This window comes from Sinohyriopsis cumingii, chromosome 17, assembly GCF_028554795.1.
Source record: "Sinohyriopsis cumingii isolate HCF-2022 chromosome 17, ASM2855479v2, whole genome shotgun sequence".
Lineage (NCBI taxonomy): Eukaryota > Metazoa > Mollusca > Bivalvia > Unionida > Unionidae > Sinohyriopsis > Sinohyriopsis cumingii.
In genome coordinates, this window is record NC_142977.1 from 43146764 (window position 1) to 43435121 (window position 288358).

The 288358-nt window shown below is 35.2% G+C and overlaps 3 protein-coding genes across 7 annotated transcripts; 2 read left to right on the forward strand and 1 right to left on the reverse strand.

Moving 5' to 3' along the window:
- Window positions 1-10887: 10887 nt before the first annotated feature.
- Window positions 10888-22526, forward strand: LOC149778516 (microtubule nucleation factor SSNA1-like). Its single transcript, XM_089939398.1, has 3 exons — window positions 10888-11045; window positions 18257-18456; window positions 21813-22526. Exons 1-3 carry the CDS (start codon window positions 10994-10996, stop codon window positions 21924-21926), a joined length of 366 nt encoding a protein of 121 aa, XP_089795524.1. The 5' UTR covers window positions 10888-10993; the 3' UTR covers window positions 21927-22526.
- Window positions 22527-23748: 1222 nt separating this feature from the next.
- LOC149778517 (uncharacterized) lies at window positions 23749-216527 on the reverse strand. The gene is made up of 62 exons (XM_089939397.1): window positions 216142-216527; window positions 197445-197618; window positions 192961-193174; window positions 190786-190942; window positions 182851-183087; window positions 180649-180693; window positions 178752-178814; window positions 175512-175586; window positions 172607-172669; window positions 170886-170942; window positions 169545-169598; window positions 167688-167741; window positions 165067-165120; window positions 158004-158057; window positions 156926-156979; window positions 156366-156410; window positions 154378-154431; window positions 151263-151307; window positions 150242-150295; window positions 148681-148779; window positions 147294-147338; window positions 143697-143750; window positions 143110-143154; window positions 137949-138056; window positions 132591-132644; window positions 129228-129281; window positions 127854-127907; window positions 126841-126885; window positions 124210-124362; window positions 122268-122321; window positions 121371-121424; window positions 118201-118254; window positions 116273-116326; window positions 115581-115670; window positions 107648-107701; window positions 107059-107112; window positions 105589-105642; window positions 101505-101558; window positions 95502-95555; window positions 94002-94055; window positions 86898-86951; window positions 85939-85992; window positions 85272-85379; window positions 79316-79369; window positions 78886-78993; window positions 78046-78153; window positions 67748-67801; window positions 65485-65538; window positions 63932-63985; window positions 62074-62181; window positions 61545-61598; window positions 59934-59987; window positions 52244-52297; window positions 51046-51153; window positions 43901-43954; window positions 42400-42435; window positions 40151-40186; window positions 36703-37048; window positions 34512-34624; window positions 29778-29852; window positions 26879-27085; window positions 23749-25511 (listed from the first exon to the last, which is right to left on the reverse strand). Exons 1-62 carry the CDS (start codon window positions 216275-216277, stop codon window positions 25368-25370), a joined length of 5067 nt encoding a protein of 1688 aa, XP_089795523.1. The 5' UTR covers window positions 216278-216527; the 3' UTR covers window positions 23749-25367.
- Window positions 216528-261841: 45314 nt separating this feature from the next.
- On the forward strand, window positions 261842-269989 carry LOC149778518 (uncharacterized). Of its 5 annotated transcripts, none has more exons than XR_016415344.1 (5): window positions 261936-261966; window positions 267582-267686; window positions 268009-268200; window positions 268326-268506; window positions 269538-269989. XR_016415344.1 is itself a non-coding variant. In XM_089938487.1 (5 exons), exons 2-5 carry the CDS (start codon window positions 267596-267598, stop codon window positions 269689-269691), a joined length of 495 nt encoding a protein of 164 aa, XP_089794613.1. In that variant the 5' UTR covers window positions 261936-261966; window positions 267582-267595; the 3' UTR covers window positions 269692-269989. The 5 variants fall into 5 exon arrangements, 1 of the variants encoding a protein (XP_089794613.1); XM_089938487.1 differs by having other exon boundaries at window positions 268009-268077; XR_016415345.1 differs by lacking the exon at window positions 267582-267686 and having other exon boundaries at window positions 261842-261966; window positions 268009-268077.
- Window positions 269990-288358: the final 18369 nt, after the last annotated feature.

Consider the following 288358-nt stretch of genomic DNA (forward strand, 5'->3'; position numbering starts at 1 on the left):
ATTATTGGTGTTAATCCACTTGTGAGGGTGAATGCTCTACATCTAACACAATATAAATCCATATTATTTATTTTATTTGTATAACATGGGTGTCAATGATTTTTCAGCGAAACGAAAGCAAGAGCCAATCAAACATATTTCAGCATTCCGTATTCCATCAGAATTATAATAATAGGTCCATCTGGGTCTGGTAAAACGCAACGATTACTAAATTTGATAATGACATGGCTGAAGTGGGATAAGTTGTATTTAGTAGCTCGGTGAGTTTATGATCAGAAATGTTACGATGTACTTAAAAATTTTAATGAAAACACAAAGTTGTTGGACGAGGACGGCAATGATATTATTAATTTTATCACCAACATTGATGAAGCCCCATCTGTAGATGACCTTGATGTATTTATTAATAATCACGTAGTATATGACGACGTAATGCTGGACAAACAATCAAATCCAGCTAGAATATTTTCTCGAGGCAGACATAAAAATACTGATGTGATTTATGTTACACAAATATGATAGACACAAATACCTAAAGTGTTCAGAGATAATTGTAATATTTTGGTTGTGTTTAATGGAGTCGGTACACATACTCAACTAAATATTCAACAGACTTGGTGTACCATTTTTTCCGGCCACCAATGTCGCGGCTCATATAATTTCCTCTTCACAGAAGCTGACATCCAGGTTTCATCTATCCTGATAAATATAGGTTTGATCATTAGCACTCAGAAATGTTAAGTTATTGAATTTTTAATATCACGGTGTTTGCATTGATTTACTATGGGAACTGAATTAGTACCCTGAGTCCTTCTATTTTTCGCTTTATTCCTACTGTTCTCTCTTGTTTTTATAGTATGAGTTCTCTCCCTTGTCAAACTTAAGCGTCTTCTCTCAGGAAAAGTAACGAACGAAATGGCAAAATGACCGTATCAAATAATAATAATAATATTATTATTATTATTGTTGCTGTTGTTGTTCGTGACGACTATTTTGTTTTCTCCTGTTTCTGAGAAATAACTGTATAGAATCTACAGTTATGTTGTGTAGTTGGGACAAAGAAAGTATGAAAAATAAAAGGTAATAGCCTTCAGTTTTCAAACACATACACCAAGAGGTTTTTGAAGAAAATGAGTATCCTAAATGCTGATAATATTTTTCAATATTTACCTCTGTATGGCCATAGTACCACATTTCAGAACTTCTGAGATAGCCACCTCTGCGAAATACAACCACTCTTTTTTTCTCTCCATATTCTCTTTTAATTTCCACTTTAGACAATACGTATGCAACCTATTGAGTATATTTTGCAACAGGTGAGCAGTATTAGCAAACACAATTAAATCGTCTGCATACAGCAGTAAAAATAACTATAAGCTTTCTACAGACACTCTTCTGTTTCCTTCAGCAAGAAAGGTTTCAAATCGTTAAAAAAATATAAAGATAAGACTAAAGGCGAGAAAACAACCTTGGCGTACGCCCAAAGGGCAACGAAAAACATAGGTAATACACTTCTTGGACTTAACACATGATTGTAAATCACTGAAAATTGCCTTAATGGTTCTTAACATTTCTCCACTAATATTTTCACCAACTAGCTTTTGGTACAGTACGTCTTTTTATCCTATCAAAGGCTTTTTTATAGTCAATAAATGCTGCATAGAATCTACCTCCACGTTTTCTTAAATATTTAGAAATCAATGGATATAATATATATACAATGATGTTGGACATTTCTGCGCACCTAGGGTTTCCGTAACCATTACTGAAGCAAAATGCATATCGAATTCGACTGATTGACGAAAATAAAATACTGTATTTGAAAACAGGCAATTGTCACCGGAATATTCTGTTCAAAATATTCCTGGGCATAGCTTTCAAAAGAGATACTGTTTATCAATCGGGCTATAGAAATAAAATACATTACTTTGAACTGTTTCTGTCAGCAATTCAGTCGCTTAATTAGGTCAGGTTTATAGCTAGTCTTACAAAATTTAACGTAACAATGCCAATAAATGGCATGAGATATTAAGCAAACTAAACCGATCTTGAAACTTTGTTAGTAAAGTTAAGATTTTATAAAAAAAAATAACCTATTATGTGGAAGAGAAACAACAATGAATAGGATGAAATGTGTTTACATCGTCTTGTTTATGGGGTATAATTATTAAAGAATTTGGAAACAGACTGTACGCCGTCAAGTTGTCACTTTGGGTAGCAGACGATTTTGTACATGTTTGCCAACTTCTTGCAAACTTATAAACTTGGATTACGATGCATAACTTTTTTTGTAGGGTATACATTTCCATCTATTAAATAATGTATTTATTTGCATGATTCTAAAAGATACATAGTAATTAAGATTTTCTGGGTTACAGGCTCATGAAGGTCATGGAGTGGGTCTTCATGTTTACATTTATAAAATCACATTTTCATATGCGTTTCGAGTTGAAATGTGGGATATTTTTTTACCACTTTATGATTATCACTTTTCTTCATTAAAGTACGATCGTGACTGAAAAGTTGTTAAAGCTTTGTTAAAAATCCAAATCACACACACAAGTTCAGTCACTCTAATAATTTTTGGTTGTGTTCAGATATAATCTGAGAGGAATCAGTTATTTTAAAAAATGTTCACTGGAAGCGCTCACTGATATTTTGGACTAAATAACTATTTAGAGATTAGTCTGAATGCATTCAAGGACATTTAGGACCATATCATTGTGATACATTAAGACGGTTGGCACATACGCTCATCCAAGACTATTGGCATATTAGAACATTCAATACAGGAATTCATTCTGAACATTTTACTGTTTTGGATACGTGATATAACTGTATCGATTAATTCTGGTTTAATTCATAATACCTTTAATTCCTTTTAAATTTTCATTTTGTTTTCTAGGGAAATAAATTATTGGTGAATTTTACTAAATTTGTGGCTTTTGCTTTTTCTGTTACTTAATTTAAGACCATATAGTCGTTATAACAAGACTGGTTTGGAACATAGTTCGGGTAGAGTTGGATCAAATGTCAGACAGATTTGGACCACGTGAAATATCAGATAATAAACACAACAGGGGAACGCACATACATGCTATATTCTTAATTTTGCAAAAATTTGTTTATTAATAATTATAATAATAATAATAATACAAGGTCAAACAGATTCGTAGAATATGACATATGGCAGTCTTTTAAATTAAATCATAAATTTGACAGGACACCAGTTTATTGTATAATATATTTCATTTAGTATTCAGTACAACATACAGTATAAAGATAAAATCTGCGTAAATGCAACAAAAATCATTAGCATATCTAGACATATTAAAAACCTCCAAAGGTATCACGAGTAGTAATAGGGGGCAGTATAGGGCCAATGGGACTTGCCATTAAAAACTAAGTCCCAGAACTCTGGGGATAATGGGAATTTAAGACTGTGTGGCTATCTAAGGACAATGGGAACTTAACATATGGAATTTTAACATGGATGGGTATATAGAGGGACAAAAAGTAAAAAGGGACAAAAAGTATTGGGTCTGTCAGGAGACAATGGGAAAACATGCTACAGGGAAGGTGAAGTCACAGGACTGAAGATGGGTAACAATGTTGCAAGAAGCTGACCTCAATCGACCAAACAATGGGGGAAGAAACCTAGAACGTTTTAGGCGTGACAGAGACAGAGATAACACATACAACAGACAACATACAAACATAAACAACTATAAAATAGACCAAAAAAAATTAGACAAAGAGGCAAATCTTTTCGAGGCATAGGAGTGGCCTGAAAAAGAGCCTTTGGGTTTATGTTGACATCATTCCGTTAACACAGAGGGCCTCGTATAGGTCTTCTTCTCTTCCTCAAACTTCTTCTTACTGCTGGTCGGTAGATAAGGACTCTCTTAAAACAGCCTTGTCTCTTCACATAAATTCTTCTTTTGCAAACGGTTGCATCCGTGATCCTGATAATTGTCCATGATGATCTGATATACGTGGGTAAGTCCGTACGGAACAGCATTGACAATACGAAAGTAGACGATTCTACGTTTGTCCACATCTTGTGCCGAGAACAGGTGAAGGGAATGCAGTGAACTGTGGTTATTTATATTGGAAGTGCGGATCGAAACGGATTGAGTTTATTCACCAATCCAAACACGCGTTACGAAATTCAGTCACAACACGAAGTGGATCTTCCAATCCGAAGAGAGCAGACTGTGACGTTACATTCCCAATATAGATGCGCTCCATGCGACACAGTTTTCAAACATGACGGAAACTAAGAAAACAATGATATGGGGTGCACCGGCCGTGGAGACGAGAAGCAATGGTATAACAGCGACTATCAAAGTCAACACAGACCTACTTCGAGAAGAGGTCGATTTTAATTGGGATTTAGTCGATTTTCTTTCTTCTTCTCAAGACTTTTTTCCGGTACCACTACCTGCGCCACCTTCTCCTTCTTTACCACACGTAGAGGATTTCAAACACAGTCAGAAATAAGAAATTGGAGAAATTGTTACATTAGAAGTAAGATGCAGAACAAGCTTTTCTCCTTCAACAGCAAGAGCGATAAGAAGAAGAGGCAAGAAGGAAACGACAGGAAGAAGAGCAGAGAAGAAACAAAGTATAGGAGAGAAGGTGGATATTGAAAGCCAAATGGTAACAGTACTCATATACATTTTAGCAGAGATAAGAAGTATAAACAAATGTATCAGACTCCTTTATTACGACCAAAGAGAAAATAAAATTCCCGAGCCAAACAACCCATCTATATTACTTCGCCTCCGATACCACCCCTAGTGGTTTCTACCAAATCATTGACAGGATCCAGTCCAGAAGTAGGCGTTGCCCGGGCAAATGTTTAAGGCAGTTAAAGATAATAACGTCCCGTTCCTGAGGTTTTTATCAAACAAATACAAAACGGTCCTTTGCAGGGCTACACACTTATCTCGAAACGAGATAGTATTTCAATTGCCAAAATCAATTAAAACTCATAACCCCTATTTTACCCATGATGTACGTGTGTGAGTGAATGAGTGAGTGCCTGAGTGTAGGTCCGTATTCTTAAAAATCAAAACAACACTTTAAAAAGTTCATAGACTCCGTCTGTGTCTTTGTTCACTCTTTTTTTGCTCTTTCTATACGTGTCTGAGTTCTTCCTTTGGGGAGGGTACATCTTCTTCTTCCTGTTCGGAACCCCTATCTTTCTCTTGCTCCTGTCTATTCTTAGGGCATTCTGAAGACCAATGTCCTTTTTCTTCACAATGATAACATGTATCTTGACCTTTGTCTCTTCTGGCACCTGTTTTGCTTTCTTGACGGTTTGGACACTCTGAAGACCAATGTCCTTTCTTCTTACAGATATAGCAAATATCCTGGCTTTTATCTCGAAAGAAGGGGGAATAGTCCGTCGGTTTGTCTGAAGAAAATGTTCTTATGACACCTCGCAAATCTCTGACCAGGAGTTCGATCTGTTTGGGCTCTTCCATCGTTCTGCTCGGTTTGAGAGTGAAATGAATATTGAAAGGGAAGACACACACCCTTTATATATACGCTGGTCTGACAAGGATATAAAATGACCCGTGGTGTTTAAAATTTAGTCATTTGACTTTTCGCAGTTAAGATGAAACGATTGCATCATGTCGTGGAGAAAAAAGAAGAAAGTAAAAGACAGAAATGTGATTTATCGCCTCTCACAGTAGCTGAAGTCTTGGCACAAATTCATGCCAGTGATTTTGAAGATGACATGATTGAACCAGAATCCAGACCCAGAGAGTCTACAAACAGAGTTCACCGCCGTTAGTAAACCCTGAAATGTACTACCACATTCGAGAGACGGAAAAGCGCTCCTCTAGAAAATTTAGAACGACGGCTTACACTTACACGGTGAAGTTTAAAGATTTCAAGACCGACGTACCGTTGGAGAAAACGGAGGTCTTCATAGCCGAGGTGTGAGATTCTTTGTTATCCACACTGAAACAATAATGTCAAGCCAAAGAAGACGATCGCTTGAGACTTTCCATTCATCACGACAATTTAAAGTCCCCCGTTTGGATCGCGTTTAGCATCCCAGCAGAATCGACACCTTTCAAAGTCATCGACAAGAATAAACACGTGCAGCAATCCAATGAGGAGTTTCACATCACACTGTTTATGACCCACGTGTCTCTTCCCCAAGGGACCGGACGCAAAATGGTGTTATTGATCGACGACCTTTGTAGCACCAAACCGATTATCGTCCGAATTAACAACCCTCAAGACAAAATGTGTTTAGCCAGGGCTATCGTGGTGGGACGAACGACACGATAGAATGGATAAGAGTCTGGGTGAACATTCGAAAATCAAACCGAGCGAAACAATGAGGTGAAGCAGAACTCCTGTTACAGCAACCAGGGCTATCCAAAGACACACCATGTGGCATTCCTGAAATGCAAAAGTTGCAAGATGTCATAGCTGCACGCTACAACTTGAAAGTGCTCTATTGTTTCGAGGCAAATATTTCAAAGACGGGAAATACATTCACGTGTATCATCACGATGAACATTTCGATGCCATTACCAGTATCGCCCCATTCCTGGGATACAGTTATTACTGTGATAAATGTGACTAAGGCTTTAATAATTGAGACCAACACAAACATTGTAAATCTAAATGCTCAGGATGTTTGGCTTCTCAAGCCTGTCTGGACGAAGGACACGAACGAGTGCATTGCCGAGCCTGCCAGCGCACTTTTGTCAGCCCTACGTGTTACCAACAACATCTAAAGACGCAAGGTTCACAGCAGAAAAGTGCTTGTCAACTGCTGAGATTATATCCTATTTGTGAATACATACCAACTGTAAACACAAAAATACCACAAGGGCTACGAAACTCAGAAAGGCATTTTCGCAGACTACGTGGTTGCCTTTTAAAACTGAAACAAGAAGTCAGCGGTTATCCTTCCTGGTGTGACACTCACGAAGACCAAATGAAATTTAAAGAGAAATACTGGGAGTAGGAAGGCATCACGTTAGACCACAACGAAAAATAAAACGAAGGCAGGCGATCGTTTGCCAAAGTGATGTTAAATTGCTTGTGGGGCAAAATGGCAAAACGACCGTGTTTTCCCAGGACAGAGTATTTGACAAAACGTTCCAGGTACATCCAGATGATTCTCGACAAAACCAAACACATGAAACATGTGGACGTTGTTCGTGAGGGCTTGATCTTAATCAATTACAAAGAACTGGACTTTGTACAAGCTGACGAATTTGGAAATGTCATCATTGCGACTTACGTGACAGCCTATGCTCGCTTAAAAGTGTACGAAGTTTTAGAACCGTTAGGTGATCGCGTCCTGTATTTTGACACGGACAGTTGCATCTACATCGATCGCCCAGGTCAATGTTACCCTGACATCGAAGGAAACCGTTTATGAGCCTGGATAGACGAACACCCGGACTAGAAGATTCTAAGTTTTGCTAGTGGCGGTACTAAACATTACGGCTACGAATACCGGAACCCACAAGGAGAAGGGCACACGGAGTGTAAAGTGAAAGGATTGACTCTCAATTATCGCGACAGTCAGTGGTGAACTTTGGCGTAATGAAAGAAGTCTTGCAGCCTGGAGAGGATGGAAATTTTAGAGTGACAACCTACGAACCGCATAACATTGTAGGTTTACCCAATGACCAAATCGTCAGTCGGCCAATGGAAAAACTGTATCACATCGTGTACCAGCGAGTGCGGCTTCCCAACCACTTCACTTTACCGTATGGTCACGTCGATATCGGTCAGCACATAAAAAGGGACAACGTCCAACACCGATAGTTCATTGTACCTACCAAGACCAAGCGAGAAAGATGAATCCTTTTCAACAGACATCATTCAAGTTCGGTGATTCTCAAGCGGAGTGCGATGAGAGCGATGCCGTACGCTGTGACCTCAGCGATGCAGTAAAGTATCATGTGACTTTGCTATAACTACTACTACAACCACTTCACCTGCCATAGAAAGAAATGATTTATGTGTTTCGAACCTGACGGATGCGAAGGCGACGTCACTCGTTATCGTGGACTCTTTACTGGTTTTCATTGTCAATGTCAACCTTCATGCGAGACCATGCGCATACCACCCTACGGATGTCATTCAAAGCTGAGCAAACTCCTGTCGATTTCACCCTGCCCTCATTTAAATGAACCTGTGAAAGACGAATAATCGTTTCCTGTTAGTTTGCCTGAATACTTCGAATCTGAAAGTCGTTTTCAAAAGTTCCAAAGAAAATGGACTCAATATCTGTTAGAAGTGTGTCTATATTCACTTCGTCTCCGTAGCTTGTAAAAATTTGTATGTGATTGTGTTTGTAGTTAGTGATTGTAAGTTAAAAAAAGGAGTGAGTGTTTCTTTTAGGTCCGCGCGTTTCAAGTTTTTTTTGGGGGGATGATGATATTGGTCTTGTACGTTCTGGTAACAGAGGAGGTTTTCCTTCGCGTCCGTGCTTGACAAATATAAAGGGAGCGCTTGTCAGTCTCGCTACACCTTGTTGATTCATCCACTGTGAAGAATGAGAAGCAGACTCGCAAAACTGGTGGAACTCCAGATGCACCTGAAATATGCCAGGCGACTCTTGGATGAGCTGACCATGGAGGCAGCTCAGGAAAGAGATAGGATAGAAGAGGAGAAAACAAAGAAGAAAGAAGAGGTGATGGAAAAGAAAGAAATGATCCTACCTCACTTGAGGTATAGTCCGTAAAGATTGCGGTTTCCTTTCTTGCGGAGAAATTAGAGGTGAACAAAATGCATATTTCTGTAAATAACTGCGCGGAAATAAACTCACGGCACTTTGCACAATCAGCGTTAGGTAAGAGCCTCTGCCACCTGGTGACTTACTATACAGTTTTGGATATTAAACTTACGCACATGTATGAATATGAAGAGTACCAAAATAAATAGATCCAAACACTGGATCCCTTATCTTTGTTTCTTTTAGTGACTTTTTAGGGTAAATCTAATCTATACCTTGATTTAAGTCAAGCTAATTAAAATTGTTCGAACAAAATGTCTTAAAGTCTGGAGTTTTTCTTGCAAAACATAAAATTACAAATGCTTATTGAAGTACTTATGTTGTAAAATCTCCAGTTTCAGAGGTACGTAGTTTTGCATGCTATCAAGCTCTTTGTTTCGGATGTAAATAAATCTTGCATGTAGTCCGCAATCACATAACGCCTAACAAGACGTGATCAGTTTTGAAAAATAGAACTTAAGTTTGACATCAAACTTCACAAGTTTCGGTTTTTTTGAAAACACCTCGCTCCTCCAACAGCATCTGCAATTTTACGCTTTTTTGTTGTTGAAAGAATTGTTCTTAGTTTAAAATTACTTCTAAGAGATGTATGAGGTTGACTTCAGTAAGTAATGAAAATTAACAAAGTAATGGGGCCACTTGTTTGAAACTAATGTGTTGTTTTTAACTTACAGAGTTAGTCGGCGTATGCATTATATCTTGAATTGCATAGTAAATCGCCAGATAGCAGAGTAGCTTTTTAAAAGACTATGACGCAAAGTGGTTTGACATCTGACGCGTATATATATATATATATATATATATATATATATATATATATATATATATATATATATATATATATATATATATATACTTGTCTCAAAGAAATTTCAAAGATAGTCCGAATAGGACTCATGGTACTAATTCAGTTCCCATAGTAAACATATGCAAACACCATGATATTAAAAATTCAATAACTATTAATTTCTGAGCTCATGATCCAACTTGCACATATCAGTATAGATGAAACATGGATGCCAGCTGCTGTGTAGTGAAAACGATATAAGCAACGACAATTTCTGTACCTACATGTGTATGAAACATGTTCTTTCAATTCCGCACCAAAGAGTCAGATGCTAAATTCAGTCATGAGTGTTCCAAGCTCAAGACTGTTAAAGGACTGTAATTCCATAAAGAAATCAACGTCTCTATTTTTTTCATGTACAAATAGATAAGCTCTCAAAAGATTCTTTTCCTACAAAATAAATTTCATTATTAACCAATTCTGGCCACCCAAACCCATATATACACCATTTTATGTGGGCTGGTTCCCATTTTTCTTTACCATTGGTACCGTGTGTCCAATAATGGGGCAGGGTCCAGTTTTTATGCACAAATTTAATATCGCATTCACCGGCCTAGTATTAAAAAATGAAAATAATAATACATACAATATACAAGTGAGGTCAAAATGGTCCATATTTTTGGTCAGCTATATTAAAACAAAGCACAAGAATATCACCTAGACCAACGAAGTCAATTGCAGTTCACAGTAGAAGTTTATGCACCCCAATTCCAAATTATACCTCCAATTTTCACGTCCGAAAGTCATTTTTGACACCATGTGATGCTCACAGTGCAAACACATGCCCTTTTCCTAAATGACAAATCCGCTCAACAGTGTGCACTAAACAGGCTGATGGCAACTGAAAATACTTGCCATCCAAGCCGTTTCTGAGACATTCCACTTGCCCCGAACCCATGTGTTTACTGCTATGGAAGGCTAGCTCTTCTTCCTAGCCGACCATGGGTATTTCACTACTTACCGCAGAGGAACTAAAGATGTACATGCCTGACATCAATTTCAAGAACAACACAAGCCCGAAATACCTAGTTCACATATATCCATATCCTTAATTAGAAAACAATAAGAGCTGAAAAAGTCACACCATAGCCATAAGTTAAAAAATTTCCAGGGGCCAATTTACCAAACTGCCCCTGCCACAGAAGGTACATTGCCTGGTGGAAAGGGAGATTACCCTTCCATAGATACCAAAATTAAAAGCCTTCCGAAAGCTACTACGGAGTTTTAGATGACGTTTACACAGAAATTTGATACGTTAAACTCACATTGCAGTACCAACAACACACTGTTTGGCTTAGACAGGTTTACGTGAGTAAAGATTTTACTCCCGCCATCAAGATATTTCGGTAATTATCATCGAAATGTCACAACAGGGGGCCGCTCTACAAAGTTATAACAACGAATTGGTAAAATGTAAGTTCTAGTCCTGGAAAAATAATGTATTTGAACACTACTGTATGGTCAGATAAGTCGACTGCCATTGTGTAACTATGTATCATTATTTCAAAGTAGTGAAGATGCCTCCTTTAAATTTAATTCTTCATTATTGCATCTTATTGGAAGTTTTCTCGTTAAAAATTAACACTCTTCAACATATTGCAAATTCACCAGACCTGAAGAAGTATATTTGTGCATTAGACAATTTTCTACAGGCGAAATTATAGAACTACAACTGTAAAGTACAAATCATACATGTCATGTAACTATTCAGTACGACTATTTCGGTAATGGATGACATTTGTACGAATTTGATTACCTTTAAATTCACCCTATTTTGATCTTCATTCATCACGTCACAAGAAATATGCGGCAAAATCGATATTAAAGTACGTGGACATTGTTGTATAAGGACAACCTAAAGGTGTGATCAGCACAAACCAGATTGAAAGTTGCACTCTGTGTAATCTGTTTTCTTTAACCTTTCACCTCATTTTTGACGTTTGGACATTTATATTGGGGTGTAGGGTCTGAGTGATTTGCCTTTCGAAAAGCTGGAATTCGCTGACAACCAGCTGTGCCATCATAGGGTAGCCGATTACTAGCCTGCTTGAACATTTTTTCATCAGGATATACCTGAATGAGATTGATAGGAATATGATTTATTTTCTTAGAAATTGTGAGCATAACATTAGTTATGTCTTTAATCGGCTGCCAGATGAGATGAAACTAGTGTTGATGAAATTTAATCTGGAACTCAAAGTTTGCATTCCTAGTGAAATGACTACACAAATCTGCAGCCTACTTGTAAATGACATTAGAAGTCCAATAGTCACATCATAATCAACAATAAACCATTTCCAACATTGCTGTAGAAAAGCAAATTGAAAATATAAATAAAAGTTGCATAATATTTATAGAAAAAAGAAATCATGTAAATTTCTCAAAATATATATATTCTGAAAACAACAACCAGAAATCAGTTAATGTCGCAGCAACATGGAGAAAACCAGATTCACTAACAGTTGTCAAAGAAAATGTTTTTAGACAGGCCCATGGCTGGTGACGATAAAAACTCACAAGCCCAGACTAAAATTAAACAAGCCTGGACTACAATTAAATGCCTATGGGTGGTAATGCTTTATCAACAAAAGTCAACTATGCAATCACAAACATTTGCTTATTGTCTTTCACTCAATCTGTTTCATTGCTAAAATCACCCTGAAAAGCATAGATCAGTTAAAAGCTATTATTTTAACAAGATTAGGAGAAATATTAATAATAAAGAGAACCCATTTAAATGTTCAGTTCAGGGTTTTGAATCTCTTACAGGCTGTGTTCCTAGTTCGACAGAGATGGTACACACATGAATCACATATGTCAATATGTTGTGTGCCATATGTACAAAAATTAAATCCACCACCCTCCCTGTTTTTTCACAAAGTAAAACTCCATCAGGCATGAGTTCTGAAATTTATATTTTGATTGCTTTGCTTTCTAAATCACCTTAAAAATGAATCACACTTGAACACTTTTCAAACAACCGAAATAATCATGCTTTCTATTTTATATATGGGGTAAAATCCACTTTCAAAAACATTGCCACAAACTTGTAAATAATATATAATACAGATGGCTTAAACATTTACATTCAAGGCCAAGATAAATAATAACTCTTGTTCTCCTACACTCATCTTGCATTGGCTTGATTTACATATATTGGGTTGTTCCACTTTGTGATCTTTATTAATCTATGAAAATTAGCACAATGGGCTCACCCACTGCAGTTTTCAAACAATCACACCAGCAAGGATCACACTAACAGGTGAAGTGGGCGACTTAAAAAGTGTAAACTTCGTCTTCTTCTGTTAGGAAAGTGAAAATCACTTTGCCCTGTGCTTTTTTTAGAGGACCATTGAATGACTGTCCTTTTTTAGATGCTCCCTCACCTTGACCAGGTTAGTTCTAGTGTTATGTTATATATAGCTCAAGGCAAAATGTTACACTTTAAGCCATCAAATAGTTGGTGTTGATATCAGTTACACTGACAAAATCTTGTACATTCACAGGCACGTGTTTTGATAAGTGATTCACCATTACTGTAACCATTTCCTGAGTAAGTTAGCCACTATTACTGCCCGATTTCTGCAAGTTATCCTTTGATGATAAAACATACAAACTTGTGTTTCTAAACTTAAATTTATGTAAATAACAATTTGAGTTCTAAGAATAGAATTGATAACATGAATACTTTAACTGCCATGTGTAAATTATTTTTTCATTAAAATCTGGAACTGTAATGGCAGACACTGCTGTTCTGGAAGTACCGTTTTATTAGATTTTATCATTTTGTAAACCATTGGGCAAATATATTCAGGAATATTTACAATTTGTAAGAAAGCAGAGACTAAATATTACGTTGTTAAAGATTTAGCTTTAAAAGCAATTATGTAGGTAATAAATATATGGGACAATGTTATAATCTGGAATTTGATGAGATGCTGTAAGGTCAAGGTTGAATTCTCATTTTTGCTAATTTTTGTCAAAATACGAAGACCCCTCCCCAAACAAAACAGCAAAGCAAATACTATTTAACCAATGCCGTATGTTACATCAAGGACGTAGACAAATAATAAAATCTTACATTTACAATCCTATCAATGGGCTGTTGTAAGGAGCTATAAAGTGAGTGTTTACATTAAGAAAACCCCTCTTTCTAAAAATAGATGCACTTGCAAATTGGCTGTGTCGATTCAGTTGAAAAAAGGGTTTAGTTCATTCATATACTGACTTTAATTCTTAAGTGTTTTTGTCTATGAACAGTTATGGTAAAGTTTTATCGGCAACAAAGAAACTAGGATGAACAGTATGATCTGAAAGACGTGTGCATTTTCTTTCATGTACATGGTGCAGGGGTTGGATCACCATAATACAATCCAAGAATATATCATTATTTGAAATCAAGTCTCAATGGCCAAGACTATTATTTTTGAGCACTTTGTATCCCACCAGTATCCAAAAACATTGTTAAAAAATGTCTCAGTGAACTTGATACCAAGAAAGCTACAGGACTTGATCAGATTAGTCCATAACTCATTAAAACTTCTGTCTCAGCTTTTCAGATAGCATTGCATTCATCATCAATTTAAGTGTTGCAACCTCATCTGTCCCCAGAATATGGAAAACTGCAAATGTAATGCCTATTCATGAATCTGATGATGCTGATAACTACAGGACAATTGATATTAACAAACTTGTTAAAATTGACTTGTTCATGTCATTTTTATCCAAACACTTGCTGTTACACCCTAACCAATCAGGATTTAGACAGTAACATTCATCTGAGATCGCCTTGATCTTGCTGACTGATAGATGGCTTCAAGCACTTGACCAAGGTAGAATAATAGGATCTGTATTCGTAGATTTCAGGAAAGCTTTTGACATGGTGGATCATGAAATTCTTTTGAAGAAACTGAAAATTTACCAATATGATGAAAGCATAATCTATTGGTTTACTTCATATTTAAGTGAGAGAACACAACATGTGTATCGTATATACTCGCGTATAAGCCCATTCACGTATAAGTCAACCCACAAACTGAACAGGTATAAACACTAAAAAGTGCATGACCCACAAATAAGTCGACTTACAACTCTGAGGCATCTTAAGATGCATGAGGTAAGTTCTAAATGCATTTATTTAGGAAAACTTGTATTTGAAAAAATTACATGTATACTTATCTTTTTGAGGTTGGTGTGCATGATTATTAAAAAGAAATGGTATAAACTTGTTTGAAAAGTAATTTATTAAATTTTCTGTTTTCTTATTGTTTCTGCCTAATTTAGATTTGTGTATACTTTGATCGACCAATAACAAGAATTTAGCAATCGCGAGTTCCTGTAACACTGCCTTTCCCTTTTGACTCGATTATTGTTTGTTTGTGCATTATTGCATTGGACATTTTATATCAGTGCACCAGTAATTACGTTTTTACTTTGCTTTGAAATTGTAAATACCTAAACTCATTAAAATGTATTTACATAATGCCGCCACTGCATATACATTCTAGGTTTGATTACATGCTGGATTAAGTACATCCCTTGGAGTCGAATCATGGGCACCATTGCGCTCAACTTTTATATCTCCAAAATACAATAATAAAGTTTCAGAAATAATGCTTCGAAAATGATGCTAATACCGTAAAAGCTGAGTTGTAGATTGCTTTGAGGTAAGCGACCTTACACCATACTTGTCAACTTTCACACAGGGAGGAGAAAAAAAATACCCGATTTTTGGGGTCGCTATATGTCTACCTCCTGATTTCATAATATTTTCTGATTTTTGCAGAGAACTCCTGATAATTACATTATGCCTTCGATTTTCATTTCTTCTAAACAAGAAAAGTCCTACATGTTCTGTTGTATCACCTGTGAATTATTGTTGTTATGAAAAAATTATTTTAGTATAAAGAATTCGCTTCACTAAATAGAATGTTAAGTATAAACATTATTCACGTTAATTATTTTTTTTACCTCTACAATAATACAAAAAAAATAAAAATAAACCAGAACAAATAATAAACCACAAAAATAAAATCGTCCACAATTAATTTCAGTCCCAAGAATGATCACTACAAATGCTGTAACTCCATATGCGATAACTCCATTCCCAAGAAAGAAACTTACAGAAGTGAACACCTGGCATTTTTATACCATATATACCAGTGTTAAACTGGTATAGTTACCAGTCAAAATTCCCTCTTATCACAAGCCAGTTTCAGGGTTTTAATGATTAACTGGCCTGTACTGCTGTCACAAAACAAAAGAAAAATTTGCCGACTATCAGCATAGGAGACACCGAAACATCAAGCTTTCCACTGTGTGGAAAGTTGTTTGTTCAGCTAAAACACAAAACTAAAATTGATTGATGTTGATCTTAGTTATCTCTATGAGAATTTTAGCCTTTATTATTACCACTCTTTGTGAACATGTCAATTATGATGGTTATATGTGTACCTGTTTAAAAATACTACCTCAATTTGTAGGATCGCTTGTATCATTGAAAATGAGTAACTTGTGAGCGCATGATTCAACGTAAATGAAACGGCTATTAAGGACTAGCTGAAATGTTATCTGGAAGAATGCAGTTTGGTGAAAACAATGAATAAAGCAAAATATGCATCTATGTTTAGGAATAGGTAAGGACTTAAGTGATGCTATGCACGCTTTGCACTAAGTACTGTACATTATAGTTCAGCATGATCTCCCTGGTAAACTCAATCGGCCCGCAAATTATGAAGTCTGTATTTACCTTTATTTAACTTCATGTTGGAGAAATCAGAAAATATGCACATGCAAAATAATAACAAAATCAATCATGGTACTTATAACAGTTTCATAATTGTCGGGTCACCGAAAGTGGTTTTTTTTTTTTTTACATGCCTATATCTTAGGACATGGAAAAAATTATTGTTTCGTGTCCCAAGATTTACAGCCATTACAGTATTCAACAAAAAGACCTAAAAACTGTCAAGTTTACACATTGGCCTGCTGAGAAGCTGACCCCCCCCCCCCATTTCTTCCAGGCCTTTATGTTTTCCTAAATTATTTGGCTTATACGCAAGTAGATACGGTATATAAATAATATTCTGTCTGAACAATTAAATATGGAGTACCATAATGACCTACCACTTTTACTGGGGGACTTAATTTCATCTACAGATCTCTATGCAGAAGACACAACATTGTCAGACATCCAGAACAAAGCATGAACTGGAAATTTCTTTACATTATGCCCTAAACAAACTGGATAACTGGTGTATGTGCAGTGGCATGGTGGTTAATGCTGGTAAAACTAAAATATTACCTATCTCAGCATGGCAAAAAAGAATAAATCTGGATTGTGATGAACTGTTTGACATGGAAGGATACAAATTTGCAAATGGTCTGTCATGGTGTTGGTGTTGTGGTAGATAATAACCTGTCATGGGCTGAACATATCAGTAAAAAAGTTAATTCAAGTTTATAGCTTCTCAGTAGGAAAAGACATTTTTTCCCAGAAAGGCAAAGAAAACTATTTTATAAGTTACATACAACCCTATTTAGATTAATATAATAAGAGGTAATTCAAATGGTAAAAACAAAGCAAAGCTAGAACATCTTGAAAAAAGAGCATTAGGGCTAATATCAATCCAGAAAGATAGCAAGGAAAATTTTGCTAGTAAGTTAAAAATATTACTTATTAAAGACTGAATCTGGTTGCATAAAGCCAGATTAATGTAATAGGATATCCAATAATAGTGCTCCTAAATATTTTCAATCACTATTCCAGTATAGGCTACCTGGTAATACTCCCTACCTGCAATCCATGTCTACCAAACAGTATAAAATTCCCAAACCAATCGGGAATTATTCAAAAAATGTTTCCAGTACTCTGGAACTTTGCCCTTGAATAGTATTCCAGTTGAGATTAGAAATGCCGACTCTTATTTCCTTCTTTCAAACCCAATATATCCAGCGGCTTCAGAGATGCAGTTAAAATGAGAATGAAAACAACTATTTGTATTCATAAATGCCATTGGGCATCATTAAATATACTACTCATCTGTTTTGTTACTAATTGCATACTGCATGTATATTGACTATGTGGGTTCAGTATGTATGGTCAAGTGTCCATCTAGTGGAGTGAAGGAAAGAAAGTAAATATATTGTGTCTATACATGTAAATGCTACTATGTATAGGTATGCATGCCTGTGTATTAGTGTGCATTTGAATATAAATATGTTCCTCAAGGTAGATTAGTTCTTCAGCTAATTGTGTAACCCTCGTTAAATAAAGTTATTATTATTATTATTATTGTTAATATCACATTTCCCCACTACTCAGAAGCTAGTCAAAGTCTTTGAACTTGCCACCCAGCTATTGCATCATGTTCTTTTGATGTGCTCATATTACAATGACAACATGCACATCTGAGGGCCTTTCAGTCGCTGAATTCTGTCATTGTAAATATCAGCACAGCTAAAAGGATCAATTGATCAAAATATTTTTCATTCAGCATGTGGTTGAAGCAGGGCTGGCAAGCCTTTGAATTTGTTGCCTAGCTATTGCTTGCATATGGAAGATTCCTTCGTAAGTGATTTTTTGCATCCCAGATAAAAAAATTTTAGTTTGTGTTTTATTTCAGGCATAAATGACTTGTGTCAAAAGAGGGATGAACTTCATCGGCAGATTAAAGAAGAAGAGGAAGAGAAACAAAAGCTCCAGAATGATATCCGAATCTTAACTGAGAGAATGGCCAAAGTCAATGAGAGTCTAAGCAAGAAAATGGCAGCCAGGAATGAATTTGACAAAACAATTGCAGAAACAGAGGGGGCATATATGAAGGTATAAGACATTATGTAACTTTGATAGGTTTTACTTTTAGTCTTTCATTTTTGTATTGTCTGTGGAATGTAGAGATAACTTGTGATAGTGTCACAGTTGTTGATGTCAGCATCAAGTTTTTGCATTTAGTTCAGTATCTCTACATATACAGTTGTGAAACATGACAAATGTTTTCACTTTGGAGAGTTTTGCTCACATGGGCAGAAATAGGTCACGGTGACTACATAGTCACACTGAAGTGATTTCTTTAAGTTTTTGTGTTCAGATTTTTGGATTGTTGTATATCCAGTTATGAACTCGATGTTATGTTTTCATATTTGAGGTATTACTCACCATGAGCAAAAGTAGGTCCAAAGTTATAATCCTTATATAAATTATTTGCATTCAACTATTTTTTCTGACACAGTTGCACATTTATGAGACATGCTGTTTTCATGGAGGGTACTACCCAGCACTGACAGAACTAGGTAACTTAATTTTCACACTTAAGTGATTATTTAATGTTTCTGCATTTAGCTTTGTTTTTCAGTCATCATGGTATGTAGCTAAGATGATAATATTGACCACAAGTAAAAGTAGGATACTGTGACCTACTTTTCTTCCGCTAGGAACTTGTAATGGCTTTTTGATTATACTGCAGCAGACTGGCTGAGGCGTAACATTCTGTGGACTTCCTGTGTATGAATCCAGTTCCTTTTTTAATGGACTTGAACATTTTGTAGCTGGTCGCTCTCTTCAGTTTAATACAACAAGAAGTAAATAATGAAAGTATGTTTCTATTTTTTTGCAAATGTAACTAAGTCACATTCTTCAATTATTTTCATCTAAAAATGGAGAACAGAATTATTTGGACAGAAAAGTTTTCTTTTGTTTTTTCCTTAAGTGCTGGAATTGAGTCTGAGCCAGGACCATTGCCACTAGAGAGCAGATGTATTGCTTTCTAGGTCCGTAACATAGTTGGTGGGTCATCCAGTGATTCATTGACTGGCACTTGGGGCAGCCGGTCAATGGCTTTGTAATTGATGGATGTTGGGCGGTTCCAGACACAGTTGAAGTGTTCAAACCATCTTTTGAGGATCTTCTCTTTGTCTGTGATCAGTGGTTTCCATCCGCACTGAGGAGAGGGGATGATCCTGATGATGATGGGCCATAGACTTCATTAAGTGCATCATAAAACCTCTTCATATCATGCTTGACAGTGTGGCTTTGGATCTCATCAGCTTTGTTACTCAGCCAGGAGTCCTGCATCTGCTGGAGTTTCTGCTGAACAATCCTAAGGATGTTATTCAGAGGCATCTTTCTTTGAAGTGGACTTTGGATCATTTAGGTATGATACAGATGTTTATCTTGGAGACTACAAGGCGGTGGTCAGCTCAACATTCTGCACCACACATGGACTTGGTCACCAGTACATCCTGCCTGTCCCTCTTTCTGACTATCATGTAGTCAGTGAGATGCCATTTCTTAGATCAGGGATGCATTCATGTCCTCCTGTTGTGGATAGAGAGCTGGAAGACCATGTTGGTGATGAGCAGTTCATGCTCAGTGCAGGTCTGAAGTAAAAGAAGACCATTGCTGTTGAAGCGGCCAATGCCATACTTTCCAATGACCCCTTCCCAGGAGATGTTGTCAGATCCGACTCTTGCATTGAGGTCACAAAGGATGATGAGCTTGTCAGATTTGGAACAAAGGTTATGATAGAGTGGAGTTCTACATAAAATTTGTTTCGTTTGGATTGACCATGGTTGGAGCTCAGGCACTGATGATCGTGACATGATTTCTTCCATTCAACATTCACACCATTTGGAAGTCAAGCTAGCTTGTTAACAAAATCTGTCTTCATTGCAAAACCTACTCCAGCCTCGTGTCCCTCCTCACTTCCTCTTCCGCACCAAAAGGTGAAGCCAGCGCCCCTTTCACAACATTTGCCCTATCCTGCAAGGCGGGTTTCTCCAAAAGCTGCAATATCGATGTTATATCTCGCTAGCTCCCTCCCAATCAAGACATTTCTCCTCTGAGGTCTGTCAGCATCACTTCTGTCCAAAAGTGTGCACACATTCCATGCACTGAAGGTGAGAGGAACGATTTTCTTCTTTTTCATTGTAGTGTTTTCACAGCTGATGTAGGGTCCCCTCCAGCTGCGGTTATCTGGCTAGGGAAGGAGGGAGCAGGCAATTTTGAGGGCACCTTTTCTAGCCCCTTCCTCATGTCATGGAGGTGAGCAGTGCAAACCCTAAAAAGGGCTGCTCAGTCAGTCAGGGGGCTGCCAAACTCCACTGCTGCTCCATGTCAGTAAAGAACGACCATATGGCCTGAGCTGCCTGTGTGCAGATTTCTGGCTATGGCTGCCAGTGTACCCACACCTGCCATTTCGTCACTTTTCTGTTGCCACAGAACTTTTGGGAGAAAGATGACCAAGTGACTTGCACATTGACTTGGTTTAAAGTGAGGAAGAGTTGCAGTTCGTCAGCCTCACTCTCTCATCCAAGACCATCTGGTCAACCTCACTCTCTCATCCAAGACCATCTGGATCCAGTGGCAAGACAAGGTCAAGACGGCTGGTGACAAAAATATACTACCTTGTACTTGATTATAAAGATATGCTTAAACTGAATCCAAATTTGCAGTGGCTGCCTGATTACCCTTCATGTTGTTGTATGCTGAGTGCATTATGAAGGTCCACTTGTGATAGCGAATACCACAACTCAGTATTTTGGTAGAAGTCAAGCATTTTAAGGCAGGTAATGTTAAACAATGTTAATGAAAGTAAAGACCTTTGTTAGTTATTAGAAATCCAAACAACAACAACCACTTCATGACATGATTTCAGCAGTGACATTGCAACGTACCTAATGCACCATCTTAGAATGAGTTATATAAATAACAAGGGTCTTGGTTGTAATAACCTTTCAGTTTTAGCCAAAAGCATACTGCAGAATTCGGTGAAGTTAACTGAAAGAAAATGACCATGACCCACATTATAAGACAAGTAGTTCAGACCATCACATTCAGATTGTTGTTACGCTTGCAGAAAAACTTAAAATTCCTGCTAGTGGGAGAACTGGGAGGGCTTCCAACATGCAAAAAATAGACTCAGTGATGTTTGTTGTGTGGTGAACGTTAGATACATTGAAGGAGGACTACTCACCATTATCAATATTATATCACATTGACCTTATTATGAAAAATACTACATTAAACTTCAGGATCATATATTAGCTGGCAGCAAAATTTAAACTGAGGGTGGCAAACAAACATAAATTACAGCTCTAATTTTTAAAAAAAATATTTTTATCATAAGAAGGCAGAAATAGAGATCTATATAATTCTATGCAATGTTTATTATATCTTAACAGATCCTTGAAAGCTCACAGACGTTGCTGAATGTTTTGAAGCGAGAATCACAGAATTTGCGAGAAAAATCTCAGACTCAGGGCTCAGTTTCACAGAGGACTTTGACACAGTCATGATGACAAGTGTGCTAGGAGTTTTGAACCTGGACAGAGGGATATGATCATTTTTACAGCATTGAATGATGTCTTTTCATTTGATTTTATAAAACTGTATTTGTGGGATATATATGCCTTGTGACTACGATGATACATTGATTGTTTAAGAAGACATTAAATTTCAAATAATGATTAGTGATATTGACAATAAATAATCCATCTATAAGTCCCCTCTGTGAAGGCAGTAGCTGAAATTGCTTGGATTATCACATTATAATAAATGATGTCTCGCTGTAGTTTTATTCTCTTATGAAGTATGTGTATAAATTTTCCAGAATATAATGTGTTCTACATTTTTGTAGAAAGAAAAAAAAAAGCATTTAAAAAAAAAGGAAATCGTGAAGACTTGTTCTTGAGTAATAATAGATGATCTGAACCTGTATTTGCTTCTGTTTCATGTTTCAGTCACTCTGGTCTTCATAGATTTATACATAGGTGTACTATAGCTTGCTTCACCCATTTTTAGTGCTCTGTGATATGTCATTGTAAATATTTCTTGACAGTAATGTCAACCATAGCTGTAGTCAGTTAGTATGGAACCAATAAAAAACTATGTTTTTCTCTTGTTTTTGGAGTGCTTTATGTCAGCTTTATTTATATTAAGTCTCTCATAACTTTATTGACTTGACTTCCAGGATCTAATATTCATTAATATTAAAATCCGTTGTTCAGATATATCTGTAGGACCAAGGACATTATAATTCTCATATATCAATTAAACTTAAAGCTTATAACTCTGCTGTCCACCTAAAATGGTCAGTGTTAACCAAAAATTGTTTACCTTGCTTATTCAGCAGTTCATGGACCTGTTGATCACAAGTTACTGACAGGTATGCACAGCAGAAATATTGTGAAGCTGTGACTGTTGATGGGTTTACCACCCATTTACCTATTCCAAAAATGATTCGTCTTTTTGACTTTTGACTCTATACAGGTGGTCTACTTTATATATAGATTCTTTATAGTTTTAAAACGTTTCAACAGCAGGTTGCCTTAGATTGTGATCTGACTTTAATTTTCTTTTTGTAAAACAAAAATGGCTGATCAACACCTGGGTGTGACTGATGTCGGCACGTTCCATGTACTGTATGTAAAAAGCAGGAGATGATGAATCTGTTAATTAGCTTGTGCCAATATGTTGAAGGATCGTACGGTTTTCCTCAGTTGTCAACACAGTTACAGAGTCGGTGTTTAATTTTGTTCTCACAGGCATTGCCATAACAGTCAGTTGGCTCTGTTCATATTAGATAAATTAGGGTACATGACATTTTTGATGACTTCACTTGAAACCTAATTAAAAGATCAAACTAAATCACAAACTTAAACTTCCTTAATTATATTTCATTTATAGTAGCATTTACCAAAATTTTAATTGATCAGTATTTTGTCTTGTGTTATTTATTAAGAAAATACTACAGTATATACAATTTCTTATTAAAGTGTCTATATTACATGATAGTTCAAAATTTTCATGGACTGCCATTTTGAAGAAAAAAATGACTTTCATTTAATTATTTTCTATTGTGCCTTTCTAATTTTAAGCAAGCAGTAGCATACTTTTTGCTTTTTCTGTAAGAAAAAAAAGGACTTCACACCTGCCTTTGCATTTAAAGTGGATTCACAATTTGTCTGGGCATGTTGAAATGATGGATTGGTGTATGCTACTTTGAAAGAAGCTGTTTCCATGTTTTCAGCTACAGCCGGAGTAGGTTACAGGTGAAAGGTAGTCATATTCAGAAACTTCTTTTATTTAAGCATCGGAAGACAAAAGACAAAATAATAATATAGAAAAAAGGCTTTATTGCTTAAGACACTGACTTACATGCAGAGTTAATTTGGTCATAATCAGGCTAGATAATAGGTGCATCAGACTATAGGCATCTCCAAAGTCTATTAAGCAGACATACATTGAAAAATAATGCACCATTGCTGACATAGCTGATTGGACGGATTAAGCTGAATATATGTAAATTTGTACATAAAACTGTATGAAATTTGTTATTTCCATACATGTTGTAATACACATCAAAAGATTAATATAATGATTGATATAAAGTCGGATAAAATAAAATGAGAAAACCAAAATAATGTCACTCTTAAATGGATACTTTAAAGAAGGCTTATTACTGGCTGGCTGGAAATATTTTATGTAATGTCATAAGCTTCATCTTAAACAGCAATCAAAATCAGCACTGCACAATTCATTTCATGTCTGAGAGATTCTGATTGATATAAAATTTGATGTCATCACAAATCTGAGCTATAAAATGTGTAGACAAATTACAGGACTTCATCAAAAATCAAAAATTTTTATTGGATGTTGATATATCCATATTATGGCAAGATTAATATATGTAATGATTCATATGTATCAAACTTGACAAAATTCAGAATGGTAGATGATAGGCAAATAAAATAACATGAAGAGATTGTGCAAAGCACTGAAATAAATGCATTAAAAAGTGGTCCAGTGTGCCTTTAAAAGATGTTCATCCAGTGCCAATCATCAAGAAACTTTACACTAATGTGGTGAGATGAAATTTTACACAACCCCGATCCCAAGAAATTTGTCATTATGACAAGGATGCCCCTGCCTGCATGATGTGAGTAAAAGACCAAGTCAAACAGAAGCCATAACTCCATATTAAAATAATGAAACTTAACCTGGGCTTTTAACATAAAGCCTGAGACCAAATATATTTTCATTCCTTGAAGCCCTTCAAAGGCTACTGCATGGAAATTTAAGGCAAAGTTCTAAAGCAAATAGAGACCATAACTCAAAGTTGCTGGAAAAAGGTGTCAATCAAACTCATCCTCAAAAGGTAAAACCTCATACCAAATTTTTGAAGTATTGTAAGAGTTGTCAAGCAGAAGCAAAATTGAAGGGCAAAGTTCTTAGTCCATAACTTCATAAAATGGTGAAAATTAAATTGACCAATGTCTTAATATAAAGTTACAACCTAAATCTGGTTTCAGTCCATTACGTCCTTTAAAAGTTACAAGGCAGAAACAAAATTTGGGAGGGATGGAACAATACAAGGGAAGAATATGGGCAATACTGTATGCCCCTTATATAGAAAAGGAGAGGGGCATACAAATTATTCAACCAAAGTAATTTTCATAGCATCTTTTCTTCTTCCAAAAATGTAGTCAGGCCAGAATTTTTTTAATCAACATAATGAGGGCATTACAGTATTTATTTTATTCAAGAGAGTGACATTATGATTAGATATTCAAATTAATATTCTTGGTATTAAACTTTATGAGCAGATGGATATCTATTATAACAGTATTTGAATATCAAACATTACTTACATATATATATATGACCTACATTTATTGAGCTTTTGAAGTAAGAAAATAAAAAGAAGCTGAATTTAGATACATTCACTAAAACACAATCTAAACAAAGCATACAGATCCTGCTTGAAAGCCAAACTTCTGTCTTGGTTGTCCGTAATCTTTTGGTTGGAAGTCAATAATTGGAAGATTGGTTGCTATGGCACTCCTGACTTCAAACACAGTGTAGCTGTCTGTAGAATGATCCTGAAAATGGAAGGAGAAATGAGCACTATAGGATACTGAAGGGACTGACCTCTTGTTGTTTGCTTACAGAGAATTCATGATAGTAAGCAGTCATTTAAATGATCTGGGCTTGATTTCACATACCAAATGAGACTTGAAATGTTTGGTCAATTTTAAGTCGAGACTTAAACTTCTGAAAATGTGATTGCTGGATTCATGACTGAAGTAGTCCAGACTTGAGTTGTTTTTGGTGAAATTCCAGAAAGCAGTGATATAATTGGCTAAAACTGAAATCTTGAATTAAAGTGAACCTGTCAAATATCTTGTGTTTAAACTTGCTTATGCCTCCACTTCTCTTGTTTGAAAAAGCAGTGCAATTATAAAAAGAGCAAAAACTGGCAGAATATAAGTATATCATTATGAAAATGCATAAGGACATTACAGTAGATAAAAGGGCACAATTCTAAAATCGTAAGACCAAAGAACATCAGGTCAATAATGTCTGCTGAGTTGCAAAGCATGTCATCCAAAGATATGGAACTTCTTGTCCATATGCGAGATCTTGTGTATAGTATATCAATTTAACATCAAAAATGAGGGAAACTCGTCAATGCATTTTAGAATTAAACGAACATGTTCACCTTATCTCAATAATGCCTGCCAAATTTTAGGGCAATTTATCAAACACTATAGGACTAGCTACATGCAAGATTTGTTGAATACAGTGTGACCCCACTATTACACGGTAGCTGGGGTCTATAGAACACAACCATGTTATAGACAAACCGTGTTATAAGTAACCAGGTCAGTTAGCTGAAGAAAATGATGCATGTATCAATAAAAGATGGAGGTGTGTGTGTAATAAAAGCAGACTCAAAAATATGTGCTTTTGATTAAATGAAGACAAAACTAGTCAGAAATTCACTAGTATATTGACAACTTACATTTGTATAGTATATTCCTTAACTTGTTAAGTACTGTACATGTGTATGAAAAATTTATGAATATGAGTATAGATCACATGTTTTAAGATTCATGTATCTGTCACATCCAGTTAGAAAAAAAAAATAAGTTGTGTATAAAGAATGATACCCCTCAATGATCTACATCCCACTGTCAACAAATGTGTCACTAAAGAATTCACTACAATACTGTCACCAGTAGCATGTGGCTATAGTTGTTTACATGCTTCTTTTATATGTACTAAATCTGGCCTAGATTTTGGTCAGCTGGAGATGGCTATCATCCTACTGAGGCTACCCAAGGGGTGAGGCTGTTCATAGGGAGATGATGGCAATATTTTTATGGTTTCAAAAGAGTGTCCCTTGTAGACATTTCACTATCCATTGGTTACGAAACTTCTGCAGAAATGTGTTTAGTTTACCCACCTTGCAGCCATCCTGTAATACAGTGATTCCATCCAGGTCCTCAGTCCTCATTTCATGGTCATTCATTCCAAGCAGGTTGATGGCCATACTGAAACTGCTGGAAGCCTTGTCATACCAGGCAGAAGACTCAGAGCAATGGTAGATGAACATCTGGACAGCCATCTTACTTCTACGCGCAAGGGGTGCAACTTGATCAGGATATTGGATCTATTTATTGCAGGGTAAAAAAGAAGAAACTTGTGTAAGAACAGTATATAATCAGAGTAGACAAGTCACCAGTGGTCCGGAACTGAAGCAAAGTTTGACCCGAGGAAACTGGATATGTCAGTAAACTGTTGCTTTCCAGAAATTCCCTGCTAACAAAGGTACAATGGTCCACCATTAATTTATATTTAGCTTGACTGTGACTTTGACCATGAACCTACAAGCCTCGATCCAGTACCACACTAAAATGCCTGTGGAAATTCACAAGTTATAAGGAAGATATGAAGATGGTAAAAGTTTCATGCTTGACTTTTCGGCAATCTTGACTTCTGAGCTATTAAATCTAAATGCAGTACACAGTTTTGGCATGTACTTGGGTCAAGTCTGAATAAAAGTATCTGTAATACGATAGTTTATGTGTCAGTCCAGACCCGGAAGGCAGGGTTCAAACATGTTATTGTAAAATTTGACCTTCCCAAGACCTGGAGATTGAATCTGGGGCCATTAAATTTTTGTGTGATTTTCAGTAATAAACATGACATTAATGATATGATATTTTGTAGACCCATCTCCTACCTTCTGATACATTTCTGATATAATTTTGCAGAATGACAAATGAGATCATGACATACAAAGGCATAATATCGAAGACAACATAAGACAAAGGCATAATATCAAAGCAACATAAGACAAAGACATAATATTGACGGCAATATAAGACAAAGGCATAATATCAAAGCAACATAAGACAAAGGCATAATATCAAAGCAACATAAGACAAAGGCATAATATCAAAGCAACATAAGACAAAGACATAATATCGACGGCAATATAAGACAAAGGCATAATATCAAAGCAACATAAGACAAAGACATAATATTACGGCAATATAAGACAAAGGCATAATATCAATGGCAACATAAGACAAAGGCATAATATCAATGGCAACATAAGACAAAGGCATAATATCGATAACAACATAAGACAAAGGCAAAATATCAATGGCAACATAAGACAAAGGCATAATATCAATGACAACAAAGGCATAATATTCATGGCATCACAAGACAAAGGTATGATATTAAAGGCAACATAAGACAAAGGCAAAATATCAATGGCAACATAAAATAAAAACAATAATATCAATGACAACAAAGGCATAATATTCATGGCATCACAAGACAAAGGTATGATATTAAAGGCAACATAAGACAGCAACATAATGAAGGCAACATAAGACAACAGCATAATATCGAAGGCAACATAAATATATTTAGAATTCATTTCACTACACTGATAGTTGTTTTAGAGAATAATAACTGTCATTGTCATTATATTTTAATGAAGAACTTAAAATTTGTTCTCATTTCCAACGAAATTTTATGGAACTCAAACTTTGCAAATTTGTTTATCTGTCATAAATATCATTTGAATTAAGCTGTCAAAATTATCATAGAATTGAAGTGTCATAACAGTCATGAAAATGTGTTATTAAAATTTAAGTGTTCAAGTTATATTTAATAGTGTCATAACAGTCATGAAAATGTGTTATTAAAATTTAAGTGTTCAAATTATATTTAATAATGTCATAACAGTCAGGAAAATGTGTTATTAAAATTTAAGTGTTCAAGTTATATTTAATAGTGTCATAACAGTCATGAAAATGTGTTATTAAAATTGAAGTGTTCAAGTTATATTTAATAATGTCATAAAAATCACTGAAGTTTAACTCTTGAAAGATTATACAATATACTCCATGTTTTATCAAAATATATCAAGCAGTTGTAATGTTACTGATAAAGTATAAATCTAGCCAGAATATGCCAGGTTACCTAACAAGAGAGTTGCAAAACATTTGGATTCTATTTTGGTGGAAGCATTCCTTTTTGTAATCTTACAATCACTTGTGTCATATTCAGATTTTCAGGTCAGATATAATTTTATATAGGCAAGCTGCAACTTGATCACTTGTTTAATTAGATCAATGAAATGCTTGTAATATTTGGTTGTAATTCTTTTGCAAAAGTATACATAAATGCTTGTTTCATGAATGCAACTGAACATTGACCAATCAGAAATCAGGCCTACATAGCACCCCAATTCACCTGAGAATGTTCAAAAAAGAAGATGAAGCAAAAGCATTGTGCACTGAAAAAAAATGTGTGCAACAGTTCTTCTAAAATGGAACAAGGCATCAACATTGGATGAATAATACACATTTGTACTCCGTTCTCAACAGATTTCTTTGTATCAAGTCGTAGGAGAGATGACTGTAGGAAGTACATTAGGCCCCAGACCACTTGAAATCAGTAAGATTTAATACTTAAAACTGTTGGATAAAAATACAAATTATTCATATATTTATCAAAAAGATTCTGATTTATTAAAGCTGACATTCCTATTCCACTTGGGCAGGGAGTGGCCATCTCTGTTACTATGGGTTTGACCTTTGTACTTGGGACCTGAATGTGGTGCACATTACACATGCCAGTTGTAACACTGCATCTGTCAAGTTTCATCAAATATTTATCAAATAGCTGAACAACAAAATTAAAACAGCCTAGTTGTTGGCAACTCTATTTTAATTCCTATCCCATTACTATTAAAAACAAATAAACTGCCAATTGAACACTGCCATGTAAAATTGTTACCATGAAATCATTTTCTCTGTGACAAGAAAATGTAACTAACTTACCTCAAAACCACCATCCATTTCACTGAACCAGACAGGATCAGCTTTATTAGACATGGGCCAAGATTTGGCATTCACCTGAAAAATGAAAAAGTAGTGCTTTTAATCACAGATTTTTTGTTGCTGTTGATGATTTGGAGTCGGAGGATTTGGAACACAAGTTGGCACCAGAGGAACCTTGACTTTATTTTATTTCATTATATATATATATATATATATATATATATATATATATATATATATATATATATATATATATATATATATATATTTTTTTTTAAAGGAGCTGATTATTCAGATAAAATAATGGTTCTCTGTTTCAATACTTCAGAAATATGTGAAGGTGTATCACTGGGACATAATACGTAAGTATTACAATTAACAAGAACAAATGTCAGTCTGAGACACATCAAATATTGATTTCTATCTAGTAAAATAACATTTGTCTCTAAAACTGTCTTTTGTTGAACATGTTGACATCTATTTCTTCCAGAACAGATTCTTTTATTGAAGAAAGAAGATTGGTTGTGTTTGAAGTTTGCTTGACATGGGTTGTATTTTGAAAACGTTTTTTATTGTGCAACTTGTTCAATGCTTTAGCTGGGTGGGTGTCAGTATCAGTGTCACTATTCTGTGATTAAATGAATCACAAACATGACAAAGTTATCTCCCTTATACATTATACTTGTGGCCTAACTGACCTGCAACTTCCTGTTGTAGATAGTCCTGGGAGCAGGCGAGTGGGAGGTGACTCAAAGTACTCCTGTTCTGAGTTTAAAATTGTTTTCCAACACCACCCCACCCCCCAAGTCACAGTTTAATATTTAAAATGTGTTGACTGTTTCTGATTGTTGATAATAGGAATGCTTCTTGATTTGGAATGCATGCACAAACTTGTTGCAGTTCTCATCATCTTGATGCCAGGCATGTCATTGAGGATGCTCTTTCTGTTAATTCTGTACATGATGCAACAGTGGCATATATGTGTAGCAGAATATGTATGTATTCTATCTTAATATTTTTTGGGGTCTGGATCTCTTAGGTATTGGAGTAAGTATTTGTCCCATAACTGGTCACGTCTTGTTCAGAGGATGGAGGTGATGTACATTCCTTGTAAAAGGTCAGAGGTCATTTGGGTAAATATAATGCCAAATCATTGGGGATTTCTGTTAGTGCTTAAAAAGGCAGAAACATGTTTGTATTTGGCAGCTGGCATCATGTTTTCAAGACATATACAAAGCAGCATCGTATTTTCAAGGCATACATAAGGCATATAATCACAGTTGTTTCCTTAAAGGTTATTGGTCCTTTGAACAATGAAACTGGGAAACCATTTGTTAATCTTTGCATATTATATTACTTTATACATAAATATACCTATCCATTTTCATTATTCCAATAATAATAAGAACAATAACAACAATGAATAAATTAAATAAATCAAATAATGTAATGTATATAAAAACTAGAGTCCCTTGAAGACACTGATGCTCTACTAAAAATAATTACTATAATTCGAGATCAGACCATTTCTTCCTTTTAGCTCCTGTGTGTTGAAACCATCTTTGATATTCTTCAGCATTAAAAAATTTTTTAAATTAGCTGTTGTGATGGACATATTGGATGTCAGATTAGCTGTGGTGGACATACTGTATGTCAAATTAGCTGTGGTGGACATACTGGATGTCAGATTAGCTGTGGTGGACATATTGGATGTCAGATTAGCTGTGGTGGACATACTGTATGTCAAATTAGCTGTGGTGGACATACTGGATGTCAGATTAGCTGTGGTGGACATATTGGATGTCAGATTAGCTGTGGTGGACCTACTGGATGTCAGATTAGCTGTGGTGGACATATTGTATGTCAGATTAGCTGTGGTGGACATATTGGATGTCAGATTAGCTGTGGTGGACATACTGGATGTCAGATTAGCTGTGGTGGACCTACTGGATGTCAGATTAGCTGTGGTGAACATATTGGATGTCAGATTAGCTGTGGTGGACATGTTGGATGTCAGATTAGCTGTGGTGGACATATTGGATGTTAGATTAGCACCAGTTCCAGTCAGGACAATGCAGACATTGTTACAAGTTTTACAGTCAAAATCCCATATAATAATGGTCATCCATTCAGGTGGAGTTGTGACAATAATATTCTCATGGCAGCCATATTGGTTGTTAACTTGCACCATTTTCATTTAAGACCAACTAGGTATCATAAGAAGTTTATTGGTGAAAGCCTAATGTCAATATAGTCATCCATTTAAGACAGAGTTAACAATATTTTCAAGATAGCCACCATGAAAATGCAAGCAGCACCATTTTCACCTAAACATGTGTGTGCAAAGTTTCATGGCAATCGTCCAATTAGTTTAGGAGGAATAGCCATAATAAACTTGTGCTAATGGACAGATGGACAACTGATGATGGACAATGGACCATCCCATAAGCTCTTCTGGTTTATGACCAGCAGAGCGCCAATTTAAAGAAAATATAATTTTGATATTTTGCTGCTTTCACTCTACTCATCAGTCACTTAAGGCATTCTGGTCTTTTGAGTAACAGTTACGCTCTTTGCATGTGATATTAATTTTCTTTAAATGTATGTATGTGTGTGATTTGGATTTGTAACATAGCTTTAACAATTTCTTCAGTCAGTATAGTGATGTCTAGCATTATGACATCATGCTGCAGATATTTAGCATCAGTCCCACCCATTCACATTATCCTGACACCAGGCTGATCAGTCCTAACACTAACGTCTTAATGCTGAGTGCCTAGTGAGGTAGCTGTTAGTACTATTTTTGTAAGTCTTTGGTATGAAATCAGCCAAGATTTGAACCCGTGACCTCTTGTGACCAACCTAATATTTTCCTGATTTCAATAACAATTACTGCATAACAACATTTTTATAAATAAACTAAATAAAATAATGTATATAAAATAAGTAACAAAACTAATATTCTGGTATTTATAGGTCGGTTAATTGTTCTAGTCCTACATCAGTTATGGTTTTCTGGTCCTTTTGAGGAATTAAATTGAGAAATAAATAAACTGATGTATGTGAGATGAGTAAATAATTATTCTGGTGTAACATAGGTAGGTTTGTTTTAGTCCTGGAAAGTTTAAAAATGTAATACTTAAGTTGAGCACTGGAAATGGGAAAGTAAAAGATCTTTTGAAGACCTTATTCAGCCCTTTCTAAGCAATATATAACAAGACCATGTCACTAGTCATTCAGACCTGACTATGGGTAGCAGGATTACACAAAAAAATGTGGACAAGAATTATTACTTCTTACATTTGTAATAACCAACTGAATTACCTGATTCATTTATGTACTGAAATAATGTTAGATATTCTAATCTGACAATATCATAAACAATATATGAGCATTTATTTAATTCTTATATTTTTCCACAAAATTTATTGCCACCGTAGGCCTGATTCCACATCAACATTATGTTACTTGCAGTGTAAGCCTTAATCTAATTAGCTTTCAAATATCACTTGACAGTAAAGGTAATCAGATATTCCACACTGGATTAGAACTGATACACACCAACAGCTGCTTTATGTTATACATTCACTAGGGTTTATGTTCCATGGGAAACATACTCTCAGGGCAGTCTTTACTTCCCTTCCTAGCTGTATTGATGTCTTGTATTTGTATAAACAGTACAAAATGCCTTCCACAGTTATTCTTTAATAACAAATAACATTACATTACTAAATGGATTTTGGTTGTACTAGCCCAAGGTCTTACTGATTTTAAGGCTGTCAACTGTTATCCTTATATTAACTCGGATAACACTTGCAGATCCTTATTACAAGATACAACGAACTTTTACACTCACACTTAATCCAAACAAACACTAGCACAGTATGTACATCATATGGCTAGAAAAGAGGTAAGCTAATGGTTTATCCAACAGAACTCCCATCCAAATGGTTTCTGGGAGAAAATAATTCAGGGCTAGATAATAGTTGTGTTAAGTATCGCTTGTATGTAAAAAATTAGCTAAAGTAATGTTTTTTTCTGGTGGTTGTTATGGAATGGCAGCCCTATTGGGCATCATCATTCCATGACCATGTGCTCAACTGCATGGCAAAAAGTGAAATGAAACAGGATTTATACAATTCATGTTTCTTGTTAGAACTTGTCCACTATTTTCCCCAAGGTCAAAATTATAATTGACCTCTATTCTCCAAGGTCAAATATTATTGGTTAACTGATATAAATATTATTCATGATATAATTTTGATGTTGGCCGACTGCTGTAAATAAAGTTGATGCTGACTGTTATTGACTTGCCCGGTACAATGTTAATTTTCGCAGCCAAAATCAATATAATATTATCCTTGCCCATGTTTACACCACACCAAACACATCTTAGACTTGAATAAGTGTAATATGTGTTAATTCTGTGTAGAGTACTTAATAGTAAATAGTAAATAGAACCATGGTTGTTTTGTTATCTTTTATTCAATAACTATGGTTGTTGTGTTATCTTTTATTCAATATATAAGCATTATTCTTGTGATAAATCTAAGGGAATGCATGATATATTTCTTCAAAAGTATTTGTGTGCTTATGAGATGAGAAAAGTAAACATTTGCCAAAATTTGTCAAAGGAGTTACGTTGGATTGTAATAAACTGTAGGTTTGTCATCAGATAAATACAGTATATTCAACCACGGCACAGAACTGATACAGACATTTTGATAAACAAACCTGTTTTGTCTCTGTGGTTGGCTGGATACATGTCTGGCCACCACCAGTCATGTTACACCACACTTCCATGGCATCCAAAATGCCTCCCTGATTAGGATCCACATAGTATACACCTGTAAAAAAACACACTATCTAAATTAGCCATAAAAAATATATCCGGTATTTTCAATCTAGTACATCTATAACAGCTGTACTAACAAGTATAAAATGTACACACTCTCTGCACCTGCACAAAAATTAAGAGTAAAACAAGAGTCTCATGAAGGGACTGACACTCTACTGGCTGAAAAGAATTTCCAGGAATTCAAGATAATACTATTTCTTTCTTAAAATGCAGAGTACTGAAACCATCTTTGATATTCTTCAGTGATAACAAGATTTTCAAATTAACTTCTCTGGTGGACATATTAGATATCAACCTGGCACCATTTTCACTGAGGACCAACAAGGCATCATAGGAAGTCTTCTGGTGGAAACCCGATACTGATATTTCTTTTTGTTACAAAGAAGCAATGATAAGATTTTCAAGATGGATGCCATGGTGTCCATATTCAACATCAGATTGGCACTATTTCTACCTAGTACTAAGTATGCACCATAAGAAGTCTTTTAGTGAAAGAACATTTTGTCAATACAACCGGCCATCTAGAACTAGTGACCCCAGACTGACACAATTTGTATTTTGTAGCAACAATACATCATGACAATATTATTTTTTATTCAGGAAGTTATGAAATAACAAGATTTTCAATGAAATAACAAGATTTTCAACATGGCCACTGTTACAGCTGGATCAGATATGAAATCTGCAACATTTTCACTTAGGACCAACTAGACATCATAAGAATTCATCTGGTGAAAACCTTGAAAATTTTGCCATCCATTTAGAAGGAGTAATGATAATATTTTAAAGGTGGCCATACTGGATATCATATCAGCCCAATTTTCATTCTGGACTAACTGAACCAAATGAACACGTCTTTTAATGAAAACCCCATGTTGATATGCCATCCATTCAGTGGGATTAGTGATAACAAGATTTTCAAGATGGTCATTTTGACAGCCATATGCCATCATTTTCATTTAGGACAAATTTAAGACCACAAGATAAATGTGTGCTTAAAATTTCATGGCAATCCAGCAACTAGTTTAGGAGGAGTAGTGATAACAAACGTGTGCTAACGGATGGACAATAGACAACAGACCACACAACTCTTCTGGTCTATGACCAGTAGAGCCAAAAATTGCTTTCCTTTACAATTCAAATGTTAGTTATCTCTGACTTAGGCAGTTGTGGATTTAGTCCATAATGAAGAGAAGCTTTTATCAAAGCCATATTGAAAATAAAATTAGTTCCAATAGTTCCAAAATCCACAAGAAGAAGAAAAAGACACCCCCTCCCCTGGTTTTCTCAGACCTGTTTGATTCCAGGGATGATTTATGAACGATTTACACCAATCAGCAAATGATGTACCCAGCACACTTTCATATCTCTCTGAGCTCACAAAGCAGAAAGTGCACAAGATCACAGCCTTTTCCAGGTGATACTTAAGCCATTTGTATCCATTGGTAAAGCATTCCTGGTACTTTCTTACCCTCTTCTCTTGATGATAGGTGTAATAGTGCTCTCTCTTGACATCATCTCATTTCAACCATTTTGGTGGTGGCTGTACACCATGCCAATACTTCCAAGTTTATAACTGGCACTGCAGAATGCACTAAATGTTTATTAAAAATGAATTGTTCAGTATAATTCTTAATTGTTTGCTGAGCTGGTGAACAGAATCAGTAATAAGATCAGTGCTTTTGGGATTAGTGCAGATTAGTGAATGCTGGATTTCACAGATCCACCAGCAAAATCACTAACCACAGGATTAACATTCATTTTGAGCCCTGATCAACAGATGCTTTCAATAACTTGCATGTTGTTTATATATGGGTGATTCCTCTTGCCAGGCATGACATCACATGTTGAATGTGTTTAAGTTGTGTTTCACTTGTACAAAAGTTCATCTTAACTTGAAAAACATAATTTAATGGAAGTGATCGTAATGGCATAATATGAAGTCAGAAACAGCAGTGATTCTGCCAAAGTCAAAATTGTTGATGTCTCTATTCAACTACAGCTACTACAGTTATGCACAGTTTAGCATACAATCTGAGAACATATTTTTAAAGTCTAACTCCTTACCATCTGTGGAGTCTGGATAAGCCTGTAAGATCTCCAGACAAGATAATGCAGGGCTATCTACGGTTCCAGGTGGAAACTTAATCCTGTCAACTTCCTCTGCCAGCTTGCCAATATGGTTCCACATCTTGTTAACAAATAACGCCACACCATCCTTAAGTGTCACTTGGTGCAAGTTGATATCATTAATCACATGCTCGATGTCGGCTTCTATGTCCAGGTGGCTGATTACAGGTGGACGCTGTCCAGCACTCCTCTTCCTACGACCATTGTAGAAGTGTTCCTTGGCAAGGAGTTCTGCAGGGTATGCTGCAGCCTCACCCTGGGGACCTGGGGGACCAGCAGGACCCTAAGGAGATTAATGATCATTTGCATAAATTATCAAATATATTGAATTACAACTTTCATCGCAACAAAATACCTTTTTCAATGCAACCAGCAAAAAATTCCAGAAGTTCAAATGATGACTGCTTCTGAAGTATGTAAAACTATTTAGGTCTAAAAATTTAGTCTGGGCTTTCTGTGTTCACACCAAGAAGCAATGGATTTTGTGTTTAACCTGCAGATAAGGCCTTTGGAGTAGAACTAAGTTATCTCTCAGATAAAATTTAGTTGAAAAGTCCAAAAGGTCTTCAAAACAGGAAGAATGCGTGTAAAATTAGATAAAAAGCAAATAGTAAAATGAAAATGTCAACTTAATGAAAGCTTCTTTATACAAGTAAATGTAACATTAATAGTAGATTTTGCATGAGGAGTTTTATGTGTTAGAGTTGCCAAGTTGTAGTTTAAGAATCCAATGCTGAAGATTTTAGTATGCCAAATCAACAACAAAAATATTTAAATGAAAAATTCTGAAAATGGCAATACTACCATCACCATGATGTCTCTCATGGTTATGACAAGTCTCATTGTACTTCATTGCATTACAGCAAAAAAAATACTTGTCACAGAAGTAGATCTGAACATTCCAAGCCTGTTTAAAAAGATAGCCATAATTTATTATGTAATTAAATCTGCAAATGGTTTTACTTCTCAATGTATGACTAAAGTAAAGACTTACTAGCTCAACTAGCCTGGTAGTTAGAAGAAAACGTATATGTTAAAACAAAGACTGATGCGGTAGTTTTGTAGTGATCATTGCTGTCAATATAGTCCTCATGTGACATTTTTTGCCATTTCATTAATAAAGTGGACTGGTTAGTATTGATAGGTAATGTAAATGAGTGACATTGACATCAAACACAAGTTAAATGGGTGCTATGCGTACCAAGTTTTTGATGACTGGAAAAAATCTGTACACATATAAGTCTAATAATATCTAATAGTCTGTATACATTAAAAAATAACAACCCATCTTGTACACTAGTCTGAAATTTCCCTGTCCCATACATATTCATATGACATGTAATTTTTCTTTCATTTCTAAGTGGAAACATTAGTTTGAAGCATGATGGCAGGTGATTGGTACTGCTTCAGTCATACAACAACAGTACAATACAAGTTTCAACATTTTAAAAAAAACCAACAAAGTATTTGTTGTAGCTAGATTCTGCTGCTTAAAGGATGGCAAAATATATTCCAGATGTTAACATCATCACTTACAAAATGCGAAAATACGTAACATATATTAGTGACATCGCTTACAGAATAGTAAAATATATTCCAGATGTTAATAACATTACTGGTAGTAAGTCATACATTGTCAATGGCTTTCTTAAAAAGCAAACTTTGTCACATATATATCGGAATTTCAGAAAAGTTTATGTTTACATGATTAATTAGTAAATTTATTCAGTCAAATCTTTTTAAGTTACTAATGAAAGACATTTCCCGCCTATTGTACATCACCTCATAGACATTGCTATTCAAATATTGATGGTATAGTAGGCTAAAAAAACAACACAGAAATCAAGACTTTGTCTCCTTAAGAATTTTTCTTCAAAAATACTATGAATTCATTTAATTTCCATGGTTCCGTGCACAGTGAAATTCAAGGAATGGAGAAGAAGGTCCGACAGTCGGAAAGAAATGTGCTACTTCAATCTGTTGTACAGGACATTTTGCCATCCAATATGTCTGAGCATAAAACAAAAAGAAAATTTTCTTGCTGCAAATGAATAATGGATACATTTCATCTCGTGGGTGAAAACATATGTATTTTTACTCAAGGTTTCACCACTCACGAAAATACTATACTGAGTTTTGCACCCACTCAATGATATATATCCATTATTCACTCATTTGAAGCAAATAATATCCCCCATGTATTAACAATCCATTCTGAGATCATGTTATAAGATGCATGATAAAACCCTTCTTTATGTTACAGGCAAATTATCAGTGCTTTCTCTGATCTTAGTTTTTATTAAATAGCTGAGAGCTTACACAGACAAAGCAACTTCTCCTCTCTGAGATGGGAAAACTTGGAAATCTCAGAAAAAAAATTGTGTTTTGCCATATAGTTTAAGGAGCCAATCTCTACTGAGAAACCAGGCCCAGGGATCAATACTGTCATGAACATCCAATCTGATGTTAACTGAGTTACTGCTCAAGAAATCACAACACCTTCTACCTAAAGTCACTGTGATCAGAAAGACAGATTGAAAGGTCAGAAACCTGAATGAGGCAGCAGAAAGAGATTCAAAATAGGACTTTTACAAGTTTATTCTGAATGAAGGTTAAACTCCATGACAATAATTTGCAACCTTCTGACTGCAGGTCTGCTAATACAGAAAGTGTTAACAAGCTATTATAATCCTGGATGAGTTCCAACTTTATACCTAACCCACCTCCAATGTATTTAGGAAATAGCTGATTTATACCCTTGAATGATGCAAAGCTTTAAATTCTTTTCTGAAAGAAAGAACTCTAAGAAATCTGCTACTTTTGATGATAGAAATTGATCCAAATCAGAAAATAATTAGCATTTAGCAATGTACTGTATAAACTCACTTATAAGTCGAGTCCAACTTTGAAAAAACACATAAACCCTGATCTGCCATGATCCCATAATGCACCAACATATCAGGGTCTATATTGTTTGCTCTGCTGACTACTCCTAACAAAGTGCATTGACCCAGCTCTGCCACACATTATGCTACACCAGATCTGGGTCGATATAGTTTGGACTTGGACTTGACCAGTGACTTGCACATACTTGACCTCTATGCTTGGTTGTCTTCTTTACTGTATCACTGCCTAACAACTTCATGGAGCCTATTTTAGAACTGCTGAGCATGCCATGCTGTTTGTTGCTGTCTGGTGGTCTCATTATATCTTTTCTTGGATTTCAAGATTAGATAATCTGTCAGCAGATCAACTAAATCTGAAATCCAAGCCTGTCTTGGACAAAAGGGAGCTATTAAAAATCTCCTCTTTTCAAATTTGATTACTCTGTGAAGAGAAGAATACTGAAAAATGAGCATATATCCCATAATGGTATCATACTTACAGGTGGTCCCATAGGTCCAACTGGTCCATCTGAGCCCTGAAAGGGATGAAGTAAAACAATAAATTCTCCTAACTTCAAATGGAAAAAGAAAACTGCATGATTTACTTCTTTCTAATTTTGTATGATTTTCTCAAAGAAATGCAAGGTCAGGCCAGCCTAAAACATTGGCCAACAAGAGTATCATGACTGGCACAGCATACACCTGTCCCATGATACAGTCAGGGTCTGCCTAAAAAATTGGCATACAAGATTATCATGAAACAGTATACACCTGTCCCATGATATGATCAGGGTCTGCCTAAAGCATTGGCCTACTAGAGTACTGTGAATGACACAGTATACATCTGTCCCATGATATGATCAGGGCCTGCCTAAAACATTGGCCTACTAGAGTACTGTGAATGACACAGTATACATCTGTCCCATGATATGATCAGGGCCTGCCTAAAACACTGGCCTACAAGAGTACTGTGAATGACACAGTATACACCTGTCCCATGATATGATCAGGGCCTGCCTAAAACATTGGCCTACAAGAGTACTGTGAATGACACAGTATACACCTGTCCCATGATATGATCAGGGCCTGCCTAAAACACTGGCCTATAAGAATGGCACAGAATACACCTGCCCCATGATTAATTGTCTTCTGTGTAGGTACAAGTAAAGTATAATTTACTCTGGAGATTATGGACCAACTGATCTCCATGACCTGGACTTTGGCCAAGAAATAAGGTCTTTATCTAAATTTAATGTGCAGAAACCATTGTTTCTATTTATTCTTACCATGTCTCTGTTCTCAGACTTTCAAGTACATTGTTCCAGATTTTAAGTTATTATGCAAAAACATTTTTGTTCTTTCAGTCAGAGTGATCTTGACCTCTGACCCCTGAATCAACAGGCTTCTTTCTTACCAATGAACAAGTCATCCAAAAACTCTGATAATGGTCAAACATCAAGAACTTAAAGTTTTTTGTGCAAAAATCATTTTTCTATCTTCAGTCACAAAGAATTGGACCTCCGACTTTTAGATCACCAAATCAATAGTTTTCTTCTATATCCTTAGTGCAAGCCATACACTAAGTTTGATAACTGTATATAGTGGACATAACTGTATATAGTGGACAATGTAAGTTATTGTGTGGAATCAAGGCAGATGGATGGAAAGATGGACAGCATTATAACATAATATGCTCTCCTATACACATATAAAAAGTAGGGGGAGGACTTCGGACACAGATATATTGAGTAAATACAAGAAGAATGTCAAGGTCACAATTAAAGCATTGATGTAAAACATGTGACTGTGACCCCAATGTCAAAAGTCTGAGAAAGCATGTAACAGAATGAATTGTCTTAGCTTCATGAAGGTTCAGGCAGCATATGAATAAAATCAATCAAGAGGTTTAAGATAATGCAAGCAAATTACACAAATTTTAACCAAAACCTTACTTCACATTTTCTAAAACTGGGGCTCTGATTTTCAAAAAGGAAGCAAATGTGTCACAGAATGTGTTATTTTACTTTTATTATACTTCATCCAAAGTATGAAGAAATTCTATCAAAAGGCTAAGGAAATACCCTCCCTCAAAAAACTAACTAAAACCTGAACATATGTTTCCTCTGACTGTGACCTTCACCCTAAGGTCAAAGGGTAAGCAAACATGTAATAGAATGAACTCTCTAGTCCCATAATGTGCAATCCCTTGTATGAAGAAAATTAAGTTTAGGACAAGTAAGCAATGAAAATACTTTAAACCAAAACCAAATGCAAATTTTCTCTGACAGTGACACTGATTTCAAGGACACAGGAGTGAGCAAGCAGTTTCATAATTAATTAGCCAAACTGTGTATGATGAGAAACTATCAAAGGATTTAGAAAATATTTATATATAAAAAACTTTAATGGAAACCTTAACAAACTTAATGCCGATATCCGTGACAGAATAGTGTGTCAGGTCTTTCTTCCCAATAAGGTTGGTTTGACAAATATGGGGTTGGGGTGCATGCATGGGCTTAAATGAAGCAGAAACTTATCATTTTACAAATCTGTGCAAATTAGGTGCATGTTAATGTAAGAAAACTACTATAGGATACAGAGGACCTGAATCATGAGGCAGCTCACTACATAAACTGCATAGATGACTGGACATGATTTGTGTGATTTTAGATCAATCAGTTTCTACTTCACTGGTAATGCTTATGTGAAAATCATTAACTTTTATTATAGCACTTTTGGGTCAACTTACTGGCTCTCCTTTAGGTCCTTGTGGTCCTTCCACACCCTAAGGAAAACACAAAGAAAAATTTAAACAATGAATACAATGACTAAAACACAGCATAAGTACTGAAAGTATTTCACATGATAGTCAAAATGAAAAATGTGCAAGATTTATATATGTCCGATGAAGTTATTAACTTTCTCTTAATTACAAAACAAAGATGTGGTATTGAGAAGATTAACAGATTATCTTGTTTGTCTTGACTTTAGATTAATGTAAATGCTGATACATGCATATTAGCTCTGGGTACTTGGAAAGAAATGAACTTGATTGGTATTCTGCTTGTGTTGTCTTAGCAACGTTTTCTTCTAAAGTACACATGATCAGTCTATTATCTTCACTTTGTAAAAGAATGCACATGATAATAATGTTCTGCACACCAGTGGTTCAATATCCATCCAATCAAGCTTCTTCCAGGTGAATTTTTTAAATTTTTGGTAAGTTAATGCTAAATATAGATTTGTTTCAAGGATACACAGGTTGGTTTAGTGTTTTTCTTTGCACAGATGTATTAACATTTACATCTGGCTTAAGCTGAGACAAAGGCCCAATCTATCATCTCATCTTAACAACTGTTTGCTGTGTAATTAACATAAAGATCATAACTTTTCTAATGAATTGATAGGTTGATCATTTTTTAAATGTGTTTGTGTCAAAAATGTAAACAGAGTCCCTTTAAAATTCGACATTTTATATCATGAAGCTGTAAAAGAGTTTGATTAGGAAATACTCTGAAGAAACAAAATGTTAATTTGAGAAATTTACCTTATTTTTCTGCTCTACATGGAAATTTCTGACTTGCTATTTCCAGACAAAATTTCATTTTAATGAGTCAATATTTATAACTGGTATTGAATGGAATTAAAACTATACAACTGATCTTTTACAAATGTATATTGGAGAAATGTTTTTTTATGAAAACTGTTTGGTAAGTGGCAGACTGGTACAGAACCTTTTTTTGTGTATTTCATAACATGCAAATTCAGAGAGTTAGGTCCCCTACTAACTTGGTCATGATATACAATATCACATATGCACCATAGTACACTTTTTGCAATAATGTTTTGCTCATATGGTTATATTTGACTGACATAGGCTAACACTGACTAAAAACTGCCAGATGGCAATTAGTATGATGAAACAGCATCTGACAGGCTCTATGAGGTTTACAATGGCAATTATTGCCATTTAAGCATGTCACCACTTGATTATTTTATTCTCGTAGCTTCAGTAAAACAATATGTATTCAACCAGCTTAAGAAGAATGACATGGAAAAATAGGAAAAATAAATACATTTTAAAGAATCTTTTTTTAATCATCAACACCTTAAAATACTGTTGACAATGATGTTTATACTACATATAGTTATGCCACAAGATGGCATAAAATATTTATGAAACATTCAAACAATGTTAAATATGAATGTTATAACATAAAAATGATTCCGAACATAAATTTAGTACATACTGGCATTCCTGGTACACCATCTGACCCTGGTGGACCAGATGGGCCTCTTGGTCCCTGAAAATAAAACAAACCTTAACACTTGGATAACTGCACATCAAACACTACAGTGACAGAGTGAATTACACTAACTGATGCATAAAACCCTGGCATGCTACATCACTACAAAAACATATATGCTCCATAAATCAACACATGAAATAGTAAACCATAAATATGTGGAAACCATTCATATTTATTGTCTCTTCAGTTATACTTACCCAATCATAAGTTAGGAGAATGAACATCCAATACCTTACATATCTAGCCCTCTAAGTGTAAAAGAAGACATTATCCATTTCTTTTGTCTTGTGCCCAAACAATGTCTACTTCTCAAGAAGGAAATCGGCCAGGAGTGGTCTCCCCTAGAATACAGGGATTAGCACCAAATTCTCTCAATTACAATTATTGAAAACATAAAACTTTTTACTCTATAAACTGGATTCTTCTTTAAATAATGAATAATGATTGGGTAATGTGTTTAAACAACAATTCAGTTTGTGGAGTAAAAAATGTTTCTTCAATTATATTTACCCAATCACAATACTGGCACCTTCTCCAAAAAAAAAGCCTTCCTTGGAGTTATATCTGTGGAAGAGTGCTCACTTCCTTGCCAGAATAACTGGTAGTTGAGAGCATTTGGTGCTAATCACTCTATCCTAGGAGAGACAACTCTTGACAGAGTCCTTCTTGATAGGTTCAAAGGCTGCAGTCTTGCAGAAAACAATCTATGCTGTAACAAAATCTAGCACAAGTACACTATCTGCATCATTACCAAGATCCTGAGTGACCTGAGAAGGTAAATTGTTATGCTATTGATATAGGTCCCACCAGGTAAAATTAAGTCTTTTGGGATGCAGAATGATGCTGCAGAATGTCTTGTCATACTTCCGCCCCATAGCTTGAGTTTGAGTGATGTCAGTCAGACTACAGTTTCAGTCTAATACTTTGCTATAGTACAAGTCACACAGGTCATGTAGGCATTAAAACACCATTATTTCAGTAATGGATGTCATTTTTTAGAATTTGATTCTACATACCTTTAAGTGGCTAGTATTCACTTCATTTGAATTCATATACATCCATATTCCTTTGAAGGTCATTATTTAGACACCTTGCTAGGTGCATATGGCAAAATCAATGTTAAAGTATGTGGACATTTTTTTAGATGAAATGAACCTAAAGGTGTGATCCAGTACAATCCAGAATGAATGTTGCATGCTGTGATGTCACAATGAAATCTATGCATATTGATAAACAAACCTGTACTACCCTCGATTGTGACAATTCCATTTGACGCACTCTTATTTTGAGCCAAGTTTAGTAAATGGCCACCAATGTAAAAAGTCCATAGTGACAGATAATTTTCATCTGGAAGTTTCCTGGTGTCAGTTAAGATGCAGAACATTCAATAATCAGGACTGAGTAGACTTTGATTAAAGAAAATTAGTGTTAAATTTTAAAAGAACAATTTATATTTAATTTAAAATGAGTAAATGTGCATACATGATCCATGTGACCTGTACTATATTAGTGATTACACTAACCTTGAGAACCAATAAAGCATAATAAATTCATATGGCTTTAGAATAATTTCTCATCATCTCAACTGGTAATCCCAATATCATCCTTTCCTTTCTTTCACTACAATGAACAAGTGATCTCTCCCATCCTTTTTGGTTCAGTATGCTTCGAAGTTTCACTTCAATGATAAATGAGTCCTAAAGATACAACGGGGAAGAAAGGTCCAATGAAGCTAAGAGTTTCAAAATGAAGGACTGATTTCCAGTGAATTGACACCTGTTTTTAGTAATGAAACAAAGGGACATCCTTAGAGAAGCCAGTTTGAAACCATCATGCTGGAACTGCAGAGTTTATGGTGACCAACAAGGAATGAATTTCACTGATTTTGCCTGCAGGGTGATTAAGAAGCAAGTCTTATACAAAAAACAGGTCAAAACCCAATTTAGGTTCCAACTGGATAAAAGGTCATGGCCTTTGGTCAAGCCAAATCAATTATGGTTTGAAGCTCAAAGACATATCCAATATGGCCAATGTCTTCCCTGCCATGATGGTGAAATGTGTTGGAAACTATGGAACAGTAGTCCTTGGCTATGAATGGGAGTAATTTCTTCTCCTCAAAGATACACTGGAGAAAGTTAGATTTTTGTGGTAACAAGGCTTCAAAATGATAGATGTTTCCGTACTCATACAATTGGAAGAAGAAACTCCATTTCCCTTTGTAGGCTTGGTTTAGTTTGGTCTCATGGCATTTAATGCCATTTTCCAGTAAATGATACAAAGCAGCCAGTATATTTGTTGGAGAAAGAACCCAACAAAACTCTGGAAAGAAGCATAGACACACAGGAAGCTACTAGCATGATTTTGCATATACTCATGATAGTCAAACCAAAACTTTACCTCACAAGGCAAAAGGTAAGATGTGACTGATCTGTAAGGCGCTTTTGCCTCAGACCACCTGACTACTCAGGCTAGTCCCCCAACCAGTAGGTATTCAATGGGTGGGTCTTCTTGTCAGAGCAACTCTGTTCATAACTTGTTTGCCATAGAATAAGACAAAGGCTGAAATCTGAGGGATATCTTGTGGGTTAGAAGGCATTTCCATCTGTGAGCTGGGGTCTGATGGAAGCAGCCATGGAATTTGAGTGAGTGCTGGGCTGCCCTGCCAAATCCTCAAGTCATGCATATGTATGATTCTCAGGTATGCCTGTCTGCAGAAGTCTTGATGGTTGAATGTAGGTTAAGCTTGGGTTGCTTAAGTAAAACCAAGGAAACCAGATTGTGCATGCAGCCAATATCTACAATACAAATTAGTGATGTGTGTCAAGGAAAGGTTTCTGGTCCATGCAAAAGAAGATGGCTTTGACTCCCTTGGCCTGAAATATCTCTCTTGCTGACTGTCAACATCAACATGGCACACATGAGTGTTTTTTGTGTGTAAAATACCAGACTGAAGCTAGATGGCAGGCATCATTGTAAGAAGAAAGTAATGTTTTACATCTAGGTTTAGAAGCCTTCTTTCAAAGCACTGCAATATTGCAGCTACTCAACCAGATTGTTGTAACTATTTGAAAAAGGGTTTGTCTTTCTTGGATAAAATGTCAACAGATAAAGGTATTCTATGAGTTGCCACTGATGGAGCATGTGGAGGAAGATAAAACTCTGAAGACAGAAGCTGAATGACTTCTTCAGTAAATGCATGGGAGGATGAATCTTCTCTGTGCATCACTGGATTGAGTAGAGAAGGGACTTGTGAATATAAGTCTTCAAAGTCAGACTTGTGGGGCAACCAAAAAACCAAATGCAGCGTTAGTGACTGGGCAGAGGAAGCAGGAAGCTGTGGATGATGAACAAGCCTGTAAGTCTATTAATACTGGGAAACGGTAGAATCCAGGCATTGTCCTAGTGTGTTTTCGACAGTCTAGGATGGATAATGGGTATCTGTGAAAGGGAAATTGCCCAGCCTGGTGCAGGGTTGAAATAGTGCTGGCATGGAATGGTCTGATGCTGGTTTGTGTTGCCCACGTAAATCTGGTACATGCCATCACTGGAGACTATCATTAAATCCAGTGCAAGTTGCGCTGGGAGTCCAAGAAAAAATTGGGACTGGAAGCAGCATGACTGGGTTTTGGGTGCTGTCTACATCTTGAGTCCAGAACTGGCTTTGCCACGAAGATAAATCACTTACCTAGAAATGGTGACACTTTTAGCATAAGGGGCAAAAGTGCAGGAACTAGAGTAGATGTGGTATAAGGTTGACTGATATCTGGTCCCAATATAGAGTACAAGCTTTCATAGGATCATCCACCACAGCCAGTACCAGGGTGTACATGCAGTAATGGATTGTTCAGAACTGATCCTTGTTGGCCACCATACTGTGTTTTTACTGAACTGTGTTCAGTGCTAGCATGACCATAATAGAGTTGTGGCAAACTGGGAGACAATATCATTTATGACATTTAGTAGGCCCACAGTAGTAAAGAATGCTGGACCTTCTTCTTGACTGGTGACTTTTCAGCCTAAATTTTGCAACTAAGATGGCATCTGTGGCAAGGTTAATAGAATCTGCATTGCTTTAAGACCACTGTCTGGATCTCACTCTAGCCCAGGACAGCTTTTTGTCAGAAACCATCATCCAACTGTCTCCATCCTATGTGTACAAATTTCACATGTATGGTCTCAATTATACCCCATACAGGTGATTATGTACCACCATCTTAAACCTTTAACATGCCACCCATGTTATCCAGATTACTGTTACCATAGTTAAAGATAACAAAAACAATGGCATATAAGGGCAGATCAGGCAATTATCGTGTGATGCTTACAGCAAAATGGTCACTAAGAAATGGAAAAAGAATGGCAGAGAAAAATCAGAAATAACTGTATTATTGAGAAGAAATGATCATTTATTGGAATAAAATTTTAAATAATGTGATGAACTGTACTATTATTGATAAATCAAATAGAGAATTAAGATGGCACGTACTGATCAGTTTACTCTTATGACAAAACAGACAACTAAAATGACAAATATTCATGTTCAATGAGGACAGAGTGAAATTCAGCTAGCAAATATATGCAGTATACTTTCCTGTGATGAGAAAAGCCTGGTGATCACTGGAATTTGACAGGCCTCTTGAGACAGCATGCAGATCAGTCATAAGCATAAGAAGTAACTAATGGCTGAAGGAATTTTGCACCAAGGGGAGACCATTCTCATCCGACAACCTTCTCAATAAGCAGATAACATTTTATCACTTTTATTGATAAACAAACCAAAAGACATGGTTAACATATGCTTTTGCCCTTTGCTTGGGAGAGATGGATCTGATAGCAGATGTTCTCCAGAAAATTATGATTACCCAGTAAGTAATGTGCCATATTTACTCACTATAGGTCAAGTCCAACGGCAAAACAGCAAGCACATAATGCACTGGCTGATCTGGGTGTATGTAGTTTGTTGAGACTAATCAGTAGAACAAACAACATGGTGCCTTATCTACAAATGCATTATGTAATGTCAGATTGGGATCTATGTTGTTTGCAGTTTGACTCAACTTATAAATGAGTATATGGTATCTGAAGAACTTTCAAAATAAAATGAGGCAAACCTGCACAAGAAAACAGCCAATATAAAAACTCGGATTTGGTACCCAATAGCAATTTCAAAAACTTCAGTTAAGGATCAGAGTAAGCTAAAAGATGCAACGAACTCTAGCATGCTAATTCATTGTGCAAAAAGACTGTCCTATACAAGGAATCACAGTCCATATTTGTATTGAAATTTCCAAAGAAAATATAACAAAATTGCAGACAGAAACAGCTCTGTTTTTATTACAGTTGTTTTGGGTCCATTATGTTACATTTTTCAACTCAATTAAGATTTCACTTCTGATGACTTTTCAGTCTCAGGTTTTGTCATCATATAATGCCATTGTGCAAAATATACAAGAAAAATATTGGTAGAGTAGAAGTTTATATGGAAGGGTCTGCAGATGGGATACAAGTGAATTATTGGTTGAAAAGTCATTATTATATAACATGAAATAAAGGTTTGTTTAACAAGATCAGATAAAACACCCTCACTTTATTAGGTGCTTAACTCACCTAAATGAATAAAAGCTAGAAATATTACACAAAATACATATGCCAACCATAGAAAGATCAGGTCAGAAAGGTGAAATAAAAATCATTAAAGCTGGTGCCACTCAGGCACTTGAAAAAAATAAGTTGACTTTCAGTGCCCTTTCTTGTGCTTGTTTATGCAAAAGTAATTTTGCCTGATAAGTAGACATTGTTAGTTATTCAGTCTTGCCCCACTGTGTGCCAGCATTGATAACAGATGGTATAAAATCAATCAAAGGCACTTAACTTCTGTACATGGTCAATATTAACAACAATATTAACAACAAATTAACAACAAATACACACTTTTATCAATGAGAATTCCAATCCAAAGGTCTCTGATACAGCAAATGGTGTTTTACTGCCAACACGCAAGGCCTGACATATTCAGAATAATTTTCTCAACACTGGCAGGTGAAAGGTCATCAGCTACAGTCCATTTGAAAATGTACATGTGACTGACTCCTGATAGGTAAATTAACACATCAAACTAACATTTCTGCCGATAGAAGAGCAACAAACAAAATCTTAAATTTCTTACTTTAATTATCCAACATAAAATTTTTAAATTAAAACTTTCTTTTGAATACCATCAATTCTTTATAGCGACTGTTTAAAATGGATTGCATCTGGTCAATGCTGAACACTTAGATCTTGGTCAAGTGTGTCTGTGTTTCGCCTGCATAACATATTGCTTGTTGAAGTAAACTACTGTTTTTCTGTATTGGCAATCTTACATTTATCATGTTATAGCCAAATTTACTGTATATACTCCGGTAAAGGTCAGATAGGACTGCAAACTGCACAGACCTAAATCTGCCATCACATAATGTGCCAGCAGATCTGGGTCTATGCAACTTGTTAGAATAATCAGCAGAAGAAATAACATAGACCCTGACCTACTAGCATATTATGCAATGGCAGATCAGGCTCTAAGCTGTTTGTATTTGGACTTATCGAGAGTATATACAGTATGCATAAGAGGCTTGATAAATAATTACATCTTAGTTGAAGTTTTAATTGACCTCACCTGCAACAAATGATCTCGTAAGTATTGCTATCAGTAATAGTATAACTACCTGAAAACCTATAAAAAAATATGAGACAATTTGACTGTTTTATAGTGCTTGATTGTTCCATAGGATGCATTACATGGTTCTAGCTTCCCAAAATTTTTCCATCACCACCCCCTTGGTTATCCTCAGTGCCTCCTGCTTTACCCTATAAAAAGCATTATTTAGCATTAGCACCCCACTCGGTAATCCCACTGCCCCCCCCCCCAGGTGGCAGTACCACCCACTTTGGGACCACTGCATTACATGAAAAGAAAAGAAAATGGCCTCCTGATGGTTTTTATCATCTTCCCTCCTTTAATATTGGAGGCTGCTGGGGTGAAGCCAACAGCTAGAAAATTGACCAGATAAAAAGAGGCTGAAGGCAAATGGAACTTGTATCCTTACAATTTCTCCACGGTCTCCCTTTGTTCCTGGTGGTCCTGGTGGACCAGGTTCACCCTTTGGTCCAGGTTCTCCAGTTGGTCCTGTGGGGCCAACCATACCATGATGTCCCTGGAGGTAGAAAACATGGGGTCAGGTTACAGGGTTGAGTGAGTAATACTGGTGGAAAGTGAAAACAATTATGTTGAAATTATAGGATTAAGTCAAAAAGCTGATATATATATTAGTGAATAAACATGTCCAAACATACTCAAAGGTAGGAATATACATGCATCATGAGAGTATATCCCACAAGGATGATTTTTCTCTTGCTTAAATGATCTGTGCTTAGAACCAAATAATCTATGATTATTTTGGGTACAATTTTCCAGGTTTACAAAGAAACTGAAGACAGCCTGTTTCATAAAGTATCACAATGACAGGAAGATAATGAAATCATTGAAAAGAAACCAAATTTGGGCACCGTTTCTATTTCTGACTGAATTCTAGTTTGCAACTGAATGCAGAATCTTTTCAGTTTTTTCCATCTTAGTCAAATTTTCTGTTAGAGTGATTGGGCAATCCAGTGCAAAGCATTGCACTAGCAACTGATATACATATAAAACTCAAATGTATTTGCTAATTTTAGCTCTTGGCTGACAATATAAGAAAAAGATAAAGAAATGGACTACTCCATATTTACCAATGTAAACTGTTTTTTTATATACAAATCAAGATTTAAGAAATCTTGTTTTTGAAAATGAAATATATTTGAAAACTTTAAGATAAAAGCATAAGTTTTAAAATTGCAGTCGTAATTTTCAATTCTGAATAATCAGTTTGTTTTTATGCATTAGTCACTAAAAGACAATTCAGAAGAAAAGCAAATTTTGAATTTTTCAAATGAAATGTTGAAGTGGAAGTTTTACAAGCATGATCAATTAAATTAGGATCTCCTTAATAAAAAAGTGTAAATTTTAGACTTGCTAAAATTGAAGATTTTAAAACACCTGAATTGTAGGTTCAAAATAATTCACTGGGCAAAGCATACTGTATTTACACAAGTTCAAGATGCACAAATGTTGTCCTGCTAGATGGTATTATGAGTTATTATGCCACAGTGAGACATATGACATGATGTCATATCACAACAACAGTAAAAGAGAATGCTGTATAATAAAAAGTAAAACATTTCATTGAAATTAAAAATGAAGTGACCAACCTTTTCACCTTTGGTTCCCTGCTCTCCCATGCCACCTGTTGGTCCTGGTGGTCCCTAGAAAATATTTAAGTATAATTTTTTAAGTGGAACTTAAAGTCAATTTTTTTCATCAAAATTAGAATTATCAGTTAGTGCTGTTCCATTTAACCATACATGGTACCCAGGGAAGGCAGATTCTTTTTAAAATATATGCCAAGGAACTTTCATTATTCAAAATGTTAATAAGAAAATGATACAAAATATTAAATGTGTGACTATTCCATAGAAAAGAAATAACCAATCCATCCAAAACATGAAAGCAATATATGAGCTATCCCAGGCAGAAATACTGTAATCGAGTAATCCCAAGCAAAAAGGTTGAAACTGAACCATCCCAAGCAGGAAACTTTAACTGAGTAATACCATGCAAAATGCAAGTTTCTAAGCTGTTTCAAGTACAAAAATACAAAGTGAACTTTTGCAACCAAACTTTTTCTTTCTTGGGCCATTCCAAGTATAAACATCATAATTATATCCTGCAAAGCAGAACGACTCAACCAGATCATTCTAAGCATAAAGCACAAACACTGTAAATGGGCCATTCCAAGCACAAATACTGTAAATGAGCCATTCCAAGCATAAATACTGTAAATAGGCCATTCCAAGCACAAACACTGTAAATAGGCCATTCCAAGCACAAACACTGTAAATGGGCCATTCCAAGCACAAACACTGTAAATAGGCCATTCCAAGCACAAACACTGTAAATAGGCCATTCCAAGCACAAACACTGTAAATGGGCCATTCCAAGCAAAAACACTGTAAATGGGCCATTCCAAGCACAAATACTGTAAATGAGCCATTCCAAGCACAAATACTGTAAATGAGCCATTCCAAGCACAAACACTGTAAATAGGCCATTCCAAGCACAAACACTGTAAATGAGCCATTCCAAGCACAAATACTGTAAATAGGCCATTCCAAGCACAAACACTGTAAATAGGCCATTCCAAGCACAAACACTGTAAATAGGCCATTCCAAGCACAAACACTGTAAATGTGCCATTCAAAGCACAAATACTGTAAACGAGCCATTCCAAGCACAAACACTGTAAATAGGCCATTCCAAGCACAAACACTGTAAATGTGCCATTCCGAGCACAAATACTGTAAATGAGCCATTCCAAGCACAAACACTGTAAATGAGCCATTCCAAGCACAAACACTGTAAATGAGCCATTCCAAGCACAAACACTGTAAATAGGCCATTCCAAGCACAAACACTGTAAATGTGCCATTCCAAGCACAAACACTGTAAATGGGCCATTCCAAGCACAAATACTGTAAATGAGCCATTCCAAGCACAAACACTGTAAATGAGCTTCCAAGCAAAAATACTGTAAATAACCCATTCCAAGCACAAATACTGTAAATAACCCATTCCAAGCACAAACACTGTAAATGAGCCATTCCAAGCAAAAATACTGTAAATAAGCCATTCCAAGCAGAACTCAACTGATCAGGAGCTGCCCTAAGCAGAAACATTGTCATCACAAAGTCATCCAAGCATGTAAACTGCAACCAAGCCATCCCAAATAGTGAGCCATTAAAAGCGTAAAGGCTGCAACTGAGCCATTCAAAGCATAAATGTTGCATGGGACCCATCCCATCCTATGCATAAAGGCTACACGTGAGCCATCCAAAACATAAGGCTGCAAGTAAGCTGTCCAAAACATAAAGGCTGCAACTGAGCCATCCAAAGCATAAAGGCTGCAAGTAAGCCATCCAAAACATAAAGGCTGCAAATGAGCCAATCAAAGCATAACTGCTGCAGGTAAGTCGTCCAAAACATAAATACTGCAACTGAGCCATCCAAAGCATAAAGGCTGCAAGTGTGCCATCCAAAGCATAAAGGCTGCAAGTGAGCCATCTAAAGCATAAAGGCTGCAAGTGAGCCATCTAAAGCATAAATCTAAAGCATAATGGTTGCAACTGATCATTCAAAACATATAGGTTTCAAGTGAGCCATTAAAAGCATAAAGGGTGTAACTGAGCCATCCAAAGCAGAAACACAGCAATTAAGCTACACCAAGCAGAAAGGTTGCAAATAAGATGTCTCAAACACATAAATTAAAATTATCTCAAGAATACTGAAATTCTGCCATCACAAGCAGAAAGAATGTAACTGAGCCAGCCCGAGTATAGAGGTCACAACTGAGCCACCGGAAGAAGAAAGATTCTAATCCCATCCAAAGTATAATGGCTGTAGCTTAGCTGTCCCAAGCAGTAAGACTTTAAGTGAGCCATCCCTGCAGAAAGACTGTAACTGAACCATCCCTGCATAAAGACTGCAAATGAACCATTCCTGCATAAAGACTGCAACTGAACCATCCCAGCAGAAAGACTGTAACAGAGCCATCCCTGCAGAAAGACTGCAACTGAAACATCCCTGCATAAAGACTGTAACAGAGCCATCCCTGCAGAAAGACTTTAACAGAGCTATCCCTGCATAAAGTCTGTAACTGAACCATCCCAGCAGCAAGACTGTAACTGAGCTATCCCTGCAGAAAGTCTGTAACTAAACCATCCCTGCAGAAAGACTGTAACAGAGCTATCCCTGCAGAAAGTCTGTAACTGAACCATCCCAGCAGAAAGACAGTAACTGAGCCATCCCAGCATAAAAACTGTAACAGAGCCATCCCTGCAGAAAGACTGTAACTGAACCATTCCTGCATAAAGACTGCAACTGAACCATCCCAGCAGAAAGACTGTAACAGAGCCATCCCTGCAGAAAGACTGCAACTGAAACATCCCTGCATAAAGACTGTAACAGAGCCATCCCTGCAGAAAGACTTTAACAGAGCTATCCCTGCATAAAGTCTGTAACTGAACCATCCCAGCAGCAAGACTGTAACTGAGCTATCCCTGCAGAAAGTCTGTAACTAAACCATCCCTGCAGAAAGACTGTAACAGAGCTATCCCTGCAGAAAGTCTGTAACTGAACCATCCCAGCAGAAAGACAGTAACTGAGCCATCCCAGCATAAAAACTGTAACAGAGCCATCCCTGCAGAAAGACTGTAACAGAGCCATCCCAGCAGAAAGACTGTAACAGAGCCATCCCTGCATAAAGTCTGTAACTAAACCATCCCTGCAGAAGGACTGTAACAGAGCTATCCCTGCATAAAGTCTGTAACTGAACAATCCCAGCAGAAAGACTGTAACTGAGCCACCCCAGCATAAAAACTGTAACAGAGCCATCCCTGCAGAAAGACTGTAACAGAGCTATCCCTGCAGAAAGTCTGAAACAAAACCATCCCTGCAGAAAGACTGTAACAGAGCCATCCCTGCATAAAGTCTGTAACTGAACCATCCCAGCAGAAAGACTGTAACTGAACCATCCTAGCAGAAAGACTGTAACAGAGCTATCCCTGCAGAAAGACTGCAACTATACCATCCCAGCAGAAACTCTGTAACTGAGCCATCCCAGCATAAAAACTGTAACAGAGCCATCCCTGCAGAAAGACTGTAACTGAGCCATCCCAGCAGAAATACTGTAACTGAGCCATCCCAGCAGAAAGACTAACTTAACCATCCCAGCAGAAAGACCGTAACAGAGCCATCCCTGCAGAAAGACTGTAACTGAGCCATCCCTGCAGAAAGACTGTAACTGAGCCATCCCAAGCAGAAAGACTGTAACTGAGCCATCCCAAGCAGAAAGACTGTAACTGAACCATCCCAGCAGAAAGACTGTAACAGAGCTATCCCTGCAGAAAGTCTGTAACTAAACCATACTGCAGAAGGACTGTAACAGAGCTATCCATGCATAGTCTGTAACTGAACAATCCCAGCAGAAAGACTGTAACTGAGCCATCCCAGCATAAAAACTGTATCAGAGCCATCCCTGCAGAAAGACTGTAACAGAGCTATCCCTGCAGAAAGTCTGTAACAAAACCATCCCAAGCAGAAAGACTGTAACAGAGCCATCCCTGCATAAAGTCTGTAACTGAACCATCCCAGCAGAAAGACTGTAACTGAACCATCCTAGCAGAAAGACTTTAACAGAGCTATCCCTGCAGAAAGACTGCAACTATACCATCCCAGCAGAAACTCTGTAACTGAGCCATCCCAGCATAAAAACTGTAACAGAGCCATCCCTGCAGAAAGACTGTAACTGAGCCATCCCAGCAGAAATACTGTAACTGGGCCATCCCAGCAGAAAGACTAACTTAACCATCCCAGCAGAAAGACCGTAACAGAGCCATCCCTGCAGAAAGACTGTAACTGAGCCATCCCTGCAGAAAGACTGTAACTGAGCCATCCCAAGCAGAAAGACTGTAACTGAGCCATCCCAAGCAGAAAGACTGTAACTGAGCCATCCCAAGCAGAAAGACTGTAACTGAGCCATCCCAAGCAGAAAGACTGTAACTGAGCCATCCCAAGCAGAAAGACTGTAACTGAACCATCCCAGCAGAAAGACTGTAACAGAGCTATCCCTGCAGAAAGTCTGTAACTAAACCATACTGCAGAAGGACTGTAACAGAGCTATCCATGCATAGTCTGTAACTGAACAATCCCAGCAGAAAGACTGTAACTGAGCCATCCCAGCATAAAAACTGTATCAGAGCCATCCCTGCAGAAAGACTGTAACAGAGCTATCCCTGCAGAAAGTCTGTAACAAAACCATCCCAAGCAGAAAGACTGTAACAGAGCCATCCCTGCATAAAGTCTGTAACTGAACCATCCCAGCAGAAAGACTGTAACTGAACCATCCTAGCAGAAAGACTTTAACAGAGCTATCCCTGCAGAAAGACTGCAACTATACCATCCCAGCAGAAACTCTGTAACTGAGCCATCCCAGCATAAAAACTGTAACAGAGCCATCCCTGCAGAAAGACTGTAACTGAGCCATCCCAGCAGAAATACTGTAACTGGGCCATCCCAGCAGAAAGACTAACTTAACCATCCCAGCAGAAAGACCGTAACAGAGCCATCCCTGCAGAAAGACTGTAACTGAGCCATCCCTGCAGAAAGACTGTAACTGAGCCATCCCAAGCAGAAAGACTGTAACTGAGCCATCCCAAGCAGAAAGACTGTAACTGAGCCATCCCAAGCAGAAAGACTGTAACTGAGCCATCCCAAGCAGAAAGACTGTAACTGAGCCATCCCAAGCAGAAAGACTGTAACTGAACCATCCCAGCAGAAAGACTGTAACAGAGCTATCCCTGCAGAAAGTCTGTAACTAAACCATACTGCAGAAGGACTGTAACAGAGCTATCCCTGCATAGTCTGTAACTGAACAATCCCAGCAGAAAGACTGTAACTGAGCCATCCCAGCATAAAAACTGTATCAGAGCCATCCCTGCAGAAAGACTGTAACAGAGCTATCCCTGCAGAAAGTCTGTAACAAAACCATCCCAAGCAGAAAGACTGTAACAGAGCCATCCCTGCATAAAGTCTGTAACTGAACCATCCCAGCAGAAAGACTGTAACTGAACCATCCCAGCAGAAAGACTGTAACAGAGCTATCCCTGCAGAAAGACTGCAACTATACCATCCCAGCAGAAACTCTGTAACTGAGCCATCCCAGCATAAAAACTGTAACAGAGCCATCCCTGCAGAAAGACTGTAACTGAGCCATCCCAGCAGAAATACTGTAACTGGGCCATCCCAGCAGAAAGACTAACTTAACCATCCCAGCAAAAAGACTGTAACAGAGCCATCCCTGCAGAAAGACTGTAACTGAGCCATCCCTGCAGAAAGACTGTAACTGAGCCATCCCAAGCAGAAAGACTGTAACTGAGCCATCCCAAGCAGAAAGACTGTAACTGAGCCATCCCAAGCAGAAAGACTGTAACTGAGCCATCCCAAGCAGAAAGACTGTAAGTGAGCCATCCCAGCAGAAAGACTAACTTAACCATCCCAGCAGAAAGACCATAACAGAGCCATCCCTGCAGAAAGACTGTAACTAAGCCATCCCAAGCAGAAAGACTGTAACTGAGCCATCCCAAGCAGAAAGGATATAACTGAGTCATCTTAAGCATACAAATCTTAATGGGACTCTGATATAATGAACAAAATGATAACATAAAAACATGGCATCATGATTTTATTTCTAAAAAAATAATTTTGATACATGATAAAACACAAAACCAAACAGATGGTATTCGAGAAAGTGTCTAAGAAATCATAGATAGAGTAAAACATTTTGTAAGATACCAGGAACAATCTGAAGAAGGATAAAAAACTTTATCTTGTCATCAATGAAGGCTCTCATGCTTGGGATGGCTCAACCTGTAAACTACTGTCAATAATACATCTGACAGAATGGCATAAATATTCATGTGTAATCAACAATACATCTGACAGAATGGCATAAATATTCATGTGTGATCAACAATACTTCTGACAGAATGGCATAAATATTCATGTGTAATCAACAATACATCTGACAGAATGGCATAAATATTCATGTGTGATCAACAATACTTCTGACAGAATGGCATAAATATTCATGTGTAATCAACAATACATCTGACAGAATGGCATAAATATTCATGCGTGATCAACAATACTTCTGACAGAATGGCATAAATATTTAAGAAAGATTAATACTTCTGATAGAATGCCCATACTATTCAATAGTAATCAACAATACTCCTGACAGAATGACATAAATATTCATGAGTGATAAATAATAATTCTTATAGAATGAACTAATTATCCAAGAGTGATCAATAATGCTTCTGATAGAACGACTTAGCTATTCAAGAGTGATCAATAGTATTTCTGAAAGAATGGCCAAATTATCCAAGAATGATCAACAACACTTATGACAAAATAGCCTATATATTCAAGACTGATCAAAAGCACTTATTATAGAATGACCCAAGTAATCAAGAGTGATCAATAATACATTCAATAGAATGACATAGATATCCAAGAGTGATCAATAATAGTTTTGATATAATGACCTAAATATTCAAGAGTGATCAATAATACTTCTGATATAATGGCCTAAATATTCAAGAATGATCAATAATACTTCTGACAGAATGAACTAAATATTCAAGAGTGATCAATAATACTTCTGACAGAAAGACCTATATATTCAAGAGCGATCAATAATACTTCTGAAATAAAGGCCTAAATATTCAACAGTTATCAATAATACTTCAGATTAAGATGCCTAAATATTCAGAAGTGATCAAAAACACTTTTGATTAAAAGGCCTAAATATTCAAGAGTGATCAAAAATACATCTGACAAAAATGCCTAAATATTCAAGAGTGATCAATAATACTTCTGACAGAAAGGCCTAAATATTCAAGAGTGATCAATAATACTACTGACAGAAAGACCTAAATATTCAAGAGTGATCAATAATACTTTTGACAGAATGGCCTAAATATTCAAGAGTGATCAATAATACTTCTGACAGAAAGGCCTAAACATTTAAGAGTGATCAATAATACTAATACTAGTGTCAACCTTACTGACTAATCATATTTTTTAATAATTTTCTTTCTTTCAGTAAAGTTGGAATCATTAAAACAAGAAATTTCTTTACAATCTGCTCACTGGCTTCATGAACAATGTATAACTGTATGGCTATTTAATACAAGTAATATTCTTTCAACTTCTATTGTTTTTCTATATTTGTGTAAGTTTTAAACATATAAAAATTGTGTGATTTCCAGTACATATACATACCATAATTCCTGAGTCTCCCTGTGCTCCAGGTACACCCTGTGGTCCAGCTTCACCCTAAACATTTGACAAAATGATGAAACAATTTCTAAAATTTCATTTCCAAAGTCTAATTCAATAACTAGTCTTTTAATAAAGCTGCAAATTATTTGTAAGTTTAACCACATTTGTTATAAATTATTGGAGTAGTGAATGCTAAGGAAAGGATGAAAATAATCTTTGTATTTCCTCTAAAGAGTTTAGTTTCAAAGGTATAATGATCTGTCAAAAGATTCTTTGCAAATTTGAATATTTTCACCATGAATCAACAGCACACTTGTATTTTTTCCTAAAATGGATAACAAAGTTTGAATAAAAACTTTTATCTTAAACCTTGTCTTAAGCAGATCAAATAAGATACAGTTTTACAAACTGTAATACAAGAATTCACTCGCTATAGTGCCCATCATTGTAACCAATTTCTTGTTACAAGAATAGTTATAGATTCCATTTTATTATGTAATACTAAATTTTATATACAATGTACTTCATTTGAAGGTGGTTTCATTATAAGACAGTATACCCAATTGCTCCGATTGAAAACATTATAATTAGGGAGTGATTTGTACTCTATCTCTCATTATAAATTTAGGTGGCTGCCTTGTCAATTTGATAAAATGTGGGTTGGTGGAAAGGGCTGTGCAGTTTAACTGGTATATTGGTTTATTGATTGATCAGGCACATGCTTAAGATTGCTAATGATTTTCAAGGTCTTGTATACATTTTTGTGATTTTATTATTTTCCTTTACAGAATAACGTTATTAAGGTTAAAAGAGATTTAATAAGAATATGTCTTTTTTATTATTTGGTAATTTTATCTTCAATTTCTCCCCGACTTTATAACATGATGGTACACCGAGGTGAAAGGCTAATGGTGATGTCCTATTGAATATGTCATAATGTAATGTTAACGTCATGTGAATCTCTGCAGCAGGTGTTGGTTTTACACATGCAGACTACCATTTGCAGTGTCAGAGTGATATCATTAAAATAAATCACAAAACTTAACATCTGAAATAATTTAACTTTCCAGAAGCCATAAGTGCTAAACTATAAATAGCCCAAACTAAACTTCCATTTTGAAATAAAGATGATAAATTATCTGTGCTAGGTTAAATTTTTCCAGAACACTCAGGAAAGAATATGATTCTGAAGATATTTAAAAAATCAGGCACATATTCTGGTGAAAGTTTTGTACACTAGCAAAGTGTTGATGATTCTACATTTGAACTTGTTATTTATTAAACAGACTGCTCTAGTAGCCTAAGTGGTTAAAGCATTTGGCTTGGATGTGGGAGGTTGCGGGTTCAAACCCCGGCCAAGTCATACCAAAGACTTATAAAATGGTACTAGCAGCTGCCTCGCTTGGCACTCAGCAATAAGAGGGTGGTGTCAGGACTGGTTGGGACATGATGCTACATGTCTGCAGCATGATGCCCCAGTGCTAGACATCACAATAAACTGCCCACTGCAGACATCGTCAAGATATGAATGGGAAATTGCTACAGCTACATTAAAGATCCAAACCATACACACACATTTATTAAGCAAAATATAATTCATGTTGCCCTTACCACAGGTCCAGGCTGTCCTGGTGCACCTACTGGACCTGGTTCTCCTGGCGGTCCCTGTAGAGAAAACAGTATGTCGGATATAACTGCTGACAATAAAGCTGCAAAGGGAGACAATAAGTATGCACCTACCTTCACTTTCAATAACAATTTATGATCTCTGGATCACAATGCTTCCAATCTGAAACTTAGGTTGCTAATACACATTTGCACTACAATAAATAATGAAATTTATTATATATCTGCAAATTCTGAACATGCAGTATCAGTAATACATCAAAATGTTGTGAATTAATGATAGATGAAATAAATCATTTTTTATTTTAAATCTGCTATAAAAATACTCTGGCAATTTCAAAAAAGACAAAAAATCTTAGAAAATTTGTTATCAGCATTTTAAATAAAGTAAGCCATGATCCAATTTTAGCTATTTTGAGGGGGAAAAAATCTTACTATATAATGCATGTGCATGAAAAATTATTCTCATGGTTTTGATAACCATTCTGAATTGTATGACAGAGTGTCTACTTACAGTTGGCCCTGGTGCACCTCGTTGTCCTAATGGTCCTGGCAAACCACGGTCTCCCTTTGGTCCCAATTCTCCAACTGGACCTTGTGGCCCAGGCAAGCCCATCTCACCCTATACATGAGCACACAAAGTTTTGTATATATACTTTCACATGAGAATTAGACTTGTAAAATAGGCATGGCAGTACATGGATTTTTCTTTGCAGGCTCATGTAAACCTTTATTGTTGTAACAACACTTTTGTCTTTTGTTTCTAATTAAAATTAATGTCTGAATAGCTAACTATATCCTTATTGTAATAAAACTGTACTATACTGAGGTGCGTAGTAGTGAGGTATAATTGTATAAAGAACTGAATACATGAAAGCAGACTGAGATAAGGATAGAAAGGCAAACTCAAATAAATAGAAAAAAATGGAGCAAACAGAAATAGAGGAATTCAGTGCTCATGTAGATGGATGCATGTATCAGATATAGCAAGGTATTATCTATCTGATAAGTAAAACAAGAATACAGTGAACAGCACATATTTAATAATACCCTATGCGAGTAAGACAGTGAGCTCTGACTTTGATGTTTGGACCCCAAAATTGATAGGCTTCTTAATTATCCCAAGCCATCCATACAGAACTAATATTATTGTTGCAAAAAAAATTGTATTCTTGTCAGTAACAGTGACTTTGACTTTTGATCCCAAAATCAACAGGCTTATTCCTTACCCAGACCTGCCAACCCTAACAAGATCATCTCAGTATTTCAGCTGATTTTTTTCTCCCCTTAAGTTTGATGGTTTTCCATAAAGTGTAACAAAATATCATATACTGCTATTGTTAAGCTGGAAATCATGTATATAAAAAGTTTGGTATTCCAAAACCACAGGGACTTGTATCTTTGCTTACAATTTACCCATCATACATGTACTAATATAATAAATACATATGTATGACTGATAGCTAGATTGTAAGCAACGATATTAGCCCCGTGTTCCAAACTGATGCATCAATGGGTAAACATTATGTACATCTGAAAAATTTGTAAGGTACAAAATATACCTTCAGTTCCTTCAGCTCTACGCAGCTCAATGGCTTGCTGGTATCTCTCAACCAGATGTAATTCTTGTAATTTTTTTCTTCATTTCACATGCTGGTAATCCTATCTCTTGCCACGTAACATACTCAAATCGATACATGAAGTCCAATAAATGAAATTATGTCCCTGCCTGCTTTTACTCAGAACAAACTGAGTATTTCTTTCCATTCTTCTGCACTGATTATAAATTTCTTTTAAGAGGCTTATTATTTATCTTTTGTGTTAACAAGTATCAGTAGCTGGACACCCTTTTAAAAAAAATTATATAATAAACAATTTGACCATGGAGATGCTTTGACTGGAAAAATATCTGTAGTTTAAAGCATCTGAGGTACTACTATCAAGTTAGTCTGGTTCTCTGACTAATGCCACTAAAGCTAATGTGAAACTCAGATCCAAATCAAACATGGACAAGCCAATTATCTGGATTTTACAGCAACAATCATATTTCCATAATTTTTCCTTTTATTCTGAAAGTCTGTATTTGAAGGGTCATTTTCATAAGACTTACAGCAAAATCGTAAGGGTTGGCAGGTCTGCTTATCCCAAGCGCAAGCCATCTAAAAACGTTTAAGGGCTACTGATGATAGAAAATTCTAGTTATTCTGCAGAAATGAAATAGGTAACAAATAGATGGATCGACAGGAACTTAACATACCGGTAATACATTCCATGAGCGTAAAATAAAAATACTGGTAATATGTACATCTACTGAATAAGTGAATAAAATACAAACAAAGTAACAATTACTTGTCCTGAACTACTTGACTCACCTGTTTACCTGTTCTTCCTGACTGACCAGGCTCTCCAGGGGGTCCTGGGGGTCCCTACAGGGGCAAGAATATTAATGATATTTAGAAAAGTTTACACAGGATGTTTGTTACATATTAAATTTATGATCGGCTGAACAACATCTGGACATATTGAAACTTTTAGCTGGTTTGATACATTTCATATTTAAGGAAGATGTGTTTCATATTCAATTTATTACATGGTTGCAATGATTATGGATATATAACAAAGTTACTATTGGCTGATAATGCTGGTTTTTTATTCTGAGTCACAGTGTGGCATTTAATATTTTTTTCATAGTCTGGCAACAATACTATGATAATGTGAATTTTATATATGTAATATGGCACTTTACACAACCCTGAGTACATGAAAAAATATTAAATATTTTATCATTCTTCAGATCCAAATTGTTTCGTCCTTAAAGTAGTTTGCTTGGGCATCAATGTGTCAGGTCTTCAGCTTACACAGAAATATGTATTTACAGCACAATATTCACATTTATTTACAGCACAATATTCACATTTATTTACAACACAATATTCACATTTATTTACAGCACAATATTCACATTTAATTACAACACAATATTCACATTTAATTACAATACAATATTCACATTTATTTACAACACAATATTCACATTTAATTACAACACAATATTCACATTTAATTACAACACAATATTCACATTTAATTACAACACAATATTCACATTTATTTACAGCACAATATTCACATTTATTTACAACACAATATTCACATTTATTTACAGCACAATATTCACATTTATTTACAACACAATATTCACATTTAATTACAACACAATATTCACATTTATTTACAACACAATATTCACATTTAATTACAACACAATATTCACATTTATTTACAACACAATATTCACATTTATTTACAACACAATATTCACATTTAATTACAACACAATATTCACATTTATTTACAACACAATATTCACATTTAATTACAACACAATATTCACATTTAATTACAACACAATATTCACATTTATTTACAACACAAGATTCACATTTAATTACAACACAAGATTCACATTTAATTACAACACAAGATTCACATTTAATTACAATACAATATTTACATTTATTTACAATACAATATTCACATTTATTTACAACACAAGATTCACATTTGTAAAATACATGTTCTTGCTGCAGACTAAAATGTATTTGTCCAAAAAGGAGGAAAAAAGCTTATAAAAATCTGACAAACTGCTAAAATGATATAACAATCTAGGTAATCCACACATGTACATATGAAATTTCATATGTTCCAATTAGGTAAGTAACATTTTCTTTTAAAATGAAGGCCCTGTCTGAAAAGTAAAAAAAAGATGTGTACAATTTGAAAATTGCCCTGATGGCATGGATATGTATTGAGGTCATTTACATTTGCATACAAATATTTGTCAATGTTAAGTGGTTTGCTTACAAGTGTTTGGGATGGACTGAATCAAGATGCCCCCATTAGGGGGCTCTTTGGTCAAACCTACCATTGGTCCCAGGGGTCCTGGTGATCCTTCTGGTCCATCCGATCCTGTCTCACCCTGTATGGAAAAACAAATAATATGATGATAATGATTTTGATCATGACAAAATAGCAACAAAATACTATTAAACTGGTCCTGTTAGTAATAACAAGTTTAACGTGAAGTATAAATTCATTAACAAAATAAGTTCCAAACAAGTAAGTGTTTGTGACAATTACAAGAAACAGATTACAACTACACTTCAACATTAGCAAAACAAATGTAAAAGGTGAAGAAAAACGTTGTCCAAATGTAATAAAATATTTCATTATATACAATCCAGTTTTGGGTATCATAGGAATTCAGTCTTAGAATAAAATGAAATGGATACATTTCCCAGTATCCACCTTAAAATATATGACTGCATTAACTGAGGTAACTGTTTTTGTTCTGTACTGAATAAATGCACTAAGTATTCGAACCGACTAAGATCGACCAAAACCGACGATTCTCCCTACTGTTATCCCAAATTTAAAACTAGGTAAGAAGTCAGGACATACCTTATTCTCAGCTACCTTCATGTACAGCAAAATAATTTTTTTTTTTTTTCAACAACTGGACTAACTAATTTCCATTAGTTCACGTGTCCCATTGAGTCCTTGGTGCATACATATACAGAACAGAGGTCAACTTGGAATAAATCAAGAAATTTGGTCAAAAGCTTTGATTCCAAATCAGTAAGAGTTTCATTAACCAGATTTGAAGCATGCACATTGAAAAACTATCAAATAAATGTCTTTTTTCCATATTAAGATATGCACATTGTCTCATCATATCAGTCCCCTCACAGCATATCATTGCCTTTCATACTGTCTTTATACGATTTAGTCATTTTTTTAAAGGAAATCATTGCCTGGCCTTTTGCATCATGGTTGATCTCAACACTTAGGAGATGATGTATTGTTACTGGATCTAATTTTCCTCAGGAGTCATCCAAAATTATCTTCAGAAAAGAAAAAGTCCACTGAATGTCTTCATTGGAATGTGGTAGTATTAGTACAACTCTATAAGTGAGTATACTAAGAAGTTCAAATTGTTTCCTGTGGGCAGATTAAGGTCAATAACTATCAACCAGAACTGATCAAAACTGTTGCTAGGTTACATTGAGGAAGTTCTTAAAATCAGCTTTACAGGTCTCTTTGAACTTGATTCTAATCAGTGAAATTACTGTTGTTATCCATTACTGAATTTTGTGTGATATTTTGCTTGTTTGGATTTTGGCATTTCAGCATCGGGAGACAAAACACACTTATATATCTCTGCAAACTTTAAATACAAAGCCAAATAGACCTGCTTTATGCCACGGACCTGCTTCCAGTTAACGTTGCTTTATGTTGCTCAAGCTTTCTAGTAAATGGAGAATAATTCATTCGAGTCTTTAATTCTTTCTGAATTACAACAGATGATACATAATATAACCCAATGATTACTTTTACATTAATGTCTGTCAATTAGCAATTATAATGTCATGCAAAGCCAGTTCAGTCAGGTGATAACAAGAAGTCTTTACTATAAATATACTATATTGGACGAAATGTGAAACATGGAAAAAGAACAAAATCTTCTGTTTTATAATTTTTAAATAATAATGATTTTAAGTACTCTGGAAATTTCAATGAGTGATGGTAGGGTCAAGTGACACCTCTCATATTGGAAGGAAAACCATCCTGGCCAGGAGTTTCCACATGCATGTTGGCAGATAAGAACAAGTATACTTTTTCAGATCAAACAAAACAAATGAGAGTCATGGATGAATTTCATGTCCTGGTGGAATCAGCAGTATGTAAATGTTTCCAGGTTGTAACAAGCATAGTTGTAGGCAATAGAAGTTAAAAATGTAATATATAATATTTTTATCAAGTATATTTTTGTTTCAATGATACCATTAGTTTTAATCCATGAGTGTTGATTTAGCATTGGTATTATTCAATGGGTGTTGAATTAACATTGTTATTATTCCATGAGTGTTGATATAGCATTGGTGTTATTCCATGAGTGCTGAATTAGCATTGTTATTATTCCATGAGTATTGAATAATTTTTGTCTACCTCCAATCGTACATATCTGTAACAAATACCCAGGCAACAGATGACACATTTCATACAACTTTTAAAAAAGACATATAACATTCCAGACAAGTCTAATGGCATCCTGTGTGCATGCAACATTGCAGTGAATGAAAATTCACAATTTGATATGACTACAGTGGTCAAAAGTAACATCTTACCTTTTCTCCCATAGGTCCAGCTGCTCCTGGGTTTCCTGGTGGTCCAACAGGACCCTACAATAAAAAAATACTGATTCAACAATCACATAAGCATATGCAATGACATCATGCAAAGACTTGGAATTGTCTGGTTGTATGAATTAGACTCTGAATGTGGATCTTACTATCATATCATAAACCAGAAATGCATTCTTGGAACAAGGATGTTTCAGCAAAATGGCTGGAAACTTACCTAACCTTAAAATTGAACCTAGGTATGATGGGTAACTGAAACCTAATGACCTTGTGTTATGCACAAGGTTTACATTGCAATAAGTGTGAAATGAATTTGTGTCAGCTTCTGTTTACAGTATAATGTTATCTTTACCAGGGCCAGATATATTGGAACAAGTTCCCTGCCTTAACTATGTTTAGAATACCATTTGGTTTCACAGTTAAAGAGAAATTCCCAGCAAATAGTTAAGTCATTACCAAACAGGCTTAGGAAAGAAAACATGAAATAATCCCTGCACAAATTTAAATATATTTTGATGACTAATGCTTGGTACTAATGCACAGCAAAGACAGATTTGCAAGCTTTATTGTAACAGCAAACTCTTCATCCTTACAACCTAAATAGTTCTATTCCAAAGTCATGTCAACATCTCAGAAAGACAAATCTGACATGCACATTACCTACGTTAAGAAAATATCGAAAGTGATGCTATCAGATTTTAGCATACTGGTAATTATATCACTGTGTAATGAACTGAAAACTTGAATAAAAGATTGAATGAAGAAATATATTGGAATTAACTTTCAAAGATAAGATGATTGTGGGTGGGAATTACTCATAATTTACAGGACTGACTACAACTTAACAGAACGAGTGTCTAACAACAGTCACCAAATTTTTCCAAGCTCTGGCTGATTGATACAATAAGGCTTTGACAGTTTTGAAATGACTCCTATTCTAAACCATGTTGTCTTTGATCTGATCCCTATTCTATACCATGTTGTCTTGGATATGATCTCTATTCTACACCATGTTATCTTGGATATGACCCCTATTCTATACCATGTTGTCTTTGAAATGACCCTTATTCCATACCATGTTGTCTTTGAAATGACCCTATTCTATACCATGTTGTCTTTGAAATGACCCTATTCTATACCATGTTGTCTTGGATATGATCCCTATTCTATACCATGTTGTCTTTGAAATGACCTCTATTCTAAACCATGTTGTCTTGAATATGATCCCTATCTATATACAATGTTGTCTTTGAAATGACCCTTATTCTATACCATGTTGTCTTTGAAATGACCCCTATTCTATACCATGTTGTTTTTGAAATGACTCCTATTCTGTACCATGTTGTCTTTGAAATTACCCTTATTCTATACCATGTTGTCTTGGATATGATCCCTATTCTATACTATGTTGTCTTTGAAATTACCCCTATTCTATACCATGTTGTCTTTGAAATTACCCCTATTCTATACCATGTTGTCTTTGAAATTACCCCTATTCTATACCATGTTATCTTGGATATGATCCCTATTCTATACCATGTTGTCTTTGAAATGACCCCTATTCTAAACCATGTTGTCTTTGAAATGACCCCTATTCTATACCATGTTGTCTTTGAAATGACCCCTATTCTATACCATGTTGTCTTTGAAATGACCCCTATTCTAAACCATGTTGTCTTTGAAATGACCCCTATTCTATACCATGTTGTCTTTGAAATGACCCCTATTCTATACCATGTTGTCTTTGAAATGACCCCTATTCTATACCATGGTGTCTTGGATATGACCCCAATTCTCTACCATGTTGTCTTTGACCCATATTTCTATACCATGTTGTCTTTGATATGACCGTTATTCAATACCATGTTGTCTTTGATATGATCCCAATTCTATAACATGTTCTTCGTCAACTTACCATATTACATGCTATCTTTTCAAGAGTACAGTTGATAAAAATGGTGATGTTGCAAGAAATGTGACAATATTCAGAATTTTGATATTATGATCATCCGGTAAGATGGGGCCTGAATTTATGGAGATTTAGCAAATTTGACACTGATCCCATGTAAACTTTTTCAATGTTGCATAGTTTACATTTCACCTTGCTTGTTTCTTTTACAAAATGTGCTGCCAAACTCTGTACTTAAACTTAAAATCAATCATTAATACTGTACATAAGCTTTAAATCAATCATTAAATACTGTACATAAACTTTAAATCCATTGTTAAATACTGTACATAAACTTTAAACCATTAAATACTGTACATAAACTGTAAATCCATTGTTAATTACTGTACATACATTTTAAATGCATGGTTAAATACTGTACATAAACTTTAAATCCATTGTTAACCCTTTACCTCATGCAAGTGTCTTTGGACGCCTCTACTCCATTCGCATGGAAGCACCTTTTGACACCTCTATAAGATTCGCATGGAAGTGCCTTTTGACGCCTGCTGTAAACACCAGCCATTTTGAGCTGGTTTTCGTAGCGCCACCTTCGGGGAAAACCCCCCTATTAGATACTACATTCATTTCTGTGAATGACAATTACGTCAGATCACGTGGTCGCTATTCATACACTGGTCGATATCTGCTATTTAAAGTAACTGGGTCGTAATCTCCACTCTCCAAAATGGCAGCCGCGGACTTCATTCAGTACATACGAAGTTTTCATGATTAGAATCACAACCATGAAAGATTCAATAAATTAGGTAAAGTCTCTGATATTGACGTAGGCAGCAATTAGTTTTTATAAATTATCAAATTCAGATGACTTAGTGATGTAGACGCACACGAAAACCTTGTAAATTTCGAGTATTGGAAATGGCAGCTGTGGTTGGTCATGCGGCCTCACTGACATGACGGTGAACAAATTCTCTCTTGATTTTAAAGCACATAAAAAATTATTCCGTGAAAAATAATTACACAGCTATAACAATCGGACTTTAGTCTTAAATTTTTCCACATATTATATATGTGTACCAAAAATGTAAAATGGTTAAAATTGCTGTTAAACATAACATAGACTACATTGCTTAACAGTTCACAGGCAGGATTTCATTCAGTACTTACGAAGTTTTAATGAATAGAATCACAACTATGAAAGATTCAGTAACTTAGGTAAAGGCTCTGATATTGATGTAGGCAGCAATTAGGTTTTTTTGATTATCAAATTCAGATGACTTAGTGATGTAGACGCAGATGAAAAACATGTAAAGTTTGAGTATGGGAAATGGCAGCTACAGCTGGTCATGCGGCCTCACTGATAAGACAGGGAACGAGTTCTCTCTCGAATTTAAAGCACATAAAAAATTCTTCTGTGAAAAATAATTACACAGCTATAACAATCGGACTTTACTCTTAAATTTTTCCACATTTAATAGCTGTGTACCAAAAATGTAAAATGGTTAAAATTGTTGTTAAATGTAACATCACTACATTGCTTAACAATTCACAGGCAGGCCTATGCATATGCTGTTGACTAGGCAACAGGTGTTCTATTTATAGCGTGCTGCACTTTGTCACTATGCTCTATGAGGTAAAGGGTTAAATACTGTACATAAACTTTAAATCATTAAATACTGTACATAAATTTTAAATCCATTGTTAAATACTGTACATAAACTTTAAATCAGATGTTAAATACTGTGAATTCAAAAGTTTTTTTGTGTGTAGAAAACCAATTGTTTTTGGATTTTGTGGCCGCCACAAACAAATGCTTAAAGACAAAATGAACCATAATTTTTCTTTGGAGTCAATCAAACTCCTTCTCAGTCCAAGACTGTAAGTATAAACAAAAATTACATTTTTCTTAAGACTAGCTTAATGAAGATTGATACCCTCCAAAAATGAATTCATACTAGTATAAATGAAGCTAAATGGATACTGACAGATTGAGTAATTGAGATGGAGATAGTCCACTGAATGGCTTATAAATGAAGCTAAATGGATACTGACAGACTGAGTAATTGAGATGGAGATAGTTCACTGAATGGCTTATACATGAAGCTAAATGGATACTGACAGACTTGGTAATTGAGATGGAGATACAGTGGAACCCTGCTATAACGCGCCCCGCCATAACGCGAATTCGGATATAACGCGGTCGTAGCATGGCTCCCGAAATTTCGTATATTCATTCACACATGGAGAAAAAAAATTTGGAGAAAAGTAAAAAAAAACAAAACAAGAAATTAACTTCATTTTGGGCATGAGATTAGTTGTGACTTTTAAAATAATATGATCGTGGCATGGTTCCTGAAATTTGAAATTCATTTACGTGTATTTTTATCGGACCGTGAAAATATTCGTTTAATGTACGAGAAATAGTGTGTAAAACGTTTATTATAATTTGGTGGAAGAATTCGCGTATGACTTTTAATAATAAACGATCGGAACTTAACAATTTATCCAGGTTCTTTAAGTGATTTTGGAGAAGTGATCCTGTATGAATTCTAAAATAATACGATATATATAACATACGAGAAATAGTGTGTACAACGCTTGGCTTCTGAAATTTATCAATTTGAACAGGTTGTGGTGAAGCTCCGTATTCTACTCTAGAAGAGAAAACTGGTTTAATTAGGTTTTTGAATTGTTAAGCCGAAGTAAACATTATCGGAAGTGTTACTTATTACAGATCCATGAGTAAAGCCAGTAAATCGTCTTTGTGATTGTCTTCCATGAAATCTGTATACAGTCATTGCTCAAACAATAGCCGACATGGGCTTCTTATTTAACTGCAATCACAGCCAAGCAGCAGACAAAGCTGTGGTTGATACAAGAGTCGCACAATTTAATAAACATCAAAGGACGAAAGCCGCCAACATGTATGCTGTGCTTGGCGGTGTGATCAAACAACAAACAGTTGAAAGTAAATAATATCCACTTTATTATCTGTGAATTAAAAGGGTATGAAATTGTACATCCGTTCAGCTTAATTTTGTTTTATATAAAAAGTGATTCATAACCATTGCAGGCCTTCGTTACTTAGTTATCGAGCTTTATCTGTGTACGTTGTTTGCTTATATAAAAAAATATTTTACTGTTATGGAAAAGCAAGTTCAAAAACGCAAGTCGTTTTCTGCTAAAGAGAAACTGTATGCCCTAGATCAACTAAAGAAGGGCAAACAACAAACTCAGCTTGCCAGAGATCTAGGAATCAGCGAGTCCACTTTGCGAGGGTGGAAAACAGATGAAGGAAAGCTCCGTAGTCTACCCAACATTCTTGAAGAGGAAACTGGTTTACAGCGTAAAAGGGTTAAGTTAGCTAATGACAATGTCCTAGATTCAGCTTTGTACCAATGGTTTGTACAAGCTCGCTCAGAAGGTGTTCCAATTTCTGGCCCAATTCTGAAAGCCCAAGCAGAGAAATTTGATCGCCGTATCAATGGAGATGATTCCAAATTTAAGGCGAGTAAGTTCGCGGCAAAGAAGCAAACGTCATTGGATATATTTTTCAAAAAATGATGAAATTTAAATTTGGAACCACACTGACTTTGCACTTTGCGCAACGATTAATTTAGCAGTTTTCACGTTTCTTTTGATGTTCACAAAATCTGAAATAAAAGTTATTTGCACGCTGAAATCATGCGTTGATTGTTAATTATTCTTGCAGTTGTCGCATATGATAAAATTTTAGCGGTATGAAATTTGTACAGACACCGTATATAGACCCGGGAATAGCTGCATGCAATGACCGTACGATATCAGACGGCAAGTAAATGGTTTCAATATTTTGTTCATCCTATATTTTACACGACGAATTCAGGCTATTACAAAATTATTGAATATTTTAAATCTGTACGATTTTCAATTAAATTACATCCATTATGGATGAACTGCATGCCACGACGGCACGGTAGCATACGGTGTTGATACACTTTTCATGATATAGCGATAGTCTGGTATTATCGGTCAATCTGTCAATCTGTATTATCGTTCAAACAAATAAAAATTAGTAAATGTTTTTAATGCACAGTAATAACCTATAAATATATTAGCCATATATTAGCCATCGATTATTTTGAATATATCTTAATTAATGCATTCCAGTTAATATTCATCTGATGATAAGCCGACTTTTGATCATTGTACATGTATACACGTATATGTTCTCGGAAAAAAAGTTAAATATTGTGAAACCCCGCATTAACGCGACCCCGCTTTTAACGTGATCCGATTTTATGGACCCCGATCATCGCGTTATAGCGGGGTTCCACTGTAGTTCATTGAATGGCTTATACATGAAGCTAAATGGATACTGACAGACTGAGTAATTGAGATGGAGATAGTTCACTGAATGGCTTATACATGAAGCTAAATGGATACTGACAGACTGAGTAATTGAAATGGAGATAGTTCATTGAATGGTTTATACATGAAGCTAAATGGATACTGACAGACTGAGTAATTGAGATGGAGATAGTTTATTGAATGGCTTATACATGAAGCTAAATGGATACTGACAGACTGAGTAATTGAGATGGAGATAGTTCATTGAATGGCTTATACATGAAGCTAAATGGATACTGACAGACTGAGTAATTGAGATGGAGATAGTTCATTGAATGGCTTATACATGAAGCTAAATGGATACTGACAGACTGAGTAATTGAGATGGAGATAGTTCATTGAATGGCTTATACATGAAGCTAAATGGATATTGACAGACTGAGTAATTGAGATGGAGATAGTTCATTAAATGGCTTATACATGAAGCTAAATGGATATTGACAGATTGAGTAATTGAGATGGAGATAGTTCACTGAATGGCTTATACATGAAGCTAAATGGATACTGACAGACAGAGTAATTGAGATGGAGATAGTTCATTGAATGGCTTATACATGAAGCTAAATGGATACTGACAGAATGAGTAATTGAGATGGAGATAGTTCACTGAATGGCTTATACATGAAGCTAAATGGATATTGACAGACTGAGTAATTGAGATGGAGATAGTTTATTGAATGGCTTATACATGAAGCTAAATGGATATTGACAGACTGAGTAATTGAGATGGAGATAGTTCATTGAATGGCTTATACATGAAGCTAAATGGATACTGACAGAATGAGTAATTGAGATGGAGATAGTTCACTGAATAGCTTATACATGAAGCTAAATGGATATTGACAGACTGAGTAATTGAGATGGAGATAGTTTATTGAATGGCTTATACATGAAGCTAAATGGATATTGACAGACTGAGTAATTGAGATGGAGATAGTTCATTGAATGGCTTATACATGAAGCTAAATGGATATTGACAGACTGAGTAATTGAGATGGAGATAGTTCATTGAATGGCTTATACATGAAGCTAAATGAATATTGACAGACTGAGTAATTGAGATGGAGATAGTTCACTGAATGGCTTATACATGAAGCTAAATGAATATTGAAAGACTGAGTAATTGAGATGGAGATAGTTCACTGAATGGCTTATACATGAAGCTAAATGGATACTGACAGACTGAGTAATTGAGATGGAGATAGTTCATTGAATGGCTTATACAGGAAGCTAAATGGACACTGACAGACTGAGTAATTGAGATGGAGATAGTTCATTGAATGGCTTATACAGGAAGCTAAATGGATATTGACAGATTGAGTAATTGAGATGGAGATAGTTCACTGAATGGCTTATACATGAAGCTAAATGGATACTGACAGACTGAGTAATTGAGATGGAGATAGTTCACTGAATGGCTTATACATGAAGCTAAATGGATACTGACAGACTGAGTAATTGAGATGGAGATAGTTCATTGAATGGCTTATACATGAAGCTAAATGGATACTGACAGAATGAGTAATTGAGATGGAGATAGTTCACTGAATGGCTTATACATGAAGCTAAATGGATATTGACAGACTGAGTAATTGAGATGGAGATAGTTTATTGAATGGCTTATACATGAAGCTAAATGGATATTGACAGACTGAGTAATTGAGATGGAGATAGTTCATTGAATGGCTTATACATGAAGCTAAATGAATATTGACAGACTGAGTAATTGAGATGGAGATAGTTCACTGAATGGCTTATACATGAAGCTAAATGGATACTGACAGACTGAGTAATTGAGATGGAGATAGTTCACTGAATGGCTTATACATGAAGCTAAATGGATACTGACAGATTGAGTAATTGAGATGGAGATAGTTCATTGAATGGCTTATAAATGAAGCTAAATGGACACTGACAGACTGAGTAATTGAGATGGAGATAGTTCATTGAATGGCTTATACAGGAAGCTAAATGGATATTGACAGATTGAGTAATTGAGATGGAGATAGTTCACTGAATGGCTTATACATGAAGCTAAATGGATACTGACAGACTGAGTAATTGAGATGGAGATAGTTCACTGAATGGCTTATACATGAAGCTAAATGGATACTGACAGATTGAGTAATTGAGATGGAGATAGTTCATTGAATGGCTTATAAATGAAGCTAAATGGACACTGACAGAATGAGTAATTGAGATGGAGATAGTTCATTGAATGGCTTATACATGAAGCTAAATGGATACTGACAGACTGAGTAATTGAGATGGAGATAGTTCATTGAATGGCTTATACAGGAAGCTAAATGGACACTGACAGACTGAGTAATTGAGATGGAGATAGTTCATTGAATGGCTTATACAGGAAGCTAAATGGATATTGACAGATTGAGTAATTGAGATGGAGATAGTTCACTGAATGGCTTATACATGAAGCTAAATGGATACTGACAGACTGAGTAATTGAGATGGAGATAGTTCATTGAATGGCTTATACATGAAGCTAAATGGATACTGACAGAATGAGTAATTGAGATGGAGATAGTTCACTGAATGGCTTATACATGAAGCTAAATGGATATTGACAGAATGAGTAATTGAGATGGAGATAGTTTATTGAATGGCTTATACATGAAGCTAAATGGATATTGACAGACTGAGTAATTGAGATGGAGATAGTTCATTGAATGGCTTATACATGAAGCTAAATGAATATTGACAGACTGAGTAATTGAGATGGAGATAGTTCACTGAATGGCTTATACATGAAGCTAAATGGATACTGACAGACTGAGTAATTGAGATGGAGATAGTTCACTGAATGGCTTATACATGAAGCTAAATGGATACTGACAGATTGAGTAATTGAGATGGAGATAGTTCATTGAATGGCTTATAAATGAAGCTAAATGGACACTGACAGACTGAGTAATTGAGATGGAGATAGTTCATTGAATGGCTTATACAGGAAGCTAAATGGATATTGACAGATTGAGTAATTGAGATGGAGATAGTTCACTGAATGGCTTATACATGAAGCTAAATGGATACTGACAGACTGAGTAATTGAGATGGAGATAGTTCACTGAATGGCTTATACATGAAGCTAAATGGATACTGACAGATTGAGTAATTGAGATGGAGATAGTTCATTGAATGGCTTATAAATGAAGCTAAATGGACACTGACAGACTGAGTAATTGAGATGGAGATAGTTCATTGAATGGCTTATACAGGAAGCTAAATGGATATTGACAGATTGAGTAATTGAGATGGAGATAGTTCACTGAATGGCTTATACATGAAGCTAAATGGATACTGACAGACTGAGTAATTGAGATGGAGATAGTTCACTGAATGGCTTATACATGAAGCTAAATGGATACTGACAGACTGAGTAATTGAGATGGAGATAGTTCATTGAATGGCTTATACATGAAGCTAAATGGATACTGACAGAATGAGGAATTGAGATGGAGATAGTTCACTGAATGGCTTATACATGAAGCTAAATGGATACTGACAGACTGAGTAATTGAGATGGAGATAGTTCACTGAATGGCTTATACATGAAGCTAAATGGATACTGACAGACTGAGTAATTGAGATGGAGATAGTTCATTGAATGGCTTTGAATGGCACTTATAGTGCATTATTGGCCATATCATGCCAAGGAAATGGAAATTTAGTGCCTTTCCCAAGTATACACAGAGGCAACTGACTTGTGCCAGTTGGGGTGGGGATCGAATCCACAACCCTTACATTCTGAGTCTAAAAGAGTTACTTTGGGTCCCAAGATTGACAGATATTGATAAACTTACAAATAAACATACATGCATGTCATATACAAGGACATATCCAGGATACAGAGACATGTAAACTAATAGACTAAAAACCACACAGGTGCATGAGTCAGCCTCTGATTGATAGAGTAACATGTATGGGCCTACAACAATAAAACTAGGACTGACAGACTGCTACGTACAGGATCTCCCTTCTCTCCATCCCGTCCTCTAGGTCCCCTTGCTCCTGGTTCACCCTGAACCCCTGGTAGACCGTCATCTCCCTTCACTCCATCATTACCAGCAGGTCCCTACAAATACATTGTGTATAATCACTCATTTATCAGGATACTAAATAGGAAGCAATAACTGTAACTAAATTTCAATAGAGTCTACTGAGCAAAATTAGATCACTATTAATTACCCCATTGATTTATTGTTGGTTCATCATTCTTTTTTAAAAAATTTCTGGTATATATATTATTTACGAGATCACACCCTGATAACAATGACATTGTAGATTAAATCAGTAAAACCTTGGTTCCAAAATCCAGTGAACTAAATTATCAGCATATTTTAAACAGCAGCATATACAGTCAACTTACTATATGAGAGCTGACTACATGTGTTTGCTATAGATATTTATTTGATACATTTCCTTACCACAGACATGGTATGGGTGCTAACAGTTCTATGAAGGTACACCCTATATTGAGTCTTAATTATTATTGTATCCTCTGTGGCAGTACTTCACATCTAAACAAAGATTTTTAAATTAAATGGATTGTCATTTAAATTTCAATTCAGCATTTTATGAATGAAATACAATTTGCTATCTGAAGACTTGTAACATTAAATGCAATGTCATTTACAAACATAAATAAATAAATTTGTTAGTCAGTTTCAGATGATACTCACTTTTATCAGGCTGCTTTTCATATACTTATTTATGTAATAAAAGATTCTGGATGAATGAGATTCTACTCATTCCTAATGGAAAATTTTTATTTGTCCCAAACATTTACAAATGTTCCTGTACTCACATTAGTGCCATCTAGACCAGGGTTTCCTGGTGGTCCTGGCAATCCTGATTCTCCTTTGAGTCCAATGGGTCCCTCAGGGCCTGGGGGGCCTGGCAGTCCTGGCAAACCCTAAACAATATCATGAAAAAAACTGTTAGTTCACAGATCTAGTGTTAACTGAATGGAAAATGAAAGTAGGTGTAGAAATTTCAATCCAATATCCAATACCAGCAATATTCTGGCTTGATGACTATCAATAAAAAATACAGTAAAACATTGACAATTCAAACACCAATCATGCCAATGCTTGGTATCACTTGCTGATGAAAATTTAAGTGTCCCCCTTCTGCTCTACTTTTTAGTTAATAGAAACACATGTAATCTCTCAAAAAGTGAACTATAAATCATATAATTATGACACATTTCCAGATGATTACAAGCCTCTACTTACTGCATTTCCATTTGGTCCTGTATTTCCCATAGGCCCTGGAGGTCCTGGTGGTCCCTGAAATGACACAATCCATCACATGAACAACAGACCAGTCAAAAGCAAATTATGATCACCTCGGTAGCTTTGTAAAAAATCAACAGTTTCAATCTAATGCCACAAACTATGAAAAGACAAAAACTAAATCATGCAAATTAAAATAATAGTCTTTGACAGGACAAGAATTTTAATAGAAAATCTCAAGTAATTTTGCATGCAATATTTCCTAAATTATGCTGTGAATTCACTTTTGTCATGGCTACTAATTTTCATGGATTTCAGGGTTGCAACAAATTTAAAGAACCAGTGAACAATGATCTTTCCTTTGAAGCATTAGGGACCATTCTCCAAAGGAACACATTTATGTCTCAACAACAAGAACTGATAGCTTACAAAATAAAGTAAGGTTGAACAGAGCAAAATATAAGATATTTACGATGAAAATTACCTATTGTCTATACTTATAAGTTGAGTCCAACTGCAAAATGCATGGATCCAAATCTGCCATCATGTAATGTGCTGAAAGATCTTGGTCTATGCCTACTGGTAGAAGTATTCAGTAGAACAACACAGACCATGATCTGTCAGCATGATATGGAATGACAAATTAGAATTCAGGATGTCTGCAGTTGACTCAACTTATAAGTGGGTATAGATGGAACATTTTGTAGCAATGAGTTTTTGGGGGTGTAAGAATACTGCACAGGGCAGGAGCTGAAATAGATTAACAAATAAAATTGAAAATTTAGATTCTGAGGGCACACATCCAGTATTCTCAACCTATGGCACACTAGACTCTTTGGAAAGGCATGCAGTATGAGTTGTAGTTTTGTATTGTATGCACTAAAAATGATAATTAAATGGACAATTAATACTTGGTACATGGCACTCTACAACAGAACAGACCTGGCACAACAGTTGCAAATGGTTCCCTGTTATTTATTGCAAATATTGATTACTGTGAATAAATTGAATAAAACATGGCCATATGGAACACAAAATACACTCTGCTGTAGAAATGTAAAATGCATTGAAAATCTGTTTGTCAAAAGTTAGTTTCTATATGGTTTTATGTAACATAAAATATTTCTTTTCCAAATTAGGTGCAAACATTATGTACAGCACTTTCATTAAAAATTTATAGGTTACAGCATTTGTATGGGAAAATATGAACAAGTGCAGTTACCTTTTTATTATATGCTCATTTTCTTATTCTACCTAAGGTTTAATTAGATAAATGAAAATACACTACAAGAAACAAAGTAATTGAATTTATGCCATATTCCAAACTAAATACACAAGCACAGATTCATCAGTACGCAGTAACTACATTATTAATGCACACATAACTCTGGCCAGATAAATTTGAACTTAGTCACACACTAGACATCACTTTTGAAAATAATGGCATTTTGGTCTATTTAAAATTGAAATTTTGATTCATATTGTGAATGAATGTGCATTGCAACAACTTTTCCAATTAGTCTGGAATGAATAGATTTTGGTATTATTGTCAATTGTGTTAAATTTTGTGATAATGACTGGATTTATCTGTGCCAATTCTACATGAAGTACATCTGATTTAAGCAGCAGGGGAGCAGCATGTTGACATCTGCAAGTGTGTTAATGTTCTGTCATTGAATGTTTGAAATCATAATGTGGGAAAAATATGAAGTCTTTCAACTGCAGTTATCAAAAAGACACTATGGAATATTATTTTTTTTTTCATTTTGAGTGCAGTAAGGAGGATGTAATTGCACTTGGAATATAGTCAAAATTACAGTACAATTTTGAAATGTGTAATCAAGCTTAAAAACCCATGACATGGCTTATGTAATTTGGATTTCCAGAACTAAGAAATTACATTCTGAGGAAATTTAGGATGTAAAACTGTAAGTATATTTTTGCCATTCTTATTTCCAGCTAAAGAAAATAGTTTATGCTTTGTCACTTGCACGTTACTTGAAGGGACCCAGCAATTTTATGACCTGTCTGGTGTCTATCGCTAACCTAAATCTGAAACATTATATCAAAAAAGTTAATGCAGAATGTGGCAAAGCAGCTGGTATGTGGCAGTCCACGAAACATCTGCTTTAGTACATTCAGAAACAAATTTAATCAACCAAAATGTAAAGCATCTATTATGTGAGTGTACATGTTTTGAAAAACAAAGTAGTTCCTAATACACTATTGGGCACATGTGTCATGCATGTGAGTGCAATATGAAGTGCATGTGAGTGCAATATCATAAAATACTGCATGATTCTGACAATGTAAAGTTAACGAAGAACAAAATGAGCATATAATAAGATATATTTCACAACAGTATATTTTAACATATTTACCATTTCATTAACCACATTTAAATCATTCAAGTAAACATCTTTGAAAGTTAGCATAATTTTCCACTCCTACCATGTTACAGTGACTCGTGCTGCATCGATCATTAGAGCTAATTGTATATTGTGTAGCATCCATACAAGGGTGATTTGCTAACACTTTCTCTGTGTGTGCATCTGTGTGTGTGTGTGTGTGTGTGTGTGTGTGTGTGTGTGTGTGTGTGTAATAGCACATCAGCACAACCCTGGTTATATGGTGTTAATTAAAAGTATTGTTACAAAAATATAAAGGGAAAAATAGCACACAAAAATTTAGGAGAATAAAGCCTTCCCAAAAAATGACTGCAGACCTTCGTGATGTATACATTTATATCTATATCATAACTAAAAGTGTGACTAACCAAATATGATCATTCATAATATTAAGGAGAGCTTTCTATCTCCAAGATAAACAAACAAACAACAAGATACGTTGTTTTTTGTTAATTTGTATGGGTTAACTATTGAAATGATTTTAATATCGTTATGCCTTCAGTTCTCACTATAAACTGAAAGAAGGGTAAACTGATATTCGAGGCAATTACTGGTGCTAATGTTTTATACATTATTAAAACTATGACTTGATTGACTTCAATTTTCTCTCAATCAACTTCTGGGAGTGGTGATAAAACATATTTTTAAATGGTAATTTTAATATCTTTCAAACCTATTTTCATTAATTAAATTTTGAAATAAAAATATTTGCATTAAAGTTGATCTGAATGAAATTAATTCTTAATACTGATGCATGCAATTTCGAAAGAAATTTTACTGCATACATACCTAATAATAAATATTTGTATAAGGCAGAGTTTTTCATGCACCAAAATATTTGAATTCTGTACACTTCTATAATTTATGACACTGGATTTGCACTATACTTTTATTGGCCAGGAAAATTCTCCTGAATAAAACTGCAACTTACATTTTTATTTTCCTTTAACAATTTTTTTCTACAACTAATTTACAAATAAAATATAATTAAAAAAGGTATGATGATTTACTACCTTTTTTAGCTTCTAAATGTAATAGAAAGTTTACAGATTACCTTCAAATGGAACATGGCAAATATTATAGAAAATGAATAATCAGTTTGGCAAATTTTTTGCAAAAAGCAAACTGCAAATTGAAGGTTCTGATTTTTAGCAACGTATCCTCAGTTTGAGGATATTTTGAATATCCAACTGTCTTTGATTTCTTTGTCCATCACACTGTCAGATAAACACCTTAATGAAGTAGAATTTAAAGGTGACTGGTTCAAGTTTATACATACCTTGTTTCTTTGTTGGCCAATCAAAAGAGGTGTCACAGACTAACATGTTACAGCTCTAATGGTTGTGGGCCATAAAGTTCATAGCTAACTAAATGGGAGAAGGGAAGGGCAACTTGATCCTTTAGTGAACAACAGTACAATAAATTTCAAAGTTCAGCTTTTCATTAAAAACAAATCTTTGCTATTGTAAAGCAGTAGTTTATTATAAAAAAAAGTCTATATATGCATACATGTCAATAATCTATCTTAATTTTGCTGTTTGAGAGAGCTATGCTCACCCTGTGAAGGCAATGCTTACCCTGTGAAGGCATTAACATGATATTGATGAAAAGTGCAGTTTGAATAAGAAAGCTAGAGCTTTAAATGAAAATGTACAGAGCTGTTTCATTGGCTGAGGTATGACAGCAGCCTCAGTACTATGTTCTGCAAACTCTGTCATAACCATCATCATAAAACAACTTCATTTTGCCTGGATCTACAAACTTTAAGAAATTGGCATTAGTGGAGCATGCTGTATGCAATGACCATGTAAGATTGGTGAAAGCCAAAAATACAGCTAAGAACTATAAGCTGATAACATTGTCTGATAAAGTATTGAGAAATCTGAGAGAGTAATGTTAACCTTATTCAGAACTGCATACTATGTTCCAAAGGAAAACTTATCTATCCTGCTGGACAGGTGTTGATATAAAGACTTTTATCAGATGCCAGCAGTCAGAAAGCATAAGGGAAATCAAAACAGATATCTATATCAACAAACTAAACAACAACAAAGAAATGATACAAAAGCCAGAAGAAAGCCTGAACTATTTAGATGTTTTAAAGACGAATTATACAAAAGAATACCTGCCACAAAAGATTTAAATAATGAATAAAAACCAGATGAAAATCAGTATCAAATATGTATATTTGAGTTGGATGTTAAAAAGTAGCTCATCCCAAAACACACACACACACAAACACACAATGACACACGCACACACACACACACACACACACACACACAAAATCCAAAACATCTTGACAAATTGTTTGCCTTCATCAGGGGATTATGAATGTAACAACGGATATGTATCACACATACACAAACACACGCACTCACACAAAATAAGGAAATCATTGATCAAGTTCAGGAAGACTTATTTTTAAAGCCAAATTTCTAAGCCTCATTTCATGCGGATATCTATATGATTAGGTACCTATCACATGCATGATGTTCAAAATTCTTTTTGAAAATCTGGGTAGTAATTATTACAGCTATTTTTCATTGTAATGTGCTTGTTTATAATGTGAATCTAGATATAATCAGGTTTGCTATCCCTCATTGTAATGTGCTTGTTATAATGTGGATCTAGATATAATGTGGTACCACTATCCCTCATTGTAATGTGCTTGTTTATAATGTGAATCTAGATATAATGTGGTACCACTATCCCTCATTTTAATGTTCTTGTTTATAATATGAATCTATATATAATGTGGTACCACTATCTCTCATTGTAATGTGCTTGTTTATAATGTGAATCTAGATATAATGTGGTACCACTATCTCTCATTGTAATGTGCTTGTTTATAATGTGAATATGGACATAATGTGGTACCACTATGGACCACATGAATACAACTATACCAATATATAGCAATTTGAGTTGAAAGAATACAAGGTAAAGCTTAGTGTTATATCTTTGTTTCCTTTTCAAAATACCATTATATAACAAAACACTTTCCAGCTGTTCAGTATATTACACTATTCTTAATATATCATGGTCCCATGCATTCTGCAGTTCTCATTACAATAGGTTTGGTATATAAATCAGTTGGCAGTAATGGACCCTGACTACTGCGTTATAACAGTGGAGAGCCGTGAACAATTGTTTCATCAATTTTTCATATGTATTAAAGTACCATATATACTCACTTTTAAATCAAATACTACTGCAAACTGCTCAGCCCCAGATCTGCCATTGCATAATGTGCCAGCAGATCTGGGTCTATCCAATGTTTTAGGTTTCATTAGTAGAAATAACAACAGAGACCCTAATCTGCCATTGCATAACATGCTGGCAGATCAGGGCCTATGTTGTTTGCCATTAGACTTGACTTATACATGAATACAGATGGCACAAAAGAGAGTAGTCCATAGAAAAATACAAGTGGTCAGCATAATATAAACATTTAGTTTGATGAATCCAGAAATCAAGACTGCTTCAAAAACATTTCCTTTTGCTAACGCATGTGGCAGAAAAGCATGCAAAGATGCTATACTTACCAATGGTCCTGCATCACCTTGTTCTCCCTTGGATCCAGGGCCACCTGGATTCCCAGGGGGTCCTGATACACCAGGGGAGCCTGGTTGTCCCCTTGCACCTTCTGAGCCCTGTAAAGACCAAATAAACATAGAATACTGAGCAATGTTTTAGAACCAGAAAAAAGCACTGTAAAATCACATACCTAAAAATATGTGCATACTAAAATCTATACTATCACTGCCATTATCGTAATACAGTAAGCACTCATTCAATAAACAAGCAAAACAACTTAAAAAATGAAATTGTCTTTTTTCTGAAACTCTTTGCATGCCAGCAAGCAAAATTCTAATTTTATCTATTCTGGTTTTATTGATAATTCCAAAGAATTTCAAGTCCTTTTTCACCAGAGAGGGCAGAAAAGTACATTCTTCTGGTTCAAGGCAGATATATCAAGTTCTAACTAGACTGCTTTCATATCATTTTTAAAAGCAAACCATCCATGTTCTTGGAATGAATGTCTTCAGTACATCTCTAAAGGTGCATGCTGAATTCTGTCTTTACATCTTTGTCATGTTTAAATCAGTCAGAAAAGGTAAAATATTAGTAACAGACAAGACCGTGATATTTTCTAGGAAGAAATCCTGCATTTATTCATCTAAAAGCTAACTGATTACATATAAATTGTACCTTTGTTCCAACTGGTCCTTGAAGTCCTTGAGACCCTGGAGTTCCTGGAGGTCCCTGCAATTCACAATAACATAAACTGAGAAGTCATTTTTTTCATAGGGTGCTAATTTTTATGGACTTTGTTGTTGCTGCAAGCCACATTTTGTGGATGGTTTAGGACCCTTCCAAATCCATGAAATTGAATTCAAAGAGCCATCAAACAATAAATATTCTGTGGATGCATTAGGGTCATTCCCAAATCCACAAATTTGAATACTAATGAAAATGTATTTTTTTTTCTTCTCAAAACATTAATAAGATTGATAGTCACATAAATAAATCAATTCACAGTAACAGAAAAATAGAGCTTAGAGACTTATTGGACACTTTTCAAAATCATTTGAAATCTGAACAAAACACTATTTTTTTTATACAAAATAAATTCATCATCAGTATCTTCTGTCATCCCTTGTCCCAAGTGATCCTCATCTACTGGAAATCTACAGTATTAATTAATATATATAATTAATCATTAATTAATTAATATATATAATAATAAGCTTAATATAAACTTTAAAAGAAATCCATAGAGCCTTTCTGGCAGATCTATCAGGTGCTATTTAAAATATAGGTCAGTTTTACCTAAACTATGGCTTTCATGAGAGATATCAATGATATGGAATATCACATTTTAACAAACACTAAATACTGATAACAGAAATTGTCATACAAATCATATAAGCTTAGCAGTCTAAGTGAATGTCATACGCTTGATATTAAATACTTTCTCTTTCTCCATTCTTCATTATAATTTACATAAGTCTTTATAAATATTCATATTTATTACATATCGATCTGTCTACATGTACCCCTTCTGTATTTCCCTGTCTCTACCCCTCTATCTGTTTGGTACATGTTTATGTAGTGCTTGTTCCCTTCTCTCAATGTATCTGTCTTTGTTTTTACTTTTTAATGCTTACCATAGGTCCTGTTGCACCCTGAAGTCCCTGAGGTCCCTGTGGGCCAGGTGGTCCCTAAAATACAGATATAATTTCAAATAAATTTTGGGGCAAATAATGTAAAAATAAAAATAACAAAACATACAATTTTTTAGCATTATGGTATCCATACAGGTATCTTCTTCATGTTGCTATAACAAAATTCATCCAAAACCAGCACAACAAATGGATTTTCTCAATCTTATAATATGTCAAGACAGAACTATAAATATGTCTGTTGAAAACCAAAATTATCAAGTAGGGGGTGGGGGGTATAAGACTAATTTAAATTATGTGATACTTATCTGTTACCACTGAATTGCTATTCTTTTCCATGCAACTGGGACCCCTGTGTTTGATAGGTTATACTTTGCTTTCCAACCTAAATATGCAGGAAGAGCCAATGTCAGGTGCCACTGACACTTTCTGGGTATCAGAGAGAGCATATGAATGCATGAACCAATAATAACAGGTCAACTGAGGAAAGAAGGCAAATTATTACTTTGTGATTGCCTGTAGATGGCAATCTGTTCTTGGAGACAAAGCCAGTTTGCATCATTTGGATGACCAAACCTTTTGATCCGAATTGGAGGTAGTTTGGGTCCATCGACAGGGCAGGCAGTCTGCTCATCCTGTATAATGAAGTTTGAGCTATCAAGAAGCTGGTCTTTTAAGATAGCAGCTTCAGTAAATCTAAAAACAGGGGCTCAGACAAGTCTTATAAAATGGCAGCTTCAGTGAATCCAAAAATGGGCTCAAACTCAGGTGAACTTTGCCATGTCAAGACCCAAGATAACTTCCATTTTGGAAACAAGGTGAATGAGTGGGGCTGGATAGGTCAAAAGTGGAATAGAAATCAGACAGGTCTTGTTGTGTCCAATGTCATCTCGCCCATGATGTTCGAACATGTCATAACTAATGGTGCAATATCCTTTTACAGTAATGGGGAGTAACTTCTTCTCAAAAAGGAAAAGGAAGAAATGTGCAAAGTGAGAAATTGATGCCAGCTGAGGAGTGAAGTTTTTGTCTTAACAACAGCTGATGAAACCATGCCACTTTCCCTCCATTGCCTTCAAAGTGGCAGGGCTGTCAAGATCCTCTTCATCACTGAAGTGCTGAATTCTGCATCATGCAAGGCTCCCCTGGTTGAAATCTGCTGACCCTGGTTCCTTGGACAACTTTGGGATCACCATAATCTTCTCAGGAATGCTTACTGCAAGGACAGAGTAGCTCAATGACGAATGATCTTTCCACAAGGAAGAATGTGGAAGTCAATCATGATCTGAGCCAGAGCTGAATTTACCACATGTTTCAACAGAATGCTGTCCACCACAGATGTGGCCTGTGCTGTGAACAATGTCCTGAAGTGAGAGATTACGTAGTCCAACATTTCTGCTTAATGCCCAAATGCTGATAGTCAAACAAAACGTAAGGGCATGGAATTGGTACTCCACATCTCAGTAAATGAAGCAAGAAACATTTGAGAGAACAGGTGTATGGAGAAAGTAAAGTGCATGTTGGTCAGGGCTGATTGCATATTTGTTCCACCACAATAATAACTGTACAAATCTTTTTTGCGAACTTACCATAAACTGGCTCTATAACTGGTCTCAGTTTTCTATTAGCTTTTATGTTTTTTTTTCTTTTTCCAGAAGGAGCCTGGGATGATAGAAAAGTGAATTCAACTTCCCAACTACCTCCACCACTCACTTTAAAAGCTCTATCTTCTTCTGTAAAAAGATGCTTTCATGGACATCGGTCATGAAAGCTGACAATGGGGCTGGACAAGCAAGATCTGCAGCCCTTCCAAAATTACTTTAATCACCCAAACAATGCCTGGGAAGAGGTTGACAGAAGTCTGGCAAATCAAATCTAGTCTGGTGACCACAGGAGGGGTACCAGTCCTGGGTGTCTAAGTGGTCATGGGTGCTAGCCTACACAAATTTGATCACATCTCACCTCTGTCTGCATGGGTTCGAGTCTGTTTAGCCAATGTGGGTATGTGAAAATATTTGCCAGTAGTTTCCCACATGTGGGTACTTCATTCCGGGTCCTTCCCAGTTTCATCCTGCACCAAATATACACGCTGTCACACATAGCTTAATATGTGCTGACAAAATTGGCGTTAAATGTACAAAACCACGAACAACCAGACATCATATGGAAGGATTACAAATCATTGTTGATAATTGCAAGGCTTTCTCCCAGCATGTTCTTAACGCTAATGGACTCTGGTCTTTGGCTTTTTGCTGGTGATTCTCCATTCTGTATAATGTGCCTGATATGGCCAAAATGAAGAAGTGACAGACAAGGAGAGCTGAAGAGTTAACTCATATGCTGCCTGCTTCCTAATCTCAACTCACCCCCCCCCACCAAACAGATGGGGTAATGTGGTTTACATCAGGTAGAGTGCAAGAGGGTATCACTTCTCACCAAATCAAATTGCAGAAGCCATAACAGCCTTAGCCATCATATGATGTACTCCCCAATCAACAATAATCAAAATGGGATGCAGATTGTGATGTGTAATCACTACATGTATTTATGCTAGCAGAAAATGCATAATGACACAAAATCCAGCAGTGAGAAAGTCACTGCAACTCTCCTCGCCAGTTTTATTGTGGTAGTAAACACTTGTTTGATGATCTCATAAAAAAGATTTACATTTATCTAAACTAAGAATGTTCATGTGGTACGACTCCAAGTGGGATTGATACCAATGCATTGAGAATGTGATATCAAATGCCTGGTTCACATAAGTGGGGCACAGTACTTGAATGGAGAGAAGATGTAGTAAATTTCTCTGACTGCTGCCTTGAACACATTCTGTCTCTTAACTGAGTTTTAGTCTGGCAATAAATTGAGGTTGTCCCTCCTTCAACGGAGACCTTGTACTCATCCTGTATACTTTCCATGTTTTGGATATAGCACACCACATGGAAGTAACAATGTTGTATAAATGAATGGTCTGGAACCTGCCAACTGGAAAAACCAGCAAAGTCTGAACTGCCATATCCAAAACAGAATGAGAGACAGCATTGCTTGTATGGCAAACACTGTATAGAAGGTCAGCAAGTTGGCAAGGTTGGTTGGATAGGATGGTCAGTAAACCATTGGCAGATGCAGATTTAGCTGTTGATTGGATAGTGGCTGGACAGTCTTACATCATTTATGTCTGATCAATAAACCCATAGACAGATTGGCTGGACAGCTGGTTAGTCTGGTCAGCAGCTGGGATGGAATAGGGCGACCGGTACACGTCTCGCATATAGTACAGTAAAACCTGTTATGAGAGACCGCCCCTTCTGCCAACCAAAAGCGGTCTCTCAAGACAGGTGGTCTCTCATGAGAGGTGTGTGAAAATGGACTGGTTTTCAGGGTCAATAGTTAGCATTGTTGAAAAAAAAATAATACCCATACTCACTGTACATGTATCATATCCTTTATTCATGAATCTTGTTAAATAATGCATGCATTCCTCTCAAAATATCTTTATATAATAAAGATATACATCTATCAAACAACGAGAATAAAATTTATATTTCAACATCACATTAATATGTACAAAAAATGAACAGTTAGATATGATGTATATATCTTATTTTATACACTTATTCACTGTTTTTTTAAAAGAAATCCATTATACTTCTTTGTTGACATGTTTTACTCAGCTATTTGGTCTGAAGATGTATCTCAATTATTGCCTTTTCCTGAATCAACTTTCCACTTACTGGTATGTTTTTACTCCTTGCAACACAAAACCACTCCCATACTCGCTCGTTCAGATCTCCGTAAACTGTCCATCGTGCCGTGGCATATTTCCTCTGTGCTTGTGCACCTTTCTGCCATTCATTTCTAATGGACTTCTTGTCTTTGATTACATTTTGAACTTGCGTTTTACCGACGCTTAAGCTGACTGCTATTTTGCGAGTGGTCTCACCTTTTTCATTTCTTTCAATGACATTAAACCTTTCTTCCAGTGTTAAAATTTTTCTTTTTTTCAGCGGAGATTCTGCCGTTGTTATTAGTGTTGATGTTATAAAGACTATAGGTTTTGATCAGGTTTTGGGGAATTGTGGAATAAATATATATTATGTACCAATGAATGAAACCAAAAGACATAATTAACTCATCAGGAAACAATACTGTACATTTATTTAAATCAACAGCATTATAGCTCGATAAACAAATGTTCCGACCATCTGCACCCATGTAAACAGATTGTGGCTTGGTGAAACACTAACAAAAGAAATAAAAAATAATTTTAAAAAATCCGGAAATGATTCTCACTTACTAGTATTAAAGACAATGAGCTCATTCACCCTCCAGGCATTATGGATTAACTGGAAAGCAAACGACGTACTCAAACCAACACTGAAGCCCTTTCAAACGATTTCTCACTTGGACATAAGGACTACCGGCATTTAGTGAGTTTTCATACAGATAAAGAAAAAATACAAACCTCTAAATTGACTGCGTATATCCATCATTACTCCCTTTGATGTTACTCTTACTGGCTATTCACATGACTTCGGCACTACAATGGCGGTTAGTGACATGTACTTTAGTTTGGTTTACTGCAGTTTACAAATGACACCGTACACTGGAGTTGTAAATTTCACAAAACTGGTACTGTAGCAAGACAAATTATTTTTAAATACTTTATTAGAGCAATCTTTGCTATTTTTGCCATCTTTGTTACAAAGGATTAAATGATGGTTAGAGGTGTTTATCCCGATATATGGTTGTTCAACTATAGTGTTATTTAATGTGCACTTTGTTTGCATACTACATTTATCCCGAGCTCTAATGTTTACAAAGGATTAAGTTAAGGTCAGTGGTGTCAATCTGTTTTGATTTTTTGGCGATGCGGTTGTTCATAGCAGTGTCAAAATGCATATTTTGCCAAGAAATCGCGGTCGCTGGTCACGTTCAGCAGGTGGTCGTTCATAACAGAGCGTTTATATAGTAAAATCGATCCGTGCATTAAGATTGTGGTCGGACATGACAGGTGGTCGCTCATAGCAGAGGTCGCTCATGACAGGTTTTACTGTAGAGGCTAATGAGATCAGATTGTAACCCCATGCACATGCTCTTACAGGTACTATGACCATGTACAGACATGAGATGGGGCCTTATAACCAGTGGGCTGCTTAAAGGATTGTGGGAGTTGGTGGTTTCTTCCCCCATATTCTCCAACTCACAATGAAGATGGGCATGATGACACATCAAAACAAGGAAGCAATTCATTTTAGCTTGTTTGGTAAGGTAACACATCTGTGATTTCAACAGCAAGTGGGCAGAGTATACTGTAATGATGTGTCCAGTTTCTGAGATGACAACAGCCATCAGCACTATAAGTACAATCTTCACTAGAGGGTGCTTGCCACTGATCCCTCAAGTTAATTTCACAAAACGATGTGTAAAACTCCCACATACTGTAGACACTGCATGGTTTCAATCAAAAACATTCTGTGCATGTCAGGCATGTCTTGTGGATGTCTTCATCAACTTTGAAGCACTAATACTTTTTGTGTTCTAATTTCATTTTCACCAGTCAATGAACAAGTTCACAGTGAATTAACAAACATGAATAAATACACCCCAAAATACAAAATGAATGTTAATACAGTTTGAAAAATCTTAAGTTGTCTAAAATCATTAAGTTTATTGGTGGACTGCTTGAAAAAAATTCCAACAGACTCAAAAGTTACACTGACTGTTGTAGCCAGTTTTATGTGAAAACTGAAACTGATAAAACATTTTTTACAATGTAGGCCAGCTAGCCAGAAGAGGGTGGGGGTGGGGTGGGGGTTTGGAGTCAAGGGGAGTTAATTTGAAGGAGTTACATTACTTTGTTTGTATGTTATATATAGAAATTTTTTTTTTGTATTTTTGAGAGGATTGGATTTTTGAGGAAGCAGAATTTATTTCCTAATATTAATATGATTGGGAAATGTATTTGATGGAGAAATACAGCCATTTCATTGACTGGTGTTAAATCAACACATGAAAGATTATATCTGTTATGGCAACAGAAGTTATGTGTCTTGTCCTGAATACAAATGATGGCCTTCCCAGCCAAGTCTGGAAAGGATGTGAACCTGCATCCATTTTGTTTGTGAATCCAACATGCTTACCACTGTGATACCATGGCTTTTAGCCAAACAAATAATACTGGATTGCAATTAGAAGCAATAAAAAAATATATACCAGCTGCATTATGAGATTAAGGACATAAAAGTCATTAAGAAATAGATTTAAGCATATTATTTTGAGATGTCTTGCTAAAGTGTCTCACCAGCAGCTGGAGGGTTTTGGATTAAAATCTCAGTACCTTTTACCATATATACTTGCTTATAAGTTAAGTCCAACCGCAAACTGCAAAAACACCAATCTGCCATATGGACTTGCTTATAAGTTAAGTCCAACTGCAAACTGCACAAACACCAATCTGCCATTGCATAATGCACTGGCTGATCTAGGTATTTGCCATTTGTTAGGAATATTCTGTAGAACAAACAGCATAGATCCCGATCTGCTGGCACATTATGCCATGGCAGATTAGGATCTATGTAGTTTACAGTTGGATTTGACTTGTAAGTAAATGTTGTAACTTTGATTGGTAAACCCCTTAAGCATGGTATCTTGCTTCAACTCAGCTTTCTTCTATCTGTTGTTGGTGGCAAGAAATAAGATGATTATATCAAATGTTTCTTATTGAATTAAAACATTACATCACAAAAATATTCTTATTTATATTGTGATAATGAAAAAGCATGTCTCAGTTAAGTTTTGTTGAACAAATAATGCTGCAGCCTTAGTACTCAAACATCCTCTATGAAACTGACTCGAGTTTAGGACTGTCCATTCCAAAACATTTGTTCCACCTCCTATTATCAACTTAAATGTAAAATCATCTTCCTAAACTGTTAATTTTTTTCCCAAAGAGCTGCAAAAAATTCACAGAATGACTTCAGCATTTGATCTTAACACAGAACAAATTATAGATGATAGGACCTTATGACTGCTGCATCTCACCTTTTGTGACAGCTTATGCAAACCAAAACAATATGGACTACTTACCATCAAGCCTTGTTCACCCTTGATTCCAGTTTCTCCAGGTGCTCCAATGTCACCCTAAAATGTGAATAAATCTCAATTAAACAAATTTGACAAGCATTTGGAGGACCTTTCATTAGTATGCCTGCTAAATAAATTTCATGAAATAAGTTGAGTAATATTATAACTTTCTTGCAAGAATGGCAAATACTGTATTAGTCTAGAAGATTAATAAATTGCATGTTCAATGAACTTCTAAAACAATTTATGATTTTATTTAGAACATAACAGAAAAAAACTTTGCATAAATCACTGAGATGTCACAGTGTTACATTGTGACTAAAACTGTGTGACATGAAATTTATGCTGAAGGGTGATCCTGTATTTAATATCACACTGTGACATACAAACTGCATGACATGATAATGTGATGCTAAGAGGTGTTATTATTTTGTAATGATACTGTAGTTATGTTAGTGTCATACAAATTTTATTACATGATAAGCCGATGCTGATAAATGTTTCATATTATCTGATGATGCAGAATGTGATGCCACTTTCAGTGTGATATACAAAATTTATAACATTATGAAGTTTAAGCAGCTATGTTAAAGTAATGGTCTCAAACTCAAACCACTTGGAAGGCTGCATGAGGGCATTTTCAATGGCCCAAGGGCTGCACCACCTTTGTTATTTCTCATAACATCTTGTGATGCCAATCATTTTGAAGGCCACAGTATATGGCTTGGCAAGGCCACATGCAGCCTTCAGGCTGTTTGTTTGAGATCCTTGTGTGATAATGATTTATGTTATGCCACAATGTGACATGCAAAATTTACAACATGATATGTTAATATTATGTGATGATGCTGTGTATCATATATCAGCATTACAATGTGGCATAAAAATGTTATATGATACTTGATGTCAACTGGCATTAATGTTGTGATGATTCTGAATGGTTTGTCACTATGTGACACAGTGACATACAAATTTTATGACATATTTTTGATGTTGATTGATAATAATGCAATGTGACAAATATATAAAATAAGCAAATCAACTGAGTTTGATTTTATATAGTAACTGATCAGTGTTAATACCATCATCTGTAACTCATCATTCGAAACACCATTTGCATTACCTTTTGCGTCCAATTTTTACCCTCCATTATCATAGCAATGTTTTTGACTTCTTAGAAATAAAAGATAAACATAGATTATGGGTAGATGAAAGTTCAAAAAATTTATATATTCTCAGTACTTGTCCAAATCTCATTACTTATTCAAAACTTAAATCCCCTCTGGGAATAAATTTTAGCTCAAAATTAAGACACAAATTTCTTCTTTAAAACAGTTATCGTTGATGGTTTGTAATTAAACAAGCACAAACTGTTCTGAAACAAAAAGAAAACAAGCAATAAAAGAAGAACCTATTTATTTCAATAGAGAAGTACAATGAATCAGCTGTCAGTAGAAAACTAGACAGGCAGGCGGACAGACAAATAGAAAACACAAACCCAACCTTATCACCATCTTGTCCTGGTGATCCAACTGGCCCTGGAGGTCCAGGATAACCCTGCAATGAAGAACTCAGATAATGTTGATGATGTTAATCATGAGGATGATCAGAAGGATGGTTATGGTGATAATGACAATAACAGTGATGATAATAATAAGAAGAACAACAGTACTATTAATAATATTGATAATTTTCTATTTCCTCCTCTTCTTCCAACTATTATTACAATAATTAAGATGACAATACTGACAAGATCATAAAGATAGGGCATAAATGGATAAAAATAATAATAATAATAATGATAATAATAATAATAATAATAATAATAATAATAATAATAATAAAAGTTTCAGCTCAGAAGCAAAGCATGACCAATCTGGATAAAATGAACAAATTATGAGCCAGAAATCAACACATGAATTATAAATAAGCAGCATATTTGTGTATTTTATGCAGACAAGTGGATTAAAAATGCATCAATAAATTTTTCAAGGCATCTGAATTATGCAAAACAATTTAATTTTAAGCATTTAGTGCAAAGACATCAGCATATAACTCCTGCCATAATCACAGTCCATCATTATGATGGTACACTGGATCAATATCAAGTATGCTATTGGTACAAGTTCCTGCCATAATCATATCCCATCATTTACGATGGTACACTGGATCAATATCAAGTATGCTATTGGTACAAGTTCCTGCCATAATCACACTCCATCATTTATGATGGTACACTGGATCAATATCAAGTATGCTATTGGTACAAGTTCCTGCCATAATCACAGTCCATCATTTATGATGGTACACTGGATCAATATCAAGTGTGCTATTGATACAAGTTCCTGCCATAATCACAGTCCATCATTTTTATGATGGTACACTGGATCAATATCAAGTGTGCTATTGGTACAAGTTCCTGTCATAATCACAGTCCATCATTTATGATGGTACACTGGATCAATATCAAGTATGCTATTGGTACAAGTTCCTGCCATAATCACAGCCCATCATTTATGATGGTACACTGGATCAATATCAAGTATGGTATTGGTACAAGTTCCTGCCATAATCATATCCCATCATTTATGATGGTACACTGGATCAATATCAAGTATGCTATTGGTACAAGTTCCTGCCATAATCACACTCCATCATTTATGATGGTACACTGGATCAATATCAAGTATGCTATTGGTACAAGTTCCTGCCATAATCACAGTCCATCATTTATGATGGTACACTGGATCAATATCAAGTATGCTATTGGTACAAGTTCCTGCCATAATCACAGTCCATCATTTATGATGGTACACTGGATCAATATCAAGTATGCTATTGGTACAAGTTCCTGCCATAATCACAGCCCATCATTTATGATGGTACACTGGATCAATATCAAGTATGCTATTGGTACAAGTTCCTGCCATAATCACAGTCCATCATTTATGATGGTACACTGGATCAATATCAAGTATGCTATTGGTACAAGTTCCTGCCATAATCACATTCCATCATTTATGATGGTACACTGGATCAATATCAAGTATGCTATTGGTACAAGTTCCTGCCATAATCACAGCCCATCATTTATGATGGTACACTGGATCAATATCAAGTGTGCTATTGGTAAAAGTTCCTGCCATAATCACAGTCCATCATTTATGATGGTACACTGGATCAATATCAAGTGTGCTATTGGTAAAAGTTCCTGCCATAATCACAGTCCATCATTTAGGATGGTACACTGGATCAATATCAAGTATGCTATTGGTACAAGTTCCTGCCATAATCACAGTCCATCATTTAGGATGGTACACTGGATCAATATCAAGTATGGTATTGGTGCAAGTTCCTGCCATAATCACAGTCCATCATTTAGGATGGTACACTGGATCAATATCAAGTGTGCTATTGGTACAAGTTCCTGCCATAATCACAGTCCATCATTTATGATGGTACACTGGATCAATATCAAGTGTGCTATTGGTACAAGTTCCTGCCATAATCACAGTCCATCATTTATGATGGTACACTGGATCAATATCAAGTATGGTATTGGTGCAAGTTCCTGCCATAATCACAGTCCATCATTTAGGATGGTACACTGGATCAATATCAAGTGTGCTATTGGTAAAAGTTCCTGCCATAATCACAGTCCATCATTTATGATGGTACAATGGATCAATATCAAGTGTGCTATTGGTACAAGTTCCTGCCATAATCACAGTCCATCATTTATGATGGTACACTGGATCAATATCAAGTGTGCTATTGGTAAAAGTTCCTGCCATAATCACAGTCCATCATTTATGATGGTACACTGGATCAATATCAAGTGTGCTATTGGTAAAAGTTCCTGCCATAATCACAGTCCATCATTTATGATGGTACACTGGATCAATATCAAGTGTGCTATTGGTAAAAGTTCCTGCCATAATCACAGTCCATCATTTATGATGGTACACTGGATCAATATCAAGTATGCTATTGGTACAAGTTCCTGCCATAATCACATTCCATCATTTATGATGGTACACTGGATCAATATCAAGTATGCTATTGGTACAAGTTCCTGCCATAATCACAGCCCATCATTTATGATGGTACACTGGATCAATATCAAGTGTGCTATTGGTAAAAGTTCCTGCCATAATCACAGTCCATCATTTATGATGGTACACTGGATCAATATCAAGTGTGCTATTGGTAAAAGTTCCTGCCATAATCACAGTCCATCATTTATGATGGTACACTGGATCAATATCAAGTGTGCTATTGGTAAAAGTTCCTGCCATAATCACAGTCCATCATTTATGATGGTACACTGGATCAATATCAAGTGTGCTATTGGTAAAAGTTCCTGCCATAATCACAGTCCATCATTTAGGATGGTACACTGGATCAATATCAAGTATGCTATTGGTGCAAGTTCCTGATGTTTGTGCACATATGAAATAATGCTACTTGGTTACTGTAGAACACTCACTCAGTGGAGTCATATAATCAAATGTACCTTAGATTAGTCTTGATCAGTAAGCTATGTTCCAGATTTAGAAAGGCATCACCGAAGTCTAAAATTAGTGCTACTGAAGAGAGCTCTGGATAAAATTTACTAATTTCTATTATCTGATATTTAACACAATCTATGTTGTGGTCAGATTTAAATGCTTAGGCACAGGGGAATCTTTGTGATTATGGATATCCCTCAAGTGTTCTTTTATTCTCACTTGGAATCTCCTTTCAGCCTCACATATAATTCATGCAGGTCAGTAAATAGATGACATTTTGTGTGGTACAGTGTCATCTAAGTTTTGAGGCTTCTTGGATAATGGTGTTCCAAGCATTGACAAAATCAGGAGAATTAGTGAATCTTGGATGTAGCACTAACTTTAGGAAAGATAGAGAACTTTATTGGAGACACCAATTACATACTCTACAGCCAGTAAGGGATTAACATCTTGGTCTAAATGGGAGTACAGGCAATTTTAACTTAATTTATTATTATTTTGCTCCCATGTGAACAGGGATGTTTTGGCCCAATAGTCATTATGCTGGTATATTTCACTCTTCTGAGGATATCTTCCTTCAAAATGCTGCACCAGCTTTGAATTGCATCACAAAATATTATGCAATCACTCTGCTATGCAACTGCTACAAAGCAAAATGAATTACCAGTGTGTGTACTGCGATGTCAACTGCTACACAGCAAAATGAATTACCAATGTGTGTACTTTGATGTCAACTGCTACACAGCAAAATGAATTACCAGTGTGTGTACTGCGATGTCAAATGCTACACAGCAAAATGAATTACCAATGTGTGTTCTGCAATGTCAACTGCTACACAGCAAAATGAATTACTAATGTGTGTACTGTGATGTCAACTGCTACACAGCAAAATGAATTACTAATGTGCGTACTGCAATGTCAACTGCTACACAGTAAAATGAATTACCAATATATGTACTGAAATGTCAACTGCTACACAGCAAAATGAATTACCAATGTGTGTACTGCGATGTCAACTGCTACACAGCAAAATTAATTACCAATGTGTGTGCTGCAATGTCAACTGCTACACAGCAAAATGAATTACCAATGTGTGTACTGCAATGTCAACTGCTACACAGTAAAATAAATTACCAATGTCTATACTGTGATGTCAAATTTAAACACTGCATCTTGAGCGCAACATGTCAAGATCACACATTTATCAGAATATCTTGCAGTGACTGCAGAAAAACCTTTAAAAGAAAAGAAGATCAATCTCATAATAAACTGAAGTGCTCTTCGTCAAATACAACAGTATGGCAGTATTATGTTTTGCATTACAGAAATTAACTTTACAGAAGTAAGTTTCTGTAAATCAAAATAAAAATTTATAAGAGTTTGCAATCATTTCTTTATTTATAGGACCGCTCCAGTGGCCTAGAGGTAAAAGCATCTGCCTCAGATGCGGGAGGTCATGGGTTCGATCCCTGGCTGAGTCATATCAAAGACTTACAAAAATGGTACTAACAGCTGCCTTGCTTCGCGCTCAGCATTAAGAGGTTAGTGTTAGGACTGGTTGGCCTGGTGTCAGGATAATATGACTGGGTGGGACATCATGCTACATGTCTGTGGTATGATGCCCCAGTGCTAGACTTCACTATAAACTGTCACACTGCAGGCATCGTAGCAATATGACTGAAACATTGTTAAATGTACGTTAAAAATCCAAATCACACAAACACTCTTTATTTATACCCTTCTTTAAATCATATTTCTCTATGTATCCAAAACCTGGCTACAGGACAATGGTTTATTTTGGAACCTGGATGCTACAACTGTAAAGTCGCAACAATACCAGTCACATCACCTTACAAGTAGTTATACCAGCTGAACCAGTGTCACTGGTGACACCCCTCACTGACATAACAAAGTGATCAGTTGAACGAATGAATCAGCACATACTATTCCCTCTGATGAGTTACAATAGTAATGAAACCGGTCAGGAACAGGGGTGACTAGGACACCCCAGCATATGTAAGGTTTTGCTTCCACATCCAAACAGTCATTATCTTCCCTACTACAGAATGCTTGTTACAGGGCCCAATGTGCTAATCAAATTTAGTTTAACAACTATTTCTGTAAAGCCAAAGGACCCAGGTGAGTAAAGAATTGCCTACCCTAAAAGAAACAGATGTCGTAACAAGCGTTACTACACCCAGCATGACTTACATTGTGACAAGCACTTAAAGGGTATACTGCACAGAGTACATTTTTATGCACAACTTTAAATTAAATTTGTAGTGGTTCTTGCACATCACTGCTGTCCAAATATGCAAATTCAAAAAAATTGTGCATGTTTCCTACATTCAGGTGCCATGGCAGCATCTATGAAACATCTTGTTCTTTCCTTTTATCCCTTTTGTGTGTTTGTGTGTGTATGAGTGGAGGTGACTGTAGGATGTTAATAAAGTTCATTAAGAAAATGCAAAGAATAGATTTGATAGGAATAGGTCACATTTTGAACATTCTAAGTAAGTAAATACTTGGTGGAGTTAAATTTATCAAAATAACCAGCATGTAGGTTACAAATTTCACCCACATTCATTATAACTGAATATCATTGTTACTAGTTCGATCTTGCTGAATGGAAACTTTTTATGGGTGGAATTAACTTGCAAATGCTGCCATGCTATATGCATAACATGGTTTAAATGTATTTAATAATTATGTTTTGGCTTGCATCATAGGAGTTTGATATTCAAATCCTTCAATTTCTCTGACCAATTCCAAATACCCATATAGACATAGTAATTGTAGAGGAGGCAGGGGTGTTAGTGGTGTTCTGATGATGTTGGTTGTAGCAATAATAGTTTTGATGGTGTTGTGCTATTCTTTGGTATATTGTCCTGCCATCATGGATTAATACCATTTCATGATGGATCCCTGAAGATAAGTCACTTAAAATTCAAGATATGATCTTGTGACATATGGATAAAATTACAAAGATGCTTACCCTGACTCCATCTTTGCCAGGTGGTCCTGGTAAACCTGGTTGTCCCTCCACTCCCTGAAGAATTATGAATAAATACAAAACTTTTGATAAAAAGAAACTTAAGACAAATAATAACAATAGTAAAGGCATTCTAATTGCAGACTGTCAATACCTGGCCACATCTGAGACAAAGCAGTCAGACTTATTATAAGAATTCACTGAAATCGCATAAAAAGGAGAATGGATTGTAGGTTACTGTGAAAGTACTGTGCAAGTTTCATACATATTGGTCATTTAATGATTATACATGCAACAGTGGCAGAAATATGTTGCCATAGGCCAAAACTACATAATAAGTGAAATGTGAAAAAGTCACCACTATCAAATTTATCTGGTAATAGCTAATAATCTATGCACTAATGAAGTTATTACACACAACTGTGAATGGTGTATTGCCAAATCCACCAGCATGTTATGCAAAAGCAGATCAGGGTCAATGCTGTTCATTCTTTTCAAAATCTAAAGTAAAAACAGACTACATCTACCAGTGACTTTATGGGTCTGTTATTTGCACCCCGATGCATGCTATACAAGGACTGATATCATGGTTGGTTAATGCAACTCTATACAAGACTAAAGAGATGTGTTGGCTTATCTCCTGGTCTTGTCTATAGCCACAAAACAAAAGACTAAAGAGATGTGTTGGCTTATCTCTTGGTCTTGTCTATAGCCACAAAACACAAGACTAAAGAGATGTGTTGGCTTATCTCCTGGTCTTGTCTATAGTCACAAAACACAAGACTATAGAGATGTGTTGGCTTATCTCCTGGTCTCGTCTATAGCCACAAAACACAAGACTATAGAGATGTGTTGGCTTATCTCCTGGTCTCGTCTATAGCCACAAAACACAAGACTATAGAGATGTGTTGGCTTATCTCCTGGTCCTGTCTATAGCCACAAAACACAAGACTAAAGAGATGTGTTGGCTTATCTCCTGGTCTTGTCTATAGCCACAAAACACAGACTAAAGAGATGTGTTGGCTTATTTCCTGGTCTTGCAATTAAATGATATCAGTGGTTTTATCTAAAGGGGGTGACTCCTTCCCTTGTCACAAAAATAAAGGGAAGTGACATCGGCGAATGCTTAGATGATGCATAGCATTCCATGACATCATTTCCTAAACAATACAATGTCATTAATAATAATAATAATGGTAATAATAATAATGATAATAATAATAATAATAATAATAATAATAAAGACTTTATTTTCAGTGGGTGACTCAGTTAGTTACAAATGAGAAACTAATATAACTTGAGGCCCTATATTATGTACAAATAAGATATAAGCTATTGGCAATGTGTTCACACACACACACACACACACACACACACACACACAGACATGCACACACAAGCAAATACACAGTATATAAAGAACTATTCACATAAATGCTATATTGCTGCAGAAATGAAAATGAAGCACAGGAGGTGGGTAGCATAACATGTATTTAAATAAGTACACAATATTTTATGATTTGATCCATCTAATACACCTATCGTGGAAGGAAGAGCTGCATGGAGCAGATTTAGTATCATGTGAAATGTTATTACAAACAAGTGCACCTGAAAATTGAAAGCTAGTTTTTAATAGCTCCTTTTTTGGCTTAGGTATTTTTGAAATTTTGCCCAGTAGATTCTCTTTCCTGAAAAATGGTGTTAGGTAAGTGAGGGAAAATTTTAAAAGCACCATGTACAATATTTTGACCTTTCTCAAAAATATTTTGTCATGTATTGATAATACTTTGAATGTAAGCATTGCTGTTAGAACATTTTCTGTTTGCTAATCAAGAATTATTTTATATGCTCTTTCCTGGAGTCTAGAAATTTTTGTCGCATTTGTAGCAGTTGTGTTCCCCCACAGTATATACATTGGTCAAAATGTAGTTGAATGTAAGTATAAAAATGTAACTCTGTAATGAAATGAATGAAGGCCTTGATTTTCTTTAGAAGCCAAAGACAAGAGTTTATTTTACTTGAAATAAAATTTATACGTTTAGACCATTACAAGTTATTATCTACAAAAATTCCAAGAATTCTATCTACAAATATTCCAAGAATTCTATCTAAACACATCATTTTCTGATCAGTGTTATCGTAGAGAACATGCAGTATATCAGTTTGCAATATTGCTCTTTTCTGCTGTGTAGTTATCAACAAAACATTTACTTTGTTCGTATTGAGGATCATACCATTTTTGTTGAACCATATTTGAATTCTACTGAGAGCAGTTTGAAGGCTTTTTTCAACCTCGACTGTTCTAAGCATCAAACAAAGAAGTGTCATCCGCATACATGTCATATGATGAGACTGCATTTAGTAAACAATTTTTATTTACATGACATGACCATGTGTAACAGTGTGATTTTTGTAAGATGTTACTGCAACACAGAACTGAGTGAATTTTGCCATGGTCAGTGTGACAGGGATCAAATTGAACAGACAAATGGCTAGACACCACAATAAATCATGAAAAACTGGTTTGGGCCATGATTGATTTTTAAGTAGGACAACAGTCAGACAGATAGAGAGGGAAGGTGAACATGGGTTTAACGTAGTGGAAAAAATAAAGTAGAGGCAATGCAGAGACAATTTATGCCATTTGAACTAAATGTCATAAAGTGAAATTTTACAGCAAGTAGTTTATGTAATTGGGTTGGAATAGAGGATGATTCTAACTTTGATGGGTGTGTGTTAATCTTTTGGAGGATAGATAATTTTAATTCTGACTGGCTAAGCTAAATAAGAGGTGTGTGTTCCAGGATGAAATTCAATGTTTTAAGTAATTTCCTTCACAAAATTAGTCTAAGTTTCTGCAGGAAGGCAAGAAGTTGACTTCAAGATTATTAGAAAGTACATTTATATTTAAAATTGTCCAAGGGACAAGTGTCTGGAAATATGAGAGAGAGAGGAGCAAAAGGAATATGTCAACTCTAACCTGTCAGCAGCACTGAATGATGAAGGACCAGCAAGCAACCAGGTTATGTAGGCATGCTGGGCAATTTGAGTTTAATTGAACACTTAAATAATACAAAACTTAACTGAGACATGCTTTCTTATTATCACAATAGAAATAAGAATATTATTGTGATGTAATGTTTTAATTCAATAATAAAATTTGTCTTATCAGTATAAAGAGATGGCTAATTGGATTTTTTAAAATATAAAATTAGTAATTTAATTTCTATGAGTAATTGTTTTATTAAAATGTCATGTTCAATTTTATTTTATTTATAATTGATTAAATTGTAATATTCTGCATACAGGCTCATATTGTTCTATTCTACAGCACTGCTCAGATCTGTTATTTCATCCATTAATTTAATATTTTATTTTATTTTATTATTTACTCAATCTGGGCAATAACACCATCGTTGATCATCCTCTAGATAATAACTACAAACCACAACATAACACCATTTTTTTATTATTTTTTTTTTGGTGTTGGTCTGATCAAGGAAATAATGGCCAGAGCAAATGTTTACTCTCAAACCTAATGAAGTTTCAATAATATTGTCTCTAAAAAAAAACATACAGTACATTACAAAAAAGAAATATGCACATATAAGTAAAATTCTTTCATTTATGAGGTAAAGTTCTTGAAGTTACTGCTTATGTTCTATCTGTCTAAACAAAAATGTTTATATAATTCCATTCAATAATTATATGTCAACAAGCATCAAAATTTTGAAATTTTCACACCCTCCCCAATTTCAAAAAGTGTCATGGATACCGTGATAGCCTCATTCCATTTGTCTGTATGTCACTCTATCTCTTCCTACTCCACTAGGTAGAAATCAACCAAAGTGTGGTCAACAAGTTGCCTTTGTGATAATCATTTACAAGAAATGTACGACCCTTTGAAGACATCTCCTCTGAGGTTCTTGAATGGGGTCAAAGGTCAAATGGCAAAAGTTGTAATTATGGTGACATTTTAAAATAATGTTTTACCAAACTTTACACAATACATTTGTATAGAGTTTATATATCACCCCCTTCTCCTTAAATACGATATTTTAGTCACTGAAGTTATGTACAAACATACCATGTCACCCTTTGCGCCTCGGTGTCCTTCTTCTCCTGGCGGACCTGCTAGACCCTGTAAGACAGACAAAAGACTTTAGTTGTACTGAAATATATATACAAAAATATAATATGTGCTTTGTTCTAATTCAGTGGAAAGAATGAGCTGGGTATTGCGTAAAATATATTCATAGGCAGTATCCAATGAGTTCTTTCCCTTGACTATGGACACTCATGAATGTGATTTGTATTTATCACATACCTCTAGTTGACATTTCCAAGAATTAGCTATACAGCACAAATGATATCATGATAGATATGGATCTATATATGCATATTTATAACATGTCCCAAATGTGAACAGAACAGACATAGATCTTTCTACTTGATAAGGTCTTAATAATAATAATAATAATAATGAAAATAATAATAATAATAATAATAATAATAAAAATAAAAATAATAATAATAATAATAATGACTTTATTTAAAGAGGGTGATAAAATTAGTTGCATGGAGCTAATCTTCTTTGTGGCCCTCTATTTTATGCATATTTACAGTCAAAATACATGTACATAGTTACACACACACACACACACACACACACACACACACACAGAGCATTCAAAATAAACTATTTTTAATATAAGTACATATTAAACAGAAAATTTCAATGAACATGCCCCAACTAGGCACACTGTGTATATACAGTACAAAAGTATTTAGATAACAAAGTGGAAGGTAAGACTGAATGTATACTTGAAGTTTTAACGTACTGCCAAAACATATGGGTTCCACTTTTCATCCACTGACTTAAATTATAATTAAACGCATTTATATTTGTATTTTCTCTATTTTCCTTTGGGATTCTGTTCAAAAGTAGTTATCCTATTACTGAAAAGTTTTCTTAAAGAGATTTTTTATTGGATTTTGGAATGGAAAGGTAGTTAGCAGAAACTGATCTTAAATTGGGAGTGTTGCCTTGTTTTCCAGAAGAAATAGTTCATTGAGATATAATGGGGCCATATTGTTCTGCACTTATGCATAAGCCTAGCCTTTCTAGAAAAATATTTGTTCCCTTACTGTTAATATTTTAATATCATTCACTGCATTTGGGACGTTTTTGGCATCATCCGAGTCTGCAAGCTCTTTTTTGCAAGCCGATTCTCAATCTGTATTTCATCCTCATTCAACAGATCCTCTGCTGACATAAATGCTGGCGTATAATATTTCTATATCAGGAACACAGTCAAGAGTGACATTTTTAATGTAGACAATTAACCAATCAAAATCCAGCTTACATGTTTGTATTCCAATGATAGGCTATACTGTAGTGTCATTCTCGGCGGCAAACCACAACTGGAATTATTGGACTATTTTTAGCATTGATAGACAGCTACATAAATTTCATTAATTGAAATCTGCACCAGCTGCAGCAATTGTGCTGATCCAAAAATCGGTGATAAGCTAGAAAGTTCCAAAATATACTTACCATAGGTCCATGTGGGCCAGACTCTCCTGGAAGTCCAACATGTCCTTTTTCACCCTGAAATTAGAATCCAGATGTCAACTCTGCTGCTTAAATAATATTTTGCAAAACAACTCCTTTTGTTTAGTATTGTTATTAATATACAATATCTCACCCTACTGACTGTTAGTTCAGTTTGTATTCATCACTTCCTTGCAAAGCAAACATGTGCCTGAGTTGAGAAAAACACTTTCAGCTACATCAAAACTAGAGTACCACGAATGTCACACTATAGACCTGATTCATGTTTAATAATCCTTTATATAGATATTTATGCATGACTGACTCTGGTCAAGGTACAATGTCTTGAAATAAACATACTGTAAAGAAACCATTATTTTCTTATTGAACTTATCATGACTGTGGCCTCTAACATTTAGACCCCATAAAGTTTCTATGTTCTAAATACAAGCCAGCCATAATGTTTGGTCAAGGAACTAACTCTAGAACAAAAGTCAATACTTATATCTATTATTAGCTAGACCAGTATAGTGAAAATATTAGGCTGATACAGCATATATATGTTCAGAGTCCAAGGAGAGAAAGCATTTACCGGTATGCCTGGTGGTCCTCGGATTCCTTCAGGTCCTGGCAGTCCATCTTTACCCTGGAAATAAAAATACAATGTGTTTCTATGGCAGTATCATCTCATGCAGCTCCAATGTAGCACCTTATGTGCTATTGGATTGTGTTTATAACTGATAAAACATGGGTAATGTGAATGCCACATTATATACCATCTTGTATGTGCAAATTTCAGGAAACTACCTTCAGCTGCTTAGAAAGAAGAGCACCATGAACATTACACTACATTATGCGTTTATCAGTTATTTATGTAGCCACTATCAGGGCATAGTTGACTGCAGACTACTGACAAAAAGTCTCAATGGCTTTGACCTCTGGTCAAAGTATGTGGTCTTGAATCAAACTTATTTTGGACAAACAATGATTTTTTTATTTGACTTTACCATGATAGCAACCACTGAAATTTCGACTTCCAAATCTAGAGGTGCAAAACCTTTAAACACTTTAGTCATGAAGCAAAGTTATTTTTCAAACACAATTTTTCTCCTTTCAGTTACACAGTTATTGATATTTGACTTTTCAACCCCCAAATCAGCAGGCTTTCCTCCCAAAGTGAAAGTTGTCAACAAATTTTGATCAAGGTACAAAGTAAAAAAAGGCAAAGTGACTTTGACTTTTGACTCCAAATCAATGGCCATTTACCTTACTTTAACAAGTTAATTGCAAGTTTTAATGTAGAACTTAAGTTATTGTACTGAAATTATTTTTCTCCTTTAAGTCACAGTAATGATGACCTTTGACCTTTAGACCCCAAAATCAATAGGATTCCTTACCCTATGTGCAAGTGTTCCACATATTTTGATCTAGTTTTATGAAGTAGAGCTAATGTTACTGCATGGAAGAAAATTTTCATCTTTCAGTAAATGATCTTGACCTTCGACCTATTGATCAAAACCTGATAGGCTTCTTCCTTATCCCAAGTGCAAGCCCAACCACAGAAAGTCCGCTTCACATCAGTTATGCAAACCTAATGTTATTGTAACAAGTGCAAGTTATCCACAAAGTATGGCAATGGTAGATGGTAGTTATTGTACTGGAACAGACAGATAAACAAACAAACAAACATCTTTCTCTACTATATACCTATATCTTCAGGTCAGTATACAAACAAAAAACAGGTTCGAACAAAAATTGATGACTGACATTGATAGAGCTGTAGATACACAGAGTATCTGCATATTTTATGTAAACAAATCAACTAAAAACACCTTTAAGACATTTGTTGCATTAAAATTACAAAAAACAGTTTAATTTGAAGCATTTGGTCCAAAGCTGTCAGTAGGTTGCTGCTGCTTGCAGCACAGTCCATATTTAATGACAGCACAATCAATCAATGTAAATAATATTATCGGGCAAATTTCTAGGTATTTTGTTCATGTCTAAAATAACAGTACTTGATAACACTCACTTAAGCAGAGCCATCTGAGTGCATCGTGAATCAGTCTGGTCACAATGCTGAGTGCACCATGAATCAGTCTGGTCACAATGCTGAGTGCACTGTGAATCAGTCTGGTCACAATGCTGAGTGCACCGTGAATCAGTCTGGTCACAATGACACAGTGCAACTCCACTATAATGTGCCCCATGATAAAGTGAATTCAGATAAAAATGCAGTCGTGGCATGGCTCCTGAAATTATATAAATTCATTTGCAAATGCAAAAAATATTTTTTGTTCAAAGTATGTAAAATAGGGTATAATAAATTTATTATCTTTTTGTGGAAGAGATTGCATATGAATTTGAATATAATACAATTGTGGCATGGTTCCTGAAATTTTAAATACATGTAAGTGTATTTTTCATGTACTGGGAATTTTTGTTTTAAAGTACAAGAAATAGTGTGTAAAATGTTTATTATCATTTTGGAGAAGAGTTTGTGTATGAATTCATATATAATGCAATTGTGGTGTGGCTTCTGAAATTTAACAATTTCACCAGGTCCTTGAAGTGTTATGCCAAAATAAACATTATCGGAAATGTTACATATTATTGATCCATGAGTAAAGCCAGTAAGTCATCTTTGTGATTGTCTTCAAATAATTCTGTATACAATCGTTGTTCAAACAATAGCCAACATGTGTTTCTTCTATAACTGCATACACAACCAAGCAGCAAACAATGTGGTGGTAGATAAAAGATTTTCACAATTTAATAAACATCAAAAAATGAAAGTCGCCAACATGTTTGCTGGACTTAGTTCTTGGGTTACAGTTGTGTATGGTGTTTGCTTATGAAATTGTTATTAATTTCCTATTTTTTATAAAAGTATTTTACCGTTATGGAAAAGCAAGTTCACAAATGCAAGTCATTCTCTGCCCAAGTGAAATTATATGCCCTGGATCAACTAAAGAAGGGCAAACAACAAATTCAGCTTGCCTGAGATCTAGGAATTAGCTAGTCCACTTACGAGGGCATAAAACAGAAGTTTGCTGGGCTTTGTGGTCTTATTAGACACAATCAGTTGACAACTAAATAATGTCTGCTTTATTAGCTGGAAATTAAAAGGGTATGAAATTGTACATGCATTCAGCTTAAAAAACTTTATAAAAGTGACTCGTAACCAATGCAGGCTCATGGCACATAGTTCTTGGGTTTACATGTCTATGGTGTTTGCTTATGAACACAATATTAATTTCCTATTTTTTACAAAAATATTTTACCATTATGGAAAAGCAAGTTCACAAATGCAAGTCATTCTCTGCCCAAGTGAAATTTTATGCCTTGGACCAACTAAAGAAGGGCAAACAACAAACTCAGCTTGCCAGAGATCTAGAAATTAGCGAGTCTACTTTGCAAGGGTGGAAAACAGAAGAAGAAAAGCTCTGTAGTCTACCCTACATTCTAGAGGAGGAAACTGGTTTACAGTGTAAAAGGGTTAAGTTTGCTAATGACAAAAGCCTAGATTCAGCCTTGTACCAATGGTTTGTCCAGACTGGCTAAGAAGGAGTTCCCATTTCTGGCCCAATTCTGAAAGCTCAAGAAGAGAAATTTGATCACTGTATCAATGGAGATGATTCAAAATTTAAGGCGAGTGATGGCTGACTGGACAGATTCAAGAAAAGGCAAGCTATTAGCCAAGTTCTTGTGTCTGGGGAAATCCACTCAGCTGATAAAGATGCTGCCAATTCCTGCCAATTGAGTTTAAAAAGTTGCTGGAGGAAGGTTGCTACACAGCTGATCAAGTTTATAACTGCAATGATACTGGTTTATGCTTTAAAATGTTACCCAATCACACCCTTGCAACCTAGACTGATATTCACAAATAAGATGGCTTTAAGAATAGGAAGGACCAAGTCACTCTCTTGTTTAGCATCAACAAGTTTGGCAGCCACAAAGTCAGACCTCTGATGATTGGAAAATCAAAGTTTCCCATATGTTTTCATCATGTTAATATGATGGCCCTTCCCTTTTAATACACTAACAGCAAAAATGCATGGATGTATAGCTCCATATTTGAAGACTGGTTCCATAAAATGTTGGTTCCATCCATTCGGGCTCATTTATGAAAAATCAAGCAGGAGGAAAAACCTCTTCTCCTGTTGGATAATTGCCCTGCCCCACCCCCCAACAGAAAATCTTGTCAGTCATGACAGCATCATTAAAGTTTCTTATCTCCTTTAAGAAAACTACATCAGAAATCCAGCCAATGGAACAAAGCATCATATCAGTATTTAAGCAAAACTATTGTCATGAAATGATCAACCAGATGGTAGCGCTAACAACTCCTCCTTTGACATATCACTGGCATTCCTCAACTTGAAAGAAGTCTAGGATGCTATCTCTGCACCTTGCATTGAACGATGCTGGATAATGGGTCTTGGTCCAGCTTTTCCATCATCTACACACCATGATAATTAAGATGACGAGCCTGAATTTACAAGATTTACTGAAGACGACATAAGTTTAGCAAAAGAAGCACTCAGAAATTATGAGCACAGTCATCGTGATATCCTCAACTCTTATTTAGCAAATGACATTTGCCCCATATATGAGCATATCTCAGATAATGAAATTTTTGCAAATGTCAGTGGGAAGAATGAAGCTGCACAACAAGAGCCCGAAACCAGTGACACTAATGACGATGATGATGATGGTGATGGCACCCCAACTGCCCCCACCAAAAGTCTCAGAGGTAGTAGAGCACCTAGAAGACAGTTGGAGGTGGCTGGAAACTCAAGATGTGGACAGCGTCAAAGTCCTCCAATTCAGAAGCATTCTTGACTTTGCTAGAAGCCAAAAGTTCGTGGCAAAGAAGCAGACTCCACTAGACAGATTTTTTAAAGAAATGATGAAATTTAAAAATTATAGAGTCATGCAACCAGATTGACTTTGCACTTAGTGCAATGATTAGTATAGTAGTTTTCACATGTTTCTTTCAATATTCAAAAAATCTTAAGTAAAAGTATATGCACGCTGAAAGCATGTGTTGATTGCAAATTATTCTTTTGTAGTCATTCAAATGAGTAGGCATACAAGTATTAATTATTGGGAATTTACAATGGATAAATGTACATGGAAAATGCATATGAGAAAATTTTAGCAGTATGAAATTTGTAAAGACACCGTTCATTAGACCCTTGAACATAATGAACTGTACATGTGCTTTGTCTTTCTTAACCTAACTTTGCTGTTAATTTTTCCCATTGAATTCAGACACATAATGATCTGTGACAAAATTATTGAATAGTTTAAATATGCACGCAATTTTTGCAATGGAATTACATGTGTGATGGATTAATTGCAAGCCCCAATGGTACGATGTCAGATGGCAAGTAAACGGTGTTAATACTCTGTTCATGCTATATATTAGATGTTGAATTCAGACACAATGATCTGACACAATTATTGAATATTTTAGATCTGTGAGCAATTTTTCAATGGAAGTACATGCATTTTTGGATGAACTGCATGCCACGACAGCACGAATGTAAACGGTGTTGATACCCTTATCATGACATACATTAGACATGAATATACATATACACCGCTCCCTCGATAACTCGCGCCCGGATAACTCGCAATCCCGCTTATAATGCGGTTTCCGTCTTGGCTCCCGATTTTTTCCAGAGAAAATGTATTTAAAATGTCTTTAAAATATGCTGAACATGAAAAAATTACGATAAGAATTGATAAATTAAACCTTGATACATTGCTCATTTTATCATCGAAAATGGTAATTAATGCCCGGAAAAATATAATCCATATTTTGAAATTTGCAAGTTCTAAAGAAGAATTAATTTCAGAGATCTCGAAAACGCTTAATTACGCGTATTTGGATGCCAATTTTTGATCTGGGATGCAGAAAATCACTGAGGAGGGAGTCCTCCATACGCATGTAATAGGTGCGCGGGAAAATTCAAAGATTTGCCGGTCCTGTTTCAGCCACCTGCTTTGTGGGAAAATGTTTTCATCAGTTAACTGTGTTGATATTTACAATGACAGAATTCAGTGACTGAAAGACTCTTTGATGTACTGTTGCCATTTTATAAGAGTACATTAAAAAAAAAAAAAGAACATGATGCAAGAGCTAGGCGGCTAGTTCAAAGGCTTTGACTAGCGGCCGAGTGAGAAAATGTACTGATATTTAGTGATTGACTTCAGAGGCAGAAAAACCCAGTTTTAAAATCCTAGCGAGACCTCTGTTTAAAGATATCATATATTATGTAAGTTTTTATGATAAATTGTTGTCAGTATACTGTAAATAAACAGTCTGGTGAAATAGCTATCAATGAAAACTTCTGGTAAATGCTAACAGGTGGCAACAGAGAATGAAATAAACACCAGTTAAACGTCTTCCTGTGTGAAAGTCACGTTCTAATCCTTTAATTCCGCTTCAGTGTAAACATTATAATCACAACATATTATGTTCATTGAAAACATGAAAAGAGTCAATCGACCGTCACATCGAAACCTGTGAGTACTTCTTTGAGAACCTAATTACATGTACATGCCGGCTTTGTTTTGATCAACAACTTGGGGAAGTGTTTGTTGCATTAAAAAAAAAATCGATTACAAGAGACCTCGGGTGCTGGATTAAGGGTCTTGGAGCTGCCTTTGACGTAAAGCAAAACAGTAACAGAGACAACGATGATGATAGTGACTTCGAATGTTTCAGTGAAACTGATGTCATTAATGCCGAGGCTGTTTGGGAGAAATTCGTACTTACTCATGTCTCCTGAGACAGGCGTTTCTCTTGATATGGAGGAGTGGATTTGTGCTGACAATGATTGCTCCACAGCCGAATACATGTCAGATGAAACTATAATTATTTCTATAGCTAACAAATTTGCAGCAGAAGACGATTCTAACTGGAGTAACACAAGTGTTGAAAGTGATGCAGACGCAGATGTTGCACCCGTGTGGGTGGGCCCTCTGCACAGGAAGCAATCAAATATTTTGATATTGCCATAAGGTGGCTGGAGAGCCAAAATGTTGACTACGTAAAGCTCATGCAGTTGAGAAATCTGAGGGATTTTGCTCGGCGGCAGAGAAACCAAGAAGTAACACACACACAAAAAAACAACTGATTTTTTCAAAAAGTGAATTGATATTTGTCAAGCGTGGCACAAACGGCAAGTATTAACTTGTTCTAATTTACGTTGTTTTAAATTTGTAGACCAATTAAATACGTCTGTACTGATTAACCCTTGTTTTTGTTTTTTTTGTTTTCCATTTTACTTCTATCACATTTAAAAATATTTATCTATCTATCGTTCGCTTGACACTGTTTCTCGAAAAGAGTCGATCTTTTGTACATAAAAAAACGTCTAATTTGGATCAAACAATAAAACTAGAATGTATCCAATTCAACATAAAAATTAGTGACGTAGTACACAATGTGTGAAGTGGTACACATGTGAAGCAAACGGAAACCACGTGGAATAATGTTTTCAATGATCGCCTCAATATACTGTAATTTATCATGAAATTAATGTTGTCCTATGAGGAAATAATAAAGTACACCGTTATGAAGAGATATTTATTAACATTTAATTTCAGAACGATTATAAAGTGAGTATTCAACAGTATAATCTGCCAAACCCCTCCCCCCTTATTTCTCTGTTATGTCGTTTTGGGCTTATTTTATAGGTCCCTCGATAACTCGCGCCTCACTTATAGTGCGGTCGCTGTTTCTGGACCCCGATGTGCGCAAGTTATCGAGGGAGTGGTGTATGTGCCAATGTGTTATTCTCTGATAAAAGTAAAATACTGTAAAACCCTGCTGTTAATGCAATCCAATGTTTTGGACCCCAATTATCATGTTATAGCGGGGTTCCACTGTATTACAGTAGTATGTTGCACATCTGCTAATGATGATATACAAGTTCCATCCTTTAATCTAAAAAAGGCTCTAAAGTTATCAAGCAGGATGGAAAATGGGAAGGAAACTTGAAAATAGTGAACTGCAACATTGATCTCGAAAATAGAACCTTCAACCTGACATACCTTCTAATAATGCTGTAAACGTACACCAAATTTCATCCCTTACTCTCAGCTTGAATGTTGTAGAGTGGAAATGAATATATTATTGATGGACATACACAAATGTATATATTTTATTAAAAAAAACAGTGAAGAGGCAATTATGTAATCAAATAACATTGTGATAATAATCAATGCTTACCAACAAAATGAACTAGAAATAAATTATAAATCAAACATCTTAAGACAACTTGCATACTACTTTTGGATTTTGTTTAAATTTTAAATTAATTGGAATTTGATTTTATGTAAATTTTAAAGTTTCCTTTGTAATGGCTGAAAAAATCTTTTTGGGTAAAATTTAGAAAATTTAAGGTGATTAAATAATTTTCCTATGTAAAAAAGAAGATGAGTGGAACACAGGGCTCATACTGGACAACAAATAAATATGTATGGTCAGTGGAATGCATGTTACTTACCGGAGGTCCAGGGAAACCTCGACTTCCTTCAAAACCCTGAGGTCCTTGGCCTCCTGGTGGTCCTATGGGGCCAGGGATTCCTGGGTTACCCTGCAACAAAAATAAAACTTCCAAGTTATTGGTACCCTGAAAAGATTACTGATAAAGAGGTAATCCTCAATGTTACATGTCATTCACTTAACGATGCATGGGAGGGGTTGAAATAAATAGAAATATAAACATACCACAAGAATACTCCTGCCTAACAGGATGCATCCTTTAACAAATTTTTGTTTACTGTGGCATTGTCAATTATACAGAATTAATTAACAAACAACAAACTAGTATAAAAATGTAGTCACAGTGAACCAGATTGGGTAATAAAGGTGTTCTATTCATTGAGATGACCAGTTTCATAACTACTTTTTTTAAAGTAGTAAAACAGTATTATGCATTTAATACAATGCTAAATTAGTTAATGCCAGAGATATACAGGTATACAAATGCACATGTATTCACATACATCGGCAGCACAAAATGAAAACAGTATGTCCCTATCCTGCTACAGATAGGGTCTTAAAAGAATAATCATTGTTGACAACTCATAAAACACAAGCAACTGTTTTATCTTTTGTATTTAAATTGGAAATTTTGTGGCCAATGAGATTATTATAGATATATATATATATATCCATAATAGGAATGATACATACCCTTTCACCATCTTTTCCTGCTGGACCAGGGAGACCTGTGTCACCTGGGATACCCTGAAATAGATAATATGAAAACCCCATACACTGAAATGGACAATAACAAATTGACATAATTTACTTTATACTTAAAAGGTGTGTGCACCAATTTCTTCCTGTAAATTTCCCATACAAATGTTGTTTATGTAACAGCCAGACAATAGTTTCTCTCTGCCCCAAGAGGTCATTACAGTGTATCTACACTGACCATTCAATCTATGCCAATTGAAGTTTGGCTCCATGGGGAAGGCATTGGTTAGATAAAAAATATATCATATAAATCAATGTGCAAACATTTCTTATTTGGCTTGTACCTGTAACTCTGTCCAAGCTGAGTGTAACTTGAAGACAACATTATATCAAATTCAAAGTTGTTATCAAAGCAGTTTGTCTGTTGGATGGTGAGGAAAAGTAACTGTGTTATTGCAACAAAAACTGAAGTTGCCATTTGTTCCAGTGTGACAGGTATATTGATCTATTTGCCTGTGAATTAAAGCTATTTCTGAAGAAAAAAGTTTGTCTTTATAGGATGGATTAAAGAGAGCAGCATACATTAAATGCATGAAGAGTGCCACGATATATATATATATACACACACACACACAAATGCAATAACTGACAACAGTGCAAAACTAGTATGAGTGCTTTCGACTCTTAATGAGTCTTTTTCAAAGGCAAATACAAAACATAAACAAGACAACAAATAAAACAGAAAAACGGTTATGTTTGCAAAACTTTACATGGCTGTTTCTACATGAATTAAACCCTTCAATTTATTATGTTTCAACTAGTTTATTTCAACTTGTTGTGGATAATGGAAAATATTTTACTGACCTATAAATTGATGAGCCATAATGATATCTGTTATTTTATGTAAATTTATGCAAGCGAAAATTATATCCCTGATATTTCATTGTTATAGTAGTAATTATATGCTATTAAGCAAATTTAGAAAATTAGTTGAAAGAAATGTGTCGACTGCAAAAGATAATTTTATTTGTGCATGGCTGTCTTTTCTAGTCTTCTTGGTTTTTAACTGCTTGGTTTCAATGTTCTAAGGCAGTGTATCCAGTAAGATTCCTTTTCTTTCCTTGTTGTGAGCAACTGCAATAAGTGTTATTTCACTGAGAGTGTTGCCAGCGGAGAACAAGTGTTCTGCAACCAGGCTTCTGTACAGCTAGGGTGGTCTTGATTAGTGATTGGCATTAGCTTGGCCCTGACTAGGATGTCCTTGAGGGTTTTTGGTCTCGGTTAGGCTACTACAGGTTTGTTATGGAGGATTAAATTTAATGCATCTGATGATTCCATGATTGGCCAGTGTTTCCCGATGATTTTACCTATTTTTTGGGTTGTCTGGATCGTAGACCAGGATAAATGGTATCATATCAGCCTTTCCTTCTTTCCATATTTTAGTAGGTCATCACGGTTTGTTTGTTTAGCCCTTTGGGTTGCCTCTGCAATCAGGTCTTTGTTGTAACCTCTGTAAATTAAATGTTCCTAATGCAGTGTTTTGGATGACAGCTGTTTGGGATGAGATACTAGTGATTGTCAGTTGGTTTCAAGTAGATGTCTGTATGGAGTCTGTTTTCTACCGGTCTGGTTGTTGTGTCCAGGAAAACATGGTTTGAGCTGGAGACTTCTGCCATGAATTTTATTGAGGGATGGAAGTTGTTTGCCTTTGATATGAAATCATCCAGACCCTTGCTGAATCCAGTACACTTGAAATACTGTTATTTGCCATATATCAATCAGTATATTAAACAGCCTTATATGACAGGACACCATCCACGGCACAAAGAAATAAGTAAATTAGCAAAATGACAACATGAATATAATACCAAAAGCAGGATCTTAACTGATTTACTTCTTACTAATTGTACTGAAATACTCACTGGGATTCCTGGAGCTCCACGCTCTCCTTGTGATCCTGGTTCACCTGGAGGTCCCTGAAATAAGACAGAAAAGTAGGCAGGTAGGTAGGTAGGAACATAAACAGGTATGTACATAGAAATGTACGTGAGTAAGAAGGCAACCAACCAGATCAGTTTGCAGGAATGAAAGTTTAAAGGTAGAATGGTGATTAGGCAAAGAGGTATGAAGGTGAGTACACCACTCCCTTGATAACTCGCATCCTGATAACTCACAAACCTGCTTATAATGTGGGATCAGGCATGGGTCCCAATCTTTTTTAACCAGAAAATACCCCACCAAAATGGATTCCTATTTTCTGAGCTTGAAGAAAATCATGATCAAAATTGGTAACTGAAACAATGATATGTCGCTCACTTTATGGTCAAAAACGATAGATAGGACCTGGAAATTTTAGTCAACATTTTAAAAAATTATAAATTTTTAATAAGAAGTCATATAATTGGTTACATTTTCTTTCCAAACAACATTCATTCTTAGTACACTGTAATTAAAAATATTCAAGGAAATTTCAATAAAATGAAAATGTCACTTATGCCTAGTGCAGGCAGTACATTAATATTTAAATGCCAATTAATTGATTTGTATTAAGTGAAATTTGTATTTTAATTCTATCTTCTAGTTCCTCTTAACTGTAATCATCATAAATGCAGTGTATTTAAACATAAAATGTGTCAATCTACCGTAACAGCTATGTCTGCAAGAGTTTCTCTGAGAACCTAATTAAGTGCTGACCATATTTTGATAACTGACTTGCAGAAGTATTTGTTGTGTTGTTGCACTGAATTAAAAGCTGGCTTCCTTTGTATTATCACGTTAATTATGTCTTTTGAATCACATAAAGGAGGTGGAATAACATTTTGTTAAAAGACATGCAAATCCTACATACTTAAAATCTTGCAGCCCCGGTCATATGTCAAGTGAACTCACTTCAGTTGATGAATCAAACATTGTTATAAATGTTATTTTGTATGTAATATAATTAAACTATATTAAATTAACTGACACATTCATAACTGTGACCAAAGATAGCATCCAAACAAGCAAAATGAATACTTCATAAAATAAAGAGTTTGGTTTGACAGATACTGACCATTGTGGGCAAGCAAGTTTCCGAGAATTCCTGAACTGACACTTAGAGATATCCTCAAAGATGATAAGAAGTTTCACTATTACTTCCAATAAAAACACAACAGCAATATTGTACTAACTGAACAATACAAAAATTGAGTTTCAATGTAGACAATTCTCTCATGACATAAATGTTGCTAGTTTTTGAGAAAAAAAGGAATCTTGTTTGGTGGTGTATCAACAGGTAGTCTAGTTCCCTGCTACTTCTACTCCTAACTTGGCACTATACTATTAAATACAGAGATCCCACTCACATACAGCCACCCTTCTGCACCAGGAAAGCAGATTTATAAGATGGGTGGGCTTCCCAGAGGGGGACTATATTTGTGAGATGTGCATGTATATGTGTATATAGTAGGAAAGCTACATATAACGTAAAGCAGTTTATATCTTCATTTAAAAGTAGCATTAATTATTAAAATATTCTTCTTGTCTTAAAAACAGAGTTATTTCAAAGTAACATAAATTAATAATTCATGTTCTTACGCATGAAACAGAGTGGAGTATTATTTTAATCTTGGTACATATGTTGTTTCATATTTAAAATAATTCTCTTTCCATTTACTACATTTTTCCACTGCTACCAAATACTCTCCATATTTTTTATGATCTTGTTTATTTGAGCCTTCCCGACATAAAAATTTTCAGCAAGTGAATTCTTCCCACTGTTGTCAAGACAAATAACTTTTATTTTCCTTCCAAAGTATTATTTCTTTGTTTACGTGATGACGTGTTAAAGTTTTGTAACAATTTATTCATATGTGGCTAATCGTACAGTATTGCAATTTAATTTTGCAGATGAAACATTTGTAAATGAAATACCTTGTAATACAGGAAGTGATACATGAACTGTTACATTATTTTCGGTCTTTATCATTTTAGTTGAAGTTCACATGTAAGTTAAAAATTGCAAAAATAACCACAAGGTAACACGTATCTGGATTGTTTATAAGTTAGCTGTGACAACACCTAATGAATTTATTTACAGCTAAAAGCCAAAACCTAAGTCATCCATGATGACATAAATAATAAACAGACCATTCCAATAAGCACAAGGATTAACAGATACACTAAGATCATAAAATGACAAGATCTTTGAACATGACATGTTCAGCCTTGTGTTCTGGTTTTAATAACAGTAACATCCCAACTGCAACAAAAAATACAGACTTTTATGACAACAACAGAATTAACTCATCTGGAAAAAGATGCTTGCTTAATCAGAGAAAAAGACAGACCTCATTCACCCTGGTCTTTATTTATTATAATTCCACAGATAAACAGATCGAGAGCAGTGAAAGCAGGGCAACAAGATCTATCATCACGACATCATCAACATTGTGTGTGTTTTCACAACAGATAAAAACAAACAAATAACTTTGAATTGTATGCATCCATGACCACTAATCCTTTCAAAATGGAATGGCTAATTCTGATGGGATTTTGATGACTGTGGCACTATAAGTATACAAGTCTGATTTACAGTTAAAGGCATATAGCTTTACATTATTAATAAAATTGCTGATCACACTCAACTTTTCCCCCCTTTTTTTTCTGCCTTTGAATCTGCATTCTGCCTGCACAATCTACTCAGCAAATGTTTTTACTAAGGTCTAGAGAATTTAGATCAGGTTTTATGATATGACCGTTCTTAGCAGTAATTAAACAAATTTTGCAAAACATTCATGGCCACTGGTCACGTTTAACAAGAGGTCACTTATGTCTGTGCATTTATGTAGTAAAGTTGATCCATGCACAATGATTATGTTCCTAAATGATGGGTGCTTGCTCATACAGCAACGGTCATTATGATCAGGTTTACTGTGGTGAATAAAGGAATTACCTGATAAAAAAGTTTATATTAATTAACTTTCAATTAATAATTTCTATTCATTAGATAGTGTCATAGCAACAGTCACATATATTTAAATCATATGATTGACAGTACTGTGCACATTGGGAAATGCAGTGTATCTCTTTTCTGACAAGGGAGACAACTCACAGTTGGGCCTATAGGTCCTGGTGCTCCAGGGGTTCCTGCAGTTCCTGGCAATCCCTGCAAATAAAAATTGTTTTATGCACATTGTTCATATGAAAAAAATATATACAAAAAATTACCTCAATAATTCAAACACTGACTAAAAAATTAACAATTCTGTCCAAATAATATGAGACCTGCATAGTAAAACTAACTATTGAATTAAGTATCAATAAGCAACAGCTCTTATGATTAATACAACAGTAGTTGTGTTGTTACTTGCAGAAGGCTGATTAGTCTGGTGCTTTATGTCACAGCAACACAAGTAGGTTATTTAGTTCTGAGGCAAATGAAGTAAAGTGTTTTGCCCAAGGACACAAAATGATAACTGACCCAAGCCAGTCTGATGGTAGGATTCCAGCCCAAATCCTTTTGGTCATGAGTCTGGCATGCTAACTACCGAGCCATTGTGGCTCTGTACTCAGAAAGGTAAAAATGTATTATGTTATCAAACAATGCAAATATCTATTTTATAACTGTAATATCTCTAAAGAAGTCTGCATATGTTGTTGGTTTTATGGATTTAATACCATTTTTTTCAGCTATACATGGTGACCAGTACATTTGGTGGATAACGATTTTGGAAAAAGTCTGGGAAGAACCAACCCAGGGGAAGCTACTGAAAATCTTTTTCACATAATCATATTGGTTGAGCCAGAGACTTGAACCCACATGCACAGGGGTGAGATGTCAGTGATCTGTAAAGGTTAGAACCTTAGATCACTCGGCTACCCAATCCCCAAGGTATGGAAATATACATCACAGTAATTCCTACTATGATCTAATAAAACACGAGAAAATAAGCAGTCTTGTGCATGTCCATTTACATGAAGCAGATATTAAAAATATTGTTGTACTTACTGGTACACCTCTCTCTCCAGGTGGACCCAAGAAACCATCTTTACCATTCAATCCCTGTTAAAAAGAGCAATAAAATGAGACATAACATATTCATAACTGCTTAAGAAAAAAGTGGGCACATGTAAAAATGAAAAGTACCTGCACAGCATCATAAATTACAATACAAAAAAAGTAATAGCAAAAAATCAGGCAATTTTGCAAGATAACATAAATGGGATAAAATGAGTGGTATACTGTAAGAAATGCCGTTGATGTATCAGTGTCCTCCAAGTTACATTATACTTCTGAATTTCTGCCCAAAAAATTGATCTAGAAATATTTTATAGTAGGCAGATTAGTTTGTGTCTAAGAATAGGAGAACATTAATGATGGTTTTAATACCATATGAACTCATATACAGGTCATAACCAATTGCAAACAACACAGATCCTGATTTGCCATCATATAGTGCACTGGCAGATCAGGGTCCATGTTTTTTCTCCTCAGATTACTTGTAACAAACTGCATAGACCCAGATCTGCCAGCCCATTATGTAGTAGATGAGCTGGGTCTATACGGTTTGCAGCTAGATCTAATTAGGACACAAGTAGATACCATACAAATTTTATGAGCTATGCCACAGTGCTGCAACATTAAAAGCACCATTAATGTCCTGTCATTCCAAATTAAAGACTGTCATCCCCTAATTCAGAATTTTAATGCATAACTGACACAATGAATAACAACCATTACTTGCATAATTAATTAAAATGAAAAGGGAATAGCCATAAAATGAATACAATATATTGAAACGATTGAGAGATGATTAACAATACATTTAGATTTTATCCTTAATTCTATCCAAATATGGATATACACTGATGAAAAAATAATTAAGTCTTAATCTGAGCGGATTTTTGAAAAATCACCCTTTTATCTCTTTGCCCAGCTTATGTGTCCACTAATGGGGATTTTTAAGGAAGTCCTTAGGGGCTGAAGTTGGGCCCCTTTCCCAATGAGAAAGAGCTCAAAATTATGCAGAATTAGCAAATATTAGCAATTTAATCCTGAAAATAATCTTCCCAGTTAGTCTAATTCTTTACCAAAATGTTGGGCCCAAGCCCCATTCAAGCATATCCAATAAGAATCCCTGATAAATAATCTTCAACACAAATGTGGCAATAATCAATAATCTAGAAGATTATTAAATTTGCAAATGCTAATGCTCAAACTAAATCAGGACAGAAAACAACCAAACAATGACTGAAGGGAAGAAAATATCTCATCTATCAAATTTACTTCAGACAAAATGAAATTTTATGTTAGGAAATTACCATTCAATAATATTCTGCATGTTTGATGTTTTTAAATTTGCAAATTATTTACCTAAATTTTCAGGCAGTAAAGTTTGGGGTTTTATTTTCCTTGATCTTCAAAGTTTTGATTAAAAAAAAACAACAGGAAATGTCAACCACTACAGTAATCTATACTTTCAATGTAATTTAAAATTATCTATTCTTTACATAAATTGTACTTGAGCATCCATTTTGACAGTAATAACAAGTTCTATACATAACAAAGGTTATAGAAGGAGTTGGTCTTTAAGGATGATGGAACCAGGGACACCAAAATGAACCAGTAATCCTGAGAGCCATCAATCCTCATACACTCTGACATGTTAACTTTGCTTTACTATCTGATTTTTCCTTCATCCTCAATCCATTAAAATAACAATAATTGTCTGATCTATAATTCTGGCTAGAAAACGTTGAATTCTTATTAAGATTTTAAAATATCTGTACTTAAGAATCAGCTGAAATTTAATTAAAAATAATATAATTAAAATTACAATAAACATTACAATTAAACAATAGTTTAACTTTTTCTTTACCTTGTACACTCAAAAAAATCATTTTCCAAAAATTGTGCAAAAGTGTACAGATATTGCATTAACTAAACTCACCTGTGGTCCTGGGGGTCCAATGTTACCTGGGGGTCCAGGTGGACCCTGAATGCCTTGTTCTCCTTGGAACCCTGGAGGTCCTGGTTGACCCACATCTCCCTTGGGTCCAATGGGGCCTGGGATTCCGGGCTTGCCTCTTTCTCCAGAATTACCCTTAAAGAGATGAAATAAGAGCTTCCTGTAAGTCAATATCAATAGTATGGAAGTTCTATAAACAAATAAATTTCCAATATGGAATTTAATGAAAAATAAGAGGAGAGCATTATTTATATCACACACACCCCACGTAAAATATCTGTTAAGAGAAAGAAGGAACTCAACAATTTCATATATAAGAAATTCATGTTTACAAAATATACAGGTAAGTGATAGGCATCATGAGTTTAATTTGGGACAAATTTATTATTGGTTATTTGGCTTCTGGTGAAATGTGGATTTAATCCAACAAAATTACGAGCCAGCATGTATTTGATTTTCACAATTTTAACTGAAGAATCGCAAAAGCAAACAAGAGTTCCTTGAAGAGATTGATAATCTACTGGCCATAAAGAATGTGGGGAACAGATCATTTCTTTCTTTTTAACTGTTAAGTGTTGAAACCATCTTTGATATTCTTCAGCAGTAACAAGTAACAAGATTTTAAAATTAACATTTGAGGTGGACATATTGGATGTCAGTCTGTCACCATTTTAAGATCCTACTCAAAACATCTTAAGAAGTCCTCCAGTTAAAACTCCATGTTGATCTGGCTTTCCATTTTGAAGGAATAATGACAAGATTTTCAAGATGGCTGCCATGATGGCCATATTGGATATCAGATTGGCACCAGTTCCATTTAGGACCAGCAAGACATGATAAGAATATTGATTTGACCAGCCTTCTATAAGCAGCTCTAACAAGATTTTAAGATGGCCATTTTATTGGCAATGTAAGAAGCCAGATCAGCACCATTTTATTTAGGACCACCTAGACATTATAAAATGTCATTTTGCAAAAAATCCATCTTGGTACAACTATCCAATCAGAAGGAGTAGCAATAACAAGATTTTCAAGATGGCTGCTATGCTGGCCATACTGGATGTGCAAGCAGCACCATTTTCATTTAGGACTAACTGAACATTAAAATATGCCTTGTGGGGAAAACCCAAGTTGGTATGACTGTTTATTTAGAAGGAATAGCAATAACATGATTTTCAAGATGGCTGTTGTTGTGGTCATATTGGCACAATTTACATTGAGGACCAACTAGATATTATAAGAAGTCTTTTCAGGAAAAACTCATGCTGATGTGATCATCCATTGTGGAGAAGTATCAATAACAAGATTATTTTAACATGGCCACTGTGGTGGCCATGTTGGATGTGCAAATGGCACCATTTTTCATTTAGGACCAATAATACCATGGGACGAATGTGCATATAAAGTTTCATGGCAATCCTCCAAGTAGTTTAGCAAAAGTAGCAATAACAAACTTGTGCTAATGGACAGATGATGGACAAAAGACCATCCCATTAACTCTTCTGGTCCAGAAGAACTAACAAAACCATCCTGCTCATCAATGTGATGTGCAATTAAAGTTTCTAAGGGATATCTTAAATAGTTTTAAATTAAAAGATGCTGAAATTGATGATTTCTCAATAGCCAATGAGATTACTAGTTTGGTACTAAATATGAAAAAAAGTGATTATGTCCAGGTGCTGGTTCATATGCAAATAAATTCAGCAGGATATCAGTAACATATTCATCATTTATTACATAAAGCTCTCTGGTAGATCTACTTGAAAAGCATGCATGGTGATGATGCAAAAGGAATGTAGGATGAATGTATAACTGATATTGTTGAATTAAGACACACACACACATACACACACATGCCAGGTGTCTTTGGGATATACCAAAATTGTTTTGGACTTCTGCTGAAAAAAGTGCCGATGCTAGAAGAATCATATGTCATCAGACATAAATGAAAACAAAAGAGACAACTTAAGAATTCTTAACAGCAGGTATTATTCTTGTGATCAGAAGGATATGAGCTTGATTGGATCAGTTACCTTGCTATCTTTGGGCAAGGTACTTTACTTACCTTGACATGATATGACCTTCAGCATACAGGTAAAACCTGTGATAATGCGATTCTGCTTATAATGCAGTGGCAGCATGGCGCCCATTTTTTAATTTAAGGTGACTCTCTTTTTAACATCCTATATACATGCTCTCGGAAAAGCTGATTATTCATATCCCTAGCAGATTATACGATCAAGAATTTCAATGCACATTTTTAATGGAGAATGTTTTTGAAAATTTTGTTAGCTCGATCCAGCTTATATTGCGATGTTATTCTTTGGACCCAGATCATTGCATTATAATGGATTTTACCTGTACTGATATTCCATTAAAAATCAAACAAAAGAAAAAATAAATTTTTTTAAATACCAATTCTGATATTTCAGAACAGGTAAATAGTTGAAATATACAACCATTAGGAAAATACAGGAAAAATATAGGAATCTCTGAATTTATTAGAACCTGACACCCTGATAGTGACATAAAATATTAAAAATGTGCAAATGTTTGGCTTGAAGAAAATGATTAGCCTGGATCAACATCAAAAATTGGTTGAAATATACATACTGGTGGTCCTCTCTCCCCACGCTCTCCTCCGGGCCCAGGTAATCCCTTTAAGAAAAGAAAACAATAACATGTAATTATAAAATGAATATTACTATCCTCAGTCACTGAAAAATAATTATTCTGCCTCTATGTGCTCACGAAACCTAGATTTTATTTGGGTAAAATATACAAGCCAAACTGTGATGATTTCACAACCTTTTATTACAATCATGTGAAATTATAAAAATAAACTGAATGTCTTTCTAATAAAATCATGCAGCTCTCTCTCCTTATGACATGACTCATTATAATGTAATTTTAGATATAATGGGGTACTACTAGGCATCCTGTGACTAAAATTAAAAAAATTAAAAACAACTGTACTTGAATTGATATGTATAATGTATGACAAAATGAATTAAAAGAAATCAACAAGAAGCTTAGTATTGTATCTTTATTACCTTTTCAAGCTGATTATTGTATCTTTATTACCTTTTCAAGCTGATTATTGTATCTTTATTACCTTTTCAAGCTGATTATTGTATCTTTATTACCTTTGCAAGCTGATTATTGTATCTTTATTACCTTTTCAAGCTGATTATTGTGTCTTTATTACCTTTTCAAGTTGATTATTGTATCTTTATTACCTTTTCAAGCTCATTATTGTATCTTTATTGCCTTTTCAAGCATTTTTATTTGACAAAATGAAATGTATGAACGCCATGAAGTGAAAAAAATTTATATTTAAATTACATAAGGTAAAATAATTACAATATATTTGACTGTCATCATGTTTATTCTCCCACTGGGCTTTCATCAAATTTTCAATAATTCTTGCTATACTATAGTTCGATATATAACATGGCTGGCAACTACCACTTTATATCAAGAAAGCCATGTATAGCTTTTGTTTAAATGAATTTTTGTTGTCAAATAAATTGATGGCTAATGAGCAGACACATCAGTCTTGGTGCTGGTATGTTGTCATTTGGAAAGACATTCTGTTACAAGTGAACTGAAAAAGTTCCACTTACGTTCTTTCCTCTTGCTCCCCTCTTTCCTCTTCTGCCTCTTGAGCCAATAGGGCCCTGTGATAAAATAAATAAATATGAGAGTTTTTAAATTAAAAGGTCTCAAACAAGTTGCATTTATGAGATATATTTCTAAATGTAGCTCACACAGCATATTTCTTGAATAATTTTTATTTTTTTTTTTAAATTGCATTCACGATTTTGAAAATGCTTTGAACTACAAAGCAAGTTATAAGTTTTTGCTTAAGTTTTTAAAATTTCTTCATGAATGCTAGTAATGAAACAGTCAGTTGATCTTCTTTAATTAAACATCTTCTATAATTAAACATCTTCTATAATTAAACTACTAATAGTTTCTTAATCAGTACACCATGGTTACTGACAGCTGGACTCGTTCTTGTCTACAGTATAACTTCTACACTGTGATACAGAAGTTTTGTCTTTATCTTGTTAAAAGTACAATGTTTATTTTTATTTGGAAGGATTTGTTGCAAGCTTACATTTGAAAACTTAAATTTTAATTGGCTCTAAATGGCCAAAACTGTGCTGATTTGCCTTTCAACCCTACATGTACATATACCTTGGTATCATCATCATCTTGCCTACCACAGGGAGCATAACCTCAAAATAAATTCTGTTTCTTTCACTACAAATGGCAGCTCACAAAGAGATGTGGTTTGAATTGCACTAGAGGCATTGGAAGGATAGTAAAGTTTGGCAACTACTTTGGGGACTGTGTCAAATTTATAAAATGTGGGGCTACCATCACATTATGCATTCAAAATTTGCAGAAAAATCTGAAGTGGACATAACTGACTTGCTCATCCTAGTCTACAGACGCTTGAGGCCAGACAATGATCTATTTATTTTTATTATTATCATTACTGCTTTTGATATAATACCTGAACATTCCTTAACAAGAACACACCCTTTTTTTGTGTAAAAACTTACAAAAACTAGTCACTTTTAAACTTGTCTCTTATTCCTAACATGTCTCCTGGGAGGGAGGCAGCTCCTAAAATCTGAACCTAGCACCAAGTACATCTGGTGTATCAATACCACTCAACTCTGTTAGTTGTATCAGTGACAAAACTGATCGTACATGTGTTGTCTTGGACACAACCACATCTGGGAAGAGAATGAATCTTCGGAATGGAAAGTTCCAAATATGAACTAAGGGAACTAATTCTTCATGTCATGGCATTAAAAAGATGGGGGAAACTTTTGTATGACATTAATGGTATGCACTTAATTTTATGAAATTTAATGAAAGAATTGTTCCTGAGCAATATGTTTAAAGTGCACAGAGTGGGCATGGTATCAATTATTATTGTATTACTAAAATGAGCAGTAACACTATTGGAAGCAGCATCTTACTGGTTTGCCTGCTGGACCTGGATACCCTGGCATGCCCGTAAGACCAATTCGTCCCTGAAAATCAAAAACAAAATTTTTAAAATGGATGAACTGAAAACTGTATAGCTATGAACACTTTAACAACAAATTATTTTCTGATATTTTCCAGACTTCTTAAGGTAAATGTACACATTTCAATAAGAATAATAACAATAATAATAATCTACTAACAATACAAGAAAAACAACAATAAGAAGTTGTTGTTGTTGTTGTTGTGGGGTTTAAAGCCATTTTTCAGCACACGATAGGCTATGCATGGCGGCCAGTATTAATGGTGGAGGAAGAACCAGGGAAAACCCCAGTGAGAACCACCGACCCACGAGAAGCTACTGGCAAGCTTTCTCACATACCCACACTGGCTGAATCCGAGACTCGAACCCACACAGACAGAGGTGAGATGGTAGTGATCCGTAACGGAGAGCGCTTTAGACCACTCGGCCACTTGGGGCCCCAACAATAAGAAGAATATTATTAATAATAATATTAACAATAATAATAATAACAACACTAATACTATTAGTAATAACAATAAGAGTAATAACAATAATAATACTATTACAAATAATAGTTACTGTAATATACTATTAATAAAAACAACAACAACACTACTACTACTACTACTAATACTACTACTACTAACAATAATAATAATAATAATAATAATAATAATAATAATTATATAGGCCATTCTGAAATAAAGAGGAACTCTTAAAGTAAAGAGACATACATGTCATGTAGACAATGTCAATCAATATTCCTTGCAAGATCATTATAATCCCCCACCCACCCAACAGCCTGGAAATTTAAAAAATGAAATCAGTGTGAAAGTATTTGGAAATTGTTTCATGAGGCCAACCAAGAGGAGTGATCCAGTGTATACCCTGGAATGATGTCACAATGAAAGTACCATGTATTGGACAAAATTTACCATGCATGCACTGGTAATGATTAGACCTGATGTCCATATATCTTGATCCAGCTTATTCCATGGCCACAGTGATGAAAAAGTTCAGGTGTTATTCCATTTAATTATTTAATAGCAATATACTGAATAAAATACATCAAATAAAGTGTCATCACCTACAAGCCCATCTACTTGCATGGCTCCAGTGAACAGCTTTGTTGTGAACAAAAAGAAACAAACAATTTTTTAAAGGTCTCCAGTAATTATTACACTTGGAGATAAATGATTCAGTAATACACAATAATGAAATAAAAAATTCTTTTGAAAATTTGAAAATTCTGATTAATTTTGAGATTTCATTTTTTGACATTTGTTTTTAACATAATCTGATTTCTGTGTAAAGCATGCTGGTGATAGAAATAGTTTAAATGAAGATGGCATATGTTCTTTTCAAGGTTTCTGTGAATCTGTGTAGTAAACAGAAATTTCTTCAAGTCATAAATTAAGGAACAGTCATGTCATAGATTTTGAGTGTTTTCGCTGGGTGATGGCATAATAATGCATATATTTTTTACTTATTTTCAGTACCTGTTTGCATTTCAAAGAAAATATCAAAGTTTACATATTGCTATCCAGCGTCTCTCGTATTCATGCGTGAGATATGTAAACAACAGTACATACTGGCTGATGCTGCCATATTTTTTAATGCTAAAACACACTGTGGCTGTTGTTGCTATATCAGATGGCAAAAGCACAACACCAATCAGATTAAGGAAATCCAATGAAGACTTAAATTTTCAGCTTCCATTCTCTTTTCTGAGACAACACAAAATTTTCAACATGCTATTCAGCAAAATAAGAGCCAATGATAATTAAGGGAGCTATTGTGCAAAAAGTGAAGTGGGTGGGTCAGACAATAAAGGGATGTAATACCATTAAATAATGCAAGAGCTGACAAAACAATTCAGCCAAGGATTTCATGAAAATCAAGATGCATATCAGATCCAGTTGGAATCTGGTAATAATTAAGGTAGTTACTGTGTGGAACAAGTGGGTCACATGGGTCTAACAAACAGACTACAAATCAGCTAAGCAATGATGAAGAACACTGATGACAGAAGGTCTCATAAAAATCTAGCTGCATACCAATTTTTTGTTAAATGCAACTTGAATTAAAGGAATTATTCTGCAGAAATGAAAATCTGACAATCAGGGGATATAACTCTGCTAAACTATGCAGAATGCAGATAATAAACTGTGCATACCTCATCAATATAAAACATCATACTAGCTTTGGTTGAAATAAAATAACAATCAAAGAATTTATTGTGCAGGAAAGAAAATGGGTGGGTCTGAAAATCAGGGGATATAACTCTGCTAAACAATGATACTGAAGACTGACAATCAATTTCAACCCAAAACCTCCTCAACATCAACCGAATACCAAATCTGGTTGAAAGTGAAAAATAACTAAGGAAGTTACTGTGCTGGAACAAAAGTGGGTGGGTTTGACAATCAGGAGCTATAACTCTGCTGAATAAAAAAGCTCACAATCAAAATCAATCAAGCTTTCAGCAATATCTAGTTACATACTAAATATAGCTGAAATTAAATGATAAATGAAGGGAGCTACTGTCCAGAAACACAATTGGGATGGACAGATTGATGGATGGAAGTACAGATCCAAATTAATATCTCCAAATTGCTGTGAAATGTGGGGGACAAAACTCATCAAATTTTATGGTTAATTCAAAAAAATGAGATAAGGTGGGTGTTAAATAAAGTCTGCACATGTCTCAACCAGTATTTTAATACACTGCAGTGGTTTTTACCCAAATAAAGTTTAATTATTCTGAAGAGAAAATTTACAAGCCAAAATAATGCTACATTGAACAAAGTGTGAAACCATTTTTTTGATAACCTAGTGTGGCCCAGGCAAAAACAAAATATTCTTAAGTTGGACTATGTGATGGCTTTACCTGACTTTATGATATTGGCCATCAAAACACTATTCCAACACATTGGACTAAAATCAAATTTATAAAAAACTTAACAAGACCAGTCTTCTTTGAGCAACAACCATCTTCGATGGATGTCCTTAATATACTGACTGAAACTACCATATGTACTCACTTATATGTCAGGTCCAACTGCAAAGAACACAGACCCTAATGTAACATCACATAACATGCCAGCAAATCAGAATCTATGTTGTTTGCTCTTACTGATTAGTCCTAACAAACTACATAGACCCAGAACTGTCTGTGCAGGCTGATCTGGGTCTGTGGAGTTTACAGTTGGATTCAACTTAGAAGCAATTTTTACAACACCAGTGCACTGAAAATAGTAGTGAAAAGATAAAGGTCCCAGTACAGCTTTCTTGAACTCTGCAATACTCATGCTGAAATCTGGATACAAACCTTCTCTCCAATAGGTCCTGGTGGTCCAGTTTCTCCTCTTTGTCCTATGTCACCCTAGAATGGAAGAATAGGATTTGAAGTGAACAAAATGTGCAACGAGGTAGTTTATAGAAAATATCTTTAAAATGAAAAATTAATATCACTTAAAAACAAAAACAACATAAAAATTCGTTTTTTATTTGACAAAAGAACACGAAAAGTTTTCAAAGCAAAATAATCAGTTAATATTTGTATCTATACATTTTAAGAGACTGAGCAAAAACAAAGGAATATGACTATAAAGATACTCAATGGTCATGGCCAGAACAACATTATGCCTGGCTTTATACGCTCATGCTAAAAAAAATGTGAACTGCTACTGCACAATATTCATAGGTGGAAAATTAAAAAGTATTAATTATAAAAAAATGCGGTTTTCAAGAATGGGTGCTCTTTTAACCCTTTACCTCATAGAGCATAGTGACAAAGTGCAGCACGCTATAAATAGAACACCTGTTACCTAGTCGACTGCATACGCATAGACCTGCCTGTGAACTGTTAAGCAATGTAGTGTATGTTATGTTTAACAGCAATTTTAACCATTTTACATTTTTGGTACACATCTATTATATGTGGAAACATTTAAGAGTAAAGTGTGATTGTCATAGCTGTGTAATTATTTTTCATGGAAGAATTTTTTATCTGCTTTAAAATCTTGAGAGAACTCATTCACTGTCATGTCAGTGAGGCCACGTGACCAACTGTAGCTACCATTTCTCATACTCAAAATTTACAAGTTTTTTGTCTGCATCTAAATCACTAAGTCATCTGAATTTGATAATTTACAAAAACTAATTGCTGCCTACATCAATTTCAGAGCCTTTACCTAAGTTATTGAATCTTTCATTGTTGTGATTCTAATCATGAAAACTTTGTAAGTACTGAATGAAATCTGCGACTGCCATTTTGGAGAGTGGAGATTACGACCCAGTTACTTTAAATAGCAGATACTGACCAGTGCATAAACAGTGACCATGTGATCTGACATAATTGTCAATCGCAGAAATGAATGTAGTATTGAATAAGGGGGTTTTCCCCAAAGGTGGCACCATGAAAACCAGCTCAAAATGGCTGATGTTTACAGCAGGCATTAAAAGGCACTTCCATGCGAATGGAGTAGAGGCCTCAAAAGGCGCTTCCATGTGAATGGAGTAGAGTCATCCAAAGACGCTTGCATGAGATAAAGGGTTAATTTGTAACAGCAGTTATCCAAGCATATACCATACTCCAGTTGCCATAGGGCAATCAAATTTCAAACATTTACTCACCAAGCCCTAATAATATGTTTGCCAGTTTGCCATTAACAAAGAGAACACAAATTAACTGAATGAATGAATGAATGAATGAATGAATGAATGAATGAATTTGAAGACTTTAGTTACTTAAAATTAAATGATAATTATATTTAAAAAGGTTTGTTATTTTATAGTACACCTATAAATGTCAGGCATAAATGTTAACAATTATCATCTGCTTCAACCTCAGGTCAGCCATTAAAATTCACTATTTGGAGTCCCATAAACCATCTCTCTAAATACCAACTGGCCTCAACCTCAGATCAGCCATTAAAATTCACTATCTGGAGTCCCCTAAACCATCTCTCTAAATACTAACTGGCCTCAAAATAACTTACAAAGTGCCTCTACTTTCGTATTCTTCTCATGATGTTCCATATTAACAATAAAGCCTGATGTTTATGGTAATTCCACTGACAGTAATTTTACTGCTGACCAAATTTTCCATATTTTTCTCACATGTTCTTTTAGTGTTAAATGTGGTATGTACTTGAAAATAAAAAGCACTGAAATCATTTCCTAGTGATCACATTATGACATGGTTAGTACAGACCCATAAAGTTATTTATTAAGGACTTTTGAAACAGTTTGCAAATACTTTCAGCATCTTTTCTTACTGAAATTGTATTTTTTTCAGATGCTGCTTCAGTTGCCACTGCATAATTAGGTACAAAAGTAGAAGAAAAACTGAAAATTAGCATGCCACTTAATCAAAGGGATCTAACTCCATATGTTTTCAGTCATTTAATCCACCACAATGTATGCCATTTAAGTATTGATTCATTATTATTGGAAAATATAACAGAAATTTAGAAATTTACAATGTGATATATTTTATTCAGTTTTAACCTTTTGTATCCCCTCAGATAATTTCAAGATGTTCTGCAGAAAATTCAACTAATGTTTCAAGAATATCATAGATGTTTTAAGAATAAAACCAACAGTTTTTTAATTTCATGAATTTTTCAAACTGTATGAACAATTTATGATTCTCCAAGTTGCTACAATGAATTTACAATTTTAAGTAACGATTGTACACAGAAGCACTGAAGACAGACAAAAAGAAGACTTAACCACTGAACTGTTCATGGAACAATACTAATATGATTAACACTTATTAGCTGACATCTTTAAAAAATAAATTAAGATCAAAGTGCATGGATTGAATCAAGTCATAAATAGTTGGAAAACATCAAACATAATTCGATTTGATGACCTCTACCCTGTGCCCATTCTGTCTTTACAGGACAGAACTGCTCCAATCTCACAGTTGAGAAGAAAAACAATCTCATATGGGGTTGATGTTTAATAAAATAAGTACCCAGGAAAAATATTGGGTGGGCAGGGGGTGATAAATGGATGTAAATCAGTAAATCCAAGATTTTCTATTTAAAAAAAGGTAACTTGTTAGTGATATTTAGTACAAACTAAAAATATTAAGCACTAATCCTGAAGTAGTCAACCATAAAGGTGATGCAGAATTCTGTATCATTTCATATAATCAGAATACCCTGGCATATATTTTGTTACAAATTATCTTCTCTGGGTATGCACAGCTGCCAACCCCAAGTACAAAAATACTGCCTGCTTATGACAAAAATACTGCCTGCTTATGACAGAAACACTGCCTGCTTATGACAAAAATACTGCCTGCTTATGACAAAAATACTGCCTACTTATGACAAAAATACTGCCTGCTTATGACAAAAATACTGATTTTCAAGAACAAGTACTGATATTTAAAACTTTAAATGCATATGTAACTATTTACAACATCTACAACCATCAGTAAAGTAGGACAATAGCTTAGTTATTTAATGTCAAAGATGTACGAGTTGTACTCATGCGTCTTTTGAATGAGCACCCTCTTAAATCTGAATACCCATTCAGAAGGTTCAAGAGTGCAACACACTCGCACTCAGATGCAGGGTATAACAGCCTTTTTCACACCATGTTTTTTCAATCATTATTGATTCCGATGTACCATCTTTCATTGATAATCTGAATTCTGCACAAAAAAAATTATGAACTGTTTTGGTTCTAGCACATGATTAATTTTTTGCGATTTTACCATCTGGCAAATATGTGTGAAATAAATTGCTAGCAACAGAAATAACTGAAAGTGGAAGGTTTGTTTCTAAGATAAATCTAGCAGAACAAAGTTCTGATAGAATTGCATTAAGGTTCTCTCTGGTATGTATTAACGTTTTAAGTTCAGGCTGTGTTGTTGATGAAGCAGCAAGATGATGTTTATTAGTTTTTTCATGTTGTTTTATGTCATGGGTGCCTCCAGCCCAATAGACAAATCACAATTACACAATTTGAAAAATGAAAAGTTTTCTCCTTTACTAGATGGTTTCACAAACCTAAATACACTGTATGATGGCATACTTGTCCTTCCTGTTCTGTTTTCCTTTTTTGGGCTGGAGAAAATTCTGTATCTTCTCCTTTTCATTTCTGACATGACTAGAAGTTGAATATTATGAAGATGAGATACAGTGATCGCAGCAACTGCTTTGCACAATACAATATGGTGGTTAAAGGCTGGCATGGTAGCCTCGATTTCGAATGAACCAATAATATTTTAGGACTCTATATCCTTATATACATGTGATACATTTACTCTCATGATGGAACTGTGTGCCCATTCTAAACAGAATATTGCAAGGAAATTTTATTTTAATATAAAAAAAGGATTTTTGACTAGAAAAATATGTACCTGTATTCTGGTCCAAAATTCCTGACAAATATGGGGAAAAGGGGACACTTTGCAGCTATGGGTATGTTTAAATGGAACAGCCCTTACCATATTCACAAAAATATCATGATTTACAATAGAGATGTTGTTGTTGTTGTTGTAGGGTTTAATGCCATTTTTCAGCACAAGATGGGCTATACATGGCGGCCAGTAGTCAGTATTAATGGTGGAGGAAGAACCCGAGAAAACCACAGTAAGAACCACCAACCCACAAGAAGCTACTGGCAAGCTTTCTCACATACCCACATTAGCCGAATCCAAGACTTGAACCCACGCAGAACAATAGAGATGTACTACAATCAGCTGAAACAAGTGAGGTTTTTAAAATGGTTCAGGTAATCAACAATCGTGACGATCGAATATTTGTCTATACACAAGAGATACAGGCAATGTTGATGGGATGTGGTTTTACTTTATACTGACCAGTAAGAATTCTACAGATTGCTGGAGCAAAAATAGTAGGCCACTGTAATCTACCTTTGCTTGTTGTGAGCAGTACCTTCAAAGATGAATATACCTATCAAATTTCATGACTATATGAACAACTATATCAGAGAAACTGAGATAAATGCAAAACATATTGTAATCACAGGAGCCTGAAATGTGGGTCGCTGTTACCTCCTGTTGCCTTTAACAAGCTGTACTGTCCATAATAAATATACTCATCAAGTTTTATGATTGTGTTAGAGAAATTAGCTAAATGAAACTGTTTTGTGGGTTGACACACATCTATATACCAACTAAGACAGCACTTTGCAAATAAATCTGGGTTTTCGTGGAAATTGTGCCAAATTTTGCTGATATGTTATGAAAACTGTTTCTTTAATCATCAAGTCATTTTTATTGGACTAATCAACATCATTTGTTCAAAATTTAAAGATCTTTAAATTATGCTGAGCAATTATTGAGAAGTTTGTTCCATTTTTAAAAAATATCACTGATACTGGACAGGAGATCTGCATCATCTAAACAAACTTCAAGGATTTCATACAAAGATGCTTCCCATTAAATTTGCTCCAATTCTGTTAAGCAGCTTTTCATAAGTCAATTAAAGGTTTTTCTCTTTTAATCAATGGTGGCCATATTTGAAAGCTGATCTGCATCGTTTGTACAAACTTAAAAGATATACCAGTTGCAGGACCACACCTTGAACTCACATGGCCTCACAGTCCGGTGAACCAAAACCTTATCATTAACACCTATGCCAATGCCATCACAAATGGATCCTTTTGTACTGACTGTTTTGCAGGTAACAAAACAGCTTACCTTAGCACCTTCAATTCCTTCAACTCCAGGAGGTCCTGATGGTCCCTTTTCTCCCCTGTCTCCTTTCTCTCCAAGGTCTCCCTTCACACCCTCAAATCCAGGTGGCCCCTGAAAAAACCGTGTACACAATATTTAGAAATTTCACAATCTTACGACATTCAAAGCTGCCAGTGTCATATGTGGAAACTAAATATGTAAGGGTGACTCACTTATGAAGCAAAATAGTGCCTTGGATTGATGCAGGGAACACAGAATGCTAACAAATGTCTCAAATGTTTCCTCCTCTCTCTTTTATTTTTAATTGAAAATTGATTAACATATGTCTATATTTTTTTGTTTAGATTTTGTCTGCAAACAGTTCACTATTTACGAGCTAAAGCTAAATTGTAACTGATGGTAGTGTCATTCTATTTTTATCTTTTCTGAGATAATTAACTTTTAACAATTGTGTTTCAAATTTTGATGGAATATACTTTGCAGATATAAAATGAAAATTTTGTAGAAGATATACCATTTTTCACACAACATAGCAGTTTTATAGTTCTCAGATGGGTTTTCCAAAAAAATAAAAGTTAAGCTCCACCATAGTGCACACAATATTTACACATGAACAGGCGAGCTGTAATGTACTTAGGGCTGCTCCATTTCATCATCCATGGACCCTTGGAAAGTAATTTTATGTGCCAGGGTAATCTGATTACTAAATAAGTTCATATGAAAATGAAACAAAATTCTAACGTGCATCTATGAGTGATAAATCCATACTGACTGTGACTTCCCTTAGTCACAAGTATGTATGAAATGATAGATAAATGAGGCAGCTGACCTTTTACTGGCTTGAGCAGGTACCATATAATGAACCCTTGGATTATGAGTCCAACACTCAACCATGCTCCCTCATAATTATAGATACAGTAATACATATGTACTTAGTTTTTCAAGTGGTGAGGTTTGTATAACTATTGAGATGCATACACATGTACTGATCATTGACAGTGGTGAGGTTTGTATAACTATTGAGATGCATACACATGTACTGATCATTGACAGTGGTGAGGTTTGTATAACTATTGAGATGCATACACATATACTGATCATTGACAGTGGTGAGGTTTGTATAACTATTGAGATGCATACACATGTACTGATCATTGACAGTGGTGAGGTTTGTATAACTATTGAGATGCATACACATGTACTGATCATTGACAGTGGTGAGGTTTGTATAACTATTGAGATGCATACACATATACTGATCATTGACAGTGGTGAGGTTTGTATAACTATTGAGATGCATACACATGTACTGATCATTGACAGTGGTGAGGTTTGTATAACTATTGAGATGCATACACATGTACTGATCACTGACAGTGGAATACAAACAATTACTTTTTTAAGTTCTGACATTTTCTGTCTGCAGCTTGATTCAGCAGAAAAAGAATTTAAATACTGAAGTGGGTTCGTTGGTTGGCTTTAAAGACGCTTTAGCACTTTATTACCTATATCATGCTGAAGAAAAAGGACCTAAGTGTCTTTCCAAAGGACATACTCTGGCAGCAGGTATCAAACCAGTAACCCTTTGATAAGGAGTCTGGTGCTCTACCACCTAAGCAACCACAGCTCAAAGAAAGTTAATAAATCACAGGATAAATAATGACATAAAAGAAGAAAATGCAGAAAATGCAATAACTGATGTCTTAATTTTTAGATTTTTATGTTCAGCTTACTATGGTTGTAATCTCACCTGAAATCAATACACTGATCCTCACACACACTTCAGTCTATCACAAAGTCTATGGGTACCTGATGTTTGCTTTTTTACTAAAGTTTATTTCTTAATTTTTAGATGTTTTGGAAATTAATATTATATTACAATTTTCAGGGATTTTCTCTAAATAAGCAATGAAGAATTTACATGTGCTGTCATGTTCCCCTGCAAAAAAATCTACAAATAAGATGGAGATCCTGAAAGACCTTTGGATTGACTGACCAATATATATTATTTATAAGTCCATATACACTACAAGACCTTACCTTTCACCTTGTTCATTCTTTTATGGGGGTCAAGTCTGATCCCTGCCTGCACTCTTGCCTGCTTGATTATGCTGTGTCATTCTATATATGTTTCTTTCACACTAACATAATATGGGATCAAAGGATAAGCAATTTCCTCTCTGTTTATGGTATGAAGATGACATTTTATCTTTATAATTTCATTTCTATAATCTGGTCCCTTGTTTCAACATGTCTGAGTAACTTGCAAATAAAGTGGGTGCAGGTGTAGATCTCACTTTTTCGCAAAGAAAATAAAGAAAAAGATTGAACCCTATTTGTTGAATGTGAATAACATGGTTATCAATACTGATACATAAACCCTTGATAACCATGATATATCTTTGATACAGTACTGATACATAAACCCTTGATAACCATGATATATCTTTGATACAATACTGATACATAAACCCTTGATAACTATGATATATCTTTGATACAACTTTTAAAAATTCTAAACACCTGTACTGAATTTGTTTTCTTTCGCTTATGCTTTTGAAATAACCCTTTATGTCTAAGAGTGTATGGCTTTGTAGGCAGCTGATATACATGTACCAAAATTACACTCTGAAGTACACTATAAACAGAACACCTGTTTAACTGACATGACTACATACACAAACGCCTGCCTTTTAATTGTTACAGCAGTGAAGTGGATATAATGTTCAACATCAATTTGAAGTTTTAGTACACATCTATTATGTATAGAAAGATTTAAAAGTAAAATCCGATCATTATAGCTGTATAATTATTTTTCACAGATGACTTTTTTATGTCTTTAAAATCTTGTGAGAACTTGTTCAACGTCAAGCCAGTGAAGCTCTGTGACCAACCATAGCTGCCATTTCTCATACTCGAAATTTACCAGTTCTTTGCCTATGTCTACATCAATAAATCATCTGAATTTGATAAGTTATAAAAACCCAGTGTTGTCTACATCAATATTAGAAACTTTACCTAAGTTAATGAACCTTTCCTAGCAGTGATTCTAATCATGAAATCTTCTGAAGCACTGAACAAAATCCATTTTGGGGAGTGGAAATTCCAACCCAGTTACTTTCAATGGCAGATTACCACTAGAACTTAAACAGCCACCATGTTATCTGATGTAATGGTAATTCATGAATGAAATATCTAATAGGGGGTCTTCCCTGAAGGTGGCACTATGAAAACCAGCTCAAAATGACTGATGTTTTCCACAGGTGTCTAAACATGCTTCAGTGAGAATGGTGTAGATGTGTCCAAACATGCTCAAATGAGAATCAGGTACAGACCTCCAAAGGCACTTCCATGAGAATGGAGTAGAGGCATCCAAAGGCACTTACATGAGGTAAAGGGTCAATTCACAAAACATTGTTTCAGTGTTGCTGAATCTCAGCCATGATAACTGGTTCACAAATCTGGCATATGCCTACCTTGCTGTGTATGTTTGACAAGTCTGTCATATACATGCCTGTTGTGTATGTTAGATGTATGGCATATACATGCTTGTTGTGTATGTTGGATGAATGGCATATTCATACTTATCGTATATGTTGGGTGTATGGCATATACATGTTTGTTGTGTATGATGGATGTATTACACATACATGCTTATTGTGTATGTTGGATGTATGGAATATACATGCTTGACGTGCATGTTGGATGTATGGCATATACATGCTTGTTGTGTGTACTGGATGTATGGAATATACAAGCTTGATGTGCATGTTGGATGTATGGCATATACATGCTTGTTGTGTATGTTGGATATATGGCATATACATGCCTGTTGTGTATGTTAGATGTATGGCATATACATGCTTGTTGTGTATGTTGGATGAATGGCATATTCATACTTATCGTATATGTTGGGTGTATGGCATATACATGTTTGTTGTGTATGATGGATGTATTACACATACATGCTTATTGTGTATGTTGGATGTATGGAATATACATGCTTGACGTGCATGTTGGATGTATGGCATATACATGCTTGTTGTGTGTATTGGATGTATGGAATATACAAGCTTGATGTGCATGTTGGATGTATGGCATATACATGCTTGTTGTGTATGTTGGATATATGGCATATACATGCTTATTGTGTATGTTGGATGTATGGCATATACAAGCTTATTGTGTATATTGATGTATGGCATATACATGCTTATTGTGTGTACTGGCTGTATGGCATATACATGCTTATTGTGTATGTTGGATGTATGGCATAAACATGCTTATTGTGTGTACTGGCTGTATGGCATATACATGCTTATTGTGTATGTTGGATATATGGCATATACATGCTTATTGTGTATGTTGGATATATGGCATATACATGCTTATTGTGTATGTTGGATGTATAGCATATACAAGCTTATTGTGTATATTGATGTATGGAATATACATGCTTGACGTGCATGTCAGATGTATGGGATATACATGCTTGTTGTTTATGTTGGCTGTATGGCATATACATGCTTGTTGTGTATGTTGGATGTATGGCATATACATGCTTATTGTGAATACTGGATGTATGGAATATACATGCTTGACATGCATGTCAGATGTATGGGATATACATGCTTGTTGTTTATGTTGGCTGTATGGCATATACATGCTTGTTGTGTATGTTGGATGTATGGCATATACAAACTTATTGTGTATACTGGATGTATGGAATACACATGCCTGATGTACATGTCGGATGGATGGGATATACATGCTTGTCGTTTATGTTGGCTGTATGGCATATACATGCTTGTTGTGTATGTTGGATGTACGGCATATACAAGCTTATTGTGTGTATTGGATGTATGGAATATATATGCTTAATGTGCATGTTGGATGTATGGGATATACATACTTATTGTGTATGCTGGATGTATGGCATATACATGCTTATTGTGTATGTTGGATGTATGGCATATACATACTTATTGTGTATGTTGGACATGTCTGGAATAAACATGCTTATTGTGTAAGTTGGTTATGTCTGGCATATACATGCCAGTTGTAACATGTCTGGCATATACAAGGGTTTCTGGAAGCTTGATACATATATAATATCAAGTACTAAACTAACAGTATAATACACCAATCAAGCACTATTACTTACTTTTTCACCTTTGTCTCCAAATGCCCCTCGCGGTCCATTGTTACCCTAAAATGTTTAAAAAGGGTGATGAATCACAGTGTTTTTAATTACATTATCTAAAATGTTATTTCAAGTATTTTTATAAAATGTACTAACATATCAAGTAAATTAAAATTGGCTTTCCATGGCACAAAGAATTTATTAAATATACATCATCAATACTTGTTGTTTAGTGTTTCACCATGGGTGATCATAGATTACATATGTCCACTTAAAGTCGCATGTGTCTCCTTGACATTGCTATAGAAATGCTAAGAAAGCAGGAATATGTCTTTAAGCTTTAGAATATGGGAACAATGCTAAATTTGCCATCTAATTTTTACAAACAATTCAGTTTTATAGTAGTTTTTTAAATAAACAGTCTTATAATAAATAAATATAATGTTCATTGTTATAAAAGTCTCCAAACAAACTATAAAAACAACAATCTTACTTCGTTATCTTGTATTACTACCCGAAAAAAAAACAAAAATAAAATGTTATGTTATTTGTTCTCTTTTAAGTCTTCCAAAAGAATAGTTTTATATCAGTTTCCAAATCACACTTACCTTTGGTCCCCGTGGTCCTGGATATCCAATGATTCCTGGTGAGCCCATTGCTCCCTGGAGGGTGCGGGAAAAATCAAGGAGAAAATTGTAATGAATTTCATATCATCTTGGATTCAACATTTTTCATTTTACAGACTTGAAACAGATGTTATAACGACTCTTACAGGAATGTATATTTCCAATGAAATTTTATTAAGTTATTTTCCTCCTTTTTAAAAAATTTGAAAACTTTGATTGGCTAATCATCTAAGCAGATCATTACATACATCCTGTCTCTGACAGGCAATGTGGAAAACAGTTATTACATGTATGATTTGACTATTACATAATATGGCACAGAACTGGATCAAGTTTCATCAAGTTTTGTAGGAATTTTGCTGCTATTGTTGTGGGTTTAACACCAATGTTCAGCACATGATAGGTTATAGATTGCAGCCAGTATAGCTGGTGTAACAAGAACCAAGGAACCTTGGTGAGAAACAACAACCAATGGGAAGCTACTGGCAAGCTTTCTCACATACCCACATTGATAGAGCCTGAGACTCAAACCTACACAGACAAAGGTGAGAGGACAGTGATTGGTAAAGGCAAATGCATTTAGACTGCTCAGTCACCCGAGCCATCTGTAAGGTTTAAACAATGAAAGCCTGGATATGAGGCCATTTGACTGAATACACAAAAAACTATTAGGTCAAGATATATAACAGGCTTAAGTTCCATGCCCTGACACTGACACTGAAGCAAAGATAAAGCTATGGGAAGTTACACTCTGTTCAATCATTATATATAACTGGTTGTTTTATTAAAATATCTAAGTGGTTAAAACATTATACTCCAGACAAAGATACAAGTTCGAATTGTATGTTCCCTTTTTGTGACCATCAACTTTTTGGCAAAGGTGTTGTTATAGTATGTGACACAGCAACTATATAGGACTTATAACTGGTTAAAGGTTCATGAAAATATTTTCAGTGGTTCAAAAGTTATACTCCTGAGAAGTGTACATGTCCGAGATTTATTCTTTTCTTGGTATGACCTTGACCTTGAAGCAGGAGGCATGGCTACACATGGTAATACACATTCTAATCATGAAAAACTCTTGGGAAAAGATCCATTCACAATACCTTCAGCAGTTAAAAAGTTATACTCCAAACAAGGATAAAGTCACAGAATTATATCTTCCCTTGCTGTGACCTTAACCATGACCTTGAGGCAGTGGGCAAGGCTATGATATGCAGCACACTCTCTTGTCATGATATATACCTGAGCAAAATTTCATTAAAACGTCTTCAGTGGTTGTACTGAGGACAAGTCCCAGAATTACATTTTCCCTTTTCATGACCTGTAGTCATGACATGTACTTGGGGAAAAGCTTCAATAAAATATCTGTAACCATTACAAAATTTTGGGCCTGACAAGCAAATGTTAATAGATGGATAGAAAATGCTATATATAATAAGCCTGACTAAACATGGGTGTATTAAAATGGTAATAAAATCTTTGCATAATGTGGATGGGAATAATTTGAACATTTAACAAGTTTCTTAAGTTTCATTTCCAGTAAGTATACACATAAAATACTATTTATTACAAAAAAGCCACAATCAAAAAATAGTATAATGAAATGATACTCTAGTGCATTTGGATACCTTGGACATTATGCCTATCATGGCATCATTACATGACCAAAAATATCATGAGGCAAATAAATACTATCCATGTGTAACATTTACAGGTTACTATATTTGTATGGGAAAAAGTGAACGAGTTTTTCCGAGTGATACTGCATAATATTTGTAAACAGCTCATCATACATCCACCATTTGGTTTTCATTCCTCTGCACAGGAAGTATAAAGACTTCATTTACTCGTGGGATTAATGACCAAAGGGTTTCAATGACCTGGATCATTTTATCAAGGTTTGTTGTCTTGAACAAATATTTCAGTGCAAAACAACTAATTTTCTTATTAGATTTACTCTGACTGTGACCTCCAACTTAATAAACCCCATTGGTTGCTTTATCACCCTTATTGCAAGCAATCCACAAAGTTTAGTCAAGTAATTTACTCTTGAATAAAATCAATTTTTCTTCGAGCAACATTGACCATGACCCTGGCCCTTGAGCTTGGACACTAAAATTAGCACACATCTTCCACAGTCCAAGTGCAAGCAATCTGAAAATTCTGGTCATTGTATGTGGTCTAGAAATACAGTTATTATACAAAAACCAATTTTTTTTCTCAGTCAGTGACCTTGACCTTTGACCACTTGGCCCCAGAGTCAATAGGCTTTTTCCTTACTCATCCAAAGTTTATTCCAGGTCTGTGATGTATAACTCAAGTTAATTTACATAAACCATTTTCCATCTTTCGGTCAGTGACCTTTATCTCCGACCTTTTGATTCCAAAATCAGCAGATTTCTTTCTTAGTAAATGTGCAAGTCATCAACCAACTTTGCTGAAGATACAAGTCAAGAACTGAAGTGAAATTTTTGTGCAGAAACCATTTTTCTTCTTTCAATCAGTGATCTTGACCTCAGACCTTTTGATTCCAAATATAAAGGATCCTTCCTTACCAAAACTACAATCTACCCACAAAGTTTGGTTCAAGCATGTTAATTATAACTAATATTACTGTGTGGAAACCATTTTTTTTTATCTTTGTCAGTTAATTTGACCTCTGACCTATTGATTTTCAAAATCTATTGACTTCTTCCTTATCCTAAGTACAAGCAAGCACAAAGTTTGGTGATGGTATGTGCTGTAGAAATGAAGTTATTGTTCTGACAAGGAAACATTAATAGACATATGGTCAGACAGAAATGGTAATAGCATAATATATTTTGCCAAAATGGTGGACATATATAAATGAGTTTGTATTTTCGTATGTAAACATAGGAACATATTTGTCATATACTCATTTTTTCAAAATATTTATAACTGATTCAAACAAAAAACCACTTTGTCTCCCTATAAAACACATTAAGAAAATGAGATATTTATTGTTAATGATACTTCTTTCTAAGGCCCACATGTGTCATTAATAGTAACACTTTGTATGATATAGCATTTCAACATCATCACTGGCATGCTAGGGGATTACTTAAATTGCAACATCAAAAGAAGGTATTTATCAATTTAAATAGACACCTATATCCACTTCATTATTTGTTAAATTATTAAAAACAAACAGTACTCAATCAAACTAGTTTCATTTCAGGAAATTCTGGGTGAAAAAACAACCATCTGCGCATATGGCCACAAATAAAAATTCCCAACCTCTTAGCACTGCAAACGTAACATCTTGTGCAGTATGACAAAATGCAGTATGAACAGAAATGCACAGAAAAACATGGTTTTATTAATGGAAAAAAAAGTATGCTCATCTGCAACCTGAAATTGGTTTACAACAATTCTGAGATAATGTACATATCTGGTATAATGCTTCACTTGGACAATTTTCTGATGCAGCCCTAGGGAAGGTAACATTTTCAAAGATTAAAAAAAATAGTGTACTTAGTTGCCATGGCTTCATAGATAACAAATAAGTTAGTTAGTTGCCATGGTTTCATCTCAAGGATTTATTCAAGCACTTACCAATTCTCCCTTAGGTCCTGGTCCACCTGCATTTCCTGGTGTTCCCTTAAAATAAAGAGTCACAAATTTCAGTGATAATCTGATATCACATAAAATACTGAGATAATCTGATATAAATATCAGCAATAATCTGATATCATACAAATATCAGTGATAATCTGATATATAAATGTCAGTGATAATCTGAATATCATATCAGTGATAATCAGATATATAAATATCAAGAATAATCTCCCTCCTTAACACTAAATTTTCTCATGTACAGTACTCACTCCTTAACACTAGATTATTTTGTGTACAGTACTCAGATCTTAACAATATATTATCTTGTGTACAGTACTCCCTCCATAATACTAGATTATCTCATGTACAATGCTCCCTCTGTAACACTAGATTATCTCATGTACAGTACTCCCTCCTTAACACTAGATTATCTAGTGTACAATACTACTTTCTTAACACTAGATTATCTTGTGTACAGTACTCCCTCCATAATACTAGACTATCTCATGTACAGTAACCCCCCTTAACACTAGATTATCTTGTGTACAGTACTTCCTCCTTAACACTAGATTATCTCATGTTCAGTACTCACTTCTTAATACCACATTATCTTATGTAGAGTGTTTATTTCATAGCACATGATGATCTCATGTACATTACTCCATTCATAATGTCATAATATTTCATGTACAATATTCCCTCCATAATACCAGATTATCTCATGTACAGTACTCACTTCATAATACCATACTATCTTATGCAGTGTTCCTTTCATAGCACATGATCTCATGTACAGTACTCCATTCATGATGCCATATAATTTCATGTACAGTACTCCCTCCATAATACCAGATTATCTCATGTGCAGTGCTCCCTCCTTAACACTAGATTATCTTGTGTACAATACTCCCTCCATAATTAATACCAGATTATCTCATGTATAGTGCTCCCTCCTTAATACTAGATTATCTCATGTACAGTACTCCCTTCTCAATACCATATCATCTTATGTAGAGTGTTCTTTTCATAGCACATGATGATCTCATGTTCAGTACTCCATTCATAATCCCAGATTATTTATGTACAGTACTTCCTCCATAATATTAGATTATCTTGTGTACAGTACTCCCTTCATAATATCAGATCATCTCATGTAGTGTTTGCTTCATAGCACATGATGCTCATATATACAGTACTCCATTCATAATGCCAGATTATTTCATGTACAGTACTCCCCCCATAATACACAATCACTTAATGTAATGAAATTTATGACCATACCCACACTATAAATGGGACAGTGTTATACTAAGGTGGTTTAGAGTGAGTGACTGCTGTATAGCAAATAGCATGCCCACAATAAATTGAGACTTGTTTAACATACCGGTGGCCCAATGGGTCCTGGCAGACCTGGCACTCCTGGTTTTCCTTGGGCACCTGGGATTCCAATGGGACCTAGAGGTCCTGGAGAACCAGGGGGTCCCTAAAAATTAAATTTAAAATAAATGTAAAGAATGGCAATCATTGTTTTTTATGAGATGCAACAAACATTGAGCTAAGAATCTATAAATTTGATTTTAACAGTTTATAATCATCACCATTGTTAACATCATTGTAACCACTACCAGCACCATCCTAATCATCTATCTCTTCAGCACCCTCACCACAAGCATCAGCATCCATAGGTTTGTCACTTTCTTCTTTTCATTTTTTTATATAATAATGGTACTTAGGGATTTCCACATTTACTGTATGAAAACAAATTTATCCAACTGAATAAAATAATTGATCAGCACTGTGGCATAATATCCTATCATTATGTGCTGGACATGCCATGAGCACTCACTGACAAATTTATTTGAAATTGTTCCATTGGTTTTTGACAAGTTAAAAAAAAGGTTGACAAACATTTGATGTATGATGGCTGACGGATACAGGGCCAAACTGTAGTCTCAACTGTAACTATGGCCAGCTGACCTAATAAAACTGAGGCATGGTGAACTAGTTTAGTTAATGAAAACACTGCTATAATATGACCTTCTTCATCATACTATACAATGGGTTTTTGACCAGGATATGTCTTTACAAACTTTTATCTATTACTCATATCTGATTTCTGAAATATTTTGCAGATTAATATCAGAGTTTGAAAATCAAAAGAACACAAGTATGCAAATGGCAAATTATAACCCCCTCTCCCCATTTTTAACAGTCCTCTAATAAGGTAACTGGAATTTTTGCAAGATAACTCAAACTTGTGTGCAGAAACCATTTTTCTTCTTTCAGTTACATTGAACTTAACCTTTGAACTTTTGACTCCGAAATAGATAAGATTCTTCCTTACTTCAAGTGCAAGACACCCAAAAAGTTGGGCAACTGTAGACTGTAGATGGTAGACAACTCAAATTATTGCATGCAAATTAAATTGCACACAAAAGGGCATAAGACTGATGGATGGTTTGACAACATCCTAACATTTGATGTTCTGCCAAATGGCAGCATATAAAAATTCATAGGTCATCGTGCTTGAAATAAAACTACATGTTAATGACTATACTCATTGTGTTGCAGATACAAATAATTTCTCAATTTCACACATGACCCTTTAAGTCATCTTATTTTCAAAATGAATCACTGTTGCCTCAAAAAATGAATCAGTGTTGCTTAGCAACCAACTGTTGAGACAGAAAAAGGTTAGTCAGAAAGCAATGCTCTATTTAGACTATTTTATGAGAAGTTGTAAAATGGCTTTCTTAATTTATTATAATTTTTAATAGAAATAAAAATGTCATACCTGTTTTTGAAAGAAATTTTGTCAACCATGTTTAAAAAGCATCAATGTCCTATTTTTGTTGATGTTTTTCAAGATGATGCATACATAAATTTAGCATGTTTCTGAAATCTACAAGCCATCATGATCATTATCATCTAAACTATATACTTACAGTTGGTCCAGGAGCTCCAGGTGTCCCTACTGGGCCTGGAGAACCAGTTGGTCCCTGAAATAAGGAAGGACAATTCTTTCTTATCCTTGTCAAACAAAAATTTAGATATTGCGACCCTGTGGATAATATACTTCATATACAGCTATAAGAAGTGTATTGTTTTATAAATGAGGCAACGTGATACTGAGGCTGTGTTAACAGCATGACTGTCCGTATCGGATATGTTGTCAATGAAACCGCAAAAACATGGTATTTTATGTGAAAATATACTATAAAAATAACAATCAGGCAGAATAAAGGTGACAATGAAAGAACAAAATTTAGAGAATTTTAATGTCAACCAGTACCATACTCATCATATCGGAATCACTTAAACATGTTGCAATACTTTATAAAGAGGAATCTCTGCTTAATTGTTTAATTAAACACTGCTTAATTGTTTAATTAATTAAATTGGATCAAAATTAGTGGTATTAGTGGCATGATACACTTTTTGCAAAGTACTTAATGAAATGCATATTATTTACACTAAAATTCAACCTGATTCTTTCTCCTTGCTTAATATATTTTGTTTTCTTTATGATCACATATATCTATGGTAAAGGGAATGAATCATGAAATTACAGTATGAAAAAACAAAGTTAAAGACCAAAAGAAAACTTGTCAAAAAACCACTAAAAAGGGTTACCATGGCATAATAAGTTTAAAAAAGCAGTTTGTTTCTCTCTTTTTCTAAGCCGTACTATTACACTGAAATTACTGTCATTTCAAAAAATTATTGATTTAGAAAATGTTTTTCACATCAATGAAGTTTTGCTTCTATCAGATCTTAAGCAAATAATTACAAAAAGTAACAGACATAACAATCTGAGAAAGTTTTTGCAAGCCTCTTCCATCGATGTTAACAAAGAATAATGGTTAGGTGGTTACAAATTTTTTTATGGAACATTGACTTGTATGCAGATCAACAGGATCTGAAAAAAGTTCAACTTTAGCCATTAGAACTTTAAATGATTCTTACTGCATTTCCTTTAGGTCCAGGGGCCCCTTCCATTCCAGGCAAGCCCTTAAAATAAAAACAGATCAGTCATATTCCTCTGAATCTGACACCTCTCTAAATTGGATCCGAGTAAGATTGTAATAATAATAATAATAATGATAATATAAATAATAATAACAACAACAACAACAATAATGACTTTCTTTAAAGAGGACAACACGGTTGCATGGAACAAATCCTTCCAGTGGCACTCTGCATGTTTACATATTACATGTACACAGTTCCACACACACATATAAATACTGACTGTAAGTTAAATCATGTATGTACATAATAAACAGAAATTACTGTAAGAACATGCTCCAGCTTGGTACACTGTGTATATAAAGTACAAAAAAATAGTGAGAGAACAAAGTGGAAATATTGAGAATTTATACTTTAAGTAGAAATGTATTTGTCAAATCAAAAAGGCTCCACTTTTCATATTGTGAATCAGATTATGATTAAAAGCATTTATAGTCATACTTTCTCTAATTTCCTTTGGAACTCGGTTGCCAATTAGTGACCCTGAATATTGAAAAGTTTTCTCAAATAGTTTTTTATTTGGTTTTGGAATTGAAAGGTGGTTAGCTTAAACTATCTTACATTGGGTGTGCTGTCTTGCTTTCTAGCATGAAATAGTTCATTGATATAATGGGACCATATTGTTTGAAACTTTGTGCATAAGTTTTGCCTATCTGAAAAATATTCATTCACTTACAGATAATGTTTTAATATCATTCACTGCATTTCTGATTTTGTTCAGCATTACCTAGAATGGGTTTTAAAGCTCTTCTTTCCAAGCGAAATAATTTACAAATATTCTTGTCAGAAGTATTTCCCCAGATGATATTACAGTAGTCTAGGTATGGTTGTATATAGCTTTTGTAATATATTAACCTATGTTTAGTTGTTAGATATGGCCTAATCTAGCTAAAAAAACACATACATGAATTGACATCATGATGTATGAAAAGAATTTTGTCGCGGGTAACGGCTCATGCAACTACCATATATACTCACTTATGAGTAGAATCCAACTGCAAACTGCACAGACCCAGATCTGCCATTTCATAATTTACTGGCAGATCTGGGTCTTTACAGTTTGTTTAAAGTAATTAGTAGCACCAGCAACACAGAACCTGACCTGCCAGCACAATATGCAATGGCATCTATGTTGTTTGCAGTTGGACTTGGCTTATAAGCAAGCATATACTGCACCTCTGAATCATCAACAAGACTTCTGTGGAATGCTATGTCTTTTCTGCTCTGCTGTGGAATAATCTACAAATCATGCAGTATCAGTGTCACTAAAACAAGAAATGTAGGTCACTGTGACCTATTTTTGCCCATGGTTAGAAGTATCCCTCAATGTAAAACTACCAATCAAGTTTCATGGCCATACATGCCTTAATGATGTTAGAGAAACAGAGCTAAATGCAACCAAATCAATGGTGCTTAAAAGGAAGGTTGCTGTGACCTTCTTTAGCTTGTGATAAGCAGCACCCTCTACAATCCTGTACACACCACAGTGTGAGAAAAACAGAGCTAAATGCAAATTTACTTCTTGCAGGTGAGGCAAAAGCTAAGTCAGGCGTTTTTAGTAAAATGAATATATACTGTCATCAACCATCGAAGCCCTTCATACACTGTATGCTTCTGCATATAAGATCAAGCAATAAATGTTCATAAAGAAGTTATCGAGGATTTTAAATGGAAACCAATGTACCTTTAAATATCATTATCTGACAAACAATAAAAGATAATCAAAAACCAACAGTCCACTATAAGTGACTTTCTAAATTCAAGGATTATAATAATAATAATAATAATAATAATAATAATAATTTTCAGGAAATCAACTCCACAATGCAATTTCTTTTGCTTGGGGCACTGCTCATCCTTTGCTGCCTTGGGACCCGCACATCCTAGGGCTGGGCCTGTGTATCACTCTAGTTCTCCAACACTGACTGAAAAGTCCTTGATATCATTCAAGAGAGAATTTTCAGCCATAAAATTTATACCAATCTTTCGTTTTCCAAATACTATTTATACTTGCTTGTAAGTCAAGAACAACTGTGAACTGCACAGACCCAAATTTGCAGTTGACCAAAGTCTTCATAATTTGTTAGGGGGGTAATCAGTAGAACAAACAACAATAATTATGCAATGGCAGATTGGGGTCTATGTTGTTTGCAGTTGGACTTGGCTTATGAGTGAGCATATATGGTATACTCTGCTTAGCCAATAAATACTTGGTTAAATATTCTTACATAATTGGGCTGTTGTAGCATTTGTAACATTAGCTGCTACAAAAATCACTGAAATTTGATGTGTCACTTACTCTAGTAATAACGTTAACAATTCTCCCCATTAGTTTTTGAAGGTGTGCAACTGTACAAAACAAGTTGGACATGTAACCTACAGATTTCATTTATGAGTAATACTTCACGAAGGGGAAAAATGTTTATCTAATACACATTTTTCTTTAATAGGGGTCATATTATTATTACAAGTAAGTCTTGTGGCGTAAATAGAACTTTAAAAGGTGACGGAAAAATTAAGGCATGGTTGCAGCATCAATTATGGGGTAGTGGAACTAAGGTGTAAGGGGAACGGTGAAGACTTGCCTTGTCAGAACTGATTTATCTATCAATGAAATAATTAATATTTTTCCAAAGAAAATAACCTGAGGGATATTTTAAAGGATTTGCCTTTTGGTATTTATTGTAGATTATTATGATTATTTATTATTATTATTATTATTATTATTATTATTACTGAAATAAGGACACTTTTCCTTTGTTCAGCATCCTTAAGCAAATTGCAATTTTTAAAACAATTCTTATAATCAAATAATATTTCAGACTTTGGAAATCTGGGAAATTATACAGAAGTGTGCACAGAAGGGAATCAGAGAAAAAAATGAGAAAAATGTGGGGATAGTTGGATCTAGTTATAATATTTAGAGCATAAAACTGTATCACAATATCACCACTCCGTAAGATATTGTCACGATAATATCATGCAGTTAATGTGAGACCTATCACCGGTACTGATTTGTTATGTTTTAAGCTAATACAAATCTATAACTTACAGGAGGTCCAAGTGGTCCTGGTGTCCCTCTTTGTCCAGGAAATCCCCTTGGTCCCTACAAACACAAATATTTGACTTATTATGAAGGACAGTTCGCTCATGAATATGGCTTATTATTACAGAAAGAAAAAATCGGGAAATGTTTGAGCAAAATGGCCTGTGACAAGACATAAAAAAATCTTTACTCAACATTTCAAGTAATCAATAATACTCCAAACTTGAAAATCATATTCCATATGTACAAAGGCAGATGATCGATTCAGAATATTTGCCAGCAAGATCAGGAGTCGAGTAAATGTTTATGACACATAAGCATGGCATATATATTACCACATATACTTGCATATAAGTTGAGTCTAACTACACATATGCTTATCAGAAATAAAATAATGCACCAGGTCTATGCAGTTTCTTAGGAGTAACAGTCAAGCAATCATTATGGACCCTGATCTGCCAGCATATTATGTGACAGTAGATCAGGGTCTATGCTGTTTGAAGTCGGACTCTACTTATAAGGAAGTATACATAGAAGGTAAATTTATCCTAAAATTCATATTTTTCAATATAGTGATAATGTAAATATCTGAAGTACTGGTAACTCGATTTTGTGGTTTAACCCCATTTTTCAGGTTTGGCAATACATTGTGGTCAGTATATTTTGGTGGAGGAGGAACCTGTGAAGACACCGTGAAAACCACAGACCTACATGAATCTACTGGCAAATATCATTTACCCAAGTTAGCCACGCCGAGCCGCAAACCAACACAGATACGACATTTGAGTGATTTGCTATGGTGAGTGCCTCAGACCATTCAGCCATCTGAGGCCCCCTTAAGTATTGATAAGAGTTTTCATATAGCTTTACTTTAAGATTTTTGACACATGCTTCATTATATTGGTATCTTCTACCTTTTGTTTGTTTTTCTTCCTGTCACAATATATGTATGCAAACAAGGTATTAATAAAACATTTTGGAAAGTTTATTTTCAAAACCAGTTTGGTAATATGATATACGACTTGGCACTTTATTATGCTGCCTCTTCAGTTTCTTATATTATAGGTCTAAAAGCAAGTTTATCATTGGACAGACAAATTTATATTAATTGTACGGTTATTTTCATGATTGGCTGATTTTTGTGGCTGGTTTGATTTAAAATTGTATTCTAAGACATCTGCAAATGTAACACACTTTCCAACTGGTTGAATGTCAAATGTAACACACTTTCCAAATGACTGAATGTAAAAAATTCTGCTGTAAAATGCACAATACTGTATTTGGAAATTTGAATGCTGTTCTGATTCTGTGATACTTCTTATGATTCAGTGCCACAGGCAATCACATTTTCAATCACGTTTCTCGCAATTTTTCAACAAAATTTTCGAAAGGGTGTTAGAGAGTATTCCAGTTTATGTTTGGGTTGACATTGAGACAAGAAGATCTCATGCTCGGAGTTACAGTATCTGTATAAACTGGTTCAGCTGAGCAAAAGACAAATAATAAAACCTCTGAGATTCATCAGATATTCTTACCTTGGTGCTAACCCCTACAATCAATCTTTATACACCGTTTTGCTAATAATATTAATTAATGATTCATCCATATAAATTCATCATAATTCTGTCAAAAGTACTCTTAATTGCTGGGATGTAACTGACATCATCCTAATCTGTCATCACTGTTAAAAGATTGCAAAAGGAAAACATCAGTGAACGCCATAATAGGGATGGACAAAGTTGCATCATTGTGACATGCTGCTAATTTGCCATAGTTCTTGTGTAAGAACATATTTTGCCAGTTAATCAATACAATTGATTGTTTCAAATAGTTTTGCCACATAATGTAGCCTAGCAGCAGAGACATAGTATACAAGTAAAAACAGGTACTATTTGATTTAATATTTGAGTTTCTACCAACAGAAAAAAGTTGTATGTAAATAAGTATGAAAATAACAGTTATCTAAGTATACAAATAAGAAAAGTTAGGCTGACCAGTTCTCCTTGAGGACCAGGTGGTCCAGGTTCTCCTTGGTCTCCCTGAAAATAAACAAGATATATTGAATTAATCTAAAGAATTATAAGATTAACAATTAGAACAATGATAATCTTTAATCATTAAGTTTGGTTTTGCATATATGTATATATACTATAGATAGATAAGCACACACACACACACACACACACACTTTTTCTAAAACTAAAGTACCACTATCTGCTACTTTATTTCTACATCATTAGATTGTAATGCATTTTTTTAACAATATATTAACAATATGTGCAATACATTTTCACAAGTCAGCAAATAACAAATTCAGAATCTTCCAATTACTAAAATTACTACTTTTATTATTAATAATGGTAAAACTGGAACTTATCAAACTGGCATTATGTCTTTGTAAATAATGGTTTACACGGCTTGCTTGAACACTGAAGTTGAACATACAGCAAGACCCTGATCAAATGAAAAATTATGTGACTAAAGACCAGTGTGTGTACAGTTCAAACATGAATGTGCATTCTCTGTGACCTGATATTGTGTTTCTATTACTTACAGCGTCCCCTTCGTGACCTGCAGGGCCAATGACACCTACTGGACCTGGAAATCCCTGGAAAAGGAAACAAAATAAAAGAAAACAATGACATATAGTTACATAGTTACACTAATGTGATAATACATTACATTTGTCAGTCTGTCAGCCTGTCTGTCTGTTTTTCTATCTATTTAGTTTTATATCAAGATATTCATTTCTGTGAGTGTGTTTGTATGTCTGTCTGTATTTTTGTCTGTTTAGGTTCTGAACTCCATTTCTGACTGTCTTTGTGTGCCTGTCTATCTAGGTCTCAGATTCCACTTCTTTCCTTGTGTGCCTGTCTGTCTAGGTCTCAGACTCCATTTCTGTCTTCAAGTGCCTGTCTGTCAAGGTCTCATCTCCAAATCTGTGTGTTTTACTTTGTCTCACTTGCTGTCTGTTAGGCTCTCAGACTTCGCCATTTCTGACTGTATCTTTGTGTGTCCATCGCTCTTGATGTCTCTCTGTCAAGTTCTCAAACTCCATTCTGTCTCTATCAATCATGCTGCCCATCTATGTCTCAAACTCCATTTCTGTCTGTCTTTGTAGACCTCGTAATCTGTCTATCTAGGTCAGAGGTCAGCAACCTATGGCACATGTGCCACAAGGTCACAGCACGTCAAGAGATTTTGTGTGGCATGTGAAGGGCAGCAAAAAATCTTGATTTTAACAGTGTTACTCTCTTACTGGTGGTAGGCATGCTTTCATTTTATAATTATTCCGGAAAAAAGTGGCACGCTATGTAAAATAGGTTGCCAACCCCTGATCTAGGTCTTAATCTCCATAAATGGCTGCCTATTTGCTGATCTCTGATGAATAACATCACCAGCTTCACTGGCACTGCAGTGCTACCAGCCTGTTGGTCCATCTGTCTTATTATTCTCTTATATTTGCCATTCTGCCTGTCTGTCTCCCACTAACTTTAGACTTTCTCTAGCTATTTAAAATATTACTTTTGCATCACCAATGTGTACAGCCACAAAAACTTTCTAAATGTTAAAATTTCCTAAATGTTAAATCTATTTCCCTTGCTTCCTTTCCACCAGTTTAAGGAACTTACCCTCTCCCCTTTCTCTCCTGGAAAACCTGGGGCACCATTATAACCAATGTCTCCCTGGAAACAAAAACAATTTATGTTACCATGGTATCAAAAATGGTTTGATGCAGCACCTGTTCATACAATAAAAAGAAAATGATATAAAATTCTATTAAGTAATAGTAACTTACAATGAAAAATAAATTATTATTTTAATGATTTTACATAATGAAGTGCATGCAATACAACATTTACTTGTGAATCCTGTCATGTGATGTTTTCAGAGCTACTACAAATGTCTGTGTGGCTTCTTCCCACTTGTCTGTATAATTAATAAAACTTTAAAAATAAACCAACTAAACGATACTTGTTGTCTTCCTCAAATGTAATCCTGCCTTGAAAAAAAACTAACCAACCCAAACTGGTTGTTTTCCCCAAATATAAGCCTGCCTTGAAAATAAACCAACCATCCCATATTGGTTGTTTTGCTTGAATGAAAACCCACCAGCCTGCCTTAAAAATAAGTTAAGCAACCCATACTAATAGTTTTCCTTGAATGATAATGAGCCTTGGAAATAAGCCAAACAATTTGTACTGGTTGCTTCAATTTGTACTGGTTGCTTCAATTTGTACTGGTTGCTTTCCTCGAATGGTAATCTAACTTGGAATAAGTCATCCATCTGATATTGGTTATTTTTATTGAATGTAAACCCATCTTGATAACAAGCTGCTTTAAATATACAGTACACATCTTTCGATAATTTTGACAGAGGGAGAGAGAAGTAAACTGAATACTACAGACAAAATACATTTATTAACAGTAATAAAAGAATAATCAAAACTTTCCATTTGATAAATAAATGGGAATTCATTATCCTGAAGAATTCTAAATCAACCAACCTTTGAGATGGAAAGAATTTGGTAAAACTGACTGAAAGTGTTCAGTAGCATCCTCTAAAAATATGGTCAGAGAGACAATTCCTGTATATATGGCATGTAAAAAGATTCCTGGACCTTTGTATTGCAGTTACCAAGCATTTGAAGAACTTGCAAAACCTTACATAATGCACTGTAGAAAATGTTGTGGTAATGACTCAAGTAACACATTACAACTAATGATTGCCTACTGATTTCAGACTCACAAAAAATAAGCCATATGTCATAACAGGCTGATCAATTTTCATTATCAAGGAATCCAAGCCTCAGCTTATTTGTAAGCTTTTAGGGTATGTATGCTTAGAAATTCATGTATTATTCAAGGATCCCTTTCTTTTAGGTAACCAAAATTTCTACATTTCTAAGTTGGCATGTGATATTCTCTTTTTCTTATTTACTGCCTAATGAAACACTGAAATGTAATGGTGTGAGATAAAATCATGTCACCAAAGTGGTAGTAAAAGTAGTAGCACTATGGTGATGACATCATGTCTGGAACTACTTTCTTTTCCCACTAGGAAATATATCTGCTGATTTGTGTTATATTTCCATATTTAGGCCTAATTTATTTTGTCATCTTCTCTCTCTCTCTCCCTCTTTCTCTCCCTCTTTCTCTCTCTCTCTCTCTCTCTTTCTCTCTCTCTCTCAGTATAAACAGATATCAAAATATGTCATGAAGTCATGATGCAGACAATATCAATATAATTTAAAATCTTCATATATGAGAAGAAAACTGCCAAAAACTGTACGGCTTTAAAGTGGCTCTTTCAGGTATAAGACTAAATCTCACTTTATCTCTAAATCAAGCAAATAACCATGTAAGATTTTTCTCCTAACTCTAAAAACTGGCTGACGACAATAGAAAATGTAGTTTAATAAAAGAAGAATAACTAAAGCCAAGTACCATGTGGACACCATGCTTGACCAATGCTATTTTAAGATTTTATATTTGCTAAGTAGCACCCTTTGATAAGCAGATCTCATATTTACAGAGAGCTGCAAGTTTTATTTGAGCAGGCTTACTGGCGACAAAAATGCATGATGAAACCTAATCGGTGATAATCCTTAACTAATCCATGTGATATGTATCAATTCTTTGTAAAACTATCCAATACATAAACTTACATAAATATCCCCATTACAATATTTTTTTTTTCTTCTTTTGTTTACCCATGCACATCTTTGATGAACAGCATTCTAACTGAATTGTTTTGGATTGACTGGTTTCTTGAGTATCGTTTATGTAAATATGCCAGTTAAACATGCAGTTTTCAGGTAATATTTGGACACCAGTCAAAGTTTAAAGTTTTGAGGGAAAAATAAGGACTCAGTAAGTACACTAGTTTTATATTTGCTCTACTTATGAAATTAAATTAAATAAATTTTTCCTAAAACTTAACTCTGAGTTAGTCTTGTAGTAGGAATATAACTGGGAATGTGATGTCACAGTTCCATTATATCAACACTATATAGTGCCATCAATGGAAGATATCCATGAATGGAATCCATGAACAAAATTTCCTCCATGATGTGCAATTGTGCCTTTTTCATAGTAAACTTTGAAAGGGTTCAAGTGAACATTATCAATGCATGACAGAAATACCAGCCTATATCATCTGCTCTGTGTCCCAATGATCAGAAATTTCCACTCTCATTTACCCACATTGGCTGAACCTAAGACTCCAACTCAAGTGGACAGAGATGTCAGTAAGTAATCTTTAAAGGTGAGCACCCGAGACCACGTGTCCACCCAGGGCCCCCAAATTCTTATACTGAAAAAGATCTATTGATAATAACTGAATAATAGTTTAGTATCAATAAGAACTACTGGTATGAATTTACTGCAGAAAGTTTAAGGAACTTCCTGTAAATGTTCCTAATCGTGGTGTTGTTATAAGTAATCAGTAAATTAATCAATTAGTAGGCAGGGCACCCTGAAAGTGCTAAAAGCCCCATTAACTCAACCCAAATTGCTATTTGGAGCTCTTTTATTGGCAAGCTGGAGAAATCATTGGCAGTTACTTGGATACAAATTATGTAAATATCTAAAAGCAAATGTCTTTTCTGTCTACAATACCTATACAAAGGGCAATAACTCTTGCCAATTACCTCCCCTTGCTGCCTACAGGTGGCATCAGTTTAAGCTGAGTGGAACATCATATAATGGAATGTTTGTATTGCAGGGATGATGGGAGCATATTAAATTAATGTGATCAGGTAAGTATTCTAGGAGAAACATAAATTACTTTAAAAAAACTGCATTCTCCTTCAAATATGTCTCCTATCACATTAACATTAGGATAATTGGGAACAGGTGGAAGGAATGTTGAATAGGTGAAGGGAATGTTGAATATCAATCCTATACCCCATGTAACCTCTGAGGGGAAAATATTGGACTCCCCATATGAAGGTTAACCCATTTTCCTAAGTGTGAGCAACACAACTGGAAACGATGTGGCTTACATCCAGAAAGAAATAATAAAATCTTCTTTATCACATAAAATTTAAGGACAAATCTTCAAACAGGCAAAGAAAAAAGTCACTACTTGTGGGGATAGTGGCACTCAAATCAATGATGTCTTGAGTTTGCACAGGTCTCTGAAAATGCACCACTTCCCTTCATAAGCTTTTTAAGTGGAGAGCCTTCTTGCTCATGCAATTCTTTCGAAGATTGAAGGGTTACACTGTTTATGTTCCAGGGCTCTCAGGACAAGAAAAAGCATGAAGGAGAAGACAGTCTGGGTTAGGATGAAACAAGTGCATCTGAGGGTGTTTGAAAAGATTTGGCCTGGTCATGATCTTCCTACATAGATCTGAGTAGATCGAGGAGATCATTCATCCAGAATTTGTTCCAGTGGAGAAAAGCAAAATGAGATCTGAAGCCCCTCTGAGACAACTTGGACTGACCACTCACTTGGGAAAAAGAGATTAATCCAGCAAGAGTCAGACACATACTGGATAACTGTCTGATGGCAGTCAGGGACACAAGTCAATGTGGAAAACAGAGGCTTGGGGCTAGAGAAACTTCAATTTATATCTCCTTGATGTGACTGTCTTCCAAACTGATTATCAGATTGTCTTTGTGTAAAGGTTTGGAATTGCAGCTGGCTTTTTGGTTGAACAGCCAATGATCCAGTATCTCCTTGTTTCTAGTGATCACATCACTGAGGGTGAATCAGAGATGATGTATAAGGCAATGGTTGTTGCACATATTGATGGAGAGGCAGTTCTTGCCTGCTCCAAAACACCTCTATTTTGCCAATGAGCAGCAAAGTCAATTCAATGTGAGGTTTGCAGGGTCCAGGTGGATGTGCATGTCCAGCTTTGACTGCAAGATGGAATTTTTTGTTGTTGTCAGAGACACCAAGACCAACAAGGAAGATGTGGCCACTATACTGCAAATGAGCTATGAAGTGGTGTGCAGAATGTCTTTATCCACTATATAGAAGTAGGCAAAATCAGTCTGCTGCAGCATTGTTCTTGTTTGTGAAGATCTAATAACAGCAAAGAACACTGGAAGTTGAGTCTCCAAAAAAAGGAGGCTTTGTAAAATTGTCTGGGTCACTGATCTATGCAAATAGACTCAACCAAAACATTTTTATTTTTCTGGATGGGAGAAATTTCCCAACTGCTGGGAAATAAAAATGAAAAAGCCAACTTTACCATCATCAAAACCAACTAAGGCCTTGCCCTATATGTCAATGAGGAAGGGGACTGAGGCAGAGATTCTGAGCTCAGCAACACCTCATGAATTCCTCTACTGCCGCCCTAAGGCTATACTCAGTCCATTCAACAGTGGGATCTGAGCATGAATTATCATCAGGTTTATCCCCACGGTTAGGGTATGGGCTGTCCTGGACAGGATCAAAATCAATATCTGGATAGTACATTCCTGAAGGTATAGATGAGGTATGGCCTTTGTTTCTGATAATATCATGGTACCATCCAAGAGGGTAAGCAGTGAGTGTGGTTAGATGATATGGATCAAGATTCAAATGGCTGGATGGCATGGTCAGCAGCCAAGATGGCATAAAAATTGATATGCAGTTAAACAGTATGGATAGAGAACTAGATGGCTAGATATTATGGTCGGCAGTTGCAGACAGCATCAAAATTGAGGTGCTGCTAGATGGCACTGCTCATCAAGTCAATGTACACACCATACAAATTCAGTGGAAACTCCCTCAAAGAGTTGAAATTATGCCTAAAAACAGGAGGATAGAAGGATGTAGAAATAGTCATTCAAGTTATTTATAAACCACATGTGCCTGGACTTACAGGCCTGGAGACCATGCTTGGACATGCGGGGGGGGGGGGGGGGGTTTACACAAACTGGGATAACTCAATTTGGATTGAAACTAGCCCAAAGTATCAAAATATTCTCCAGATGTAACAGCGTCCCTGACTAGTCTGACCAGAAACATCAGTACTCTTAGTCCTTTGATTCTATACATTTGAAACATCAGTACTCTCAATCCTTTGATTTTCCATGTCACTCCCTCTTTCCTGCAAATTTCCTCTAAACTGTCAACATTTATTCTCCAAGGTTGTACCCTTTGTATATGCAAGACACAAGTCATGACATTCTTGCTGGCTTGCATTCATGCATTTAACATTCTTGGTTGTCAATCATAGTTGATTCTGAAATAACAAAGTAAGAAATAGAGAAAAAAGAAATGCATAATTAACTGCATTAAAATTGTCAAAGAAACCCCATATACCAGGGGTGATAAATAAATGGAGTATGTGAACTCCAACTTCGGTATGTTCTAATGCAATGTAACCATGTAGGTCCATGTGATCAGAGAATGCAGAAACTAAGCCTGCATAAGTAAAAAAATGGACATAATTATGGTCAAAATTTAAAAAAAATAATGTATAAAACCTGTAGAATAATCCTGTATACATCCAAAATAACACAATTCTTAAAGGTAGGAATCAAAATTTTTGTGATAATACAAATATCCACTTGGATTGGGCAGGTTGGGATTGGGTTAGCAAAGTGAACAATATTGTCAGTTACTACAGCAAAAACTTAAACTGGAGCCACCAGTAGGTACTGAAGGGAGGTAATGGCCAAGAGTTATTGCCCTTTGTCAATAAATTTTAGACAGAAAAGATGAATTTTCATCTTTGGGATGATTGGATTTGGAAGGTAGTTGGAAATTAGTACCATCTGGCACTGAATTCATACATCTTTACAGTACAGGACCAAGACTGGGCTCTAAGTGTCAATATCCATTAATAATAACTGCAGTTGGTTTGAAACACTTGCCCCTTTCTCCACAGAAATACTCTTGCAAAATATAAACTTTGAGCTTGCCTGGAAAATCAAGCAGTGAGTTTGTAAAATGGAAAACTTAAGATGGGTAAAATTATAATGCTAATGAGACAAAAATAAATAAATAAATACAAATATAAATAAAAAACACAACATGGGTAAAGGCCTAGTGACTCAGGTTCAGGTGTTTAAGATTTTCTGTAAGACCATGATCTGAGTCGTGATTCAATTCTGCAAGGAATTAATTTTGCATCATCCAGAAAGCCCAGCTTTTCAGGAGTACTAGAATTTGTAAGAGGGAGGGGTTCAGTCTGCAATGGGAGTTAGTTATTCAATGACCCTTCAAGTAATGGACACTGGGATCGGTTTGGACCTAATCACCAGTAGGTACCCCCTGCAAATAACCTAACAAATGTACTTATTACAAGTTGTGAGAATTTAAAGGTTGAGAGCAGTCACTAGCTACTAAGGGATGCTAAACATCAATTATGATTGGTTGTGTATGTTGAATTTAGTTACCTAACTGTATCAAACATGGTGTAATAAGAAAACACTTATTTGGTCAATCTCATGGCACTCAGAATAGTGGGCTCCTTCTATGACCAAAAAACAAAGACAGGAGGTCAATTAGTCTTAATTTTCAACTGTCATTCACTGTGTCAGGTATGCACAAATATCAAACAGCCAATCAGATCATGAAAAAAAGAATGGCAAGTTTTCTTGAAGAAGGTTAAATTCAAACTAAATTCAAAATTCAAAACGGGTAACCTGTTCCCGTTTCAAAGTGGGACCTCAGCTTTTACTGTACTATAAAAGCAAGAAAAATACACACAAAATTCAATTTGAAACGTTAAATAAATGTAGATTTACCTTGTCTCCTTGGGGACCAGATTCTCCACGAGCTCCATCCCGGCCATTTTTACCCTGTAATGAATATTATAATGTTAGAACTCTATTGACTGGGTTTTTGCATTGTGACTGCTGAGTCCTAGTTTCACGTCATCAAGCTAAACCCAGAAGGTAACATCAACTCAGAAATTTTAATGTACGGAACCACACAAACAAGGTTCTAAAAATTGTACTATACTGAATAAACCATAGAAAAAAACAATATTGACAAATCTAATAAAATAGCACTGAGAGATATGCCACCAGTGCCACAGCATTTGATATGTGATGACATAACAGTCACAGCAAGCAAGTCAAGTCACCAAAGTGGAACCGTAACATCTAAAGCCATTTTCATGGAGGCAGACATTATTTATCAGGTAACTGCTTGACAAAATGGTTCTTTTTTTCAATAAGATCTCAGCTTCCAACAAAATAGTTACTAATCCTTGTTATTATATTCATGTAGTAAAAAAATGTTTATAATGGTACGATTACCATCAGAAAAATTCATTTGAACTCATGTAATGGTAATTACATTTTAAACAATATACATCTGTTTAAGTACATGTTATCATGAAAAAAATATATGTTATCATGAAAAAAATATATGCTATCATGAAAAAAAGATAAACCATTAAGTTATACCACCTGCTGAAAGTGTCAAAATACATGTATTTTGTTTGGTCAAGGGACTGGTGTACATGTACATGTACCACCCAAGTGAATCGTCATAAAAATTACTTTTAACTGAAAATGTTTTTGTCCAATAACTTAATGACTATTAAATTAGTCCTGAATTTATTTGGATGGAAAAAACTTAAGCTTAAAGGTTCAGTCTAATTAATGTCTACAACACTCTCTAGAACCTCGCTGGTTTCGGGTACAATGGCTGGTACCGAGTCACTGTCGCAATTACATAATCTGAGAAATCAACATCCTCATTACCAATCCTAAGTAAGCATAACACATGAAAGATCAAAGGCAAGTATAACCATTATTGTCACTGTCACTTGTAATGACATCTCTATGCTAACTAATGTTTGCTACACAAACTGTGGAAACATCACACTATCCATGATAAATCAAACCAATTTATTTCAAGTTTAATGACATTAATGAAAAATATCTCTCATAACTTGAATGACACATGTATTCCTATTGATAAAAAAGTGTTTAATTACAAATATGTTTTTACATATATGTAATAATTTAATAGGTGATGTGCTAAGTTGAGATCTTGAATGGCAGGTAAGGGCCTTGATTAACTCCAGACTGTTCCATTTAAACATACATGGAACTCAGCGAAGGCAGATATATTGTACTCTGATTATTGGAACAGCTCATATGAAAATGACACAAAATTGTAATTACATCTATGTGTGTATTTCACATCAAAAGTGTCATCCCTCGGCACCAAGTATGTTTAACTGGAACAGCTCATATGAAAATGACACAAAATTGTAATTGCATCTATGTGTGTATTTCACATTAAAAGTGTCTTCCCTGGGCACCAAGTATGTTTTACTGGAACAGTTGATATGAAAATGATACAAAATTGTAATTGCATCTATGTGTGTATTTCACATTAAAAGTGTCCTCCCTGGGCACCAAGTATGTTTAACTGATACAGTTCATATGAAAATGATACAAAATTGTAATTGCATCTATGTGTGTATGTCACATTAAAAGTGTCCTCCCTGGGCACCAAGTATGTTTAACTGGAACAGCTCATATGAAAATGACACAAAATTGTAATTACATCTATGTGTGTATGTCACATTAAAAGTGTCATCCCTGGGCACCAAGTATGTTTAACTGGAACAGCTCATATGAAAATGATACAAAATTGTAATTGCATCTATGTGTGTATTTCACATTAAAAGTGTCCTCCCTGGGCACCAAGTATGTTTTACTGATACAGTTCATATGAAAATGATACAAAATTGTAATTACATCTATGTGTGTGTTTCACATTAAAAGTGTCATCCCTGGGCACCAAGTATGTTTTACTGGAACAGATGATATGAAAATGACACAAAATTGTAATTGCATCTATGTGTGTATGTCACATTAAAAGTGTCATCCCTGGGCACCAAGTATGTTTAACTGGAACAGCTCATATGAAAATGACACAAAATTGTAATTGCATCTATGTGTGTATGTCACATTAAAAGTGTCATCTCTGGGCACCAAGTATGTTTAACTGGAACAGCTCATATGAAAATGATACAAAATTGTAATTACATCTATGTGTGTATGTCACATTAAAAGTGTCTTCCCTGGGCACCAAGTATGTTTTACTGGAACAGTTCATATGAAAATGACACAAAATTGTAATTACATCTATGTGTGTATGTCACATTAAAAGTGTCTTCCCTGGACACCAAGTATGTTCTACTAGAACAGCAGTCAACCCAATGATATATTTTCAAGGAAATTTCTTTACAAGCAACTCTAAGAAAGTCAAGCACTATATGAAGAGTCAATTGTCCAAGAAACCATACAAACAATGGAGAATTTTTTCCCACCACTGTATAACTAATGGACAGACACTGATGAACATGCGTGATCCAGATATCATGACAAAACTTTGTACTAACCCTTCTTCCTGGTGGTCCTACAGGTCCAGGCATTCCATGAGGTCCAGTTGCTCCCTGAATAGAAGACAATATTGTTTCAAAATCATACTGTCTGTTTTTTCATACCCTTGCATTTTTTATACACTGTAGTTCATAAATTAGGAGTTATTTTGTCCTTATACTTTTTCAAACCATTGCATTTTTATACACTTTAATTCACAAATAATGAGTTATTTTGTCCTTATATTTTCCATACCATTGCATTTTTTATACAATTTAATTAATAAAATAGGATTTATTTTGTCCTTAAATTTTTTCATACCCTTGCATTTTTTATACACCATAATTCATAAAATATGATTTATTTTTTACTTACATTTTTGCACAGAGATTTTATACTCATACTGTCAGCAATCTTTCATACACAGTCAATTCATAAACATAATAATCTGATAAAGATTTATTTTGTCCTAATTGTATATTCTTGCTTATAAGTTGAATACAACTGCAAACTTCAAACAGCCAGGTCTGCCATCACATAATGTGCTGACAGATCCAAGTCTATACAATTTTTTAGCCCACCCCCACATAATGAGCTGACAGATCCAAGTCTATGCAATTTTTTAGCCCCCCCCCCATGAATGCTTCCTATGACACTGGTGTTAAAATTAGGGTAGGTATTTCTTTTTTTAACCATATCTATATTATATGATCTGTGTATACAATGTACTAAGTGCTTCAAGTACTGGGCTCAGTTAGAGGTACAAATAAATTTCAGGATTTGTTTTTTCCTTTAAATTTTACCTTTAAACAAAAAAGAAGTAGGGCTGGCAATGAAAAACAGTGACAATCAGCCAACCTGAGTAATCAGTAGAAAAAACAACAGAGACCCTTATCCACCTGCACATTATGCAATGGCAGATCAAGGTCTATGTTGTTTGCAGTTGGACTTGTCTATAAGCAAGTATATATGGTACACTGTTGCATAAATCTCTATATTTTTATGAACCTTTTGCAAATATTGTACTTAAGGATCAATTAAAACCTAATGATAAATATTTTTCTTGCAATATCATTATTTGCATATCCAAAATATAACTAATAACAGGTGTTCCAAAGAATGTGGTGTGTCATCTATAAATTCACAAATCAACTGGTACATACTTGCTTATAAGTTGAGTCCAACTGTAAACTGCACAGCCCCAGTTCTGTTATCACATACAAAAGCAGATCTGGGTCTGTGCAGTCTGTTAGGAATAACATCTAGAACAAACAACACAAGCCATAATCTGCTGGTGCAGTTGTAGTTGGACTTGACTTGTAATCAAGTACATAGTAAATACCAATGAAAATGTGAATTTATGCAAAACCATGAAAATATGTGACATTCCAAAACCGCCTCATAGCACTGTAACATTGTGGATGACAAAAATACCATCACTGGAAAAGTTATACCTGATACTTACCATGTGCAGACATGAGAAAAAAAAAACCTATGAAAACTTACAGATGATACAGTTATATATAAGTAAAACAGTTTAATCACATTTATAAAAAAAATTTAAATTAAACTTAAGTCCAGTCTTATCTTCCTGACATCCATTTATCCAGCATTCACATTCATACAGAGCACTCCCTTGGTATAAAGTCCCTCATTATAACACCATTCCTTTTAAAAGGTGGGTATGGTCATGACTCCTTTTCATTTAGTAATAGTAAAATTATATCTATTATGTATGTCACTATAAGGCATGATAACACAATAGTGAGGGAGTACAATAACATCTAAGACTGCAGTCAATCATTTGAAGTCATTCAAATTTACCACGTTTATCAAACAAAACTGAAACTTATAGAGGGGTAGAATTATTTACTAACCTGTTCACCTGGTGAGCCAGGATCTCCTTTAGGGCCATCGGCTCCTGGTGGTCCCTGGAATACAAAGCAATCAAGATGAAAGTTAAGAAATGTAATGTTAGATATTTTTTAAAGTAATAAGAGAAAGATTTGCTGGAAAACATTTCAGACCAAGCATTTCATCAACGTCCAGCAGGTACATTATTTCTTTTAGTAAAATATGTGTGGCACAGGCCAAAAACATCTGGAAGCCCATCCATCCAGATATGCATGCATATATATATATATATATATATATATATATATATATATATATATATATATATATATATATATATATATATATATATATATATATATATATATATATATAACATATTCTGTCCACAATTTTGGATGTTTCTAAAGCAAGTCATTTATTTCCCCCAAAGTTCCAAAGCTCCTTTGAGCCTGTATTAAAGTTATTGCAATCTATAAGTTCTTGACCTTCCTCTATGCTTCTCTCCCTCTCAGATTTTTAATTCTGTGCATATATTAGGGGTAAATCTAACTCAACTTTTTTTCTGTTCTGCAAATAAATGTTGGAGAGGAAGCAGCATTCATTACTGTAACAAATAAAAATAAGCAGAGCACGGTTGGTTGACCACAGTCTAGTATGTGACATGTATATGTGGGCTAAAAATAACAAAATCCACTGGTTGCACCTGAATTATACCTCACTTGTAAAAACTGACCAGAAAATGTTTGTGTTTGTTAAGAAGTTACAGTGTTTTTCACTGTGCCAGTCCTATTTTTAGACTCTCTAGTGGTCTAAGGAGTTAGAACCTCTGCCTTGGATGTGGGAGATCTCAGATTTGAACCCCCACCAAGTCATAAAAATAATTTATAAAATTGGTACTAGCAGCAGTCTTGCTTGGTGCTCAGAATTAAGAGGTTAGTGTAAAGACTGGTTGGCCTGGTGTCAGCATAATGTAATTTGGTAGACATGATGCTAGATGTCTACGACATGATACCTCAGTAATAGACATCACTATAAACTGCCTCACTGCAGACATCATAGCAATATGGCCGAAAATTTTGAACTTGCTATGGTGAATGGAACAATGATGCAATTAGCTAATCGGCAATGGAATGCTGATTGACAGGATATGTCAAAATGAAGCTTGAGCAGCTGTTGCAATCATAAGCATAATACAATGTCAGACATCGATAGTATCATCAATGAAATATTATAACTTTTTAAGGCCATGAGTCTAATACACATAAATATACCATAATATGTATGCATATGCAGAATTATGGCTCCTGATCAGTGGTCTTTTTATTCTTCAAAAAGTATTGAACAATTATATAAATACTTACAGCTACTCCTGGGAGACCTGATGTTCCCTGTGGTCCAGGAACACCTCTCATTGATTGCTGAAAAGAAAAAAGTAGGTAATTTGTTAAGTGGTCCATGGGGGTGGGTGGGTAGTACCTGATCAAGATGAAATTCTTTGGAGAGAATAAAGGCCATGTCAAAATGATCTAAACCAAAATACATCAGTATTTAAAAGGTAGAGAGTACGTAGACAGGCAGATATACCAACTGGGTGAATGAGTGAATTGCCAACTGGCTACTAGGATTACTGTCAATATGGATTACTGGTTGTCGACATTGTTGTTATATATATATATATATATATATATATATATATATATATATATATACACACACACAAACAGACAAACAGATAGACAGACAGACAGACAGATAGATAGACAGACAGACAGACAGACAGACAGACAGATAGATAGATAGATAGATAGATAGATAGACAGAATGATAAAACTAGTTCACAGTGATAAAATATCAGTTACATTCTTCAAGTTGCATTATTTCTACCCTCTGACAAATATTTTTTAACCCTTTACTTCATACAACCGTCTTTGGACGCCTCTACAAAAGTCGCATTGAAGCGCCTTTTGACGCTTCTACATAAGTCCAGTGGAAGCGCCTTTTGACTTCGGCTGTAAACATCAGCCATTTTAAGCCGGTTTTCATTGCGCCACCTTCGGGGAAAACCCCTTATTAGATACTACATTTATTTCTGTGAATGACAATTACGTCAGATCACGTGGTCACTGTTTATGTACTGGTCGATATCTGCTATTTAAAATAACTGGGTCGTAATCTCCACTCTCCAAAATGGCGGTCGTGGATTTCATTCAGTACTTATGAAGTTTTCATGATTAGAATCACAATTATGAAAGATTCAATAACCTAGGTAAAGGCTCTGATATTGATATAGGCTGCAATTGGTTTTTATAAATTATCAAATTTAGATGACTTAGTGATGTAGACACAGACGAAAAACTTGTTAATTTTGAGTATGAGAAATGGCAGCTACGGTTGGTCACACGGCCTCACTGACATGACGGTGAACAAGTTCTCTCCAGATTTTAAAGCACATAACAAATTCTTCCATGATAAATAATTACACAGCTATAACAATCGGACTTTACTCTTAAATTGTTCCACATATAATAGATGTGTACCAAAAATGTAAAATGGTTAAAATTGCTGTTAAACGTAACACCACTACATTGCTTAACAGTTCACAGGCAGGCCTATGCATATGCGGTCGGCTAGGTAACAGGTGTTCTATTTATAGCGAGCTGCACTTTGTCACTATGCTCTATGAGGTAAAGGGTTAACAGCCAATATTTTGCATCACTCCCAGAAGACATGTAAATTTCATCAGAAAGGAATTGGACTGAGATGATTTGCATATATCATTTATACTTTCTTACAACAGACTCTGATCTGTCATCATGTAATGTGCCAGCAGATCAAGGTCTCAAGATTTTTGTTGTTCCACTGATTAATCCTAATAAACTGCATAGACCCTGATCTGTTCCTATTTTATGAGATAGCAGATCTAGGTCTATGCAGTTTGCAGTTAGACCTGACTTATAAGTGAGTATATACATATAAATACATACATTGTTTAGAATTCATTTTGTATTTTGACCACTAAGGTATCTCAGTCACCCAGAATTTACAGACTGCCTTCAGGTTGAGGATTCTTCAAATTACTCACCATATGTTGACCCAAAACCATTCTAAAACTGTCAGCAGCATCAGATTTGGTATCAGAGTTCAACTGGAAAGAGAGATATTTTCGTGGATATACAGTGATATTAAAACATTTGAAGTTTATTATAATAAGGCTTACTGAAAAAGCATTATGCATTTATTTTAGACATTAATCAGCCAAATGACAACAGAAAACCCGTTGCATCAACAATGATAAAGAAATCTGTATTGACCAGAAATGGACATTTCATGGAGCTGACAGCTGTCTGCTGTATCTTTTTTCAACCACATTTAAACTTATTTATGTCACTGAAATAAAAAATGTTGCTTCTGTTAAGGCTGATAATCAACAAACTGGTAAAATATTCTCAGAAAATCAGCAGAATGTCCAATCCTAGTTATACACTGAAATATGACTATCATATTTACTATAATTTAAGAACCCTTTATATGCCATTTCGCTTTTGAGATCATCTTCATTCACTAAATTTACACAAAATAAATATGCAGTCACCATCTTGTTGTTAACTTAACAAGAGTACCATGACAAGCACATTAAACATCATGTTTAATAGTCCTCTATGTAGGAACCGAACGGGTATGATTTGAAATTATTCACCAATGAGTTTTAATGACCTGAACCTTTGGTCAAGGTATATTGTCTTACCTAATCTTATCAACTTACAATGATCAAGATCTCTGATCTCTGGACAAAAGAATCTAAAGGTTGTTTATTTACCTTAGTACAAACTAGCCCAGAAAAGGTTGGTTATGAAACTTATACTAGAACAAATATTATTCTGCAAAACCCATTCTTCTCCAAGATACAATGACCATGACCTTGGACTTTTCTATTAAAAAAATCAGCAGACCTCTTTCATACCTTAAATGCAAACCCTCCACAAACTTTGTCAAGGTTCATGGTCTAGAACTAAAGTTATTATGCAAAAACCAGTCACAGTGACCTTGATCTGTAATCCTTTAAAAAGGTCAATAGACTTCTTCGTAAGTGCAAGCCATCCACAAAGTTTGGTAACTGTAGATGATGGAGAACTCAAGTTATTTTAAGTTAGTTTATCCAAATCTGAGGTGTAGAACAAGTTCAAATGCATATATAATTTTTCTTCTTTCAATCAGTGACCTTGACCTTTGACTTTTTGACCCCAAAATCACTAGACTTCTTCCTTATTCTTGGCAAGCCAACTACAAAGTTTGGCAACTGCACATGATGGAAAATTCAAGTTATTCTATAGAAACCATTTTTCTTCTTTCAGTCATAGATCTTGATTTTTGACCTTTAGGCTCTGAAATCAATATGGTTCTTCTTTACACCAAGTGCAAGTCACCCACAAAGTTTAATAATTTTAGATGATGGAGAACTTATGTTAATATGTGGAAACTATTTTCCTCCTTTCTGTCACTGACCCTGACCTCTGAACCTGAAAATGACAGGGTTTTTCCTTAACCCAAGTGCAAGCTATTCACATGTTTGGTGGAGGTAAGTGCTTTAGAACTGAAATTATGATGCAAAAAAATAAAGTTAATGGACTGATGGACAGACAGGGTCATAGTATATTACACTCTGAAAAAATGGTTGACATATAAAAATCAAATTCTTATTTTCACTTCCCTGGTTTCATTTGTACATGGCTGGCATATAACCATGTAAATCACTTTTGCAGGATCTATAATAATGATAAACTTAACAAAAATAAAATAGTGTTTCTTTGCATCAATCTTCTAATGGTTCACTGATGAAGATGGTTTACCAAGGAAAAAGTGGACCTCATCAGCACAAAAGTACTGCAGAATCTGGCTATGTACCATTGTATAGTAAGAATGATAAATAATTCAAACAATGTGTGAATGACTGACATGGGTGGTGGAGTACCAGTCAAACATATATTAATAATTTTACTACTTGCCAATTTATAGAACAATTAGGATTAAAACATCCTGTGCTCAATGAAAATTAACCATTACTGTATAAGAACATTAATTATGACCTGTAAGCAATAGGTTGTCTGAAACTGAATTGAATTATCTGTATCGGCTAGTTTTGAACAGTAAAGCAAATAAGGGACATCCAAGACTAAATATTGGAAGTAATAATACATCTGTGTTATATTCAAGTTCATGTTATAGCAAAGTGCATTATAGTGGGATTCCCTTATTGTCACTTTAATGAATTAAAGTAGGTCATAGTAACTTATTATTTTGTCTAATGCAGTAGCATCACTTGGCATTTGATGTGCTGTTGAAGTCTCACGACAGAGCAACAGTAAAACAAGAAGTCTTTATCAAGCCAATGAAAGTTTCCTAACATCATTTAAAGGAGTATGAGAAATGTGAGTCTAAATGCAGAATCAGAACTTGAAAGTCAAGGATGAAAAAGCTAATTCAAGGCCATAACATAAGCTCTTTGTCCACTTTTATGCAGACTAAAAATGCTAATTCAGGGCCATGACATAAGCTCTTTGTCCACTTTTATGCAGACTAAAAATGCTAATTCAGGGCCATGACATAAGCTCTTTGTCCACTTTTATGCAGACTAAAAATGCTAATTCAGGGCCATGACGTAAGCTCTTTGTCCACTTTTATGCAGATTAAAAATGCTAATTCTGGGCCATGAGGTAAGTTCTTTGTCCACTTTTATACAGACTAAAAATGCTAATTCTGGGCCATGACATAAGCTCTTTGTCCACTTTTATGCAGATTAAAAATGCTAATTCAGGGCCATGATGTAAGTTCTTTGTCCACTTTTATGCAAACTAAAAATGCTAATTCTGGGCCATGACATAAGCTCTTTGTCCACTTTCAAGCAGACTAAAAATGAAAACTTCTCTTCCACAGTATTAGTTAATTTTGACTTCACAATTTGGTCTTCCAAAAAGTATCATAAAACATACCGGTATAACGATCACATTTCCTGGGGCACCTGGGGGACCCATGCTTCCATCAAAACCATCCCTTCCTGGGAAACCCTGAAATGAAATAAAATCTATCGCTTACAAACTTCTGGGAGAACATCAAAATATTATTATTATTGACAGTCAAATTTATGTTTCCATCAATGAATGATTTATGTGATTGATATATTTTATTCAGAAACAGACTTTGTTATGATTTTTTTTGATGGGGATCACTTGAAATTTAATGATAAACAACTGGTTCATCAGAAACAATAGATCATTTGTTTTAATTAGATGGCAGTATGTTTATATATTTTGTCACATTTTTCTGGTTATGGTTAAGTTGCATATAACCCATAAAGTCAAATGGTTTTATGTGTATATTTGTCATCTGCCATGTTGTTGGTACTTTGGCTTCACTAAACAATGAAAGGTACATTTAACTGAAGCTGTTACTTGCATATTTTACTGCTCCAAAGATTCCAACTCACAAAGTCAAACAGTTAAAATAATACAGCTAAAATTGTTTACATTCAGTTATGACAAATATGATAATCAAACACTAGATACTTGATCATTTTACTTTTCTGACCAATTTTCAATTTTTTATATCTGTCCCACCACTTGTGATTTCTGTGTGAAAAATTCAGGTATTGTGCATCCAGCTAGTGACTTCTTATGCAATTAATTCATGCACTATAACACAATATGTAACATCCAAAAATGTCTGTTGAGACAACATGATATCACAATTATGATTCAATTTTAAAATATTTTGTAATGTATAACATAACAGTATAGCATTTGCTTTTTCATTTCAAGAGAGTCTTTGTGTTCTACAGTGAAACATAAGAATATCAATATTTTCAATGAATCTGATGAAAAGATAACGGCATTAAGACTGTGTACACTGGTCACTTTCTCTGTTTGTGAAATATATTATTTATTGCTTTGTTATTACATTGTTTTACTGGCCTCATTTAAGAAATAAATGATGTTTAGAAACCTTGATTGCCAAATTGTTTGATTATAAATGAAATGATATAATTTCCCATCACTGTGAAGTTTGTTTTGTGTCTTGACCAGAAATAAACATTAAAGACTGTTAGACTGCTCACCATACTTTCATGATTACTTAACAACTGTGCCAAAAGCCACAATACAGCAAGAAAAATATGATTAGGGTACCTGTCAATGTTCAATATTCTATGACTATTACAATGTTTTCCTGACCTCATTTAAAAAATAAATGATATTTACAAACATCTAACCATCATGAATGCATTCATACTGTATAGGCATTTATGTCCAACCATGATGAATATATGGATACTGTACAGGCATTTATGTCCAACCATCATGAATATATTGATACTGTATAGGCATTGATGTCTGACCATCATGAATGTATGGATACTATATGGGCACTGACATCTAACCATCATTAATGTACAGATATTATATGGGCACTGATGTCTAATTATCATGAATGTATGGATAGCTTATGGGCACTGATATGTCCAACCAAATATGAATGCAAAGAGACTGTATTGACACTAATAAGTCTAGCCATCATGAATGTATGGATACTGTATGGCCACATATATGAACTTAGCATACATATAAGCCAACTCTGACAGACATATAGCATAACTTTTGGTAATATAAATATCAGAAGTTTAATGTGAGCATAAAAAGTGTAATCTGATTGGACATGTTTTGAAGTTTAAGACCCATCAGCTCTATCCACAAGTCATACTGTCAAATTCATTTCATTTAAGATCCGGTGCCATTTTCTTTAAGAGTACAGACTGGTCCACTAACCAACTTGATTATCAGTATAATGAATCTGCCCGACAGTGTCAATGGAAAGAAACCTGTCTGTTTTCCTTGGAAATGTGTCATATACATTTCATAAATAATTATTTTGGAAAATACATGTAGATCCAAGATTAGTAAATTAACTCTTACACTATTCTTAAGAACCAGTGTTTCTTTTTAGAATATTCTCAAATTTATTTGGGTGGCAATAAAAAGATGATAATGAAAATCACAAACACTTTTTATTTCTTTATTTTTTATTTTATTTTTCCATTTACTGGAAAAGCATAACCCATATTTAGGAAAGTGTAATAAATTGGTGAAAAAGCATAATGATTATGCCAAAAGCATAATGGTTATGCCAAAAGCATAATGATTATGCTAAAAGCATAATGGTTGGCATGAATGAGCATAATATGAATCTGGGGAAAAGAATTTGAAAAGAATTTGAAATAATTATTTTCCAATTTCATTAAATGGTTCATGTTGTTGTGGAAAAAATTATCTTAGAAGTTTTTTTGGGGAAGGTGTAAGTTTAAACAAAAAGGAATTAAAGATTTGCTGAACAAAGCATAATGTAAAATGCATCATGATGCACAGAACACTACAATTATCCAACATAGGGATTTATCATCAGCACACTCAGTATCGATGCATGCCAGCCATAAAGATTTACCTAATGATCAAATCTATGTCTACATTCTTTAATTAAATCCAGTGAATAACATCTTAATCATCTTATTACTGGGACCATAAGACTGTGTAACATACTTTGTTCTCAGTCAGGTATGAAAAAGGAGATAACTAGTGCAAAATTATAACAGTATTGTGCAAAAGACCAAAAGATCCCCATCTTTTCTGCATCTTCATCTGTTGCTACAGACAACTTTTTTTACTGCTACTCGTACTGATAACACCATTACCATCATTGCCACTCATCAGTAAAATTAACATCACAGGTACAACTTAAAGCTTACATTGCTATCACCAGTGACACATCATCTAAATAATGTGCCATCAATTAATTTATTGCAATGGAGTAACAACCACTACTAGCTTGGGGGGGGGGGGGCAGAAAAAAATTGCCACTATTTACATCTCATTTTTTTTTTTCAGCATGTGACAGAAAAAGATGAGGACATTGTAATTGTCAATCTGCCCATGTAGTCATCACCTTCATGACCAAACCAATTACTAATACAGTAAAACCTGTCTTGAAAGACCACTGCTATGTGAGACCACCATTCTTGAAAGACCATATTCACAATGCACAGATTTATTGATTATATAGTGGTATGACCTGCTATGAGAGACAACCTGTCTTGAGAGACCATAATTTTTTGGTTGAAGAGGTGGTTTTTCAGGAGAGGTTCTACTGTATTATTACAATCACAATCACTAATAATACTTGCTTACCTGATCTCCTTTGGGCCCAGGAGGTCCAGGAGGTCCACGGGCTCCAGGTGGGCCTGGTGGACCCTACAAAAAAAGAAATAAGTCCTTCACGTTTTTATAATCAAAATTTACCAATTGCATTAGTCATGAAAAGTTATCTCCCTCAGCACAACCACCAGATATCATGTGTATAAGGCTGGATGGTGACTTTACTGTTTATATTAACAGGTGAATGTTTTTATGGTGTTAATGTCAAATGTACTCGTATTTAATGAAATCTGTGGAAACTGGAAATGTATACTCATGCATTAATTATCCAGTGCCATATTTATATTAAACATGAGTAGTCTATGTCAATAATGTTTTGCGAGACAGAAACTTTCACTTCTTATTTTTCGGTTGATGAAGATGTATTCTAAATGTTTTCCATATTGATCAGCTCTAGTAAGTATGTTTGTCATCGTTCTTGAAGAATATTAAGTATATATTCACTTTCTGAGACAGGATTTTTTCAGTCTTACCTGACAAACCACATGTTAATATAGCCATCCATTTGGAAAGGAGTAAAGATAACAATATTTTCAAGATATGGCTTTCCATTTAGAAGGAGTAGCAATAACAAATCTTCAAGATGGCTGCTGGTGGCCATAATGGATGTCAGATTAGCACCATTTTTATTTGTGACCAACTGGACATCATAAGACATCTTATGGTAAAAATGTCATGTCAAGTTTACTTACTGTTGAAGTATAGATATGGTAATATTTTTAAGATAGCTGGCATGGTGGCCATATTGGATGACAGAATGGCACACATTTTTCCTCAGATCAGCTAAACATCATAAGAAGTCTTTCAGTAAAAACTCCTTTGCTATGACCATCCATGTCGGACAAGTAGCAATAATAAGGTGTTCAAGATGACTGCTGTGGCAGTCTTATTGGATGCGCAATCAGCACCATTTTCATTCAGGACAAACCAGACATTATAAGAAGTCTTTCAATGGATATCCCATGTCAGTATGACCATTCATGTAGGAGGAGCAGGATTAACAAGATTTTCAAGATGGCTGACATGTCAGCCACAAAGGATGTGTGATCAGCACCATTTTCATCAAGGACCAACCAGACATCATAATAAGTCTTTTAGTAAACACCCCATGTTGATATGACCATCCATTTATATGGATTGGTGATCAGTTTTTTTTCAAGATGGTAACTGTGGTGGCCATAATGGATGTTGGATTTAGGAACAAACAGACCATGTGTTATATGTGTGTGTGTAAAGTTTCATGACAAACCTCCAAGTAATTTAGGAAGAGTTGTAATAACAAAATTTTGCTAACAGATGGACAGCAATGGACAATGGAAAACAGAACAGCACATAGGACCAGTACAGCTAATAACAAAATATTGCATTCCCTCCCTAAGGTAAATTTCATGGACTAGTCCTAAGGTACATTTCATGGACTAGCCCTAAGGTAAATTTCATGGACTAGCCCTAAGGTAAATTTCATGGACTAGCCCTAAGGTACATTTCATGGACTAGACCTAAGGTACATTTCATGGACTAGCCCTAAGGTACATTTCATGGACTAACCCTAAGGTACATTTCATGGACTAGCCCTAAGGTACATTTTATGGACTATCCCTAAGGTAAATTTCATGGACTAGCCCTAAGGTACATTTCATGGACTAGCCCTAAGGTACATTCAATGGAATATCTATAAAGGTAATACATCAATATGGCTCAGGAACCATTAGTCTTCGAATCAAAGATTTACCATCCATGTATCAAAACAAATATGTGATCTGATCCTAGAAGTCTTGCATGACATTATCCATTTACCAGATGTTTGTTTACAACAGCTCAAAATGAAGCAAAGTAAAGTTTTTCCCAGCTTAAGGAACCTAGTACTTACATATGCATATACGCCAAGAGCAACTCTTCCATCTGGTGCTGCAGCCTGAAATAGTGATACAGTTATATAAAACAACTGTAAATTGTTCTATGGAATATGGTGTCGATCATACACCCTGAACTTTAATGTACCCTCACATTTATGTACCCTACCTGCTATGTACACCACTATTATGTACCCTAGTTATTTACCTCACTTATAAATACTGCATCTAAACTGTATTAACATTTGTCTGAAAGAAACATAGATAATATTCTTAACTTCCCATTGCTTTCCTCTCCTCCTCTTCACCCATCATTCTCATTATCTTTTGGACTAGCTGGCTCATATGCAAAAGTTAATGGCACAGTGTAACAAAAATGTTAATAGCTGATGGCTACAATGCTATAACTGATACTGGTAAGTTGTAGCACTGAAATGCTTTGCGATCTTGAGGCTAGTCATTCGAACTAAAGCCACCCAATTAAAAGATACTGTTCAATCATAAGATGTTGATACCTCCTGTGGTCACACTCCACTGCTGTAACAGTAGATGGCTACAAAGAGTCAATCCAAAAGGTCTTATAAACCATAAGATCATGTATTAGAGACAACAGGAATGCACATTCTTAATGCTTATGGTATCTTGAGACAATATATAGGAAAAGTTCATTTTAATCACATTATCTCTCTCTCTCTAGATACATATTTAAAACTTGATGTCACATATTTTAGTCTCTTTGGATATGCAGCCAGTAAAAAACTCATACTGGTTGGGCATCTATACAATGCATATTTTAACTTTAAATGTTCAAAATAAACGTTTCAGTGGCTTTCCAATTGGTTCTCTTCAGATCATATATTTGAGCTTTGAATGTACAATGTTTCATATTTTGGGCCTTATCATGCCCGCCCACTAATTTATGTGAAGATGAAGTTTCAGTTTTGAATTATAAAGAACGTGATTGCACATATCACGAAGCTTGAGTCACACAGTCAGAGATCATGTGATCAAAAGTATCTTCTGATAGGCTCTCTCAAGTTTGGATAATGGACACATGAGATCATGAAGCTTGAGTCACAAACATTACAGATATCATGTGATCAGAAAGTAACTTCTGATTGGCTCTCTCAAGTTTGGATAATCGAGCCATGTGATCATGAAGTGTTTCCACATTATAGCCCCAATTGCTTGCTACTGATGTTTAGATAATGTCCAGTTTTGTTTCTGTATTATACCCTAGGTATAGTTAAAATAAGGATGGGCAGCCATCTTCTTTACTTCATGATATTAGAATCTTGTTAGCAGATTTCTCTTCCTTAAAGACCACTGCTGTCACTATCATTTGGCATAAACTGAATGAGTATTCTTCAATTTAATAGTTCATTGCATTAAATGATTTTATCAGTATTTTGTGTGACAAAAATATGCACTACCAGAAAACTGAGAAAAGTAACAGAAGTTTACAGCAGGTAAGTGTATCCATGCTAATGAATTTAATGCCCTGCTCACACTGTCATTCAACATGGCCACTTTCAAGTACTATTTTTAGTCTCCTGAGAGGAGGAGTGTCCAATCCAATGTGAAAAATGCACTTGTCTGCTATAAACTTCCATTTTTTATCTCAGTTTTCATACAATGGCATTATGCAATAAAACAATTTCATCAGTTTTGTTTATTGCAAAATGACATGGTATGAAAGCTGATATCAAAACTAGAAGCAGTTAATTCTCCATTACAGAGTGTTACTTTAAATTTTTTAAAGGGATGAATCCAGCATACTTAACTTCAATAGTTCATGCCATAATAAAACTACTTATGTTTTGGATAAGGTGGCCTCTGATTAGGGGGATGGGTCAAGAGGGGGACCATTGTGTATTTTGTCCAATTATTCATCCACAAATAGATACAATGAAATTTTATGTACTCATATATATAAAAGAATTAAAGCCAGTATTGGTGACAGTTTTGCTAGTGATCTTTAAAAAGGAGAAGTACTGATATAATTTGAATAACCTCTTCAAATACCTCTCCTTTTTCATGGGTTTGCATTGAAATGGTTAAACTTTGGCATTCTTTTCATTTTCTGATTCAACACAAATAAATGAAAAAATTAAATTACAACGATTTGTGGAGAAAAAAATTTCGTACTGACACTTCATTTTGCCTCTTTCAACTTGTCCTTGCTTCCAGCATTATACTGTTAATATAATTATACTTACAAATCCAACAGAGTTCTTCTCGACAAAAGCGAAACCCGCACCCTCCTTTTCTGGCAAACCAGTTTTCTTCTCACCAATTCCAAACTGTCCTCCTAAGCCAAATTGGCCACCTGAGATGTTCTGTGGAGGAAGAACGTCATCCCTTGGGAAGGGGATGTGGCAGTCAGGACAATAACGTGTTGCATGTTGCGCTGCAGCCATTGGATCGGGAATGAACAGCAGATCTTGAATTTCTCCCTGAAATAAAGCTCCAGATATAAATGTTTTAATCAACGTGTATTCTTATTTTATATCTCAAATTATAAAACTGTGCTTAAAGATAAATAAGCACATACATGCCTTAATAAACTCTGGTTTATATAAAGGTACACAGTTTGGGTTGTATTTATGTTTCTAACTGCCATGTTTTCTTTTATGTTGTATTAACATCATACAGTTTTTACTTGCAGGCAAACAGATCAATGTGAACCAATCAATGATATGGCCTCTAGAATGGTAACTGTTTCAACCAATCATATGCAAGATTACCTCATTAGCATGCTTGGATCTCACTCATTACTGATTTCATCCAAAATCTTTGATGATATAAGGTCATATTCCAAGTCTGATCAAAACTGGATCTGAAATATGACTTCCCAAGTGACAAAACCTCAACAAAAGATCACCTCATTTATATCCATGAATGTCATTTATTATCACACTTGTCCAAAACCTTGATGACGTAAGTGTACATCCAAGTTTGATCAAAACTGAATCAGAAATGGACTCCAGAATGGCACTAAACTCTGCAGATTCAATGCAAAGTCACCTATTAATATACATGAATTTTACTCATGATTAAATTCATCCAAAATCTTTATGATATAAAAAAATATTCCTCGTCTGATCTAAATCAGACCAGAAATATGGCTTCTGAAGTGTAATAAGCTCAGCCAATCATATGCAAGATTACCAGGTTAATATATTTGTATCTTGCTCATTATCAAACTCTTAGGAAAGTTTGAAAAGATCTAACAACATTGAAAATTTATTTGAAACTGGACATTAATATGGATTCCAGAGTGGTAATAAGCAATTGTTGATGGACACAAACAACAAATTCTGGGCCATTACACAAGCTGACTTGGTCTTACGGGCAAGTAAGCTAAAACTGCAAGACAGGTGCATTCACAAGATTTTGCCTTACAGTGCATTCTGCAAGATGATTAACAGGTAACAGGACAATAACTTTAACAAAAAAAAAATTGAAAAAGCACAGCGATTTGTGAACATGTGCATCTTCAAAGGAATCTGCCCATAACAAGTACAAAGTTTCATGGCAATTCACTGAAAGTTGGAACTTGTTTGCATTCTCAATATTCTGTCATAATCAACACCAAGCTTCAAGTCAAATGAGCACTAAATCTACTGTCATAATCAACACTAAGCTTCAAGTCAAATGAGCACTAAATCTACTGTCATAATCAACACTAAGCTTCATGTCAAATGAGCACTAAATCTACTGTCATAATCAAACACCAAGCTTCAAGTCAAATGAGCACTAAATCTACTGTCATAATCAACACCAAGCTTCAAGTCAAATGAGCACTAAATCTACTGTCATAATCAACACTAAGCTTCAAGTCAAATGAGCACTAAATCTACTGTCATAATCAACACTAAGCTTCAAGTCAAATGAGCACTAAATCTACTGTCATAATCAACACTAAGCTTCATGTCAAATGAGCACTAAATCTACTGTCATAATCAAACACCAAGCTTCAAGTCAAATGAGCACTAAATCTACTGTCATAATCAACACCAAGCTTCAAGTCAAATGAGCACTAAATCTACTGTCATAATCAACACTAAGCTTCAAGTCAAATGAGCACTAAATCTACTGTCATAATCAACACCAAGCTTCAAGTCAAATGAGCACTAAATCTACTGTCATAATCAACACTAAGCTTCAAGTCAAATGAGCACTAAATCTACTGTCATAATCAACACCAAGCTTCAAGTCAAATGAGCACTAAATCTACTGTCATAATCAACACTAAGCTTCAAGTCAAATGAGCACTAAATCTACTGTCATAATCAACACTAAGCTTCAAGTCAAATGAGCACTAAATCTACTGTCATAATCAACACTAAGCATCAAGTCAAATGAGCACTAAATATTCTGTCATAATCAACACCAAGCATCAAGTCAAATGAACACTAAATCTACTAAGACTTAGAGGAACACTGATTTATTCTAAATACATGTCATAGCAAGTCCTTTAATGGAAATGCCTGACGACAATATGGCCATCCAATTAGGAAGAGTAGTAGTAACAAGAGTTTTTAATAGTCACCATGCTGGAGGTCTGATATGTTTGAAAAGTTCATTCAAAAGAGATTTGATATTGTGAGTCTGATAAAAATTAATCCATCATTAATAAAACAAAGGCTTTTCAAATTCTGGAGCAAGAAAAATACATTTTGAATGCTGATCTCCCAGTTATACCCACATCATATCTGATCAGGAAACCATTAAAGATATATATTTGTTTTCAAGCTCTGATCTCCTCTGTAATGAGAACTTAATTCTAAAACATTGTTCATGCAGCTAGCTAGAAAACAGTTACAAGTTTCTTTGAAAAAAAGAGTGTTTCTTGTATTATTTACTATTTCAGTACTTAATGTTTTCTTTTTGCTCCAGCACAAAATATGAATACCGCGGTACAACAAAGATTGTCTACTTCATTCTTGGGTACAACATTTCCTATGTTATAATGTTTGAGTTAAAATTTGAAACTAATATGTACTATATAGTGTTTGATCTGTGTGGTCTGCCTGACAAATTAGCTCACTTACTTGTATCACCAGACACACTGAAAGCAGATTCACAATGACGGTCCTTTAAACAACAAATGTGCCTGGTAGCAAAGACACACTAATCACATGCCAGGTAACAAAAGATGTGATAATCACACCTCTTTCATAATTGGTACTTTACAATCATTAGTTGCTGGTACAGTGTGTGCATATGTGATTTGGATTTTTAATGTAGCTATCACAATTTTTCAGTCATATCGCTCAGATGTCTGCAGTGTGGCTGTTTAGAGTGATGTCTAGCACTGGGTCATCATGCCACATATATGAAGCACGATGTCCCACCCAGTCACATTATCCTGACACCAGGCTGACCAGTCCTAGTGAGGGAGCTGTTAGTACAATTTTTGTAACCCTTTGGTATGACTCAGCCAGGCATCAAACCTGTGACCTCCCGCATCTGAGGTGGACACTCTAACCACTAGGCCACCGGAGCAATGCTGCTGGTACAGTGTAATTAAAGCATTTAAGCACAAAAAGAAATTATTTTGTTTTGTACTTTCTTGAAATTATAATTTAGAAATATACTTTTAGCTATCATTCTCTACCAGTCTAACTGGGGGGGCCCCGAGTGGCCAAAAGGTCTAAAGCACTCTCTGTCATGGATCACTGCCATCTCACCTCTGTCTACGTGGGTTCGAGTCTAGGATTTGGCCAATGTGGGTATGACAGAAAGCTTGCCAGTAGCTTCTCATGGGTCGGTGGTTCTTTCCGGGGTTTTCCCGGGTTCTTCCTCCACCATTATTACTGGCCACCACGTATAGCCTATCTTGTGCTGAAAAATGCGTTAAACCCTATAATAACAACAACAACTACCAGTCTAGCTGACTAACTGAGTACAGCTCGAAGTAAATCTCTCTCGTGTCCATTTTGAATTCTGACTGGTGAGGATAACTGAAAATTCACCAGAAAAAGAAAAAATATTACCTCTTTAGACACAAAGCTATATGAGCATCTGCATGCCACTGCTGATAATTTATTTCCATCCAAGTACGTGATGGACTAATTAATTAGTCATTAGGCTATCATACAGAGTCATATTCACGGAAGAGTGATTTTTATGATTCACCTGCTGATTCATGTACAAGTATGTTGACACTTTCATGCCACCGCATCCAATCAAAATCAAATCATTCAAATTTGAACACTGTTCCCACATGATTGAAAGAAGGAGAGTACACAACTGGAATGGACTAATAATTTATCAATTTTCCACTGCTGTTCAGCGTCTGTAGAAATATTTTCTTTCCCTCAAATACATATGTAATGGCTCTCTGGTATGTAGTCATACTTTGAATGTTAAACTTACAAAGTATCCTTCTGAAGTCAATGGCCTCTACCATTTTTTGCCAATGTACACTGCACCACTGTTACATGCTTTTGGTTAGTTGGCATTACATGTTAAGGGAGGCAACTCATGAAATTAAATAGACATCACTACAACAAAGCAATGAGATATCTGATCGATCCACCAAGGTTTAGATAGGGTTAACATACCAGAACCTTGGCTAGCAAAGATGGTCCAACATCATTCACAAGGACAAGTAAATAAACATTTTTGAAAAATAAAAGTAATTTGGGGTATAAAATTTCATGGTTTTAGATACAAAATGTATATTTGGGGTACATAATTCTGTCGATTTTGTTATTTAAGAGAAAATAAACAGCCATAACATTGAGGACAGTGAATATATCTCTATCAAGATAATTACAAAATTTATTTCCATACATTTTCAAGCAATTAGCTTTAATGCCTATTGCAGTAATCAATAGGAGAATTATTCATTGCTAACACTTAGCATGAATTCAGAGATTTGAATCAAACAAGATGTTGACAACTTTTTGTATGGATGTTCTAGCATAATTTTACTACCTGTTATAAGACTGCAATTACTTTTTTTCAGTGTTCCTAATGATCACTATCAAAACATACATTCTCAACAATTAGGGATTTGGTGCTAAAACTGAACTGATAACACCAAATGAAGTCCATATCAACAATTAACTGAAACTGAGTTTTGCTCTCTCAACTATCACAATGATACTGAGACAGTGGTAAATGAATGGAAAACATGAAAATCACTCATTGATGTTTTCAAAAGCACATGGCAGGAAGAAGCGTCTGTCTTGTTCAAGTGAAAATGACCTCATACCACTGTTTGCGCCAGATGCATGAAACAGATGATTTATATGTCATGCCAGGTGACATTGCTTAATTAAACAAATGATATTTCTCAGGTAAGGTCTCAATTAAATGAATGGAAGGGCAGTGGAGTTTTCTACGTGTTTCAGATAAGTTCTCAATCAACTTGACAACTTATACCGTACATACTCACACATAAGTAAAATCCATCTGTAAACAACAAAGATACTGATCTTACATAACATAATGCACCAGCAGATCAGGGTTTATACTGTTTGTTCCACTGATTACTCCTTACAAACTGCATAGACCCAGATCTGCCATCATCGCATAATGTGCCTGCAGATCTGGGTCTATGCAGTTTGTAGTTGGGCTTTGTCGTATAAGTGAGTATATATGGTACCTTTAAGATAATTCACACAAAATGGATTAACGCCACTCATTACAAAGTGTCGCATTGGATAATTATGAAATCAAATAAGACATATATATTGACTGATTATTATTAATCAGTTAGTTATATATATGAGACATATTTAGTACATGCAATGTGCTCTTGTGTTTCACTTTGCTCAATGGGCAAGTGAATAGTACTTCTGATCATTAAAAAAGCACAATATGTGTACAATGAATTTTTTTTTTAATGACCAATACTGAATGTGCTTTGTGATGAATATGTTCATGGATGGATTAACAGAGACTGGCACAATTCAAGATTATGTGTGCCGACTAACTCTGATACTGAATTTTGTTAAACTTAAATACATTGAATTTTTTGAATATTTACTAATCTGATTCGATTGCATAAAGTGTACATGAGTATTATTTAACATAAATGGTAACAATTATATTGGTAATTTATTATTTGCATGAAAAAAACTAATCAATAAATGTACATTGTTTATCAACTCTCACTAATGTATCATGATACATGCATCATAGTGCTATGAATACAACGTGTATTAAAACAAGCACAGAAACAAGCAGTGCTTTACCATCAATATATCGGGGTGGGGTGGGGGTGGAGAATGTTTTCAATATCAGTTTGGTAAATATTTTGCTGCAACTTAAAACAGTGTGGTCTGTCCTACCCTACAACTTTAATTAAACTCAAATTAATCATTCAAATTTCCTGACAATAATATTCACAATATTAACATTTTACAACACTAGGTTGATCTTAACACTTAAAGACCTAATAATGTTTCCTACCTTAAATATTCTCAGCATGGTTTTTTAAAATGTTTTCTAATTTCATGGTGTTTGTTTTTGTAATCATATCATTACATGTTTTTCATCTAATAGGTGTTGTCTAATGTTGTAAAGTGCTTAGAGCTTCTAAAGATTAGGCGCTATACAAAGTCCTCACTATTATTATTATTATTTTTATTATTATTATTATTGTAATGGAATGTGAAGAAGGACATTTGCTCTCTCTCTCTCTCTCTCTCTCACACACACACACACACACACACACACATGGTCACTTAAAAAGCACAACTGTTTCCTGAGCATTTCAAGCATGACAGTTTGCATAGATTTGCCGTGTATTATGTCACAGTTGTGGTTAGAACACTGTTTAATAAAATACAGAAATTTTGCATGTAAACATATGCTAAGTTATTTCAACGTATTAGTTAAAGGCTTGTGTTGAGCTTGCCACATTGAAATATGACAATCTTTGGTTTCTCTTTATATGTGGCTCCTTTGATTTCTTTTCTTTTCCATGACTGCTCTGGTGGCATAAGTGGTTAGAGCATCTGCTTTGGATGCAGGAGGCTGTAGGTTTGAACCCCAGCCAAGTCATATTAAAGACTTATAAAAATGGTACTAGCAGCTGCCTCGCTAGGTGATCAGCATGTTAGGGCTGGTTGGCCTGGTGTCAGGATAATGTGACTGGGTGGGACATCATGCTAAATTTCTGCGGCATGATGCCCCATTGCTAGACATCACTATAAACTGCTACACTGCAGACATCATAGCAACAGACTGGAAAATTGTTAAGGTTACATTAAAAATCCATCTCTCTCTGATATGCACACATGCATATACACACACATACACATTTTCTCTTCCACAAAATGAATATCAAAAAACGAACTTTTCAAACACATAAATACAACAGAACAATGGCAATTTTTAATGCTAGGTTTTACAAAAGGGTAAATTATTTCATAATCGTATCCACAGCTGATCCAGGTGTAAGAAGAAAGGCAAATTCTTTATAAGTTTTGAGTGAAGGCTAACTGAAGTCATAATTGTTGGATACAAGAGATCATGATATTTAGCAAAAGGACACTGGACTCAACATCACCCCATGGGATCCTCTTCCTATAATTTCTAATTGTGGTCACATGATGGTACACTCATAAAACATGATTGTTTCCCAATGCTGTGTCATAATATTTGTTGAATAAACTCAAATTTGCATGTACTAAAATAGAATTTTTAAATTATAATTTTATGAAATAATTTTTAAAAAGTTATTTTTCACCAAATTGGCAACCCTTTGTATCTTACTAACTATAGCTCATGTGTAACAGATCCAACATATACAAATGACTGCTAAGCAAACTTAAAAGGTTTTTGTCTAAAGCGGTAAGTACGAGATAACATGAATCACTCTTGGGAGGGGGGGGAGTTTTAAAAGTTGATTCTAGCAAGTGGTGAATGAGCATTTATTTAAAATATTTATGTTTCAATTTAATTTAAGCGATGTTATCTATGATCTTCCCGAGATATGCCAGGGATTTTGCTATGATGTTTGGGAATGAGACCTGTATATTTTGGATCAACTAGAAAAAAAAATGTGTGGGTATAAATCAAAAGCATCTGGATTTCTGCAAAATTTTGAACCTTTTCTGATTGTGACTGGTGACCCAATGAAAACCCTTTTAAGGATCTATGGGTTCTCTAACAAAAAGGCCTGTACTTACCTCAAATATCGAGTCATCCTCCAGACTTCTTCCTATAAGAATGATTCCTTCACCATCAAGCTGTCCCTCTTGCTTAAAATTGTAAGTCTGCACTTCCTTGCCCTCATAGTACATTGTGCAAAGGCCAGATCTCATTCCGAAGCCCAGTCGATGCCACCTGGATGCATTAAAATAAAGAAAAGCATCCAAATATTGAGAATATTGGTGGCTTGAAAGGTTGAAATGATATTAACTGACATCAGATCATATGGAAGAATATAACTCCAGCGATATTTCAATTGATTTTACTTTTACTTTTACAAACATAATGCTCAAAAACATCTGTACAGTGTTTTCTAAATTTTCTTTAACAACAAAACATTATTTAAGGAACTGCTGTGGTGATTTCCATTTTCAAGGGTTTTTGGAGTCTCCAGGGGAGGTACCTACTAACAGGTCAGATCAGGTCTCTAAGTTTAGGTTGTCTCCCTTTGCCAAAAGAAAAAAGACCTAAACTGACAATTGATCTTCCAAGTTTGTTACCAATTTTAGAATATAAGTTAGCTACAGTTATTAGTAATTCAAACTATATCTGGTAAATGAGAATGGGTGCAAAATCACTGACATGCTGCAAATTGATACAAATACAAAAGTCACTAAAGCATAAAGATTAGACCACAGTTATGTAGTTTTCATACAGAAGAGTTATTGTTCTTGAAATGCAATCACACCAATTTTCACAAGAGTAGATAAACACAGAAATTAGATCACAATGAAATAGTTTTTGTTAAGATGAGTTACTTCCTCTAGGTGCAGTCATATAGAAATTTAGTATGTAGAACTTCATTTTGACATTTATTTGGAAGGTTTATCTTCCTACATTTTTGGGCAATTTTTAGTTTTAACATTTTTTAAAACTTAATGTTTCAATAGAGCCAATTAATGTGTTGATGCACCATTCAATGCTAATGTAAACACTGTGCAGGAAGATAGGGCTGAAGATATTGCCTAATGTGTAGTAAATGGATAGCTGCATCTAAATACCAATGTTCAAAGGCAGTGACATTGCAACAAACATATTGCTGAAATAAAAGAAGTCACTTAAACCTTAAACATTAGGTAAAAATGACCAAATATATAGCATAGTTGAGTTACTCTCCTCAACATGCACCCACATACCAAGTTTGATAAGTGTAGAGGAAACAGGTTCCATGATATTCAAAGCGAGATAACTGAAAATAAAAATGCCAGTGAAGGATGAACACTGAACTAGTTATTGGTATTGCTGAATTATTCTCCTTCAGATGAATCCAAATACCAGTTATCATGAGTATAGGTAAAATAGGGTATAAGATATTAAAGTCATAATGACCAATCTGCTTCAGATTATTTTAAAAAACACCTCAAACATGAAAATTTGGTCATAATAACCTAGTTCTGGTGTAATTCTGCTCCCTCTTTTTTTGAGAAGTATCCACATAACAATCTTCATGAGTGTAGTTGAAATAAGGTCCAAGAGATCGAAGGTGTAATAAACAATAAACAGAAAATAACAAGTAACTCAAGCATGAAATTTAGGTAACAATGACCTACTTTTGGAATGATTAGGTAACTCTCTCTGAGATACATCCAAAGACCAATTTAATTAATGACTGTAGGTCAAATAGGTCCAAGATACCGAGGGTGCAATGAACAGATAGCTGATGATAAAAAAGTTGCTATGGTTGGAAGATTAGGTCAGTGACCTACTTTTAGCACTGTCGATTGACTACCCTTAAGATGGATCTGCATAACAATTTTCATGAGGCAGTGGTCACAATGACCTAGTTTCTTCACAGTTTCATTACTCTTCTTGAGACGCACTGACAGACCAATTTACATGTGTAGGTGAAACATGGTCCAGGATATTCAGAGTGTAATGAATGACAGACCTTGTATCAAAAAACACACTGAATATTAGAATTCAGAATATTTTAAAATATAATTTGAGGGGTAAGGCTATTTAACAGTGGAGCATAGAATCTAACTGAGTGTATCAAATCACATTTATTAAGACACAATACACTATAGTTTTGTGCACAATATACTGGCATTCGGTCCAGATTATATCTGATATGAAATGGGCCCCTTTGGACTGGTCTATTTGCAGCAACTGAGGACCCTTAAAAAAATCCCTTTTCTGCACTAAAAACATACCGGTCAGTTTCCAAGGGGACTGGGATATTCCAGGCTGCTGTCTCCCATGAGGTTTGTGAGTCGCCACTATAAAAAAAGTAGCCCTGGCCATTTTTTACTGTAATGGAGAGTTGTTCATAAGCATCTGTGGCACTGTACACAGTCAGCAATTTGTATGTCTCAGTTGTCACTGATCTGAATGTAGTGATTAGGGAAAATTCCAATGGAATTCCATCTGAAATCAAAATCAGAAACAAATGTATCAAAAACTTTATTCTGTACACTCTTAACAACTGAGGTTTATGTAGAAATGTATATGGAAAATACAGAGAGTAAAATGAATATATTTTGTCTCCCTGTTCGGTGACTGGAAAGAAATATATATTTATCATACAATGCTGATATCTCTTTTGAGATGGCCTGTTAATATTTCTGGAAAGTGACTCATAGTAAACAACACAGATAGGCATAAACAAATAATGGGTAAGGAACCTGTAGATTACAATGTCAGCAGGTGGGTTCAAAATACTGATTCAGCAGCTTCCATTTCATGTAATAATAAAAATAATCACTTGAAAAGAGGTATGTATTCAACATATAAATACCTGTGTTCTAGTGCTGCAATGACCAACATTATTCCTCTCCAGTTCAGATAAAACAAAACACTCAAATAAAGTGTAACAATGAAAACAGTATTTTTCTATCCAAATAGACACTGCTTTCTGAATCATTATTTCTAAACATCTTAAAGCTGTAAAATGTCAAATTTAGGCTCGAGAAAAACACATGTATGACTTTTTATTAACAATACTGAGTAAATTATATGTCTCTCCCATGCTTAATAGTTTTTTGCATAGACACAAGTAAGACATTGCAGGGCTCCAAATTAGCTGTAGTCCACTAGCCATTAGGCTAGTAAATTTCTTGTCAGATGGGTAATTGTCATCATTTTAAAAGTCTGATGTCTAATAAAGTTCTAAGTCAACAGTCAGCATTTATTCATTCTATCATAGATAATTTCTGAAAAATCGGAAAATAATCTTACAATGTCCAGTTTATTTCAGCTCTATCTCACGTAAACTATCCAGATTCAAAAGTTAGCCTAAAAGATTTGAACAAATTAGGATTTTTCAATTCATATTTTAAAACAAGGATGCATAAATGTTTCAAAGTTGTGTTTAATTTATAAAGTAACGTTGTAGGTCAGTGACCAAATGTTAGTTTCTTCTGACCTTTCCCACCCCATTTTAGATATTTCATTTATGTTGGGTGTGAGGTCAGAGCACAATATTGAAAAATCAGAATTCACCAAAACTACACAATATCAGCATAGTGTAGCCAATTACTACCTGGCTCAGCATACTTAAAATTACCTTACATTGAGCCCTGTTAGCATGAATATTGATCGGAAGATGTTATATCTTCTCAGAAATGGTAGGTTTAATATTTGTAATACCACTTGTCTAAAATGGGGTAGGAAAGGCCAGAAGAAACATGGACTGAAAGACTGTAAACCAGACTGTCAAATCACAACTGAAATGGTCCATGTTTTTTCTTGTGAAAGACTGTAAACCAGGCTGTCAAACCACAACTGAAATGGTCCATGTTTTTTCTTGTGAAAGACTGTCAACCAGACTGTCAAACCACAACTGAAATGGTCCATGTTTTTTTTTTGTGAAAGACTGTAAATCAGACTGTCAAACCACAACTGAAATGGTCCATGTTTTTCTTGTGAACTTCTAATGAATATTGCATGTCAGCTTGCTGGTTTACTAAAGCAAGATTTTTATTTCTGAATTCTGAATCATGAATGATTGTGATATTTAAGAAATACAAATCCAGGTATGTGTCTTACATAGTTAATATTGTTATATTGTTAATGATACCTCTCCAGAATGGATGGTCATGTTGATTTCAGGTTTCCACTAAACGACTTTTGATTGGTCTACTTGGTCCTAAATTAAATTAGTACCCTTTTGGACATCTAATAAGGCCACCATGGTAGTTGTCAAGAAAGTACTGTCATTTCTACCATGAACGGACGGTCTAATGTGAAGACTTATGATCTTCTGATTTCTACTTGGCACAATATTAAAATGATGTCAGTCACAATGACATTGACCTTTGACTTGCTGACCTTTGCTGACCCTATAATCAATAGGCTTCTTCACTACACTAACTTCAAGCCATCTACAAAGTTTAGTCAAGGATCTTGACAACAAAAGATCTTGGGCAAAAAAACTTTCTCTTCTTTCAGACAATGTCCATTAAAAAACACTATGGAACAATGTGGACTCTAACAATTGTGTTATAGCAGGGTTTCTCTGTACCCACTGAAAAATAGTCTGTATAGTAGCACTAAACTGATAGTAATGTTTACTAATGTGACTAAATTTCATGTTCACATTTGTTATTAATGAAAGAAAAATTAAGTCTAAGCAGAGTGATTAGACCATCCGCCTCAGATGCGGGAGGTTGTGTGTTCGAACCCTGGCCAAGTCATACCAAAGACCTGCAAAAATGGTACATACAGCTGCCTCGCTTGGCACTCAGCATTATGAGGTTAGTGTTAGGACTGGTCAGCCTGGCGTCAGGATAATGTGACTGGGTGGGACATCATGCTACATGTCTGCGGCATGATGCCCCAGTGCTAGACATGACTCTAAACTGCCACACTGCAGACATCGTAGCAATATGACCGAAAAATTGTTAAAGCTACTTTAAAAAATCCAATACACAAACAGACACACAATAAAAAAATCATGTTCATATTTGTTATTATTGAAAGCAAAATTAAGCCTAAATAAATATTGAAAATTAATTTTAAATAAAAGTTGAAGGAAAGAGTATATTCTGCTTTTCACTTTATTATTTTCTGGAATAAAAGTGGAATATACTTTTGCCTGTTCACAATTGAGAATAAAAACATGCTATTTTGACATGAGAAAAATATTTCTTTATTATGCATAAGTGTTGGACAGAAAAATGTTATCCCCATGAGCAGAATTGTGTCAAACACTCTGAGCCTTGGGTTACATTTTCCTATCTAGGCTGATAAATCAGCCCCACACCTGTGATGGTACTGACTGAAACCTTCCATCATTATCATCACAGGTGTGGGACTGATTTATTGGCCTCTACTGCACACCTGTGATGGTACTGACTGAAGCCTTCCATCGTTATTATCACAGGTGTGGGGCTGATTTATTGGCCTCAACTGCACATAAAGGATTCTTTAAGTCCTCAATATAAAACATACCTAACTTGAAAATTATCCACCAACTAGTAAAGCTTAATGGTTGAGAACTCAAATGTTTGTTCAGATATCCTTTCCCTTCTTTCAATCACAATGACCTTAACCTATGACCTTTTCACTATTTTTTATTGATAACAAGATCTATATGGAATATTTTCTTCAACTGAATGATGTGTCTTGATATAGCATGGTATAATACAAACCACAGTGGAACTTTCTGGACTTTATTGTTATGTTTCTCTCTTTTTAAATTTACTAAAAATCATGTTCACATTTTTCATTAATAAAAACAAAATTAATTCAAAATAAATGTTGAATGAATGAGTATATCCTACTTTTCATCTCATTAATTTCAGAAATAAAAGTATACTGTATTATTTTACCTGTTCCAATGTTTGTACCACCAAACCAGTTTTCTCCATAGCATCATGAGGCTTCTGTTAATTGCTTCAAGACAAGTTTTCAAAAACAATAATATGAAGGCTATTACAGTTTAGGTTCAAACCAAAGTTTGTTCATCCCTCCAGCAGGTGAATAAATTTTCAGTGAGTATTATGTTCCTTAAAAGTTATACCAGGATTCATAACATGCCATTTTGACTACCACCTCCATTTTCATTCAGGAATCTGAGACAAATAAGTCTTCAATTATGCATCCTTTTTGGATAGAAAAATTTCATTTCCTGGATCAGAACTGCATGTCAAACACTCGGCAAATATTCTGAGCCTTGGAATACCTTTTTCTATCCTACACTGCTGCATATAACGGATTCCATTAGTCCTTTCTAAAAAAGATACCTGTCTAATTTAAATAGAGGGCACTATTTTTCCCATACTGAATAAGACTTACTGCTGTACGCTGCATCCAACTTATGTTAAAAAATGGCAATAACTGTAATAAACAGTCGGGAGAAGTGGTTGTTATTATGTGCATATTCAGTTGATGGCCATAAATATGTACCAAGTTTCACATCAACCCATCAAATACTGCACAATTAGTTGTGCTAGCAAGACTGTGTGCCTGACAGATGGAAGGATGGATGGATGAACACGAGGTCTCCTAAAAATCACAACCTAATAAAAGGAGGAAATAATAACAATAACAGCAATAACAATGATAAAATTATCTGGCTAAAATAACGTACTTTTCAACCAAGTGCTACACATTTAAAGTGTCCTTTATGGAGAATGGTTACTATGCCATTTTCTTCTTCAAACGGTAAAGTCTGAAAAACCAACACTATACTCACTGACAAAGGCCTTTTCTGTTGTAACGCTAAGGGAGGCATTGTAATTGATGGAATAAGCGACATCTGGCACCCCGGGTCCTGCTTGGTATTTCACTCGATTTGGACAGAATCCTGTAGTTATCTCGACTCCCTGAGCACCTTCTATATTTACTGCCTCCAACAAATCTACTGAGTCTGGAAAGAAAAATTAACTGATGTTAAGAAGAAAAGAAATGAATGTAATCTTTTTCACATTGTATTAATGATAGAAACTTATTCTTATCCTGTTTTCTTTTTATATTACACATGTCAAGTATCACTTCAATACAGCAAAATTGACATTGTGATGTTACACCATAAGGTTGTCATATATTCTCACTTATAAGTCCCACTGCATAAAATATAGACCCTGATCTGCCGACATTGCATAATGTGTCAGTAGATCAGGGTTTGTGCTGTCTGTTCTACTGAATATTCCTAACAAATGACATAGACCCAGATCTGTCAGGACAGGACAGTGATCTATTGAGGACAGCGCTATATACCAAACTGCTGGAAAGCAGGAATGATAAAAAATTTAAGTAACAGTGTTCATGATGGAATGCATCTATTGGGTCTAAATTCCATCTATTGGGGAGACTATGCAATCAGTGTGGACTTACAAGAGGTGTGACTTCACATTATAAAATCACACAGCTATTTAAAATTATTCACAAATGCTTGAATAAAACTGACAAAGTGTGATGTTGTCACATAACCAGTATAAGGTAAAATTCTGAAACTGTACAAAATAAAGAACTCCATAGAAGATGACATCTTGCCACCACCACTAGAGCATAATTCAAAAACAAAACCTGATAAAATAAGAGTAGGAAACGTAGCAACCAATTCCTTATCCATTAATGATTACATGAATTCTCAAGTTTAGCTTGCAACCTTCTTATGCCTGTGACAAGTACCTGTAGTATGTACCACAATCATCATCATACTACATCCTTAAAGTTTAATCACTGTATGCAAAAATATGAGACAAACTAACTTCTACTAGAGCATGAAAAATAGGTCACACTGAGGAAAGTTTGATAGTGATGAACAGAACTTTTCATGATGAAGCACCAAGTTTTATGACTGTATATGCAACAGTCTGAGAGAAATGGAACTAAATGTATAACACTGACACCAAGCCCAAAATCATAAAAGAAATAGTCCACACTCTTCTACTCTTGGGTACAGTCATATACAGTCAAATGAAATTTGCCTGGTGCAATCTTCTTAAGGACTATATAATACTAATTGCCATTAGGACTATATATTACTCACTGCCATTAGGACTATATATTGCTCACTGCCATTAGGACTATATTGCTCACTGCCATTAGGACTATATATTGCTCACTGCCATTAGGACTATATATTACTCACTGCAATTAGGACTATATATTGCTCACTGCCATTAGGACTACATATTGCTCACTGCCATTAGGACTACATATTGCTCACTGCCATTAGGACTATGTATTGCTCACTGCCATTAAGACTATATATTACTCACTGCCATTAGGACTATATATTGCTCACTGCCATTATCACTATATATTACGCACTGCCATTAGGACTATATATTGCTCACTGCCATTAGGACTATATATTGCTCACTGCCATTACAACTATATATTACTCACTGCCATTAGGACTACATACACTGTATTGATCACTGCTATTAGGACTATATATTGTTCACTGCCATCTGGACTATATACTACTTACTGCCATTAGGACTATATAGTACTCAATGCCATTAGGACTATATATTACTGCCATCTGGACATTATACTACTCACTGACATTAGGACTATGTATTACTCACTGCCATCTGGACTATATATTACTCACTGCCATTAGGACAATATATTACTCACTGCCATTAGGACTACATATTACTCACTGCCATCTGAGAATTAGAATTGGTCATGAACTTATATAACCCACTCCCACATACTAAGAGGCGAAGACCCACAGAGTACATTTCTTGCATAGAACCATTTACTGTTAATAACTTTATGATGGAGTGTTTCAACCTCCAACCTACACATGATTAGTACTACAATGTGCATGACTTGTATTTTGATATAAAAAACACCACTCATATTACAGAATTCCAGAAAGATGTAAACATTTATTCTAAGATATACCTTTTAAGCTATCACCTTGAGCATTTGTATGTAATGTATAAAAAATCCTTTATTTTCAATACCTTTTCATCTGTCTTCATTACCATACACCATTTACATTCCCCATTGATCAGGAAACTTTATAAATTATTCATACCATCTTATCGTTTTACTTTCAACTGTTTGGCTTTATATCACTGTTGAATACAAAACCTTTTATAACTTTTAAATGATCCTATATATAGCCTTTTGTATTGCGCTAAAAAGCCTAACAGTGCTGGTGCACCATATAAATGCAATCAATCAATCAATCACACTGCCATCTGGACTAAATATTACTTACTACCATTAAGACTATATATTACTCACTGCCATTAAGACTATATATTACTCACTGCCATTAGGACTATATATTACTCACTGTCATTAGGACTATATATTACTCACTGTCATTAGGACTATATATTACTCACTGTCATTAGGACTATATATTATTCACTGTCATTAGGACTATATATTACTCACTGTCATTAGGATTATATATTACTCACTGTCATTAGGACTATATATTACTCACTGTCATTAGGACTATATATTACTCACTGTCATTAGGACTATATATTACTCACTGTCATTAGGACTATATATTACTCACTGTCATTAGGACTATATATTATTCACTGTCATTAGGACTATATATTACTCACTGCCATTAGGACTATATATTACTCACTGCCATCTGGACTAAATATTACTTACTACCATTAAGACTATATATTACTCACTGTCATTAGGACTATATATTACTCACTGTCATTAGGACTATATATTACTCACTGTCATTAGGACTATATATTACTCACTGTCATTAGGACTATATATTACTCACTGTCATTAGGACTATATATTATTCACTGTCATTAGGACTATATATTACTCACTGTCATTAGGACTATATATTACTCACTGTCATTAGGACTATATATTACTCACTGTCATTAGGACTATATATTACTCACTGTCATTAGGACTATATATTACTCACTGTCATTAGGACTATATATTACTGTCATTAGGACTATATATTACTCACTGTCATTAGGACTATATATTACTCACTGTCATTAGGACTATATATTACTCACTGTCATTAGGACTATATATTACTCACTGTCATTAGGACTATATATTATTCACTGTCATTAGGACTATATATTACTCACTGTCATTAGGACTATATATTACTGTCATTAGGACTATATATTACTCACTGTCATTAGGACTATATATTACTCACTGTCATTAGGACTATATATTACTCACTGTCATTAGGACTGTATATTACTCACTGCCATTAGAACTATATATTACCCACTGCTTTTAGGACTATATGACTATATATTGCCAACTGCCATTAAGACTATATATTACTCACTGCTATTAGGACTATATACTACTCACTGCCATTAGGACTATATATTACTCACTGCCATCTGGACTATATATTACCCACTGCTATTAAGACTATATATTACCCACTGCCATTAGAACTATGTTGTTGCTGTTGTTGTTGGGTTTAACACATTTTTCAGCAGACGATAGGCTATACATGGCAGCCAGTATTAATGGTGAAGGAAGAACCTGGAAAAATCCCAGAAAGAACCATCAACCCATGAGAAGCTACTGGCAAGCTTTCTGACATACCCACATTGGCCGAATCAGACTCTAACCTGGGCAGACAGAGGTGAGATGGCAGTGATCCGTAATGGAGAGCGCTTTAGACCACTTGGTAACTCGGCACCCGCATTAGAACTATATATTACCCACTGCAATTAGGACTGTATATTACTCAATGTTATTAGAACTATATATTACCCACTGCCATCAGAGCTATATATTACCCACCACTATTATGACTATATGACTATATATTGCTTGCTGCCATTAGGACTATATGACTATATATTACTCACTGCCATTAGGACTATATATTACCCACTGCCATTAGAACTATATATTACCCACTGCAATTAGGACTATATATTACTCACTGTTACTAGAATTATATATTACTCACTGCCATTATAACTATATATTACCCACTGCTATTAAGACTATATATTACTCACTGTTATTCGAACTATATATTACCCACTGCCATTAGAACTATATATTACCCACTGCAATTAGGACTATATATTACCCACTGCAATTAGGACTATATGACTATATATTACTCACTGCCATTAGGACTACATATTACTCATTGCTATTAGGACTATATATTACCCACTGCAATTAGGACTATATATTACTCACTGTTATTAGAACTATATATTACCCACTGCCATCAGAACTATATATTACCCTCCACTATTTTGGACTATATGACTATATATTACTCACTGCCATTAGGACTACATATTACTCATTGCTATTAGGACTATATATTACCCACTGCCATTAGGACTATATACCACTCACTGCCATTAGGACTATATATTACTTGCTGCTATCTGGACTATATATTACTCACTGCCATTAGGACTAAATCATACCCACTGCCATTAGAACTACATATTAACCACTACCATTAGGAATATATATTACTCACTGCCATTAAGACTATATACTGCTCACTGCCATTAGGACTATATACTGCTCACTGCCATTAGGACTATATACTACCCACTGCTATTAGGACTATATATTACTCACTGCCATCTGGACTATATATTACTCACACTATATATTACTCACTGCCATTAAGACTATATATTACTTACTTCCATTAGGACTTTTTTTTAATCATCACCATTAGGACTATATATTACTCACTGCCATTGAAACCATATATTACTCACTGCTATCACACTTAAAGATACTACAAGGAGAGTTAGGAAACCTCCAGAAATTGATGGTTACTGACAGTATTTTTCATTTTTGGGACATTGTAATATAGTCTGTCTGGCATAAAAGACGAGATTTCTTCTGAAGAAACTAGTGTCAGATCATAAGTGCATGTTTATAACTTTTTGTGGTCAGCATGGGTACATAGTAATTATTTCTATATACCAAGGAGTGCCAAACATAAGCTTGCCCTTTTTCATCTGACATCATTTCCATTAGCTATTTCTTTTGGCAATCAGAAGAACTACATGCATCTTAACATTAATTTCCCAAACTACCAGTACTAATATTTTATATAATAGAAAAGTGAAAATTTGATCTTTAGCATGAAGTATATTGTAATTAAATAATCAAGCATAAAGGAACACTTGCAATGTTTACAGAACCATAATGTTTAATAGTTACATGTAAGATTTACTTCAAAGATTAAAACATCTGAGTGAATGAAATGCAGATGAAATGAAACAGCTTTATCAGCAAAACAGGGTCCCTGATAAAGGGAACAAACTTGAAACCTCTTTGATGTGGGCTCTGATAAAAACTTGCAAGCTGTGCAAAAAGTTACCAAACTACAGTATGCACTTGGTCTTTGTAAATTCACTGAAAGAAGTTTTATTATAAGAAATTCAGTAATTCTAAGCCATTCAACATAATATATTTCATTAATGTTTAATAAATGTGATAATTTCTGAGCCAGAGTTCATATGATCTCATCCTCCTCTGCTCTACATCTCCCAACTCCCAACACCCCATCATGAGCTGAGTAATTGATCCCATTGTATGGAGGTCATACTTGACTGGGTAGCCAGTCTTTATTTATAAAGGTCAAAAACATTATTCAGATATTAAGTCTGTCATTAGTGCCTAATTGATTCATTTTTTATAAACGTAATGAACTCTGATCCAGCGTTCATATTACCTCCTATTTCTCCTCCCCCTCAAACCCTACACGAAAGTGATCCCATCCCAGTCCATGTGTAACCATGCTACAACAGGTCTCTTCCAGTTAAAACCGGGGCTGTTAATTCCAGCATGAATATCATGTGACATAGTACAAATAGCAAGCATATGTACCCTTGTTATTATCAAACAGACTGTTGAATTTGTAGATGGTTGAAAATGGTTTTAAAAATGTGTACTACAAATTTGCATTGTTGAAGCCAAACATATAAACAGCTCAGCACATTGCATTTAAACAATCCAAGAAATGGAGCTAAATGCAAAAGCATATTACTGGAGTAAAAATGTAGGTCACTTTGACTACATTTTGACCATGATGTAGGGTCTATTCATGAACTGAAAATTTAGTGTGGAAATCCCCGCCCCCCACTTGTTGGACAAGGAGAGAAACTTTATGAATAATGAATGATTTTAATGAACAAATAAAAGCAGGGGTTGAAAATATAAAAAGCATGATTTTACCACGTTCAGCACTTTATCTAGGCATGATTGTTTAGAAATTGGCATAAATACCACAACTGAGTTTGCTACAATAAACACTGGGGGTGACGAATATCACTCCTCAGTACAAATTAAGTACCAATTAATTACCAATTAAGTTTAAGTCATATAAATGTATCAGAGAAAGGGAACCAAATGCAAAAACTAAACACTCAGACACCTAACCCAACATCAAAGATTTAGCTCCATGTATGAAATTTTCTTCCACTGTTGCATTTGTACGTCAAATGATACTTTGCCAGGGCATTTATCTCCAGAAATATTAATCACTACCATCAGACTTAAAGATAATTGCCAGGCTAGTAAGAACACCTTCTATTTATAGACCGTATTTTCATTACTGGAGCATTTTAAGACTATTTCTGGCACGGAAGGTTGAAAATTGCTTCTGAGGAAACTGCAGATAAAAGAGTGTATTTGAATTACTCCTAGAGCTTTTGTGGTCAGCATGCATACATTGTAATCATTTCTATATACCAAGGAGTGGTCAATCATGTGACATCATTTCCTGTACTTATTTCTTTTGGCAACCATCATAGTAAACCACCACATGCATCTTAACATTAGTTTCCCAAGCTATTAATATTTGATACAATAGAAATGTGAAATTTGACCTTTAGCCACAAAGTGTATTTTAATTAAATAATCTAATTTAAAGGTACACTTACAACATATAAAGAACCATACTATGAGGTAGTTACATTTAAAGTTTACTTCAAAGACTCAAACAGCTTACTGACCGAAATGGCACAAGAAAGGAAACAGCTTCATCAGCACAAAAAAAAGGCTCACTGATAATGGAACAAAACTGATATTTTTTTTATGTGCACTCTGATAGTAACATGCAAACTTAGAACAAGTTCTCAAGCTACAGTATGCACTTGTTATTTGCACATTTACTTGAAGCAGTTACATTACAAACCATTCAACAGTTTATATTTTATTGATTTTTATTCAGTGTAATGAATTCTGAGACGGAGATCATATAATCTCAACCTCCTCTGCTTCACATAAAAATGGCCCTCTCCCAAAACCCTGTCACCAGATGAATAATTGATCCCATCGTATGAAGGTCATATTTGGCTAGCCTTTTTAATGATGGCCACAAAAGGTACTGTTGTTTAAGTCCATGACTAACTCATTCACTCCTAATTAATGCAATTAATTCTGAATCATATATCACATTACCACTTCCTTCCCCCCCCCCCCCCCCGGTAACCATGCTGATGAATAGGCCACTTCCAGCTAAAGTGTAGGATGCTAATTAATCATGAATAACACATGACATGGTACATATATTGTACATATGTGCATTATTACAATCCAATAAATGATGTGCATGTACATGTTTGAAATTTTAATAAAAATCATATACAAGTAATACACATTATAACGCGATTCATTATAACAGGATTCTGCTTATAATGCAATGGCAGTATGGCTCCGATTTTTTAATTTAAGATGACCTCTCTTTTTAACATCTTAAATGCATGCTCTTGGAAAAGCCAATTATTCATATCTCTAGCAGATGTTTAATACCAGCATTGCATTTAATGTTGCCTTAACTTCGTCTAGCACCGTTTCCACTATATTGACATATATACAATTCCAAACTGAAGTATATCTGATGTCTGATGAAACTGGTGAACAAACCAAATGCTATATGATAAGGAGGTTAGTTAAAACTGATGACATTGAAATTTCAATGCACATTTTTTATGGGAAGTTTCTCAAATGTTTATATAACATGATCCGGTTTATATGCCGATGTTATTCTCTGGACCCTGAGCATCGCATTATAATGGGTTTTACCTATATAACACATATAGATTGTTGAACAGATATATATACATTCTCAGCACAATGCATCTAGAAATCATTTGGGTTTTTTCTTTCTCAAAACTAATTTTGACAAATGTACATACTTCACACAGGTGGGGTCTGTTCTAGGATATGTGATTAATGCTGATTTCTCAAAATTTCATATTGAAAACTCAGTTGAACGTTCAAAACTCGAACGTCATATTTGTAAGTCCATCCATCATTTATTCATCAATTCATGTGTATAATACAGCCCCACCCCACCCCATTGAATGAACCCTGTATAAATGAATCTCAGCAGCTGTCTGCATCATCCTTTTATTCTGTATGTGTAAAGTTTTGTATATAGTCCCTAAAATCAATTAATGCAATTAACATCACTTGTATGATTCATTATTTTCTAAAATTATGATATTTATGGAGCAGGTTTATACATTTCTTGCCAGATATGTTCAAGAGAGGCTCTTAAACAAACCCATGTATTGGTAATGTATGTATGTATGTATGTGTGTGTGTGTGTGTGTGTATGTATGTATGTGTGTGTGTGTATGTATGTATGTATATATGTATGTATGTGTGTGTGTTTGTATGTATGTATGCATGTCTGTATGCATGTATGTATGTACATGCAAGTGTGCATACATACATACGTATGTAAATAATTGTATCCATCGATATTTTAGCCAAGTAATTTTTATACTTGTGAAAAATAAAACATATTCAATTGAAATGACTACATAATGTAGCGATCTAACACAGTCCTTAGTTACAAAACTTTTACTATTATTGATCTTGATAAGTGATGTTTCATTATTTCTCTCCCCTCACTGAGGATCGTTACATCCATCTGTATAATCACCTGATTCACTGATTTACTTCATTGATTTATACAGAGATGGGCTGGTTGACTGATCACTGATTGATTGATTTGATAAACTGAACAAATGATTTAAACTAAGAATTTGTTGTTGCTTATGTTTTCTTTGCAATGCACTTTCTACTTTTTTTTTACCTGCATGTAAAGATCACCTGCTAATAATAGTCATACAATGTATTTGACACATCACCCGATATTTTTGTGCGGGGGGGAGGGTGATAGCACTAAAGCAAAAACAACAGGTGCTATGTCTTACACTGTAGGACTACTGCTAATAAAAGTCACTTCTGGATAGTATCATGATGGTTGCTATTTTACATTAATGATTTAATCACTTTTCTTACAGATGTGATTTTCGTTCCAGTGCACAGTGTAAAATCACTGATAAAACTGGTAACATAAATCACATTATCTGCTTCCTCCTAAGCATGTGGAGGGCTGCAAGAAATTTTGACTCTGAAGAGACTAAACTGGTTAACAAGTCAAGCATGACCTCCATAAACTGTGAAAGTTGGGATAGCTTTCATGTAGGTCCAGAAAGAACCATGTAATTTTATCTCTGATAAAATAGTTTAACTGGTCAAATATGACCTGGATCAAATGGGATCAAATGTACTTAATCCTATAGTGTTGCAAGTAGGATCTATTTAATCTGGCAGAGTAAATTTCAAAGAGACAAAATAATGTACGAAGTATTAGTTCCCATTTCTTTAACATTATATAGTCGAATAAATTCCTGAAAGCATGTGACTACTGGAAATCTGGTTGGTTTTTAATAGCACTTTCTTGGATTATGTTGTTGTTGTTGTTCTAGGGTTTAATGCCATTTTTCAGCACAAGACAGGCTATACATGGCGGCCAGTATAACTGGTGGAGGAAGAACCCTGGAAAACCCAGGGAAGAACTACCGACACACGAGAAGCTACTGGCAGGCTTTCCCACATACCCACGCTAGCCGAGCCTTGGACTTGAACACACGCAGACAGAGGTGAGATGGCAGTGATCCGGAATGGTGAGCGCTTTAGACCACTCGGCCACTTGGGGCCCCCCTTCTTGGATTATATCATATTAAAGAATTTTAGATTTTCTAAAGAACCATGTGGAGGGAACCTTTTATTAGACTTAATATATGCAAAACTACAAAGACCCAGATCTTCCATCATATAATGTGTCAGCAGATCTGGGTATATTGAGTTTGTTAGGAGTATTCAGTAGAACAAACAACATAGGCCCTGATGGCAATTGGACTTGACTAACATAAGAGTACATAAGGTATCTCATTAATACAGAAACTCTCCAGGTATGGTATACTGTATACTAGAACTCTCCTGGTATGGTATACTGTACACTAGAACTTTCCTGGTATGGTATACTGTACACTAGAACTCTCCTGGTATGGTATATTGTACACTAGAACTCTCCTGGCATGGTATACTGTATACTAGAACTCTCCTGGTATGGTATACTGTACACTAGAACTCTCCTGGTATGGTAATATACTGTATACTAGAACTCTCCTGGTATGGTATATTGTACACAAGAATCCTGCTGATCTATGGAACTAAGGAATTATTCTAGACTTGGTGAAAAACACAAACATAACAGATCATGTTAAAACTCTTGATAACTAAAAGGGATTTCCTAAGATAAAATAAATCTGACAAATAGTAAAGATTAAAACAATAAAGACTGCTTCTGCATATAGATGAAAGAATTCAGTCAGTTGTAAATATAAATGCCTGATAATTCTGGACCAACAGATGTTATTCTGATGAATCCAACAAGAATTCTGTATCTTCTGATGCCACCCCCTCCTCTCAACTTTCTTTTACATAGTGATCAGTTTCCAGTTGTAGATGACTCGATGTACTTTTCAGGACAAAGGATACCTCTCAAGCAGTTAGGGATGTGCAGTTTTACCAAAGGAAGATAATGCCTGGTGGGATGTGAAGGTATTCCTTCCCATCTGCAGGGGTGGTCCAGTCACCCCTGGTTCCCTGGCCCGGTTTTGTTATCTTTATAACTCATCAGTGGGAATTAATCTAGTGGATTCATTTGATCAAGTACTGATCTGACCATGTCTTGAAAGTGAGACATGTGCCAGTTTTACTAGTCTAATAGCTTATTCTGGTACAGATTCCATGGGTATTTTGTACTGCTGTACATTGGCATGAACTGATGTTAGCAGTTTTTCTATAAACAGCATACAAATAAAATGTGTGCCTCAACCTTTATTTGTTTAATTTGAAGCTTTAATCTTTTTCAGTGTATATTGTTCTAAAACCTGTAAAATTTCTAAAAGATGTGTCCAGAGAGAAAATTTGTCAACTATGCAGCAAACCAGCAAACCAAAATGGTGGATGTGGAGCATGAAGTCCTGAGAGAGCTGGTGATGAATATTAATGCCAAATCACTCATCTAAGAGAACTGCAGGATGAAAATTCTCCAAGAAAGATGTAAAATTGATAACCTTAACATTTTTCATGATTAGAACCTGGAGGAGGAAATCATGGGTGGGATAACAATCTTGACTACCCACATTAACCAACAACATCCAATCATGGGTGGGATAACAATCTTGGCTACCCACATTAACCAACAACATTAAATCATGGGTGGGATAACAATATTGACTACCCACATTAACCAGCAACATCCAATTGTAGCCTGGTAAATGATCAAAGTTGAAAAGATGCCATTTATATGGAAGCCTGTGTTACTGAACTTGATCACCCATATGATCTGAATTTTGGTTCACCTTAACTTAAAGTTTAATCAATGACAAAACCACATCCACTTTTCAAGAAATTTAGAAGGCAGGAACTTGGGGCTTAATAAAGGATAAAAATAGCAAAACTGTATGAGGCAGGACTCTAAACTTATCACAGAATAAATTGTGTAAAATATCTGCCAATACAGAATTAACCATTGATTTCCTCTACTTTACATTTACTTTTATGTTTACTCAAAACTAGTGTGTTGAAATAATGGCCATAACAGCTGCATCAGCAACAACATCTCTAAAAGTATTTCTTTCCCTATTGTGAATTGGAACAAGACAAAAGAGCAATAACTGAGGTGACTACAGTTTGGTGTTTAACAACACAGCAAGACTTTTAAAGGTTTATCATGCTAAGGTAAATAGACCCAAGTGCCTTGCCTTTGGCCACACCATGGTAGCTGATCCAGGCTGATCTGGTCCTGCATTTGTAAAACATCTTGACACTGAGAAAAATCTCAGTTCAAATGCTGCAGATTTTTTTTGGTAAATTGCAGTATGATAGTTGCACTAACCCTATATTTTAAAATAAGCTGGTTATTTTGAGGCTCAGCAATGAGAAGCTGGCCTATGCTTAGACTTCTCAGAAATTTAAGAGAGGAACTCAATTTTAAGAAGTTTTATGAAAGCAAGGCCTGGTGGTGGGATTTGAAACCACATCCTCTGGTTGAAAGCAAGGCCTGGTGGTGGGATTTGAAACAACATCCTCTGGTCAAAAGCAAGGCCTGGTGGTGGGATCTGAAACCACATCCTCTGGTTGAAAGAAAATCCTGGTGGTGGGATCTGAAACCACATCCTCTGGTTGAAAGCGAGGCCTGGTCGTGGGATCTGAAACCACATCCTCTAGATGAAAACAAGGCCAGGTGGTGGGATTTGAAACCACATTCTCTGGTATAAAGCAGGGCCTTGTGGTGGGATTTGAAAACATCATCTGGTTACAAGTCCAAAATCTTAATTACTCAGCCACCATGTTTCATTCTGGCACCAAGTTAAGATCATAAGCCAATGTAAAAGATACAAGAAATATCCAAAAAAGGTAATGCTGTGTACACATATACAAGTTGGTCATCGTATAAATCAACCTTCTTGCAGAACTATGCACCAATACTGTACTAGAATTATACTGTACTAGACTTATGCTGTACTAGTATTATGCTGTACTATAGTTATGCTGTAGTAGTGTTATGCTGTACTAGTGTTATGCTGTAATCATGTTATGCTGTACTAGTGTTTTGCTGTACTAGTATTATGTTGTACTAGTATTATGCTGTACTAGCATTATGCTGTACTAATATTATGCTGTACTAGAACTAAGCTGTGCTAGTATTATGCTGTACTAGTATTATGCTTTACTAATATTATGCTGTACTAGAACTATGTTGTAATAGTATTATTCCATCTGTTGGTCAATTGCTATATCCAAGAGTCTTATAAGTCAAGATTTTTTCCCCAAAATATTTACTACAATTGCAAACAGCAGGCTGGTTCAAAAAAGTTAATTTGAACACTGTTAATTCTTAAAGACTCTTATTCTAAAAGTTGCTCTGAACACTTATTTCTAGATTATAGGTGTTCTAAAAGTTGTTTGGAACTTTCCATTCCTGATGATATCTATTCTAAAAGTTGTTATTTGAACAGTTAATTCCTGATGATAGGTATTCTAAAAAAAAGTTTTGAAATCTGTGAATTCCTAATGGTAGTGAAATTCTAAAGAATAAAAATAAATAGCCTGCCTCTCTCTCTCTCTCTCTGTCTCTGTCTCTCTCTCTCTCTTTCTGCTTCCCATTTGTTACCATCCCCAACATCAATATCTTCCCATTTGTGACCATCCCCAGGAATATTTGCAAATGTGGCCATTCAACACATACCCCCCATCTTATGTTACAATTTGTGACCATCCCCATTATTAATATGTTCCCACTTGTGGCCATTCCACACATCTGAATGTTAACATTTGAAACACAAGTGTGCACCATAAGAAAAGATTTTCAATAATGTACAGCTCAACATAAAAGGGGATGACAAGAATAAAAATGTGTGCAAAACAACTTAAATAAATGGCATACAATAGACATTGCTGGAATGTTCTTGAAGATGGTGCAAAATGTAGACTTAAAAAGAATCATGCCACTGGTTTTTGGTGATAATGGGTAAAGAAAATTAAATGGACAATTGCAGTATCTTTATAATGAACCATGTGTATTATTTATGAAAAAAGACAGTTTTATTCAAAGAAAGATTTAGGTTATACAGTTAAACCTGTCTTGTGAGACCACTGTTATGAAAGACCACCTGTCTTGAGAGACCAGGTTCTCTTACACAGATTTAATTGTTATATAGTGTTATGACTTGTCATGAGAGACAATATTTTTTGGCAGAAGGGGTGGTCTTTCAAGACAGGCTCTACTGTAATTTATTCCAGATTGAAAGGGCATTAGGACTAGGAGGGATGGAGATGGAGACATTATGGGGTATCTACACTGGTACTGGTCTAATTGAAAACACATGCTCACTGTAGTGTTTGTCTGATTATGGAGTTACTTGAACATGGGTCACCTGGGGGTGGGGGGGATGACCAGTTAATCAATTACCATTTGAAGAACTGTATTGAATAATAAAATTGTTTTATACAGAGATATGACTTTATTGTGAAGGGTTGCTGGCTTGTTTTAAGTTTGTATTACATAGAAAACTTGGACTATATAGATCTAAAAAAGGGACCATTTTCAAAATTATTGTTAAAATTCTTCCATGAATTTTATTTGAATTTCTTTGAAAGCTGGATCCATTAGATTTGTCTCTTGAAAGACTCTAGAAATATCCCATTTTTGTCAGCCTTTTCCATGGTGTCATATGGACACATTTAACGGATTATTAATCAATGATAAATCCATCACAGGAAACTGATGGCAGATTATGACATTTTAACTCATTGAGAAAGCAAGATCACAGTCTGTTCCATTTACAACAATGTATGATTTACTAGGATCAAAATCTAAGATAAATTAAATTTTAGTCACCAAATTTCGTGCATATTATATATATATATATATATATATATATATATATATATATATATATATATATATATATATAGAGAGAGAGAGAGAGAGAGAGAGAGAGAGAGAGAGAGAGAGAGTAGTAAATGGATTAAAGGCACATCATTACAGTCATGACTAATGTGAATTCATTTATTTCCAAGGTTATAAATTTCATGTTTGTAAAAAAAATCTCATTTACGTCAGTATTTAATTCACAGATAGGGAAATCAACATCTAAATTTATGGATTGGGGAAGAAACCTACTGTTTCTACAGAATGATCATCAATCAAGGGGTCATTAAATTCATGACTGGGGGAAGAGACCTACTGTTTCCACAGAATGATCATCAATCATTAGGTTATTAAATTCATGGACTGACATAAGAGACCTATTGTATCCACAGAATGATCATCAATCATTGCATCATTAAATTCATGATTGGGGGAAGAGACCTACTGTTTCCACAGAATGATCATCAATCATTAGGTCATTAAATTCATGGATTGACAGAAGAGACCTATTGTATCCACAGAATGATCATCAATCATTGGGTCATTAAATTCATGGATGGGGGAAGAGACCAATTGTAGCCACAGAATGATCAATAATCACTGAATAATTAAATTAATTGATTAGGGGAAGAGACCTACTGTTTCCACAGAATGATCTTCAATCACTGGGTCATTAAATTCATGGATTGACAGAAGAGACCTACTGTATCCACAGAATGATTGTCAATCATTGGGTCATTAAATTCATGGATTGACAGAAGAGACCTATTGTATCCACAGAATGATCGTCAATCATTGGGTCATTAAATTCATGGATGGGGGAAGAGACCAACTGTATCCACAGAATGATCATTAATCAATGGGTCATTAAATTCATGGATTGGTTAAGGAGTGCAACTGTTTCCACAAAATGATCATCATTCATTAGTCTTTAAATTCATGCATTGGGAATGGTGTATTATTCAATGGGTCTTGATATTCATGGCTTGAAGAAGGGGCTATTGTTTCCCTAGAATAATTATGATTCACTGGTTCTTTAAAGTTATGGACTTGTTAAGGGGTCTGTTGTTTCCCTAGAATGATCATCCTTCATTGGGTCTTCAAATTCATGGTTTTTGGATGTAACCAAGAAAGCCACAAAAATTGTTTTCACAGAAAAAATTCAGAGTATATAGATCAGACTAACCTTAGGCAGAACATAAAAGGCATACAAAATATAAAAAAAGCAGAAAAAGAAAAACCCTTAAAAAATAATGTCAAATGTTTTTTTTATAAAAGCCTAACTCTTTTGAAAAGTTAAAGACCTTCTCAATGTGACAATCATCATAAGATGCAACTCAAGGTCAAAACATCTGCTTACACTGGTCAACTTTTTGACATCCAGCAGGGTGCATTGGGCTTTTTTATATATATGCCCAACCCCACACGAGGGTTGCACTATCTGAATATTTATTCTTAAATTTAAATTTAAATCCCTCAGTGTGCCTGTTGGTATCAATCAACTGTTTCCATATATAACAATCAAAAACCGATTTTCTTCATTAACCCTGATTCACTTATGAGGACAATTTATGAACAGAATAAAATCTGTATAGCTCAAACATCAATCTCTTGAAAACATGGCATAATTCAAAGGACTTGCTCAGTCTTAACATACTGGTAGCACATTCTCATGTGTGCAACCTCAGAAAACTCAAAACTATAAAAACTCAAACCATAAATTATGGTTGCGATTGGATGGCTTTCAAAATTGTACTGTATTTTGTATTTTTTCTAAACAAAATGACAAGCAAAATGCATTAGAACAATTACATGAATATACAGTACTCCCTCACTATACAGTAAACCTGTCTTGAAAGACCACTGATATGTGAGACTGCCCGACTTGAGAGTCCTTATACTCAATGCACAGATTTATTAATTATATAGTGTTATGACCTGTTATGAGAGACCACCTGTCTAAAGAGATTATAATTTGTGGGCAGAAGGGTGTTCTTTCAAGGCAGGTTCTAATGTAGTTCTATTTAAGCAAGCCATAAAAAGTGGACTGTCTTATATGGAAGCTCACTTTATAATGAGTTATTTTATACATTCTGTTACTATTAATTACTACTGTAACTGATATATTACTATTAAATAATGAAACTGGAACAGCAATCATACCAGCCTTATATACAGGACTGTCTTATACTGAGTCACTTTATAGTGAGGGTGTACCACCAAAAATGAGGAACGTTTGAAAGATTCAAAATAAAATATTTAGAGCAAAAATCAAAGCAAGTAAAATTTCTAATTTAATGTTTGTTTTTATACGAGCAGTATCTTTGAGGCAAATTTTGTTACTTCAAAACATTCACACATGTGACGGTATTTGTAGTATACTCGGATTTTAAACAAGAGATGTGTTAAGGCTTTAGAATGGACTGTTGGAGATAAATGCTTGAAAATATAAGTATTACTTGGTATCACTTCTTGCTAATCAATGAATGCATCAAATATTAAAAAATATATTAGTAAATACTGTACAAATCTTCAAGGATTTATATACTTTTTTTAAAATAATTAGATAAAATAAGAAAATATCAAGGTTATATCAGACTGAAATTCATCTAAGGACTTAAGATTTTTACCCATATCCCATGTATTACAAAATTTATGATTTAATAAAATGTTATGGCTCAAAGATTGAAAACTGCTATTTTCACCACCATTTCATCTCTTTTTCCTCCACATTGAATAAAAATAATAAAAAAATTTTTCAATTAGTTCTGAAGTTCTCAAGTTCCTAAGACCACCTTTTTTTTCCTACACCAACCCATCCCCATGCTATCTATCCCCCAAATCCAAGAGTTATCTAGTTGCCTAGTTGAGAAACTAGATATAGTAGAAACTGGGATTCTGTTAACACTGAATCACCAAGACACAATAAAAAATATACACATCTGATGATTTAGCACTCCCTCATTGTAACACCCTTCATTGTAACAGTCCCTATTATATGGTAAGTATGATCATGAATCCCTCTGTAGTATGTATAATCTATATTCGCTTATAAGTCCAAGTGCAAACTGCAGAGACCCAGATCTGCTGTTGCATAATGCATTCACAGATCTGGGTCTGTGCACTGTTAGAAGCAATCAGAATAACACACAACATAGACCCAAATCTGCCAGCACATTTAGTGATGGATGATTGGTGTCTATGCTATTTGCAGTTCGATTTGACTTATAAGTGAGTACATACAGTAGAGGGAAAATTATATGTATAATGTACTTCATTTTATGGCCATCTCACTACAAAGCAGTATATTCTATGGCTCTGTGGACAGCATTATAATAAGGGATTACGATATAAAACAATTGTTATCCTAAACCAAACCTTGCGCCTTTTCCTATTTATATCCAATGACATTTGTACTCATTCAGAAATTCTAAATATTTCAATTCAAATAAAGTTAACTGCTGAATGAAGCTAGCACAGGAAAAATATTAATATTAAAAATTAATGGAATGACTTAAAAATATCTAGCTAGGACAGAAACAACAGTTACGATTACAAGTCACAGCAGCTTGTTTCTACACTTTGAGGAATTGAACATTAAATCAATTAAAATATACAATTTGAACAGAATCATCAAATGTCTTACCTTCTGAAAGAGGCACATTAGCAGACTGGACTGATCTTGTAATTAATAAAACTATAAGAAAAATAAGTCTCATATTTCCTTGGGTAGTCCTCCAGATTTGTGTCCATAAGTTTAAAGGATGGAGTAGGGACCCCATTATTGGATAAGCCCCTAAAACTCAAAAATCTTCAATGAAGAAAAAAGAACTTTTTCAAGTAATTCCTGTTTTATCCAAATTTCCTCATGTTTCTAACAATGACTTTAGAGGGGTATCAAACTGCCCAGGATGCCTTTATCCTTTGTATGTATGATTATACTAAAGGACCACTGCAATCCTGTCAGTCAGTCCCAAGACTACAGCACTTGCAGAAGGAGGGAAAAACAGCAAGCTGTATATAATTCACACACTAAAGTTGATGACGATGCAGGCTTCTTAACTTCTGGTTTGAAGTCAGCTAGAACTGAGGGTCATCTAAGGTCAACTCCAGTCTGGGAGAGAGAAAAAATTAGACTTCTTTGCAAACACTTACCAGGCAAAGATTAAGAAACCTGATACATACACATTAAATTGTGGTGTACCATATACACAGCTTGCAGATTTTCTGCTACTAGTTCTAAATTCCCAACAACTCCAAAAAATTTCAGAAGTTTCATTGGTCGGAAATTTATACCAGATGTGACTTTCTAAAACAAAGTAGGATGAAGGATCATGGCAATATAAAATTGCTCCTGTATGTTAAAAAGATCTTGAAAAGCTAGTGTTTTTATAATTACCTGTCTACCCATGTTCAAAAAAGTTTCTTGTATCTTGTAAATATAGTGACAAGTGTTAACCAGCCAAGTATTTCTTATATATATATATATATATATATATATATATATATATATATATATATATATATATATATATATATATATATTTCTATTTCAGTGATGGAATGCTTATTAAGCTTTTCTTGGGGGGATTAGTATACAAATATTTTTTCCTGACAATTATTTATGGACTTGAAAAGAATCAAAATGCTACAAACATTATTAAGCAATCAAAGTACTGAGAAACTGGTTAAGCTGAAATTAATTTAGTCAGTTTTGGCCCAGTATCATTCACTGAAACAAGCCTAAACATGTGATTTTTTTTATAATAATTTATTTATGATATTGATAAGGATTAGATACCTCTAATATTGAAGACTGGTCACATATTTTGTCCTAATAAGTTTGTTGACTGGTTTTCAAATGTTTAATATTATTAGCTATATTCTGCCTTGGAAATGAGAGCTAAATGACAATCCCCATGGACATGCCAGGGCAGCCAACCTCAGCTGGTCTAATCAGGTATTCTACCTGCCATCCTTGGAAATCTAGTCTGATGCTACTGTGACTTCCTTGTCCCGATACAACTTCCTAACAATGATCAAAACTCTCTGTATTATGATACCCTCTATAAAATGGACACATGCATCCCAGCCATGTCTGGTAAGGGTAAGTTTTATAATATAAGAAAGGTGGTGGGGGTTGCTAAAAGAATTGTTGCATGACCGGTGTCCTGTATGCAGAGGTGTCATTTTATATGAGGTCTTCATAAAGCTTCAGTAACATTAAAAACTATATGAATATCAAAAAAGTACATGAAACTGTGAGATGTGTAAGACAGCTACTATACAGTAAGATAGTCGCTTCAAATCTGTCACAGTCATCATTTCAAATGACATACAGTCATCAATTAAAATCTGATGTCCAATCATCATTTCAAAGCTGACACAGTCATCATTTCAAATCTGACACAGTCATCATTTCAAATCTGACATAGTCATCAATTAAAATCTGATGTAAAGTCACCATTTCAAATCTGACACATTCATCATTTCAAACCTGACATATAGTCATCATTTCTAATCTGACATACAGTCATAATTAAAATCAGACATGCAGTCATCAATTACAATCTGCTGTACAATCGTTTCAAATCTGACACACAGTCATCTTTTAAAATCGGATGTAGTCATCATTTCAGATCTGACATACAGTCCAATCTCTCCTTTGGATCACCTTTGTCAAATGACCCACTCACCAAATAATTAAGGGACCATTCCAAAATGTTTAGATTTTATCTTAAACGATGAAATTGTTCAGAATTATTATGAAAATATAAAGCATTCCGCTGCATAAGCACAATCTCAGGTTGTTAAGGATGTATATACTTTCTAATATTTACATCTTATTAGTCACGCAGGAAACATAAGCATATCAAATGTCTATTTTTAGTCAAACTTACTGCCAATAACTCTTTGAGATGATCCTGTAGTTAACTGCGTTGGTACATAAGAGAAAACTCCATTCAAACGTTAACTGTTACCGCCTAATGAAACTTTTCAACATATTTATTTAATATTTGCTGTTTATTTCTTCTCCGTTAATCGATATAGTGAAAACTAGAAGAATAAAATGTGGTTTCAATTTTAATTCCACTACCCTATGAAAGGAGACCACTTATTGCTCAATGTTCTCACTCTCTCTCTCTTTCTCTCTCTCGATTCACTGACATAAATATCGAAATTAAAGGTGACAATGAAGTTATTGCCAACATTTTTGTTGAAACTGTTGAAATTAAATTTAGAATGAAAACAGTACTCCTCCCACTCTTCATAATGCTTCCTGGTTGGACACAGATCTTGAATCACTTGATCAATATTTTCTGTGCATTTCTTCGACAAGAAATTTGTACAAGAAAAAACAATTGCCACTTTTCACATTTGTAACACAAGTTGTGACCACAAAATCTTATTTTTGCTTGAAAGAACCATCCCATCCATATCAAAAGTCAAGGCAGGTAATGCTGATGATAAATATGTAAAATTGTATCGTTCATTCATTTTTTGTACTTAATTTAGGGGTCATTTGGTGGAAGTAAATTGTACAAGAGCGGCAGGTCTTTAATTAACAAGCATTTTTTTACACAAAGCAATGTACATTTGCAATTGAATTTTTTTTACCAATTTATACTTTTCAACATACTAAATTCCAAATGTAATTTTTAACATCACAAATTCTGTACGTGGCATTAATTAAAAAGACTCCACATTTATCAGAATCATCAGTGAAAACTTTAGTTTTAAAAGTTAAAATATTGACCAATAATATTTTAATATATACACAAATGTTTATGTATTTGCGAAGATCAAAATATGCAATAAATTTGATATTTATGCAATAATTTTAACTTAAACTAATTGACCAATTAATAAATTTATGTACCAGTATATATATATATATATATATATATATATATATATATATATATATATATATATATATATTGTATATTAAATATTAATACTTGATAACAATGAAAATTATATACATTCAATGGGAGTTTCTTGCCATCTTTCAGTTAAAAGACCATCTCTCTTAAGAGAACACTTTTGGATCATCCCATAAGTGGTATATTAAGTAACCGAGACATGACTTTATAAAAATGCCAGCTAAAAAAAAGTATCTTCTATACAAATAAATAATTTTAAAAGATAAAATGCAAAAACCAATTACGGAATTCAATTTGTTAACTTTCTGCACTAAATGTCCTAACTTATCTGATGAAAACAAAGACTAATACATTTAGAAATATACTGGTAAATATGCCAGATCTAAACTATAAATAACTGAGATCCTGATCTGCCCTCATATTAAATGCAATGGCATATCAGGCTCTATGCAGTGTGTTCTACCAAACCACACAGACCTATAAAGCACTGGCAGATCTGGATCTATGCAGTATGTTCTACTGATTTGGCCTACAAAACCACACAGACCCATAATGCACTGGCAGATATAAATCTATACAGTATGTTCTACCAAACCACACAGACCCATAAAGCACTGGCAGATCAGAATATATGCAGTATGTTCTACTGATCTGGCCTATCAAACCACACAGACCCATAAAGCACTGACAGATCAGGGTCTGTGCAGTGTGTTCTACTGATTTGGCCTACCAAACCAAACAGACCCATACTGCACTGGCAGATCAGGCTCTATGCAGTGTGTTCTACCAAACCACACAGACCCATAAAGCACTGGCAGATCAGGCTCTATGCAGTGTGTTCTACTGATTTGCCCTGCCAAACCACACAGACCCATAAAGCACTGGCAGATCAGGCTCTGTGCAGCGTGTTCTACCAAACCACACAGACCCATAAAGCACTGGCAGATCAGAATCTATGCAGTGTGTTCTACTGATTTAGCCTACCAAACCACACAGACCCATATTGCACTGGCAGATCAGAATCTATGCAGTTTGTTCTACTGATTTGGCCAACCAAACTACACAGACCCATAAAGCATTGGCAGATCTGGATCTATGCAGTTTGAAGTTGGATCTGATTTACATATGATTATATATGGCACAGTGTATATTGCCCATCTTAGCATGGCTTCATGAAAAGAAAAGCAGAAAATGAAATTCCCCATGTGGTACCTCTGTCTCTCCAAATTATCCTGAGCCATGCAAATATTTGGAACTCCCACTACTGCTCTACTCCTATAATGTGTTTATTTTATTTAAATCAAAGCTGACTGTTGTCATCACAACCACTCACTCTCATGTGCCACATAAAAAATACACAAATATAGTGTACTATGGCTAAATAGTTAATTTACATGCTTGAAATTTAATGAAGTTCTCCTACCACTTACCATGTTCTCTCTGATAATAACACTAGGCTCATAGATAAACCCATTCCACAACTGTAGAAACAGGGGAACATGGCAGATTAGTGTGTCAGACACAACCAGAAATGGCTCTGTTCAAATCCTACTCAGACCAGGCTCGATCAACCACTGTGGTTTGCCTATGGGCAAGGCACTTAACTTTGATTGTCCAGCATAGTCAAGTCTTTTTGTATGTGCCATTACAAATCTTTTGTATTGTACCATTAGAAATACTTTGCATGTGCCATTAGAAATCCTTTGTATGTGCCATTAGAAATCCTTTATATGTGTAATTAGAAATAATTGCATGTGCCATTACAAATCTTTTGTATATACCATTAGAAATCCTTGTATGGGCCATTAGAAATCCTTTGTATGTGCCATTAGAAATCCCTTGTATGTACCATCAGAAATCCCTTGTATGTACCATTAGAAATCCCTTGAATGTGCCATTAGAAATCATTTGTATGTGCCATTAGAAATCTTTTAGCATGTGCCATTAGAAATCCGTTATTTGTGTGATTAGAAACAATTGTATGTGTCATTACAAATCTGTTGTATGTACTGTTAGAAATCCATGTATGTGCCATTAGAAATCCTGTGTATGTGCCGTTAGAAATCCTTTGTATGTGCCATTATAAATCCTTTGTATGTGCCATTAGAAATATCTTTACATGTGCCATTCGAATCTTTTGTATGTGTCATTAGAAATTCTTTGTATGTGCCATTACAAATCCTTTGTATGTGCCATTAGAAATAATTTATATATGTGATTATTAATAATTTCATGTGCCAATACAAATCTTTTGTATGTACCATTAGAAATCCTTGTATGTGCCATTAGAAATCCTTTGTACGTGCCATTAGAAATCCTTGGTATGTACCATTAGAAATTCTTTGTATATACCATTATAAATCCTTTACATGTGTGATTAGAAATAATTCCATGTGCCATTACAAATCTTTTGTATATACCATTAGAAATCCTTGTATGTACCATTAGAAATCCTTTGTATGTACCATTAGAAATCCTTTATATGTGTGATTAGAAACAATTGCAAATCTTTTGCATGTACCATTAGAAATCCTTGTATGTGGCATTAGAAATCCTGTGTATGTGCCATTAGAAATCCTTTGTATGTGCCATTAGAAATTCTTTGTATGTGCCAGTACAAATCTTTTGTATGTGCCATTAGAAATCCTTTATATGTGTGACTAGAAACAATTGCAAATCTTTTGCATGTACCATTAGAAATCCTTGTATGTGGCATTAGAAATCCTGTGTATGTAGCATTAGAAATTCTTTGCATGTGCCATTAGAAATCCTTTGTATGTGCCATTAGAAATTCTTTGCATGTACCATTAGAAATCCTTTATATGTGTGATTAGAAATAATTGCATTTGCCATTAGAAATCCTTTGTATGTACCATTAGAAATCCTTGTATGTGCCATTAGAAATCCTTTGTATATGCCATTAGAAATCCTTTCTATGTGCCATTAGAAATTCTTTGCATTTGCTATTACAAATCTTTTGTATGTGTCATTATAAATCCTTTATATCTGCCATTAAAAATCCTTTGTATGTGCCATTAGAAATCCTTTGTATGTGCCATTAGAAATCCTTTATATGTGTGATTAGAAATAATTGCATATGCCATTACAAATATTTGTATGTACCATTAGAAATCCTTTGTATGTGCCATCAGAAATTCTTTGTATATACCTTTATAAATCCTTTACATGTGTGATTAGAAATAATTGTATGTGCCATTACAAATCTTTTGTATTGTACCATTAGAAATCCTTGTATGTACCATTAGAAATCTTTTGTATGTGCCATTATAAATCCTTTATATTTGTGATTAGAAACAATTGCAAATCTTTTGCATGTACCATTAGAAATCCTTGTATGTACTTTTGAAATTCTTTGTCTGTGCCAATACAATCTTTTGCATGAACCATTAGAAATCCTTGTGTCATTAGAAACCCTGTGTATGTACAATTAGAAATTCTTTGTATGTGCCAGTTCAAATCTTTTGTATGTACCATTACAAATCCTTTGTATGTGCCATTAGAAATCCTTTGTATGTGCCATTAGAAATCCTTTATATGTGTGATTAGAAATAACTGCATTAGCCATTAGAAATCCTTTGTATGTACCATTAGAAATCCTTTGTCATTAGAAATCCTTTGTATGTACCATTAGAAATCCTTGTATGTGCCATTAGAAATCCTTTATATGTGTGATTAGAAATAATTGCATTTGCCATTAGAAATCCTTTGTATGTACCATTAGAAATCCTTTGTCATTAGAAATCCTTTGTATGTGCCATTAGAAATCCTTTATATGTGTGATTAGAAATAATTGCATTTGCCATTAGAAATACAAATCTTTTGCATGTACCATTAGAAATTCTTGTATGTGTCATTAGAAATCCGTTGTATGTACCATTAGAAATTGTTTGTATGTGCCAGTACAAATCTTTTATATGTGCCATTATAAATCTTTTGTATGTGTGATTAGAAATAATTGCATTTGCCATTATAAATCCTTTGTATGTACCATTAGAAATCTTGTATGTGCCATTATAAATCCTTTATATGTGTGATTAGAAATAATTGCATTTGCCATTAGAAATCCTTTGTATGTACCATTAGAAATCATTGTATGTGCCATTAGAAATTCTTTGCATTTGCTATTACAAATATTTTGTATGTGTCATTATAAATCTTTTATATTTGCCATTATAAATCCTTTTGTATGTGCCATTAAAAATCCTTTGTATGTGCCATTAGAAATTCTTTGTATGTGCCATTAGAAATCCTTTATGTGTGATTGGAAATAATTGCATGTGCCATTACAAATATTTTGTATGTACCATTAGAAATCCTTGTATGTACCATTAGAAATCCTTTGTATGTGCCATTAGAAATTCTTTGTATGTGCCATTAGAAACCTTTTATATGTGTGATTAGAAATAATTATATGTACCACTACAATTCTTTTCTGTGTATCATTAGAAATCATTTGTATGTACCATTAGAAATCCTTTGCATGTACCATTAGAAATCCTTTGTATGTGCCATTAGAAATCCTTTATATGTGTGATTAGAAATAAATGCATGTACCATTAGAAATCCTTTGTATGCCCCCTTAGAAATCCTTTGCATGTGCCATTAGAAATCCTTTATATGTATGATTAGAATAATTGCAAATCTTTTGTATGTACCATTAGAAATCCTTGTATGTGCCATTAGAAATCCTTGTATGTACCATTAGAAATCCTTGTATGTACCATTAGAAATCCTTGTATGTGCCATTAGAAATTCTTCATATGTGCCATTATATTAATCATTCAACTACCTTAACAATAAACAGGTAATAGTTAATCTCCAAATACCCCTCTTTGTGTTCACTTAATGTATTTTTCCGCCTTGTCAAAAGTTATTTTCAGAATTATACGAAAAACTTTAATCTAAGTTTGTATTCATTTCATATTTATTCTATTTGAATGTGATATATCTCTCTCTACAATAAATTTCCATGTTAGTAGCACCTATTTTACACTGCAACCCTTCAAGCTGTGACCTAAGGTACTTGAAAATTTTAGTGGCCATTTTAAATTTTAGGCTGCCAAGCACTAATAACTTCATTGTCTTAGACATTAAACCAGAAATCACATGAATGGAGAACTGTTTGTGGAAGATTACCAAAAAAGGGGGTTTTAGACCCCAAAAAGTGGAACTATTAAAGTATAAGGTTATTTTTAGTAGCATATTGACAACTATGTGACTGAACTGTCAACAGTCATCATCATCTGCTTTAACCTCAGGCCAGTCATCAAGATTCACATTTGAGAGCTCTTTAATTCATCTGTAAACATATTGCCTCATTTCAAATTAACTGATGAAAGAGACCTTAATGTTCAATTTCTTTTGATGATAGTTTCTGTCCATAAAGCCTTAGCCATATTTGCTTTTATGGCACTTCAACTGAAAATAATTTTGATTTATGTGTACATTATTCAGGATCCTGTATTATTCATGGAGGATCATTTCATGATCCTGTATCATTCACGAAGGATAATAACAGGATCCTGTATCATTCGTGGAGGATAATTTCATGATCCTGTATCATTAATGGAGATCATTTCAGGATCCTGTATCATTCACGAAGGATAATTTCAGGATCCTGTATCATTTATGGAGAGGAATTTCAGGATCCCATCATTCACAGATAATATTTTCAGGATCCCATATCATTCATTGAAGATAATGTCAGGATCTGTATCATTCATGTAGGATAATTTCTTGATCCCATCATTCAGGGAGGATAATTTCTGGATCCCATCATTCATGGAGGATAATTTCAGGATTGCATCATTCATGGAGGATCATTTCAGTATTGCATCATTCATGGAGGATCATTTCAGGATCCCATCATTCATGGAGGATAATTTCAGGATCTCCTCATTCATGGAGGACAATTTCTGGATTGCATCATTCATGGAGGATAATTTCTGGATTGCATCATTCATGGAGGATAATTTCTGGATCCCATCATTCATGGACGATAATTTCAGGATCATATCATTCATGGAGGATCATTTCAGGATCCCATCATTCATGGAGGATCATTTCTGGATCCCATCATTCATGGAGGATAATTTCAGGATGGCATCATTCATGGAGGATCATTTCAGGATCCTGTATCATTCATAAAGGATAAGCACAGGTAATTACATTTGGCTTGTCACCATTTGGCTTTAAGGCAGAATATTCATTAATAAAGATGGCAACCTTGAATGCCAGAACCAGCAGTCTCACAATCAAAATTGGGGGATTATGCTGTGAATTAAACTGCATCTGCCACATGTGTCAGCATAAGATGTGGTACATACATGTGATCATGGCTAGTTAATATACTAACAAACCATCTAATACATTTTAAAACAGCTATCAGGCAGGGAATATGCAGTAAATTTTCTTCTTGGAGTAGATACTTTTATAAGCATGAACATCTAATTAACTATTATCATGCTTGGTAAAGAAAGAAACAAAAGGAACTTTCTATGTGCATGAATTAGTGCCTATACATTGATGGGGCATCACCTACACCAAACATGCACAACATTCAAAAACCTTATTCTTTGTCTGAGGTTTTCTTTACACACAAAATATTGCACGAATTATTGAATTGTGAATCATCGCTAAGGCTTGGCAGTGCCAATGGTGAGCTTAGTAGTCTAACTGACAACTAAGTAAGCACAGTACATGAACAAATCAACAAAGTTAAATGATTCTAACACTGTAAGCTTCTACTGAAATATTTAGTTAATCTCTTGTGTAAAATCTTGATTGACCAACTAAAAGCAAATAAATTGACCATAACAGATTCTCATCTCTTTTGACAAAATTATAACATTCATATCATGCATGTCAGCTTTGATGAAAGTGTGTACCTTATATAATGATTTATACAGTGAGTCCAAATGCAAACTGCGCAGACCCAGATCTGCCTTAACATAATGCACCATACAACCTAAGTTTGTGCAGTTTGTTAAGAGTAATTATTAGAACAAAACAAAATAGGCCCTGACCTGTTGGTGCATTATACGATAACAGATGAGGGTCTATACAGCTTACAGCTTCATTCAGCTTAAAATTATCACACTGAGCATATATGTCAAAATGATTAGTCTCGCAAACTTAGAGGAATCATATATAATGCAGAAAGGGCAGCAAATCTTCTGACTAGATTGTGTAAGGATGGTCCAAGGAATGAAAATGCATGTGTGTGATTACTGGCTGGGAGTTTGAATTGTTTCCAAGTTATGACCCAGATGAGGAAGGAACGATCACAATCACTCAGAAAACCATGCATCTCTAAATGGGCAAGATAACAATAACCAAAATAACTGGAGATAAATAGAATTTCGGAGTCTGTCTCATCAAGTTATTGTAACTTTACACAAGGGTCTAATGATGTACAACGCAACTATAGAGTCTTTGTGAAATATCCCTGAATAAGCAGAAATGCATGCAGCTGTAATTAAATCAAGGAAATGCACCCTAAAGGCATATCAGATATGACACTAGCTCTTGAAATAGACAACAATAAAAACTAGAATTACCAGTACATGGGCCAAACCAGTACATGGGCCAAACCCAATCTGCTGACTGTTAAGCTTTGGGCAAACATTACAGGATCTGTTTTGTTACTGGCAACAGCTGCCATTCTATCAGCAGATATTAAACATCCTGCAAAAAGGAAAAATAACAAACGAGTTATTTATCAAAAGGGAACGATGACTGGACATTGAAATACAATGAATATCCAATACTGGATGAATACATTATCTATTTATTGCATACTGTTTTAAAAGACTTTTGAAGGATTCAATAATGAAGAAATACGGATATCTAAAGTAGATGAAGGAAAAGAAATAAATTTCACATATCATACAATTTTATCATTTAACTTACTCTTTCATATAATTTCATTCATGGAAATATGCCCTTTCTTTACTGGAAGGAGCTCTCATTTCATCAACAAAGAAATTAATTTCCAATGTAACTTGCATCTACCAAACTTAATTGTTTGAAAGTTTTGATAGAAATGATGCAAGGTTTTCTGGGGTCAACATAGATAAATGCCAAATTTCCATGAAATGTCTGCAATTCTAATGTTTTGATAGGCTAGCAGCATGCACAATTCATGCTGTGGTATATCTTTTACTTGTAAGGCTTACTTTTCACATAGTATTGGCAAAGAAGGGATGTATGTGTGTACATGCACATGGGGTTTAATGTTATTAGAGGAACCTATATGAATGAATGTCTATTTTGTGCTAGTTTGTTATCAAATGGTTTGGAAAATAAAAAGTAACTTGTTTTTAAAAGTAACTGGTGCCCAGAATTAAGGAATCTGGCCTGCATTTACAGCATGATGTAATCTTTTGTCTCTTTTATTCAATCAGCACGATGTCAGACATCTAAAATCTATGCTGTTACCATGTCAAAAGTAATCTATTTGTTGTTGTTGCTGTTGTTGTTGTGGGGTTTAATGACAATTTTCAGCACAAAATAGGCTATACATGGCTGCCAGTTTCATTGGTGGAGGAAGATCCTGGGAAAACTCTGGTAAGAACCACCAACCCATGGTTAGCTACTGGAAATCTTTCTTACATACCCATATTGGTTGAATCCAAGACACAAGTGGATGGCAGTGATTGGTCAAGGTGGGCACTTTGGACACCTACTCCCTTTATACTCATTAATACATTCTGAAATATACCCCTACTTGTACTCCTAAGTAAGAAAGTCAAAACTGCTTCCATTTACACTCTAAGTTTTTAAAAAAGAACTGTATATAATTGCTGACAAGTCCAACTGCAAACTGCACAAATCCAGCATAACTGGGTCTGTACATTTTGCTGAGTAATCAGAAGAACTATTGTAATATGCAACAGCAACTAAGGGTCTAATTAATTCTGCAGTTGAAGAAGACTTATAATTGTGTACTGATACTCAGTACTTTATATGCACATATATACCATAGCATTCTTACACAGTACTTTATAATTTTATATATAGAGTAGTATTCTTACTCAACACTTTTAACTGTGTATATACAGAAGTATTCTCACTCAGTACTTTATAGGTGTGAATGAATGTTCTCACTCAGTACTTTATAAGTATGCATGTATAGAATTCTCACTCAGTACTTAATAAGTGTGAATGAATGTTCTCACTCAGTACTTTATAAGTATGCATGTATAGAATTCTCACTCAGTACTTAATAAGTGTGAATGAATGTTCTCACTCAGTACTTTATAAGTATGCATGTATAGAATTCTCACTCAGTACTTAATAAGTGTGAATGAATGTTCTCACTCAGTACTTTATAAGTATGCATGTATAGAATTCTCACTCAGTACTTAATAAGTGTGAATGAATGTTCTCACTCAGTACTTTATAAGTGTGCATGTATAGAATTCTCACTCAGTACTTAATAAGTGTGAATGAATGTTCTCACTCAGTACTTTATAAGTGTGCATGTATAGAATTCTCACTCAGTACTTAATAAGTGTGAATGAATGTTCTCTCTCAGTACTTAATAAGTATGCATGTATAGAATTCTCACTCAGTACTTAATAAGTGTGAATGAATGTTCTCACTCAGTACTTTATAAGTGTGCATGTATAGAATTCTCACTCAGTACTTAATAAGTGTGAATGAATGTTCTCACTCAGTACTTTATAAGTGTGCATGTATAGAATTCTCACTCAGTACTTTATAAGTGTGTATATACAGTAGAATTCTTACACAGTACTTTATAAGTGTATTTATAAAGTAGAATTCTTACACAGTACTTTATAAGTGTGTGTACAGTAGAATTCTTACACAGTACTTTATAAGTGTGTATATATAGTATAATTCTTACACAGTACTTTATAAGTGTGTATATATAGTATAATTCTTACACAGTACATTATAAGTGTATTTATTCAGTAGAATTCTTACACAGTACTTTATAAGTGTGTATCTACTGTAGTATTCTCACTCAGCACTTTATGAGTGTATATGTACAGTAGTATTCTTAGTCAGTACTTTATAAGTGTGCATGTACAGTAGTTCTCTTACACAGTACTTTATAAGTGTGTATGTACAGTAGTATTCTTACTCAGTACTTTATAAGTGTATGTATAGTATTCTCACTCAGTCATTTATAAGTGTATTTATAGAGTAGAATTCTCACTCCGTACTTAATATGTGATATACAGTAGTAATCTTACACAGTACTTTACATGTACAGTAGTATTCTTAGTCAGTACTTTATAAGTGTGTATGTACAGTAGTATTCTTACTTAGTACTTGATAAGTGTGTATGTACAGTAGTATTCTTACTCAGTACTTTACATGTATAGTAGTTTTCTAACTCAGGACTTTATAATTGTGTATGTACAGTAGTATTCTTACTCAGTACTTGATAAGTGTGTATGTACATACTTTATAAGTGTATTTAGAGAGTAGAATTCTCACTCAGTACTAATATGCGATATATAGTAGTATTCTTACTCAGTTCTTTATAAGTGTGTATGTACAGTATTCTCACTCAGTACACTATAATTGTGTATGTACAGTAGTATTTTTACTCAGTACTTTATAAGTGTATATGTATAATACTGATATTCTCACTCAGTATTTTATAAGTGTACATGTTCAGTAGAATTCTTGCTCAGTACTTAATAGGTGTACATACAGTAGTATTCTTAAATAGTACTTTATAAATGTTTATGCACAGTAGTATTCTTACAAAGTACTTTATATTTACAGTAGTATTCTCACTCAGGACATTATAAGTGTGTATGTACAGTAGTTTTCTCACTCAGTACTTTATAATTGTGTATGTATAGTATTCTCACTCAGTACTTTATAACTGTGTATGTACACTAGCATTCTCACTCAGTACTTTATAAGTGTGTGTTCAGTAGTATTCTTAATCAATACTTTATAAGTGTGTAGGTACAGTAGTATTCTTTCTCAGTCAGGGCTTTCCTTATCAGCTGTGAGGTGAATAATTTACCTAGCTACTTTTACTTTACACATGGCTACTTTAGAAAAAAATCTATTTCCATTCAGGGTGGTCCCCCAAACTCACCACCTATTTTGGCAACTCACCCATCAACTTTCAACCTAATGGAAGGCCCTGCTCAATATGTTATAAGCATATATATGCTTTACTATGCTTATTCAGTATTTTGTAAAGGTGTATATATGGTAGAATTCTTACTCAGTATTTTATAAAGGTGTATATATAGTAGTATTCTTACTCAGTATTTTATAAAGGTATATATATGGTAGTATTCTTACTCAGCATTTTATAAAGGTGTATATAAGGTAGTATTCTTACTCAGCATTTTATAAAGGTGTATATATGGTAGTATTCTTACTCAATATTTTATAAGGGTCTACATACACAATACTATTCATACTTATTACTTTATATGTATAAAGTACTTTTCTTTTTGGTACTTTATAAGCATGTTTAACAGTAGTATTCTTACTTAGTACTTTATAAGCGTGTGTATACAGTACTATTCTTACTCTGTACTTTAACAAATTCTTGCCACATATCTGGAAACCAGCGAAACATATTAACCAGTTCCTCTTCATCTTTATATTTCAGATTCTGGTTCAGATTCCACTGATTCAGACATTTAAGAGGATGAGCTATACTGTGTGGGTGTACTACACAGACCCCAAAGGAAATGAGTAAAAGTTTCACAGGTCCATGGTCTTTGCTAATTGGGTACAATATTTTTGTGAGTGGCAGACCTTGCAAATGATGGGTCCAAACAATGTATTGTACTGAACAAATTTGAAGAGAAGAAATATGATAAATTCGTCTTCACCCACTCGTCCTTCTTGATGAGAAATGAAACAAAAGAAAAAGAATACAAAGTGTACATGGGGAGGGTAACTTTAACAACTTTTATTCACTTGTGGTTTAATTATATTTCTGTGGGTATCTATTTTTCCAATATTGTTTTTAATAAAGAATAATTTTGTGGGCAGTTAAATTTGTGGATTTGCCTCTGCCAAAGTTTGCATCTTAATATAAGTATTTGATTTCATTGAATAGCCTCTACAAATGCACAATATAAAGAATACAAAGCAACAAAAATATGCTGAGAAGAAACAGTGGTCACTTGACTGGTAAAAATGATACTACCACCAGTATGACCACAAATCAAAACATGTCAAGATCAATGTTCTCATCTGAGTGGTCAATATCCAACTGATCCTATGTAGCCAAGAAAACCAAGGCAAAGAGCTAAATAATGTTTTTCTTAAACCATTGTCCATAAAGTTACACCAGTAAGTGGGTTCTAGCAATCAGGTGCATAATGTCATCATTCCATATGTGGATGAATCATGTGACAAACTGTCCATTGCTCAATTAAGTACAAGCTGTGGCAAACTGTAATGTGTAGTGGAGGAAAGTGACTCATGATAAAATGTTTGAGACATCAGTACTAATTATTCATGACTTTGAGAAAGCTGGATGCAAATAACTGTCAAATTCTTGGATTATTTACATAACAAACATGTGTGTATACCTGGAGAATTAATGAACACAATGTTAATCGAGTCATTTTGTCTGAAAATCAGTGAAGTGAGAAAATGCCTAATCCAGATATTGTTTTTAAAGCATGAATAAACTAAGATTGTTGTATATTTGATGTCACTAACGATTCAAATTATAGGATAGGTTAAACTGAGCAGGATAAAGCAATCTTGTGTATAATACTTATCCGGAAAAGGGGCCCCAAGTGACCGAGTGGTCTAAAGTGCTCTCCGTTACGGATCACTGCCATCTCACCTGTCTGCGTGGGTTTGAGTCTCAGATTCAGCCAATGTAGGTATGTGAGAAAGCTTGCCAGTAGCTTCTTGTGGGTTGGTGGTTCTATCCAGGGGTTTTCTTGGGTTCGTCCTCTGCCATTAATACTGGCCGCCATGTATAGCCTATCGTGTGCTGAAAAATGGCATAAAACAATACAACAACAACAACTTATCTGGAAAAGAAGAACATGCATGTGTAATATCTTATTTTCTTGTATTATGCACATAAAACAATCTTGAGAATATATTAATAATGATACATATCTGGTAACTTGTACTTGTTCAAAAATTAATTTTAATAGGTGAACATGTGTACAGAGGTCACCTTGTGTGCAAAAGCATTTTGCCTTCTCTCATGAATGAGTAACAGTTAGTGATAGGTTTGACTCTGTGTGTGTGTTTCTGTGTATTTGCTACAATGTGGCAACCAAGGTAGAGACTACTAGGTGATCCTGTAGTTCATGAGTCTCAAACACGTGGCCCGCAAAGCCGTATAATGTGGCCCGCAAAATGATTGGCATCACAAGGTGTCATGAGAGATAACAAAGGTGGTGAGGCCCTTGGGCCATCGAAAATGCCCTCATGCGGCCCCCGGGATAGATTGACTTTGAGACTCCTGCTTTATTTCATGGAGTATCAAGTTAACAAGCAGCTTGCGTTTCCTCTTACAAACTATGAGCATCCCTATCACATGAAACTTTTCTTTGTGTGTTGCACTCATCCAATCAGATGCTGTGTTCATAATATTGGCATATTCTTTAGGACAGCTTATTGACTACGTGTCACACCGTATGCATTGCTTCAGAAATATATACCAAGCAACGGATAAGCTTAGTGCAAAAGTGGCTACTAAAACATCCGTATTTAAGTCATACACGGGAAACAAGTTTGGAATGTCTCCTTTAATGTTGATTAATGTTATCAGCGACTGAATGTGATGACAGGATAAAGGAAACATTTGCACTGAATCAGGGAGGGAACATATTCTAAGCCACATATGTTATAGTTACCTCATCTTAATTTGTAGAATTAGGTGTTGCATCTGCTGTAGGTACAATGTAACGGATTCGGTTGTTAGTCATATCTGCTTCCATAGCCAGACTTGTTCTAGACATGATTTTACATACTGGAGGAAATTGCCCTATGTTTTCTGTTTAGGAGATAACACTGTAATGCGTCCCAATTTTAAGTGATGACACGAAATCAGATGTTGTCAAGCTTTCACGCTGTGCAAAAGAAAGAGCATGATGACCAAAATGAATCCTGCATCTGACAAAATGAATCCAGCATCTGACAAAATGAATCAAGCATCTGACAAACTGAATCCAGCATCAACTTGAAACTCAGAATGAAAATCACTGGTAACTAACTGGTAGTCTGTTTGGAAAGTATTTTGTTTTGTTGTCAAGGATGGGAATGTCATATAACAGGCGAAATTATATGTCTGTCTCTATTCTCCATACTGGAAATACAACCAAGATGTCAACACAATTATATAATGTCCCCACCCAAACAATGACAGACCTAAAGATGAAAAGTCGATATGTGTATCGAATATGTATTGTACTGTAAGCCCTGTATTATCAATCATTACTATTAGCACAGGTGTATCATTTAAACCTTACAAATAAGTATTTTTACTTTTGACATTATTTTTCTTGATTGGTAGGTAATGGTAGTAAGAAGGATAATAAACTAAATATAAAACCTTCTGTTGCAACTTTATCTTTTGCACCCGATTATACGCACTTCTAGAGAGAAAAAAAAACGAGTTACGATGGATGCAAGACAATTCTGGTACATTCAAGGATTGTTGTTACGCATATCCACAATGCCATTAAAAAATAATAATAATTGTTTTTAAAAAAGGGTCATAAGCTAAATCCATATCTGTTATTTACAAGCAAACAATTCTATTATGATACCTCGTGACTTTTCGCAATTTGATTATTTTAACTTTTAAGACGAAATGTCTCCCCAAACCAAAACGATATATATATATATATATATATATATATATATATATATATATATATATATATATATATATATAACCGGAGCATATGCAAACCAGTGTCACAGGTAGAAGGCGACACATGTGAAGTTGTCTCAAAACAATTAGCGTAATGAACGATCTTTGCGTCTCTTTGGTAAAATAACTAATGCTTGAAATGAAGTGATATGTATCACTATTAAAGGAATGTAATTTCTAGAGTGGAAATAAATGCGTATGTGCGTCAAAACCGACACGTCCAGGATAATAATAAGAAAAAAACAAACAACAAAAAGCCAGCTATAACACCATAGGTACATGTCTCAGTTTCAATTTCAAACATCTTAAATAGCTCCGATATCAGAAGAATATAATTAACAACATTTACTATCTCCCTAGTTTCTAAAATAGTTTAATTTTAATGATAAAAACGGTTCAAATCATACAGCGATTCCTCTTCAGCTTTCTGATTGTAATACAGACGCACAGACTCCTCCATCTGCACAAGTTTGAAATTACCCTAACAGAATACATCCTATGAAACACAATTTTTACATCCATAACAGAGTATCGTCGCGAGTCACTTTTTATCCATCAGCATTTATTCACTATTTCGCTCTGAATTGTTTTCTTTTCTTTTTCTTAAGAATATAGAGATAACACTATCCGAAATGTTATCATTCAAGTTAAAGCCTGTTCACGATAGGGGTAAGCATTTGCGAACCTTTGTGAATGAATTGTTATTCATCGTATATAATACAGGCTAAATAAAGACTGAGTCACCTCCTTCCCTCCCTCGTCCGAACACAACAAATAACATATTCAGAACTGTTTAGGAAATATTTCATGATTACATTTCAAGAATCAAGACAGGACATTGTTGTTTTATTTCGTCAGTCTGTCCATTTAAAATAACCCATTAATAAATTTTGACTGGTGAAATTATGACACCCCTTCATCTTAAGAACTAGCTGATAGAGTGGGTGTGGTAGGTGAGGGTGGTTAGGGATTTGGGTTGGGGAGGGATATAGTTAAAGTTAACAATGCCAAGTGTATGTTAATATATTTTATGATGGATGAAATATCGTCAGATATTGCAAAGCAACTTTACGACATCACATTACACTTTAATACGTGAAAACTATTTGAACAACACATATCGTCGTTCACATTTTCAATATGTCTTTATCGCTCACTCTTTATAACAACAAGATTATAGTAAACAATACAAACCCAACATGTGGTACATAGCAATATAATACATCTTTTACATCAAGCCTTTTCTAGTGTTATGTTACTGTGATGAAAATATATACTGTTAAACTTAAAATATGATGTAAGGAACAATGTGTTCCTTTGGTCAATACGACCTTGACTTTGGCCCCTTAGTCCCGAAATCAGTAGATTTCTTCCTTGACTCCTATGATTGGCAGCCTTGAAGTTTGCTAAAGATTTAAACGTCTGATGAATTTTGAAATCGGTATGTGGCATTCAGCTGTCTCTTCATGGGGACGATATCATTTGGACCTTCTACCTTCTCAATTCGAAATCAATACGCGCATCATTGTCTGCAATCCATCCAAGGCTAAAGATACGAAACTCAAGTTATTTTTTGGAAACTATGTTTCCTGTTTTAATATGGGTGACCTTGCCCATGAACCTATTAAACCGCAAAATTGATAAGAACTTTATTTCTCTCAAATGCAAGCCAGCCACAGAGATTATCATGGTTTGTGCCCATTGAGGTGAGCTATTATGTGGAAACCTGTTTTCTACTTAGATTATCTCCATCCTTGACTTTTGACCTCTTATTAACTCCAAGTTGCTAAGTGTTGTCCTTGTCTCAACTGCAAGTCAACTACAAAGTTTGTGATGGGTTTGTGGCCATGGGATGAGCTATTATTTGGAAATCTTTTTCTACTTTAATAATCTCTAACCTTGACCATTGACCTTTTTTTAACTCCAAGTTACTATGTGTCGTCCTTGTCCCATATGCATTCTAGCTAAAAGTTTAGTCACGGCATGTAGTAAATTGGTAGTTTGTGGAAATCGTTTAACCCTTGTTAAGTCCCTGTAAATTTGACCTTTTGACCCCAAAATAAATATGTGTATTCCTTGTTTCAAATTTAGTCAACGTAGGTGTCAATAAAACTGAGGATATTGTGCAAAAAGAAAATTCTTATTAGAGTTACTATAGCTTTGAGATTTGACAGTTTGGCCCAAAAATCGAAAGATGTCTGTCTTGTAACAGATGCAATCTATTTTCAGAGTTTGGTAAAAGTAACTTACGTACAAATGAAGTTATTGTTTGTGGAAAAAGTTTCCTTCTTTCAGTCCCTGTCGCCTTGATTAATGACCGTTAGAACCTTGCCCCAGACGAAAGCTTCTTACAATGTTCGGTAACGTTAGATGTTGGAGAACTTGAGTTAATGTGCAGAAATGATACAATAAACAGACAGACGGATTTACAACGTTATGACTTCGCATTATGGCGGGCATCTAAAACTAGATGTTTTCTTATTTTCCTTCTTCTTTCTCTTCTTCTTTTAAAAGTTCCTACGCAGTTTATGCATTCGCCTCTATATTTTAAAACCGGATTACACTATTTCTTCATGTTCCTGAGAGGAAGGCAAAGATATAAAACTGGATATGTAGGTCAAAATGTTGCCCTAAAAGCAGTCTCGCCGGCAACATACAAGTGTGCCACTCTTTTTTGGATTATTCTGTAAGAATTTGAGCATCGCTATTGAAATAGCAGCACGATTTACAATGTATTTTGAAACCTAAGACTGACATTTCGCAGACGGAATCTTCTGTAATGCTCTTTAACTGATTACAAAAAATAATATAGAGAATAACGTAGATAATGTTTAATCGGACATTAACTGGCCCTCCTTGGCAGCAGTGATATATGAATGATAAAATTAATCGAGGCCAGTAGTTGGGAAACAGTTACAGCGTGAATGTATTTATGCCCACCAATAACACGAGCAACAAATTGAGCAATACCGGCTGGGATTTACATTTTCTTTTCATAAATGAGAATTTAGAACCATCGATTAACTAACCAAATTAGAAACAGTTACCTGTAAGTTTACCTGCAGACCTTTGTGTATGCACTCAAACAAATAAAAGAGTAGATAGTGCACACATGCTACATGCTATGCCAGAATTGTCAAGTTGGTGTTTGATTTTGCCCAATTTTATGTAAACAGCATTGCAAACATAAAGAAAAATAGATCACACATTCAAAAAAAAGTTATATATGTATGTATACGGTTGAGAATGTGCTTTAAATACTAGTCTTGTTTACGAACTTAGAATGTGCTTTAAGAAAACATGTGACCTATATCCATTGCATTGTATTGTGTCTTAGGTCAAGTAAGGTTAGCAAATAAGAATGAGATAAACAAAACTTATTCATTCCTCTTTAAAGTTAAGTGTTTATAATCATTTAGAGGAATCGCTTATTTAAACTGTTCATTGGAATTATAAAGTGCTAACTGACTCGTTGGACTCAGATGCTACTTTGAGAACATTGTGAACTCATTCAACGACATTCTAGAGCATGTAGGGAAAACCAACAAGTTTAGGAAAATTCAAGAAATCAACGTTGTTTTATGATTTGCAAAAGTGTGTGAGAGACGGGGCTGGGGAAATCAGAGAACCCATCCTGATTGGCTAGTTCCCTGCACGTGCGTCTCTCTCTGTGTGTGTGTGTGTGTGTGTGTGTGTTGTCAAAATGACTTGCAAATTTTGGAGGTTACGAAAAGCCTTTGCTCATTGGATTGACAATAAAAGATGGATGGAAGGTGTGGAACAAAACCTGTCTGTTACAATAAAACCCGGCAGGTCTAGACAGACTGGCTCTGGCCAAATTAAATGTTAAAGGAAATTTAATCGGGGTTTTATGGAGCGTATCGACCAGATAGTTTGAGATGAATTACAGAAGTTGCTCCAGTTGTCCGCTGCAACACAGTTCGTTTCGTATAAAAAGAAGAAAAAAAGAATAGAGATTTAATGTTGCTGAAGCGGAAATAGTACAGCACTTACCGCAAGCTGACCGTTTCAAATGCTTGTCCGAGTTTCCCCAGATCCTTCCCATCCTGCCTTAAATATTTGGAGATTTAGGTTCCCACCCTAGCACAAATGTCCAAATATATGAAACGGTAGGAAAGGTCAGCGGAAATATAAATGGATAAAATGTGGTAAAAATCCCCTAGTTTGAATTTACAGTAAGGCAGCTGATCCACAATGAGCATGATATACTTAAATATTACTTAACAGTTGCTGGGGTTTCTGCCTGTTAATTGTGTGTGTTTAGTTGCTTCTTCTCTACAATGGATCTCTATGATTTCCTCAATATATTTTTTCAATTGTAAAAATGCAAACCTAATTTTTATTTATGAATTATATATATATATATATATATATATATATATATATATATATATATATATATATATATATATATATATATATATATATATATATATATCTATATCTATATATATATATAGTGGAGCCTCGTTAATCCGGACTCCGTTTATCCGGAAACCTTGCTATCCGGACATAATTCAACGGGAACGGAATTCCTAAACGTTAATTTGCTCCGTTAATCAAGAAATCCTCGTTCCGTATCCGGAAATCAAAATTGGGGAAGAAAGTGTAAAATTACATTAAAACTTGTCTCGATAATCCGGAAATAATCTGTCCAAAAATAAGAAAATTCGAAAAATCGTATGTGAAAATACAATCAGAAGAATAATACATAAAATACAGTAGTGACGCCCTTGAGAATCTATGGCCACTATCAATGACTAAGTAGCGTGACCATATTGTAACCAGCGATTGTATAAACAATGTCTGTTTTAGCTAGTCGCCGACGGGGGTGTTAATAATTAAATAAACACACTGGGATCAAATCGTCCATAACATAACATATGGTAAATAAATTAAAAGTGTCATTAAGCCTCTTTGTTGTTTACCAATTGTATGTAACAATCACAGTTTATTGTTTGCTGTGCAAATACAGTTGACATTTTTAAGTTGTGGACAGTATATGGCTTCATTTTCGAATAAAATGGGGACGTCAATCATTAGCAACTGTAAAATACGACTTATAAAAATGACTGCATTTTATTAGCTTACCATTACGCATTTAACTGGGAGATAACAGTTTGTATTCGTTGTACTTTTTACATATATTATGACGACAGAGAACAAGACTGAACAATCAAGCAAAGGAAATACAGTTTCAACAGAAGAAACCCCACCCACCCTTTTGCCGGGGGGGGGGGGACTCTGAAGCCAGTGCCCCCGTTGAATAAAAATCTAAAAAATTATTGTGAATAAAAATCGAACTAAAATCAAGTGGCAACCATAAATGCGGCAACCTGGAGGCAACCAGAAATGGAAGGAACGAACTTCCAAGTATACTCAATAAATGCAAATGGAATAAATATAGAAAAACTTGCCAAATTCAATAAAGGCCTAAATTTTGATATTCTTTTTTTTACAAGAAACCCATAATGGTTTTAAAAATGATGTGATATCTTTTTGTGAAAGTCACTTAAATGGAATTCTGTTGAAAAATGACTTTGAGGGGAATGATGTGAAAGGAGGTGTGGCAACAATAATTAAAAATAAACCAGGAATCCAATGGGAGAGAATAGAAGAGTAATATTAGGAGGGGACTATAACTGGGTAGGGGATAATATAGATAGGGAGGGGGAACTAACAACCAATGATATAAGATTTAAGATAGAAATGGAAAACTTCATAAACAGGCATACATTTAAAGATGTATAGCGACAGTTAAATATACCTAGGAAACAATATACATATGAATATAAAATAAACAAAGGGAGTAGAATAGATAAACTCTTGTGTACAAACTTTAACGAAGAAACACACAAAGAGGCTGGAATTATTGATTTTAAGATCTCTGATCACAAACTTATATACATGACAGTAAATTTTAAAGCTAAAAATAACTGGGAAAAAGGGGGCTGGAAATTTAACAATAAGTTATTGGAGGATCCCAATTTTATAAACGAAATTAAAAATTAATTAAAAAGGTTTATTGAAAGAGGAAACATGGATATTATTAGAGAATGGGATAAATTTAAATTAAAAATAAAAAGTATAGCTATTGAAACTTCAAATATCAGAAGTAAAAATCTTAAAAATGGAGAAAGAGGAAATTGAACGGCAGTTAAAGAGGGAAAACACAGCAGATATGGAAAAAAACTAAACGATAGACTAAACAAAATAATAGAAGAAAACATCAGGGGTAAAGAAATGAGAGCGGGAAAATTCACACATATATACAGAAAAGCGGAAGGACTGTATAAGCGAGAAGAGATGGGGGGGGGGGGAGAAAACATTATGGAGACCTTGAAAATTAATGGGGAAAAACTACTGATAAAAATAAAATACTCAAATACGTTGAGGAATACTACACCCAAATATATACATCTAAAAAAATTGAAGACTACAAAATTGATGACTATCTAAAAAATATTCAGTGCGAGAGGATGTCATCAGCACATAAAGACTTATGTGATGAGTTCATCTCGCAAAAAGAAATAGTGGAAAGTATTCGAAGCCTCACCAAAGGAAAATCCCTGGGTGGAGATGGACTCACCACGGTCTTCTATGCGAAATTCTGTGGTGAGTTGTCGCTCATCTTAGAATGGTTGTATAATAATATTTTACTTAGAAATGATGTCATGACAGAGAATATGAGGGAAGGGATAATAACACTACTGTATAAAGGAAAGGGGGATAGGGAAGATCTTAAAAATTGGAGGCCCATCTCCCTCCTAAATACGGACTATAAAATACTAAGCAAAATTTTAGCGAATAGGATAAAAAAGGAAATGGGGAAAATAATAAATATAAATCAAACATGTGGTCCCAAAGGCAGAGATATACAAAATAATATATTAAGTATAAAAACAATTATTGAATATATAAATGATAGTGGACAAAAAGCTGCTGTGGTACTTTTTGACCAAGAAAAAGCCTTTGATAGATTAGAACACAACTATATACAAAAAGTCTTAGAGAAATTTGGCTTTGGAAACAGATTTCAAGTATGGCCCAAAATCCTGTACAAAAAAATAACTTTAAGAGTGCAGGTGAATGGAGCAAAGACTGGTAAATTTGATATTAAAAGATCGGTGAGGCAAGGCTGCCCACTATCTATGCTATTATATGTAATAGCGATTGAAATACTAAGCATGGGCATTAAACTAAATAAAGATATTGAAGGTATTAAAATACCGAATATAAAAGAAGAAGTGAAAATGTTACAACATGCCGACGATTGTACAAACTTTATAAAGGATCATAACTCCTTTAAACACCTGATCCAAGAATTTGACAGATTTAGCAAAGCATCAGGATCACAGATTAATCACGACAAAACGGAAATACTCAAAATAGGAAACTGGAGAGGTAACCACCCAGGCTTACCCCATATTTAATCAAGAAAAGGGTCAAAGTTTTGGGAGTCAATTTTGGAGAAAATGAAGAGAAGGAAAACTGCAGACAAATAAGAGAAGCAATCGAACAGAATGTGAAAATCTGGGCACTAACGCCACTATGCCTAATGGAGAGAGTACAAGTAGCGAAAACATACATGTACGCTAATATTAATTATATCTTAAAATCTATAGATATTAGTAACAAAGCATTAAGCACAATAGATAATAATATAATAGACTACATTTGGGATTTTAAACTTCATTATATTAATAAAGAAACACTATATAAAGCTAAAGAAAGGGGAGGGGTAGGACTCCCCAGCCCTATACTACTTAAAGCCGGCAATATTCTAAATAGATTTAAGAGGCTAAGAGTAGAACCAAAGAGTCCATGGGAAGGTATTTACATATACCGTTATGGATTCTCCATAAGAAATAGGGACGATATTTACAAAAATAATAAGTTAATAGAACAATTAGAAATTCCAAGAAAATTCAAAAACATTAAAGATTTACTAATAAAATATAGAGATAAAAAAGAACTATGGAATAAAGAAGAAACTTTAACATATAACTGGATAAGGGAGGACGTAACAAAAAATATTAAAAGCACGGCAGAAAAAGAAAATGTATACGTTAACTGGGACAGAGCATGGGGGCACTGGATGAAACTAGGCTCCCTTAAAATTCAAAGCCTCTGCTTTAAATACATGCACAATGCATGGTTGACAGGAGAGGCTGCAGTGAGACGGCGCATGGTCAGAATATCGCCAAAATGTCCACTGTGTAAAAGAGGCCCGTATTCTAAATTCTATGTGATAATACAATGTGAAAAAACAAAAATAAATAGGGACAAGGTAATAGCTGAAATAAACAAAACAGATAAATATAAACAACAAAGCATTTTATATCTTGATGGGAATTTTACTAAAAATACGCTGTATAAAATTACTGACTATATCGTTACGACAATGATGGCCTGTGGCCAAATAATAGTCATAGGAAAATAAACTAGAGTGAGAGGCATACGTAATGATAACTACCAACGGTAGTTACCCCAATGGGACATTACTCCTGCCTACTCTTGATAAATAATAGTAGAACGTATACCTCTCCATTTCTACTTAAGCAAATGTATATTGAATACTAATACCTTTCTTTTATCTTTGAGAATTATAGGACAGAGACATACACTCACATGGAGCTAGGAAGGAAGGAACAGACATGCGACATAGAAAAGTAGACATACAACACAATAGAAACCAATCTATACTAACACCTATACTGTCACTCAACTGTATAGGAAATAAAATTTTTGGCAACCCTTTTCGGAAACATAATAAATAAATAAAGGTAGCCAAGTTCGAGAGAGTGAAGTAAAAAAAAGTAAAGTAAATATGGAGCTCTCTCGAACACAGCTGACCTCAGCAGAATATAGATTTGCGAAGAACGACACACACATAGCACACACTAAAACAATAGTTGTTTTTTTTTCCCTTAAAAATATTATTACACCGTTACTTCGCCCAAAATTCAAAATTCTTATTCTAAAAACTTGGAAATATAAATATGTACAAAATCTAGAAGATCCATATTATAAGGATCGCAGGACAACTAGGGAAGAATTCGATATAGACAGCTGTCCCAACACGAACACAACTATAGCACGAACAAACATATAGCACATTCACACATAGCAAACACGGGACGTAGGCGACCTTTAGCCAAGGTAACAAAGATACTAGGAGAGGGACTCCGAGTCAGGTGATCGAAACCGACTCGGAAGAACAATCCTATAGAATACACTAGGAAATAAATACCCCGTCAAAAATTCATTAAAAATTTTTGATCGAAATTCTGTTTAAATTAAAAAACAAAGCAACATATCTGGGGGACTCAGTGAAATATAAAAACACTTTTATTCTTTGGTTGGGGGGGAGGGGGCATCTGTCTGGTGCCCCCAAAAAAAATATATATATATTATGGTGACACCATCAAGCAAGCGCAGACGAGTAGAGATACCGGCCAGCATAAAAAGAAGATTTGCCAGCACAAAGAAGATCACCCAAAAGCTACAATTCAAGATATACGCCAGCATATTATAGCTTACTATTCCTTAGACACTGGCAAGTCGACAGTTGCGGACATTATAAAAAACAAGGACAAATGGTTGTCCGTACCTGCCAACTCAGCAGACCTAACCCGCGCTCGCCATGCCAAATATCAACAAGTCGAGGAATTCGTACGGATAGACGAAAAGGAAGAGACAGGGCAACAACTCAACGATGACGACATTTTGACTCTGGTATCTAAAGATGAGGTTCCAGACAATGATAATGAAGAGGACGATGATGACACTACCGACCCCGAGGGAAAAGACATTACCATCAACCAAGCCAAGTACAGTATAGCAGCATTAATTTCGTATTTTGAGCAGAGATCAGCAAATTTCACCAATGATGACATAAAACACAATAGCGAAGCCCTTGACAATCTATGGCCACTATCAGTAATCATTGCAGACAGATCCGCCAAAGAATCCAGGCAAACAAAGGTTACCGACTTCTTCAGGAAATTGACATAATAAATGTATGTACAGTACATACATGTACATGAACATAGTGTGATGTGTTCGATGTGTTAATTGTCTAAACTTCTATTTACTGTATATGTACGTACAAGCACATGTTATAATAATGTGAAATAAACACAAATTAGTAGATGTATTCATAAATTTATTTCAACCATTATTGAATATACAGTACATTACATTTAAAGCTAGCATATACATGTACATATATATACGGTGTGATGATATCGTAAAATAAAAAATGTGCATGATTCAATTATCCGGAAAACTCGTTAATCCGGACATATTCGCTGGGAACGAATGTGTCCGGATTAACGAGGCTCCACTATATATATATATATATATATATATATATATATATATATATATATATATATATATATATATATATATATATATATATATATATATAACGCAACCAGTTTCGTTAATATAGTCAAAAGAATGAAATCCGCTGAAATAAAATCTCCACATTTACGTTCCAGCAACGAGGGCTTCGAATTTGGCAGAACAAATATCCGTAAATGTTGATGGTCTGAAATATAAACAATGCATGCTATTCATATGCATCTGATGTGTGTGTGTGTGTGTGCGCGCGCGCGAGCGCCCAGTTTATCGCTATCAAAAATAATGACTGATTATTGCGGGTGTTGGTGTGGGAAATAAAAAATGTGAGGCCATTAGCTGTGTCCACCTATCTATCCTACCTCAGATAGCTTGCTTTAGTTGGAAAACTGCATTTGTTGACTACCATTTCTCAAAATGGATACTTAATTATCACCCTATTTAAAATATTTAAAAATCGATCAGAATTACGTTTACATAATCGTCGAACCGTTGTGTGTGTGTTTGACAGAGAGAGAGAGAGGAAATGCGGCAACGCTGACCTGTCACTAACAGTAATTTGGAAGTTACCGGAATCAATCAGGTTATGCTGATATGTCGGCAATTTGAGTTCGATCATTCACATGATTATAATATGAAATTTGTTTATCAGTATAATATAATAACAAAACGGCTAAATGTATTTCGAATAAATTGTGTAATTCTATTTATAAGTAAAAGTGTATCATTCAAGTGTCATGTTAAATTTCATTTTGTTTATGTAATTTCTTGAATTGTTATATTTTAATACTGGGGCTCGTGTTATTATATTCTGTATTTTTCTCAGATCTCTTTTATTCCAGCCATTAATTTAATATTTTATGTAATTAATTATTCGTGTCGGACAATATCACCTTGATTGATCAACTCCTTGATAACGACAACCAAAGTACCATAACAGATAGGGGATCATATCATAGTATATTATATCACCCGCGCTCTAATACATTCCAATATTGGCCGGAAGCGCTGGTAACCAAGATGGATTCATACCGTCATCCTCATCTGAGTATTCGAGGTACCCATCTTCGCTAGCCAGGTTTCCGATGTGTTAATCCTTTCTACACCTTAGCAGATCGACCAGATAGTTCGGTGCTTATGGTCTATCAATTTCATTGGATGCGGCGGTAAGTAACCGCATTGAATCAAAATAAAGTTGTTCAAATCTGAATATTGTTCCTACATGAATGATACAAGGGGAGCACACAACTGGAATGTACTGATAAATAAGCAATTTTCCACTGCCGGTCTGTTTGGACAAATACATCCTTTCCCTCAAATAAACATGTGCTTGTTTCTCTCTGGTATGTAATAATACTTTCTATGTTAAACTTATGAAGTATACCTTGAAGTCAGTCGCTTCCACCATTTTCTGTCAAAGTAAAAAGTAACAATACACCTTTGGTACATGCTATTGGTTAGTTGGCATTATATACTGAAGGAGACAACTCATGAAATCCAGTAGATGTCGCTATGACAAAGCACTCAAATATCTGATCGTTCCGCCAAGGCGTAGATATGGTTAACATATCGGAACATTGGCTAGCGAAGATTCCGGTAACAAATGGGCACCGCTTGTGTCAACGCTAACTTTTGGTACAGATTCAATATCTGATTGAGGTAACGATATGGAAACTTCAACTGCGGAGAAGTAATGGGGATTCGCAACGAATAAATAATTGGCACTCTTCTAGCACAAATGGTATATTGTATGACATTCTTACAATATACGAATCTTATATTATTCGAGACAAGAAACGCATTATTAACTTCTGAATTTAAGGAAAATTGATGTATGACTCCCCACGTATACCTTAACAATCCAGCCCTACATTCTCGCTACCCTTAATATACAGTACTAGTACCTGGTACTGCTGTAGAAATAATGACCATCTCATCAACTTTCCATTTGTGAACTTAACTTGGGCTAAATAAGCGAGTGGTTGGTGGTCAGTTTCCAAAATAAACTGTCGGGCATACAAATGGCGTTGGAATTTGGATATTCAGAAAATAACTGTCAAGCACTCGTTTCTTAGAGACCGAATAACTGCGCTCTGCAGTCGACAACTTTTTCCTACCATATGCAGCTGGAAATAAGTTTCCATCCTACTCTTACAAGAGAACTGTCCCATAACCTCGGTCATAAGCGTCATTACGTGGGACAAAGTCCTTTGTTACGTCTGGTAATTTTACTACTGCATCTGACGTCAGCCTGTCCTTTAACGTCTGAAATACGCGTTCATATTTGTCCGTCCAAATAACCTTCGTAGAAGCTTTCTTCCTAGTCAAGTCGGTCACTATCTATAGCGCTGAAGTTAGCAGCATACCGACGATAATACCCTGTCTGTCCGAAGAAAGATGGGACTTCGGTCCTTTAGTGGTCGGTCATACCGCGTTTCTGAGTTGCTCAGCTTTAGAGCTATCTTGGCCCTTAGATGTTCGTGCGGTAAGTCCCGTCTGTTTAAGTCGTTCTAAAGCCTTTCTCAGCAAGTATATGATTGTTCCAAGTAGCCTTCGCTAATAGTAAGTCGTCCATGAAGTTCGAAACTCCCGTTCACCTTAACGGTTCGAGTAACTTTATCATCATACCGTTAAAACACTTGGTGCATTACAAACTCCGATGGTACGTTCCATCTGGGGATGCAAAAGCATGTCTTGCTCGGACTTCATTTCGGACTGGAATTTGCCAATACCCTTTTGGCAGGTCAATTTTTCGAAAAATATTTCTCGTTGGCCACTCCGAAAAATATGAACTCAGGATGCGGTAACATTTCTACCTGAAATTCTGTTATCTTTTTTAATTTCCTATAGTAGACACAACATTGGTGAGTGCTGTCCCTTGTCTGTACCAAAACAACAGTAGAGCTATATGCTGATTCAGCTGGCTCTATGACTCCCAAGTCGATCATAGCATGAATTTTATTTCGGACAGTTTCTAGTTTCCCGTGTGGTGTCGATATGGTTTCCGTTTCACGGGTTTGTCGTCCAGTAATTTCAAACTGAGACCTATAGACGTCGTAGCTATATGATTAAATTTTTTTAAAGCTACGTTAAAAATCCAAATCACACATACACACTCACTCAAACTGAACCCTAGTCCTACATGTAAGACGTATCACATGCTATTCATGTTTTAGTGCTACGTCTTACTACCCAAATAACGGCATTGTATAGCGTGTTCCGATGTCGGCTGACATCGAATCGAACTGTCCAAGTTTTAAGAATATCTCACACACTTGGCAGCCCATATGGACACCCTTCCACAAATTGATAAGTAATTAATATACCTATTTTGCTGTTTTTATTCTGGATGATTCAAAATCTGACACTAGCAAATGGACGCGTTTTCATGTTCCGTTGAGATACATTTGAATTTGCTGAAATGCGACGGTAGTCGAGGTATGCCAAAGTTTGTTCAAGTAGGTTCATGTGCAGGATATATTTCTTGAACGAAACGAAATGTTGCTTACAATTCCAATAGGCATAATATATTTTTTTATTCTTTTCGTTAAAGCATAGTATTTCAAGTTAACCTGATTTTGGCTTTCCCGTCTTTCATCGCTTTCCAGCCAAATGAAATGTAGGCTTAGGAAACTTGAAAACAGGTCCGTTTCTTTTGTGAGAATTTGAATTTATTAGAGAAAAGACATCAGAGTAAGTAAAGTCTAACCAAAACTTTATGACTTTACTTTGTATAAAAGCGTCGTTATTGGTTGCCAGTGAGTGAAATATTCCTAAAAATTTGACTTGCGTTACGATGTTAGGCAGTAAGACCCTGACGCCCATAACAAAAATAATCGTCTATGTCTTACATGTAGGACTAACTGAACCCCTCCATATCCGTCCTGACAGGTCGTCTTCAGTCACAGCTGGAGCAAACACGAACATTAGGTGTTTCTCTTAAGCGAAAACGCTTAAGTAAGTTGACGTGGTACAGTTTCTCTTTGTCAACTACCCTGATAAGGCAATTCTGTCCAGCTTCTTTTCAGTTATAAGTTACTGTGAAGATTATCAGCATAAGAGCTGGATGATAGAATCACGAACAACAAATTTATCACTGCCAAGTCGTTACTCCGAAATAATTCACTTTCATTGTGGCGTACACTGGGTTGAAGAGACGTTTTGTCTGTATTCATTAGATATCATGTTGAGCAGTCTCACTCTGCATATTTTAAACATATTTTGACGATATACCAATAGATGATCCAGCGACATAATATGAATATGTCGAATATCTAGATATAAATCCAGCTAGCTAAATACAGCTGGTGTTAAAGTTTTTAAAACGTGCGACAAAGACTATACTTATTACTTCACAGAGGTACAAAGTAAAATTCGAATGTTTATGTCTTCTTCCGGTAAATTTGTATGCTAAAGCAGAGATAAAGCTTGTCAACATCGGTTGTAGTTTGTTTAACTGTCAGATAAGAACTAGACAATGAAAATACCGAGAAATTAAAGAAATGTACCAGTGGCTGGCACAATGTTAAATTTGTTAACGTACAGCTATGATCCAAACAGAAGCACCACGACAGATGTCTTTCGGTTAAAGGATGCTGGTACTGGTGAAGCTGTCATTGGTGGATTTATAACTGGCGCTGCTGCTGCTGATGGGAATTTTCTTATTATAAATCCAGCTGGTGCTAATGACGCAGCTCAAGAAGTTGCGTGAATTGCTGATGCAGCTGGATTTGTTGCTGCAGTCCGCGATTTCTAGCTAGAGGTAACGAAATATGTATAATTAAACATCAACAACCAAAGATAGTTAAAATAACCAGCGCTCGCTTAAGCGACAGCGGCTCTTCATGTCCTAACTTAACAGTAATTATTTATCTATCTACTGATTGGTTGAGAAATGTATCCAATCGTGTTGCGAATGTCGTTGGCGGTTCTATAGACATAAACAGCGTTATTGAACCTTTGCCAAAACCAAAATCTACTTTACCAGGACATCAGTAAACAACTCGATATTCGGTTGGACTCAAAATGATTTAACCGCTCCTGGATAGGAGAATTTAAACCAGGTAGATGAGGTATCGATGCGCCATGATATCTGTTACAGAGATAATCTGGGCGATAAAAAAATGTGATACCATTTTTTAAAATAAATTATAAGCGATTAAACCAAAGGGTGTTCGAGAATGTTTTGACCGTGTGCTTGCCGGAGGTATCATTGGACTAAATGCAAACGTGACATAGCAAAATTGGTATAGGTGTGGCAGACTACAGTGGTAAAGCAGACATGGCGGATGAGCTACAGAAACCAGCTAGAAAACAAAAATATCAAATGGTGTCAGCGATATATGTATGGTCAGCTGATGTCATGACATGCGCGAATACTCGTGTGTTAGTGATAACGTCAAATAAATACCTAACGTCATAGACGTATTTAGCAAATGTGCGTGGAGATTTTTTGTATTTCACTCTCTTTCTATCTCTCTCTCTTTTAATCTCTCTCTTTCTCTCTCTCTCTCTCTCTCTCTGATCAAATGTTGCAAAAATATGCTATGGAAACATTTTATGATAAATTACATGACTGAATACATTGATTTAATCAAATAAGGATGATTATACCAAGTACAGAAGTATGAAAATGACACCAGCCCAAGTTTTAAAAAAAATCATTCACTCATACTCAAGTAGAACGTTGGCGATACGGTCAGACTTTCTGAAGCTAAACGAGTATTTGAAAAGGGATATACTCCAAACGGGACAAAGGACAGGGGAAATTTTCAATGTTTCAGAAATACAGAATTATATTCGTCATGTATAAATTAAAAGAACTACAAAACGAACCTATCGAATGATCTCTTTGCGAGTATGAACTATAAAAAATGTACATGATATTATTAAAGTATTGTTGGAAAATTAAAGGGAATGGGGCACTCTACATGTACGAGTGAGTTTTTGAGAGAGTGATAACTGTCAAGGTGAAGCTGTTTGCATTTGCAACTTGCACGGTGGAGAGAAGATTGGCATGCATCTATGTTACTTTCATGTACTGTGGATGAACTTTAATTGGCTATTGTACTTGTGGAAATTGTACAGATCTAATCACACTGCTAACCAAAATGTCTGCTCCCATGTGCTCAAAAGACCCAGCCCGAATTAGTCGAAAGTAGGCTATCTTTAACAGTTACTGAAATAGGGAAAACGAATTTAGTAAAACTGGACAGTATCAGTTTTTGAAGGTGCAATGAGTTACCAAATATATCGGCTCTTTTTCTTCACAATTTACCTCTGATGTCCAGGAAGTGAAAATGAGGAAGCGGATCTAATAGTTTTTTTTACAGGTGCACCTTTTAAGTCAAAACTACACGCAGTAACCCACATTACACCCATCAATAATACAACCAATTACACCCATTAATAATACAACAAAATATATAAAATAGAGAGTATAACCAGTCCGAAAACTAGGGAAAGTCTTTGCCTTTAAAATTCTAACCCTATGCAAAATGAAACTGTAGAGAGACACCTTAAAAAAAACCCCCATGAAACCGTGTGCAATTATTTCCTTATTTTCAGATCATCACCTGTGAGGTTCTCAACAAGAAGGTACATTAATATTATGCATGAAATATGCTTTTTGTGCTTATTTCGCTCTTGCTTACACAATATGCCTTGCTTAATATGCTTACATAATATGCCTTGGAGGCAGTATTGTTTGTGCAATTACTTTAATCATGGGGAAATTAGAGGTCTTAGAACACAGGAGGGAAGTCAATTTACATTTAAGTTTTTTGCATTAAATGAAAGAAATATAAAGCGAAAATGTTTAGTTTCATTCATCTGTAATGAAATTAAGAAATAAGTAATGACAAAGAAATTTGCTTTCTCCCATAATATATTGTTATTTTTAAAAACACTTAACGTTAGCAGTGTAAAAATATCGACACTTTTTCTAGAGCTGATAAATAAAACTGGTTGTGTAAGCTCATGATACAACTCTACAACTTGCTTGCTTAAATAAAATATCGATTTCAATAAGGCAAAATGAATCGCTGCGAAAACCGATTTCTCAAAAGACTCTTTCAATATGTTGAATAAGTCAATGACCATTGAAAATATTCCAAAACGAGTCAATGTGAAAATTATAGACGAAATAAAATAGTAAATTCACCTTCGTTCTAAGCTCGAGGAAAATATTCAGAGAAAGTCTGGCATCTATCCATAGCAGAAAGAAAACGATTACATTTTGCTATGTAAAAGCTAAGTATCTCTAAGTTATTAAATACTGATATGATAATTTCTGTTAAGAAATAAAGACAAATGATATGTAAGAAAATATAAATACCAGAAAATTATATTCCCATCCTGGCGACAGCAACAATGACGTCAGCAACAAAAAGATAATATAAAAGTTTCAATACGAAAAATCGAAGTTGGCAATGTCTAATTTCTTTAGACTTTGAAGTAAAATGTATTCGAAAAAGCAAGAAAATTACTAAAACAGAATGCAAAAGGATTACAAAATATCGTAAATATTTATAGCTTATTATGATTAGCTACAAGCGTAAACTGGATGAAAACATAACGCTAACATTAATGTCTTTAGGAGTGATCATCATGCCATGGATACGTATGAGCCAGACAAAGTTGCATTATCATGTATTATTTTCGCTGGATAAACTGACTGCCAGACAACAGCTGCTTTGCAATTTTCACCGTTAAACTATTTTGATACAATGTTAGGCCAGCAGTAGAAGACATACACTGTATGATACAGGTCATAGCTGGGGTCCCTACAACAGCATGCAAGTGACATGGCATAAACATGACTTTTTAGTTTTATACATACATTTATGGATCTTGAATTTCCTCAAAATGTACTTTCTTGGTTCTGCAAATCCGACTGATATAACCCATGTCATGGAAAACCTGATACTGTAGTTTCGACTAAATTTCCAACTGAAATCATATTCTCCGTACTCCAATGAATTGACACAATAAATCCAGTCCATCATAAGCAGAAAAGGTGAAGTGAGTTGGATCGGCATAAAAACACAGTCCATCCATTCCGGACGAAATGGATTTTTATTTAATGCGCAGTTATTCAAAAGATGACTGTAAATTTTAATTTTAAGTTGACCAGAAAGAGAATTTATAAAAGAAAAAACTAATATCGAGAGCGCTACGACGTTCAAAAGTCACTGGGCGGTGCTCTGTGCGCATTAATATTGTTAATGTGTATTGATGGTCCATGGTTGTGCGTTTATTTTTAATCAAAGCATAAACTCAATTACTTTGTTTCAGGTAGTGTATTCCTTTATTAATAAGCCTAAGATAGGAAAACGAAATGAGTATATAATAACAAGATTATTGCATTTGTACGGAAAAATATATTTAGGAGCAATACTGTACTCTCAAGGTCGTGTAGTATTATTCAGAAATAAACTAGTTCGTATTTTCCCTTACAAATACAGTAACCTATAATCTACATTGGTAAAGAAGACGAATTCATAAAGTTTTCGCAACGCATAAAAATTGCGCCATTATCTATACCAAGATCTTTACAGCCTTGTATAATGATTTGAAAATATATGTTCATTCGTGTCAACATGAACGGCGATGATTGCGTGCTTTTGATCAAATGAAATTGTCTTACATCGCTTCATATTTTTTCTAAGCTTAACAGCTTGACGACTTTCGAATTTGTTATATGGCCTCTTTCCATATAAATGATCAATATCTAGTCGTTCAGGAATAATTATGTGATAGCATTCGTAAATAAAACGGTGTGCGAATCCTATTTTCTATTTTTTTAACCACAGTTATGAATCAAAGATTAACCTATATTTGATTGATTTTGCGATAAATTATTCTGATAAATATGTTACGTATTTGTTGAAGATTATTTGATTCCTATAAATCATATATCGGATTGGGTTTTTTTCCCACGTGACCACCATGTATATTTAAGATAAAATATGATCAAAATATCTTTCTAATTTTTGTAAATTAAAACATATCAAGCGTCACGCGTTCTAGAATATGTTTCGATTTCAACGACCTAAGTAAATTTTGCCTTGTTCGATACTGAGGTCTAATTTCGCATTGAATGATGAAAACATTAATATTTTCGTACTTAATAATGATCTTACAATTATATTGACTGATGTACTTTGCCATTATATGTAAAAAAAATCTCTTATACAACTAAACGTTTTCATTAAAATAGTATATATTTAACAACAAAAACATTTTTTAAATAGGATACGTTGACGTCAATTATGGTCTCAAATTTTCTACACGCCACCCCCACCCCCAGTGGTCAGTCACTATTTGTAATGGCTGTAGAATTAACTTCTTTACGAAACTTTTATTTCTTAAACTGATAGTTCTATCTGCTTTGAAAACTATGTGATCTTTCACTTGTATAAAAAAGTGAGTCCATGTCTGCGTCCACCTATACTACTACCGTTTCCATTCTGATAACGTTCATCTCTGCAACTGGCGTTTTCATTCTGATAACGTTCATCTCTACAACTGGCGTTTCCATTCTGATAACGTTCATCTCTACAACTGGCGTTTTCATTCTGATAACGTTCATCTCTACTACTGGCGTTTTCATTCTGATAACGTTCATCTCTACAACTGGCGTTTCCATTCTGATAACGTTCATCTCTACAACTGGCGTTTTCATTCTGATAACGTTCATCTCTACAACTGGCGTTTTCATTCTGATAACGTTCATCTCTACTACTGGCGTTTCCATTCTGATAACGTTCATCTCTGCAACTGGCGTTTCCATTCTGATAACGTTCATCTCTACAACTGGCGTTTTCATTCTGATAACGTTCATCTCTACTACTGGCGTTTTCATTCTGATAACGTTCATCTCTACAACTGGCGTTTCCATTCTGATAACGTTCATCTCTACAACTGGCGTTTTCATTCTGATAACGTTCATCTCTACTACTGGCGTTTTCATTCTGATAACGTTCATCTCTACTACTGGCGTTTCCATTCTGATAACGTTCATCTCTGCAACTGGCGTTTCCATTCTGATAACGTTCATCTCTACAACTGGCGTTTTCATTCTGATAACGTTCATCTCTGCAACTGGCGTTTCCATTCTGATAACGTTCATCTCTACTACTGGCGTTTCCATTCTGATAACGTTCATCTCTGCAACTGGCGTTTCCATTCTGATAACGTTCATCTCTACTACTGGCGTTTCCATTCTGATAACGTTCATCTCTGCAACTGGCGTTTCCATTCTGATAACGTTCATCTCTACAACTGGCGTTTTCATTCTGATAACGTTCATCTCTACTACTGGCGTTTCCATTCTGATAACGTTCATCTATACAACTGGCGTTTCCATTCTGATAACGTTCTTGCACTAACTAGGACAACGGTGCTTAATTAGACCCGCAAGCTTAGGTGAACTTTATTGTGAGGTGGTCCTTGACATGCCCCATCGAATCGCAATCACGCGAGCTTCGGTTTTTGAAGCATCCTCGCAGCAATTTCCTTTCGTCAATTTTCAGCATTCATCTTTATTTTTATTAGCAGAAAAATGTCAATAATATATGATTATGTTTCTTTAAAAAGAATTGTTTTGTTTACCCAGTAATTGTTTGTGTTTCCACAATAGCCTGACTCTTCGTCGAGCCCCTGTGGTGATCGTGTTGAAATCCCCTCCACCGCCCAACACACACACACACACACACACACGCACGCACACACACCTTATTACGGAGCAAATAACATTCTCTTGCAGTGGAAAAGAATGTAAGCTGTAGATCGTAAGCCCGATTATTTGCCTTTAATATCGCTAGCAAAATTTGAGTATATACACGTACGTGCAGTACGTATTCTTTACGCTGTATTACAGCATAGAATTATTGTTTCCAGGCACATGTTTCTAATTGTACCACATGCTGTATATAATGTGATTCGGGCATTGATTCTGATTGCACCATATATTGCATATACTGTGATCAGGGCCTGTATTCTCATCGCACCACATTATCAGCATACTGTACAAAATTAATGTTATCTGGGGATGTTGATGCTACTACTGCTATCTTAATTTTAAGAGGGTAACATTTAACATTAAAGCTAATCTCCCATATTTTTTAAAGCTATACGAGGACCGGAATTTTTTTCAAAATACTTCAAGCTCCTCCCTACAAAAAACCCCAAAACAAGCAAAACGGACCAAAAGAAAACAACAGAACACCCACCAACCCCAACCCCCCGAAATCCCCAACCAAACCAATGAAATTGTTGGTCCTTTATCAATGAAAATACATTTTAAAAAATTGTTTCTTTACACATATTGTATATAATAAATTAGTGAATGTACACTTATGGAGAATTGAGCATGGAAACCAGATTCGACAAATGTGTAATCATACTACTACTATGTGCATACAGTTTCAAAATGTATATTTCATGTCAGGAACTCGTGGGAAAATTTAATGATGCGAAAATATCGATATTTTAGACAACACTACCGTAACCATAGCCACCCAACTACAAGGAAAGCACTCAGCGACAGATACCAGTTAAAACATTGAAAATGCAGACATTGGATGAAGGTCGATGCATACGATGTACAAATTTTCATCCCATTGTGTCTTGAACGTTCTAAAAGGTATCTTATAGTTTACAGGAAACCGTAGACGTATTAATATTAAGTATACTAAATGCTAATATCAGCGATATATTTATAAGAGAAATGATTAAACCGTACAGACTTTTGCAATTAAATGCAATCAAGTGTGTTGGGAATGTGCATTTATTTTAGTAGAACATGAGATAGGAATTGACACGGAACGTTGTAATATGCAAAGGGTGAAAAAAGGTCGATAGATCCCACCATGTTTAGTTGCTGATGTTGCAAGTTGGCAGTAATTTCAGGTCACTAGATAAGACTAACTGATAACAGACCCCAGGCAATGGCTGGTGGGAATTCTTCCCAACGGCTGGGAAAACAGATGTTGAAGACTACACCGTATATCCTATAATATCGCTTAACGAAGGCAGTCCTAGACGATGGATAACTGTTACAACAGTAATACAATGCATTGCTGACTACCAGAAAAAGTTAACAGTTGTACAAGCTATTCCATATTGTTATACAGAATGGAAACCAGATCGTACACCTCGTAGCATATCACCTTACAAAAAATATAAAAGAAATAAATATTTGGGAAATTTGTAATGAATCGCAAACACAAGTAAATTTCTGAACACATTTTGCTTTTAACCAGTTACTTCGTGGACTGAAACAGTCGGAATTTTTTAAAAAAAAGGAGTGGCTCGTACTAAATATAAGAAACAAGCCCCAACATCCCACTCTCCCGCATCAGATTCAAGCAAACTTAAAAACTTTATCACAAATATCTAGCACAGAATCTTAACGTCAACTCCGATGAGGCGAAATCATGCAACTTGTATCTCGCCTTGCTGACGCATGCAGAGGCAAAGCCCGAATGATGAATATGGAGCGTAAAAAGCAACACAATCTGACCTACTCTCCAAGTGATGAGTTGTACTGCACATGATGAATGCAGGATGCAAGTTTCAATTTGCGGATGGACTGTCGTGTGATAGCATTGTAGATGCACGAATATTAATGTTTGCAAAAAGCCTCATGTTTATTTTTACCTTTCACCAAACTTTCATTTCACTAAAGTAAAGCACAGCACACAAATACATGAAATAAAACTGGGTTGATGAGTCATTGTTAATTAATGATGTCGCAGATACTGCTCCCTAACGTGATTTTCCTTCCTAGCTACCACGTGCAATTTTCTTCTCTCTTCCCTTGAGTGGTATACATTTTGAGAATTTGAAATACTCTTGTTTTTCAGTCCTACCATGTAAAATGTAGACCCTGATATGAACAATTATGGAAGCCATTGTCACCAAAATTACGAAATTAAAATAAAATAAATACATTTGAAATAAAACAAGGAAGGCTCAAATAAAATGGAACGCTCGTGGTTATAAGTCTGCATTCACAGCCTAATGGAGAAACATATATCAAAAGTAGGTCGGATTCGCAGGGCTATTTTGGGAACCAAAGCGTTTTAATAATTTTTTTTTTTCTTTAATTATGATTCGGTGTAATTAGGCAAGGATTCAGCCTAAACTGGATTCAAAATTGATGCTGGACGTTTAAACAAATATCACGTTAACACGCATAATGAACGTTCTAACACACAATCGAATCAATCTTCTTTCGTATCGATTCATATTATAGTTTCGTTTTCTTTTTGGTTTCAAGTCTTAGCACATTTATTTTCAAATAGCATGTATCAGTCTTGGTGGTCGAGTTAAAGATTGATTTCGAGATCAAGTGACACACGATGTTAATAGGGCTAAATGAGCTTAAATAAGGAAGTTGCGATGCTATGCAAGAAAACTTAGACACCAAATCTGTACTGATGTTCATTGATCAGGTGGTCAATCAACGAATCAATAAATCGTACAATGAATGAAGGAACCTCACATTAAAAAAATCAGTCAGTCTGTCAATAGATTAGGCAATAAGGTAATTAGCTTGGAATTGATATAACGATCCTCCACTACGAGTGATAAATAATGAAAAGTCACTCATCAAAATCTTTAATGGTAGCAGTTTCAAAACCAATAAAATTATGGATATATTTAAGTCATAATAACGGTATGCATTTGAATTCTGTGTCTTGCATTTTTCATTGACATTAAAATATTTGGCTGAAATTTGTTCGAAATAAACATAAAATAAGCTGTTTCAACACACACACACATACACACACACACAAACACACACACACACGAATGTTGGTAAAAATTAAAATAAATTTTTCAAAATAATGCATCAATTCTAAAATTTCATCTCAAACATTTTGTGTGCATTTTTGCTTTCCAACACTGACTGCTAGCTCTGAGCTCATGGCTTTGTGATTGAATACTGTGGTAATCACATCGAACTATATACACACAGTATCGGCATATAAGTCAAATATCGGTGCTCGCTTTTTCTTGAAAAAGATTGTTGTTGCTTGGGGTTTAACACTATTTCTCGGTGCACAAACATGGCAGCTAGCGTGACTGGTAAGAACCAGTGACCCACAAGAAGCTATTGGCAAACTTTCTCACATACTTTCATTAACCGAGTCCGAGATTCCATCCCACTCGGAGAAAAGTTAGATGGGAGTTATCTGAAATGGCTATCAATTTAGACCACAGGGTCACCTGGAGCTTAAAATGTGTCACTGTTTGAAATGCAAAACTATGGAGTAGATAAATAAATGAGAGATGATGTCGAGAGTATTTTATTTCCATAGAAGGAAAAAGGCCTTGTATGACAGCAGTTAGAGCAGATGATTTAAAAATCGTTGGAATAATGTGTAAATCGTAGAGTCCACATCAGTCTGTCATGGCACAGAATAATGTTTTGTGTACCCACTTCTTTCCATTAGTATACAACGTCATCATAAAGAAGTGATTCCATCATAAATATTAACATGTACTACAATGTGAATCTGGTGCAAAGAAACCTCTCTTTTTCCTGGACAAGACCGCTTACTTCTAAAAGTAATAATCACAAGATCTTTAAGAAGGATTTGGCGAAACATTTCTTATGTTAATAACTTCAAATGACTTATTTTGATATAGGATACATTTAACTTTAAGAACGGTTATAATACTTCGGATAAGAAATGGGTTTACTTTTGTCATTAATCAAATGTTGTTGTAGTAATATATTTCTTTCTCGTTGAAAATATGTACTAATAGTAGTAACAGTGGTATTACCATAACCTTATGTGGTGTAGTAGATTTGCCCATTAAACAAACAAGACCCTGCGATCATCGGCAGCAATTTATAACACTACGCAAGACGAGTAAACAATCATGCTGGATGTAGTGTGCTTTAAACGACGGTTCATCTGACATTCACGTGACTCCCATGCAGCGCTTTAGTTTGAAATGATGATCAATCAAACCTACCACTGTTGTGAATATTCCATGCTGTTTTTAGAATGTTTGTAAGAATTAAAAAATTTCATTAATATTTAGTTCTAGACTACATTTGTCCAATTGAATCTCGGACAAGGTGGGTATGTGAGAAAGCTTGCCAGTGGGTCGGAGTTCTTCTCGGTATCTTCCTCCACCAGATATACTGCCCACATGAACAGCCTATCATCGGAACGAGAAGTCAAATTTTCAGGAATATCTTACATACTTGGCACCCCATATCGACTCTTTTCTACAAATTAAAGTCCATCTGTTTTAGCCAGACTTTAGTTCCTCTGATGTCTTTTTCTAATAAATTCAAATTCTCATACAAGCAAATGGACGTGTTTTTAAGTTAAGTTGGCCTACATTTCAGTTGGCTGGAGTGCGATGCAAGCCGTGAAGACAGTAATCCTATTACGCTCAAGTATGTTTCTTTAACGAAACGAATAAAAAATATATTAATATTGAAGAAAGTGTTTAGATAGCTTTGTTTCGTTCAAGATACGTATCATCTTTTTAACTGATTTCGACATTCCCGGCTTCCATTAATTATTAATTATAAACCATCTAGTCATTTGGTTTTTGTGGAATGATTATTGCCTGGTATAAACGACAACGGTTTTCAAAATGGAGTATCCAGAACATGGTACAGCATATTAAACATTATTTATTGAGTTGTGTTGCGGGTTTTTTTGGGGTGGGTGGGTTGGGGTTGGTTTAACGTAGCTTAACAATTTTATTCACAATGCTACGATGTCTGCAGCGTGGCAGGTCGCGAGTTTGAGCCTCAGCTGAGTCATACCAAAGACTTATACAAATGGTACTAGCAGCTGCCTCGCTTGGCCCAAGGATTAAGAGGTTAGTGTTAGGACTGGTCATCCTGGTGACAGGATAATATGACTGTGTGGGACATCATACTACCTGCCTGTGGCATGATGCCGTAGTGCTCAACATCACTAGAAACTGCCCCCACTGTAGACTGCGTAGCGATATAACTGCAAAATTGCTAAAGCTACGTGAAAAAAATCAAAATCACCCCCACTAAAATAATAACATCAATTTTTTGTGTTTACATACGAAATTGTCTGGTATTTTTTTATAAAATAATTGTTAGTGTTAGTAATAGCTGTAATAGTCTGAGCAATGTTACTATCAGTAGTAGTAGCATCTGTGGTGTAGTTAAGGTGTTTGCCATTGTATTCTATGGAGGGTGTTTATTAATTTTACATTTGCGTCACAGATTGATTTTGTGACTGACCATGCATCGTTGTTTGTCTATTTTACCAGATGTTGCTCGTTTCCTACCTCTGTTTTTGATCGGGCAGTGTACTTATCCAATCACTTTTACTGACTGTTATATTTTGATTATCATCGGTATGATAAGTTCAGTAACGAGGCAAAGATGGCAAGATTGTCACCATCATATCAAACTTTACTGCCCGAGCAGTTTAACTTACTGATACCACGAAGCTGAGTTATTGACAGTACTTTGCGGCATAAATAGTGTATTTTTCAGACAGAAGAAATAAATCAAATAAATTAAATGAACAACAATCATTTGTGAATGTTTCCACTTTTCCCAGACTGTAGCTCGGCATGGATCTTTCAGGGTCGCACGACAGTATGTTTGAACGAGACTAGGTTTTAGGAAGTATTTAATATTCCAGATATACTATAAAATAAAGCCTTAATTATATCTCCAAACAGAAACAGTTAAAAATGAGGAAACTTCTAGTTCTTCTTCGCCCTGTGCTTGCTTTTATTCCGGCACACGGACTATGTGAGTTTTGCACTAGACTCTATCTTTCTGCCATTCCATCTGCTTGTATATAAATCCGTCTCTCCGTTCGTAAGTTAGAGTACGATGGCCGATAGTGGCCGCCAGAATACACATCAAAGTAACATGAATTTGTACATGTACACATTTTATACGTGACGGATCTACATATTAAAGTAAGAGAGATTCGTACATGCACACATTTTGCTCACAAGTGTACCTGACGGATCAACACATTAAAGTAACAGAGATTTGTACATGCACACATTTTGCTCACAAGTGTACCTGACGGATCAACACATTAAAGTAACAGAGATTTGTACATGCACACATTTTGCTCAATGTAGAACCAACTAACATTCCTTGCGAAGTAATAAATTAGAAAGAATAATTCGCCTTTCTGATAACCTCTCGGCTTATTTTTTTGTTCGTCTGAATCTAATTACACTGGTCTCTATGTTAGCAAGAAAGCGGGAGAAAACATAAATCACAGTTATAACAAAGTTGTTCTCAGTTATAAGTAATCATGTGAGTACATCTCTCTCTCTCTCTCTGTACATACATACATACATACATACATACATACATACATACTGTGTCTTATTTTACTGTAATTTTATGATGTTTGGTTTGCTTGTTTGTTTTTGTTTCTCCATCCGATGTGAGCCGTTGTGTTGCTGCAGAATGACGTCATGACCATGGTAACCTCATTTTACTGTCATTAGTCGTGATCAAACACAGTACGTGACATATTTGTACTCGATTCAAGAACATTTTGTTCTGAATGTAATAAGATTGAATAGTTTTATTTTTTTGAAGACTCTGAAATATATATTGGTGCTTTGTAAAAACTGACCAAGTATTGGATCTACATACAGCATGTAATATAATAGTTATCATTACCGTGAGCAATGTAAAACTATCTGTTCAACAATGCTTGTAGTTTTATGACCATGCATACAGCGTTTGTACTTAAAATTTATACCTTTGCATCAATAACTTATGTCTTTACAGTGTCAGCTTTAAGATTCCATAAAACTGATATTACTATTTGTGAATATTAATCTTACGGTTTTATTCTTCTTGCTTAAAATAAATTAAAATAAAATAAAATGTTTATCATCTTGAACTGGACCAAATGCCAAACGTTTTTGATTTATATGGAGACTTCTTGGCTTATCATTAAATACCTCTTTGACTTTTAAGTCATGCACTGTTGTTAACTTCATATTATTATTATTATTATTATTATTATTTAGGCCGCATATACCTATAAAAAATTCCGAAGAAATTGACGACACGGTGATATCTTTTCCCATCCCTGATGGAGAACTGTTATTGGAAGATTTACGTATGCAATCTTTTTCTGTTGATGTACACATAGCTCAATATATATATATATATATATATATATATATATATATATATATATATATATATATATATATATATATATATATATATATAAAAACAAGATGGCCGCTACCGCTTAACCAGCTTGAAGCAGCTGTTCCGTTTCTTAGTGCCGTTTTCATGATATTTGTGCTTGTTGCCTGTTTTCAACTACGTTATTGTGTTCATTATGTATTGGCTGTTAAATTCTTATGTCTTTCTTCATCTCCTTGTTTTGGAAATGAGAACAATTAGACTTTTTCTCAGCTGTCGTGCTCCACTGTTTTTGAACAAGCCGCCATCACGTGATAATCGCCAGTCAACCCGTTTATGTTACGATGGACCCTCATTAATTGCTTTAAATGATCCGTCCTTGGCTCTCCACACTACATTGTGCTCTAGAGCCTAGACTAAACGAACTGGGACTACAGTGATCATTACCAAAATGTAAACAGAAGCGAAAAAAGAAACGTTGTTTCAAAGCTGGCCGGCGTAGAACAGGAAGAAGAATTCTAGTTATCTCCCTTATTTCGGCTCAACAATTAAAACAAAATTCGACCGTTAATTTAGATAACCTAATTCAAATCCCTATTAATTCGTCAACCTTTGTGTCAACTATCCAAGAGATACCTCTGCGTATTGCATTATTCAATACCCATTCAGTAGGACCACCGGAAAAGCGCACTGAAATAGTTAATTTTATCAATGACCAGAATATTGACGTCTTTTTCCTGACAGAAACATAGGTAAAACATCAGGCGATGAGCCCAAGTGTGTAGATCTAACACCCACTGGTTACTCCATCAAGTCATTCCCCCGTAATTCTCGCGGAGGTGGAATTGCTGTAATCACAAAGAACTCCATGATAAAACGTCTTAACCACACCACAACATTCAATTTCGACCACGCATCGTTTAAACTAGTCCAAACCACACTCACACTTGAGCAAAGTTAGTCCATTTATTCTGCCTATACCTCCCTCCTCCTAGTAGAAAAAACAAGCTGACCGACTCTCTCTTTTTGGAGCAGTTTTAGAATCTCCTGGACTATAGAAATTCGATAGGTGGCAACCTGATTATTCTTGGAGATTTCAACTTTCACTTTGACTGTCCCGGAAACCCAAATACATCAAAACTTATAGATTCCATTAATGTTTCCAACCTCAAACAGTTAGTTAACAAACCCACCCATAAACATGGTCACATTTTAGACTGGATTCTTCATAGACCTGACGATAACATTCTATGGTCCTCCCTGGTATCCCATGAACTATCATCAGATCACCTCTGCATTATATGCCATCTTGACGTATCAGTCCCTAACTCTCCACCTTTATCTGCTACTAAGAGAAACCTCCGTATGATTAATAGAACCAAACTAATGCACGATATCCAAGCTAACATAACAACTTGCTTACCTCCTACTGCAGAACAACTCGATAACTGCCTGCGTTCATTGCTTGACAAACATGCCCCAGCTACTAAGTGCAGAGTATCAATTCAAAAGTGTTCTCCATGGTATAGCAGTGTTAGGGACCAGCTTCGCACTGCTAAAAGAGAAGGCCGTAAAGCTGAGAGACTTTGGCTTTCCACCAGACACTATTCATAAACAAATCTATGAAGCCGCTAAGACGAATGTCACAAATATAGTCCATGCAGCGAAATCAGCCCACTATACTACTAAGATCATGGAAAGTTCCAGCTACAAAGTGCTCTTCGAGATTACTAACAAGCTAATGTCAAGGAACAAATCTACACTACTTCTAACTACCTTCTCTCCAGTCGACCTTCCGGACATGTTTGCAAATTTCTTCCTTGACAAAGTGCAAAACATTAGAGATAATTTTGACACCACAATTGCAATGGACTCGTCGTCACCATGCAGTTGGGATACAGAATTTGAGCGGCAACCATTAGCAGCATTTGAACCTGTCTCTATGGATTTTGTACGTACAATCCTGATGATGAGTGCACCAAAGTCATGTGAACTTGATCCAATTCCAACATCACTGCTGCTTGAGTGCTTAGATCCAGTACTGCTTTCACTAATTGATGTTATTAATACCTCTTTTTCATCCGGGGAATTCCCATCATTTTTCAAAACTGCCATTGTAAAGCCTCTGCTCAAGAAACCAACACTAGACCATAACGATTTAAAGAACTACCGCCTAGTTTCTAATCTTCCATTCATATCAGAAATCTTAGAAAAGGTTGTTCTATCCCAGCTTGTATCTCATCTGAATTCAAAAAGCCTTTTTAGCAATGTACAATCTGCATATCGCCCTTACCACAGTAGTGAAACTACTCTTCTAAAAGTAGTTAATGATATTCTCTCTGAGTTGGATAGCGGAAAGATTACAGTCCTCACCCTCCTTGATTTGTCTGCAGCATTTTACACAATAGACCATGATATATTACTTCACCGTCTCCAGCATGTATTTGGCATTCATGATACAGCCTTATTGTGGTTCAAGTCCTACTTGGTCAACAGGACACAAATTGTATCTGCAAATGGAATACACTTCAGCCCAGTTGATCTATGTTGTGGTGTTCCACAGGGGTCTGTTCTTGGACCTGTTATCTTCATTCTGTACACTCAGTCGCTCTCAAGTGTCATAGATCACCAACTGTACACTGATGACACCTAAATATACAAATCTAGCCACTCATCTGAAGTTGATGCTACCCTCCAAGGTGTAGAGAGGTGCATTACTAATGTGAAATCATGGATGACATGTAACAAGTTGCAGATGAATGATGATAAAACTGAGGCCATTCTGATCACAACACAAAGACTTTCTCATTCACATCCTTTACCTCAAACAATAAATATCAGCAACACCAATATTAAATTCACACAATCAGTACGAAACATAGGTGTTACTCTGGACAGTACTCTCACATTGCACCAACATGTCATGAACATATGCAAGGCTCAATTCGCAAATATCTTTCAGTTGATGCAACTAAAACACTTGTGTGTTCATTAGTGCTTTCATGACTGGACTATTGTAACTCAGTTCTGTCTGGTTCATCTCAATATCTGCTCCAGAAACTTCAAAAAGTTCAAAACACAGCTACTCGGATCGTACGTAGAGTACCACGATCAGAGCACACCTCCCCGCTGCTCTGTACCCTACACTGGCTATCCATTCGATCCAGAATCAAACACACAATTTGTTCTCTGTGCTACGTTTCACTGTCGGACTCTAGTCCAACATACCTATCTGACCTCACCCATGTGTACACACCAGCAAGATACTTACCCTCCTCTTCTGACAATCGTATACTCATTATTCCCACTATGAAAACAAAGTCACATGGACAGCGTTCTTTTGCATACCAGGGCCCAGCAACGTGGAAATGAATTGCCCACTGAACTTAGACACAAAGACACAGTGATCACATTCAAGAGGGCTCTCAAAACTCACTTATTTCGATTGCAAGAACAAACTCAAAGACCTAATAATGTTTCCTACCTATTCTAAGCATGTTTTTTATGTTTTCTAATTTTATGGTGTTTGTTTTGGTAATCATATAATTATGTTTTTTATCTTATAGGTGTTGTCTGATGTTGTAAAGCGCTTAGAGCTTCTAAAGATTAGGCGCTATACAAAGTCCTCATTATTATTATTATTATTATATATGCATAGTATGTACACTGTATAAACGATGTGCCACGAGATATACATTTTTCATTAAAACGATGCTTGCCGAGTTTCCTTTTAATGAAATATTTATACAACGGGTGGTATATCACTGATATAGCGTACATACTATACATATATTTTTTTATATCACATCACTTTGAATGGAGTTACGATATGCTGCGGGCAACTGTGTATTGACCGAGTAAATGAAATCTTCACATCCTTGCGAGTGTGTCCGCTACAAAATGTAGTTCGATGCCTTTTGTTGTTGTTCACAGTCACATATGCAAATTGATAAGTTGATTGTTTTCTTTTGGAATTTGTATTTTTATTCACATTTATTAAATCATTGTTTGTATTGTAGGAAGCACATTTCATTCTATTTTCTCCCTCCGGTATAAATATTCCAATGGAGACAAACAACTTCACATTCTGTGTCGAAACAATGCATTTCTCGAACCTGAAGGTGGATGGAATAAAGCAGGGCGAGTTGTTCTGGCCGTCCTTGGCTCCACTGGTGAAGTTCATTCAATGATTTAGTTTACAAAACGTGAATAATAATGTTCAAACTATGTTTACATTGATACATATTTCAACTATACAAACATTCTCTTTATTGTTTTATAGCATATTATGCACATTAGTTTAACCCATTCTTTGAAACGTAGTAGAAAATTGAAGGGTAATCCTGAAGGATAACATTGTAAAATAATATTGCACACTTATCTTGTGTTGAAGTATATTTTCGAACTGAATCTCTAAGTGTGTTTGGTGGACATTTACGAGGTTTCATAATTAACTCTTCCTCCCTCTCTCTCTTTCTCTCTCTCTCTCTCTCACACACACACACACATACACACACACACACACACACACACACTTTTCTTGCAAGGTCGTCTACCAGACGTGCAAACAGAGAATGAGACTTTAGATGGTGAAACATCTGCAATTTTTAGCAGCAGACAAACGCTGTTTACCGACAGTACGGAGGAAATTCAGTTCCAAGAAAACATTCGGTTTCCCCTGGAGGTTAACTTCCTTGGAGAATGTGCTTGTGATCTGGGAGGTCCTAGAAAAGAGTTCTTCTTTGTCTTCGTTACAGAGTTTAATGAGAGGATGCTCACCTGCGAAGATCAACGGATAATGCTGAAAAGTGAAGACGAATACATAGCACGTCATCATTATTTATATGCCGGAGTGTTGATTGGTAATAACATTTATGAACAATATAATGAATTGTTTACATTTATCTTGGTGCCTCAAGAAAAATAATGTCAAAATAAAGACGATTTTCAGGTAAACCTGTTTTAGAAATTGCTGTATATGATACTGAGTACATTAGTATTCAGCGTATACATCGTTTTGTGAATAAAACTGACTATCATTGTGCTATTTGCTGTCAAACATTATACAATGTACTCTGAAAAAGTAACTTTACCTATTGACTAAAAAAAATATCAGTATTTGTTATATTTAACATACGTAGAACGTTCACGATTTGTACGAAGTTATTCTTTTTCCTTTGGTAGGGTTGAGCGTCATACGAGGAGGGCCAGTCGCCTATTTCCTTTACGGTGTCATTCAAAACTCTGAAGAAGGTGATGCATTATCCCAATTTAAATCAGGACTGAAAAGAACTGGTATTTATCAAGTAACTCACTGTTAGTGTCTTCATCTCCATAGTGCTGACGGCAGACTTCCAGAGAAATTCTTTTTGACATGTAATTATAAAACACGTTACAGATGCACAATGTTACTGATTTGCTTCTGGTATTTTGATTGAAACTTACGGATGCAGCAACTACTACTCCAATTTATTTAAACAAGATTTTTTTTTTGGTTTCAGCTCATCACACAAAAAACACTGTTAGATATCTTTTCCGGCCAAGTTCATCACCCGACCAGATGACCGTCAACCGTTTGTTACACCTATCTAAAGTCGTCTTCGCACAAGAAGGTAGCAACCGTCAGCTACTGGAAGAAAATGTGTATCGCCATTTTTGTGCGATGCCTGAGAGAAGTCTACGGTAAGTTGTGGAAAGCATTTTTGACTTTTAAGGATACATACAGTAAAGTTATAATATTATTTCAGGCTACATCTATTCACCAATGACTTCTCCATAACCACATGTGTGTACCGTAACCAAATTTGTCAGAAACAAAACATTAGTTTTCGAGAAAATGTTTCATCTACATGGTCCAATCATCAGACTATTTACCGTTCTCCGCCTTGACCGTGTAACAAAAGTTCATTTGTACTCATACTGGTTCTCCTTTAGGTAAAGCGGATTTTTCGTACTTCTGATTTTTGAAATGTCTTTTTGTTGTAGTGTCGTACTTGTTTCATAACGTTTTTGAGCATTGCCAAGCAGAACATTTCTTCTTGATAACTATTTGTATAATGTTTTGAATGTCTAACATGTAATATGCAGTGTTAATCTCAGACTGACAATTACCGAACCTATCATGCAGCCCAATTCACGAATGAGATAATCCCTGTGTCTCACTTGGACTTCAATATCTAATAATACACAATTAGTAACAAATGTTCTCTGTAAAAAAATAATATTTCTTCTTTATTTTTTTTATATAATTATAATTCCCTTCATTTAAAAGACAAATCCTGAACAAAAACTTAATGGCAGTATAAATGACATGAATGAGATGCATATAACAAATCTCACAAGTTGATTTAAATATGTATTGTTTATAATTTTAATAGCACATCGACAGAGTCAAATATTTAAAGTCAAAACAAGACCACTATACGTATTAGCCCGTATTTGCCGAAGCATATGACTCTGATACTAGACACACACCATGAATAGACCTGTTAAGAACATTGAAAGTACAAATGCTCAAAAAGTTTATGCCAATAATTTACAACATTGTTATGATCGTTTTTTTATTTTATACATTTGCGACAAAAGATCCACGTTTTAGTAAATACGTCTTGACATTAATAATGACATTTGAAATAATGCGTCATAGTAAAAGCATGCAAATATTACGTCATGTGCGAACATCACTACTTACGTTCATATCTCTGTCTTTTCAGGTGGAAGACGAGGACAGGTCACAATATAGACAATTCCCAAATTCGCATCAGGGGCAACCAGAGAGCAACTTTTTTGATTCAGCGATTCAGCATGAACCCAACCATCCAATATGCCAAAGTGATGTTTCCATCCGCGAGCACATCTATTAATTAACTAATACTACCTGTTGAAATTGTTGATTACGAATTATTTGATATGGAATTTCTGAACGACTTCTTTGGGCTTGAGTAGGAGAGTAGGATGATATATTTGTTGTACTTAACTCACTGTATTGTATCAATAGGTAAGTCCTCGGTTACTTCTATGATACAAGAATATGCCTTGGATGTATGACTGCACAATAATTTACAGAAGAAAATCGTACATTTTTTCCCGCCGGAAAGTTCTCGGCAAAAGAACAACAACAAAGAAGACAAATAAACAACAATCTATTCAGACCACTTCAACAATATCTACGACTCTGTTTGTCTGTAGAATAAGTAAAGCAGCAGAGAGGGTGAACCCACCTCATTTTATAATCGTTATTATGGTAAACTAAGGCTTATACAAAAAACAAAAAAAACAAAAAATACGCTGATAACGTGAAACCGAGGCTTTTAACTTTCCGAGAGTCTCCTGGGGTTAGGTTCCTGTTCCTTTTTTTTCGCGTCGTCGTTTTCGAAAAACATATCGTAAGTTTTACTACGTTGACGCGTTATCGAGGTCGCACCCTCTCTGCTGCTATCCAAAAATGTTATGAAGACCTACTCGGTATCGTGACCGCGGGGATAACTGAGCCTGACTAAATAAATTTCTAAACTTAATTATGTCCATATCTCCGCTGCACCAAGTCTGATGAATATTTCGCAACGTTTATGTATCAACTCCGTTAAATACAGCAAGGATATTACAGTTATCTCTGATCACTTTTTGTATTTGTGTATATCGCTGAGTAACATAAATCACATCTGTGTTTTTATGTCTACCGCGCGAGAATATTCTAGCTGGATTTGACTGTTTGTCTAGCATCACATCATCGTATACAACTAAATTATTAATAAACCCATCGAGGTCATCTACGGATGGCGCTTCACCGATATCGGTAATAAATTCAATAACATTATCACCGTTTCCATCCATCAATTTTGCGTTTTCATTAAAGTCTTTCAGTACATCACTGCATCGATGGTCATTTACAGATGGAGCTACTAAATACAACTTATCCCATTTCAACCATCTCTTTATCAAATTAAGTAACAGTTGTATCTTACCAGACCCAGATGGTCCAATAATGATCATTCGGATAGAATTTGGTAATGCTGGATGATGCTTGACTGGCTCCTGATTTCGTGTCGCTGAGAATTCAATTGTATCCATGATGTAGTAATATAATAAATAATATGGATTTATATTGTGTGAAATGCAGAGCGCGTACTCCCACAAACGGATTAACAAGTATTACAACAAAAAATAACAAATCAGCAGTTACAGGTAAGTGTGAACGATGTGGCACAAAGAAATTTAAATTTATTTCTAATCCAAACAGTATTAAAAAAAGGAGGTGATATTACCGCGAAGTTAACAAAGTTACCATGAACTCCATGGGCTAAATACCCAGGAGAAAAACGTCTCCCAGGATATAATTATTGTGGTCCTGGTACTCGACTTGATATCCGACTTGATGATCAGGATCAACCAAAACCCGGTGAGTATCCAGCAAACGCTCTTGATAAAGCGTGTCACGCTCATGATGTAGCTTATAAAAGTAAAAACCTACAAGATAGACATATTGCAGATGTAAAATTAATTCATGCATTAAATTCCATTAAAAATAATGTTTTTAAAGAACCATTAGCTAACTGGTTGGTGAGATCTGCAATTGAAAGGTAAACTAGCATTAGGAGCCGGTAATTAATCAACTGATTATTATTATAATGGAGTCGATTTATTATAGCCCAAGAGGATACTGGAGGGGTAGAGCAGCGATTAGTAAACTCGCTGAAGCAGCAAGTGTCGAACGTTCTACTGCTGAAAAATGGTTAGCACGACAGGCAATATGGAAAATTTAGCTACTACCACCTAAAACAATTCAGTACGCACATTTTGATGTCAGCGTGCCAAACGAAGTTCATCAGGCGGATATTTTGTTTTTACCACATGATACTATTAAAATTGGTAGACGTCGATTAACGTACAAATACGCGTTAACTGTCGTTGATGCTACAAGTAGATATAAAGAAGCAGAGCCACTAGCAACAAAGACAGCAACTGAAGTAGCTTCTGCGTTTGAACGAATTTATCAACGTGGACCCTTGCAATAGCCACAGCTGCTACTAGTTGATCCTGGCAAATAATTTCAGGGGGCAGTATTATCGCTGATGAAAAAACATCATATTAAAATCAGACGAGGACATAATGCAAATCATCGTGATGAGGCAATTGTTGAACGATTTAATCGAACACTTGCTGAGCGGTTATTTGGATATCAGTATGCGAAGGAAATAATTCAAGATAGGAGATCTCGCGAATGGGTGGCAAGATTACCAAGTGTGATAGCTGCATTAAATAATGAAATTACTCGAACAACTTCTATGAAACCTATTAGCGCGATCACAAAAAACATATACCAAAACAGCGACGTGATTTTTCAAAACAGCCAATATTGGGTAATGTGACTGTAAGATATTTATATAAACCCGGTGAACTTGAAGGTGGTAAAAACAGAGCAACTGATCCTATCTGGAGTATTACGACACATAACATTTCAAGCGTGGTAAGATGCACGGGTAGATCCGCAATCTACAGACTAGATTCAACTGCTCCTCAACGTGGATTTACCCGTGAACAATTACAGGTAATTCCTGAAGACACACAATTACCACCGCGATCACTTAACTAGCACCTCTACGTCGTTTACACTCAAGACAGGTCAGGATCACATTTTCGCGCGTTTGACCAAGACTGCTATCTTTTCTATCCACGGTAAATTGTCTTGGATCATTATTTGAATATCGCCACAACATTACTATACTACAACTTGCACAATGATTATTCTGCTGCTGTTTCAACGCAATGACAATTCAATATCGAGATCAAAGTCTCGTTGTTTTTTTTTTGTCACTTTGTTTATAACCAGTTAATTTTTTCCTTACTATATCACTGTCATCGAGGGCATCATTGATGGTTTTTGTAGCGTCTATGAAAACTCTCCGGAGCTGAGATATTCTTCTGACTCGAGACACGGCAAGATAAACTAAGTTTGACCATTCGACACGATCATCGACAATCCAAACTCGCGTATCAGAGATGGTTAACCCTTGCGGTGAATGAATTGTCATTGCGTATCCTTGAAGATCTTAAATGAGTAAACTGAGGTGACTCACCGTCAATATAACCAACAATTGTAACTAATCGTGTTCCGATAGACAAGTAGGCGTTCTGTCGACTTACAAATATATCTCTCTTTGTTGCATCGGCGATTATAAAATCATATTCAGCATCATCTAGAATTAATCGTGCATAACGTCTTTTATAATCATATGCCCCGCCTTGAGTAAATTTACCGATTATTCTTCTACCGAGATCTTTTGCGGTTTTATCATCATCAGGTGGTGGCAACCAAACTTCGGTTTGAGGACGGTATGGTATAATTACCTCACTTACAATCAACGATATTAATATTTTCCAATCAGGCATATATATTAATAAATCTATTGGTGCCCAAAGTTTTTTTCTGAAAAATGCCTACCAAACCAAACATAACAGATCGGATGAAGACCCTTGGCAAACTCAAATGATACAATACGAGCGAATCCAGTTAGATCAAAATCAGATAGGGGTCCATTTAGATACTCTAGTCATTTTGTTTGTGGGGTGTCCAAATCTTTTAAAATATCCAGAACATTCTCCGTCACCAAGACAACATCCCGGATAACACGCGACCATATCAACCGAGATAACGTCGCTGTAATTATACTTAGTATTCCACAATCCACCTTGTAATTATTCACAGCACGTCCTCGAGAAATTCAAATCGTGTTGGCTTCCACAAATTTTTCTCTCTTGCAAAGTGAGATGCAACTGACGGAACGGTGAAACAATTATTTAGTAATTGTTCAGTATTTTCTGTTGAAACTTTCTGCGCAAGATTTTTTATTTCTTCGTGGAGAGATTCTTTACGATATATTTCGCCGTTAGGTCGTATACATTGATCATATATTTCATCATCGGAACTCTTACATAGCCATAATGATACAGGATCGATTTTACTTATTTCGTGAATAAAATCAAACATATTTGCCACCCCAGAGTTATGGGGGGGGGGGGGGTAAAATATTACGGTCCAATCTCTTGGAAATATCGTTACTGCACTAGTCCACGCGTGAGCATTATGATCATCGATATTTATTGGAGCTCCTCCCTTTTTATAAAGTCTCGAATCGTATAGAATCTCTTCTGTTATCGTTGCTACTTTTATTGGGAATTTTAGTGTTTTTTTCTAAATTATCGACATCATTTGTTGTAGCTTCGATATCCTTAACCGATTCAGCCCATTTGTTTATTTTTTCACGTCGTGTATCCGTTAACCCATTTCCACGCATCGCGTTTGTAAAATGTTTGATTACTCGTTCGGCTACACATGTCAACTTTGAAAATCTCATTGGTGCAAGATCATTAATGTTGGGGTTATCATTTAGCTGATAAATTCCATAAATAACAGCGGTCATAGGATACGCTTGAGCGTAATATGGTCTGTCAGTTCCAGTCAACATTCCTGGCTTGGAATTTTTACTTAGCACAGCGGTTTTTCCATTAGCAAGGACAGAGTCATGTTTGTCACTGATAATCCACTCAGCTGGCACAATAAACTTTATTCTGAAAAAATATCTTTGATCCTTGAGATAATCAATAATCTTTGTGGCCCGCTCATCGTTCATTCTAGCATCAATGACTTTGTTGACACTTTGGTGTTGCGTATAATTTTGAATGTCGACCACGTGTGAGATGCCCCATCATCACGAAATTCTTTTTTAGCATCCCTGATAATATTAATCAGATTATTCGTCGGATCAACCAAAGCTCGCCCCCTCAAGTCAGGAGTTCTTCTGTAAAGATCGAATCTGGATTCAGGAAACGAAGTTTTCCAGGGCTTGATTGTGGATAATCTCTCAAATTCTTCCATATTATATTTTAGACAAGTATTTAAATAAATTTTTTTATATATACAATGACTTAAATAACGAATCAGTGCAAGTACTTGATGATATGGTCTTCAGCTATTTGTAACAAATCTTGCGCAGATGAATTCTGCGGACAGCATTTGCAAAGCGTAAGATGAGGGAGTCTTGGTCCAAAACCGTGTTTACGGTGTGGTGTTGGAGTTAGATGGAAAACGCAGTTGTGTCTGCAATGTGGTGGTAAAAGATATTGAGAAGTAAAACGATATAATGATATAAAAAATAAAAACCCTGACTCTGTCAAGAATTCTGCTCTTAATAAAGTTATAAGAGCTCCTGAAAATTATATAACTAGATTTGAGGACAAATTATAATTTAGACAAATAATATTATATTTAATGGAGCAAAAAGAATTTGTCAGACATCCTATCATCAAGAATTAAGTAGCATCTCGTGATGATGTAATCGAACACTGGCAGAGGACAAAACCCAGTTGGCACTGTTGATAACGCTGGTTATCTTAGATTCAACGTTGGGATCAAGAGGTATTACATTCATAGATTTATATTCGAGACTTTTCATGGGGTGATCAAAGATGGTCTTGTGATTGATCATATTGACGGACAAAAACTCGATAACACAACCTGCAAGCTATCACACCGAGCGAAAATTCTGCACGTGGAAATACGGAAGATGTAAGACTATTTCAAAGAGGGCGGTTAAATTCTTAAATATTGAAACCAGTGAAGAAATAATATTTCAATCGATGAATACGGCTGCCAAGTATTTCGGTATTAACTCGAGCGGGTTAGAAAGTCATAAATAGAATCTACAAATCAGCGTTTTCTCAGAAGGATGAACAATGGATTTAATTTGAATACCTCCCGTTTGTATTAGATACCGACAACATCCTTGAAAAACGTTGTCTCGATAAAATCAACGGGGATAGATTGCACAATAATATTGACTTGTAAATAAATATCTTTATTTGTGGTTAATTCTCTCTTCGGGAGTTTCTTGTGTCAGGTGTTCCTAAAAGTCACAGAATCTAATGGTTGGAAAAATATCAAATCGATTTTTGAAGGAATTGTTTCAAAACAAAAGACAGACCTATTACTATAATGTAAATTCGACAAACACGGAAGTAAATGACTACAATCTTAAGAACGCGGTTGACATTGTATTTCAGGGAAGTATCAGTTATCTCCGTTGATTTCTATCAAGGACTACCTTTAAAGGCAGGTGTAATCTTTTATTAAGGATAAATGATGTTTTATTTTCAGAAACAATATTTTCGTTTTATTGAATCCGTCGTATTTCCTGTTTAATCTATATTTTTTGCGATTATACTTAAGAAAAAATGAGAATATAAACAGCAGAAAAGCCACACCCATCGCGTGAGCTACTGTTGGTTTTCTGAGTATCAGTTAGCTTATATATCATAGAACCCGTTTTATTATTCGGGTTTTTCTCCTGATTGCTCGAAACTCAATAGACAAACACACCTTTCCACCATGTCAACACGTGGTGGGTGCATTTCTGCACTCTTCCGGGGTTGATTTGGGGTGTGTGTGCAAAATATATTGAGCGTGGAGAATGACCCCAGAGTATGTCGTGCTGTCCTTAATTAATTTTAAATATTACATGTACAGTGCCGTCCTTACTGTAAATACTATATGTACTGTAGCGTACTTGCTGTAAATACTGTAAACACTACGTGTACTGTGCTGTCCTTACTGTAAATACTGTATATACTATATGTACTGTGCCGTCCTTACTGTAAATACTACATGTACAGTGCCGTCCTTACCGTAAATACTGTAACTACTGTAAATACTACATGTACTGTGCCATCCTTACTGTAAATACTGTAAATACTATATGTACTGTAGCGTACTTACTGTAAATACTGTAAACACTACGTGTATGCCGTCCTTACTGTAAATACTGTAAATACTATATTACTGTGTCATCCTTACTGTAAATACTACATGTACTGTGCCGTCCTTACTGTAAATACTGTAAATATTACATGTAATGTGCCGTCCTTTCTGTAAATACTGTAAATACTACATGTACTGTGCCGTCCTTAGAATTAAGATTGTATATACTACATGTACTGTGCCGTCCTTAGAATTAAGGTTTACTGTAAATATATCTCCCTTAGCCTGCTAGACTGTCATATGGCAATCTAGGAATTTCACATGGTGATTGTGCCGTCCTTAGAATTAGGATTGTATATACTACATGTACTGTGCCGTCCTTACTGGAAACACGCCCTCCTGAGCCTGCTAGACTGTTGTTTGACAATCTAGGGATTCACATGGGTAGTTTTTGTTTCGTGCGCCCCTGAGCCTGCTAGACTGTCATATGACAATCTAGGATCACACATGGAATTGTGTCGTCATCAGTGTTAAAAAACCCACCCTGCTGGACTCGCTAGAACGTTATATGGCAGTCTAGAGATTCACATAAGGGTGTAAAATATTTTCTTTTAAACTTATATTTAGTATATAATAAATTACGAAAATATCAATGATATTATTTCTGCTATTAAAAATTAGAAAAAAGATGGCAAAAAATATATCTGATGAACTAAATCCCGTAAAAATTATTTCTGATTTTGAAACATTACAAGAACGTAAATATGAAGGTGGATACACTCTACCATCGGAATACAAGTTCGTAAAACGAATTCAAACGGTGACGTTTCAATCGTTAGCTACAGTAAGAGAAAATGAGGTGAGGAATTCGTCCCTATCTCTCTCTCTCTCAGTAGAAAAAATTAGATTAGAACCGACTCGTGAACACGAAGCAAAAAATACAATACTCGCATAATACAATTAAGAAACATTATATCAGAAACTGACAGTGGTAATGAAAATGAAAGTTAGTGTCGTTCGTGGGAGTGAAGTGAAAGTGTATCACATTTTAGGCTTTCTCTCACTGATTTTAGTCGATTTGTCAGTAAAAAAATATCCACCCCAATGATTTTATCAAGGACAAAGACGGGGACTATTTTTTATACTGTTTTTATTGTGTATCAAGCGTCAGTGGCAATTTTAAAGTATGTGCTGTTCTTTTTGTCCTTGATAAGGGGCGACAACACTCTACGATTAAAAATCCTCGAAAATCGTAGATTGTTAGGATTTCACATATAAATTCAGACTCAGCGTTTTATTTCTTAAGCCAATCAAGTTGCCGGATATGTCATTTTGTTTGAAATTTATTTTTGGTAATAGCGGATTATGACATCGTAGATAGACCGGAAATGATCGGTTCTTGCACAATCAGATATCCGGGTGGTACTTAAGGTGTAAAAGTATAAAGAATATATTCCTGCTGTGCCTGATTTGATATATCAGTATTTTTCTGATAACTTCCATCAGTTGCTTCACAAATAAGATTGACTGCGATCGTCGAGGATATATTTACAATTCCGGGCGAAATTTGACGACCTTCACCGTATGGGTCATTGCTGTGTCGGAGAATAATTACCGGCGGCGTTTTTTTTCTCCATTGTTTAAGTATTTTAGGAAAAAACTCATCGATGATGTCACTGACAGATTTTCTTAGTTGGATGGTTTCAAATCCTGGACATATTAGATCCTGTAATTGTTCTTCTTTAATCGCATAATATTTCAGAAACGATTGTTTAAGGGTTATTGTGCGGGGTTTACCATGGTAATCAACAAATGCATCGCCGAGATAGTATATATTTTCAATGATAGTATTATTCATAGATTCAAAATCCGATATAATCTGATTTATATGTTGTATCACTGCAATGATTTCTTATTTTATATTATCCTTGTAATGTTGTGTAGCGCTGGAAAATAAATTTTGTAATTGATTAAATGATAACCTAAACTCGACGTTGATAGGTTCGGAAAATGATTTGATAAATTGTTCATTGACAATCGGATTTAATTTATCATCATGGATGTATAAATCACGTATTATTACAACAATCTTTTCCTCCATCTCTGATCCCAAGGACCTTTATTTTTCCACGTGTATTTTTTCGATATTCTGGTTCCTTTCAGCTTATTTTGGTTCTGGCAGTTATTGACACTTAGGAGCAACTTCCGGCCATCCTAGCACTGATCTGATCGATGACTGATAGATATCAACGGCGTAATCCGGAGAATTTATATCTATCGCGGCGGACAGTGTTGGTTCGTGTACTGTTATGGCTATCTTGGATTCTTTCCCCGTAAATTTTTTTATTCTACGTTGAAATTCATCACTGATTGGTTCGATCTGATAACTCACCGCGGTTATTCCAACAACTACCCAGTCAGGTGTTCCATCTGGTTTATTTTTATTTGCAAACAGCAGCGAATTATTTGATTGTAGTCCACCAAACGATTTTGACCGGATATTTGGCCAACTGTAGTATACTTGCAACTGCGCAAGGGCGATTTCTTTTACTGGAATCGCGGTTGGAAAACTAATATCGAACGCAGTGTTAGTGGAGTTTTCTGTTATCATCGTGGTTTTCAGCGGGGTTGTTTTTGCTGCTATGTGCTGAAGTAGTTGTCATTATTTAAACTCACACCATTTTCCAAATGGTGGTTTTCCAAATCGATGACTTCATTGTATATCATAAGCATGGCATCAAATTCGGAATCTGATATCGTTGTATCTTGATGATATCACCGACGACAATTTAGAATACGCGTTCGATGCCGTGTGTAATTTTACAACATAATCGTGCAATTTTGTACTCGTGCAAATGGATATCATTTTCGCGATAATGTTAAAAACCGCAGCGATGGTTGCCGATGACGAAACGCATATTGTCACAGCTGCAGCTGCTGTCACTGGTGTTAGCGCTGATAACACCACACTGGTAACGATCTCAGGAATCTCACTTTTGCCATCTTCTAGTGTGTTTTTAATAGTTTCATTATTCCTCTTGATATCAGAGAGTTTTACGTCAACGGTCAACGGGGTGCGAAAGAAATCATCTTTACATGAACGTCGTACTCTGCTCGCAGCGAGGATAATTTACCATCTACGTTGTCCACGTATTTTTTTGTTGCCGCATCTTCGTCGGATGTTGGATCTCTTGGCACGGCTATTTTATTTCCGTTCATGCCGAGTTCACCTGTCATTGTGTCACCGTTATTCTTCAAGCGATTAGCACCGCTTCTTGCAATTTCATCTCTGATGGTTGTAAACGATATATTCGAGTCTCTGATTCTACCCCCGTCAGTAAATACTGGAATGTTATCCGTGGTAGCACCGAGAACTCTACGAACTATATCATTCCATTTGATATTACTCGTGTTTAAAACGCCTTATTTATCCTGAAAAACAACAACTTCATCTCGGTCAACCCCAGAGAGGTTCATGATATCAGCGAGTTTGTCTTTAGTCGCGTAATTTGACAAATCTATTTCATCGAACTTTGTTTTTACTCGCAGTAGTATCACCGCGGGATCTTCCGTAAATATCTACCAGTATTTTCTTCGTCGTTTTTCCAAATGGTGATCTAAATTTATTAAGATGTTTAAGTTGGCGGCCTGTCAACGATAGTTTATTTTGACCGCCTGTAATCTGACTGTTTTTTTAATACTGTAGTTCCTGTTTTTTTAACTGATGCAGTTTGAAGTTTCTTAATCTGATCAGGAGTCAGACTGACACTAACATGATGGTATGATGACATTTTATGATTATACTCGTGTTTCTAAAAAACGTGGATTAAGGTAATACATTAAGATTTTCCACTGGTGCATCAACGACTCGCATTCGACCACTACCACCTTCAAGTAAACTTGATTTGTCACTGAGTATGACCGCGAATGGTCTGTAATTAACACTACCACCTGTATTAACGCTGGCTCTGAAGCGTATATCAACGACAGATTGTTTGGATAAATCAAGATGCTCCAGCGAAAAGTAATATATCGGATATTGAGTTTTAACATCATGCTGTGAGATCTGTAAACCAGTATGTATATTTTGATCGCGTCTCATAAACGTCATTAACCGATGGTACACACGTGCTATACGATTTTGTCCATAATTCAGTAGTATGTTTTCTGTTCGTTCTTGTTGTCCGTTTATCCGTAAAGAAATCCGTAACACCAAGTATGTCATATGTCTATGCTCTTGTGAGTTTAATCGCGTAGTCTCCTGAAAAGCAACAACTATATGTCGTGGTGCAGAAACACTCTGCTGTGATGCTATGTGCCATGCAAATTGCCCTTTAATATTAGTTTCTATACTATCCATTGTTGTTGTCAACCATGACAGTAGCGATTTACCACCTGTTTCCATAAAAGATAATAGTCGCTGTTCTTCTGCGATCGTTGAAGTCATTACTGACACCCACAACGAAAGTTTTGTCAGTATTACTTTACCAGCATCACCACCAGATCTCCAGATAGCATCGTCGTCGGTAATCTTTCTCACCAGAGCAACTGTGCGTTTAGCTCCAAAGATAACTTTTCTAACATTCCTACAAAATCCAAAGATATGTGACAGTGGAATTGCACACTAAAAAGGTCTACGGGTTCCCTCCAACATTAATCAGCGTGTTGCAAATCCTAAGTTAAATTCTGAATTACCACCATAAACCACTGGCGCCACATCTGCATCATCGGCGGGGGTAGTGTTTTTTTTGGTCGTCTTATATTATACTGATTGTCGTCGGGGGTATTAGAATTGTCTTTCATAAACATCATTGTGGGGCCTGCTGATTTTGTATAATCATCAGAGTATCTTGCCAATCTTATTATTGTTGTAGCAACGTCAACGTCTTTCTGAATTGTCTCGAGGTTTTTTTCCATCGATCATATAAGTGTCGCTATCAAACAATGCCATGATGCCGTTGTTGACAAAACCAACTCGTACTTCATTTCATACTCAGTATCATCTGTTTTTATAATTCCACCTTCTACCTCAATAAAAGCCTCAGCGGGTAGACAGTATATGCTTGTGTCATAGACTTGTAATTCAATTCTTCCACACTGATTTGGTAGTCGTGCTTCATAAGAATAAAACTGATAATCACGCACAGACTCATCTTTAAGGACAGGTGCTCCCATGTCAAATGCTGTGTCAGATATGCGCTTAAGCACTTTTTTATGATTATTTTCGTCTAACATGAGGATTACCGCCTTCGGAAAACTTCGCTTCCTGATATTAAACTTGAAATATTATTCCCTGTTTCACTGGGTCCTTGATCTGTTTCTGATCTGCGACTTGATTTATTATTTTGCTGACATTTGCAGGCATGACTTCAGTGCTTGGTCATTTCACTGGTGGTTGTGGTCGGACCGCTTGCGGTCTGCGTATTAATCGTGCTGTCAATAGCTTTCATCGATAATTGTTTTGCAACAGGCGCCACTTTTGGAGCTATCCTTCTGAATAATCCCTGAACAACATCACCAAGTCCATCTCAGTAAATTGCTCTGTAGGTTGGTAATCGTGAGTTTATTACTCTGACCATTACAGGTCCACGCTGACTATTGTGTACGATCATCTTATTTTACTTGCCATTTATCTAATCATTGTGACAACTAATCACTTAGTCAAGGTCGTTAACGAGTTCGTCGTTAAGTTCCCGGTAAACACTAATATCCATGATACCACCTGTAAATAATCGTTGACAATGTTGTCTCGATGTTGCTTCATTAATTATTTCCGGACAATTATTACCAGCTCGTTTTCATCCTATGAGAACTTCTAGTCGTCCTGCGTCGGAAACAATATTGTTAGGACAAGTAACAAAACCACTTCCCGTTTTTGGAGGTTCTCCTAACAGTTCAGTAACAAAATCTTTATCTTCCGTTTGTTGTTGTCGTTGTTGCTCTATCTGTTGCAGCGGTGGAGAAAGTTGCAATTGTGGTTGTGACGAAATCTTTTGCCGTTTAGAAAGTTTATGTCGTTGAATTTTTCCATCCGTTTTAGTCAAAAAATTTTCACATCTTGTAAAAATAGGTTATATTCTGGATGAGTCACATCAACCTTTGGTTATTTTTTAGCAGCAGAAAATACTAAAGGAATCAAATCTTCTGACGTTATCTCCGGTTTGTCAAATTCGGGTTTTAGGTATCTTTTACTGTTACCATCCCCCAACGCAGCAATACCAATTGTGTTTATTGGATATCTACCAGTAAATTGTTTAAGAATCATAATCAGTAAACATTTCTGCAGGGGGTATTTGTTGTTGCGGTGGTAGAGGTTGATGTGGCGAAGGAAGTTGATACTGCGGTAGTGGAGAAGAAGGTGCAGAAGGTTGCTGCATACTTTTATGAAGCTTCTCATCAAGTTCTTTTATTTGTTTAACAAGGATGTTAAATCTAATATCATTTTTTTCTGACTTGTTATTCGTTGTAGTATATGCGAAACATCCATTTAACAAATCTTTCATTACCTACGGATTTATAACCCGGTTTTAATATTTTAGCTTTATCAGCCTTAGTTTACCAAAATAACGCTAATAAAATGGGGTGGGTTCAACCTCTCTGCTGCTAATAAAGTAGTTTCTTCAGTCCGAACTTCTCGGTCAATCATTGTTTCCTAAATAACAGAGGTGGTCAGAATGAAAGCAGCTGCATTCATTTAAAGCATGATCCGATGGATTGATCTCGAAGACAAGCATGTTCATTGTATATACACCAGCTTAGAATCTTTGGCATCGCTTACGGGGGGATATTTCATACAATATATCTGGTGATCTTTCAACGTAATCTGTGCATAGTTGACAATTGCACAATAATATCAAGGGCTGAAAAGTTTTATGTAATGTAAGACGTGAGTAAAAATGCATCTTTTTTAGAGACATGCGTGCTTGTTTTTCGTATTCAATATTACATGTGCTTGCAATAAGTGTATATTACACGTTGTTTATCTTCATGACGTTTGCTGCGACTATATTTCTCAATTCATTCATTTCTTAAACCTGAATCGGGATTTAGGTGTACGGTTTGGTTAGTTCAGAGTTGTTAGTTCAGAGTTGTTTTTTGTGTCTCGTCATCGCACTGCTGTGTCCGTTTTTTTATATACAACAAGTATATGATATAATATAATTCTAAGCAAGGTAAACAGGTGATAGATAGCAAGTTCACGAGTTCTGGTCAAGGAAGATCTGTATACTTTGGATGAAAGTAATTGCATAATTTGTGGATTTGTATTTATATATTCAAACGCTGACACGTTTTTGATAATGCAAACAATTTCACTTATTCCAAACTCTTCGATCTATGATCTTAAAGTGCATTCAATATCTTAAATTAAGTACTATCCTAAACGGATTTTACCTTACTATTACTAATTTTCTATTTAGACAGTTCGAGATAAATGAACTGTGCCTAAAATTTTGAAACGGATCAATTTTATAAAAGAAAGAAATACGTCAAGGAAGTAGCACTGAATATCATGAAGTTAACGTGATAATGAATGGGATTTTTACATAAATATTTACATGTGCGCGCCATATTAAATATAACCATTAAATGTTGTCGATCAAAACCGAACATGTTATAACTGCAAAACCAGTGCATGATTATCAGAAGAAAAAAAATGCATTTTTACGATGTCTTACGTTACATGAAGCTGTTCAACCTTAGAAAGTCCTCTTCAGTTGTCTTAATAATTTTAAAACATGGCAAACTATATATTGCACCAGCTCAATTTTCTGTTTTCAGGTTCAACACAATACCGCAAGTGAATAGGTCAATGTGCCGGTATAGAAAAATGTGTTAGTTCAACAGGAAGTCAGAAATATAGTCATGAGATAAACTAGATTTTTAATAGGGAAGTTGATTAATTAGTTATTTCAAAGTTCTATTTACCGGAACAAAATAAGAGTGTCAATATTCCTATTTTGCACATTGATGCTCCGTAAGCTGAGGCGTTGACTGAATTGGGGCACAAGGTCAATACACCAATTTGCTTAGTCATGGCGCCATTTTTGAATTTGTTTATGACAGAGCTTCTTACAGTTAAAGACATGTATTCATTGTTCGACTTTATATATATATATAGTCCTACTCTATTTCTTCTGGCGTTTTCTATCCTTGATAAGGATGCTCCTCATATAGACACATTATACAGTTTTTACGCAAATCAAAAAGCATAATTTACCTACGAGCAGCAGGGAGGGCGGACCATACAAACTTTTAGAGGCCCTTAAATCGTAAACTGAGGCCTCCATCAAAACGAGAAAAAAAGTCAGCGATAATTAATCGGGGAAGGTCCCGCTGCTTTCCAACCGATTTCTTTTTCGTCTCGATGAAAGCATTAGTTTACGCGACGACCTCGATTTGTTGTCGCGGCCCTCCCTGCTGCTATTATCCAAAAATCGTATCAAGACCGACTCGATATCGTGATTGAGGATCGTGTAAGTTTATCGTGATAAATCCATGCGGGGTTGATTGGGCATGACTAAATAAATTTCTAAACTTATTTATATCCATATCGCCGCTGCACCAGGTCTGATGAATAATTCATTACGTGTGAGGATCAACTCCATTAAAACACAGCAAGAATATTACAATTATCCCTGATCACTTTAGGAATTTGTGTATACCGCTGGTTTACCGCTGGTTTACATAAATCACATCAGTGTTTTTGTGTCTGCCCCTGGAAAATATCCTATCAGGATTGGACTGTTTGTCCAGCATGACATCATCGTACACTACTAAATTATTAATAAATCCATCAAGATCATCAGCACTTGGTGCTTCATCAATATCAGTGATAAATTCAATGATCTCGTCGCCGTTTTCATTTAACGATCTTGGGTTTTCATTAAAATCTTTTAACACTTCGTAATACCGCTGGTCATTTACAGACGGAGCTACCAAATACAACTCATCCCACTTGAGCCATCTCATTATCAGGTTAAGAAGCAATTGTGTCTTACCCGATCCAGATGGTCCAATTATGATCATACGAACATAATATGGCAACGCAGCATGATGCTTTCGTGTTGCAGAAAAATCAGTTACATTCATGTTATATATAAAATAATTATGGATTTATATTGTGTGAAGTGCAGGACGCGCACCCAAACAAGTGATCTAACAACTATTACAACAAAAAATAACAGATCAGCGGTTACGGGTAAATGTGAACGATGTGGTACAAAGAAATTTAAATTTATTCCCGCACAGTCGGGTTTAAAAAAAAAACGAGGAGGTGATATTGCAGCAAAATTAGGAAAATTACCCGGAACTCCGTGGGCTAAATAACCAGGAGAAAAACATCTTCCAGGATATAATTACTGCGGGCCTGAAACTCGACTTGATATCAGACTTGACAACCAAGACCAACCAAAACCAGGCGAGGAACCAATAAACGCTATTGATAAAGCGTGTCATGCTCATGATGTAGCTTATAAAAGTAAAAATCTACAAGATAGGCATCTCGCAGATGTGAAATTAATTCACGCGTTAAATTCCATCACTGATAAATCTTTCAGGGAAAGGTTTGCTAGCTGGTTAATAAAATCCGCAATGAAAGGTAAATTAGCGCTAGGTGCTGGTAATTTATAAATGGAATCGATTTATTATTCCCCAAGAGGATACTGGAAGGGTACCGCAGCGATTAGTAAGCTCGCTGAAGCAGCAAATGTTACGCGTGTTACTGCTAAAAAGTGGTTATCCAAACAAGCAATATGGCAAATTTACCTAACACCACCTAAGCAAATTCACTTTGCACATTTCAATGTCAGTGTTCCTAATGAAGTTCATCAAGCTGATATATTATTTCTACCTCATGATACCGTTAAAATACAAAGACGTCAAATAACATACAAGTATGCGCTAACTGTAGTTGATGTTGCAAGTAGATACAAAGATGCAGAACCGTTGTCAACAAAGACAGCAACTGAAGTAGCCGATGAGTTTAAACGAATTTGTCAACGAGGACCTCTACAATGGCCATAGCTGTTACAAGTTGATCCTGGCAAAGAATTTCAGGGCGCAGTATCATCGTTGATGAAAAAACATAACGTCACCATCAGACGAGGACATACTGAACTTCACCGTGATCAGGCAATTGTTGAACGATTTAATCGAACACTTGCTGAGCGGTTATTTGGATATCAATACGCGAAGGAATTCATTCAAGACAAGAGATCTCGTGAATGGGTTGCAAGATTACCAAGCAGCAGAGGGGGCGAATCCGACATTTTGTCCAATCGTTATTTTGCTTAATTATTACTTTCTGCAACTCAACGATCTAGTGTCGTCAGCGCCTGGTAAAAAAAAAACGACGTCGTCGTTGGGGGATCGTCCAATCGTCATTTGGTTTAATTAACACCTTCTGCGCGTCGATCCCCAGCGTCGTCAGCGTCCGGTAAGCACATCGACGACCGCGTCGATGTCATCGCCCCCTCTGCTGCTATGATCTTACAAACAGAGTGATTACTAACTCCTCCTCCTGTAGATCAATTAGGTTATTTGACTGATCGGTAACTCTAAAATTAATTCTCGTTAAAAACCGATCATGGCATCGCATATAGACCGGATTAATCGGACTCTCAACGATTAAAAATCCCGGAGGGGCTGTTGGTGAAAATGAATAAAGGATATACCCCTGTTGAGCCTGATTTGATTGCTTGGTATCTACCTGGTAACTTCCTTCGATAGCATCACACACTAGATTAATTGCTATCACAGATGCGATATTTACGTTGTACGGGGCAATATGCCTACCATCATCTCCGTTATCGTGTCTGAGGATATGAGTTGATGGACTGAGAAAATCATTAAGAGACTTTCTTAGTTCTGGCGCGTTGTATCCTGGAAACTTGAAATCAGATAAATCGGCTTCTGCGATATTATACTCGGTTAGGAATTTTTGTTTATTATCATCGCTGCTATCGGATATTGCTTTAACGATTCGTTCATTGATATATTCCATGTCTGATATAAGTTGATTTAACGCCTCAACGTGTTTTTGTACTTTTGTTTTCCGTAGCTGTTCTAGTTGTGATTGGTAATTACGATTAATCTCGATAAAATACCTATTAATATCACTTAAACTAATTGTGTCCGCGTCGGACAATTTAGGAGTTTCCTTATACGAAAATATCCATTGCATGGTATTCCTGTCTTGAAATGTAAACCTACTGGGTAATAATAACACGCTTTTTATAATAGGCAAATCAATTTGATAAGTGGGATCAATCTCATGATACGATTGCTCATTCGTGTGCAAGTCCGCGGGGATTTCATGAGGTGGATTCTTAGGCCATCCTAGTATGGTTCTTATTGAACTGTTATAAATATCAACCATATACCCCGGTGTGCTTATTTCAATCGTCGACGATAACGTCGGTTCATGAACCGTAATAGCGATTTTTGATTCCTTTCCTGTGATCGATTTTATCCTGCGTTGAAATTCTTTATTGATTTGTTCTATTTGGTATGACCCAGTTGGTATTGTAACCTCCTTCCAGTCTGGGGTCCCATCGGGTTTATTTGTCCATGCAAAAACCAGCGAGTTATTAGGTTGTTGTCCGTTAAATGCGTCCGCTCGAATATTAGGCCAACTGTGATATATTCGCAATTTTGCCAGCGCCATTTCCTTCACTGGAACCGGCGATGGGAAGTTCACACTGAATTCGGGTTTCGTTGACGTTATCGATATCATACTTGTTTGTACCGGAGTGGTGTTCTCCGCGATCCGTTGAAGCAACT

Excerpts from the sequence above, each read along its gene's own strand:
- LOC149778517 (XM_089939397.1), bottom strand. The coding sequence starts at position 216,277 with ATGGGGTCCCTACTCCATCCTTTAAACTTATGGACACAAATCTGGAGG. Across the intron at positions 118,255-121,370 it reads CAGGACCTATAGGCCCAACT|GGACCTCCAGGTGAACCAGG; the intron begins GTGAGTTGTCTC and ends GTCTTATTTCAG. Across the intron at positions 42,436-43,900 it reads ATGGTGTACCAGGAATGCCA|GGTGTGGAAGGACCACAAGG; the intron begins GTATGTACTAAA and ends TGTTTTCCTTAG.
- LOC149778518 (XM_089938487.1), top strand. The coding sequence starts at position 267,596 with ATGCTCACCTGCGAAGATCAACGGATAATGCTGAAAAGTGAAGACGAA. Across the intron at positions 267,687-268,008 it reads ATATGCCGGAGTGTTGATTG|GGTTGAGCGTCATACGAGGA; the intron begins GTAATAACATTT and ends TTCCTTTGGTAG. Across the intron at positions 268,507-269,537 it reads ATGCCTGAGAGAAGTCTACG|GTGGAAGACGAGGACAGGTC; the intron begins GTAAGTTGTGGA and ends CTGTCTTTTCAG.
- LOC149778516 (XM_089939398.1), top strand. The coding sequence starts at position 10,994 with ATGTCACAACAGGGGGCCGCTCTACAAAGTTATAACAACGAATTGGTA. Across the intron at positions 11,046-18,256 it reads TAACAACGAATTGGTAAAAT|GCATAAATGACTTGTGTCAA; the intron begins GTAAGTTCTAGT and ends GTTTTATTTCAG. Across the intron at positions 18,457-21,812 it reads CAGAGGGGGCATATATGAAG|ATCCTTGAAAGCTCACAGAC; the intron begins GTATAAGACATT and ends ATATCTTAACAG.